Genomic DNA, 288,358 nt, shown 5'->3' on the forward strand with positions numbered 1-288,358 from the left:
CGATGGCGCGCAGTGAAGTAGTGCATTGCGCAAATCGGTCAAAGATGGCGCTGCGGTTCACTTTTTCAACGAGCTCATTTATTCTACGTTGGGAAAGGATTAATATGATAAAAAGGTGGGGCAAAAATAAGTGTAGGTTTGTGTTGAAGGCTACAATCCTGTGATTCTCGGGAGACGGACCTGGCAAAAGCTCGGACTTAAGTTGTAGAGAGTAGGTGCATGGATGGAAATGAGTTAACACCTGTATAGAAATATTTCAATGGAAATATCTGAGGCTGGACCTCTCAGTCCCTGGGAACAGAAATGGTGCATGAACTTCTGCCTCTAGTCGGTAAGTTGAAGAACACGCTTTTTGAAAAATGTATAGCACTGATAGGCCTCTAATTGAATACAATGAAAACAATATCTGTCACAAGCTATGATTGTTGTCTATAACAGGAGCAAAAATATCACACCTCAACTTGTATTTCTAGTATTCATTTTAGCCCGAAGATCTTAAATATAATAATGTTTTTGTTCATGTATTTTATGACAAATTATATCCTACTAAAGGCATGTTTCTTTTTCTTAGTTTTAGCAGCAAGTTTATTCTCACTAGAACCATGTGGCTCAACAGCAACTAAAAAAAAATCTCAAGGTAATCTTGGACTGTAAATGGTAAAATTCAACTTCTCTCAGCAGTCTCCATTTTAAAAATCCTGTCTATTGTCAACCTTCTCCCCAGTAAAGAACAACTCAGGTGTAACACCTGCTGGACAATGTGGCACATGGATAAAGGAGCCTGAAGGAGGCTACTTCACATCCCCAAACTACCCTGAAAAATACCCTCCAGAGCGGGAGTGCATCTACATAATAGAAGGTGAGATTAAAGTGTTTACTCTCTCCACTAATGCAGTGGTCACCAATTACATTTGTCTTTGGGTTAAAACTTGCTGGCCATCTCTCATAAAACTAAACAAAATGGTCTGCTTGCCCTCACACATCATTCTAATGAATATAGCCACTTATGAATATTAACTGGCAGCATTTTTATCAACATCTATGACCAAATACAAGTGAAGATGACGCCTGCTTGGCAACTTAGTAACTGTTTTGGTAGAGTGAGCAGTTGTTTGGTGAATGCTGACATTCAATTATATCATGTTTTGAAACATCCTGCTCTGCAATAATTAACTAATTGTTTTATTTTATTATTTTAGCTGCACCCCGCCAGTGCATTGACTTGTTCTTTGATGCGAAGTACTCCATTGAGCCGTCCTGGGAGTGCAAATTTGACCATATTGAAGTACGAGATGGTCCCTTTGGTTTTTCACCCATCATTGGGCGCTACTGTGGACAGGAAATTCCCGAATATGTCCGCTCCAGCGGGCGCTACCTGTACATTAAATTTGTTGCTGATGGTGAACTTGAGGCCCTTGGATTTTCTGCACGCTACAACTTTACTCAAGGTTAGTTTATTTAAATATTTATATTTAAATTGCCTGGAACCTGGACTGAACCAGGTCTATATCAGGATTTAGCAGAGGTGTGCAAATATTCTTCTCATTGTGACTAATTACCCCACGTTTGAATTGCAGGTATTATTTATAAAAGAAAGTAACAATGACTTGGTTTTATTGTGGTGGTGGCACACAGCTGCAGGGTGCAGGGCAGCTCTCCTTTAAAACCACACTACACAGATGGACTTACACAGGACTTAATGAAAGCTTGTCTTCAGGGGAATACAGCTTGTCACTAGAGGCTTATGGAAGACTTCATGATCACCAGATTTTATAAACCACCTTCACTGAAGATTAATCTGCGTCTCGTGTCTAGATTACCAGGGTCTCTCATTTTCCCTGCACTGCACTGCTTCAAAGCATTAAATTACATATTTTCAAAGTTATGAGGTCACCTATACAGATCCATGTCATGAATGTAATGGTTAAATTTTATTAAAAATATTTATAGATCAAATTTATCCTCATATTGTACTTGGGCTTTTACTCATATTTACGAGTAAATCAAGTAGTCAAGTTGTCCATTTTGGCAGACTAGGTCAAGCAGTTTATCAATTTCAATCCCTGAGCCATGTTAAATGCTAATCTCAGGGTGGGGGATTGGGGGATTTTTCCACATAAATACTGTAGTATAGTATATACAGTATTGTAGACAATGCATTTTGCTTTTGTCAGACCTACGAAATAAAAAAAAGGCACTTAAATAAATGTATGCCACTTCATGTTTCACTTTGATATATATATATATCAAAGTATATAAGTAAATATACTGTTAACTGATGATATTGTTCAAGCCTGACAATATATTCAAACAATGACATTTGCACTAAATATGCTTTCTATTTACGTCTAAACTGACCTTGGTCTGTAGTCACAATATCAATTGTCAAAATCTCATTTTTATGACCAGGTTGTCCCAGTGCAGAAGACTAATCTGCTTCAGACTAAGCTGCTATAATCCAAGTAGAATAATCGGCACAAAGGTTTTCTCCACAATTTCTCAAACCACCCATATTTTTGATCTTGTGTTGCTGGGACTCAGGGAAATTTAAATGAGGGCAGATTGACGGCATGTAGATTATGTAAGCCTGGTCCAGCTGCTCTCATCTTGCACACCCACATTTGTCTTTGATATTATTTTTATTCTTTTGGAATTTGGGGGATTTGCACAACTACAATCCTTGGGCAAATCCCTGATCCATTATCTTCAGACATCAGACATAGACAGAGTAAACCTCTCACAGACTGACTAGAGCTGAGGTCACATGCTTGTCCACAAACTGAACCTTCCTCTCAGATTTGCGCCACTAATAATTGGCAGACTTTCTGTTGATCAATCATGTGTAACACAACCATTGCACTTCTAATTTTTCTAGTTTTTTCTTTGAATGATCCATCTACTTTCCACAAAACTTTAATAGCTATGGAGTGCATGAAAATCCCTTGCATGTGTGAAGCTTGTACAAATAAGCTTCCATTGCATTCCATAAAATATATTCACCTCATTTATAGAACTGTTGTATTTTATTGTTGCTTAGATCCGGAGTTCACAGGCGTCGGGTCTGTGCCATCATTACCTTGTAAGTATGACTCCTTATAAAAATTGGACACTGTAGATACTGTAACTTTGATATTTACCATATTTACTTTTGTCAGTTTGTGAATTTGAAATGAATGGCCCTGAAGGATTCATAGAGTCTCTGCAGATCACCAGAGAGAACCGGGCCCTGCAAACTGAAGCTGTGGACTGCAGGTGGTACATACGGGCACCACCAAAATCCAAGGTCTGAACGGTTATGGATTTTGTGACGGTTTATCTCTTGAGGGGTGGGAGAGTGAGATGATGAGGTCAATGTTTAGGGAGTAATAATGGGGAACAGGTTATGCCAAAGTATGTTGTAGTTTGTTAATGCTGTGGTGACTTTTTTTGAGCGTTCATTGATTTGTTTAGGAGGTGGAAGTGGTTTGTAATTATTTTAATTTCGTCCTTTTAGCTAGGGCATAGTTTGTTTGTTTTATACTTCATTGTGTCTTTTCAATATCATGCATCACTCAGTTGACATGTAAAACAAAAAATATATATAAAAAAAAGACAATATACTCCCCCTTCATCTTATTAGTTCATTTTCATATAAGTGTTCAATAGACATTTTTATAACAATGTTTTATTTTTTGTTCTTGTCTGAATAAGTATATAAAAGGGGGGGATAGTTTGCTAACTAATCAGATTGGAGTGATACTGAGATTGAGGATCTATGGCACCTTCATGACCTGACTCCAACTGATGACCTTTTTGCGTGAGGTGTTGGGTTTTGTATTGAATGAGTTGCACCTTCATGCTGTGCAACATAATGAAGGTGATATCTTGCTTTTTTAAATCCGTTGACACTATTTCGATTTTGTCCAATATACTGTTTTCACTGGGGATTTGAGAGTAATATATTAGTTTAAATTATCTGTATGTCCTCCTGTTGGTTGATTTGACAATAAAGCTAGCTTTAATCTTTAATCTCGTTCCCCACAGATCTACATGCGGTTCTTGGAGTACGAGATGCACAATTCCAACGAATGCAAGCGCAATTTTGTTGCTATCTACGATGGCAGCAGCTCTGTGGAGCATTTGAAGAATAAGTTCTGCTCCACTGTGGCCAATGACGTCATGCTGGAGTCGTCTCTTGGTGTGGTCCGCCTCTGGGCAGACGAGGGAAGCAGGAAGAGCAAATTCAGAATCTTGTTTACAACCTTTCATCAACGTGAGACATTTCTTCTCATTAAAATGTGAAGCTAATATGGTTTTACTGTAAATCTACAATTTTCAAATTGGCTTCAGGGGCCTTTCAGCAAATGTTGTATACACTGGACTTGTTCCAGGGATGTTGTACAGTTTGCCTACACAAATATCTGGAGTTGTAGTCTACATTAATTACTTTATATTTAGTTTTTGTGTCATTTTAATCTGCAAAAGTATTGTTGTTGATAAATAGACTACTATGATATACGTTGTGGACCAATTTAACAGTGGTTCAAAGTAGTAATGTTATGTGCGACTTTTTCATTTAGTTTTGTTATTTTTTAGCTCCCTGCGATGACGACACCTTCTTCTGTCACAGTAACATGTGCATCAACCACACACTTGTCTGCAACGGAGTCCAAAACTGTGTTTACCCTTGGGATGAGAACCACTGTAAAGGTATTGTGAGAAACTAAAAACAAGTTAAAAGCCATTTGTAAAATCCTGACTCTCTTATTCTCTGAAATCAGAACAGAAGAAGCCAAGTATTTTGGACACTCTAGATCATACCAACCTGACTATTATTGGCGTTACCTGTGGTTTAGTTGTGATCCTGCTTATAATCTCAGGCATCATTCAGATCAAACAGCCTCGGAAAAAGTTCATTATTCGCAGGTAAGATGAATTTAATCCTAGATTGGTTGTTTGGGGTTGTAGGTGTAGTCCTGTGTTTAGTTCATGTAGATCTATACTGATCTATTGAACATAGCCCAACTCATCATTCTTTGTAAACTTGTGTCATCTCTAATCATTTCCACAGAGATGACTTTGACCCAGCTTTGCTGCAACCAGGCTTCGAGCCGCCTCACTATGAACTCTGTACTCTACGCCGCACCACGTCTGGTGATCTGACTGATGGTGCTCTAGCAGACGACTTCCAAAAACTTCGCCGTACCTCCTCCAAATGCATCCGCGACCATCACTGCGGCTCGCATCAGGGCAGCGTGCACGGGAGCGTCCACGGCAGCCGCAGTAACTTGAGTGTGAGGGATGCCATCATAGCACCAGATGGGGCGATGGGGCAGCTACCTCCCCCGATGGTGTCCCAGCAGTCTCCGCTTTTGTCCCATCACACCACACCCACAGGCAGAAGGAACATCTTAGTGATGAAGCACAGTTTCTCTCAGGATGGGGGTGATGGCTACAGGGGTGAGGATGAAGATATTTTAATGATGGACAATGAACCGACCACCAGCAGCCAGCTCCACATGCAGCACCAACAGATCCATTCAAATATGCTTGGGCTTGACCCTGCTGTCCACCGAACACTGTCTAATGACTTCTGATGCACTGGAAAGAAAAGTTTTTTTCCCCCCTTTTATTCTTGTATTTTATTGAAAAATAAAATGCACATTCTAAAGATGTACCCTTATGTTGACCATTACATGAACCAATAAAACCTATGCCATTTTCTACATGCAAGTTCATGACTTATGGTAGCTTATAATATTAATGATGGTGCCAAAATACTGAGCAAGAGGAATAATGAGATCTGTTAAACTGCAGGGCAAAAAATAATAGACTTGAAATGATTTTGTATTGTCTTAGTAAAGCTTACTACCATTTATTCAGTATTAAACCCCTCTTATTATTCTGCTTTTGTCCTTCTGCTTCCCCTTCTGGAGCGGAACGAACGAATAGGAACGTTTGTAAAGTCTATGACGTCTAGCCGGACATATTAATGCAGGACACAGGTCACTTCTACGACTGCATGAACCGAGATTAAATTGTGTTATTTTGGAGTGAAATTGAGGCATTTCTCGTCTTAGATTGACTTGTCTGTCCTATGCGCTAGTTAACTTTTAAAGTGCGTTCTTGCCTATAGTCTTTCTTTCGCTGTCACACAGAAAATGCCCGTTTTAACATTGGTTTTGTGAGTACGATATGTCTCAAGAAGAGACATTTCTGGGAGTCCCATGTCAGAGCACAGATGGCAGGACCCAGGTTAAAAACAAAAGTCGCCTCGGTCTCATCGTGACCGGTGTCGTGGGCGGCTCACTCGTGGCTCTGTATGCGGTGACTGCACCGTTCGTGGCCCCTGCCCTCAGGAAAGTCTGCCTCCCGTTTGTCCCCGCGACCACGGTGCAGGTGTCCAATGTCCTCAGCGCGCTGCGAGCCAGAACTGGGAGACTGGTGGATATTGGCAGCGGAGATGGACGCATAGTGAGTGTGTTTCGTACAGTCAGAAGAAGTAGAATGCTACAAAAAAATACAGCAAAAGGAATTAAAAAGAAAAAAAAAAACTACTCTCTAAAGTAAGGCCATGTCTTGAACTTTTTTATCCATATCATTATCATTTAGGTTGTAACCCCCGCCCCCCCTTGTTTAATCACTCTACCATAGACTATGTTTACCATTATTTAAAACAATATATACACAAGAATGTTGGTGATAATCCAGTGCTTCTTACCATAATGTACAATTTTACACTGTTACTGTAAATTTGGTTAATTTATATTACAAATGTGGTTTATTAAATATTAATTTCTGCACTTGCAGGTGATTGCAGCAGCAAAGCAGGGCTTTCAGGCGTCAGGCTTTGAGCTGAACCCCTGGCTGGTGTGGTATTCACGCTACAAGGCTTGGAGGGAGGGTGTTTATCGCTCAACATCTTTCCACATTTCTGACCTGTGGAAGGTAGAACTCATTTCTCTAATTAAGCGTTAGTCAATTTTTCATTTGTATTATTTTTTCCATAGGTCAGTTTTACAAAGTACCCCAATGTCGTCATTTTTGGAGTTCCCCAAATGGTGAGTTTTATTTTGGCTATTCCAAGGATATATTATTTTCAGGGTTTTTTTCTAAATAGAAATCTAATCATATTATTTCAATGCTGCTTGATGTCTGCAGATGGAGAAGCTGGAACACAAGTTGGCCAGCGAGCTGCCAAGCTCAGCCAAGGTTGTGGCCTGTCGATTCCCATTCCCCACATGGGTTCCTGAGCAAACTGTGGGGGAAGGCATTGATACTGTGTGGGTGTACGATGCCAAGACATTTAAATGTCAGGAAAGGACAAGGACGATATCTGAACAGAGCCAACAAAGCCAACTGTGAAAACCATAGATTGTAATGTCATGTTTTTGTATTTATATCATCTTGTTTGATATATTTCACTTTACAAATAAAATACCATATTTAAATCTGTGTCAATATCTGTGTGGATTTTAGGCTTTGAACATGCGCAAAACTTAAATGTAGAAATCGATAAGCTGCTTTATTGGTTCAAGAGAGAAATGATTCAAATGTTAGTTAAGTGTATAAAATAATAAACCCTTTGAGATCACATTTAGGACAACCTCTTTGAATGTTTTTTTTTTTTTTTTTTACCATAATCTTTGCCATCATTCTAAATAATTGGATTAGTGTGCAACTGTAACAACATTTGTAAATACAATGTTGCGTCCTCCTGCCGTGCCCGCACTTGCAATGGTGTCTTCAAGCGCCATCTAGTGGACGCGTAAAGGACAGCATTGTCACGTTACATCAAGTATGTTCTGCCAGCTAGCGGCGGCAGCAATGGAGTGAATAGGTGTCTAGGATCTCAGTATTCAGTTATAATTTGGTCATATTCTGACCACGGGCGCACACAACAGATTGGCATGTCTTTGTTCAGATAGCCAAGGCCACACAGCATTTCGAGCTGACTGAGCAAACCCGAGCCGAGACTGGCTGCTTTAGTTTTGGCAAGATGGATACCGCTGAGGAAGGTAAAACGTTTAAACTTGATATCACGGTGATTTACATGCATTCTGTCATATAAAAGGGAGTATCGTAATGTAAGCCCGAATGGCGTGAATTATCAACCAAAAGTGGGAGTGTGTCCCCGACCGATTAGAGCTTTTACTAAATTGTGGCGAAGAACCGCTAGTTTTAAAGGACCGCTAGCCAATTAGCTTTAGCAGGCTAAGTAGCATTTAACGTTTGTTGTCAGCTTCTGTTCAAAACATTGATGCTTTTTTGAACGTTGTTGCATGACAAACAGTAACAGTGTTTGGCGCAGTGTCCCTCTTTGCTTCCCGTTAATCACTTAACCTATGAGTTAATAACACTTTGACGAAATCTGTTGCATCAGGCGAAAGTTAACAATCACAACAGAAGACTTGGGCTAATGAACTTTTTCAGAAATCACTTTGATGACAAGAGGCATATCCATTGAACAAATGGTATCCTCATTTTTGATACTACTACAGGGCAGTTGATTGTGTAACATGTTAATATAATATTAACATAAACTTTCTCTCGTCGTCTTCCATTCACAAAGTTATGTTGTCTCCAGTCTCAGGGACCATGTACACAAATTTGCTGCTTCTATCCTAATTATAGGCCTAGTCTCTTTTTTATTTATTTATCATGGAGTACCACAGGTAATCCAGGGATTATTATGTGCTATTGTGTGTGTGAGTCTGCAGTGTGTCTTTTATGTCTGGATCAAACAATGCTGTCCAATTGCATAAAGCCAAATGTCTTTGTCTTCTTAATAGCAGACATTTGTCGGGTTTGTCGATCAGAAGGGACTCAAGACAAGCCTCTGTATCATCCATGTGTCTGCACAGGAAGCATCAAATTCATCCACCAAGAATGGTATTATTATTTTCAATCTGGGCATGTGACACGGGGTTTTATAATAAATTAACAAACTATTCATGTCTGTTTTTGCAAAGTCTACTACAGTGGTTGAAACACAGCAGAAAAGAATACTGTGAATTATGTAAACATCGGTTTGCATTTACACCAAGTAAGTTTGGTTCTAGTGAATTAAAACTGTTTTTCATCTACACACAACAGTGAAGCTGATGACTTCTGCTTCTTCAGTTTACTCTCCAGACATGCCATCCCGTTTACCAGTCCAAGACATCTTTGCAGGGCTGGTCACAAGTATAGGAACAGCCATCAGATACTGGTTTCACTACACACTGGTGGCCTTTGCCTGGCTTGGCGTGGTGCCTCTCACAGCATGTAAGTCGCAACATTGTATTTTGTAAAAAAAAATCATAAGCCTTCGCCTAATTACGCCTTATCAAATTGTCTCCTTTTTATGTTAAGTCTTTGGGTTGTGAAGTCAAGCGTGCTGTGTACTAACATGTTCATCCTTTCTGTTTGTCTCCTGAACAGGTCGTATTTACAAGTGTCTATTTACTGGCTCTGTGAGCTCTCTCCTTACGCTGCCATTAGATATGCTATCAACGTAAGTAAAATACCATCAGTGTCATTAATAAGAAATATATAAATGAATTGAAGAAGGTCCATTTATTGCTCCTAATGTATTTGACATGTCTGTTGATATTGTCCAGTGTATGATTCTTATTTTTGTCTTTCTTCTTCACAGGCAAAACCTTCTTGCTGATTGTTTACAAGGTTGTTTTGTGGTCACGTGTACATTATGCGCCTTCATAAGCCTGGTGTGGCTTAGAGAACAAATAGTCCATGGTGGAGCCCCTCAGTGGTTAGAACAAAACCCAGTTCCTTTGGTGCCTAACCATCCAAACGGCCCTGCTGCAGCTAATGAGGTGCGTCTAGCTCTGAGGTTAAAGGAATAGGCCACCGTTTTTATATACTAAGATATGTTCTTACCTCACTTTAGTCGAGTTAATATATCCCCGTCTGGTCATTGTCCGCGCGCTCTGTCACGCAAACGGAGCACATACGCAGCCTCTCCCATATGTGACATAGCTCCGAAAAAGCTCACGATAGAAGCTACCAAGCTCTTCCACGTGTTCCCTATTTAAATAAAGTTACGTGAAGTGTTTTCATGCGAAGTATATTTACACAGAAATGTAACGTGTCGATTTTATAAGCAAATAAAAAGGGGGACTATATTGTGAGGCGTAATGATACGAGGAGCACAGCGTCCGCGTAGTAACTCCTAAAGACTTCCCCCGCTCACTTCCGTCAATAACCTTTAGGAGTTACTGCGCGGACGTTTTACTCCTCGTATCATTACGCCTCACAATATAGTCCCCCTTTTTATTTGCTTATAAAATCGACACGTTACATTTCTGTGTAAATATACTTCGCATGAAAACACTTCACGTAACTTTATTTAAATAGGGAACACGTGGAAGAGCTTGGTAGCTTCTATCGTGAGCTTTTTCGGAGCTATGTCACATATGGGAGAGGCTGCATATGTGCTCCGTTTGCGTGACAGAGCGCGCGGACAATGACCAGACGGGGATATATTAACTCGACTAAAGTGAGGTAAGAACATATCTTAGTATATAAAAACGGTGGCCTATTCCTTTAAGGTGTTGTTCATAGGGATGCAAGAACAATTTATTTACAACAAATTGCATTATATTTATCCATAGGGAAATAAGATCTTCTGTTATATTTTACTGCGACAAGCAATACAAGAACAGTTCATAAGAGGTTTATAAACTAATTAAAGGGACTATACGGAGTTGAAAAATGTTAAAACCAAGTATTTTGCTCCCCCTACATGTTCCAACAATGTCCTAATGTGTAGAATGAGCCCAGACCTGTTCACCACAACTGCCTCTAAAATCCTACACTGTTACTCAAAAAGGTGTTATGCATGAGCTTAATATAGAAGGTGCAGTTACACGTATGACCTGTTGCGGCAGTACTGAGTATAAAATGGCTAACTTGCATCTAGCCCCTTTAAATATGTTTTAAATTTGAACCATTATTGCCTTCAGTGAATCGTACCAAACAGATAAAATGTATTATTATTATTATTATTATTATTATTATTATTATATGGGTTTGAGGAAATATTTTAAAATAATAAAAAAAATATTGCAAAAAAAGAGATGGATGTGGCCCCTAACAAATTTACTTTGCCGTATTTTGACATGTCTTCAATGGTTTCAGGGACCTGGTGGGAATGCAGCAGAGAATGGTCCTGGTGGTGCTGATGCTGCACCGGGCCAGAACCCAGCTGCCCCCGCAGCGGCTGACCCACAAGATGCAGGTCACCATGGAGACGAGGCCGAGCTGGAGGACGACGATGAGGATGATGATGGAGAGGAAGAGGATGACGAAGATGAGGAGGGCAGGGACGAGGAGGCGGCTGAGGCCAACAATGGGGGACAAGGTTGGCATGAGAGAAAAAGTACTGTGATTAGATACGGTATAGATCAATTATAGATATAAGATATAGATACATTTCTGCAGAGATTTCAATAATCAGTCCACAGAACACTTTTTGAACAAGTAACATAAAAAACTGAAATTAACACACCCTAAAGATGCAGATCAAATACTGGTTAAGTATGCACTGTATTCAAGGCTCCATTCTTTTATTATTAATGTCGTTTTTGGCTCTTTTTTTTGCAGAAGATTTGAACTGGAATGCTTTGGAGTGGGATCGTGCTGCAGAGGAACTGACCTGGGAAAGGGTACGTTTTTTTTGTGGACTGCAAAGTTGTACAATACCCTGTTGAAATGGAGACAATTATGTTTTACACTGTTACATTTGGTTTTAGATGCTGGGACTTGATGGCTCCCTTGTTTTCCTGGTGAGTTTAAACCCTGATCCGTAAACTTCTCTCATTGCACAAGGTCATTGGTACTAAAAGTTATCACTTTTTGCAGGAGCACGTCTTCTGGGTGGTGTCTCTCAACACACTTTTCATTCTGGTGTTTGGTATGTTGCAACTCCCATCACAAGGAATTTGGAGGAAAACATTTATGTTCCCCTTTCTGCAATTATATTCATGTTTGTGAACCCTTTTTTAAATCCATTTCCAGCCTTTTGCCCATATCACATCGGACATTTCTCAGTGGTGGGATTAGGATTTGAAGAATACGTAAGTACAATTAAAAGGTTGCATGCGGACAGGCTAGAGTCATGTCTTCTCACGTCTGTATCTTTATTTCAGATTGAAGCCTCACACTTTGAAGGTCTTATCACCACAATACTGGGATACATCCTGCTCGCTGGAGCGTTAATAGTATTTCATGTATCCTTATACTGTGTATTTTGAATGCGCCTGAAGTTCTGTCTTGTGTGCGAATGTGAATTGACACCTTAACCGCATACCACAGGCTTTTGCTTCTTTGGTGAAGTTCCAGCGGTCAAGACGTCTGTTGGGAGTCTGCTACATTGTTGTCAAGGTACAGTAAGCACAAAGTTTTCTTTTAATAGCAGGAAAACGCATCACTGCATTTGTTATGCTCTGTATTAGGTGTCACTACTAGTTGTGATGGAGATTGGCCTGTTCCCCCTGATTTGTGGCTGGTGGCTTGACATCTGTTCACTGGTAGGTTATTAGAATTGAAGTTAGTGCTTAAAATATAAAAAATCTGTGACTGATAATTTGCCATTGCAGGAAATGTTCGACGCTACACTCAAAGACAGGGAGCAGAGCTTTGACTCGGCGCCTGGTACCACCCTCTTCCTCCACTGGTTGGTCGGGATGGTGTATGTTTTCTACTTTGCTTCCTTCATCCTGCTTCTCCGAGAGGTGCCGTAGCATTCATTCAAAAATGATTTCGACTTCCACAAAACACAACCTCAATCAATCAAACTCGTTGTGCAGGTGCTCCGGCCCGGTGTGCTGTGGTTCCTGCGAAATCTCAACGATCCAGATTTTAACCCGGTCCAAGAAATGATCCACCTGCCCATTTACAGACACCTGCGGAGGTTCATCCTATCAGTGGTTAGTTGGTTACGTCTCTGTAATTCCTACTGTTTTTATTGCGTGTATAATCGTATTTTTGTGTTGCATTTTAGGTGGTGTTTGGCTCTATAGTCTTGCTGATGCTTTGGCTCCCCATCAGAATCATTAAGCTAATCTCCCCGACCTTCCTTCCCTACAATGTCATGCTTTACAGGTAAGCACAGCGGCACATACGGTACCTCCATTCCAAACCGCTTGCATACTCTACACATAATGACCTTTTCTCTGCAGTGATGCCCCGGTCAGTGAACTGTCTTTGGAGCTGCTGCTGCTTCAGGTGGTCCTCCCTGCGCTACTGGAGCAGGGCCACACTCGGCAGTGGCTCAAACGGCTGGTGCACGCCTGGACTTTCACTGTGGGATATGTTTTGTAAGTTGCGCCAAACCTATTGCTATTGCAAACGGTTTTTGTGTACCAGTTCTTCACATTCGACCTCACACAGGGACCTTCATTCGTACTTGTTGGGAGACTTTGAAGAGGAGGAAGAGAACCAGCCTAACAACAACAATAACAACAACCCACCTGATCGCCATAATAACAACAACAGGATACCCGGTTTGGGGGAGGGGCTACATGCCGCTCATCAGGCCATTTTGCAGCAGGGCGGCCCTGTAGGGTTTCAGCCATACCACCGGCCCATGAACTTCACTCTCAAGGTGATTAAATGTCATAGATCATTGTTTATAAATGTTCGTCTATAGGCTCAAATGTACATACTCTTCGATTTTTGCTTTTCAGATCATTTTGTTGGTGATCTTTATGTGTATGACATTGTTAATGGCCAGTCTCATCTGTCTCACTCTGCCAGGTAAGTGTCAATGGGAGTCATTACAAAAAGACTAATAAATCAGTTATTGCTTTCCAAGTTCTTCTCCGTGAAAAAGTGTCTGGTTAATGCACTGTATTTGCAAGAAAAAATGTTTTTGTTACAAGCAAGTTAAAAGTTTAAAGCTAAAGATTTGTAGGAACAAAGGCCGGCCCATCTAGTTGTATATTACAGACTTGTGCAGAACGTTTAAGGTGCTTGTGTTTTCACTTTGCACATACTAAACTGTTCTGTCTTCCGCAGTCTGTGCAGGTCGCTGGTTGATGTCCTTTTGGATGGGCAGTGCTGTGGTTCACGAGTTGTACACAGCAGCCAGTGGTCTGTACATGTGCTGGCTGTCCATCCGCGCTGCCACCATGATGTTGTCCTGGATGCCCCAGGGACGGTCCGTCATCATGCTCAAAGTGCACGAGTGGACCATCATGGTGGGTGCATTTCACTAAATGGTCTTCAAAGGTGTCAAAATCTAGGTTTTAATTGTACTTTTTGTATTCCTGTGTGAACTACATCGGTTCTGACAAGAGGTTAATCTGTAAAGCAAGCAGTTGATGTTCATATAACAATTTATTTTGCAGCTTATTTTTCAGACTAAATGGTCACATTTTTATAGCACCTTTCTACATGCTTTAGGCACTCAAAGCGCTTTACATCAATGAACCACTCACCCATTCACCAGTGTACGCAGACGCTGGAGGGCAGGTGGATAAAGTGTCTTGCCTCAGGACACAATAACAGTGTGCACCTTCGGGATTCGAACCACCAACCCTCTGATCACAAGGCAACCCACTCTACTATTTAGAATTACTATAAGAATTACTCTGGTGGACCACCATTGTCGCCTCTATAGTTATATTCACTATTACCAATATTATGAAAGTGCAATATCAAAATCTATTTATATTATTATCACAGAATTACAAACATAAATTAACTTTTCCAATCTTAATCCTTGGAAATGTGGCAATAATGATTGTGAAAGGTCACCTTGAATGTTTGCATTACCTCGTGTCTGACCATTGTATGCCACTATCCCGTTCTGTCTCGCGCAGATTCTGAAGACGATGGTCGTTGCGGTGCTGTTGGCCGGTGTCATCCCGCTGCTGCTGGGACTGCTGTTTGAGCTGGTCATTGTGGCCCCTCTCAGAGTCCCCCTGGACCAGACGCCTCTGTTCTACCCCTGGCAGGTGGAGACAGCATGTTATTCTAAGAACGTCTAGACGCTTAATCCTGGTGGTTTCTACTTAGCTCAAGAAATGTCTATAATATGTCTCTCTGTGTGGCAGGACTGGGCTCTGGGTGTGCTCCATGCTAAAATAATCGCAGCGATAACCCTGATGGGTCCGCAGTGGTGGCTTAAAACAGTCATTGAACAGGTCAGTTGCATTGGCCTTTGGGTCATGAACACTGAATATACTGTGTTTTTTTTTTCTTTCCCCCTTACTGAATCAACTAATTTATTTTGATTGTTTATGAATGTTGGCTGGAAAAAATGAAATCTGCAATAGTGTAATTTAGTTACTACCAAAAGTATTTAGTATTAAGTAAGTAATTTGAAAGAAAAATAAGGCATCAAATATCAGATATAGGCAGCAAACCGTACCATGCATGGTTTTCACTCTAAACAGAACTGTCTTACAAAATTGTCAAAACTTCATGAAAAATGTCACGACTCTTCTCTGACACTCACGTAGCTTCTGTAGCCATGCTGTGACACCACATGCATGTCCCTAAAAGTGAGAATTATAACACTTTTTCAATAATGTAACTATTTCAATAAACCAAAGCACTTTATGAAGAGTATATCAGTGCTGTTTGTCTTGTAGGTCTACGCCAACGGTATCCGGAACATCGACCTCCTTTATATCATGAGAAGACTTGCTGCCCCAGTCATCTGTGTGCTGCTGCTCTCTCTCTGTGTGCCATATATAGTCTCTAAAGGAATCACGCCGCTGTTGGGTAACTCAGATTGACACAGATTCACAATTTTCCCTGGTAAAAGTACGAAATTAGCTGCATGTGCCTCTTTTATTCTCAAACATTTCCCCATGTGGTTATTATTTTGCTCTCAAACATTTGTTGGTGTGATATCCTGAGGTGGCTTCAGTCCAAGGCAAAAAATAGCCATGCTTCTTCCGAGATGGAGGCTGTAATAAGACTATAAAAATTGACTAAAGCATTTTCTTCGTATTATGTTCAGATGGCGGTGCACCCAATGAATGCTGCGTCCCAACATCTTGTATTCTCTGTTTCTTCCACAGCGGTACAGCCTGCCATGCAGACACTGGTGGAGAGAAGGATTTATCCGTTTCTGCTGATGGTGTCCATTCTCCTGGCCATTCTGTCCTTCCAGATCCGGCAGTTCAAAAGACTGTACGAGCATATTAAAAATGACAAGTGAGTATTAAGTTCATCTAAGCTCAAATTTAAAGGGACAACCGTATTTTCCGGACACACTATTTGTTCATAGTTTGGCTGGGGGTGCGACTTATACTCAGGTGCGACTTGTATATCAAAATATGGAATTTCACATGTTGGGGCGCTCTGGCTTGTCTATCAGTATCTGCTAAGACTGAACAAATGCCCCCAAGAGGGAAATCATATTCTGCAGATTACAAGCTGCAAGTAGTGAAATATGCAGCCGAAAACGTTAATCAAGCAGCAGAAGGAAAGTTTGGAGTGAGAGAGAAACTTGTGAGGGACCAGCGAAAAGCTGAGGTTACCCCGATTACAAAAAAGAGCTCATCGCAGGCGGAAAGCTCGACGGCTTCTGCTGGTGTGACTTACACTCCGTCAGTTTATGTTAACATCATTTTGATACACTTGCCTTTTCTCTCCAGTAGTAGAAGGAGCGGCATTGCACATTCTGCTGGCATTTTCTAAACTCATCTCAACCCATACACTATTTAAAGTTGCACTACATAAATATAAAAAGTTTGACTCTGAAAAAAGCATGATATATTTGCATTTGCTGTTTTTTTACATGCAGATATCTGGTTGGACAGCGACTGGTGAACTATGAGAGGCAGGCAAGTAGGAGTGCCTCAGCATCCTACAGCAGCTCACCTTGAACAGAGTGATAAAACTACGGTAGAAGTGGCCTGTTGGTGTCCTCTTTATTGGCTGTTCATGCTCAATGCAATCCCAGACGGTAAAGCCTCACATCTACCACATCATAAGCTGCGAGACACAAGACTGATGAGACACGTGCTGTCAAAACATTTTAGCATTACTGAATTTCAAAAGAAACACTAAGAAGATAGCTTCATTTCAGCAACTGGTTTTATTTCTATGAGACAGTTTTCAGTGGCTTAGTGCTTTTACCTCATATGGTCCTCCGTTTCTACTGTTTCTGAGCAGATTTCAGACTGCTCCGTTTCCTAATGAGCCATTTTGAGAAGTCTGTTTCATGGGTATTTGTTACATTTGGATTTGTGGTTCTGCCAAGCATTTTTAATGGCTTAATTAAACCAAGGCTGTCACTGAAAAGGAGGAACTTGTTTTATGTAGCAGTGCGATTTTATTTTAAAGGTGTTTTTTTTTTTTTTTTTTTTAAATCAAGTGTTCATTACAAATGTCACATTTCTGCCAAGAGCTGTGAAATAATATTACACTGTTTAACTTTAAAGGAAAGTTACTTGTTGACCTCTGTGGACATTGATCTTTCATGCTCTAAACTGGAAAAAAAAATGCCCTCACTCCCACACCCTGCTCATAGGCTCCAACGACATCTGTCTACTGTGGAACTAATAATTAATGTAGATCACTGCTGCATTTCCAGATTGCAAAGTTGTGGATGTGTTTATGTCACTCGTGTACGTAAAAACAAAACTATATTGAAACCCTGACACAGCGAGCCGTGCGTCACCTGTTTGGCCGTCCCACTTGTTCGTGATGTGTTTCGTGTGCACTGTGTAATGTCCAAGAGTAAGAACAGTTCCTGCTCAACTCTGGTTCAGGAAGTTCATTAATTCCTCTATACACTTCACAAAAAAAAGAGTTTAAAGGCACGATGAAAGCTATTGAGCTATAAATGAAAGAAAACCTGAAAATACAGCCAAATGTGTAACAAACTTTTCATTTCATGAAGTTATATATAATCCCAAGTTTCCACATAGGTCATTAGCTTCCATCATTCTTTAAAATTCTACCGTATATATTGTTTTTTTTTTTAAAGTCTATGGACACTCACTTTAGCTTTAAGCCTACTTTGTTTTATTGATGCAGATTGATAAAGTGCTTTTTTATAGGCTTCAAATATAGCCTCTTAACTCCAAAAATAATTCACCTTTAAGTGCAATAATAGACTAGGCATTTATTTTTTATGTATGTATAATTTGCACTAACTCTGTGAGAAAAGTAATTTGTTAAGCATTGGATAAGATAAACATGTACAAACCTGCAAAATTTAGCATGTTGCCCATGGATGTTGTGCACAGCTTCACCTGTACTTGTGTTAAGATACAACAAATTATAGTAAATGCAAGAAAACTATTTTACTTGGTTGAATAAATGGAGCAATAGGCTTGATATTTCCACCCAAATTTACCATCGCCCATTGTCTTTTCAGGTAAATGTCTGTGCACTTTATTTTTACAGAAACGATCACTGAAATCCACTGATGGTTTTCTGGCCCAGCTGGAATTTTTGCTTCACTGAGAACTGTCAGTATTGACCAGTGATGACTCAAGAGTTTAGTTTTTACACTGTTTGCTTTGAACGAAAAAGCAGTTTGACAAATGTGAATCCGCATTGTGGATGATTTAGTGCAGGCAACTGTACTACTGTGTGAAATGATGACGTTATACATTTTATGCTATTGAAGTGACCTTTTAGTCTTTTGTTAAAGCTGTACACTTCAAAACTCTTGGTCTTGTATTTCAATTTATAGAGGCAAATAATGTCTATTTTTATATGTACAGAAAGCATTGGCATGTACTGTAACACAATGGTGTGAACTTCAGTTGTTTGGGTCTGAAAAAATGCAACCACAATAAATCGTTGTGACTTCATTTTGTACCTGCGCAGAGACCTGTTTTTTCCCCCCTGAATAGTACCGCCCTATTTCCAAACTATAAAAAAACAAGAATAAAAACAAACTTTGTCTCCACCAGATCAGGAATTATTTGCTTTGTTATGTAATTAATTGATGCATTTTATTGCAAAGAAAATACGTGTGATCTCATCCAATGTCCTGATGATTTACAGTTGGGAATATGAGGCCAATTTTCTTCACTAAGATGCAACAGGGGGTTATTTTGGGCAGTCTGGTTCGGGATAATAGGAACCACAGTGAAGCTTTAGGAAACAGGAAGCCGAGTTATTTGTGCTGAATCCAATTAACTCACTGCTCTCTCAGGATGGAGCTCGCAGGCACGCAATAATCAAGCGCAACCTTCACAGCTTGAAAATTGAGATGAAGGAAAGGTAAACAAAGCAAACTTACCTTAGTACTGCAATATATACTACATAAAAATGACAGAGTTGGGAAAAAAATGGCCTTTTAGCAAACCACAGTCAAGGCATTGGTCCCGTCTTGCAACTGTAAAGTCACAAGGCTGTATTAACACAAGGATGGAAACTGTCCTGAAATTACAGAAAAATGAATTAAATAATTAAATGCCTATTATTGAACCTGAAAATCTGATTAGACACACAATGAAAAATCCATTACATCTAGGGCTGTGAAAATATTTTTTTGTATTATCCTTATTTATACTTCAGTCCACATCGATAATCGGCATGTGCTGTCGGTATAGCCTACTAAATAAATTGAAATCGTTTTTGAAGTCTTGTCATAGGCTACTTAATTTGAACAATCTATCAATTGCAACTAATTCTGATGGTAGGTTAGTGTGGCGCAAGCTTTCTGTGATGTCTTATTCAGTAGGTCATCCATTTTAAGGCGACAGGTTAAGCACCAAGGAGATGACCCTCTTAAGGGGGTGGGGTCGTGGTGGCTTTGGACCAACACTAATGACATTCATTGACACCTAAATAATTAACGCTTGATCAGGAGGAAGATTAAAATTGACGGCAAGTTGGTCTCTACGGGTTTTTTTTAAAACAAAAAACAAACATTAACTTCTAAGCAGGAGTACCATCAGGAGAATAGACCCATAGACGCTGACTAAAGGGATTAGTGTGGGTCAGGCCAGGAGCATGGCGTTCATCCCATTGCTGGACACTATCAGACACAGCCAACAGCTTCTCCACGGGGAAGTAACAGATTATCTGTTCCACAAGGCAACCGTTTCAACCAGGACAACTCAATTCGTTCCTCTTTTTTTCCCCCTTTTCCAAACGCAGAAGGTGATATTTTTTCATTATTGGATGTCAAAGTTGAACTTAGCTGACACTGAAGATCTGGATTTGAGGTTACTATCAGCAATGCCACATTTTGTGAAGTTAAAACTTTTAAAGGCTACGGCAGTTTCCCACAAGACGGACTAATCCATATATTTCTTTTAATTTTTGACAAATGGAGATTTCTTTTTATTTGATTGACAGACCTGCATACCGACACAAAGTATGCCATCTATCATAACCAGCATTGTCTGTTTTTTTTGAGGATCATCTTCAAATAATTGTAAGGCATATTTCTTAAATTCTGAATGTTGTGATCTTCCGTCAATCCCCGTCTCCTCTTTTAACCTTTGTGCCTTGGATTACCTTGCAGGCGTTGCAAAGGTTTATTTCGGTAGCTTCTTGACCAATGTAAACATCTTTAATATTAGTCGAACTGGCAACCCGAGCGATCAGACCCGTGCAATATTGGTGGGGTTGTGAGTTAAATGGTGTTAACAGTGAACCAAACTGAGGAAATAAAGGTTCAAGAGAATGGGTGCGCTAAAAGAGAGGGCATGGGGGATTTTCCAAATAATAACGTGGACATGCCTCTTATGTCCATCACGAGGATTGATGAACAGGGAGAGGAGTCCGAAGTGGCGGCAGACGATGACAATGTCACATTTGAAGTGTCATACACTCGTAACTACTGGGAGGATGAGGACGATATCTACCAGGAGTTCGAAGAGCTGGACTTTGAATCGCTGCCAGACCGCTCGGACACTCGGAGCATTGCCTCAGACGATTCCTACTACCCACTGGATTGCTCTACCGGGAGCATCTTTGACCGCCCCCCGAGCCCGGACAGTCCAGAGCCCATCTCCTTCTATAAGGCCTGCTGCAACAACAACTCCATCATTGTCAAGATCATGATCCGCCAAGGGGTGACTATGGAGGAGGTGACGGAGGCGGACAGGAACAGGAGAGTACGTGTTCAAACACTGTTAAAGTACTATAAAATATCAGGTACAGCCTCATAATGTTGATATATAGCTGTCCAAGACCAAGCATCACCATGACTAGACCTGCACTGGACCCAGACCGAACCATGTCTGACAGTGGTAAGATGAGGTGAGGTAAGGTAAAACCAGTCACACCGGTACAACAGAGAGGAAGTTCAAGATATAGAACAGATACTGTACAAAATGTATTGAAGGGAGTGTAGTAGAAATGCTGTAAACATGTCCTTTACCTGTCCTTTCCTTCTCAATCTTTACAGACCTATCTGCGATATGTTTGGTGGAATATAATTGCAATTAGTTATCGCCATGTCATTGTTATCACGATTTTAGGAGGTGACGCAATACCCATATCACAAGAAGCCACGGTATTGCAAAATCACTGAGGTTTTTCCATACCTACCAAAAGTTCAGTTTTCATCATGATGTTCCTAATTTAGGTGTGATTTGGTCCCGATATATATGCGTTTCAAATGACATCACGCATAGTTCCGGCGGCCATTTTGAATACCGAAGTAGTATTAAGCAGTACTACAACATGCAACAATGATCTCTACTCAGGATGAAACCGCGTTGAGATGCATGTTCATGTGATATAACCAGCAAATGTGGAAGACGTAGCAGCACTATCTGTCGAGCTACAGCAGGATTTACTAAAGATCTGCTTTCAGACTAAACTAATCAAATAGGAAACAAAAAAACTTTTCTTTGATGATGGTGATTTTTACAGTTTGTCATGTCAACAGTGTCTCAGTCTGAGTCAAAGATGCTCAAGACGTTAGCATGCTAACTGTTAGCAGCTGTCAACCATTGACAGCTGATTCAATCAACTGCCAATGGCTTCAACACGATAAACACATGTGTGACTCACATCTATGAACACTGAGGAAATACTACAGTAACAGCTCACCTCTTACCTCTGTCACATGTTGTATCCAAGGCTAGATCCAAGGCTGTTGAAGCTAAATGCTAACCGGTAGCATGCTAACATTTTAAATACTGACTGACTGGTTTCTTCACATAAACATGCATCTCTGGGGCCATGTTTTTACTGACTATCTTCTTGAGCAATGATTACAAGTAAATAAAAATGCTACTGTCTATCAGTTCATTTTCATCCCGAGTAGAGATTGCATGTGGTATTACTACATAATGCTACTTCGGTACTCAAAATGGCCGCCATAACAACAAAGGTCACATGACTGAAAGTACTATGATGTAAACGTACTTTTTAAGTAAGTTTTCATGTCTTTTAGGTTTGATAAAATAAACAAGAAAACAAATAGTATTGTTGCTGCCCTAATCAAGACAGTCGTCAAATATCGCACCCAAATCCCAAATTGGAATATAGCTATTTTACAGATGTCGCATCAATATTGTTAAAACGATTTGACTCACTGGCGTCCCTGTACAGGTCGCATTAACCTTGACCTAATAGTCAGACCAACCAACAAAACAACGATTGAAATCCTGACATTAGTCCTTGAAGTATCCCGTGATATGTTTGTAACTACAGGGACTGATGTGCTCGTGGCCTTAAAGCAGCCGTGTGTTGATGTCAGGACAGATTTCGATGTGCAGCTTGTAAAGGTTGAGATGGTAAAGGTTAAATCTTAGAGGAGACTGAAGCAGTTAAGCTCTGGGCAGCAGATGGTGAGTATCAACTACCAGTGTTAAGAAACAAGAATCAGTGCTCAGCTTTAAAGACAATGAGCTAAGAGCCAATCAACAATACCACATGTTGACGCTGACTTAAACTAGCCTGAAAAAGAATTAACCAATTTTTACATGTGACGTGCTTTCTCCAGCTTTTTAAATACAAAACTCATTTCCATTTATCAGCGCTAAGTGGCTCATTAAAGAGCAGTCATGGCTAGAACTAAAAGATCTTCACATCTTTTAGTTTCTTCCCTTTAGTTTGGAGGAAATGTTTGGAAAACATAACCTCGTCAAATGTGCTCCTAATGTTCAGCAAAGCCTTTGGAATAGAGCCTAATGTGCTTAAACCTTATGTTTGGTCTGCACTTAAAGCAAAGCAATCTCTATGGAACTGAATGTTACAAAGTATGGCTTTAAATGACTTTAATAGAAGAGTAGATTCATGATTAGACCATTTGTTATTATTGAAGGTTGTTTAAACCAATGGTTCTCAACCTGGGGGTCGGGACCCCCTAGGGGGTTGCGAGACAAATTTGGGGGGTCGCCAGATCGTTTAGATAAAACATACATATTTTCATTAGCATATAATTTAATGTTTTATTGTAGCATGTATTTGCTATTTTACCAGAGTGCCATTATTTGTTCGTAGTTTTATTAATTTTATTTCAGCGATTTGTTTTTTTTCTTTGATTTTTAAGAATTATGTAGGCTAATGTTCCTATTTCTCGCTGTGTAACCCGGGCGGGGGGTCACAAATCCCTTTACCTGTTATAATGGGGGTCGCGGCTTCAAAAGGTTGAGAACCACTGGTCTAAACAATTGTTGAGGGGTAACTTGTGCCAGTTATTCTGCACACAACAAAATCTCAATCTATTTTTTCTGTGTTTCAGAGTGGCCTTATCTCGGCGTGTTACCATGGCTACATAGATGTGGTCATGGCCCTGTCTCAGTGCCCATACCTGGACGTGAACTGGCAGGACAACGAGGGCAACACTGCGCTCATCACCGCGGCACAAGCAGGTAAACAATCTCAGCTCACCTCAGTTCACCCTGCTAACCCTGCTGACAGAGTGACCTGGTAACCACAGAAGGTTCAATTGCAAGAATATTTCTACATCTGTCATTATACAAGGCAATAGATACTAAAATAGGTTAATAATTAATTTGGCGAATAATCAATCATAAACGTTTAGGAAAAACCTAACAGTTCATTGGTTATTCACCGAATTAATTATTCAGCAGCCTTTGAAAATATTATATAAACATACAAAACATGTGAGATATTTTGGATCAATGGCATGCACTATTCATGAGCATATAGTCATCTAACTCTGATTGATTTCCTTTGTCTTTTAAAACTTTAGTCAAGTGCTTGCCTAATAGGGAGGAAAGCTGCCACTGTCACGTTTAAATTAAAGCACAGACCATATGACTAGATCTCGTCCAGCCAAATGCTAGTTTCACAGTTATTAGGAGACATCAAAAGGTAGAGTCACTCTTTCCAAAGCGTCTAAGACACAAACATCAGGCAAGATGCCCTGATCTGTATCCACTAACTGTGATGAATGAGTGAGTAAGGACTAAGATGAATGGCTCGAGACTTCTCTTCATTTTCTGCTTCATTAAAACAAGCATCGATCGTCTGTCAGGACTCGGGACCCGAGTGAGAGCTGCTCAGGCACAGGTGACCAAGTATGAGGGCACCAGTGGAGCAGAGAACCAGACACCTTTAGTCAAAGCAAAAACTGTCAGGGAATAAGGAGGAAGGCAACAGAAAATGTAGCCGTAATTTCAGGTAGTGTTAGAGCTTCAAGCTCATAAAGGAGAAAAAAATATTGATCACACTCACTTTGCAATGTGTTTATATCACATTCTCTCATAAAGCCCACACTCAGAGACCATGGCAGCTCAATTGCAGAGCACTACTATAATAGATCCACGAGAGCACTCCATTTGGTTGAAAAAGTGAACATGTTAGAGAAAATTGGCAGTAAAAACAAATGGGACTTCTTTCAGGAGAAATAGAGGGATCTGAGGCACTCTGAATTTGCAAAATCTTTAGGGTTGCTATTTCACAAGTATTCACACTGCGACTGCGGCGATCCAGAGAACACTCTACCTCTTCTCCTCTAGGGACTTTTTGGAGTTGACGAATGATTGAATAGTTGCGATTTAAATGATGACTAAAATAATCATGATTATTATGATAATAATAATTGAGCAGACCTATGAAGAGATTTGAGTTGAAGTGTGAAGTGAAAGCTTTCCTAATTTTTCACTAAATTACCTTGTTTATTATACTGAAAAGAGTATGATTTGCGGGTATAATATCGGGCAAAACATGCACAGTAGGGTTCTGCAACCAAGATTCTGGATCATGATCTGAAGATGCGTCTCCCACTGCTCCAGACACCTTGCCCTGGTTAGAAGGAGGACAACATTTCCCCATGGGGACAATAAAGTCTAAAATAATTATTTTTTTTGCTCAGGTCATGCTTTCATTTCCAACTTCATGCTAAACTACTACCCCGGTCTGGACATCGAGAGGAGGAATTGTCACGGCTTCACTGCTCTGATGAAGGCCGCCATGCAGGGCCGCACCGAGTGTGTCCGTGCCCTCATGCTCGCTGGTAATGACAGCAACACAATAGTATCGTACTGTAGTGTTAGGGCTAGGATCAACAAACAACGCTTATTTCCTGTCTGATCTTTCCAGGGGCAGATGTCCAGGCTCGGGACGGTGGCCGTGGGTTGACCCCTCAGGAATGGGCTCTGTTTACTGGACGCCATGACACAGCCAATCTGATGACCCGGTTGATGGCCCGACCCTGTGCGGAGCAGTTCTGTGACACGTTTCCTCTTGAGTGGCCCTTGTTAGAGGTTGGCGATTGTTTATACAAGAAATAGATTTTCGTTGTAATAAAATATGAGGTAAAAGTTGAATCTCTATTGTTCTGGTTAGGAGCTGGTGGCTGCAGCTGAGAAGCCAAAGACCTGTTGGAAGCGTGTGATGGACCTGTTTAGCTGCTTCCATTATAGGTTCTACAGCAAGAATAAGATCTCCCCAGTGGATGATGGAGTATTTGAGCACATGGTGCGAGTCACCACCAGTATCTGCAGTCCCTTCCTCGCCACAGCAGTCCACACAGTGTGTCCAGGCAGCCCTCCCTGCCTTGGGAGGAGGCGCTATGCAGTACAGGAGATCCTGAGGAGGAGGCGTCTGGCTGAGCTCAAGAGTCTGGGCCCAGAGAGACTGAACCACTACAAGAGGTTCTTCCAGAACTCACGGGTGCAGCTGATCCCTCGGTCCATGGACCGCAGGGCCAGTCTGCAGCCCCAGCTCCTCACAGAGGTGGCCGCCGTCGCCACCTCTGTTAGGAGGGCCAGCCTGCTGCCACTGCACCTGCTGCGCAGAGCCAGTGTGCGCCCTGGCCTCATTGTGCCCAAAGTGCGGCTCTGCAAGGCACCACAGCCAACCTACAAACCTGACAAGGTACGCAGGAGGCACAACTGCAATCAGCTACAGGTGCCCAAGTGGGACTATAAAATGAAAAAGGTGGAGAGGCAACAGGATGAGGAGAGGCAAAAACTACTGCTGAACATAAGACGCAGGTGACCTCGGGATTACTGAACTATGCAGTATAAAGTAAAATGTATACTTTTTAACAATTTAGTAGCCTATATAAGAAGAATATTGTAGAATGTGTGGCCTTATTTTTATGTATTCATACAGACTTTTTGTTTACTGTGGCAGCTCATGGGTGACGTTGTTTTTTAGATAATGCACAAGGTCCCTCTGACAAAGACAGAAAGGGAGTAAAAATGATTCAACAAACTACCTTTCAATAGGCATATTAGCCTGCAAAAAACACAGAACTGATATAGTACTGTCAGTGTATAGTGTACAGGGGACAGGGCTCACAGCGGCTTTGGAGCAGCTTTGAACACAATTTGAAAGCAGCCCAGAATAAACAGCTTACTGCTCAATGCTAACTTGTTGACCTAAACATCATTGCCATAAAGTCCTCCTTCTGTTACCCCTGCAATATTTTTGATCACACCAAATTAAAGTTGGGATAGCCTATTTACTCACCCAGCCTACATAAGGATCTGATGGTATCATGCCAAAGTTACAGCCAAGCACAATACAAAACAAACCCATGTGTCATAAAATAGAAGTTAGGGTAGGAATACAATGCCGTAACAAAGACAGGGAGAGATGCCAAATGTAGAGCTTTGGAATTAAGTATTTTGCCTCTATAATACTAATAATAACACACTTTTTTTTTTCTTCTAAAACAAAATATTAGTGGTAGACATTATATCAACATTATATCATCATAATCATTATGGCCAATGCGGTAAATGTAGTGTTCCAGTGTGCAACCCTTTGCTGCTGCTGGAGTTTGACATTTTTTATATGATGGACCAATTTACAAAAGTGGTCATGTTGTTTTTTGACCCAAATCTGTTTCCTTGTTTAAACATCGAAAGGGGGGGCTGTCAGGGGCCAATGGAAGCATGCAGCTGGGGGATGAGTGGTGGGGGTTAGGTGTTTGAGGTTCACCTGAGGAGGAGGAGGAATTAAAGCCGGGCTGTCTGTCATCTGCGCCCGGTGTGACTGACGTGTGGCTCTGCTTTGAACGGTTGTCCCACGGTGAGTGAGTAACAGGGGCAGCCACGACCTCGTCCCGATAAGAATCTGACTCTTCAGTTTATGCCATGCTGAGAGAGCGGGGCCTCCGAGACTAAAATGGCTGCCACTCTGACCTGAACTGGGATGCCCTTCCAACAATGACCACCAGAGAGCCCCCGTGAGTCAAAAGGCAGCAGTAGGCATTCAACATCCAAGGACTTTTACCTGTAAATGCCGACCATAGAAATATATACATAATATATAACAACTATAAATATATAGCGACACAGCATGGCATTGCACAGCCCGGTTGGATTTTTTATATATATACATATATTATATTCAATATGTAGATGTTTTATGGAAACAAGTATTAACTTATGAACAGCAAAGTAACAATTTAACATATTGGAGGTCAGAATGAAATGGGCTTGAATGTGCCTTGAATTTGTATTCCACCTGCATGTGTAAATCATGATGAAAGTATTAAGCTAATAAATTATTATTCAAGTGCATGTTTTCTTCAGTTAATTTCAAGTGCATGTTTTTCTTCACTTAAAACAGGAACAAGCCTTGCGGTGGTGGAAAGTAAAGTAAAAAATGCAAATTATTGGTACTTTTACTTTACTTAAGTACATTTTATGATAATAATAATAATAATAATAATAATGCATCAATTTTATATAGCACTTTTCTGGACACTCAAAAACGTTTTACATTGCATTATTCATTCACTCCATACTTGGTGGTGGTAAGCTACTATTGTAGGTACAGCTGCCCTGGGGTAGACTGATGGCCTACTTTAACTTCATTACATTTTAGAGCCTGCATCTACTTTCTACTCCACGACATTTTTTATTTTTTTTAGTTTCGTTTATTTCGAACAATTTAAAAACAATGATAATACAAGTAATGGATACCAATACAGCAATTGTTCAATTGTTCAATTGCTGTATTTAAACTGGGTTTAAAGTAAAAGTATTTTACCTCTTTACGATGAACTGGTTTAGTCCCAGTTTAGACTTGGTTTAGTGGTTTACTTCTTTAGACCTTGTTTAGACCTGGTTTAGTTCTTGTTTTTGACCTGAGTTAGTGGTTCACTTGTTTAGACCTGGTTTGATTCAAATGATTTAAAAAATCCTGCACATTAAGCTCTTAAATCCTTTTTACTTATAAAGTACATTTTACAATACATGCTTTTATACTTTAACTGAAGTACATTTTTGGTCCTGTATCTGCACTTTTACTTAAGTAAGAATATGAGTACTTCTTTCACTACTGAAGCCTTGTATAAAAACAAGTATTACAATCCAACATCCAAATGTCCGGGCACACAACACATTCATTTAGTGAGCACTGTTGCCAATACATTTCATCAAAACACATCACACTGTTTGTTGAGGTTATGCATTGCTAAGCTTAAGGATGACAGATCCCCTCTGAACCCAGGACTCATTCCGACCCACGCCATTTAACTTTCCAAGTTTGCTCATAAGTGCACAGCTCTTTGGCAACTGACCACGAATACCCAGATGGTGGAGTGTCCTTGAACGCTCCACGTGGGAGAGGTTTGAAATATGGTGTCTCCTTGGGCTTAAAGCACTACATAACAATGGGCTACAATATGTTTTCTGTGATGGATGGGCCGTCCCGAGTGAGTTTTAAGTGGATTCAAGAAAAAGAAGTCAAAACATGCGGTCAAAATGATAACAGCATGAAAAAGCAGCACATCAAAAAATGCCAAAAGAAGAAACAACAAAATTAGATACTTTGATGATCCGTTTATATTTTTGGAGCAGTTGCATCTGTTTGAGGCGATAGAAAGAATCACAATGGTCTTTTTTAAACACATTTTGGTCTAGCAACATAAACCAACATTATATCTTGTCATACAGGTCCTAAAAAGTTTTTCGGCCTAAGGATCACAAAGACATACAGATACAGCACATGTGCGTTCATTCAGTGTTTGGTGGAGAAACCTTTAAAAATCTAAAAATCAGCATAAGATATTTTTTTAGAGGCTGTTTACATTAGAACATATGTAGCTGAAAACAATGATTTTGTCTATAAAAAGCTCCCTGCAGAGCCAAAACGGCGCATGTAACTTCTAAAATGTCATACTACTGTGTCATACCTCCAGATTCAACCCACCAACCCCTGGCTATTGCAATTTTGGAATGATTTCTATGAAAGGAGTATTTTTTCTGATTCCTTTGTTTATCCTTTATGTGGTAATGAAATTGTAAAGCAACTTCTGCTGAGTCATTTTGTCTAGAGCGCCCGTTTGCTGTGTTTATGATCTACGTTCTTGTGTAAACAGCCCCTTTAGCCACACCGATAAAATACCCATGCATTCTTGGGATTCAGGCATCTAAAAAGACACATTTCAAAGAAACTTGGTGTTGTGTTCAGAGTCCAACACTTGGAGATGTTTATTATAATCGTACTGTACCGTATGCAACAAACATTGTGCACTGTTTAATACAGACATTTGGGGGAATACTTGTTCTTCTCTCACAGATCTAGCACCGTTTGTGACCGCTGCAGTGACAATGTGCATCCCTGGGCCCTTCTCTACTCTACTCCACATAGCAACAACATTACACGACAAACAATTTAGTGTTTTGGACCAGAAAATCAAATGTGAACAAAACCCCTACATGAAGCTGTTTTTTTTTTTTTACATTGCCTTTTTTCCATAATGTTGCTGCTATAAGTGACATCCACATCTGCACATAAAAAGTATATATTTATATTTATATAATATATATCCATACTCTATTAACAGTTTTGTCTACCATGGAGTTAGAACTGCCACCCATCTCTCAGAAAAGTTTTTTTTTCTTTTTTTTTGTACTTCAAACATTGATTATTTTACAACACAGAAATCAACTAACTTTGTACAGCTTTGGAGGCGGCAAGTCTCCGCTCAGTCGCAGTCCCTCCGTTGTTGCTCTTTTTTGTCGTTTTTCCTCGGTGAAATATGGACAGTAAAACCATTTAGAAAAAGCCATAGCATTTACAAACTAGCATTGATTGAAGCGTTTTTGTTTTTTTTAAAGATGTCCAGCCAAAAAAATCTTCGGCTGAATTGGACCCTTTTATCGAACCACCTTTTGACCTCTCGTTTTGGCACGGCTATGTACACAATAAGCACGGGGACAAAAAGGGTTAATGTGAAAAGATAGCCACCGGAAAAACAAAGCCTCAAAATTAATTACATTACATTAAAGGCTTATCTGCTACTACTTCCATCAATGAGTTAATCTTTCTTATGGCAGCCAGTGTGTAGGGCAGTAAAAGGAGCACCTCGACGTACGGAAATTAATTGGACACAACCTTTATCACATCGTAAGTCCGTGATGAGTCCAGTAGTTTTTGGGAGTGTGACTACAGTAATGGAGTGGCTGTGTACAATAGTAGTCAGTAGTTAAAGTCATGAAGGCCCGAAATGACACTGAAAATAGTGCAATGTTCAGTAGACATCCCTGTAATGTACATTTAATACTATACAACCAGAATAGAAAAGTAGAAATAAGAAACAAACAAACAACAAAAAAAAGTCAACAAATTACAAATGTCCACAAGCGCTCTTTTTTCTTGTTGGTGATGAAACGCCACGCTGAAGCCAAAGAAAAGCATCTTAGCAAAAACAGACGTCCTACGTGTCATACAGCTCTGCGTGTTGTGCTTCACGTTACTAAAAGCCATGTTACTACTGGAAACCACATATTTACAGATGACTCCCGCAAATCCTTTGATACTTTCTGGTCCATTTTGACAAAACATCCCCTGTACTGATCCATCTGTGTCTTCCATCATCTTGCAATCTCAACTTTTACAGATCTTCACGTCAGACTCTTTCACTTTTTTTTTCCCTCTGGGGCCATCAGTGCAGGCATCGTGTATCACAAACTAAAGACAAAAACAAAACATGTCGTCAGGTTTGGTGGTGGTGGCATGCACATGCACGGCTGCTCCTCTTCGTCCCGTGTCCCTCTTTTTGTGTGTGTTTGTCCCGCAGGAGTTTGTTTGTCCACTTTGCATTGTCCCATTGTCCTGCTACTGTTACTGCTACAAGAAGAAGGGGACGGGGGGGTGATCCGTACTTGTTCCCTTCCCCAGTGCTCCCTTGTTCAGACCCATGAGTCCGGAGAGGCTGGGTAGTGGCTGGTCTCGTAGTTGAGCTCGCTGTAGGGCCGAGAGGCTGAGTAGAAGTCCACATAGTTTCCAGTGGATTTGAGGCCCTGTAGGTGCATTTCACCCTGTGGGGGGCGCCCTCCCGGATGAACCTGGGGGTCATAAAAGGCCTGGTCCTCGTAGTTACCGGCGTCCGGTGGAGGGGGGTTCTGGAATGGAGGGTAGGGTTCGGACGGTAAGCCTTGAGACGTAATCTATGGAACAAAGAATGAGATCGATTAATACATGAATGCATGGAAAAGAGGAACATAACATTATTATATATATTTGACTATATCTTGATTTATTTAGTTTTAACTTTTTTATTGCATGCAGTTAAAACGTTATAATCTATTTTATTGCTACGTTATGTTTTATGTTGCACAATTGCACGTGCAAAAAAAAGTTTTTGAATGTATCTTCACTGACAATGGCAATGAAAATGATTTAGATTGGAACTTTTTTCTGATCAAATTGAATAAATGGCTCTCTGATCATTAAGTTTTGTCACATAGCCTCAATTCAATCCTTGTAGTTAGCTTTACCAATTGCTCTGCTTGTTTTTAGTCCCGTTCTCAACAAAAACATTTCAAACGGACTCAGAGCCTTTGACATGGTGTAACGCACGGATACAGTCAAAGGGAGAAAAGTCAAGTATAATAAGCTTCATTGGCATCTGTTGTAAGAGCGATTTACTGAATCTTCCATTGTCCATGGCATCAGTCGTGAATTCTTATGAGGGGGATGCATTGGTATGTGCATTTACAATTCACTAGAGCAATTGTACGCAAGCACAGTGAAGCACCAGCTGTGAAAAGGCTGAATGAGCGGCAATAGCGAGCCATTTTCAACCACTGGAAACCAAGCTACTACCATCGAATCTCAGTGGATGTCTATGTCTTATGTTTACTCCCTCCACTAACTGCCACTTTATCAGCATTTGGATTTCGTTACATTTGAGTAGAAAAGCAGTGGTCATACCTGATTGTACTTCAGGTCATCGGTGGGTGACACGTACGCTCCTCTGTGAAGTGTCGAGGAGCCTCCGGAGATTTGGGCTGCAAAGACAACATCAAACGGGCCTTTCATTTTAGGACAGATCAATGCTTGAGGGCTCTTTTAGTTTTTTTATTTATCTATTTTTAAATAAATGATGTATGTTGGATAGAAATAAAAGAATGATAAAAGCACAACATTGCTCCTTCTTTTGCAACATAACAGATTCTTTTCCTGTCAGCAAGGTTTTGAATCTATTTTCTTCTTAGTATAGGAGCTCAGCATTATTCTGGCATAGTGGTGTCGCGTATTTCCTCCAAACAAAAAAAAACAAAAACAAAAAAGCTACACACACTCTCTACTTTAATGTATGCCAGGAAGTCAACTCCAACTGCAAAACCAACTCTAGGTATAAATAATATAGTTGCATAAAAATATCTTTAGTTTCACGAGAAAGAAAGAATAACTCGACACTAACGCTGCTTGCTTTCACGTGTGCTTTGTGAGTGAGTCAATCGCACCATTCATAGCGTCCTTCCTGGATGTGTGCTCGCCCTTGTTGCCATGGTAAGTGGCGTTGCCCGTTGACTCGTAGTCTGCCTTCCTCTCCTTCAGCGCCATCATCTCTCTGGGGGAAGCAGGCGCACTCGCTACACACAAACACACACACACAATACCAACATTTTCAGTGATTTTGCCAACAATAATACACTCTTTTACTTGAAGCATTGTCCAAAATGATTGAGAAGGTAGGACACATAAAGATGACTTCCAAATGTAATAATGTGGCAAAGTTATCAGACACAGGTTGTTGTTGTTTCTTGTTGTTGTTTCTTGTTGTTTCTTGTTTCTTGTTCTTGTTCTTGTTCTTGTTCTTGTTCTTGTTCTTGTTCTTGTTCTTGTTCTTGTTCTTGTTCTTGTTCTTGTTCTTGTTCTTGTTCTTGTTCTTCTTCTTCTTCTTCTTCTTCTTCTTCTTCTTCTTCTTCTTCTTCTTCTTCTTCTTCTTCTTCTTCTTCTTCTTCTTCTTCTTCTTCTTCTTCTTCTTCTTCTTTTGTTGTTTCTTCTTCTTCTTCTTCTGTTTCTCCTTCTTCTGTTTCTTTTTCTTCTTCAGTTTCCTCTTCTTCTATTTCTTCTTCTTCTGTTTCTTTTTCTTCTTCTGTTTCTTCTTCTTCTTCTTCTTCTTCTGTTTCTTCTTCTTCTGTTACTTCTTCTTCATTTCATTCACTGTCCTTTCTTTGTAGATCAGAACTCAAATTGAATTTAAATTTTATCTGCTGGTCCCTAATAATACTTGTCGTACTAGGTTTCAACCTCAATAAACAAAATTGGCTTAATTTCTTCTGATCTTAAAAAGGGAGACTCAGAGCTCAATACAAAAGGCACTTACGAGTATTAGTAGTCTAAAAGCCCTCCCAAGTTCAAATAAATCTCTAACCAAACACTGGATTGGCCTATATTAGCTCTTCTCTAATTCAGCATGGGGAGCACAGCCTTTAAAAGCTGCAGCACAAGGATCTCACAAACCGTGGTCCTTATTTGTTGTGGGAGGGCGGTCGCTGCGTGAAGGTTGAAGCAAACTTAAAGTAGTGGAGGAGAAGTGTGGGTGCGACTGCTCTGTCCTGATGGGCTGAGTAATGTAAGGACAAATGGGACGGGGGCCAAAGCAAATGAAGAAGGCTGGAGGGTGGTTTGCGTGTGTGTGTGTGGTGGCCTGACCTGATCGATTGTTGGGAGATGTCCGGACCGGGGAGATGGAAGGAGTGCGTGACGAGGAGTAAGGTCGCTGTCTGTCCCGTTCTATCGTCGAAGAGGAGCCTACGAAGTGGTACTGGGAGTATCCATCCTACAGAGGACACAAGTTGGATTACCAAACTGAGACGTGTATTCATTCTAGGCACAACAATCACACTGTTGACAGCAAACATGTCACAAAGGTCTTCCATCTGCAGGATCAGTAGAGCAGATAATAGCCACAATGAATGACCGCTCTTGGGTCACATCCTGGTCATAAAACATTTACGAAACAGCGTTACCTTTTAAATATCAAATAGAGCTAAAACACTTAAGAATGTACCCTTAATATGATCCGTTTCTAAACAGCCTTTGAGAGAGTAGTTGAAAACTGGCACAAGTATGGTCTATGATGTGCTTTGTTTTTTTCGAACATACCTTCTTGTAGAGGCTGCGCAGGTCTCGGTACTGCCACATGCTGTTGAGGACTTGAGATGCCGCCTTCACCACTTTGGGACTATGTCTGGGAATTCAGTTGGGAGAAAAAAACAGAGAGAATAAAGCTTAACCAGCCTTTGGTGGAGAGACATAACAGAGAAAGAGTTCCTTAAACATGACAGTGTGATCCTCTAACAAGTTTCTTTGCTTTTAGGGTCTGGCTGGCAGCTCAGTGTGTAAAGATGTTCTCCCTCCAGCTCAAAAAAAAGCAGTTTAACATCTGCTCCTTGTATTGGATATTGTTGTGTCCTTGAGCAAGACACTACGTCAGTGCGTCACTACGTCAGTGCTTAGCTAGCTTGTTTCTACACAACCAACTATGTGCCACAGCAGGATCTTTCAATATATGAAATATTGTTTTAACAAATGTGTATACACATCTATTCCAGCAACTAGGTATAAAATCACATCATCCAGATACAATGTGTGAGTTAAATGAGCCAATAATGCTGTGGCTGCAAACACAGCAGGGTGGTTGGCATTAATATTCAAAACTCAGTTGGGGTGCAGTGATGTTGAATTTTGCATGTTGTTTTTGATAAACCGAGATGACTTGGGGCTTATCAATGGTCTCACAAACGAGGAGGCTGTGGGATCGATGCTGAGGTTGGTACATAATCTGTATGAGTGGACTCAGTATATCTAAGGAACATTCATCAGTGTTTTTGGATTTGCCTTTAGCATGTCTGTTGTCAATTTTTTTATGCTTTGCTCATAAAATCAATCGATTTCACTGCCATTTATTTCTTTAAATGAATTACATTGCTAATGATTTGACCGAGCGTCTGCTGAAGTTCAGCGAAGAGTTCACAGTGTGCTCATATTCTCCTTAAACAGTGGAATCACCTGCTGAGGTCTTGCATAATGCGAGTGCAATTTATTCAAGCGCTGCACATTAACTGCTGTGTGTCCCGACCTACATAGTGTTTTTCGGTGCGGGGTGTGTGTTGGTGACCTGGGGTGGTAAACAACTGCGCTGCAAACCTCAATTTGGTTTGAAAAATGACTAAATTAAATATTAAACAAGAATGGATTTGTTAGTTTAGTGATGCTAAAATACTGCTATACATTGAGTGTTGTTATACAGCATGGTAGAGGTGGAAACACTACATAGATGGTAATTATAAGTTGTAAAAATGTAATTATTCTCTCAGCTGCTCCCTTCCTTGCCAGATCTACTTCATTTTACTGTAGAACGCGCTTGAGGTTCCTCTCTAATCCCAAGGCCTCACTACCACCCCTAAGTTATTAAAACAAAAGTACATGCTAACTTTCTGCAAGTCAAATACACCCATCTCAAACAACAGGGTATTTTAACCTTCCTCCCGACTCCTCACTCCTCTTACTTGTCTCCTTTGCTGCGGGCGATGCCGATAAGTTTCTCGATCCCGCCGGCGTCCCTCAGGGCCTTGGTGTTTTCCATGTTTTTGGTGATGACCTCGTGCAGGGCGCAGCAGATTGCGGTGATTGTATCGTCCGACATGGTTTTGGACACCAGGCTGCTGTTGGGACCTCCGCCGCCCCCTCCTCCACCTCCGGTGCTGTTGTTGTTGTTGCTTCCTCCGGGCAGACGGTGCACCAGGTCCCTCATGGCGTATTTACCTGAGGCCAGACAGAGACAGAAGACGACAGGGGTGAGTGATGATGAAGGGTAACTGTGTTGGGGCGTTCAAAGAAAGAAAACGCTTGTTTTCTTTCTCAATAGGTGGAAAAATAGGTGGAAAAAGTTCAAATAAAGTACTTTTTTTTTTTTTATGAAATGGATGGGACCAAGAAAGTCATTGCTTTTACTCAAGGGTGCCCAAACCTTTATTGTTAGACACATATTTATTGTAGCATGGAGGGCCACGAACAGGTGGTCAAAGCAGTGAAATATTCAAATGGGTGCATTTAACAGAGGGTTTAACCGCACCTTTACACCAGCTCTGTCTCTCACCAGAATGTTAACTCTTGAGGTTATATTCATGTAGAATTCATAAACTTGCAGAAAAAGGGTGAGCAAGAAGCCTGTCTGAGGGCTGCATTTGGCATAGTGACAGTTCAACTATTATAGTGCTAGTAATTTCACAGCTACTAGAAAATAAATATATATATACATCATATTACACTGAAAATGTGTGTGAGAAAATAATTTGTGTTTGGAAAGTACATTTTCTATAGTAATCAAGTACATTGTATTGGAGATTTCATAACATTAATGTGAGCAGTTGATCTGATGCAAAGTGACTGCATTTTCCCCAAACATAAATGCCAGGGGGTAACCTCAACCACTCTGACCTTTGATCTTCGCTCAAACGAGGTCATGTCCTGCAGGCACTATAGGGGTGTGTTCACACTTTCCATTGTTGCTCTTTAGTTATCAAATCAAATCTAGGGCAATAGTCGGGTATAAGTATTTAAGTATTGTTCATGTTCTCCATGTTGAGAGTTCAGACTCCTTGATAATTCCATTTCCTGCACATACTAAGGCCAAGTCCTCCCCTTGTTGACATTTCTTTGAGGGTATTATACATGAACTGTGTCAGCTTATGTTATAACAACTGCTACAATGGAAGCACCAGACTGGTCACACTACCACAATGTCTTACTAAATAAACTCTCTTGTTCTAATAAAACTTCCCCACTCATGGAAACTTTGCTGACCAACCAGCATATAACTACAGCGCCTAAATAAGATGAACAGAAACAAAAACAAAAAGAACTACTGATTATAACCAGTTAACAAAGCTGCTCCCACTGCTACGTAGTTAATCTGTTGAATGTAATTGACTACAACATGTTTTCAATTCACTTTATTAGCCATGGATTCACATAGCTTTGTATTCACATGTTATCCAATCCATCAAGTTTACCATCAACTGGCAGTTGGCTCTCAGTGAAGCAGTATTTAGCCCGGAGTATTGATATATAGATACTTATACACTAGTGAGAGACTCCTCTGCACAATATGCTGTGTCTCTAACAAGATTTGATCATGTTTAACACCACAGAGAATCTGTTCATGCATGCCCGGGGCCACCTTCAACAGTAAAGACAGGCAGAGCAGCCCACACAGTGCACATGAATGGACACACATTGGTCGGCACTGCCGAGCTTCTGCCTCCAGCTTTAGACAATAAGAGGAAGGCGGCATGTGGCTGTTGCTATGGGGACCGGAGGAAAGACGGAAAAGTGCAGGATAATCAGGTAGATTGACACGCACTTCTGAACGATCTGACTTGTATCTGCATCGTCAAGTAATAGCTCTGCCGTATATTGTCCTCTTATTATGACCAATCGAGTTTCAGTGAACTCCCCGTTGGTTTGGTTTGTTGCTCTGTTGGCAAGACAACAGTGACTTTATTATCAGCGGCCTCTGGGTGAGTGACACATGCATTTGGAAAACTGTAATTCTCCTTCTGTGGACTCTTGACTATAAACCACCTTAAGATCTGGCCCAGGTGCTACACTGCGGTTGGTTCAGTAAATGCTAGTAATGATGGGCAGATCGATACCACAGAATGAATTAATCTATACCAATTCAGTACTCATTTGGCTAATTCTATTGCGTATTTCATCACTTTAAGAAAAAAAAAAAGTTCTATGTCTCTGAAGTATTGTTGCCACTTGTTGCTCGTAGGTGTTTACCTATGAGCTCCTTGTTCCTGATGTCCAGCGCCATGTTCCTGAGGGCAGTGGCCACAGCACACACCACTCTGTCGTTGTCTATCCTCAGCAGCTCCACCAGGATGGGCAGCCCCTTCTCTTTACGCACCGCCGCCCGAATGTACACCGACCACTGCAGGGGGAACAAGAAGAAGTGGGTATTTACGGCAAGTGTCTAAATGTGGTCTCGATAATTTAGTAGTATGATACTGTATATAATAGTGTTCTGCCTTACACGCAACAGGCTAACAGTGGATCTCAGCCTCTTCTGGTTTACACATGGTTTACACCCAGTTTAGTCCTAATTTGACCTTGGTAGTATGTGAAGGGAAGTTTTTTCTTTGCGTAGTACTTGCAAGGTCAAAAAGCTGTTCTATAAAACATGTCCTTTATTGAAGTATAAGAAACAGCAACAAGGTCTCAGCAACAGCAACAAGCGAGAAGGATAGCATTATTACAAATACGCATCAAAGTTATTTTCAGAGATCACTTGGTTTTTACGCATTTGCTCAATAACCCATACACTGACTTGTTTAGATTAGAAAAATATCATTGATCTTGAAGTGAGCCCTGAAGTATATTGCCCAGCAGCTCGGACATTGACTGTGTTATTGTCGGCCCATTTGGCTGATAATCTCCATTGACATCCTGTCCTCGGTAAGATTGTGCCTGAGCCTTTGTCATTTGCCCTTTCTCCGCAATCCAAGATGCGCGACTGCCCAGTACTCGCCTTCCAGCTGCCGGCCGCGAGGTTCTGCAGCGCCCCGGCCGCCCCCTCCAGAGTGTCCGGGTTGGAGCACTCGGACAGCAGGGTGAGGTAGGGCTTGACGATGCTGGGGTGCCATAACATCTGGATGCCTTTAGGGGGCTCTGCCAAGTCTGGAAACGGGCCCACGCCGTCCCACTGCGGAGGGAGGAGGAGAAGAGAGAGATGAGCACTGAGGGAGGAAGATAAAGGTTTGGGAATTGCTTGGTGTAATGAGATAAAATTAGAAAGAACATGAAAGAGATTATTTGTTTTTTTTTAACGGGAAAGCAGACTGACAAAGCGGCAACAGTGAAAATGCTATTTGCGTCTCTGTAAATAATGTTTTAATCTAGATCATTCTTTGTGCCACTCTCAAGTCTACTGATAAATGGGCAACACCTTCTCCTGCAACTACAGTTTTTTTTTAAGACAAAACAAATAAATTAAAGGTACATTTCTGTCTCTCTGTTTGTAGGTGTAGCCTTATTCAGCATACTTCTCTGATTTCATTGTATCTGAACAACAGTTTCATTTTTGTTGTTGGTGCCTATAGTCTCGTCCTTTGACTTTTCCCCCTGCTCTCTTGTCACCTCCACACCAGCCATGTCTAATGCCCTCATTTAGAGCTTTGCCAGTGCACTCTCAGTGTGTACTTGACGATAATCACCCACAGCTGCACTGGAGTGGAGGCACAAAGAGACAAAAAGCCTGGAGCGTGGCACATATTATTTTGGAGAGCTCATGATTTACTTCTTTACAATAAAGTCTGTAGGTTTGCTTAGATTTGGCCGTCCACCAGCTAGCCGTGGGTTAAACGCTTGGCTCCGGACGGCCCGGTATTCATTAACCATCTCATCGTGATTTAAATCTGAGGGGGAAAAAAAAGCAATTGACACTTCCTGATCTACCGGAAATGTTTGGCTTTCCATTCAGCTTTTTACTACGGGTTGTAGAAAGAGGCCTGCCACTCCACCAGAATGTGTGGCTGATTGCTCATTACCATGACAAGAGGCAAGAGCATATTTTGACGCTTCTGAAAGGTTTTCAAGAACTATATTTTTAGATTAAACTGGGGGCTAGGTGCGTGGTTGACGGGGGCCACAAACCGTAAAAGCCATAATTTGGATACAGGTAGGAAGATAGTCTTAAGGATTTAGCATGTTTCATCCAAAATCTATTTTCCTAAACGGCAGGTTAAAAAGAATTTAAGCCTTTAGCGTTGAACCGAAGACAATTTTGAGATCAAAGAAGTGCTCACGTTTGACAGTTTCTGAAGTCTATACCGTCAGTGTGGGCTCTATACATTGAAGATACCTATATGCGTCTAAGCCAGGTGCATGTCAAGATATGTGCAAACAACATCATGAATATCAAAGTCAGCGGTGAGCCAAGATGCTCATAAATATTCATGAACTCATCAGAAAGTGAACCAAAGATGAACTGGGCAAACTGCTTATACCCTATTATACATTATATACAGTGTAGCTCCCTTTGAAATGAAAGACCGTGAAGCAAACCATATCTTTACATATCACATTATGGCAATCTAAGTCTCAACTACAACATTAAAATGCATAGGAGCATTCAACCATGGCTTGCTGTTTTCTTTAAGTAGGCTATAGATGTAAGTGGCCATTCGTTTACCCATGTCAGGGGAAAAAGTCACCAAATCACCATAGCAACCAAAGCACTCTTTTGCAGTACGTACAATCCAAATGATTTTCTTTTCATTGTGACAAAGGATAAGAGTTGAGTGCAATAATGCTGTTTATTGGGCAAAAACTCTCACAAAGATCCACAGAGACTGGGGCTTGACCTATTTTCAAATGAGGGGAGGAAAAGATGTCAAAATAGAGGCTGGAACAGAAAAACTGTCTCTGTGTAATTGGAAGATACTGTACAGGCTGATTATTTTTTATTTCCACCTCTTTTTTTAATCATAAATTGGTTTACAGTCATTCTCCAATTGACAAAGTTTCCTTTTCTAACGGCCAGCCATCTGTATCAAGGGATGAAAAGGTAGTACTGTCACCATCGCAAATAATAGGTCGAAACGAAATCTTCTTTTACCTAATGGAAAAGTCCTCCAAATAGCGTCCATAAAAGGGAAACAAAACCCATGTGACCGAATCCCATGAATACCTGATCATGCCCCTTCTTTTTCTTCTTCTTCTTGCCCCAGCAGCCGGAGCTCTCGCCGTCCTTTCCACCAGTGTCGCACAGCAGACCGTCCAGCTCCTCCGATCCCCCCTGGTGGTTGTGGGAGGTCTCCGCGGCCAGACGGTACGACAAGTTCCTCAAGATGCACACGCAGTTCTCCACAGTCTGGGGAGTCAAGAGAACGGGAGGTGGGGGTGGGGGGGACCAGGCAAGTGAGTGGCGAGGGACACAAAAATAGAACAGTGTAAGAATATAAGACAGAATTATTCAGGCCGACGGGCTGGAAACTTGATGTTATCTGCCACCAACTCTACTCAATCATGCAAATATTGTTTGTGATTTCTGCGTCAGAGGACACATTACTCCTGGTTATTTTAAAACGAAGCTACACGTCATTAAGTTTAATCTGCAATCATGAATACTCATTTCTTTATCACGGTTTTTTTGTCTGTCATAGAAACATGTCTCAAAAGGGGTTCAAATAATACAGTAGCTGTCCAAAATACTGACTCCAATCACGAGAGGCTGCATAGTAGTTACAAATAGGGCTGGGTACCGTCAAACTATACCAGTCTAGTATTGAACAAAAAGGTTTAGGTACTTTATATTCAAGTTTTTTAAAAGTGGACGCAAAAATGGAGAGGGGGGAGTCAAAATGAAAAAGAAAAAAGACGTCTAGTCCCTTTAAAGCAACAATAAACAACAAAAAAACTGCGAAAACATTACAAAAAATGTGCAAAAAATGTGCAAAAAAAATGCGTTTTGAAGGTCTTAGCTTTCAAATGAGGCTTTACACTGACCAAGCTCCAGTCGAGAAGCTTTTACATTTGGGGAAAGCAAAACTGGAGAAAATGCGCTCAGTTGGTTGTTTCACCTCAAACAAATGATGCAAGTGCAAAAGAAATGAAATGGAAGGAAAAGGAATAAATCAACATTATTAATCTGTTTTATGGTTCTATATGACAAATAATTTAGCGTGAAATATATAAAAAAGGATTGTTCACTTACTGGTATAGAAAAAAACAATAATAACCCAGCCCTAGTTACAAATGGGTTCGTGGTCTTGATCACCGTCTGGATCTTGGCCAGAACTGTAAGGCAATTATTCATGTATTGTTGCAAATAGTCATGCATCCTCAACACCACATCAACCATATTGTCTAGAAAACCTTGCAATACAAACCATAATATCTACTTAATAGATTTGTTTGTTGCACTGTTCAAAAATACAGTATAAAGTGTCAACTCAAACCGCCCTCACAGCGTGGCCAGCGCGACAGGGAGATTCTGCAGCGGAGACTTTAATCCTATTGTTGGAAGTCTTGTGTGCACCGAACAGTCACACACTTTGATCTGGCGAAGGATTTTTTTTTTTTTTTTTGTGGATTTAATATTTCGCATCTCCCTTTTGAGGCGCCTTCAAATAAATCGTGCACACATGTGCAGCCGGGACAAACAGGGTCAGGCGCACGGCGCACGGCACACGGCGCGTTCACTCTCCCAAGACATCTTTCTGTGTCACTGGCTATCTGGGTTGAGTAATATCTGCTGCACTGTAAAAAAAAAAAAAAAAAAAAAAAAAGGAGCAAGCTTGAAGGCACTGTTTTCTGCGCCGTGATGGGAACAACGTCGTACTGGTTGCTTTTGTGTAACGTTTTCCTCATAGTATTTCTAAAGTCTAGATCTTCACGTTATTTGGGGAGGGATTGTTTGGTAGCAAGTAAACATTTTGTCCTCTGAAAAGCAGGAAAATCGGCAAGTGTAAGGATTTTTGCTGGCTTGACGAGGCTGAAAATGGTGATGGATAGGCAGGGCATCTCCAAAACTGAAGCTATCTGTCAAAAGTGGTATTACCTTGCAACCAGCAGAAAAAAAACAAAAAAACAATTCTATTATTTGCAGGCTGTGGATTGTGTGTTTCAGCGTTGTAGTATTTCTTATCTTTTTATTTTTTTTTATGTTAGTTTAATGAACCCTTTACATTGACTTGCTCTATATCTTACGGCTTATGTTACAGCTTGGGATGCCTCGGTGATGCTCTTCTATTCAATTCAACTGTTAAATGCTATGTGTGCAGTAACCTGTGATAGACACCGAATTGAATATACGAAGATTTCAAAATCGAAATAATCTGCGGTTCCATGAGCCAAATGTTCACAATGTTGTGGCTCATTGATTGTTTAAGTTATTTTCAGTGACCAATGAACCTCCCAAACCTGGTCAAAAACCTTAGCACGGAGCTTTGTAATGAATTATTAAACACTGACTTTAAAGGCAGTATTTCTTTGTTTCGTGCAATCTAGTCACGCAAGGGCTATCCATCATTTGCAGTTATTACCGCTATTTCCCCCCCCCCCGGTTCTAAAAAAAGGCATAGCAAATCAAAGCATGCAGACTTATAGATAGGGCATGGCCTCAGTCTGAACATATTATTCAAACCGCATTTGAATACAGTGGAAACCAACAATAAAACATCAACGCAGATAGCTCATGTAAATGTGTATGTAAATTCCAATGTACTCCACGGCATAACTACTCATCCATGTGCGGTACAGCTCGAGCCTGGATAGAGCGGCTCATTTCTTTATATAGATTCTGCTCCTGGAAGTGGATGGGGCACAGCACCGTGACTGTGTATTATAGATGTAATATCAGTGTATTGGTGTGTGCATTATCGAGCTCCAGGCTGCTCCCGTGTGCTGAGTGCAGTGGTACCTTGCTGTCGATCTCGCTGCTCCCCAGGGCCGTTTGGATCACATAGAGCAGCGCGTCTGTCAAACCTTCACACTCCCTCATCCTCCTGCGGGCCTCCTCACCGGCAGAGCTCACGTTCCTGTTACACACATATGAGATATTTATATATTTTACCCAATAAAGCACTTAAAATGGTGGCTGCATGTGGAAACTTACTGTGCATTTGCGTTAAAGAAGTGGTCTTACAAAGTGTTGTAAACTTAAAATAATGTGTCATTGTCTGGCACACTTTGTTTAGAATGGGAGGAAAATGTGAACCCTTTGGAATTTCTTACATTTCTGCCTAAATTGGTCATAAAATGTGGTCTGATCTTTGTCAAAATTTTAACCTTAACATGTAAACATTCACGAGACAGAGTGGAATAAGTAAGTGAACCCTTGGATTCAATGCTGGTTGACCCTCCATTGGCAGCGATAACTTCATCCAGACGTTTCCTGCAGTTGCAGATCAGGATGAATCTTGGACCATTCCTCTTTACAAAACGTACTTATTCCACGCTGTCCTTTGAATGTTTACATGTTATGGCCAATAAATATATGTTAGCATGTAATTGTTTGGGTGGTATTAGTTAAAGCAGACACGGTTTACTCATTCTTATGATTTTGATAAAGATCAGACCACATTTTATGATTTATTTTGGCAGAAATGTGACAAATTCCAAAGGGTTCATTACATTTTTCTCCCACTGTGTGTGTCCACATTTTTCTTTTCTGTATGTTATAGTTAGACCTTAGATATCCAGTGTGATTTTGATAGTGCTCTTCCAGATGTAGTCTTCACCATTTATCCAGGCTTGGGGCTGGGACAGAACTATAGTGTGCACTGGAAGATTTTTTCCAAAAGAAAGTGCTCACGGCATATTTAAATGCATCTCTTCAAAAGCTCCCAGACTGAAAATCGACTTTACATAATGAGACCGGCGCATGAAGCTTCAAGATTAGCTGAAAAATACAACATTGAGACTGTAAACTTTGATGGTGGCACTCAACAGTCACACACACACAAAAAGTTTTGTTTGTTTGTTTCTTTATGGATCCACATTAGTATTTACCAAAGTAAAGACTACTCTTCCTGCCGTCCATTAACGTGATTATCCATATGATGCAGTACATTGTAAGTGATTTTGCTATACATCAACGGCTGAGCTGGAGTTTGAATCTAGTGCAATCAAAAGCTTCATTTATAATTGATTTATGTGTCAGATCATTTCGATGAGACTAGCAAAGCAGAGAGGGAGTGTTTGTTTGTCTGGATAGGGAGGCAGCCAGCCTCAGACAGTCTGCGGTGGATAAATAGTGAGATAAAGGAGGGCTAATATGATTGAGATAGAGTCATGGACGCTGATAGAGCCAGCGTGAGGGATGAGGGAGGAGAAAATGAGAAAATATATGAGAGACGGAGCAGCGGAAAGAGCAGGTGGCCAGCCGAACAGCAAACCATGAAATATTCAATCTTTAATCAAACTCCCAGCCTTTCCTAACGAGGCATGAGAAAGATGAATAGCGGGTTTAGTGAGCCTTTCCGCACAAAGCAAAGAACCAGACATGTTGCTCATACAGAGACATGCAATAAGATGTTTGTGCACATTTGGTCACATTTATAGCAAGAGGGTCAGGGTCTGAGACTGTGGGCCTGTGTGTGCCGGCTTTACTTCCCCAATTGTGACAGATTAAAGTGCGGGTAAAGAACAACAGTGGGTCGCAACTGAAAAAGTATTCACAGAGTTAAACCTCCAGCACGGTGAATATAAACACTCACCCATTCACACCTACACCATACACACAAACTCTGAAGGCAAGGCGGGATAGATGCTTTGCCCAGTGACACCACAACACCCTGGAGTGATGGAAGCGGGATAGAACCACCAACCTACACTTTACTGAGCAACTGCCAGTGATGCTATAACGCCATTTTGAGCAAAAAAGCTTAAAGGAAGAACTGCTGCGAGAACAGCAGGCTGCACATGTAGAGTTACAGGCGGAGATACACGAGCAGAGGCTAGACAAGCTCAGACAAAAATGCAAATGCAAACATGGCAGTGTGCCCACTCTATCCCCACTCAACCCTGCCCCGCTGGTGCCAAGTCCTCCAGAAGAACATGTTGGAAGAGAATGCAAGAGAGAGAGAGGTTTTTTCCCCAGAATTTCAAGTTACAGTGAGTTGATCACACATAAAGCTGTTCACTCATCAAACCAAATGGTAAGAACACTTTAAAACAATCTTAATGGAATAACTATGCCATATTAGATCATTTGCTGTGACACCTGCAAAAAGTAAGAACCAAAAGGAAAGTGGAAGAATCCATAGAGTAACATTTGCAAATACACGTAAAAGCGAAATGAGACAATTAATGTCATGTATTTTGAACCCATACACATTGTTTTATATTCCCTTGTTACGAGGTAAAAAATAAAAAATAAAATGAAAAGTGCACATTTCTATCCTAAAGCATTTCTTTCAGCAATACTTTTGAAAGTAAACCTACCTGAGGCGAAACTGAGGTCTAGAAACTGCACTTAGAACTCCGGAGGATACGGCATCTACTGTTCTCTCTATAATATGGAAAGTTATTGCTAGTTTACAAACATCACCAATCACTATATTGAGTTACCTTGTACATGAAATAAACATGCCTTGCCTAAATGCTGGTTGGTCAAACAAGTAGCAATTAGTAAATCAGCATTTAGGGATGTAAAAATCTTAAGTCTCTTACAGTGAAATAAAACTTTGTGTCTATGAATCTGAACAGCAAAGCCATCGCTCTAATGAGATTTAAACTGAGAATATAATCAGCCGTGTTTAAGGATAATTTAGGGCTTTACCACAGTGCACTACTTTGCAGAGTGCTCCAATTTGTCACTTGCTCGTGTTAAATGTGCAGTAAAATGTATTGCTTTAGTCTCGCGTTGAAAGCTAATCGTGCATTGCTAAAGCTGCTTCACATTTTACATGAAAAATGTCTCTGCACTTCTCTAACAACTTTGCAACTATTTTGAAAAGAACTGCAAATGCTCATGGGATCTTAAATAAGGCTAAAAAAAAAACCACAAACTTGCTGTCTCTTTAGGCTGGATGTTGGAAAGTAAACAAACACTAGAAAGCATTTTAAGGCTTGATTTAGACAGCGCTAAAGCTTCTATATGGTTCTATCAGCGCTGCAGACTGCTCTCTTGAATTCTAGACAATGAGAAGAGCAGCAGCAGCAGCATTTGCACATAAACAAATTCAAATCTGGTTAATGCCATTAGTGGGATTGTTTTTGAAATTGAATTATCATTTTGTGAAATATGAAGCAATGAAGTGGATGAATCAGAACAGTCAATTAAAAAGTGTCCCCCGTGTTTTGAGAAGACGCAATGGCTTCAAAATGTACCCTGTGCTTTCCTATTGATTTAGTCCAACTGCTTATATGAATAAAACACTCCGCCACTGGAAGTCTGTTCAATATCCATTACCTCTCCTTTTATGATGAAATATTTACAATCATCAATTTCCTCTGACGCAAAAACTGTACGACACGGGTAGGCAACGTCAGGCCTGGGGGCAAAACCTGGCCCTCTGGCATAAAACTTTCCCAAGACAATTTTGAGAAATGCCCACAGTAGTGTAAAATGCAGAAAATGCAGTCAGCTCCTTTTGCATTTCCGCTCAAAACCCATTTTTAAGTCAAACATGATGTACAACATTGGGATTCTGAGAAAGTGGAGACTTACTTTGTGCTATAATTGGGAGGTTTGGCCCCTTTTGACTTTTGACAAGGAAGAAAATTGGCACGTCACAAAGCAAACTTTGCTACCCCTGCTGTACGATATCAGAAGAAAGAAGAGCTCTCTGCAATACAATACGCCCACCTTCTTTTTCTGTACTGGGAAAGTCTGCCTGTTCACTTGGTATTGGATAAATACTGTCTCACTGTCTCACAGGCTCACTGTTCGCCCCCAAAACTCAAAGATTGGCGAATCCAGCCCCTGCCAGGAACTGCCAACTTCCATTGTGTTTTCGGCCAGACAGAATCAAATAAAGTTATGGAGAGAACATGATACTGACAACTATTTTCTGATGGTTTTTGAGTCAATTAATCTGATCAAATTATAAGTGAATAGTGTCCATTCTGTGACCTGAAAATGTGAAGATCTCCGCAAATATATGAGAAATTAACATGAAATAAAATGTTGGGATGCTGCTGACCCTCTTCTCTCTAAGCTTAAAGTAACTATAAAATCTCTGTGAAAGATTATAACATGAAAAGGATCGTTATTAGTCCTGAAATACTGGCAGTAAATGTCTTTATGGTCAAATGCAAACATACACACGGCCCTGAAAAAGGAAGAGGGCTGTATCAGAAAGGGAATCTGGCTATTCCAAATATATATGCAAACCCAGCGTCAACCCGACAGCGGCAAAGTCAAAAAGTCAATTCCTAAGGTAAGTTAACGGATAAAGCATAAAGGCTTATTATCTCACTGCACAACCAAAATAAAGCAAAACTGCTTTTGTCATTATTATCAGACGAGCGTGTGACAACCACGGCGTCTCATGGGAGTAAAATAGTAGTGACTCATCCTCAGTCTGTCAGTTTGGTGCGTGTAAAAATAACACAATCTAAATATAATCCCGCGTTCAAACACTATGCTCTCATTTGCGCATAACAGCTGTAATGAGCGGAGGTGAGCATCAGAAGTGAGTGACTGACCGTAAGCAGCCGGTGGCGTTCCTCAGCACCTGGGAGGAGTGCAGGTGCAGTTTGCGGTCGTCCTGCGTGTGAGGCGAGGTGTCCCAGCCCGAGTGAGGGATGATGACTGCGTTGGTCAGCACGGCCAGGGCGTCCTGAATGATGGGCATCTTCAGGGCGTCACAGGAGGACAGGTTCCACAAAACTCCTGGAGACGACAGAGACAAGAGAAAAGAGAGTGAATCTATAGTATGAAATAAAAAGAAAAGATGAAGCGACTTAGATTTACCAAAACGCTCAGCGGTTGCCATGTAGTGAATCATTTGGATGAATTGAGAGATTTTAACACCTTTAACACTGCTTGACTTGTGAGGCAATGTGCAGTGGGAGGAAAATGTATGAACACTTTGGAATTGCTCTTATTTCTGCCTAAATTGGTCATAAAATGTGGTCTGATCTTCATCAAAGAGTAAACAGGGTCTGCTTAATACCACCCAAACAATTACATTATCATATTTTCGTTTTTTTTTGTGATCAATTTTTTATTGATTTTCCATTAAAGTGTAGGCATGTATGTAGTACAGCGAGAGATGCACACAAGAAAAAATATATATAGCGCAGATACATACAGCAAACTCAAAGGCATGCTACCCCACCCCAACCATTGGGGCCTGAACAACTTGCTATGCAGAAACCAATCACAGTTTCGAACTTTTTAAACGTATATTTTGCATTGAATAATATTAAGCGCTCCAAATTTAGAGTCACTTTTTATTGACTACTACTTAAGTGATTTTTTACAGCAGCTTGACTTGAGATACTGCACACATCTCCTCATAAATAACACTTGAGCGAATAATCGAGGATAAACATATTTCCTTGTCATTGTGTTCATTGATTTACTCCATCTTTGGCACCGTCATAAACCAGAAACAATTAGAAAGATGCGTTCAGCAATTAGCACCGCGCACCTCCAACCTGCACCCCGCCATGCATTTAAAAAAGCCCCAATCTTTCCAAACACAGCCTTTTAATTCATTTCCATTTTGGCTGGTGGTCACCAAAGTGCAAGTGTAATTAATAGAGTACAAGGTAGAGGCAGTGAAGGCGGTAAATCACTTACAAAAAGCTCACCTCGTGTTCCTAATCCTCCGCTGAATTCTCAGTACAGTCGCTGTGCAGCCAAGCAAGAAAATGGAGGAGGTTTCTGTCCTCTCCCAATTACTGTTCACGCCTTCCGTCAGCCGCAAAAAACACTCGCTCTAACAATCGTACAGACTTAAGTTTCCCCTTCTCGAGAGACCCAGCTTTCCTACAATTATTCACAACGAAGACAGAAGGGCTTCAGAGCTCAGGAAATATGTGGATTTCTGTAGGGCTGCCTTGAACTGGCTATTAGGGCTGGGGGACAGTTTAAGGCGAGGGATAAGGGGGTTGTCGTGGAAACGCATTAGAAAAAGGGAATACGCCAGTTCTCAATTACTCAATTGTATCTGACCTACAGACAATACGCAGAAATCCACAGCTTGCCGTGGATTACTGCACATATTAATCAGGTTGAGCTAGAGGCAGAGGTATCTTGTCGCGGTCAAACGGACTTTCCTAAACGATCTGCTTCCAGGCGCCGTGATAGTAATTAGCACTGACCGTCTCGTGAGTGAGAAACACTTCCTACCCTGAGGAGAGATGAGGGCATGCTGGCTTTTTGCTCCTGCTGCCATGCGATGTGGCACATTAATCTGGCCTTTTCCTTTAATGTAAACGTGATGAGTAGAGGATCTTTGAGTTCCTGATGATGGCTTTATGTAGCTATAGGCTGTGTGGGTTGATGGCTTTTGCATAATATCTTAATGGGAGATACAATCTGATCGTGGTTAAGATAGATCGCTCAATAGTTTATTAATGGTTTAAAGCAAATCAGTCGTTATGTTGGAGATTTGACTTTTTATCTGTTAAGGCATTGGATATATCTTTTCATCTGTTTTATTCTAATATCCTGTTTTTCCAGTCTGTGTATGAATGAATGGTTATATTTCAAAAAAGAGAGGTCAGAGAGGTACCAAAACGTAAGAACTCCGGACTGCCACTTTAAAGCAGAACTAAGTAACTCATTCCCCTAGGGGCCATAAGCGCCATTGCAGGTGTCGTAGCATGTTGCGTTTTTTTTTTCCATTAATTGTCCATGAGAGTAAATACTCCGCTAACAGAAAAGACAAAGGGAGAGATCATGGAGATCATATTTTTCACTCAAACTTGGCTGTAAATGCTGTTTAAGTGGCACTAGCCCGCAGTTAGCTTTGCCCGTTAGCCTGTGAGCTTCTTCTTTGTGATTCCATTAGTGTGTATTGGGGCCTCCGACCCGTAGGCAGCGAAGTTGCACTTATGGTTTTCTGGCCAGAGACACCAGGGGGAGATCAAAGACCCCCCAATCATCCCATTAACACTTACCCCCAGAGGGAATACGAAAAGGATTTATTAAGGTAAGCAAGTTACTTAGATCTTCTTTAAGTGAAATGTAAAGCAATGGGCCAGGGTGGGGTTAGGGTTAGAATGCACATATGGCCAGTCCGCCCCTGGAAAAGCGAAATGGTAATGTTTGCAACAACAGCAGGCTATGTGTTTTTAGGATTGGCACCACATCCCGGTTGGCAAATGCTTACAAAGCGCTGCAGATGACGCGCATCGGTCTTGTTTTTCTCAAATGTCTACAAAGACAATATACTGCAATTGGATGAAATAGACTTCCCTCTAGTGCAAGTGTAAAAATGGGTGCAGCCCATTCATTTTGCATCTTCTTAAATTGCCTGCCTTTATATGATAGATTGTGCATTATGGAGATGAGCGCAAACATATGACACCATGCATGTTGTACAGCTGCGGGATTCATCTCTTTTCTTTACTATCACGAGCGCAGTCAGCTGTTTAGAGCACGTCTTTGTGAGTGAAGTATGACATCATCTCCCCGAGGTGCGAGGCTGAAGGATCCCATCTTTGATCTGAGACTGATGCGTCTGAAAAGAGGAGCACTAAACGCGGCAGCTTGGATCCCACAGAACACACAAACACACAGCTCCACTGAGCTAATGGCACATCTGATGGAGAGGGGTAATTGCCTCGGTCTTACGTCATAATGCTCTGTGCAATAGAAGAAGGGGAAATTTATATTGTGGCTATCTCTGTGAAGGAGACATTTTACATCTCTGAGGATCAACAACTGACCCGCCCTTCACCCGGCCCTTTCTCTCCTCAGCAAATTTGCGTTTCCTCTGCACAAAAATAACTTAGAAAATATGTTGTAATGTTTGGTAAATTATATATCTTTTAAGCTCCTTGAGGATCACACACACTCCTCAACACAATCACATAATGACACACATAATAAATGCATTTAAAAATGAAATGGTGGAACACAAAGAATGACATTTCTGCTACAATTTAAGCTCTAAGACTGCCGCAGCTTTTGCCACTAAACAATCAGTCGTCGTTGTTTTTTTTAACAAGTGACTAATGGCCGACCTTGGCAGCAGCGGCAGGGTGGGTTTGTTCCAGAGCAACAGTTTCAATCTTGAGCACAGTGCGCAACATGGCTCTCATGTGGTCACCTCTACAGGCAGTGATTTCACCATTATGTGTGAGGAGGCGTCGAAACAAAGGTGTTAAATTAAACTTTGGGGGAATCTGATGTCAAATGGAGTCAGTTGCTCATCCGCAGAAACTGTTGTCGCCTAAAATCACACACATTCATTGAGGGATACAAAATCTTTACTGTAATGATGTAGGTTTCAATTTTGACTATTTGACCTTAAAGTGAATGCATTTTATGGCCCTTAGTAAAAGAAGAAATATCTAAAGCCATACTGTTAACATTTCTCCCAATAAGTAAATAAATACTAGCATTTATTATGGTGAAAAATACCTCTAAAAGTGTATTTACTGCCAGCGTATTTACTGCCAGCAGTGTTCCGTGTCCTCAGACCTGACTCATGACTTTTGGGAGCAGGATGTCATCACTGTGGCTCCATGGAGATGTTGCAGTTTTGTTTTGTTTTGTTTTTTTAAACAAAGGCATCCAAACAGGTGTTGAAATATATCGGATTCACTTCCAAATGCTTTATTTTAACCCGCTGCCAGCAAAAATAGGTTTGTCGGTGTCTGCCTGATCATTAGGAGCATGTCTGGCATCGTTGGCAAGCAATACTTTATATCATTAAGTTGCTCTTGTGTCGTCTGAACACATATAACCTGGAATGTCCCTCAAAATACTTTCGACTCTGAAGCCATCTGCCAGTGCGACGTACATTTGGACCCGAGTGAAAAGTGCGACCTTGAGCGGCCGCAGTGCGTTATCTGCCTGCGTCCAAAGGTAATGACATTAAGGGACACAAACTGAGTAAACGTGATAGCTGCACACAATGGCTCTTCCTCATTAATACATGGCTACAGGCCTGTGCCGAGCCAGTCATTAAAGCCCAATCAATAGGCCCACATTATCGAAACAAAAGTCCAGCTCATGCCAAGATTCAGTTTGTATTGTTTGCCACGAGAAAATCTATAGTCAGTCTTCCAAATATTGAGCCCCTGTTAATAATCACTGATGGATTTTTCTTGTAAAATACTGTTTGGGCATCTGATTCCTATCGATTTCTGGCAGGTGATGGTTGTATTTTTATCTAACAGCATCCATAGACACTGTTAAATAATCAAAACCATTTTATCACTCACCTGCGTAACTGCTTTAAACTGACTGAGAAAGAAATGCTAATGAGTAACTCCTGGGATCAGTGCGTGCATTAGTTAGCGAAGTCTTTTTGGACTTGATGCCCATGTGGAGCAAATACATATTTCCTTGCTCTTACTGTGGGCTGTTAATTTATTAAAATGGCACAAATGTTGCATAACAGCTGCGTTAATAGTCTGAAAAAATGTAAATTTCTCAACACCTACAGAAGCTCATGAATATCTATTTATGTGATTCCAGACTGCAATTAAATCAGTGCTGGATTTGTAAATATGTTTGTGTGGATAAAGGTATAAGCAGAATGAAAGTGGCGTTTCTCACGCTGAAGACGAAACCACCTGCCAGCTTTCATTGTGATGCACTGTAATTCAAATAGAACCAACCCAGTCTCTACATAAAAACGTACCCCAGGAGTGCGGAAGTATAACAAGTGAGTATTAGGTCAATATTAACAAATATTGCAGTCTATGCAAACAACTATATTTTGTAAACCTGCTCTTTAGTCATCTACAAACACACTCTCTGAACTGTATGTGATTCTTGTATTTGTAAGGTATATCCCCTCCTGGAACCGCCACCTTAACGTGGTTGAGGGGTTTGAGCACCTGAATGATCCTGGGGGCTATGTTGTCAGGGGCTTTGTGCCCCTGGTAGGGCCTCCCATGGCAAACAGGTCCTAGGTGACGGGTCAGACAAAGAGCGGTTCAGAAGCCCCTTATGAGAGACCAACAGGCCCAGTTAGAACCATGAGGCCGTCCTTCTGTGAACCCACCACCTGCAGGAGGAGCCATAAGGGGCTGGTGCAATGTGATTTGGGCAGCGGAAGTGGAAGTGGAAGAAAATGGATGGATGATGCATGGATGGATGGATGGATGGATGGATGGATGGATGGATGGTATATCCTCTCAAGTTTTATCACTCCTGGATGTGTCCTGAATCTTCATTTTCAAAACCTAAACTGCAAAGTCACAATACTGTCTGGAGTATTTTTTCCCCTCAATTCCTCTCTCTAAGTAGTGACATTGATATTACAAATGAAATACCTGATCTCCTTCAAATGAAATAGATTTATATACCAAGCACGAGAACATCTTTGTGATTCTAAAGCTACATTTTACCTTGATTCTTCAAAACAGGAAACAAAGCGAGTGTCCAGTCCACATCAACAAAGGAAGGGGACCATGGTGACACTGTGGGGCCGAAGCTACAGCCGTAACTGTAAGTGCGATCTGTCACTACGTGTGCTTAAGCCTTTACCCCGTAACTCGCTGGCGTGAGCATGAATACGTGGCTATAGCCGAGGCAGGAAGGCAGGCAGCTTATACTTCCCCTGCTGTGATCCTGATTCAAAACGCCCAGTGAGAGAGAGATGGAGATAGCAGCCAGAAAGGCAAAGAGGACGGAGCGAAGACCAATTACGAACGGGGCAGAGGGACGGAGGGGCGCAGATAGAGGGAGTTATTTCCGCTGGGTTTTGAGGAGGAGAGGGAGAGAGTCCACGTCCGGTCGCCCGTTCACTTGATTAATTTGTGACAGGAGGGATTTCAGAGCTGCGTGCCTTGAATTGCGACTCTAATTTATATGGTAATCTTCCATAAGACTCTGGCGGCATACAAAACCTTTTATTTTGTCTTGGCCTCTAAGCCTTTCTGTACCAAGTATCTCTCTATTACACAATATTTTGCAAAAAAAGGACGGCTACTGCGAAAGTGATGACGACGATGTATTGCACTACAACGTGAAAATTAACCGTTACTTTTCCTGCACATCGCTTTCAGCCATTTATGCTCTCAAGCAATTGATTCTTTCCCAGCTCTCCCCTCTCGATTCAGCTTCTGCCACATCTCCACCGCAGCAGCAGAAACATCAGCCACCACAGCCTAACCATCTCATTGATAAGTGCGTGAAACACTGTGGGCATCTTTTATTCAAACCATTTACACAAACCTGGACATGTTTTGTCTTCATACAAGGGCTGCACAGCGAGAGAATAAAACAAAAACAAAACTGTAACACTTTAGATTACAACTCACAAATTCTATGTGTAGGTACCGGGAAGAATTAGTAAATAGTAATCTCAAAAATTACCTGCATAACTAAGTGTACCCCTCTTTCCCACCGTCCTCTCTTATTAGTCTTATCCCGGAAATGTCCTGTACTACTACAAAATAAAAATAAAAAACACTCCTCTGCCCCCCGAACTAACCTCTGTCACTCGCCTCGTGAGAAATGCCGCCTGAGTGGCAGTTGTCACGAGGTTGCGTAGCTGTCAAGTGTCCCGTTTTGGCCGGGGAAACTACCGTATTTTGACCTGTCTTAGAGCTTGGTTGGGCTGGTGGGACGGCTCGCAGTGGGCACAGGAAAATTTCACGTATTATCAAATCCAAAACTTGACAGGTATGAACTAACCCGCAAATACACTGTACCCATGTGAGTGTGGGCTGTAATCTAAAGTGAGACTCTACGGCCTTTAACTACAAGAAACACAAGGGAACAGACAAAGTAACAAAGTGGAACGAGAGGAAATGATCACATAACTAATGTGCAATTACACCATACCTGATGTGTACTTACACATCAGTGCGGGCTGTCGTCTACGTCTTTGCTACACATACACCTACATGTTGTACACCTTTGTTACACTCTGTGCACCTTTAATAAATGTTGTACTTCAATGTGCAATTACCTGTACTTACATGTGTAATTACTTTCTTATTACCAGTACATACTTGCAGGCTGTAATCTAAACATTGAACCATTTCAGCACAGCCACCAGATTGGTCATCAAATTGTCAACTAATTTTAGTTGGATGGACAGTAATTGTACATGCTTCTGCATATTGCAATAATTATCATTTTAAGTAGTGGTGGAACTCGATAAAAAAATGTTATTGATTTAAATAAGAACTAAGTAACTTGTTTACCTTAATAAATCCTTTTCGTATTCCCTCTGGGGTAATACAAGTGTTAATGGGATGATTGGGGGGTCTTTCATCTCCCCCTTGTGTCTCTGGCCAGAAAATAACAATTGCAACTTTCCTGCCTCCAAGTCGGAGGCGCAATACACCCTAGTAGAATCACGAAGAAGAGGCTAACAGGCTAACGGGCAAAGCTACCTGTGGGCTAGCACCACTTTAACAGTATTTACAGCCACGTTTGAGTGAAAAAACAATATCTCTGTTGTAACTGGATGTACAATATCCCTCTCTCTTTGCCTTTTCTGAGTTCTGCTTTAATTATGGCCTTTGTAATTGATTAATCACAATTAATCACACATACACTTAATTGAGGGGTTGTATTCTTTAGACGCTTGTTTGTAATTTCCTACATTTGATCTTATTTGAAGTGGACATGTGACGCCTAAGTTACCATTTCAAACACTTCAAAGACAAAAGCAGTTTGATTTATTTTGTCAAGCCCATAGACACTGGAGAAGGATCTTTTTAAATAAGTTAATGTCGGCTTAACTGTGTGAATAAAGAAGTCTGACGGTAAAATTGTTTTTGGCTTTACACAGTGTTCGTCCCTAAGCAACGTCATGCAGGAAAAAGGAAACTGAAAAGTGTCTGTGCCACTAAAGAAATGTGTGGTTAATGTATTTCTAAACGCACTGAACCATATGTAATTAATTAATCGGAAAAAGTTCCCACTCTAATGTAAAGACATATATCGTGCAGCCCTTGCATACTGTGCCAACTGTGTTGCAAAGTTGGCAATATGGCATGAAAGCAACCTCACTTCTGTCGTAGCTGTAGCCTCTATTAGCATCCACATCAGTCTCTCATTACAGTAAATCACATTGAAAACAGTTGTCTCCCAGCACACATCCTCTGTCATGTCAAGTGTAGGCAAAATGCTGAAAGATTGAGGCTCGCGGTCGGGCGTTGGGGTGTGTGTGCGTGTGTGTGTGGGGGGGAGGGAGTTTTGCGGGGGGCTGCACTTTGCAAAGTAATCGCATCATCTGGGTTTAATTACCTAGAGCCGGTCTGCAGCGGCGCGCGCATTACGTTTCCGACACTTCGCTGCTAATAAGATCTGAGGATAAATCTGCGCTCCTCATCGGCTTCAACTGTGGAAATCTAGTCGTAATGATAAATTATGAGAGGATGGATCATAAGGATTAGTGTGCGGGAGACCATGAGGTTTAGTCAAGACAAAGGGGAATGTTTGTGATATAGGTTTAAGTTTGGTGCATTGTTTTGTTCATTATCTGGATATATAGCCAACTGTCAAGATAAAATATGGCCTGCATTATTTCTAATTTAAGGGTTTCATTTAAAAAAGAAAGAAAAAGTTTTGCACTTGTTTTTGGCCCAAAACAGTCAAACTTTAGAGAGTATTTCCATTTCAAATAACATCTCTTGTTAAATTTCAGTTTAATGGCTCTTAATGATGATTTCTGTTTTAAAAACTGAACTTTAAAGGTAATATCAAGGCGTGTTCACCCTGGACCCAGGTGCACTTCAGAGAAACACCACATCATTTTGTGTGGCTTTTGAATGTGCCATCCGCAACTGGAAAGTTCCTCAAATTAATCAAATTAAATGAATATTTTTGATTGAAATAAATTTGGCCTCTGATAACATAGCTCTGAAAAGGGAAAGTTTCAAGCCTTTGCTAATTTATTTCAATGGCACTAATCTGTTTTCACAAATGAACTCTTTTGGACCAGAGCTAAAGCTGAATGAGGAGCGGCACGACAGGAACGGCAATAGAGCAGTCGATAAAATCAGCCTAGAATTCAGAAAGCTGTTTGTTTGAGCTCAAACACATGATTGAGTTGGATGTAATTAGAATAGAATGTTAGAATATTGACATGAAGGGCATCTGGTTTAAAAAAAAAGTTCCAAAAAATCAAACACACAAAAAAAAAACATTGTGGCTGACTTAATTCTTACTTCTAGAAAGCGTTTCAGATTGAACTCCAGAAGAGATTTTGTTCATTCAGAGTTCTCAGTTGTACCTCATTTCCTGGTTTAATATTAATTTATTACTTAATTGCGTAACAGCATATGGTTCAGCAATAATGAAAAACAAATTAATGACTGGATTAGAGTCCCAACTAATACTGTTTTCTAATTGGTATTGAACAAAAATCTTGGAGCATGACAAACTAATAAACTGGTCCACTGCGTTTGCCCCAGAATAGCTAAAATCGCTATCTTCTTCATGTAATGCCTGGAAATACATGCTCCTCAGAGACCTACTACAGTGGAGGTTTTCCACAAGTGTGGGCACCTGGTTAAAGGAATCCATTTTTCTCATTTGGCGCCTGGATTGAAATAAAATCCTCGGGGGAGTTTGGATGTTCGCAGGTTTGAGAATTGAGTGGTATTTCTCTTTTAGCTCCGTCATGTGTCCATCCCCTCAAGAGGTACAAGCGCTGCTAGTGTCGCCATTTGAGTGAACTCTAATTAAAGGGAATTGCCATGATATATGCAGTAAAAGCAGCGGGGAAAAAAGAAAAAAAGTACAAGAATGGTTGGTAATCCTTTTAAGCCTATGGGAGTAGAGTTTGGACTGCTTGCAATCCAGGCCGAAGACAGTGTTACAATTTCAGAAACATTTTATATTGGTCAAGGTCATATACCGCAGTCAGGCATAACATTATGATGTAACATGTCATTATGTTGTGTGTCAAGGGAATTATGCCGTTTTATGAAGGCACCTAAAACATGTGATTAATAATATAGTGACGATAATTACTATTACTCTTTCTTATTATTCTTTTGTCAGTACTACTAAGTAGGTCATAAAATTCCTCTATGCAATTAAAAAAAGATTCATATTATAGATAGATAGCGTCACACTTTTTTCATAGTTTGCTTGGGGTGCGACTTATACTAAGGTGCAACTTACATATCAAAATAAAAAGCTGAATGGCCATAGCAAGAGGAATGAGTTTGAAAATGGGTCCTTGAACAACGTGCTGCCGGGAGAGGCGTGTCAACGGTGCAGCTACGCCTCCATGTCCAGATAGTTGCCAAGGCTGGTGCGACTTATACTTCGGAGCAACTTATATGTGTTTTTTATTATACTTATAGTCTGGAAAATATAATGTTCTATAATGTAGTCCAAGCTGGTTGAAAACAAACGTTGTGATCCATGGTTCATACCTGTGAGCAGTTCTCTGATCTCCACGTCGGTCGTCTTCCTGAGCAGTCGCACCAAAGCGGGGATGCCTCCACAGTTCTTGAGGGCGATCTTGTTGTCATCGTTGGCCTTGCCGTAAACCAGGTTTCGAAGAGCACCACACGCGCTGCGGTGAACATCTGTCATCCTGTGGTCCAGCAAGTCCACCAGCAGCTGGATCCCACCCTGTCGTCGGATCTGAAGGGTAGAATTGGAGAATAATTTCCAGTAAGTCACTTACTGTGAGATATTTCAGGGAACATTCACATTTTGTGTGAGGACAAGAAATCTCAGGCTCTAATGTTACTTCGAGATCCTCTGTGCTGTAACAAAGTCTTTGAAAAGTCAGCTTTAAGGATTAGACAAACCTGCAATTCTACAGAGCCGTTTTAAAATGATGGAGAATCAAAGTCTTTCCTATATAACCACAGTTGTCTAACTGCATTTAGTGGCTAGAATAATCTGGAACAAATGAATGTAGCCAGCATTGTGACCCTCAGTGAATCTCCAGCCATCCCAGTTTCTTCTGTCTAGACAGATAAAAAATGTAGGCCAGACTTTATAACACAGGGCACATTTTAGCTGCAGTGGAGATGGTACAGAGACAAGGTTGTGCCTCATTCATTTGACTGTCTTCCCAAAAGCCCTTTATCACCAACAAGTGATACAACTGTGGCATCTCAGGAGTAACATAAGTATTTTGTGAACAAGCTCAAACTACTACAATCCACTGTATCTATTTTGCAGCCTTTTCTTTGTGACTGGAGAACTTTATATGCCCTCAAATCTGCCGTCTCCATGGGGATTAATAAAGAGCAATTGAGCTGGATTGAGCTGGCATTGAAGAGACAGACAGCGGCAGTTTCACCAAGAGGCTAATTGATGGCCGCTGTCGACTCAAGGACAGAAGCACTAAGAACAGGGATATATCTGCTGAGGAGTATGCAACAGAAATCAGACAATTAAATGTTTATTATCACCACAAACACTAATGGAAATGAATACAAGTGAGCACAATAAATGAAACTGTTACCAGAAAATATGACAGAGCTTATGTGTGCCAGAAACAGGGGTGCATACCATAATAATAAACCAATTACCAACCACTAATGTTAAGTGCTTCTCATAAAAGCATTTGGACACTAATGTGGAAATTGTCATATATCGCAAAGTAGATGTAATTTTACTGATTGCAAACACCATCCAATCTACTCCCGAGGTAAAAAAGTGGGTAACTTCATAAAAGACGATTTGTTTAGAAAATAATTTTACCTAACCTTTGCATCGTCAAACCATTTAAGATGAGTAATATCCTCTGTAACATGTACATGACGACCCCAATAACACTTCTGCGATACAGTCAGTGCTGCAGATGTCTGAGCAGTCGGGTAATGGCCTCTCTGCTCTTACACCAGACTGAAGAATGAACCGGTTTGGGAGACATTATGTTGCTCTTTTGTATGAAATTGACGCAACGACATTGGACAAAACCTGTTGCCATGGTGCTGTGCAGCAGTCACACTGTTCGAGCGGGAGGACAAAGGTGGGGCAAATAAATATATTTATTTGCTTTTTGCTGTGTGGTTTCTGTTGCCTAGACCAACACTGTGATATATGAAAAGAACACAAAAAAACACTAAATGAGTGCTCACAAACTCATGTTCAAATCAAATGTTGTCTGATCATGTTTTACTTGGAACCGATAAATTCTTATTCCATCATCATTGGAGATATAGTAATAAGGAAGACATCATCATATTGTAACTTTGTATGTTGGAATACCTCCGATTTGATCTTGTTGTCTCCGAAACAGAGGTGTTGCAGGTAGGCTGCCGCATTAGACTGAACTGAGGGGAACTGATGCTGCAACATCTGGATGACCTCCGGCAGCTCTGGGTCCCTCCAGCCAAACTCTCTGTGAACGCACACAGCACAAAACAGTCAAACAGATGAAGAAACAATGTTGAATAAAGCAGAACATCTGTTGGTTTAGGTGTACAACTGGGTACTGAATGAAAATATCTTGACATATCATTCTTCTTATCCAGGCTTGGGACCGCCACGAATGGCTTGAGACCATGGCCATACAATGAAACTGTCACCTCATTGCGCAGTGCAATTAATCACAATTTTAATAAAACTGCGATATCAACTTTGGTCAACCTCAATTATCGTCATGGAGCTTTTAAATCATGGAGTTCGAAGGAGCAGAGTGGAAGATTTTCGTGAATTAAGTTATACTGGATTGAAAAGATCTATTTTTTGTTTGAGTTAGATTGTAAGAAATCGGTCTTGTTCATGAAACCTCCGAATATATATGGAAAAATAAAATCAATAATGATCAATATGAGGAAAAAAATTGGCTTTTTTACTGCCCAGCTCTAGCCAATGAGAACAGCCCTACACATTACCACTTAATTATACTTTAAACCCGATATAAAAAAAAACCTGACACATAAGCTTCTATTTTTCCAAACATTGACTTGTTTCATCAGTCTAAGCCCATCTATCCGCATTCAAATATGAAGCTATAAATCACATTGATCAGAGAGCATGGTAAGTCTGGTGGATCAACAGTGGGAGCTTCCTCTGTTCTTCTTGACTGGCCTGACGCTTTGGTCTGCCAGAGCGACCTGAGTGCTTTTGCCTACAGGCTGCTTTGGGCAAAAAAAAAAAAACGCACATCTCCAACCACACGGAGCTTAACTCGGCCTTGAAGTGCGAAGCGTACAGTGGAGTGAGATAGAAAAAAGGGAATTGATGAGCGTGAGAAAGATCGGATGTGAGCCATTGAAGTTATGGTAATGTTCAAAGGCAAAAGGGATTTATCCAAGTCGATCTCCTGTAACCAACGGCAACTGCGGTGGAGCGGGTAAAGATGGAGAGCAAAGATGGGGAGGTGGTGATCATTTGTTTGTTATTGTCCTGCGCTAGGAACACACTATGCACTGGTGGGACGCTCTACAAAATGCTGCTTTGTTATTTTATGTGTTTATTTATCCAACAAATAAATCTAGACTAGAGGACTGTTATATTGGCCCGATATTTGGAGATTTTACAATATCAGCTATCGGGCGATCTAGTGCCGAAAGAAGCCTATATTTCCGGGACCGAAAATGATAGAGACTTCATGTTTTTTTGCATTGGAAAGAGCAAAGTCAGGGCTTTAAAACAAGTCCTCCCACAAAGCCTCAGGGTAGGTGAGAAACATCGCAATGAAAATTGGTTAGCTTCAAGTGGGGACCTCTGTCAATATAGACATGCTGCATGTCATTTTGAAGTGCAGAATCTTGAGAATTCAATCGCTGAGTTAGTTTTAACCTCCACTATTGTATTTCTGGTCGCCGCACAAAATGCTGTCAAAGCTGGGACAGATTGGATCACCTAAAATAGTAAATTAAAATCAGCCAGTGCTGGAGCGGCCAAGTATTTGCTTTTACAGGATTATTTACACCTGACATTTTGAAAAATATCGGCCAAAAATATTGGTCAAAAATATCAGCCGAGCATATCGCCGTCGGCCTTAGAAAAACCCATACCGGTCTGCCTCTAATCTAGACATTTATCGTAGGAGTATGATGAATTATGACACTGTGGTACTGGTTCTTTACAGAGATGTCCTGGAAAAACATGATGCTTTGAAAATGCCACCGCCACATGAAAAACAAAATCATCTAAAATGGCCTGCTCCCTTCTGGGCATGGTTACCCCCCCCACATGTATTAACACTATTATACACGTATACTTGTATCAGCCTCCATTACTGTGATTAGAGGTGACATAACCTTGTGTAGGTCACCTTGCGGGCTAATTGAGTTGATAAAACAAGGCGGCGCTACAGCGGGCCGGGCTGTCACATGTGTTTTTGTGTTGTAATTAGAACGAGGGGGACACTCGATAAGAGCAGTGATACACATGGCGCTGGTCGTCCATCTCTGGAGCCGCCTGGAATCAGACTATGAGGCCTGTGCGGGAGAGGGGCAACAGGGGACAACCATAAAGTGTAATAGCAATGGATGGAGGAATGGTCATTGGCATCACACATTAAAGATTGTGAGGTAATGACTGGCCAATGTGACTTATCCTGATGCAATAGAGGGCAAAAATGAGGACTATGTTTGTAGGTCGGTGATCATAAAATCGAAATAAGCCTGGGCTGATCCACAAGCGTAAATAAGCTTCCATTCCATATTGACTAAATGTACATCGGGACCCTCGTAGGTTTATAAGACGCCAAGATAAATAAACTCATTTAAATAAACAAGTCTGCAGCCTCTTCCACATTTTACAAACAACCATTAATACATGGGACAAATTAGTACAAAGCGAGTTGTATTTTCAAACTGTCAACTCACACAGTCATCTCTGGTTCCTCGTCAAATGTTCGTTCACATAAAACTCAAATATATCTTTCATCTTTGACTTAGCCACAATCCCATTCAACCATTTATCCTCAAAATGTGTCATTAATTCTGTTGGGATTTCATTAACACTACAGCACAAACTATTGTGAAATACATACCGGAGTTGTACATGAACAAGCAAACATTATCAATTGACAAACATTAGCTAAAACAGCAGAGAAAAGAGCTGTGGAAAAACTCAGTTATCTGGTGGGACTACAGGTATATACAGTGATTGTAACACACTGTAGTGTCCAAATACTCTTGTGAACTGTAAGCCCAGGACTTTATAGGAATCCCAGACATCATAGCAGTTTCGACGACATAATCCCGAGCAAATTTGATCTCGCATTGGCTTGCAGAATATCATTGTCTGTCCTGTACCGTATCTCTCTGTGCTGGGATGAGGAGAGTGAAGCACTCCTTTCTCTAACCCTCAGAGGGAGGTATGAGCTAAGGTGGCCCAGTCTGGCAGGAGCTCAGACAGGAATAGCATGTTTACAAGGCATCACACTTGGTTGAGCAGTCAGTCATGTGCCTCTCGATTTTTCAGGTTTAGATGACGGCCAATTAAATATGGTTGCAATCAGGTCACCGGCCACAGAGCACTTTTAGACAAAATAAGGACCACAGAACAACTCGAACTTAGTGCAGCATATGATGACTTTAGCATGAACGCTAACATATGTATTATATATTTTAAAATCTCTATTAAACATGCTCTGTCTGGGATTTCAATAAACTACCTCTTCTGTGCTAGTACTTGTATCATCATCAGATAAATGTCAGACATTACGGAGTATAAATCAAAAACATCTTAAACTTTTAAGCTCTAATATTTTTTGTGGAAAAAAACCTAAACAAATTATGACATAATTTGCAGACTGAGACACCTTCAGTGCAGGAAGGTGCGCTACCACAGGGCATTCACTCTCACCGCTGTCATACTGTAAAATTTATCTGTATAATTATTCATGTTTAAACATTTACACTCTACTCCTGCTACTGTGACACTTCATCATCACCTCAACTACAATTGTACATAGTCTGCTTCCCTGCACGATGTTTATAGCACTTTCCATGACGTCTTTATGATTTATTTGTATCTTTGATTGTGTCTGAGCAGTACAAAGTAACTCATGCCCCTAGAGGCCATAAGCGCCATTGCAGGTGTCATAGCATGTTATGTTTTTTACCCAGTAATTGTCCGTGAGAGTAAACACTACTCTGACAGGAAAGACAAAGGGAGAGAGGGATATTGTACACCATGCCACAACCCAATTTCACAATGGAGATGATATTTTTTCACTCAAACTTGGCTGTAAATGCTGCTAAAGTGGCGCAAGCCCGCAGTTAGCTTTACCCATTAGCCTGCTAGCTTCTTCTTCATGATTCTATTAGTGTGTATTGCGCCCCCCAATCATCCTATTAACACTAATATTACCCCCAAAGGAACTACGAAAAGGATTTATTAAGGTAAAGTTACTTAGTACTGCTTTAATGTATGTTTTTGCGTACCATTCTCCTAAGTAAGATCAACAAACTACAGTATATTTTACCTTACAAACAATTGTGCGATATCGAATACGAGCCAACAATACAGGCTTCCACACCACACCACAAAGTTTCTCACAATTGCACTGCAACTGTATAAAAACAACAAACCACTCACAGGTGGTAGATTGCGGGTAGGAAAGAACAGACAGTTAACACTTGTAACAAATCAAGTGACATGGCCTTATTGTTAACTGTTCCCAGCCGAACACCCACACGCTCCGAAATACTAAAACATACGCTCATGAGAGAGCAGCTTATTGTGTGAGAGAAAAGGGTACAAGAGCAGCATAAAGTGGGAAAACAAAAAAAAAGAAAGAAGAGACGCTCAAATCCTGCAAAAACTAGATAGCTCTGGTTGCATAGTGGGACATCAAAGAACATCAAACTCAAGCTTTGGCTGAGGGCTGTGGAGCCGCACTGCAAATGCACATAGTATTAAACTTAAATGTGATGCCTCACGCCACATGTCAGAGACCCACAGCGATACATACGGTGGAGTTCTGAGAGAGAATCCCAGGCGAGCTTTGATTCGAAGTGAATTTTAATGCGTCAAAAACTCTCTTTCCTAAGAATTCAGATTGCAATAATATTTAATACATCATCCAAAAAAGAATAGCAAAATCTCCATAAGAGCTTTTAACCAAGATCTGGACAGGTCTTCTAGAAGGTCCCCAACTTACTTTGAAGAATGGGTGCAAGAAAACCTAACTAAACATGAGCCTAAAGTGGTTTAAAAATGGACAAAAGAGAACAAAAGTAAACAGGGATATACCTCTTAACAATCCTCTTAAATAGTGTATTGCATTCTTTGTCAGAAACAGTTTACGAACATGATATAATGCCGTCTATTTCTCAGCCAAATGAAATACTACAGAGCCACTTGTGAACTCCAAGCACATCAGTTCACCCACGGGATTTATATGAGGCCAGAAGGTTTTCTCTTTGTACGCCACTGTATTGAAAATAAACTTGTTGGAAGTATGTCTGATGCAAACCATTTATACAGTTGAATAATATGCTTCTTTTCATACAAGGAAGACTTGGCCGTGCCTAGTTGAGAAATAAGTTAAAAGCAAATGTTAATATTCACGACACTGAAAAGGGGGAACAATCTAAATCAAAATTCCACAGGTTCAAAGGTCACAGATTCTGGCTACTAAGTGGAAATAAGAAAAAGTAATTTGTCTTGCTGAACTGCACTGAACCATAAAAGATGAATATCAGGTGAACCAGCTAAAATGGGCCACATTTCCACTCCAGTTGTCATAATTTTATCACAAAATATTTTTGCTCCAAAGCACCAGAGGCAAACAGCAAAGTGCAGTAGAAAGCACCCTCAGACGACAATCTTTTCAACACGTTTCGAAACATGGTTAGAAAAGATTTTTTTGCTATTATTCTAAATGTGGCTCTTGGCTGGGCAACACTCAGAAACATGCATACAATAATTAACCATTTACTATTCAATTTATCAACAATGTATTAAACTATAGTGATGTCAAGTTCGCAACCTCCATATTGAGAACTAGATTCTCCCTAGTAAAACAATCCCTATGCTTAGCTGCAATTTATGGACTGATACAAGGCAAGAGGAATTGCCGAACTCCTTCTACAGGAAAAACAGTGAACAAGAAACACGCTTCTCTGATTGGTCGATTAAACTCCACTTCCTTTTCCGGCTCTTGTTTCCAAAATGGAGCGGTATCAGACTGTGTGACTGTGTTGGTTTTTCGTTTCGCAATTTCTAATCTGGCAGTGACATCAACCTTTTAACCCCAGTCTGAACTGAGCACGTTTTCTCCAGTTTGCTTTGTCCAAATCTAAAAGCATGAAAAAAAAAAGCAATGAAAGAAGCGCTGAAAAAGCCACAAAAAAACGAGATGAACACATGACAAAAATGCTTCAAAAACGCGGTGAAGCCGTCACGAAAAAAGTTGTGATCACTTTTGTAGTTCTTAGCTTTCAAATGAGACATTACACTGTTGCTCTTCAGTCGAGAAGCTTGAAGATTTGGGTAGAGCTGAACTGTTACTGTTACTCATTTGTTTTGGTCGTAGCAGATGCATAATGCCCTGCAATTTTCACTTCCTGTTCTTGTTCCGCTCTCTGGCTCAGTTGCGTTCACAAATCAAATGATCCGATTCAGATCCGGACCAAGACCCACGTTTTTAGCTGGACCAGGGTTCGCTTCTTTGGCCCGGATAAGAGTCCGTTTGCGTGAGCAGGATTCAGATCAAGAGGGGGTTGTGAATGCACCCTTAATTTGAGCTCCAATTGTGATGTTGATTATCCTTTTCTCCAGCACTGTGTAGTTTAATCCACCAACATCCAACCCATTGCTCTTTCTAATACAAAAAAATATATACAGCATGTGCTTTATGCCCTCATGTTTGTGTCGGCTCTACATCTCCATTTTAAAGCCACTAACCATACCTTTATTGACAGTGAGGTCCAAATCCTGCATCTACATTCATTACAATTCAAAAAACAACAAGTGCTTCATCCAACTGTCCATGTGTCTTCCCAAAAAAATTCAATTGGTTTCTCCCTGCTGCACTTTCGGCAAAAAACATTAACCAACTGTCAATCTCTCTTCTGTCCCCGACCATCCAGGTGGTCTCTCCTCCTCCTGTGGCGTGTTTATTTATAAATGTGTTTCTGTCACGCCGCCAATTCACATTCACACCGCACAAACGAGCCAACTCCAGCCCCAACAATTAAACCCCGGTAAATACATCAACATGAATTACGGAGAGGCTGGAGGCAGATCGCTCTGCTATATCTGACTGAAAGGATTTCCTCTGAGTCAGGCTTTTGGGGAGGGGGGGCAGGAGGGGACAGTGTTTTGGAAGCAGAGATTCTGGTGCATGTTTCTCTCTGCTGCGCGCTGTCGGGGAGGATGGAGATTTGGGCGCTGAGTCATTCTGCACACAGACAGACAGCGCAGGGTCCGGGAGCCCAACTGAGTGAAGGGGAGAGGGGACACACACGAATGCTGATTAGCCGCATTAACTTTGCAGAAGACAAACTTTGGAAAGACTGTTGGGTAACAAATGGGCAGATCAATGTTAAACTGCAAAGTCCATTAACTTGTTTTATTGTAACAGCAAACGGCGAAAGACCGCAGTCTGTAAGTGCCCTTGAAATGGCCCCCGTCTGCTTGAGAGCGTCTCAATAGTTTGAATCGTTTTACTAAACAAAAGGGCATTGAGTAATTACAAACCTCTGGCTTTTTATTAGGACAATTTTCGTGATCTGTCCTGACACCCAAAAGCTTGTGGTTTAGTCCATCCAATCTGGGTCAAATTTTGTCAATACTAATGTTTCTCTTCCTCTGGGCGCTTTCTCCTCAACGAATATTCACCTATTCATCGACAGTTTCAAAGACAAGCTGGATCCTCTGCACACTGAGCTGCTGCCGTCCCAATGTGATACTGAGAGTTTTATTCTAGTTTTGTATCCTCCCACATGGTGTAATATATATAAAAAGGGCCAACCAGTAGAGTGTGTGGAGTCCTACAAGCACATAGATAGATGAAAACTGTGCTGTTGTATTTAAAAAAGGTCACCAACGACTGTATTGTCTAAGGAAATTGTCCTTTTTTCATGTAGAAAAATCTACGATGACACTTTTCTATCAGGCATTCATCGAAGCGACCCTAAACTTTCTCTTGGTCGCATGGTATGGGAGCTCCTCTGTAAGAAACAAAAATGTCCTGAATCACCTGGTCAATTAAAGTCATCGACCAACCTTTCTGTCTGGGCGTAGGTTTTAAACTGTTTTAAACAAAGCTTTGTTCCCGCTGCCATTTCTTTGATGAAGTCGGGATCTAACAGTCCCTGACGTTGCTTTTTATCTTTGTTATCGTCCAAGTGGCTTAAATTTCTGTGATATCTTTAGCAAAGGCACGTCCTGTTAGTATATGGAGCACTTAAGCGCGTTATACATGTGTGTTATGTTCTTGTTGTATTTGTATAATGTGTTTTAATGCTTGACTAGTTTTTCTCTGAATTGCAAGACAAATTTATCAACGGGTACAAATAAAGCAACCTAGCCTAATCTAACCTAACCTAACCTTGCATGAAGTAATTCCCTTACTTGTTATCATTATGCGAGTGAGCATTACGTGGGCCTAGTGTAGTGCAAGGGCTGGGAAAAGGTGTTGATTTACTTTTGGACATAACTGAGAATGAAACATCCAAAGCGTGCCGTACATTTATGCATCAGTTTCTGTCTGCACTAGTCTGGAACAGTGTGTAACATTGAACATAATGTTCTACGGCTCTTTATTCTCGCCTGATCTCTAATCAGCGAATGTGAGAAAAAACACTTCCTAAAAGACTGATGTAATAGCAGCCACAAAGAGACACATTCAATCGTGAAAAGGCATTTGAAAAGCTAATTATTTAAGGAAAAGGTGTTTAAGATCTAAACGGGAGCTGTGTTTGCATGGCTTGTGTGCCAGTCGAGGTGAGTAGGTGGCTGCCCGGTGAGGCCAGAGGAGATGAGGAAAGGTCAGGAGGAGTCAGGCAGAAACAGACAACACAATGCGTCTCCACATGGTCAGTCTGGATCATAGGCTCTGGCGGCTTTTGCGAGCATGAAATCACATCAGGCACCTTTACGCTCGGCAAGATGGGCACTTACATAAGGTTTTGTCTTAAAGTCTCTACTACTAGAGCAACTAGAGCAAACACTTCCACTGCACCATCAGCCCAGGATAAGGTGGAGCTACATCTAAAACACCTCAGTTAGAACATAATATCAGCGGCTGAGATACCCAGGTCCAACCAGCTGTCCTTGGACAAGACACTGCAGCCAAAATTGCTTAAGTGGACATTATGTGCGGGTGATTGATGGTAGACGGGGAGGCTGATGGCACAGACTGGCAGCCACTTTCTGTCAGTCAGTCCAAGGGCAGCTAAGTGGCTTGTGAATGATCGATGGCCTACCGCTTGAGAAACCCCCACAATATAAAACAAAACAGTCATTTCAATTGATGAGTTCATTTCTAATTCAATGAAAGACAGCGTTTCACAGTAGCATTTAATAAAAAGGGAAACACATTTAAAGAAGAACTAAGTAACTTGTTTACCTTAATAAATCCTTTTCGTTTTTCCTCTAGGTGTAATACAAGTGTTGATGGGATAATTGGGGGGGTCTTTCATCTCCCCCCTGGTGTATCTGGCCAGAAAACCACCCTTGCAACTTCCCTGCCTCCAGGTCAGAGGTGCAATACACACTAATGGAATCACGAAGAAGAAGCTAACACGCTAACGGGCAAAGCTAACTGTGGGCTAGTTTTAGCAGTATTTACAGCCAAGTTTGAGTGAAAAAAAATGATCTCCAATGTGTCATTGAGTTGTGGCACAATGTACAATATCCCTCTCTCCCTTTGTGTGTTCTGTCAGCGTAGTATTTACTCTCACAGATAATTGATGTGTAAAAAAAAAAAAACGCAACATGCTATGACACCTGCAGTGGCGCTTGTGGCCTCTAGGGGCATGAGTTACTTAGTTCTGCTTTAAATCAACTATAAACTGCTTTACACAATAAAGCTTCTGGTCTTTATCTTGTTTTTCCCAATGTGGTTTTATACTTCAAATAGAAAAATAAACTGAACTGATTTTAGTTTCACAAGCAGTAGCTCCTATTAAGACTGTATAGAAACAGCTTTCCTAAAACTACCTCATTCAACTTCAAAACAATGACACATGTGAATAATGAAACAAGCCACAAAGTACAATGAGGGACCACCAGGACACACCAAAAACTAAAATCACTAAAATAATGGAGATGAATGGGAAGCCACAGGAGACAGTCAGCCCGAATCGCAAGGAATCAGATACTAAATAACTTGTACTGATTTCAAATTTAAAGTATAAAATGTACAAGTGGTCACAATACGAATGGGTAATGTCATGCCTCTACTGACAGTGTTGTATAAAGTAGATGGAAAGATACCGTGAATGGCATAATGTAAAAATATGTATACACAAAATATACAATAATAATAATAAATAGTTGGAATTACTTTGTCATTCTTTGCTCGCCTTGATTTTGATTCCACACAAGGAATTCGGGGTCGTACCTATCGAAGGGGGACAGGCAGAGAGAAACAAGAGAGAGGTATAGGTTGGCTGTCTTGGTAAAAAATGCTTTAGTAATAGTAGCAGTAATAGTAATAATCGTAAATAGAAAAAATAAAAAAATATAGCCATTAAACTTTCTCTCTCAACATTTGGTTCTCAGGCAGTGATGGGTGGGATGGGCGCATGCGTGTGGTGGAGGTAAAGAGAGGGTCTTTTTAACTTTCAGCTAATGTAGGGCACAAAGCGTGACATGAGACGAGGAAATGACAAACGTCCATTTTAGTTTGACAAGAAAAGATACAGTATAGACACATATGACTGTGCGACACTACTACAAAGCACTTGGCCAACTTGGAAAGCGGGACCAAGAAAGTCTTCCAGGTTGTGCCTAATACGTATAGAACATTCTAACACATCTAAGAATTCTACAAAGGAATTACTAATAGTTTGACAGATAAACGTTGGACCCCCTCTTTAGCTTTCGACAAAAGCGTTCAAGTTGCACATGTCTCAAGGCACTGGCTTCATGTCATGAGGGAAAAGCAAAAGGCCATGCATCTCCAGTCTCTGAATGAGCGGATGCAGATGTGATGCCTGTCTAACGCGGCAAACAAACAGACAATATGTGATGTGCAGGAGAACACAGAGAAATAAACACGAGACAAAAATGAGTGAGGCATTCATGGGAAAATACAAGTCTTTTATAAACTATCAGACATGGTTTCAAGTAAGTAACATCATTATTTATATCGTAACTTTATAATGCGCCTGAGCTGTCAGGTTTGTTTGACAAGTTAGACAGAGTAGGTAAATCCAAGACCCGGCAGGAGTGGGATGACTTTTTCGAACTTTAAATGGGACAAAAGAGTGAAAAGACACAATTACACTAATGGTGGGGTTGTATTTGTACCTTTTTAATCTTTACTGCCTCCGTCTCACACTCTCACTCTCTCACTCACCAACACACATATGAAGTATATGCATCTGCCTTGATCTAAAAGTCTTCCTTCAGCCTCCTCCTGAACTGTGTGTGGCTATGCACTTTTGTGACTGATTGGCACTGACAGAATAGGACTCCACTCTTAACAGCAATAGCAAACTTTTAAATTGGACTGCGAGGTGAGCAGGCATTCATACGGCTCTGAGAACAGGTCCTGACGCCAGGCAAACTGGAGAGGACAGTGAGAATGTGATGTGTTCCACATACTAAAGACCAGATTCAGCAGCAGCAGCGCTCCGCAGGACTGCACATTTGGGCAGAAGAATATTGTGATGTGATGGGAAATATTAGGTCATATGTGCAACTTTGTTCAATTGAACCAATTAAGTAATTTATATTTACAAATACTACATAACATAATAATAACCTTGCATTAACATTTATTTATATATATATATTTTTTATGTTCTTCAGGCCACGTGTTAAAAAGTCCAGTCTGTGGCCATTAATCCGAAGTGAGATTATATTCTTGACAATATTCTTTGCTGTTTGAATAGTTTGGTGAATCTGGCCCTCAGTAAGTTGAGTGGATGTGGAAAGGGAGCAGAACACAAGCTTCATCACAGAGCCATAGCTGATTGTTAGTAAAAAGCTTTCTCCTCTCACCTGGGGTCCTTCTGGATACTGTCCACAGATGGAGAGCGTCCCAGGGCAGGCTCGGGGGGCAGGGCAGGTCCTGATTTACTGTAGGGAGACTCTGTGGAGGGGCAGAACTGCAGCGTGCGGTAGGGGTTTCCATAGTCGGACGTCCCACCAGCGGTGGCGAAGCTGGCTCTCTGAAACGTGCCCGTGGTGCTCTGGCTTCCCGTTCGCTGCAAGGGGATTGGGTCAACACCAGGAGAGGGCGGGGCTAAAGAGGGAGCGTGAGGAGAAAGCAAATAACTAAGGACTTCCTGGTACAAGTGGTTCACTACAGGGTCTGGGGGTTGGAGCAAAGACATGGGGCCAATGACAGCCAAAGGGGAAAGGATTTACAAACACAGGGGACACCAGCGAAAGACCAAAGAAAGAGCGCACAAAAATGGGGAAGAAGCAAAAAAGAACAAAGGCAATGTTGTAAAAAAAAGCATCAACTCACTCACAAGCCAGATAACTATATTATCTCGCACTTTGGATCACAAAGCTTGTTTGTGATGGAAGCTGGATTATTACACGGTCATATCAAACAAGTGATAACAAAACATTGAGAGGCTTTATCCCAAAAATAAGCAAGAGGTTTACTGTATGTAACTTGTTTATTTTCAGACGATCTCTCAATATTTGAACAGCGCCATCACAATTACAACCAGCTTCCATAATTGTTGGCGCATGCAGAAATACTGAAGGCCCACATGAAAGCCATGCAGTAAACACAATGTCATTAAGATAGCAACATGTCATCGAATGTCCAATAAGATGGACACAGAGCTCTATTGAAAGGTCTAATCACATTCTCTCTGTGACCAGGTTAAAACCCAATGAAGCCCTCTGAGTGTGTCAAGTCAAAGTGCATCACACATTAGACACAATTATATTTAAGATTTTGCTGAAGATTGTACCCAGTTTTATTTAGTTTGGCTATTTTTGTGATGTTTATAGTTTCACTTCCTTGTTAGACATAGACAGGAAGTGACATAGAAGAAGGTAAACAATTTCAAACTGTTGCCGTGCCAACCATGTTATGTCAATACGTGTGTTAAGTGGTGACGTCACGGCTCTACTTCCGGGTCCCGAGACGTGGGGGAAACTACAAAAAACTCTTTAATACCTCAATCAATATTTCTGAAATGTATCAGGCCCATTAGCCAAAAATGCTGTAACTACTGCTATAAAAGTAATATTTACCAAAATCAGCACATCCGGGTTAGCGGAGATAAATGCTAATAATAGAAATATAATGATAATTGCAATTGATGAACTTGCAACTGATGTTATCCATCTAAATAAGTCATATTTTCAAAAGAATGAAAACCTGTCATATGCACTTTAATGTCTTGTTATGCCTTCATATTAAACATTCACACAGGGTATCTGTAAGTGTAAATAAAAAAAAAAAAATGATAATCTGAAAAAATGTATTTCAAAATCAAAATAACATATAGTAAAAGTGAAATAAAAGTTTCCTAAATGTTGACCATTGCTGTATTTGGGGAAATTATGTTCTGTGCCATTGTTAAACAGAGCCACCGATATCCCCCAAATGTTTTGCCAGTATTAGGTGGTGGCCAGTGTTAGTCCAGCAAATATAGTAAGGCCTTCAACATTCTACCACTTGTTACCCTGTACGATACATTAGATATTGTTGTCCTGGCCACCAATCCGCCGGCGCTCCGTCTACAGCATTTTAGGACACAGATGATTTGCTTTGATACGGGAGCGGCCCATACTGACGCCCATGAGATTAATTGAGATTAATTCCCAGCCTTGAAGCTAATTAGTTAACAGACTGTGACTGGGAGACAAATTGCCAGTGAGACCCCAATTGGATTTGCCCAACATGATAGTGTAAAAACGCCCCAGCACATGATCAGATGGAGGGAGTATTTCTCTAAGTAGCATTTCATATCCTTAGCAGCTTTCACATAAGATGGGCACTATTTAAAAAAAAAAAAAACAACACCTGGCTTTGAAGTGCGCGGCGTCATTTTTGTCTCGCTCCCTGCGCCAAAGTAATGTCTTTTTATGTCAATCTAAAACGGGAAACTCTCTGATCCCTGCCTCCAGTCATGGGCTATATATAATGCAATTTGTTGGATAATTACTCTGGGTATTTCAGTGACAGATTTTTTTCTTTTTAGAACGAAGAATGAGACCTTGAAATGTTACATATTATACGTCTGCAATGTTTACATTTCTGAATAAATTGCATTCCAACGAGCAGTTTTATAGTGACATACTTCTACTTCAGTTTTTAATTAACCGTTATTACATTTTTATCAATCCCTCCCATCTCTATGTCAGTTTTATATTTATGTTTCTCACATTACGATGATATTACTTTTGTATAGTTCTTCCTAAAGTACATTCCTTCTGCCTCTCCTGTTGGATCTCATCCTAATCGTTATCTTAACTTGAGCACATAAGCCTGGCTTCTTTGCCCACACTGGGTTTCCTATAGCCTGTATTTGAACATAAATCTTTAAACAAACACCCCTCTATCTCTGGTCTTTACCCGGGCGCGCCTGCTATCCTCCGCGGTGCTCACCTTGGCCTCTCAGGTTGGACTTGGTGTAGACGCGGTCCTCGTAGATGGGATCGATGTGGTGCTCCGGAGACTGCAGAGGTCTGAGCTCAGAGCCCAGGTGACTGTGCTGAGAGCTGTACGAGCCTCTGGAGCCTATGGAGGGAAAAGGGGACGGGGGGAGAGACAGAGAGGTGTTTAAAAGGAATATATGGTTGTACATTTGTGTAGGTTGTAAATTTACTGTATAGTTCAGAACCCTTTGTCTCTCTTTTTTTTCAGGTTTTGGATTATATTAATATATAAACTTTTATCTGGAAACAAAAGAAACCTAATCTTCACAATAATATGTTTAATTTTTGCACAGATTCAATGTTTCGTAATAGATCTAATAGAACTATAATCTTAAGATTTTTGCTTTTACTTATTATACATAAGATACCTCTTTTTTTTAACTATTTGCACATTTGTCTGTTTTGCAAAACCTGAGTGATCTTACTGAATGTAACAAGTGGATTTCTCCATTGTGATATCAATAAAGGATTATCTTATCTTATCTTATCTTATCTTATCTTATCTTATCTTATCTTATCTTAGATTTATATAGGAAGTTGTAATTTCAAGGAACATTTTCTCAAAATGCATTTTTCTCACATTGGTGCAACAACATCTCCACGTAAGTAGCACCTACAGACTTCAGACTTTCCAGCCTTGGACTGAACAATATTTTGAAGTTTATTTTTCTGATAAACATTTCACTATCTACTTCTTTGCCCAACTTGATTAATCGCATCATATGTTTTGACCAGACACACTTCTGTATCTGAGCACACACATGACATGAAAGACAAAGCATTTCTACATATTGTAAGCCAGGAGTCTCCAATCTTTTCACACGATGAGGTACTTTTATAAAACAAAAGCGACAAAGAGCTATGCATCAAAGAGGCTTTTCTAATTATCCTATTTCAACAACAACAAAAATTGTCCTTATACTCTATTTTATTAACCTAAGCATTTGCTGAATCTGTCCAAAATGTATTTAATATTTGACTTATCAAGCCTTGGGCGAGCAACCAAGACCTTGCTGAAGAGATCCTGGTTATAAACTGTTTGGCTTTTCCCAAAATAATTATGAAACTGTGAGTATTTGGTTAATGAAATGTACAATAAATAATTAAATGCTTTAAAGTGTAAGTGTTTTATGTTGGACAAGTATTAAAAATGAACATAATTATTAGAGAAGAGTAATCTACAGCAAAAGGTTCAAACTGAGATAGCTACATTTTAAAAGTTTCCCATATTCTCCTGCAGTGCCTCGCCTCGATAGCTTTGTGTATTGTGAAAGGCCCAATACAAATCAAAGCCACTGTAATATTATCATGAAGCTTAAACCAATTGTGCAGTATAAATGCACCTGACGCAACATTTTTTTGCACATATGTTGTGCAGGAAGCATAAATACGCAGACTGTGAGTGGATATTTTGTTGCATAGGGATTTTGGCTGAAAGCAGGAATGCATTATGAGCTGAATCATTTTTGGTCGTTGTCGAGATGACTCAATTTACATTTATCATTGTAGAGCAACTCACTAATGCAGAAATGACAGATTGAACTTTTCGTTAAGTTCGAAAACCCGATTGGATTCCCATTTGTCTAAGTCGTTCAAAAATTCATGAGAACATTTGCAATCTAATAAATTTCAGATAAAACCTCCAGCCAATTTCATCAAATCTGTGTGAAATTTGTTTTCCTTCCTGTTGTGACAATGATGCTGCGGAATACCAATTATCTTGAATAAAAAGAGGGCTCATATGACCACAGTTTGTGAAATCAGATGCCCCCAAAGTGTTTTGATCAAAGTAGTGACTATGTTGAAAGAAAATTACACTGACAAGGCCACATGTCAGATTTCCATCAAATACAACAAACTTCAATGTGATTCTGTGTCGCACAATAGCTGAGCGTTTAGCAAATTTGTCACCTCCATTACATCCGAACATTTATGTATTAAAAAATGGTCAATCGATTAATGTGTGAAATTGTATTAATCACATTCCATCAATCACGATTCATCGCTGTTAATTTTTCTCTCATAAATATATTCGTTTTTAATACTTTGCAGACATGAAACACACAAATTTAAAGCATTTGCTCACATTTCATTAAGCACTAACCCCCAACTTTAACTCCAGTGTGTCAAAATATGATGTGATTAACTTGAGATCCAGTAATGATTTTTCTGATTAAGCGCGTGTTAAAGCTTTAACTTTGAAAGCCCAAATCAAAACTAACATAAACATCTGAGAAACAGCGGCTCATCTGCAAGAGGAGAAACTAAATTTTGCCTCTGTTAAGATGGACGTTCCGAATTGTTTTCCTTCTTTCAAAGTATAACTTGTTCCCTACCAACATTTTTATCTTAGATAGTGATTCATCTCACATCTGATCTGCGTGAATACACCAGAGCACACCACTTCACTTTGGACCACGACACAACACTGATAAGAGTAATAAAGTTTTGCATTGACCTCTACCTGCGAGGCTCCCAGGCCTCTTTAGGGTGGCGTTGGCGTACAGCTCGTGGGAGATCTTGTAGGTGTCCCCGCCGATGTGGTGCAGCATGCGCTTGGTGGGCGACAGCGTGGCGTAGTTGCCCACGACAGAGCTGAGCTGGTGGAGGGGCGAGCTGTGGTTCCCTCCTATGGACGCTCCCATGGCCAGAGGAGAGGAGGCGCTGGCTGCTCCCGATGCTACCATGTTGATCGGTGATGACGTGCTGCGAGGTACAAAAGCACACTGGTTTGTCATACATTTTTGTTGTTGACTTTTATTAAGTTAATAAACAAAAATTAAATGTAAAAATTCGCAAAAGGAATACATCTGTATAGTAACCTGTACTTCTTCTCATGCGTATTACCTACTTTACAACTACTGCTACTATTTAAAGCAGAACTAAGTAACTCATGCTCCTGGAGGCCATGAGCGTTTTACTCATGAATTGTCCGTGACAGCAAATACTACGCTGACAGAAAAGACAAGGGGAGAGAGGGATATTGTTCATTGTGCCGCAACTCAATGACACAATGGAGATACTTTTTTTTCACTCAAACTTGGCTGTAAATTCTGCTAATGTAGCGCTAGCCCGCAGCTAGCTCCGCCTGTTAGCCTGAAGGCTTCTTCTTCATGATTCTATAAGTGTGTATTGCGCCTCCAACCCGGTGCAAGGAAGTTGCAAGGGGGGTTTTCTGAACAGAGACACCAGGGGGGCATGAAAGACCCCCCAATCATGCCATTAACACTTGTATTACCCCCATAGGAACTACGAAAAGAAGGTAAACAAGTTACTTAGTTCTGCTTTAAGCCTGAAATTAACCCGACATTATAGCTATGACTATGTGTTCTTAACATCTGCTGTAACAAGTTCTCCATCAGTCTTATGTTATTTCTTTAATGTAACACAGTAATTAGGTCCGACACTGAGTGCCCAGTTTACTATGACTCACGAGCACCAAACAGAAACTGTAATACATCTGCTTTTACTGCACTTTTGCGGAGGTCCACAGATATTTAAGTCTGACCCGTACCACTGTGTACTACTCACCCGTCTATTACTTTTGAATGTGTCCCATGTGAATGCCCAACAAAATAAAAGTGGACCATTAGACACGGAAGTGCTCCTTAAGTCTCTAAATGTCCAGTCTCTAAGTGGCTTTAAGGGTGTTATGATTACGTCACGAAAAACTATTACCAGGATTGTAGCAGGGACCGGAACATGAAAGCCTCACGTGTACCGAAACGCAGCTAAATAAATAATTACTTGTTAAAATAACGCACTCAGCTTGTGTCTTTTTAAACTTTAAGATTTGTTGTTTTGATGTGATCTGTGCTTCAGAGCTTACTAATGTAATACCGTGAATAAATTGCAGACGTGCTTATCGACAGAACAACAAAGAAGAGACATAAAGCCTGAGACTAAAATCCATATCGCTACCCCTTACTTACTTGCATGTCTTGCTTTTGATTATGGCTATAAAGCATCACATTGGCGTTTTATGATACCAGCATGATCATGATTAGTAGGACGTAAGATCGTATTGTAGATAAAGCCAGCAGATATCACAGCATATCAAAGGCAGAATTCCAAGTGATTCTCCCCTATTGATCAACAGCAGTACTGACTTTCTGTAGTTATATCTTTGTGCGAGTGAAATTCCCGACAAATAATCTGCATCAAATCAATATTCTGAAAGAAAATGGAGGCTATACCTGTAGGATTTGGCGAGCCGGCTGGGAGACTGCTTTGGCGAGGACACCCGTTTTAGTGTGGCGTAGCTGGGCATGTCTGCGCAGACCGCCCCCAGGTGCTGGAGCTTGGTAGGGGATCCCATTGACTGTAAAAAAAAAAAAAATAGAGAGAGAAAGAGTTTGTAAGATTCAATAATGAGCGTAGAAAGGCACCTAGGCTTCTTTGTTAGTGTCTAAAAATATCACCAGGTCTGACTCCACCTTAGTCCTGTATTTGTTCAAGTAACAAAAACATCAATGTGTTGTGCTTGACAAGATTCTCAAAGTGCTACACTGCAGTGATTATTGGTAAATGGTGAATACAATTACTATAACTATTATAGCCACAGCTGCTCTAGGTTAGACTGACAGAAGATAAGCTGTGGCATCGGCCTCTCCAACCCCCCAACCACTCACTCAAACGCTGCATAAACAAAGGCAGTGGGTGAGGTGTCTTGCCCAAGAACCCCGAACTTACGTCCAGGTACCCTTTGCTGTTGAGAAGGGCGTTGTGTGTGACTAGAAAACAGGCCTGAACTACCTTTATGACCTGAGCGCCCCTCATTTGAAATAATTATACTTGTCCCATATGTCATTATTGTGTGACAGAGGAACATCGTCCCCCGTAGCGAGAAACCAAAGACTCCTGATCAAGAGTGAGGAGTTATCTGAGCCACAAAGCAAACCTATGAAACATCATCATGAAATGTGTCAGCGAGATGAGCACTTTTTAACTTCACACAAAGGACAAGAGGCATCAGCATTACAGTTCAGTGGCCCCGTATTAAACTTGAAACATGAGGTGAATAACGAGGCGTAATGCAGGCTGCTATGTATAGAGATGGAGCTTTAAGTCATGGCCATTTCTGAACATACATTGCCTGGGGAAAAAAAACAATGTTGCCAGCTGTCAGCATGTCATGCCTTGTAGTGGACACAATTTGAGAGTTGAAACAAGCTTTTCAAGACAGATCAAATATGGAGGATAACTCACCATACAATAAAGAAACAAAACACATCTCCAGGTATCTTTGTCATTGTTATAACAAATTTTGAAATAAGTTTCAATATATTTGGAAAAGTAAGAGTTTATAGGAAAGCCTGTAACCCAAACTCCCTGCCATCATATAACACATTTCTCAAACAAAAAGGATTCAGTCAGTGCCAAAGGGCGTAATTTTATACACTGCTTGCAGTGAGCTGTTCATACATACATACATTGACACATCTGCAAACTGTTGTTGGCAGCCTGTCACAAATAACTAAGTCAAAATCATTTTACACCGTTGTCTCACTTTAAATTATGTGGGAGCAAAAGCAGCTGCAGTTTAAGCATTTGAATGAGCCTAGTTGTTCTGCACTATTGTGATAATGGAAAGTGATAAAATATTCCTTGTGTCAAAATGTGTGCACACAAAAATATATTAAACCCTCATTAAAACAAAAAAGTAAACAAAAAAAAACACATTACATCATTAAGCCAACCTTCAATAACAAACATTTAACATCAACTGATCATCTTGACCAGTGTTTCTCAACTGGTGGGTCGGGACCCAAAAGTGGGTCGTGAGCCTCTCTCAGAAAACATTTCTTTCAAAAATTTGTACTTAAAAATGATTGTTATTTTATTTTGTTAAAAAAAAAAATTCAACTTTTATTACAGAAACTAGATGCAAGTTGGTCATTTTATACTCACTACTGCCACCTCAGGTCGTGTGTGTAACTGCAGGTAGTAACAACTGAAGTAACACCTTTTTGAGTGACAGTGCAGGATTTTAGAGGCAGTTGTGGTGAATTGGTCTGAGCTCATTCTACACATTAGGACATGGACATGTAGGGGGATGAAAACACTTAGTTTAAACATTTTGAAACTCTGTGTCACTTTAAAGACTTATTAAACAATAATGTGTAAGGAAAATTCTGTATTTTACATTATGTATAACAAATGAAATTCTGTTTTGGGTCGTAGCTTGTGATTTTGGTGATGGTGGATCCCGAGCATACCAGTTGAGGACCACTTATCTAGACAATACAAAACCTGCTCTTTGTTTGTCAAATGTGCAGGAAAAAAAGCCACAGTTTTACCTGTGTTCCTGAGCATACCTGATTGTAGCGCCCGGCCACTGATTCTCCCAGCGCCAGGCCTTGGTTGCTATGGTATCCCGAGACTGCATACGGGTCCTGGTTGTTGAGCTGCAGAGCACTTTGTGACAGAAGACCTTGTCCTAGAGTGACACAAGGAAGAGAAACACAAGCCTCAAAAACAGCGCCACGAAAGTCACGCTGCGTCTACATTTCTCTTACACTTGTCACAAATAGCAAATAAAACAAACGGTACTTTTTGTATCATCAAAATGTGTTGTCAGTTTTATTGTTTTCACTGTGACAAAATGTTTTGCCAAGTTTACAATTGGCAAAAAACAATTCATGAATCCATAGAACCATATTTACCATGGCAAGACATTGTTGTATCACTTTTTCTCCATATTTAATAGGCCTTGTTTTAGAGTCATGGTAAAAAACAGGAACTAGATCGACCAAAACTGCTCCGTTTTAACTATTCTTTGCATTATTTTTTTCAAATATGACAGGACTGACAGTACTTTTTCACCAAATGCTCATCAGTGCAGAGAAAACAAAGTATTTCTACAAAAGCATGAGCCTAAAACTACTGCATCACAATAAACGTTGTACCAAACCATGATTTATTGTACAGCAGGATTTGGAAATGTCTACTTTAATGTTTTGAGTCTAATCTACTCAAGCTTTATGATGCCGTGGCTTCATAAAACTACTTGCCTTTAGCCTCATGTGTGACTCACTCAGTGCGTCATTTTCAGTGGTGACAATGACGGCGACTTCTGACAACACACAAAACCTTGAGTCTTTAATAGCCTCTCGGAGAGACAGATAAAAGGTTCGAAAGGAAGTGGAAAATGCAATTCCTTGGCCTCGTTTTTAAGAGACAGCCATTTGCTTTTTAGCCACTATGTTATTCTAGTCTTCGCTAATGCTCTCTGACCCTTGTGTCTCACTCTGTTCCTGGCCTCAATTTCAAAAACATTTCTCCGCTGCCTTTGCTTCATACTCTCTCTGGGTCTGTCTTTTCCGGTATCTGTTTCACATGCAGCTTGATTCCCCCTCTTTCCTGACACAAATAATATCCAGCAGTAATATCAGTGAAAGATAGTGTACGCATGACACAGCTAATATTACTGCACAGAATTGTTACCAAAATGAATTGAACATAAACGGCATGCGTTACTGTATTTGTTTAGTTTTAATGTTTTGTTCTGGACCAAAACAGATTTGATCGATGGCTGTTTTTACTGAAGACTTGTTTTAAATTCTGGATGCGTCACCGTACGATATTGTCTGTTGTTGAAAACCCGGTGTCCTCGCAAAGATTTTTTGTGCCGTCAGCAACGAAAACATCACACTATATCGAGCGCTGAACCCTCATGTCTTATTTAAAAGTGGTGCTGTGCCTCGCAACAACTTTGTGCGGGCAAAAAGTAACATCACTGCAGTTTATCGGCGGCGCTGGATAGAGTTACAAATTGTGCTGTCGTCTCAAAGGACGTTTAAAGCTGTCCTCCATCTGCAAAGTCGGTCCCTTTCATCTTCACCCATGCCTCTATTTTTGAGCGAGGATTTAAAAAAACAACAACAACAACAACAAAGTAGAAAGTTTGCGACCACTGACTACGAAAGCTAATAAAAGGAAAGTGGTCAGTGCACTGTCTGTGGGAGACATAAAACAATGTACAGACACCTGCTGAGAAGCAATTATGTTTCAATCTAATGAGCAATGAATATTTCCTTTGATGGTACTAAAATGAGCTTTTGAAAATGATCCATAAATGTGCCTCGATCTGTTTCTGAAATGAAGAAATAGATGTGTTCGAAAAACCAATGCCCACTTTGAATCAAAAATAGATGTAATCCCCATGTTAAAGCAGAACTGAGTAACTCATGCCCCTTGAGGCCATAAGCGCCTCTGCAGGTGTCGAATCATGCTACGTTTTTTTACTCATTATTTGTTTGTGAGAGTAAATACTACACTGATAGAAAAGACAAAGGAAGAAAGGGATATTGTACATCCAATTACACAATGGAGATTTTTTTTTTTTCACTCAAACTTGGCTGTAAATACTGTTTAAGTGGTGCTACCCCGCAGTTAGCTTTGCCCGTTAGCCTGTTAGCTTCTTTTTCGTGATTCCATTAGTGTGTATTGCACCTCCGACCCGGTGCAGGAAAGCTGCAATTGTAGTTTTCTGGCCAGAGACACCAGGGGGAGATGAAAGACACCCAGTCACCCCCATTAACACTTGTATTACCCCCACAGGGACTACGAAAAGGATTTAGTAAGGTGAACAAGTTCTTCTTTAAGTGTCTGAGACCAAACATCTGCAAAATGGCCTCATCTGAACGGCAATTTAGTGAATTGTCCATCGGGCCGCCCCAAGAGGATGCGAGGCCCTTGCATTTAATCGGCTGCTTACAGCTAGAAATGGCTTTTGCGAGCCAATGTGGTTGTTGAGAAATAAAGCAAGACAAAAGCAAGTCAAAAGAAATCGATGTTGTTGGTGGCGGCTTGCATCTGGTGGTGATGTTTCATTATTTAAACTGTGATATTAAGCTAAGTGTGTTGGATGACTTTACGGGGTCAGGGCCATCGGGTAAGTGCACCCACAACACGCAATAGTAGCACTTTCAACTCTCAACTCTGATGTTTGCGAACAAAGATGGGGGATTGCATAGTATCTGGCAACCCACTTTAGAGATGCTTCATATAGTCAGTGGAGGTTTTAGTAAAAGAGGGGAGACTCATAAATATGTTAGCATTGAGATTGCAAGAGTGAAGGCCAGAGACTGCATATTATATACACGGAGGAGCGAACGGGATAGAAGCTAGTGTTAAACTACATACTTACATCATACCATCACTGTAAAGTAAGCCTGAAAATCCTGCTCTTGTATAAAAGTCTAAAAATAGTCGGTGGCTTTTGTTCTGCATCGTGACCAGCATTTCTATTGACACCTTTAAATATTCCATGAATGCCTATTATTAGACGCCCAGCTTAAAGGCATGTGTTTTCTTTGCAGCCAAACTGACAACACCTTTTTGATAATTGATATAATCATCGCAATTAGTGGCCTTATGGAGGCAAATTCACATGGTCCGATGGCTACAGATGTCCCAGACGTCAGACAACGGAGAAACAATTATGCTTAAGAGTGTTCATGTATTTTTGTAATTGTCTCATTATTAATTCATAAATAAACATTGATTAGCCAATAGTCTTATACAGCACTTTTTCCCATTGGTACTGTTTTTAGGGTAGACTTTTATTTCGATACTTTATGCCTTTTTGCTTTTTTCTGGTTTGCACATGGTTCATACCCAAAGACAGAAAATGGTCCAAATCAGGTTGTTTTTAGACGTTTTTTATTTTATGATGTGTTACTTAGTGTTTGGTCTTGTAAGTTTTGTGAGTAAATGACTGTGTTTTAAATCTGAAATCTTATTGTTGTTGTGCCTGTCTGTAGTCGACCCGTGTGCACTGTAACAGCAGGCGAGCGAACTCCTCGATGGGGAAGGATTAGAATATCAAGTCCCTCATGTCTCTGACAGCTCTCTGTCCCATGGGGTCCACTAAACCCCACACACAGGTATCATCCCGAGAACGGCTCAAATCAGATCACACTGGACCAGGAGATGTTCAGGCTTCAAACAGCTACAGAAAACAAGCACTGTGTACTGTGTAAGCAACAACTCAACTGTTTTCAAGACGGTTTCTAAGATGTATTCAGACCTTAAAGGCACCACTATACCTGATAGATGTATTGTTAACTCAGGCATTCAGGGGAAAAACAATGTGTGTCTAATTATAAATCATGTGTATCAATTGCATGTTAGGAAAGTTAACATTTTAATTTAGTGGCTTCCTCTTTCATTGTTTGTAATAAAAAAAATCAGGTATACAGCCTTTAACCCAGACCTGGGCAAAGCACGGGCCTGGGTTCGGCCTGCCAAGCAATTTAATCTGGCCCGCCGCTCATTTTCCATAAAAGTAGGCCTATTTTTTTTTTTTTCTATTTTCAATCGCACCCCATTGAGGAGTGCTGTGTTGGCGCTGTGACCATCACCTGCCAGAGCACAACATGGCTCTGCCTCTGACAAATGGAGTTCGAGGCTAAACTACGAAAAAAGGAGGCGTATGTTGGACAGAATGACAGATGTCACAAAACAGAAGCACAGCGCATCTCTTCAAAATTTAAATTGGGTTAAGCAGAACGGAGGAACCCTGCATACTGGAATTGGACACTGAGGACTGGACGGTCTGCTATCTTGGCCCATCTGCTCAGGGACTCCCATCGACCCTGGGTCTCTATAGCCTGTCCATGGGAGTGGATCTCTCCTTCCTGAGGTTTCTCCGTTTTCCCCCTGGGTTTTGCCCACCCCTGTTTTAAGCAGTTAACTATTGCCTTACTTTGATTACAGTGACTGACAAGAATTTAAGAACATACAGTATGCCAATAATTGAATATCAACCTCCAAGTTATGTTTGCTTTTTAAAGGTAAAGCGACCAGCGTGAAGGCACCATATTATGTACATTAAGATTGTTACTTACTGTCTCCTGTACAAGCGTCCTGGGAGTCCAATATTCCCGATTCCTGAAGTGACCGGATACAAGAGTCCACCAGCTCTAGGCCTGTGGTGAGCTCTTCCTCTATGTCCTTCTGTCCATCTGGACAACAAATCAAAAGCCAATAAATCTCGTGACATATAGACAAAATTATACACGTTGCATAACTTTGATTTCCTTATGATAAAAAAACGACTTTATGGCAACACAAAATTGATCTGTGAAAAAATCTTAAAAGCCATACTGCTTAAGTGGTTTAACATTTAAAACAGAGCAGCAGCCATCACTGAATAACAAGTATACTCTTTAACAGATCAGAAAGACATAACTCCTGTGCTGGTAGAAAAGTAATGGTAATAGCGTGCTTAATAAGCGGCCTTAGTTGGATACATTATTGACCTCCTGCGTCACTTTCAGAGACTGATACTGATGCTGAGGCTAAAACATTTCTATCTTTTTCCCTGGCGCTGAGGTGAATTTACTGACCCTCACGCAGCTCGAGCCCAAACTCAATTTTAAACCTGTCCGGCGCGAGAGTGATAGCTTCTTAATGATTAGTAGATCAAAATCCCTGATGGGACTTTCCTCTTTTCGTGACAGAGGGAATTTGGTCTTTTTTTTGGGGAGGAGGAGGCCTTATAGCAGATGGGTGAGCGCAGTTGTCACCAGCCAGGCTTCAATATGAGCTTTTTTGTATTAGCCCCCCTCCTCATTGTTGGCAGAGGTCACAAACTTTGCACTAAGATAATCAATCTACTCTCGAGCCGGGCCACGTCACAACATGAATGACACAGGGAGGGAGAGAGAGGGGAAGAGAGGCAAGTGTCATGCATGGGTGGTGGTTTTCATAGAGCGAGCAAAAGACTGTCAAAGGAAACCACCAGGCGCACAGAGGTGACTTCATTTGACTTTTAAATCGGCCACCGGGCTCACACACATTGGCTCTTAAGCTTCCTCTGGATGGTAAACACATGCCACGTCTCTACACATGATTTAAATGGCTGCTGTACTTCATTATTTGTAGATAATTGGGACAGTTTTAACAGTAAGAACATTTCAGGTTTTAGCCTTGTTTGACCTTCCAAAAACCACCAGGCCGAAATCAAAATCAAATCAGGACTAAACCAGATGTAAAATTGATTTGATTGAATTGTACTAAATTATGCTTAATCTTTTAATCCCCACCTGAAACGAGCACATTTCTCCAGTTTGGCTTTACCCAAATCTAAAAGCTTCTTGAAAAAAAAAAAAAGAGAGGATGAAAACGCAACAACAAAGTGACAAAGAAGCAACAAATGAGAGACAAAATCGTGACGACAACGTGGCATAAAAACAATGAAAAAAGTGACAAAAAAGTGAGAAAAACACAACAAATAAGTGACAAAAAAAGCGACAAAGAAGCAACAATGGAGCGACAGAAACGTGCCAGAAAAGCAAAAAACAAAAAACAAAAAAGCAAAGAAAAACAATGAAAAAGCAACAAAAACATGACCAAAAAACCCCGCTACAAATACATGAAAAAATAAATAAATAATAATATATATATATATATATATATATATATATATATATATATATATATATATATATATATATATATATATATATATATATATAGCTTTCAAATTAGGCATTACACTGTTGCTCTCCAGTCGAGAAGCTTTTAGATTTGGGCAAAGCCAAACTGGAGAAAATGGTTGGGGGAAAGAGATTAAACTGGGTGTAAACCATGTCAAGAGAATCAAAAACACCAAATAAAAATGCATCACTTCACTTAACCATAAATTAGCAGAAAGTCTTGAATTGAAGAATAATTAATTAAATTGAGTATCTGTTGATATTTAACTATATGACTATTACTGCCACTATACATGGGTTTTAATGGATGTGAAACTGCTGTTGCAACACCAATAAACAATTAAAAACATCGCTGTTGTGTCTTTTGGATGAGCAAAAGTCCTCAATATGGCGTAGTACCATAATAATGTGGAAGTCAAAAGAACACAGTAAACAGATGCTACTTCTGCCAGATATTTCTACTATTACTACAACTCAATGTCTATGATTCTTAGAGATCAAAAACGTTGGACTTTCAACCCCCAAAAGTATAATTTGTTTGCCTTTTTTAGTTGAGTAGGAATGTGGTAAGAATAAAGTATGTTACCTTGGTTATTCCATCTGAATTTCTCTTCGGCAGAGCTGTAAAAGACACAGAGAGAGAGAATAATGTTAAAATATTGACTAAATAACTCAATTTTCGACAACTGTGAAGTGACATTGCGATTTCAGTGGAAAACACCAAAGTAGATCGAGAAACCGCATCTCCATTTTAATTGATAATTGCGTTTAGATGAAGAGTGCTTTGGGCAAAAATGACAGAAATTGTCCACAAATCCTATTAGGCAAAAACTACTGACGACTCTTAATAGCAATATCTCAAATAATCATCGAAAACAACTGAGAGCCTACAAGTAGTCAGAAAAGTTTGATTTGAAAGATGATGAAAAGATAATAATTACATAGAATATGTGGTCACAAATGCAAATGTCAGCCTATTAGGTATGACTCAGATGCCGCTAGATACGCAGGGGCTATTCACAGTCACATAAAGACCTTGCTGATGTAATATGCTCAGCTTTATTATATGGTTTGAATAGGCCTCTTGCATCCCAAGGACAAGAATACATTGAGACATGGCCTTGGCAACGCAGTTCCACTTTGTAGCTCTGTGGATAAGCTCTGCGCCTCAGAGAAGTAGACTGAGGTGTGGTTTAAAGGACTAGGCTACCGTTTTCCCATACTGAGATATATTCTTACCTGATCTTAGACGAGTTGATGCGTACCTGTCTGGGCTTTGTGCGTGCGCTCTAAATATGGAAAACGTGGAAGAGCTTGGTCACGTCTAACTTCACCCCCGTTTGGGTCCATAGAGGAGAGGAGGAGAGGCTAAATGCTAACAACATCTTTGGTCTTTTTGCATTACTGAGGACACGTACAAAAACCAGACAGGTACACATCAACTCGTCTAAGCTCAGGACAGAACATGTCTGGCAGCCTCTCATTTATTTCCTCGCTTACATTGCGCAGCCTTGTGTTCTTCCTTTAAGCATTAAAGCCTCTTGAAGGTCAAACTAAAAAGTTTATTTATCCCATTGTGAATTAAACAATGTCCATGTCCTCAGTGGCACGGGTCGGCACTCGCTCGGCCGTAATTGCGCTAACGCGAAACAAACGCGAAACAAAAGTACATGTTCATCCTCACTCCTCCACAACCCCTCTCCCTTGTAGTACACCGGTCACGGGGTCTGGCTGGAGGAAAAAGGCTGTTGTATATAACATCGCCTTTGGCCAACCCACGTACTTCCCACTTAAATGTGCCAAGTCTGGAGTGGCAAGATCTCACAGTGTGCAAAGCGCAAAATGTTGCTCTATAGTCTGCGTTTAGAAACACAAGATCGGACCCACTGTGTTTAAAGCAATCCAGTGCAAGACACTTAAATAGTTCATAAGCCACAACCCACTACTATCTTTAACTTTCAGAGCAGGAATGACACTCACTGTGTTAAGTGCTTCTTGCTCAGATTGACTTGGGATTTCAGCAATCTGTCTTTTTGCTCCGCGGGTCATTTGAATCGAGAGGCTGGAGAGAAGTGCTTTTTCTGGTTCACACCTCCACATCCTCACCTCTGGATGACCACCACTTATCACCAGGACGTAGGACTTACAGGTGATTCTGGCTTTTTTTATGCCATACAAGTGCTAGAACAGACTACGGAAAAAATGAGACATTGTAGTGAAGTTACCTCGCTGTATCGATAGTGTCATCTCAGTTGATACAGGCCTTTTAGGTTATCAATCAATATGATAACTTGTAGGACACACAATTGAATTGAATAGAAGAGGCCAAACTACACTCAGGACATAAATCTGACAAATAATTAAATGTGCTCAACTTACACATGAAACAACCACATGCATAAGTGAGTAATGATTGCTACAAAAATTGTCCACAAAGATAATAGCATTTTGAAACCTCCAACAACCCACAAGTAAATATAAATTGTACACACCGTGCTGTTCCGTCCCTGCAGACATAGAACAGATGCTATTAAACCATGCCATTGATTAGCCCTATGTTGTGAGTGCGTGTGCTGTGTGTTTATGTGCTGTGTGACAGATTACAAAAGGGAGTCAAGCGCTACATGTTAATGGGACCCTCTGTCGCTGAAGTAGGCGCCTCATTCATCAGCCATTATCACCTCCACAATACGCAACATGGCACAAAAGACAGCGAGTACTTCCCAAAAAAACTTGGGATGTGATGGCCGACAGCTGAGACGCACTGACGGAAGAAAGACGATCATCGGATGTGTCTCAGAATGTTGCTAATTTTTCTCAACGGAAGAATTTAGATGAGTATGATTGATTCGATAAGCTCTTAAGGATTCGCAGATTAGGAAGCAGGAGCAGACATGGGCCACAGAGAGATGTTCACAAAGCTTCCTGAACAGCCATGTTGAGTCTGAGGGCCAGATCTTGTGACTGGCGCAGTCCGAGCGCAACTCTAAATGCAACGTGGCGCAGGTTTTGCGCTAAAGGCTGCGCTGCTAGGGAGAGGGCGTTATTTAAGAAAAAGAGGCCGACTGAGGCGTGGTTCATTACAAGCAGCACTACTCTTCTATGGCAACCTTCACATTATGTTCCTCTTTACATCCCACTGCCTTGTCTTCGTCCTTAGAATCAATGTCAAATTGAAAACAAAAGCGAAATTGCCTTGAAAAGTCTGTTCGAGCGTAGGATACACACGGCTTACTTTCTACAGTAGATCAACACCACAACACAACACCAAAACAACAGTTTTCCATAAATAAACCACACATGCCTTCAAGTGCCACAACACCACGTCTGATCTGAGTTTTAAGGCGACATTTCCATCGTGTGTCAATCTTTACCTCCTGATGATGCTCCTTGTGTAGCCACAGCTCAGGGCGCGTAGCAACTTTTTTTTTCTTTTTTTTGTCTTCCCTTGCTTTTGTCAGACCCTCCAGTAAAGTCCAAAACAAGCCTCAGTACAGCATTGTAGTTGTCCTCTCCTTCAGACCGAAAGCCCACTTTTCCAAAAATGTTTTGGTTCCTATATATTTATTTAATATTTTTTCTAAAGAGGGTTGTATTCAAAGAGTTGACAAGGTTTTACTATAGGGGCAAAAGGGATATGTGAACCCTTTGGAATTTACTTACTTTTCTGCATAAATTGGTTATAAAATATGGTCTGATCTTTATTTGGATTCGGATCCAGCCATAATTGATTTTGTGCTGCTCTATCTTTTACGCCAAGAAAATGCCAAGAATAAAAGGTGGCACTTTTGAAGAATTAAAAAAAATATTTATTTCACCCTTTTTTGTGTCTAACATAATCCCATGTGTTCATTTATAGTTTAATGTCTGTAGCAATGTAAATACTATTGATAATAAAGAGATACTGATGCATAAAAAAGTGTTTCCAAACATTTGACCGGTATTGTAATCTGTGCTATTGGGCATAATTTATTGGCAGAGGTCAAAAAGAAGCAATGGTTTATAGAAAGTGCATAAATAAAGCCTAGAGTGTTTGAAAATGAGAACTCTGTAATGGAAGGCTCCACAAAGCAATAATTCTCGTCTTCTACCCGGATCAATATCTAGTCAATGAGGCAAAATCATTTCTTTGTTTCCTTGTTGTTGCTGATTGGCTGCTCTCACAATTCCTGACCGTACTAGCCTTTCTCCACAGTGCCCCTCTATGAATGAGCTGATTGACCTCTCATCAGAGGAGGAGCGAGGAAACACCAGAGTTAGTGTTTTCCCATTGAACCCTCGGCTCCGTCGATGGGATGTGGCGGTGTAATTAGTGCTCGGAGGGTCGGATTCATTGACAGAGCGATCAAAGCCCCGTGCAGCGGGTCACGCCACCGCCCGGCCACTTCATCACGGCTAATGACAAAAAGCACATGTGCTGTAGAGGTGTCAGGAGAACGCACTGGACCCGACCTTGACCAATACTGAACTGAGCTGAACAAATGGTGTAGCCAATAACACAGGGGTAAATTCCCTGTCATAATGTTGTGGCTGATCTGCATTATACTGTCATCGTCATCACACGCTTCCTAGCCCTGGACGATTTGCATAATCCTAAATAACATAATCCTAAATAAAGGACAATGTTGTTTACAGCTTCACCACACTGACACAATGCTGGATTATCTCCAAAGGCCTTTAGCTACTCTTTTAAGATACAAAAAAAAAACCTGACCTTGCCAAATTACAATCTCATTAAAAAGCCTCTTTGAAAACCCATCTGTTACGAATATAAAACTGAGAGAGTAATGAAGTTTTCAAAGTGACGGCGTTACTGTTGAGCAACCTTTAACATTGTAGACATGAATACTGACTACTAGGGATTCTCTCTGTACTTTTACTTCAAATCATGAAAAAGGGAAACATGGAAACAACAGACCTCTACCAAGGCACCTCGCAACAGTAAAGCTCTATTCAGGAGTAAATGGTTCCAACATTTCCAATAGAGTAAGATAATTGACCTTCAAAGTATCTGGCCAAGATTAAGATCAAATCAGGACTAAAATAAACCTAAATTGGACTTAAATGTGCTACTTAAGCATACATGGTGATACAACTTGAGTCATTTTTGGCAGCGCTGGTTTTAGGTTATTTTTCGTGGACTAAAAAGGAACAGTACAGAGTAATGCGGTGTAATTTCAATCATCAAGTCTCATTGTACATGGCGACCTCGAAGAGCACATTTGGGCCGATTTGGGGCAATTTGTGGAGGGATTTTTAGATGAGGAAACCACTCTGGCCATGTCACCTGGATCACTGCAGCAAGAAAAAAAGAATAGAGAAAATTACGAGAACAAAAGAGAAAGCCCATAGAGAGGATTTTCAAAGATCTGATGCCAGAGATAGCCACAAAAACCCAGTCATTTTATCCAAACACGCTCTCAACCCCATCCAAACAATCCAGCTATTGCCATTCAGGGCATATTATGCGTTATCTGCAGACCACAATGACTGTATGGTCCCCTTGCGCAGAGGAGGCAAAGTACGACAAAGGAACAAAAGATTTTGAAATCCATCAAACAATAATGCACTGTCGAGTAGTATGCAAATTTATACACAAAGACCAAGCAGTTTTTATTCTACACCGCATCATTTTACAAAGGAACAGACTTAGAAATGAATAAATCAATCATCAATCGGTCCAACCACGTACATTTTTTACATTCTTGTTGGCCTAGACTTCGAACTGTCTCCGTATTTTACATGACAATAAGTCTGAGGCAGGGTTGAGTTCAGGGTGAGAAAGAAGACATTTAAATCAAACATAAGAGAATGAATGTCTAAAATTGTGCATGCGGTGTTAATCCTAGAGCACTTCTTGGGTCAATCACAAGATCTGATGAATGGAGAGGGTCGAGTTCACAAACATCCAATGAAAATCTGTCAAAATAGACATAATAATATCACAGAAACAAGGTGACTGTTGGTTTCACCCCAGCTCACAACAAAAGTTAGGTTCAGAAGGCTCAAGATGAACAACAGCACAGTCGGGCGATGTTAGATATAAGTCCATGTCCGTCTTTTCCCGGGCAGTTGGAAGAGAGGCTGGCTTGGATGACCCGCTCTACCGTCTGAGCCACTGTCACCCCAACAAGTGAAATGTCCTCAGCTCAAACAAACCAGTCCACTTGACGGCCTTGAAAACCGTTGAAATCAGGGAGAGAAAATGCAAATCTCTTCGAAATCTGTTGGATTACATAAACCATTCCTGGGAAAAACAGCATTACCTTTTTAAAGAAGGATAAGCTTGAGTTAGCAATGCCACTGTCGCGAACACTTAAGAAAAATCCCTCGAGGCATCCAGGTATAGCCAAAAGTAAGCAAAAGGCAGAATGAATAACAGCAAGTGCCGGTCGAGATCCACTCAAACTGCCATAATGCCACGCAAGATGGGCAGCGTGTCAAACTGAAACGGCTTTAAAGAGACCATAACTCAGAGCTACAATCCCAGAGAAAGACTGAAGCACACCTAAGGCTCGCTCCAGGCCACATAAACAATCTATAACACTGCTAGTGTCCATCTGCTATTGTGACTGCAGTTGAGTTGTGTTTATTTGTGTTTGTCTACAACCATTGTCCAAACATATGAAACAAATGAAAAGAGAAAACATATATTGTATATTACTGTAAGCAATGAGGATGAGCCAAGCAATAAACAAAACATACAAACAAACTCATATCTATTTTATTATAGCGCACTTACATTTTAAGTGAAAACTCAAGCTTCTTCTGAGAATTTACACTTTGATAGGTTGAATCCACCTGTCTCTCACTCAGATGTGACTGTGGATGACCGAGGAGGAGTGAAAAGGAAATAGCAGTTGTCGGTGTCTGTGTACAAGTTTAAACAGGAAAGAACCTGATATGGATCTCTGCAAATCGGCAGATCTTCACTGGGTAAAATCCCGATTTAATTTTATATCATCATCATCATTTCCCATTACTAACAATATATTACGCTGATTTTCATTTTGATGAGGCGGTTTAACATAATGTAGTGTCTTGCATAATTAACATTACGAGGCAACCAATTATGCAACAGCAACTAACTAAACAGCATGTGTTTTTGTGTTGTACTGGAATAACAAGCCGACCTGGAACATATTGTGAGCAGTAGGAGAAAACTCCCATCTCACAGCAGTGGTAACATAAAACACAGACATGCTGAGTTCACTATTGTAATGGGGCAGTCGCATCAAAACCTGTTGGAGCATCTGCAACTGTTTATCCACCACCAGTCCAGGGATGCATCTTGTGGCCCTTTAATTACAGTTGAGTCTGGAATATGGAGGACCCAAGTGCACTTTAAAAAACATGCTTCATCTTCCCAGGTCACCTACGTTTTACCTAATTACGCTTTTTGTCAGAACAAGCTGTTGCTCCTTTGTGTAGCACACGACTGGAGGCTCGCAGGGTTGGAAATGTCAGCAGCCTCTGGAGGATGGCTCAGAAGAGAAAGAGTGCTGCGGTTTGTATTATGCACGGCATTGTGGTCTAATGAGATGGCACTGTGATCATTCAGGCAACTGGCTCAGGCTTTGCATCCAGACAACAAGTCCCAGTGGTCAATAAATGGGTTTACTTATGACCTTATATTAACAATGCATGCCTCGCTTTTAAAACAGCTCATTCATTTTCATATTTCAACTTGGTACATGCTGTGGAAAACACTCTCAACTGGTAGTGCCCCTTAGCTTCTAGGACAGCACAGAAGGGAATCGGGAGAGACTGGGTATTTGGACAGACACTCCAAGGTTTGCGACATATCAAGCATCGTATCAAATATCTCCTGTCATTCAGAGCGAACTTTATATCTTTTCTCACCTTGGATTAGTGTTTAGTGCCTGGAATCACGCTAATTTGCCATGTTTGCTCTGATACAGACCGTGCATTTCTCTGGTTAATCTGTCTGTCAATTACGACCATCTGAACTCATGGAGACAACCCCAGGTCCCACAGTCTATACGTCTAAAATAGGAACAGGTTCTAGTGTGGCTGGCCAGGCTATCACAGAACCATGTGACGGCAAGAAAGTCATCATTGGCATTTTCAATAAAACATATTTGAGGAACATGGTGTGCAAGATGTCAAGGCAAGAAAAGAGGCACAACTTGAACCTCGTTTAAATGCTTTCTCTGAGTGTGAGTTTGATAAGACTCAGAGTTGATCTGGCGCTGGTGTAAGGTGATCCTCAGATAAGCAGGGAGCACATATGGGCTCGAGCTGATGCCTATACACAACAAGCTGTAGACCTGAAGGCTATACGAGCAGAGAGGATGTCTTGGAAAGTAAGGTGTAAGAAGCCGGATATTGTGTGGGAAAAGATTCTCATTTCACATTTTAACACCTTCCATTCTGTGCCAACATGAAAGGCAGCAGAGGTTTGAATAAAAGGTTCTACTTGATCTCTTCGGTTTCAGAAAATCCAGCAATAAACTGACCCCATGACTTTGATCAAGCACAGTACGATTCATGACATCGCAGCGCACCTGTCCATTGCCAGTGCTATAGGGGTAGTTTTTAAATCAAATTAAGAGCTCAAAATAAATTCTGCTTGCGCGGCTGGAGCAGATTGCCATCACCAGGAAAATGCCCAAAGTGTGCGCCCGGCTCAGTCTGTCTGCCGCTGATAAAATTTGAGACAGACTCAGTCATTTTTAAAAGCTCAGCACGAGCTGCCAAACTGGTTAGGACGCTGAAGGTGGAAGGAGAGATCTGCCTCTGGTCTAACGTGTCCAGGCGAAGAGAAGGAGCGAGGATCCATTTCCTTTCCTCCTGTCTTCTGATGAGAAACATGAGACCTTTTGAAGCGAGTGATTACAGAGCAGCGGGATGCATCCCTGTTCCTGTTAGCCCCGTCCACATGCTCCCAACAAATGCTTAGACGAGGGAAGCAGAAGTCTCATGTGACCCACTAAATTGGTCAGATTGACTCCCCAGTTTGCCAGTCCGCCATTTTGACTGCGGGCCAGAAGTTAAATGAGGAGCCATGTTGGATCGCCGCGTGGGATCGGCGAGTCCCTGCCCTCCACCGGTCTGCGAAGTGCCCGGAGACACAGAGTCCCGGAGGTGTCTGTCCGCATGTCTGCCCAAGCTTGATAAATAAAACGAGTTGCCAACGACGTCCCGTCCTGCCAATCACTCGAGATTTGTCAAAAAGCTGCGATGCGTGTCAAGAATAACGTTTCTGTTCTGTCAGGCATAACTGTACAAACATTTGAGAAATATTTCTTCAAACACAATCAACACCATAACACTTTTCTACGACAACAAAGCCTGTCAGAAGCAGCGCATCATAACTTCACAGGCTGGCGTGAACAAAAGCTGAAATGTGGTGACTTCACTGGGTCAACATCTTGCTGCTTTCAACTTATCAAAGGCTAGAAAACTTTCAAGAGATATAAATAACCACAGCTGTCATTAGGCAAAAGACACTCGTGGGATAAGGCTTTGAGGCAATTATTCTAAAACAAAAATCTAAATGTTTTGTTTTTGTCCATGATTTGTCCATAAATGCTTACTTATAACACTATCTAAACAGGCTTGAAGACCACCCTCCTTTGACAAGACTCTCCCCTAACACTGAATCGATATCTTTAGTCTTGTCCCCACACACTGTACACCTTCTGTAAGCGCATATCCAGGGCTATGTGCCAGACATCCTTATCAGCATTGATCTATCCCAGTAACTTCTCCGTGTGGCATGGCTCCAGGTCGGACTTTAGGAAAAAGGCACAGTTTGTGGCCAAGTGGCTTACTATCTGTATTCAGTCCCTTTGTGCTGCCGCAGCGGAATCCCAGGTGCTCTTGGCTTTGAAAAGGCAATCACTGCATTTAAGGAATTAGCTTAATTGAGTTTTGCCATCAACAGTTCACCCATTGAGTGCTGTATGATTTTCTCATTGGCTCCTATTGTTCATCTGCAGTGGAGTGAATACGCAAAGCTCCCAGGTGCTGCCAGTGTATCGTATTGCTATGTTTAATTTATAGAAAATGCTGCATTTGATTTACCCAAAACTGAAGCTCTTTACAGCCAGTTATGATCACACATTCAGACTAGAGATGCACCGATCCAGCTTTTTTGCTACTGACACCGATACTGGGGTTTGTGTACCTGCCGATATATGATATTTACCGATGCAAGAGACTTTATTTAAAGTGGCTTTTTCAGAGTGAAAAATTTAATTGACTCTTTTCTCCATTTAAAGGCACACTGCATAACATTTTGGACTATGCTGTTGCCATCAGTACAAAACATGCTCCTAATGACCAGCTCAACAAAGAAAATGCTATTTTTGCAGTGGGTAATCAAAGAATGGATCTGGATGAGGACCTAATCTGTGAAAATAGCATATTTGGCAGGCTTTAGTGAAAATCTCCATGGAGACGCGTTGGAGACGTACCCACTCCTGGTAAAGTTACAGTCATGTCTTAGGAAAGCTGACACTCATAGCAAAGGTTCATGTTTCTTTGTACATTAATGAGGTATTTTTCAATGATGAAAATATCTATCATCAAATAAATGCTTGTATTTCAATTTTATTTATTGGGTGAAATTTTACGCGGTGTGGCTTTAAAGATCAATAAAGTCATATTTTATTGTCATTATGTTACAGATCAATTATATCTATTGTTGAACTTTTGGATAAACATTCAACGAACTTTTCAACACTAAATATCCTTGGGTATATGACATTACATTAATACAAACAACTCAAGTGATCTGATCATTACAAATATGTATGAAATATATCAGTTATTTCTTAAACTAAAAGCCAAATTACATGCATACAAATACAGCATGCCCATATTCACTTAGATTCAGGTGGTAAAAGTTGTGTATTTAAGACGTAAAGAGCCAAAACTGGTATCAGTATCGGATATGTGTAGCCGATACCCAACATCATATTTTTTCCAGTATGGGCTCATATACCTGATACCAGTATCGGATCGGTGCATCCCTAATTGGGACCATTATTTCAAACATAATGGTAACATGGATGAAGGTGGCCATGCAGTTATACTATTGCACAATGTTGGCGACAGCTCCGTGGTAGGAGGTTCAACACTGCCATTAGATAATACTGTATTCTCTACTTGCACATAACCCATAATGCTTTGCATCTTGGGGGGTAGCTACGAGGCCACTGAGTGCGAGTGAAGCTACAGCCAAACAATGCTGAAAAACAACTTCTGCTGTGCTCGTAATTTCTCCAACAATCAAAATCGTAGTCCGGAACTACAAAGCACTGCACACGAAGTGAACCAGAGCTTTTTTCCCGATCGACTTCAAAATCAATAGATAAAAAGGTACACATTTTCTTAAGCTTTGGTTTAGTGGAATTGGATATTTTTTTATGGTATTTGGAAGATTAATATTAGTCTCTTCGATGACCGCTCGCAACGCCATATTGTTTACAGCAGCGAACCCCCCCAAGGGGCAATGCATTATGGTATTGCGAAGTAGCGAATCATGAGAAAATATAGTGAAATATAGCCCTAAATTGAGACCACATACCATTTACTTTGGATGCCCTCTCAGCTTTCATTAAATGGACAATTTCAATCAAATATTGTTTCTATAAATTACATTATAGTCCTTGTCCATAAGTAATTTTTTCTGCATTTTCTAATCTGAGTAATTTGTCATGCTGAGTGGCAGCCTCTTCCTAATCCTGTTCACGCCGTGGATAAGTTTTTATTGGCTCCAACGGTGGCAGCCCTGTCCCTTTCTGCAGAGGGATCAATAGTTTAGTCGCTGCCTGCGCCGCCTCTAGACACTCACTCCTGCATCAGTCTTTGAAGTGGGGGGTATTAGCCTTATTAAGAGAGTCTGGTCTCACAGACTGGCCCAGCGTTTGTGTGTTTGAGGGCGCTGGGTTCAAGTGGATACACAAAAGTCTACCCCCATCCAAACTTAGCCTCCTAGTGATGTTATGTGATCAACAAATCAAAACCCACCATGAGAATATTGCTTTAAGTCATCTTGTAAAGTACGCGACCAAACATGAGCCTCAAGACCAGCTTCCGTGAGTCACAGGCATTTGGCAAAAACAAAATCATTGTTGATAAACTCAGGTACAGGGAGAACATGCACAGAAAGGCCCCAGACAACAAACTTAACAAATCTTTGATTAGGTTACAGTTTATCTTAGAAATCAAGCTCAGGTCCGTTGCCTTTTAATCATCTTTTTTTTTTATTGTGTTTTGTTTAATTTGGTTTACAAGTGTGGTGGTGAGTGGGTGGGCAGGCTGAAGACTTATTCGTTTACCTTTGCACACCATTCTTGCTCTATTTTTGTTCATCACTAAATAAATAAATGAATATCAAATATCATTTCTTAAAACCAGTACTGGAATATCCGTACTCGCCCCAGGGGCAATCAATAGGAGGCTCACACGGCCCATCAACCCTTGTCATCCTCAAACCCCTGCACCAATCAATACAAGTTAAAAACTCTTTTCCTCAATGCCTTCACCTTCAAAGTCTTTGTTATGATTTGTACATTTAGCAAAATGAGAACCGTTTCAACTTTTCCAAATAGGAGCTGTTCACCTCAGTTCTGCTCAACATTTAGGAGCGTTGGCCGAGAGGTAGTGGCCTTTCACTGAAAGTCTGTTTGCATTTTGATCAGGCGCGGCGAATGCATGCCCATCCAGAGCACTGACATTTACAAGGGGAATCTGTAATGTGACTCCAGTTCATTCAGTAGTCAAAGAGCACTCTCAAATGGTCAATATCAAATAAACAGCAGTAACAATAGAAAAGAGGCTTGTGTTTGGTTTGTAATAGTAGTCAGAATGTGCAGGTTGGACTGTATGATAATCATTTTTTGAGGTGTTGAGCTGAATTTTGTAAAATATGGCACTACTTTGTAGCCTTTCCAAATTTGCAATCAAGAACCCAGCAGTTCTCATGAGACTCTAGCTGTGAATGTCAAAGGATATGTCCTTTACAGTATAATGTGGTGACAGTTCAGTTGATCGACATTCTTTAAAGTTATAGAACTTTTTAATGCTGAAACTTATTGTTACCCAATGGAGGGTGGTTAGCATGGAAGCTTTACTTGGATGCTCCTGGATCAATTGTTTTGTAGGTTTTCTGGTGAGAGGGTCCGTCAACACTGAAAACTTCTCAAACAATTGATCCTGAAGCGTCCTAGAGACCACTGTGATGGAAAGTAAAGTGTGATGGAAAGTAAAGGCGCCATTTGGACCACTAATACAGCCGCTCGGTCACTACAAGGTACAACAATTATACTATGTATGTGCACAAACTGACAGCTTTCAAAATGGCCCCTTTAGGATAACTGGAAATTGAGAGATGAGTTTAATTATTAGATATAATTATATCTATCCAACATCAGTATAGGAGTCCAGGCACAGGTCGAGATGGCTCTCCTTGTTTGTCTATGGTCATTCCTCTACTATGAAGGAAGCTTATAAACAAAGTACAAACGCATCAGTCCTGTGAGGCCCAGATGTCATTGTATAATCACACGGGGGAAAAGTGCCGGTGAAGTGAGGCTGAAGCAGTGGCAGAGCTACCTCCAGAAATCAATCAAACAACGGCACATTCAACGGACGGGCCTTTCTTCTCTTCTTTGTTTCTTGGCTCCTGGTCTTTTTGTAGTGGTGTGTGTGACTGATCCTCACTCGCGCTCTGTCTCTGCGGATTTCACTTGGAGTTCTTCAAGGTGAGCGGCTCGACTAGCTCAAGTGACAGCAGTTCTTATATTACACTGAGGACATTAACACTGTGGTGAAGCGGGATAATGGAGGAGGATCACAGTTAAACGAGAGCAAACGGAGGAACAGATTTCTTTAGACTTAGGGGGAATGGATTAAGGGTGTTTTCATTACTGCTATGACACATACTACATACTGTGCCATGAACATTTATTTGAAGTGGGCTTTAGTTTAGTGTTTATAGAGGCTATGAGTAATAGAGTAATAGTAGAAGAAAAGTAGAAAAGTAATATTTCTGCTGAACAGGTAATAAGCCAGCCAGGGATAAGCAACAATGTGGCAGCAATTTACTGTTGAACGTCTTCATAGACTGCCATGTTCGCTATCTCTCTAGGGGAGGTTACGGTGCTGACATCTCCATTTGCTGCACTCTCAGGACAGGCATGGGGAGGTGTGTGGGCTGGCAGCAGAGCATGGACAGCTTCAGGATAATGGGCTCTCGCTGGGCTCTCAAGATGGGTCGCCTTTCCCCCGCCAGACGCCCGGCAGTGGGCACAACAGGTGCTACAGTCAGAGCCAAACCATAAAACACGCACTTAAAACACCGGGCAGGCAAGCAAATACTCAGTGGCACACATTAGTTTAAGAGGCAAAGCTATAAAGAGTTTTAGCATTATAGGAAAATTAGACATTAGAATGTACACAAAGGCAAGGAAGGTATGTATTATTTTAGCACCTACAGTACATTTGATTTACGTAGACTGTGGCAGAATATACTGCTCTTTTTAGCTCTTTAGTTTTAGGAAAAAGAACTTCTAAATTGCCAACTTTTGAAATGAACTGTTCAGAAAAGGTTAGCCAATTAAAGCTAATCAAATGGCCACAAGTCTGAAAAATATTTTGTGTCCAATGGTAATTGTCCTGCCATTTGGTTAAAATTATAATTATTTTAAAACAACCATCTGCAATTTGCCAGATTGCATGTAAATGTGATCTGTTCCTGTATTTATTTATTTTTTTGCACACACAATTCCGAGCCAAACCACCACAGAGGAATTAATTGGACTACCAGCGCCACTCATAACATCATCTGTTATTACAAAACACAAGTCAAACAGAAGGCAGAAAATCCAACAAAGAACCCGCTAACAGCCTTCGAGACATCCTGATTTTTAATCTGATGATGTTTCATAGTTATGGAAACGGGATTCTTTCACTCCAGTTTATACTTTATACAACAAGAGGAAGTTATCTTTTGAGGAATAAGGATGCACGGTATATCGTCAAGTATTATCATTGCAATATTAGTTGAAAACTAATATTGCAAGAAGCCAATCAATGAGTGAACGATATTTTTGACACTGCATATTTAGTTATCCAATGTTACAAATTTATATATCATGGAGCAAGAGAATGAGAATAGATTTATTGCCATTAGGGAACAAGTTTTCAAACTAAAAATGTACTTTGGCTTAAAAGCAGCATTAAGTAACTTGTTTACCTTAATAATATTTTTTTTTTGTGTTAATGGGATGATTGGGGGGTCTTTCATCTCCCCCTGGTGTCTCTGGCCAGAAAACCGCGATTGCAACTTCGCTGCTCAAGGTCAGAGTCACCAACACACACTAATGGAATCACGAAGAACCTAACAGGCTAACGGGCAAAGCTAATTGTGGGCTAGCGCCACTTAAACAGTATACAGCCAAGTTTGAGTGAAAAAAATAATCTCCATTGTGTAACTGGATGTACAATATCCCTCTCTACCTTTGTCTTTTCTATCAGCGTAGTATTTACTCTAATGGACAATTAATAAGTAACATACCACATCGTGCAATAGAGCAGTGCAAATGGCCAGAACAGGTTATTCTGTGTTCATGAGTCAGATACAGAGTGTTTTTCTAGTGTTCATGAGTCTGATGGCGGAGGGAAAAAGCTGTTCTTGTGGCAGGAGGTATCGGTTCGGATAGAGGGGTACAAGTCTCAGTAGTGCACACAACATGATGCTGTCAAGACCTGTCCCAGGCTGTGGCGCCGGTGTACGGACACGGTGATGGAGAAGGTGAGGATGGACTTGATGATGGCCTCGAGGTGGAGTGGTGGACATGGTTTCGGATCGCGGGCCTCCTCCATTTCCTTTGTCATTGCCTGGGATCTCCGAGACAATGCTAAGAAGCTAAGAGTGGCAGACTGAAGACGCAGTAGAGAAGCCAATTTGAAGGCAATACCTTGTTGTGTAAAGTGCATGCATCCATTATTTTTTAAACCAAGTGATTAAGGTGATAGCTTTTCTACTTAATATTTCATTTTAACAGCGCTTGCTAATTTGAGTAAGCAGAAGCACTTCTCACACCTGTTGTGAAAGTAAGCTGACATAACTAATGATATACCATATGCCACACTTCTGGTTGCGGTATTAGCACAATTGCCTGTTGGAGAAACACTATGTGCTTTTAGAAGTGATGAGGCAGGAGCAGATGCCGTGGCAGTCCCTGTGACCTGTGCTGACTGATTAAGACTGGAAACAAAGGCACAGCTGAAGGTCCCATTAGCACCTCTCATGTCTTTGCAACACAACTGACTTTTAAACAATAACCACCCCTCAAGACACAGCGCTTCAAACTTATGCATAATCCAACTCCTTTCAACCGCTTTAACCAGTCATGAGACCAACTTGAGATGCAAAATGACAAACAAAAGTCTAAAAAATTAAACATGTCTTGCTGTTCCCGCTATTTCTGCAGCATCAACAAGGTTGGCACACAATACAACAGCGCAGGGCTTTTGTTCCGGCACAAGGCACCAGCCACATCCATTGTTCCGTTCATAACACCTGTAGTAATATTATATCTTTGAGCCTGCGGGTTACAAGGGGAGAGCTGAAACTTGACCTTCCTCTATTCAACGGCTGCCTGTTTGGTTTATGGATTATTAATGGCCCTTTATCGCGTCAGACATGTGTGCATTTTACAGGCAATGTTTTTGTTCAGATGTTGCAGCGTTAATAAAAGCCTATTAGCTAATAGCATACTCTAAGGTCGAGCTAGACGGTAGGTATGATTGCCAAGGCTAGCAGGCAACATCAGGTGTGAAAAACAGCCTCACGGATACTGTTGGACCAAACACTTGCAATAGCTCTGGTTTCTGCTAGCATATGGGAAGAGCTAGCAAACAGCTACAAGAACTGCAGTAGTAAAGTTAACATCATTGTCAACTTTTAAGGATGGCGTAATATCTAATACGTTTTTGTACTCACCAGGACAGAGGTTGGATTGAGTTGCACCACTTTGAGAAAAAGAACACGGTGCAGCTAGTGTGGCAACCGCTAATGCTACTGATAATCTGCAAATAGTAGCTTCAGTCAGATTTAACACCCCCCGCGGAGCATGTTAATGAAAGCCTTTGTGACTTCATTTACAGCCGTGCCTTTCAACCGCTCTGATTAGCTCCTCTGTTTTTGTTGTGATGTAATTAAAACAACAGGTTTTCTTTGTTTCTGGAGTTTCTCCTTTTCTCACTCTGGGATGCCAGGTTCAGGGATACAATATGCACAAGTGATGTTTGAACGAGTGGCCTTCCTGTTGGTCTGCAGGTGCCCAACACACTGCACTACTGTCACCAATCGCTGCTGGTTGCACTGCTTTAAAGGGACTAATGTAAGTTGGGCATTTTTATACTCACTACTGCCATCTCAGGTCTTACGCGTAACTGCATATTCTATATTAAGCTCGTGCATGAAGGCACTTCGGACCCGAATTAACACCTTTTTGAGTGCAGGATTTTAGAGGCAGTTGTGGTAGGTTTGAGCTCATTCTATACTTTAGACATTGCTGGACCATGTTGCGAGACGAAAATACTTAATTATTTACATTTTGAAACTCCGCTAGTATAGTTAAATTTAAGACCATGACGCTAGGGGCCGCCATTGTCCGCCATTGCTGCACTACCTCCATATGTGGGCGGTTAAACAAGCTAGTTTTCTATTAGCTAGCATTGCACTTTCCACACGTTTTAAGCAAATGTAAAGCCTGGTATCCAATTTTTGGGAACTTGCTACACCTAGATATTGCTCCTGTGATTACTTACAATTAAAGAAACCAGGTTATGGTAAACATGGAGGAGTGTGGAGACTATTAATATTATGTCTATGACTGCCACGCTTCAAATGTCAATAGGCCTACCAAAACTAAACCACACATAAAGCCTGTCCTATATGAATTCTGTAGAGCTGGCTGCTTCTCCTGTACTATCAAGATATATTTTTGTCCAAGAATTGTGGCTACAGATTAAATGTTGCCTGTTGCGTTTACAGAGACAGCTCAAGACAAATAAAAACTCCCTAAGAACAAACAATACAATGTTTCAGAGGTAATTGAAAAATAAATCCCCGCAGCACAATGCACGACCGTCCTCTGCGCGGCTTATTGCCTTAGCGGACTAGTGTTTGGCCAAATCATTTGTCCATTTGGTAATTACATACAAAGTCAAACAAAGCGGACGGCACATAAAAAGCTATGGCTAATACACTCTGCCCCTCAATACAATAAACCTATGTAATCAAGTTAGCGAGATGGAAGTGGTCATTCAGTACGTGGCGCAGCTGCGAGGTGGAGTGGCGGACATGGTCTTGGATCTCGGGCCTCCTCCATCTCCCATGTTATTGCTCGGGAGCGCCGCGGCAATGCTAAGAAGCTAAATGAATGCGCGGGCTAATTGGAGTCGCGAACAAAACGGTTTTCAGACCATGTACCCCATTTCTTTGTGCGGGAACCTCCTCAAGTGCAACGAGCGGCACAATGGCGGAAGATGAGTAATTAGTTTGAGACGAATGGGATCCCAACTCACTTAAGGAATCAAAGGGGAGAACAGATGATGGATTGTGTCGGTCTCCTGTGATTGTTTATGTGTGCATAGGAGTATACGGGAAAAGTGCAGCTGCTTTAATCGCGTTACACTGGTCCGAGCGGAGGGTAAATGCATTAACATCACCGTCTCAAATGTTATTAAATGTGAGCAATATGGACTTTTCATGAAAGACACTATTGCTTGCATTTAGGTTATGTAAGGCAATCTAAATACAATACAATACACAATACAATACAGGCAAAATCCAGTAAATTCAGAGAAAATCGGACATGTATCAAGACCAATAGTGTTGTCGTAAATGTACAGTGTAGAGCAGTGGTTCTTTCATTTCAACTCAAAGTACCCCTTACCTCAAGGTTGCCATTAATTATTTAGAAAATGATTTAAACTAAAACTTCAGGTATTAGTATTTAGTGAGGCTAAAGCAATCTTAATCTCTTATCTCTGCCTGAATCGAGCACATTTTCTCCAGTTTGGCATCATCCAAATCTTAAAACTTAAAAGAAACAAAGCATTATAATAGCGACAAAAACAAGGATGGAAACGCAACCAAACAGCGACAAAAAGCAGCAAAATATCCGACAAAAAAGCAAAGAAAAAAAGGGATGAAAAAGCAACAGAATCCGACAAAAACACGACAGAAAAGCGACAAAAACACGGTGACCTCGTGACAAAAAAGTTACAATCACTTTTGTAGGTCTTAGCTTATATATGAGGCATAACAGTGTTGCTCTCAAGTTGAGAAGCTTTAAGATTTGGGTTAAACCGAACTGGAGGAAATGTGCCTGGTTAAGGCGGGTGTTAAGAGGTTAAATGCAAAACTGTTTTACAGGAAATGATCACTAAAATGTCCTTTTTTTTTCAAAATCAAAGTGAAATGCAATCTAGTTTCATCCTCTTTTTGATCTGAAATAATTCCAAGGTCCCCCTGCAAACCATAATGAAGAACATCCTAAAATATGACTCATGCCAGCATTTCATTTTCGTATGAAGTGGCACAATAATCCTATGATGTCACTGTAAATGTTGTCCTGTTATCTTGATTGCATTTGAAAAAGTGCTGTTCTTGTGTGTGTGTGTGTGTGTGTGTGTGTGTGCAATTTGTTTGAATAAAATCAGCCAGACTGTATTTTACATTTCTTGGCTCATTAAAATGTCACTTGTTGTTGGTGTGAAACAGGTCATTAACCAAGTAGATTATTAGTCTTGCTAACAAGGACACACATCGAGCTCATTCTGTTTAACACACAAAAGGGGTTTGCGAATTCATTTAGTTCTGTCTCCACCAAATGACCAGTAAGAAACAAAGAATGAATAAAAAGTAAACTCATCCTGCATCCTGTAAACGTAGGACAAAGCCAATTTAGCAAGTGTGTGGGAACAGGAGAACGCGCAATCTGGCAATCAGTGAAAAACCCTGCTGTGAGTTCCCGGGTCCCATTTTAAACTGCGAATTCACAAAATATGTGAGATTTGGGCCCAACATAAAAGGGCTACCTGCAGGAGCACAGCTGGCCCATACAGGTTCTGTGTGAATAGGAAAGCTCGGGACAGGTGCAGAGTGACACATTTATGCAAAACACACCTGATGCTAGTCATGCTTCCCGTCTCAGAGCCAAGCTTGCATCTCTCCAGCTGACTGGCAACAATCTGGCGTTCGGCTTCCAGCTCCCGGGTCAGACGTTCGAACTGCAGCTCCTGTGGAATAAAACAGGGTCAAAATTTTCAACGCAGTGACGAAATAGCTTATCGGCGCAAAATGAGCAAACTAAATAATCTCGCGTCTGCAGGCCCCTTGATGCAAAAAGGATCGTGGTCAGGTAGTCACAGAACATGTACTTTAAAAGACATTGTATTTATACTTATATTATGAGGCCCAGAGAGAGAAACCTTTACCCAAACTACAGTCACTGTCTATTAATCCTTCCTCACAGGTGAAGAACCTGGGTGTGAATTTTGACGCTGACTTTTATTCCACACATTAAGAACATCACAAAGATTTTTTACCATCTAAAGAACATAGCCAGAGTCCGCCCCATTCTCTCTCGGGCCAACACTGAGACGATAATGCGTGCTTTTAACACCAGTTGTATGGACAACTGTAAAAAGAGTATCTCAGGTTTACAACTTTTACAAAATTCTGCAGCTCGTGTCCTGACGAAGACCAGGAGGCGGGACCACATTACACCGGTTTTAGAATCGCTGCATTGGCTCCCCGTGTGTTTCGGGATCAACTTTAAAGTTATTTTAATGTTTTTTAAATGTCTTAATGGTCTTGGTCCTTCTTATCTTTTAGAACTGCTTTTACCTTATGAACCTTCACGGCCCCTTCGCTCCTCCGGCAGGGGTCTCCTAGTTATTCCAAAAGTCAACAAAAAGACTCACGGTGAGGCGAGAAAAAAAATGCTTTACTTACTTTACATCAAAATGCATTCTGTTAAATGTGTTATTTAAACTTAGAGATTATCACGTCAATACAAAAACTGATGACTTGACAAATTACTTATCTAAAACTCAGTATACCCATCTAACCTGCTACCTGCCACCTTAGGGTTAGGGTTAGGTTAAGGGTTAAAGTTAGGGTCAGAAATTGTGAATTTCCAAATCTCCAAACGTATTGACTTCAGACTTTACAGCCTCTATGCCTAACCCCCTGATCAGGAGGGGTGGCAAGTAACAGGTTAAGAGTTGTGCATATTGTGTATGTAAATCGTGAAAAATCTTCAAAAACTGCGAGTAAAAGTTACCATATATTGTTGCAGGCAAGGCAACTTTATTTATACCACGCATTTAGTAAGGCAACTCAATGCGGCTTTATTCGCTGTCAATGTGAACATTATTTTGGCTGGCTGGTCCCTGACACATTTTAATTGTTGTGAAATGGACTGTGCAAGCTGTGGTGGGAAAACAGAGCAGATAGTGCAGGGTCTGCCACTGTCTCTATCAGCCAGACAGACAGAGAGAGAGAGGGAGAGAGAGAAAGATTTTGATACATCGCAAACTGTGACATCAAACTAAAGCCGTCCAAATGTCAAACTTGTTTCTGTGCAACTGAGACACTCCCAAGGACTTTATTTCGTGAGGATTTTCCAAAGACATTCCGACAGAGAATGGCAGATTTTAAATGCAAAAAGATTAGAGTTCATGACTTGACTGACAAATAACACATCAAGCACTGTATATCATTTGTGGCAAGAAAACATGGAAATAACTTTAATTATACTTTCTCAAAGAGTTTTCGAAAACATTATTCAACTTAGTGTTGGGTTAAGAGAGAATATGTTGGATTCTAGGTTTAATTTGATATAAGAGGACAGTATAGACTGAAATGGGGTGAAGAGGAGAGTGAAACATTCAGGCAATGTGCTATCTTTGACCCCTGTGACCTAACCCTTTGGACATTGTGCAGCACACATATTTATTCTACTGAGATAATGTATTTATTTCGCGAGAAGTTGAAGTTGTCATATTCCTATAGCGGTGTAAAACACTGAGTCCGGGTGAAAGCAATTGTGGTAGGTTAAGTTTAAGGACCTGTCACTGTAGGGACATTTTCCCTCATCCTTCCATCCATGCTGCTGAGGGGAACCTCTCTGCAGCAGTGGGCAACCACAGAGCTGCACCCATGGACCCACCTCCCGATCATGAGTGAGGGTCAAACTCTACCTCATCAAATTTCATGTCCAAGTTTACCTCCACATAACCCGTTTCTGTTTGTTTTGGTTGATTGGTGCCTTGGACAGTTACCACAAATAAGATGCCAAGTTCACGGACACCAAACACAGGTGGTCTGTGCTAAGTGTTGCATTGTTTAAAGGCGTCTTCATGCCTCATGCTAATGCTGCTGCGTGAGGAATAACCACTAATTAGCACATGAGCAAACAAACCAAGGCTGATTATAGCATTTCTATTTGCTCCTGCAGTAATTACAGCTGAACAAACATGACAGATTTTACCCAAATTGCAACCAAAAAAAAAAAGACAGGGAAACAAAGACACCAGCACCATATCCTAATCCTTTAGCTATTATTATTTAGGTGTTAACATTTCCTCATGACATTTTTCATTAAAGAAACACATACTGATTAATGATTAGTCTCCCAAAAGCTGCTGAATATAGGTCTAATGAAAATAATCTGAAATATTGTAATCCACATTTGCGTTTTTATTCGAAGCTTCTAAAATATCCAGAGCTAAATTAATGACTCAATTTTCCACCTCAATTTGGGAAACTTAATTAACTTAATATTATCCTTAATAAAGCGTCTTCCATTTAAGCTACCAAGCTCCAATCACTTTGAGTCACTTAAACATAATGAAACAAAGCACACCGCACATATTTATTGCACAGCTGACAGTGACATACTATATCGTCATAGAAAGGCATTGCTTGTGGCGTGTACAAATGAAGTAGCATTGATTTGTGGCCTGGCCGCGTGGCTTCCACATTCAGAGGCGGACAATGTGGAGCAGAAGAGCTGTGCAGGTCAGTGCACATATAGACCGATAACGCACTGACACTTATATAAAGCTGCTGACCTCAAAGTGCCTTGTGTATCCACATAAAGCAGCATGGATAATGCACAAGCGCGAGAGGCTGAGGGAAATGCGCTAAATGAGGAAGAGTCCTTTTAAGTAAACATGCTATGTGTGTTTGAACTTGACAAACGCAGCCGTATAAAGTGCGGCAATTAGAGGGAGCAGCCAGTGTATGTACAGCGACGTCTGGGGTTTTTATGGAGAATAAAAAGAAAAAATTCTACATTATGATGAAAAAAGTAAAGCTACAAGCAACTGAGCCGTCTACAAAGGCAATGTCCTAAAGATATTGTGGGAAAGCAGTAGAACATCGATGCCATCTTTGAGTGAATAACAGTAAACGCCATTACAGTATCATTAAGCTACAAAATCCTTATTGAGTCATGCAATGGTGAAACATCCATAAAAAAAGAAAAACATTTGAAGTTTCAGTCCATATCTCATAATGGAAGAATCACTTGGAACACTCCTGGATCTGAACATCATTTCAACAGTCCACCCTGTTGCAAATCTGTGCATCTCAACATAGTATCTCACTAAGCTTGTGCTTTTCAAATCTTTTTTCAAACAAAGTGAACGCTTCTCTTCAAAGAGACAACAATAATACACTAAGATTCCAAGCAGCGCAAATTAAACATCTTAAAGCGCGTGTATTTGCAGTCACGTCCATCAGCACGCACCCATCTGCTCATGGAGCCGCCTCCTTTGAAGCACAAATGCTGCCTGTATAAGTTATAAAGCAGGTTTTGTTGTTTGCACATTTACTCTTGCAGCTTGAATGGGCTGAGCATCTGTAAAGCGATCTGACTAACTATCGCTGGTTGTGAGCGCTCAGATTGTTCAACTCCCCTGAAAAAGCAACATCCAAACAAAAGCTTTTTTTCCCTCTCGCCCCTGTGGCTCCCTCCAATTCCGTCTGACAGGCAGACACCTGTTACTGCTGTCTCCGAGGAACGCGGCGGCCAGAAATTGCCGAAAAGTGTCACAAAAGACGTCGCCGAAAATACCGGAGGAATGTGTCGCCCGAGAGCAGACACAAAAGACAGTGTGAGACATACCTTCACATGGACCATACTTCATCGCAACGCACAAGCGGCAGAATACCCTCGCCTTTTTCCCTGCTCCCCTCTGGACAAAACAAGCCTGGCAGTTCCTGGGTGGAAAACTCATCTGTCCTGCGCTGGGGACTAGCAGAAAGAAAGACTACAAGTGTCACTCGAGCTGGCTGCAAGTCACTGTGTCTCCCTCTCTCTCTCCCTCCTTTGGGGCACACACTCACTGAGTTCACCCAGGCACAAAAGTCGCCATAGCAACGCTGCCTTTAGAGCCCCGTGGCATTATGTATGCAACGTTGCATCACAATGGGCCCTCCCACCACACCGGGCCGACCCTGCCAAAAAAGCCCGCCGCTCTCTCACCTCTGCTCTCGCTCGCCACTCGCTCGCTCTCTGTCCCGGCCATCTGCACACCTCCCCCCCCTCCTCCTCCTCCTCCTCCTCCTCCTCCTCCTCCTCCTCCTCGCCGATGCACCAATAAGAAGAAGGTGGGAAAGGGAATAAAAGATGCTCTCAAGACTAAGCAGCCAGCAAGCATTCCTATACACAGCCATGAAACATTTATAAAGCTTTCTCCTTTACTTGGCATAACTTTTACATCAGATGCACTTCCTCCTCTTCTCTCTTATGATCTCAGGGTTGGGTTCAGAATAAATGAAGCAATCTCAATCACGAAAGATAGACATTTCTGCAGCCCATTCAAATATACATGAGGCTTCATCTTGTTTCTTTAAGCATTTTCCATTATAGAGTTTGCTTTGATTTTTTAAACACCTTCCCTTCTTGACATAACCCTGCAATTGAATGTTAAAACATTATAAAACAGTATAATAGAGTTTCTTTGCTTTTGTCGACCTCAGCTCTATGGGACATTCATCTTATAATTTCAGCAACACTGTGTTCACATCTTCCAAACAGCTTGAGTTGAATCAAAAATGATTAAAAATCATTTTGGAAAAAGTGTGCCGTATTCCCAGCCGCCTGTGACCTTTCAGCAATCCCTGACCAATCTTATCGCACACTAATATACAACAAGTCTCATGTCTCCGGAACAGATTCTTTTTTCAAGACTATATCACTAAAGTCATTCAAACTTTAAAATCATACTGATTATCGACCACTTCGGAAAGATAAAGACTTGTTTCATCTGTTAAAAGGTGGACGGGCTGAATCCTCTCAAACTTTAAACGTATCATTACTATGCGCAGTCACAGTAGCTTCCACCAGCGCACACATAACACGGCAATGGTTAAGCCTTGGGGATCCTCTATAGTTGTTGATATGAAAAGAATAAAGTGCATTAGTAAAATGAGTGCGCTGCATCTAACTAGCTGCTTTGGACGACCGGTCCTGCGCTGCGTGAGATGTTTTTCCAATTAGGCTCCTGTAGTAAAACCGAAGCACGCCACCACACAGAATACTAAAGCGTAATTTCTTACCCAGATGCAGTCTAACTGAAGACCCATGGCTTCCCAAAAGGACAGCTCCACAACACTTCCAAAATGCAACCCTGTGTCTTCTTTTACTCGTGTTTATCTCCTGGTCAGCCTTCTCCCTGTTCACTGGTATAAGTATGACGTGCAGCACATGCAAACGGCAGCTTGCAAATTTCTTTATTCAAATGTGGAGTGGCTGAGCACATGCAGCCGTTTGGCCTCAGATTCGCTGACCACATGTTTAATCACGAACATAAGCGGGCCATCATGCTGTGATTGGATAAAGCGATGAACAGATTAGATCAAGACAAGAGACTAAAAACACACGTCACTCTGGGGCAGATAACACTCTTTTATTTCTGAATTTCTGATCGAATGTAACGGAACGATGGCCTTGGAAAAGATAGTAAATCATGTGCCGCAAGTACAACTGTGTGGCACGGGAAACAAACAAACATTCTAGTAAAGCATCAGATGAAATGTTGCAAATCATAAAAGTTGTCACGTACAATATACACTGATTTCTAAACTAAACAATTTGCTTCACAAATTTGTCTTCCTTACCTCCAGTAGAAAACCTCATTACATTCACTGACTCATGTGCACCTGTCAAGTTAGTGGAAATCAATAGCGTCGTATCAGGACTGACAGCATTTCAAATCTCTCACTTAGAGGTGTGCAATCTAGCCTTTACAAAACAATACTGAAAGTGTTGGCAAGTACAAGAAACAAAGTAAGCTGATAAAATAGAAGAGCCTAAATTCCTTTTAATTAAGAGGTGATTTGATGCGCTTATCGAGTAAATCAAGAAAAAAAAGAAACATACTAGTTTACTGTAAGTCGTTATCGCCTCTCTTGCTACTTACAGTAGGAGGCAAAAGTGAGTGAGTGGAATTTCTCACATTTTTGCCTAAATTGGTCATAAAATGGGGTCTGATCTTTATTAAAATCACAAGAATGAGTAAACAGTATCTGCTTGAACTCATACCACCCAAACATTTAGATTTTTATCATATTTTTATTGGCCATAACCTGTAAACATGCGCAGGACAGGGAGGAATAAGTAAGTAAACCGCCTGAATCTCGTTGAACTGCAGCAGTTTTGTAAAGAAGAATGGTCCAAGATTCATCCTGATTGTTGTGAGCGTCTAATCTGCAACTATGGAAAAGCAGTTATTGCTGCAAAAGAAGGGTCAGACAGCTATTTAATACAAGGGATCACTTACTTATTCCACGCTGTTGTGAATGTCTCAGGTTTTTCTGTAAAGGAGCGATAGATTGAAATCTGAAAGTAAAGGCCATCTGCGAAATGAGTAGTGCAGGAACAGAATTTCGAAGTAAACAATCAAGCTCCTCCCCCTTCTCTCCTGATTGGACCTGACAGGCCAGTTCACAGGAAAAGCTCGTCTCATTGGTCAAAGTGGTATCCATCGGATTCTGATTAGTTGCTGAAATCAGCAAAGGGAGGGACTTTAGAAAAATACTTACATTACCTTAAATTTCAGACCCAGGCGATCAATTATACACAATCTATTACATTTGTGAAATATTTAAACTTACAGACTATCACTTTAAACTTAAAATAGCTGGCTGACCCTGTTTAATCATTCTTGTGATTTTGATAAAGATCCGACCACATCACCAATTTAGGCAGAAATGGTATACTCACTGTTTCCTCCCACAGTATGTATACTACTATACTTGTATTCCTGATTGAATTCAGTAAAACGTTCCTTCAAAAACCACTGCATGCCACATTATGAGACATGATTCACACCGATCTAATGCCCATTGCCTTACAGCAGCCGTACCTCATGGGCCCATCAGAGCGCCGTATGCGTGCACTTAATCATAGCTTGATAAGCCTTAACCGTGCGAGGACAACAATTAACAGTGTCTTAATGAGCAGCTCCGACAATCAAGCGCCTGACGACTGATTGCATTACCCGAGATGCAGTGCTATTACCGCAGACACGAGGAAGAAAGATGGCGAGGAATGGTGCAGCCACCAGCGATCAGTCACCTCCTGAAATACCCATTAGTGCAATTAGTAAGGTAGAGTAAATTGACGGCGCGTATAGGGCAACGGTGGGATGTGGGATCTGTGAATGAGAGAGTTTGTCCTATAGGGATATATCGCCGTGTCCTGCGCTCCCCACACTGTAAATCGGCCTAATTATGCCCTGCGGTGTTCGTGTGACATTTAGGTTTTAGGCTGGCTGGATCAGAAAATGTCAGCGCGGCTCTGTGGCTTTGAGTTAGAGCCGGAGTTATTATTTTAGGCTGGAGAATAATGTAGAGGAAAACTCCTCTTGCAGTGAAATCGGGCAGTAACTGGACCTGCTGTGCGTGTGTAAATTACGGGGGAAATCAACTCTGGTGAACAAGAAAAGCAATGTTGGGTTTAGTTTCAGAAATGATGATGTACTGTGTTGTCAGGATACAACAGATTTCAAGCTCGATTTTGATACAAAAGAGAAAAAAAATCAATATTTCACATCTTTATATCAACTGTTGATAATTAAAGAAACACATTCATAGGTTATAAATAAGTTTTAGATCTGTGGCAAGAGCAATAGGATTATTACTAAAGGACTGTATTTTCCAGCTGTTCTTAAATTTGCATTATACTGGACAAAGATTAAGCAGACACCTTGAAAATAGTTCTTATTTCTAGTCCACGAATCCACTCTTTGACAGAGCACAAAGATTGTGGGCCGCTATAAAAAGACGGAGGCCTGAGGAGAAGGAAGAAAGGGAAGTCATGTTTGATAAAAAATGAAGCGCAGAGAGGGGGAAGACAGACTGAAGCAGCTTTGACACTCTTAACTGTTTATCCTCACTCAGACAGATTTGCCTTGTACTTCTATATGTAAGGCTTAAAATCTGAGTCACTGCCAAGATGCGCATATGTTCAAAGTCCCAAACAGAGACAACATTTAATCAAAAGGCATCAGCATATGCTCAGGAGCCTGCTCTTACTCTCTGCCATTATGGCCATTATGGAATCATATAGTGAAATGTTTGGAAAGTAGGGAGAGACATTCAGCAAACTAAAGCTGAGACCAACAGTCCCATCAGATATATATTTCTTCAGTGACGACAACCCAAACCGCTGTACTTTGATCATCAGTTAAAATCAAGCACTTTTTATTTTTTCTACCATGAATTCTCCCTCTCATAACCGTGTTCAGATCCGAGAGAAAAACAGCGCTGTTAAATCCTGGCTCTGGTTTAGTGTCTTGTGACTTATCCTCTCTGTATTTTACGCACTGAACCACACCGAGGGCTGGATGCTGGCCAGGACTGCTGCGGGAACTTGCTGGTGGCAATTTTGCAATTAAACATTCCATATCATGCATTATTCAGGTGGCGTCAAATACTTCTGAACATTGAGGAATTTCATGTCTACTGTCTACGTCCAAGGCACGCTTTACATGAGCACTCATTGAGCATCATGCAGGCCTATGTTTATATTACGTTTGAGTCATTTTTGTGGTTTATCCATAATGTCGAGGGCTATGAATGTACTTACGGGTTTGCGAGCATTAAACAATAGTGAGACAAGGACGACGGGTTGAAGTGTAATCTCACAAAACTCTTTCTTTCAGAGCTACATTTGTGCAGTGATAAGCTGGCCACGGTAAATCAAATAAGTTCAGAAAAGGTATCAAAGCGAATGCCGTAATGAAAGATGCAAACTATTCAATGCTGTTAAGGCTCAGTTACCATGACTATTTGTGAACTGAAAGGAAATTGAAGTAAAAGGCAATAACAGCAGTTGATCAGTTCAATAAGACATTGAGCTAAACACAGAACAATTGTCAACTTCAGGGTCACTCAGGTGAGCAGTTCCGTTTCCATTTATACCAAGTAACATTTTTCCTTGCCTCCTTTTGACTAGGATTGGGTCCATTTACAAGCAAACCACTGTATTGCCTTTACACTGCGTTCCAAATTATTATGCAAATGACATTTTTCTCTGATTTTCTAAATTGTCAACTCAAATGAGAGTCAGCATAATTTTCAAATCTTTAACTGGTAGAGGATCATTTAAATGTGGTGGAAATTCAACTATTTCACGCTTTTCATCAGCAGACAGACCCTTTTTCTTTCCCATATTGCTTGAAAATGATGATCTGCATAATAAAGTGGAACACCCTTTTCAGCAGTTTTTCCCTTAACTGGGCTTAACCTGAAAACTAATCATCCCAGGTCTCTGAGATTAATGTCAGTGATTCATAGAGCCCCAAGACACGATACCATCCATGAGTTTCATTATTATTGTTTTTTTTTTTTACCTTTTTGACACAAAAATCCAATTTGCATAATAATTTGGAACGCAGTGTATTCCTGCTTTGATCCAGTACTGTTTTGCTATTTTGGGCACAATAAAACCATTATGATCAGAAGCCATTTTGGGCACATGTAATTCCAGTCTCCACCTCAGGAAAACAACACCTCCAGTGTCTTGTAGCCCTTTGTCAAAACCGTAAGCACTTGCACTTTGACTGTCACCCATCCATTCCCTGTGCAGTAAACTGTACCCCGTAGTAACAGCGGCGGTAGTATTTGATTTATGAGCGTGATAGTAGTGAGCGCCACTCGGCTATAAACAGTCTACGGCAGGTGCGGGATCATTAACTCCTGCTCACCCACATTAAGTGCAGCAGTCAGCCCGATACAGTGAACACGCTCGCGTATACGCCGCTCCAGTTCAACAAATGGAACGCACCCGTCATTAATGCTGCTAATTACCACCGCGCTTCATGACACGTGACTCACTTTAAATGGTTTATGTTCAGGTTGACGGGCAGAGCAACGGAAACAGCTGCACATCATAAATAAAGCACAGCATATTGAACCAAGGCTGATGCGCCTGTTGAATAAGACACACATGAATGGGTTAAACACACACACGGGTAAAACAAGAGACATGCATGAGCTGCAATGGGCGCACATTGGCCACAAATCTAAACTGTTCATTGTGGTCATTCTTAAAGCAGCACTGAGTAACTTGTTTACCTTAATAAATCCTTTTCGTAGTCCCTCTGGGGATAATATAAGTGTAATGGGATGATTGGGAGGGTCTCTCATCTCCCCCTGGTGTCTCTGGCCAGAAAACCACAATTGCAACTTTGCCGCACCGGGTCGGAGGCCCCAATACATACTAATAGAATCGCGAAGACGAAGCTAACAGGCTAACGGGCAAAGCTAACTGCGGGCTAGCGCCGCTTAAACAGTATTTACAGCCAAGTTTGAGTGAAAATAATTAGCTCCATTGTGTAATTGGATGTACAATATCCCTCTCTCCCTTTGTCTTTTCTGTCAGTGTAGTATTTACTCTCCCGGACAATCAATGAGTAAAAAAAAATCGCAACATGCTACGACACCTGCAGTGGCGCTTATGGCCTCTAAGGGCATGAGTTACTTAGTACTGCTTTAACTTTCCTAATGGATTTCTAACATCGCAAATCTTCACAGAGATGAGTTTAGAAGCACTTTCCCAACTGTCAGGGAGCAGTAATGTCATGGTAACGTAAAGAACAACAAATAGCTAGCTAGTTTACCATCACTAAAAAGGCTTTATAATTAGATTCAGGTATGGAGTCTTATACAGTCAGTCATAGAAATGCACCATGCGCCAAGGCCTAACCAGCAGGAATCTTCTTCAGACATCATGTTTATGCCTTTGTGCCCTGTTAATGAACGGTAGCATTCAGGTCAATAAAACATAATAAAACATTATTTTTTTTACAACCAAAACATTGTCTTCTTGGATATGAAAAAAAACACAGTTTACTGCTTACAGTTCTCCCTCATGTACACTATAACTAAACCAAGACTTGTCCATAGAGTGAAGAGGAGGGAATAGACAAAGCGCTAACACATGCATCCCCTCCCCACATCCCCTGTGCTTTTAAATTCTCCTTCTTCTGCGCCTTTTTCTTTTGAATGAAGCGTAAAACTAAATAAATATTTGATTCACTTTGAAACCACTCCATATGAATATCTAACTGCGAACTTCGAAAAGAGCTATTTTGGGGATTTTAATGAGTTAGCCTAGCCGGTGCTAAACAAATCTTAATTAATCCTTAATAAACAACATTAACTGAGCAGCAGGCAGAGTGGGATGCAGAGTTGATCGAGCCTGTAATTATCATAGCAAAAATAAGACTATAGCTTGTGTCTTATCCACTATACTGTAGTGTGCAATTAACCAGAAACTAATGCACTCAAGGGGGATGCCCATTTCTCTTTGTTTTGACACCATTTACAATTGGGGCAACTTCACATAAGAAAACAAGGGCATTATGCTTTTGTTGGTATACTAATTAAAACTACAAGACACATTCTATGCAGACACTACCAAGACAAATCTAAATAATGGAGAAACTAAGAGGTTGTGGAGACACAATCTGCCATTTTTTTTTCTTGTGGTTGCCACTTTCTGCTTTGTTGGACCCATTTTTTTCCTTTCTCTTGCCATGAGGAGGATATTTTCAACATCTTTCCAAAACTGCCTCAATTCCTCAAAGCCCATTAGGGAGTCGAGTCGTGAGAACATTACGGTTTCTCTGCCTGAGGAAACATTGCTAAATTGTTGAACAACGTGAGCACGAGGTTACATTCTCCGCTCGATGGAAATGGCGAATACAAAATTGAACTTGTGCGGCAGAAGCAGATGGAGAAGGAACGGGAAGCGCCTTTTCGCCGGGACAGTCGTAAAAACTGCTCAAAACACCAATAAAGACCTGATTAAATTAGCTGAAGAGACACTTTGTACTTGCTTGTCGTGATTAGCTCTGGCGAGGAGGTTTTTGCTGGCGTTTGTTCAGACAACTTCAAAACGGTACATTACTTTTAAGACAAATGACCAGCTACTAAACCAGCTCACTGAAATACAACAAAAGGCCTTTCGTTTCCTTCACATTGATACAATGGCCGGTGATAATTGACAGTAATTTGAATGGTGTTATCGAAAAAAGGCAAACTGATCATCACTTGTGACGCAGCAGGCTATTTAGGATCCAACGCATGTACCCCATTGTTGCCCTTTCTTTGGGTTTCAACCGTTGCATATCTCCATCATCACCGCGAACTCCACTGAGCCTATTTTCCCTCGTCTAAAACTGTCAGAAAATCTTTATCCTTATCAAAAAGTCCTCTATTGTCTTGACAGCCACCGAAAAAAAACAACAACCTCACCGCTGCTGATGGGAGGATCAGGAAGATTAAAACGCAACGCAGTGTTCACATTTTGACAGGACTGACAAGAATGGCAAATTTTCCGCAATGGCGACAGACATCTGATCAATTCCTCAGCGCTATGGAACTGATGCGTCATTTATTATGTTGGGGGTCGCGTTCTAAAATAGCACGTGCTACGAATGGCGGGTTCCTTACAAATGGGTGTTTACAAAATATTTACAAAAACACATGCCTTACATTTAAAGCAGAACTAAGTAACTCATGCCCCTAGAGGCCATAAGCGCCACTGCAGGTGTCGTAGCATGTTGTGTTTTTTTCTCATTCATTTTCAGTGAGAATAAATACCACGCTGACAGAAAAGAAAAATGGAGAGAGGGATATTGTACATCCAATTAGACAATGGAGATCATTTGCTCACTCAAACTTGGCTGTAAATACTGTTTAAGTGGCGCTAGCTCACAGTTAGCTTTGCCCGTTAGCCTGTTAGCTTCTTCTTCATGATTCTATTAGTGTGCATTGGGGCCTCCGACCCAGTGCAAGAAAAGTTGCAATTGTGGTTTTAAGATAAGATAAGATAAGATAAGATAATCCTTTATTGATCTCACAAAGGAGAAATTCACTTGTTACAGTCGGCGTTCAAGAAGATCCCGCCAGAGACACCAGGGGGAAATGAAATGAATTAACTACCACCCCTTCATCGCCTCTTCTATCCATGGCTTCAGCCTGCTTCATCCCTCGCTGGTCTCCCATACCACCACCAGTGTCAAGACATCCGTAACCTGCTTATCCATACTTACTTTAATTCATATATCGATGTCTACTGCTGGGGTCTGATCAATAATATACACATGTCAGTAAATCTTCCTTCGCTGCTTTTGTCTGGGGTTGAAAAAGTTTCATGTGTATCGAAATCGGGCCTGTTCTCTATCTTTATGCTGAACTATATGAGCTATTTAGAATGTCATCATGTCTCCTGAAAGCAACCTATGGGATCACATGGGACAATACATGTGATTTTATTTTCAGTCACATCCAACGCTTTGTATTATGGAGAGGCTATTATGGGTGGCGCTTCACGCTGAGCCCCCGGCAAGCAGATGTGTTGACAGTCGAGATGAAGGACGATAAGACGACAAAAGCTGACAGATGTGATAAACACGACGTGGAATGGCTAATCAGTCTCATGTGGGTCGCAGGAAGTGGAGGGAAAATAGCAGCGGGGATCTCCTGCAGTGACTCAGCACATGCAGACAGCCTGATTGGCAGGGTGTAGGAAATGAACTGAATCTATGTTCGATTGCAGCCTGGACTGTGATTGAACAAGAAAATGGTCTTATTATGATAATGTGATACTTTCTCATAAATAGGAGGAACCTTAGAATTTCTGTAAAACGTCAAAAAAAAAGGGACAAACCGGAAGTAGACTACATAGCTTGACCTCAGCCTCAGAGCGCCACAAGCTTGACTGCCTCTTTAGTCATCGTCTGAGTCACTCAAAAAAGTGTGAACATCCCGACTTGAACTTTCCTGTACCGTGCGTATTTGACATTGCTGTTCTGTCACAATCTGAACAGTAAATACCGCATGCAGAGCCAAGCTACAACAACTTTGGCATTAGCCCAAAAACTAAAGTATTGAAATATTGCTCACTGTAAACAAGTATGGGGGAATTTGACAAACGAGGCTTACAAAATAAATAACACTACAGTGGTGCGGGAATTATGAGTAAAATCACTCAGCAGAGGCGGAGAAGTGAATAATTATCTGTCCCACCGTTCGTCAAGCAGCTAAAACTCCTGCCTCATTCTCATCCTTTACGCAGCCACTGCTCATTTACAGATGCACACGTCTTTGACCTACTTCAGATAAAAGAATATAAAATGTACAATCCATTATTTTCCCACTCTCAGCATCTCAACCTCTATTTTTGTCCCATGCCATCCGAGAGTGCTTTTCTCCAGCTATACTTAACACCCTATAGTATTCAAGGACATAGAGCCCATTCGCAGTGACTGGTACATTGGCTCAACCTTTGCATGCACAAAAATATCACTGAGTCAAAGAGTTGTGGAAAAGTCAAGAGTTTCTCAGTTTTATAGACTCTATACAAGAGTCACAGTTTGTTTCACGGGAGGTTTTGTGGTTGTTGTTGTTGTTTAAGAGCAACAAAAAAAAAGTCACTGAGTTTAGGCGTATCTAAGTTGGGGGTAGGTTTAGGCGGCACGGTGGCGCAGCGGTTAGCGCTCGTGTCGTGCCCCACATGGATGGGGCGTTTCTGTGTGGAGTTTGCATGTTCTCCCCATGTCTGTGTAGGTTTCCTCCGACAATAGGCCATGATGAATGATGTGTGTGTGTGAATGCATGATGGTGGTCAGAGGGACTGTTGGCGCAGATGTGTGAAGTTGTGACAGAGTTAGGGAAACTGAAACTAGAAAGGAATCTTACACACAGGGAATGGAGTGAATGTAAGAACTGTCTCATGTGAAGTGCTTTGTGACCATGTCTGTGAAAGGCACTATACAAATTTCTTCTTCTTCTTCTTCTTCTTCTTCTTCTTCTTCTTCTTCTTCTTCTTCTTCTTCTTCTTCTTCTTCTTCTTCTTCTTCTTCTTCTTCTTCTTCTTCTTCTTCTTCTTCTTCTTCTTCTTCTTCTTCTTCTTCTTCTTCTTCCACCACGGTGGCTCACGCCTCACTTGCTTGCACAAAGTCCAGCCAGGTACGCATCAACTCGTCTAAACTCAGGTAAGAACATATCTGAGTATGGCAACGGCGGCCTGTTCCTTTAAGCGGAGAACGAGGAAAAATGTTTACCACTAAAATCTGATGTTCAGTAGATTGATTTGTGTAAAATGTCAACACAGCACTGTTTCTCTGTGCAGCCTAAAAACGGCTTTGTGTCCGTGTAGAACTGATTTTCCCTTGACTTCTCCAGTCCCATCAAAACTAATAGAGTGAAGGGGCGGGCACAATTCATGGCGGCACTGACATGAACTTCTGGAATGAGGTGAATAGACCACAGAGATGTGAAGTCTGGAAAGATGGGCTCTTTCTAATAAACCAATGAAAGAGAGGCAGCTGAACAAGCTGAACTTTTTTGTATTGTTTTGGCTAAAGTAACTTTGTTGAACTTGCAACCTGCTATTAACAGACATGGCAGACTTAGCCCACAGCATTTGATTTTTGATGGATGATTCAGAGGTCTATTTGTCCACTCCAGTTCTCCATCATTTTTGAAAGCTTGCAGCCAGACTCTAAATGCGGCCATGTCAGCCCATCACACCATCTGTTGGACCATCAGTTCATGAGGTTCAGAATGAAATATGTTACAAAGACAAACTTTCAGATGAAAAAACACATGTAATGCAGCATATGCTAACAAGAAAAGGACTTGATTGATTATGGGCATATCTGGACGTCAGTAACTTTTAACTGTTTTGCACAAAAGTTTCAATTTGATTGAGCTCCACCATGTAAAAGACTCATTTAAAGATAAATCAAGGGATAATTTTACTACCTTTAGTATTTTGAGATATTAACAAAACCAGGCAGTAAGTAAATAAACATTAATACATGTATTAATAGGTTTTGCGTGACATTTTCACGTATCATTTTGCCCTGTCGATTTTCTCCCCAAAATTTTGACTTGTGTGTATGTAAGCTTTTGTGAATTGTTTATTGCTATGGCAACTGTCCTGATTTTACATCACTAAAACCCATGGATACAAGCCAGCGCAGTCTGTGTGCTGCGAAAAGGACAGCACTTGCTTTTGGTGTAATATATAATGCATGGTGTATCAACCTATGCCAGAATAATGTGCAAATCACTGCACATTGGGAGCCAAAGTAGATATAATTTCTTGTAGCGGCCCGAGTGTCTAAAAGCCAGATGGAAAGGAAAATAGCACACTTTTTACCATTTACAGTCTGAGGAAACCTGTGCTCTTTTAGACTTTGACAAAATAAAGGCAAAGGATGCATCCTGCCACATTAGAGCATTCTTCAGAAGACACAGAGCGGCTGTATCCTGCGGGCGGCTCCAAGAACAGCTCAAAATATGTCGACATATTTGTGACAGATCAGCTCCGTCATCCTGTTTACCCTGGGCGCTGTTTATCATAAAAGCACTGGGGACATGATACGCATTACTTCCTGCCTGGTAATCATATTTCATTAAGCGTGACACCCAAACACACACACACACACACACACACAGGGGACTTGCAAAATTATAGGCATTTTGTCCGAGTGGGCCGTTGCCATGGATACACCGGTGAAGGCGCCTGATTTTGCAGGTTTTGACAATAAATATGATTAAAATACTGGGATACAGCATCGGTTAATCTCAGTGTTTTTCTAAGATCGTTTTGTTTGTTTTAGGGCTGCAACTGACAATTATTTTGTCATCGATTAATCTATCAAATATTTTTACGGTTAATCGCTTGGCTGTGAATGGTGTAGGAAAATTCGATTTAAAAAAAAAAAATCATATAAAGTTTTATTTTATTTTTATTTAACAGAAATGTATTTACAAACAAAAGTACAGCAGAGGTACGTGTGTACATGTAAAGTTAAAGTGGTGCCGCTTGAGGACATGTTGATGGAGGAAAGTTAAAGTAAATGTTTGTTGGAGGCTCTTGGTGCTAATTCTGCTTCTGATTGGATGAGACACAGACGAATATTTATGAAATTTACAATATACAAAACACTACAGACCCTTACTATGAAAAACAAAGTAGGTTTTCATAAAAAAATCATGTCAGTTTTGCTCTATTTGAGTCTGTGTGAACCAGAAAACGATTAATCGATTACTAAAATAGTTGTCGACTATTTCAATGATCCATTAGTCGTCGATTAATCGATTAGTCGTTTCAGCCCGAGTTTGCTTGTTTTGTCAGAATTGACATTGTTTCATTTGACAGGACAGTTCAGAGTGTAAGGGGCAAAAGAAAAAGAAACTCAGCTTATGTGCCCTACCATCTTAGTTTATTTTCTGTATATGGTCACCTGTCCTTCACATGGGACACTGATGACACAACATGTAACTAATTAATTGACCTCCCCAGATTCTGAAAACTAAACATAACCACTCCAAAAGGGAATAGCAGGACACTTAGAGATTCCCATTCCACACGGCACTGACCTGTTCCTTGACCGAGGCGAGGATGGCAGAGGTGGTCTCAGACTCCGAGCCGTCTCCGTTGGACGCGTTGAGGACGGGGCTCAACATGGTGGCAGCGCTGGCAGTGTCAGACGCCACCTCAGGCACTGGCATACCTCCTGGAAAAATAAAGAAAACACGCTCTTACTATTCTCGAGGACGCACTCAACATGAACGCGGCAGGCTGCTGGCACATGCTTGAACACAGAGCTACCGGAAATGAAAGGGAAATGTATTGCTACTAACTCCATTAAAGACTTTGAGAAATAATGGTTAAATATATGATGCATAAAAATCAGCCAAAAGGCAGGTTGTAAAATATGACACATTTATGCCTATAGGCAAGGCAAGGCAAGGCAACTTTATTTATACCGCGCATTTCGTACACAAGGCAACTCAATGCGCCTTACAAAAGATATAGTGTCGGGAAGAACATCCATCTTAAAATCCATGCCAATATAAGATCAAACCTGTATTGACTTAGGATTTCTTGTCATCAGTTTGTGTACATGGGCAAAATAAGTAATGATATTTCTGCTGTTTTTTCTGTTTGGCAAAAGCACAAGAGTACATGAGTCTGCCCATGGATGGATTTCTCAACCCTCTTAACTGAGCACATTTTCCCCAATTCGGCTTTACCCTTTACCATTTGAAAGCTAAGACCTACAAAAGTGATTGTTACTTAAATTGTCACATTGTCGCCGTGTTTTTGTCACATTTTGTAAGCGTTTTTGATGTGTCTTTGCTGCATTTTCATCATGCTTTTGGACACATTTCATAGAGAAGCTTTAAGATTTAGGTAAAGCCAAACTGGAGAAAATGTGCTCGGTTTAGGTGGGGGTTAAGAGGTTAAACAATGGCAACCTTTTTTCAATAATTTCAGGAGATGGATTACTACTTTGTGCACAAACAATAAATCCACATGCAATAGGTCGGTTTAGTAAAAAGATTTTTTTTTAAAGTACATACAAAAAGGCCCAGGCTAGAGAATACAACTCAATAGTGCAGTAAAAAAGTGAATTTGATATGTATTTTTCACCCCCTCGATTTGTAAACATTAAGATTAGGTGCCATTTTTCCTCACATGCAGCTTCATCATCATTCGAACCCGTCGAGTCCGAGGCGTGTCACAGACAGCCGCCTCACAGGCACACGCAGACACATGCTCAGTGCCATGTCAGTGCGGATCGGGGTGAGCGGAGGAGGACACGGCTCTTCACATGTGCCGTGTAATCCTGAAGCAGCACGGAGCTGGTGTAACCACAGCATCAGCCGCTTTACACACTGATGAAAGGCCTGTCAGGACCCATCTTTCAGACACACACGCACACACATAGAGGCTGTGTTTGGCATGGCAGAGGGAGAGAGTCCAAAGTGGAGAACAGGAAGGAAAACTAAAGGAGATAAGCATAGGTGGGTAGAAATAATCTGTTTACTGCGTTATATGTAAGACCTAACTCACTCGCGGTTTGTTTGCACCATATTTTGAAATCTTTGATAAATTGAGCTAAAACGGGGGCAGCAGAAAAGCAAAGGTCTAAACTTTGGCCATGTGATCAGAAGGTTGTCGGTTCGAGGTATGTGCAGAGGCTGTCGCTGTGACACATTGACCAGTTAGCTATAATTATATGGCTGGTTACAACAACATCTTCATTTGCTCTTTAATTCTTCAAACCACACTTACTCCATACTGCGTCAATTTCTATTCTTAGTCATATCTTCTTCTTTCAGTGACTCCTGACCTTTCATCTTTCTGCCCATCTAAATCACATTTAAATACAGAGCTAAGTAATGTATGACATAAAACCATCTTACAGATAAGCTTCTTTACCTTGTGAGCTACTTTTAGGTAACAGAAATGGCAGAGAGCTATGATGTATTATGTCTTTGTCTTTTCTTAACGTTCTCCCTGGAGAGTAAAGTAGCCAAAATAATATTTAGATCTAGCGCAGAAAAAAGACGATATTTCCAGGGCCGAAAATGATAGAGACTTCCCATTGTGCATTGGAAAGAGCAAAGTCACGGCTTTAAAACGAGTCCCCCTTCAACTCCCTTGGCCTCAGGGGAGGTGAGAAACGTTGCAATGAAAATTGGTTAGCTTCAACTTTGTGAAACACAAGTTTCACTAAACCTCTGTCAATAGGGACATGCTGCATGTCATTTTGAAGTGGAGAATTCAATCGCTGAGTTTGTTTAAACCTCCACTATTGTATTTTTGATCACCGTGCAAAATGCAGCAGCGCGTAACAATATGCTAATGCTAACAACAACTAACCAAAGCTGGGACAGAAACTATGATTGGATCACCTAAAGTAATAAAATAAAATTGGCCAGCGCTGGAGCGGCCAAGTATTTGTTTTTACAGGATTATCGAACAGACATTTGGAAAAATCGGCCAAAAATGGTCAAATAATAATATCGGCCAAGAATATCGGCCAAGCATATCGGCATCGGCCAATTAACATCCCAAAATATCGGCATCGGCCATAGAAAAAAGCCATATCGGACAGCCTCTAATAATAATCCACACATCAGGAAATGCCTTGATTTTTGCATCTGAAAACAACATCTCTAGATTAGATTATCAGTCATTTTTAGTGCTGTCATTCATTTGTCATCAAGTTGGACAAGTTTGCCTTAGAGAGTCAACTTCAATGGCACTTATCAGCGAAACTACACACTACCACTCAGGCTAACCAGCTTGGAGACCATTTCAGACACAAAGCAGCCTGCGACAAACATGGCATACTCTCAAGCCTCAAAAGCGAATGACATTTCGGGAAACCTTCACCTCTCCTCTCTGCCTTGTTATGGCCTACTTGGCTGGCTCTCTCTGCTGCTGGATATATTCTGGTGTTATTGGGAAGCGGAGGGTGACAGAAGGAGGGTGACCTGAGGTGGTGGCTTTGATTTGAACCCGCAACGCTCCAATGCACCTGCGTCCGCCCGCAATCCCATTTCCAGCACCGAGAAAATATACAGTCACTCATACAGACAATCAGCGACCCGTGTGGCCTTTGTCACCAGTGGAGACTTAGCATTCTGTGCACCTTCAAAGCTTTACAGTCTTAAGTTTCAAAATGTGCAGCTGCATGACTTACTTACTTACTTACATACTTTTCACAAATAAAATGGTCTAATTAAGCAAATCAAAGGCTGGTCTGCAATGATTTGGAATTACTTCAGTCTAAAACAGTCTGATTGCGATAACAACATCCATTCAGTTCTGATCTTTGCCTCAGTGATATCTACTCAGAGTCAACATGCCTGTCAAATGACTTGGAGTAGAGGGTAGAAATAAAATGGATATTTGAAAGTGGCTGATCTTATCGAGCGACGATCTACTGCAAAAACACTTTTGCTCTCGAGGGCATCGAAATAAAAGCCCTCTTATTTGCACTAAGTTAGACGCCGGAAGACATTGCCTTTCTTGTTTAGGCTATAATCCAAAGAAGATGCTGAAGGTGACATTCATGGGTGAGTTTTTAAGCCTCTTTCTTGTCGGTGACTCATGGTGCAGGGCTGTGGCTTTCGCAAGAACCATGGAAGGTCACTTGTAGCCTATAAAGATATGATAAAGTTATCGCTTTAACTAAACTGAGCCTCCTGTGTTTGGTTCATTTCTTACATTACAAAAAAAAAGATTGCAAAGGAATTAAATTGCTGGCTGTGCTGTAAAATACACAAGAATCAGATCAATTATTCACACAAAAAACAACAAAATCCATTGAGAAAATTATTATTCTAAAAAGCTGTTATACTTCTGAATGGAAAAAAAAAGAGCCTTTTTTGTCCAGACAATGATTTTCCTCATCATCCATCATTATCATAATACACATAGTCAGCCTAACAGAGAACAAATCAAGGTCTATATTTAGTAACTTGATTATAATCAGTATAACAAGAGATTTCTCCATGCCCCTATAAGTAGTGCTTCTAATGATACAGACAGGGCCGACAGCCAGATATATAGGTCAACCCGCCAGACTGTGCACTCGACCCTGACAACAGCACTGACCAGTACAAAGCAGCTTTCCCCAATAACCACTGGATGTAGGTTATGTAGTTTATGTCCCCGCCACAGACAAGACTTACAATATGGATTAGGTCTAAAGGCTTTATTCCCCTGTAGCGTAATCTTGGATTTTTGGAGTCTATATTTCCAACGCGTAATGCAGTGGGTATTTAGGGCTGCGGTTTCAAAGCGCTAATCTCCGCCGTTTGCTGTTACATTGTAAACGCTGGTCTGATTGACATGACTGACACAGGGAATATTGACTTTAATCTGTGGACTCTTTAAGCTCATCAGTGTGGTCTGAGACGGGAGCGTGCTGGTGAAGGCAGCGTTCAGCAAACACACAAGTGAGATCAACTCTTAATCTGTACACAAGTACAAGTGTTTATTTTAAGTGCAAAATAAATAATTACCTGAATCAAGTCATGACAGTTGTCTAACTTACTTACAGAACCGCAGAATTTTATATATTTAATCTGAGTTTTGTAACCACTAATGCCAAAAAAAGAAAAGAAAAAACTATTGCTACCACTATTTCATGGAGTTGTAAAAATGGCAAGGCTAGGTTAGGTTCTTTTTAATTAAAACATTCAAAAAAGCTTCCTCAGTTCAAATACTGTTGCAAACTGGGTCTCTATAACCCTCCAGTTGGAAGGAATTAGACTTATGACCAAAAAGTTAAACTGTACTTTATTGTCCCCAGAGGAAAATAACTGTCTTTTTTGGACTATAACTCCAGAGTACAAACCGAAAAATGCATAATGAAGAAGAAAAAAACATATATGAGTCGCTCCGGAGCATAAGTCACACCAGCCAAAAAATGCATAATGCAGAAGAAAAAAACATGTATAAGTCATTCTGGAGTATAAGTCGAGCCTTGGCAACTACCTGGGCATGGAGGCGTAACTCTACCTTTGACAAGCCTCTCCCGGCATCACGTTGTTCAAGCTCCCATTTGCAAACTCGTTCCTCTGGCTGTGGCCATCTAGCTTTTAGCCCGCGATTCGCTTTTTTTCTTTGCTTCATTGCGGTAAGAGTAACCTCTGCTTTTCGCCAGTCCCTCACAAGTTTCACGCTCACTCCACACTTTTTTTCGATTACCTTTTTATTAATCTTCAGTGGTACAGGAGTGGCAGATACTGGTACAAGTCTAGAGCGCCCTCTAGCGGCTGTCTGTGTGAAAATAACGAACATGTGAAATAATATATTTTGATATATGTGTCGCGCCTGAGTATAAGTCGCACCCCCAGCCAAACTATGAAAAAAAGTGCGACTTAGAGTCCAGAAAATACAGTACTCCTCTCCTAACCTAGTCACCTGCTGGAGGATTAACCTACTGTGCATGTTTTTAGTGCTAGGTCAAACTGGAGCACCATACAAGTACATCTTTTCAGACAACATTCTTATATTCCCCTCCAAATGTAAGCAAAAGTTTGTTCCTCTGACTATATAATATTTGGTTTACACAGTACAGTGTATGGGGTCTCGTTGTGCTCACAGAAGGCAGCGGAGCATGTCTGTTGTGTCCTGGCGGGATGCTGCTGTTTGTTGTGTGTGACGGCCAGTCCCCAGTCGCCTCATTAGAACAAGCTGCGTTGTTTTGTTTTGGTGTTTCCTCGTCATCTGTCCCTTTGTCTAGACCCCGCGCCCACAACTCCGCTTTCAAACTAACAACGCCTCAACGCTCAGATTAACAATGCAATTAGCGCTGGCTTTGAACCTGTACCGTGCACACATTTGATTGGTCCAAAGGTTTTGTTGTTTCGAAGTATCTTCATCCCACACACACACACGTGTCATCACTGGGCCATTGCGGCAGAGCTGCATTGAGAGAGTACGTTTTTGCCAAGAATTCCTGCACCTCATCTTTACACACTGTTGTTGGGCACCACATATGAATACGTTTGCTTATATTATTTGATTTATTAAGGTAGATAGATTTGAAAGACAAACTCATTTGCATTTTCTACAAAGATTTTGTGTTGTTGTGAGAAAAGACCAGCAAGAAGACAACCAAAAGATTCTGTTGCCACGTAATAATGGTTTGGAAGTTTACTCTCATTTCCCTTTGCAGATTGTAGATATACCTTATTTTACATCTTGTCACTGCTCAGTTTCTGTCATAAATGATCGGTTTAATGTAAACAACAAACTCGCAGCCGGTTATGTGGTTGAGGAAAGCAGTATAATCTAAAGCAAGTTGAGTGAGTATGTTGTGTGTTTATTATTACCAATTCAATGCACTTTGTAAAGCATAAGCACTCCTTTACAGACGTTCTTTTTTGTTGAAAGACAGAGCCAAACTGTTTTTCGAACGAAGCTAAGCTTTTAAGGGTAGACATGCTCATTATTGTTGCATTTAGCTGTCATTTGTCACATAAATAAGAAGTGAATGTATTGTGCTGATTGAAGTACTGCAATCGGGCTTTTTTGGTGACTCAGTTTGTGAAACAGAGCATTCCTCATCGGAAAACAATGATCGATAAATGAAGGCTATATATAGATGTTTATTATATAACGCATGAGTACTGTTCATAATAAAGTAGCTTTTCCAGAGGAGTAACAAGCTAGCTAATGAGTAACTTTTAAAAGTAACGTCACCCAACACTGATCACTGCAAAGCAACAAGAGCTCAAACAACTGCATAAATGAAGACGAGCCTCACAAAAACCGCCCCGAGCTGCAAAATATATGAAAGAAATATTCTCAAAGCCACCTTGGTTCTCTGTATCCCGCTATTAATTAAAGCCTATATTTGAGTTAAAACATTTACATTTCTGGGCACACAGTATGTTCAAGATGTTTACAGGGATGGCAGCTGCATGATCAAAATTAATGATGTTTACTCAAGACCGATATACGGTGGTATTCCTTGAAATAGCAATAGCCTTAATGTACACAGCCAAGACGTGAACTTCAAATGAGGAAACAGGCCAGTCTGAGACACTCGAGCACAGGAGCTTTAACATGATCCCAAAAAGCAACGGAGGGACTGGAGGACTGTGAATTTCTCAGAGTTTATTTATCATCACAGCAGCACCAACATAACACAGAGCAACTATTAAGGCCATAAACGGACAAAAAGCTATCTCTTTTTCGTTGCAGACGGATGAGAATAAACCAGAGACAACACCATTACGAGGATCTTTTTCCACGGTTTGATCAACTATCCATTAAAACACAGACAGCACACAGACAGACGCAGATGCTTTTATCATATACTTTGTAGTGACAATGATTTGACTTTACTACAGAAGAATAAAAGTTAGTTACAGGGCCAGGGATGAAGCAGTAGCCTATAGCGCAGTGATTTTCTGGTATATGACACCACTCGCAACTTTGCAGTACAGGCTGTAGTTGTTTAACTTGGGCACTACTGTTGATTATCATTGTATTTCAATTAGCCGTGTTACTCTGTGAACCGGGCCGTTTTAATTAACGATGCGTTTAAGGTGCCAGGGATTCTAGAGTCACGATCTCCAGGGGCCACTGTCACTTCACACATTTGCACTTGCAGTGAGTCATCCACTGCCCACACTGGCACCAGTGGATACATTTATTATCATGAAATTACCTCACTTCTGCAAGATTTCACTGCTATATGCAGAAAATGAATCTGTGTTGGTTACCAGGCAGGACAATATTGGAAAGAATTCTAATAGTGTAGACATACTGCAGTTGTGACATGCAATCTAGCTTTTAAAATCACTCCAGCATGCATTCACAGTTGAGAGACAACTGAAATATGCACAGCTAGATTAAGTCCAGTGTCACAAGCATTTCAGATTGTCGATTTTTATTTGTTGAATTATCAAATACATGCTACTTCCATACGGAGATTAATCATACACTCTAATTTATATCAGTGCAATTCCAGAGTGAATGCAGCCATACTTGGTTATTCTTCCAAACTGAGATTAAAGATAAGAAAATAAAGTATAAAATTAGACATTAGGGGAAAGGTTGTGTGCATCGTTCAAATCAATTATTACTGAGCGGTCAATGGGAAAAGCATGTTGTGCATTTTTTTCCAAATGTATTTTAAAAAAGACGCCAAAAAGACGCCTTTCATTTGCAGCTTGCCAGTTACTTTGAAAAATGACCTGTATGTACATCTGTTGGGTTGGTTTGTAAATAAGCGACGTTATGAACAAATCATTTTAATACCCCAGACCTTGAAGCAAAATCATTATCCTCAAATGTCAATATGGCATCTCCGGGCAAACACTGTGATGTAGCAGTTGAATGAAAAGTTAATTTGATTGTTTGGTTCACTGTGCATTTACCAACAATAATGAAAGAGACGTAAAAGGTTGAACAGGGACCCGCTGACTCCTGTAACACCGCAATCTCCATTTAATTACACTATTTGTAAAGTGAGATGTTTTATAAAGCCTCCGAGGTGTTATTGAACAGTGTTTTTTTTTCGTGTTTGCTTTTTGCTTTGCATCAGAATGAGGCAGGACGAAACCCCCCAGTCGATGTTCTCAGTTGGTTTTCCCTCAACATCTTAATCTGAAATCGCACGCGTCTTAAGCATAAGGGAGTTGCCTTGGTAGTATTTTGAGGACTTTCGAAAACAGCCTGCACTCCTTTGGAACTGGTTTAAGAGCACAATATAACAGGGAAACATGAGATCTTGAGACAGAATTATAAAGCCTTCATGTCGCTTTGCGAGAAATGGGAAAAGCAGAAGTAGGAATTGATTTGACAATATACAATCCACTACTTTAAATCACTGACTTCTGAAAGCATGGAGCCTGAAACATAATAATAATACGAAGCATTCTATCACTTTGTATCGACCTGAAATAAACAGGTATAGGCTTATGCTGCCATTTTGAGAATCCTGTCTGAATCCTGTGTTGTTTGTAAGAGCATTTGGGAAATGCTGCTGGTAATGTCATTGTTTGCAACAACCCGAAGCCCTTATTTTTCTATTTTAGCCCGTAGACTTTAAAGCAGTACTAAGTAACTTGGTTACCTTAATAAATCCTTTTCGTAGTCCCTCTGGGGGTAATACAAGTGTTAATGGGGTGATTGGGGGATCTTTCATCTCCCAGGGTGTTTCTGACAATTGCAACTTTCCCTGCTCCGGGTCGGAGGCGCAATACATACTAATGAAATCACAAAGAAGAAGCTAACAGATTAACGGGAACTCGGGGTAGCACCACTTACACAGTATTTACAGCCATTGTGCAATTGGATGTACAATATCCCTCTCTCCCTTTGTCCTGTCTGTCAGCGTAGTATTTACTCTCACGGACAATTAATGAGTGCATTTTCTCCAGTTTGGCTTCTTGACGGGTACTTGCAGCCGGTAGGCCAGAGAAACACTTCATTTGAAAGTTAAGACCTACAAAACTGCAAAACTGATCATTACTTTTTTTGTTGCGTTGTGGCCGTGCTTTTGGAACAGTTTAAAAGCATTTTTGTCATGTTCCCGTCTCCTTTTTTGATTTTGTTTTGTCATTTTTTGTTGCTTTTTTCATCGCTTTTTTTTTCTTGTCTTTTCGTCACGTTTTTGCCACTTTTTATTTGTGTTCTTGTCACTTTTTCTGTTGCTCTTTTGTTGCTTTTTCATCATGTTTTTGTCACCTGTTTATCATGTTTTTGTCTCTCTTTTATTGTATTTTCATCCCCGTTTCCGTTGCTTTGTTCGAGAAGCTTTTAAATTTGGGTAAAAGCCAAACTGGAGACAGCGTGCTCGGTTCAGGTGGGGGTTAAGAGGTTAAAGAATTCAGTGTTTTCTGTTGAATGGTTTAAAGTGCCTTGTTGTTGGCCTCCTCAGACACAAGCCTCTAAATCATACACATTTTATCATCCCAATCTAATATTCAGCTCACACACATTTTTGATGAAGAAAACCCTCAGGAAATCATTTTACTGTTGAATCAATAAGAATCTCCGGCGCTGGTTTATCCTGCAGCAGTGAACTAATCCAGGACCAGACCCGGATCCTGCATATTAATGACTGTTTGTCTCAATCAAGTTCTTTCAAGGACACCCCCTCTGGAATAAGAAGTCTTTATACTTGAGCCTGTCCCGAGGTGGACATTACGGATGCTCATTTGACTACCCCCTCGCACCGTGACTGACACATCCCGTCGAGTCACATGACACGGCAGATGACGAGGTGTAATATGCCACTGTTGACAATAGAGATGAGGAGGTGACATTTGGCCCTGGTGACGAATCTTTTCACCGAGCTGCCAGCGTACGTCATGCAAGCATTTATCACATGGAGCGGTAAGAACATTCATCCAAATGTTTAGAGAGAGGGGGGTAAATTATGTTATTGTGCTTTTCTAATAGGGCTGCATGGATTTCCCCAAAAAAATATCTCAAAGCATTTTTTCTTACATGCACTGGCTGGTTGAATCGGCAACTTGAACTCAAGCCAATTACTGCGAGGACTGGCTAAGTTTAGCATAGCCATGGGAGACCTCTGCTGGCTGTGATCTGAGTAGTAAAGAGCCTGTAAGCCAGTCATTTACAACTGTTTGACCCACATTCATTCCTTACGTTGTTGCTACGTGATTAATCATAGAATGTTATAATGTACAGTTATTAAGAATGTTTTAATCTTTTTGTGAACAATGTCAGGTTTTAAAAAAGTGAAATAATAAAAGCAATACACTGACAAATGCACTGCTTTAAAGCTGATTTTTCCTGTTCAACCTGTCACATTTTTAGTTTGGGCCCATACTCGTTTCTAGCTCTCACGATCCCTCCTGCACATCTGAATTGTTCAAGAAAATTATTCATATGCACATTTCATGCCCGTGTACAGCTTTGAGCGGTGGCAAAGTGAAGCAGCCGGGACCAACCTCAAAATGAATAGCACTAATTTAGATTCCACTTCTATCTTCCATCACTCAATGAAAATCGAGGTGAATGCAACATATATTATGTGTATGTTTTTGTATGATCAGAATGAAAAAGAGATGTGCCTCGGTATAAATCCTAAGTACCATATGGTATATTTTTGTAAGATCATCTTGCACGAGTGTATGCTGAAAGTGTATGTGATGTTACTTGAATGAGAGATAAGGGGTAGGTTTTTTATAAGTTCTTTGAACTTCTTCCTACTCCTTTTGAGCACAATGGTCTTGTTTTGTTTTCTCTCTTCTTTTGAGATTGAGATTGTGTGTTTTCTTTCTTCTGTAAAAATGTTTGAAATACTTCTCTGCTCAAATGAATAAATAAATGAAATGAAATGAAATGAAACAAGGTCTATTTTTTGCTGTTTTTACCAACATACTCTAAATTTATTTCTACAACAACAAAAAGTCAGCAACCCCAGCTTTACTTGCAACAAGTAAATGTCTCCATCAATAAAGGCTTATCTTATCTTTATGTTTCTACTATCTAGCACAATGTGAGGAGAAAAATAAAACAGAAATTTGATAATTGTCTTGAATGCTAGATAACAATATTATTGGGACATTTTATTTATTTGTTAAAAAAAAGTACTGCCTAATCTTCAGTGTCGGGTACTACAGCTTCATATAGCAGAACATTGATTATAAATGGTAAATGGTCTCAACTTGTATAGAGCTTTTCCACTACATTAGGCACTCAAAGCGTTTAACAGCAAGAAAGGACTCACCTATTCACACTCTCATTCATACACCGATGTAGGCAGACACTGGAGGCAAAGTGTCTTGCCCAAGGACACAACAACAATGCCCCCCCCCCTCCCCCCGACATTCCTATTATGAGACAACCCGCTCTCCCACCTGCACCATCATACGAGAAATGTTCACCTTTGTATTAATAATCAATGATCTGTCTCTCTTTCCAAAACATAAGTAAAGATTGTAATCTAAAACATTTGCTGCGAATCAATGTGAAAGTATTCTAAGTATACAGAGTACACTACTCTGACTGGACAAAGTAACAGAATACATTACAAAATACATTTCAAGTCCAGTATTTAGTAACTAAATACAATTTCAAGTTTGAAGTATTCTCCCCGACACGGCTAATCTTCCCCTTCAGTGTGTGAGAACAGTGTTGTATTTGGTACACGAGAAGCTAACGCATTTAAACACAAGACAAAAAGCAGATGAAAATTCAAAGTGGCACATTTCTAGCTTTTAACTAGCGCACTCTGGACACATCCATCCCTCTGCAACATTTTGAGGCTAGTGATTTCAAAATTAAAATAAAAACGTGATGCTTGTTGATTCTCACCACAGTAAGAAATGTGTGTAATCAAGTGGCAATGCTGTGTCATGTCAGCTCCTTGCTTTGGTTACTGCAAAGCCAAAGACACGTGGACGAGAGGGAACAAAATCAGAAAACACAGTCAGATTGCATTTAAGCGCATCCTCCCATTGGGCACAAGTTAAAAAGAAAGCTGAAAACAAAGTGCTCGCTCAAGACTCGATCTTCATCTTCATTACAAAGTAGCCCTTGTTTAACGATACATCTCTGTCTCAAAACAACAGGCCCCCGGCAGCTAAAAATACGATCGACATCATGAATTAAACATCCTTCTCTCAGATCCTCCGGGTGAAGCCAGCGCCTTCACCACATGCTATAATTACAGAGGTTACAGCCGCGGCTATAAACTTAAGGCTAAGACAAATCAAAACTCTCAATGGTCCTCTTCGAAACCACAGAGGAATTCAAATTGAGAAACATGGTAAAAAAAGAGAGAAAAAAAAACTGTTGGAATGGCAAAGTCACATGATTGTTTGATGGCTTATTCTGAAATATTTAAGGAGAATTATGTGAATAAATGTACAATTGTATGTTTTAGGAAGAGTGCAATAAGAGGGAGAAAGACAGGGCTGCGCCTTAACTTGTTATTATCAATTTTTACAAAATGTTTTGGCCCACTTTTGGTCCCAAATCAAGCAATTCAATTGATGTCATGACAATGTTCAATAATCGCTGTATGGCTATTTTATATTATATTGTATTGCCCTATTAAGTTGCTTAATTGTCAGTGAAACTAGTATTTTACTGCTGGCAATAGAGCCTCATTAGTTACTTCCCATAGCAGAATAAGGAGATAACAATGTGTACCGTCCAGGAAAATGTATTTATGCTAGTTCTATACAAATGAGAAATTAATTGTTAATTGGTCATTCACTTTATGTTTTCTTAATCTAAAGAACCATAATGAAATGCCCATCAACCCTGCCATATACTGTATATTTGAATAAAGCTGCACAACACTAAAAGGTTGCAGCACAGGGGACGCCTACATTACAAAGGCCTCCCGTCGTCTTTCTCAGCAGTGGCAGCATCAGCGTTACCAGCCGTGAGCGCCCCAACACACGCCGCCTCCTGTAGCTCCTGTAGCTCCTGTAGCTCCGTGCATGAGGCATCAACCTGCTTTGAACAGCTTATCTCAGGGGAAAGTGACATCGGTGTAGACAATGCAAATGTGAGCCCTGCACCTCCAGACGTCAGACAACAAAGCTTTATTTATTGAATCAGTATAGAGAGGAAAGATTAATATATTCAGAAAATGAGTTACAATGAATGCAACGTGTGGTTCTCAACAGGCGGGTCGTGACCATATACTGTAGAGTAGCAATGGACTTAGTGAGTGTGGTTTCCCCCATAGCATTCAGTGCAAGCAAACTAAAGCTTGTTAATTCTAGCAATGGACCTAGTTCTTATATTTAGAATAGAGAAAAAAATTTAAATAGTAAAAGGAAAAACATAGGACGATGTTGGCTATATCAAGACCATAGGTTTAATAAATAGAGATCGGCAGGTCCCATTCAGCCCCATTCATTGTAATGATCCCGAGTGGTCTGTGAAATTTACATGGTTGTTCAATCTCCTCCAATGAAGCCTGTTCCTTAAAGGGGCAAAAAGGGCGAGGCGGGCAGAGCCTCCACAGAGCTCCAGAGTCTGATTGACAGGCTCTAGAGCTCTATGGAGGTCACTTTAAGACTTCTAGTGCGCATGTACAAAAACCAGCATGGTTAAAAATATGACACCTCCCCCAGTGTTGTCACATGGGTCACAGCAATTTTTAGAAAAAATAAAATTAAGCCAGGCTTTTAAGCAATGCTAGGGAAGGTCAAAGTTCTCCTAAGAATGTTGTTTACCAAGTGTCTTTTGGAGTCACCCTTGGCCACCAAGAGGTGGTACTACAGCAATGTCAGCTCCCCGCCATGAGGACCATAGGGAAGTGCGTTCCTCGGCCACTGATTAAGACAAACACTTGCATGAAAAGAATATCAAGCCTGTGTTCAATAATGGCTTAACCTGTTACTTGCCGTCCCCCCCTGGGGTAAGAGTCAGGGATTAGGGTTAGGGTCAGGGATTAGAGTTATGATTAGGGTTAGGAATGGATGTAAATTGTGTTTCACTCACACAGATCTCACACATATCTTTAGAAACTAGAAGGTCTTGGCTTTCAAATGAGGCATCACACTGGAATATGGGCTGCTAGCTCTCTAGTCAATACGCTTTGAGATTTAGATATGCATAATTGCTAACCCTAAGGTGACAGGTAACAGGTTAAAGAGGGGCAAAAAGGTTTTGATGGAAAGTCCAGTACAGCAAGGAACCTCCGGAGCCTGCCCCTATTTCCTATAGACTTCAGCACATAGCAACGCTACGTAGGCCTGTCATGATAACAAAATCTGAAGTTAGATATCTTGAGGCAAACTATCACAATAAACAATATAGTTGAAGGCCTTCTAATGCCACAGAAACTAATTCTAAAGCTTAAAAGCTACAAAAAATATGCCATAATGAAGATGAAATACAACGAGACGCATTAGAAAAATATGCGGCTGCAAATAAATATACAGGCAATAAATATTGAGTCCAAATTGTATTATTTATAAAGTAATTATTGTGACCCTAATGCTACATCTATGTTACTCACAGTCCTTTGTTTGACCCACAAGTGAGTGTATGTTGATATTAAAAAGGCTTCTAAAACAGGGCCAGCGTGGAAACTGTTATTTTCATTTTAAGTATTTATTTATTTTTATTTGAGGTGCGTCCTGAAGAGATCCACTAGAGTGAGCTGTACAAGTGATAGACAAATTATTGCAAGTACCCCGGGATTATCTGGTCGTACAACATTTTTGACCCAACAGCGACATCAGTTTAACATTCTCAATATCCACAGCGCTGAGTAGTTGTTCCCACGCATTTTTATTAGCCAGTAGCCACACGTCTGAATCTCCCTAATTTCTAAGTATCACACATTGAGCACATTGAAACCACTTTGAGTCGCGAGTCTCGTCTGCCACAGTCCTTCCTTGGCCTGCTCTCATCATTATCTCTCCAGAAGAACAGGACATGCTGCAGTGTTCCCAGCAGCCCTCAGACACTTTTAGCTGCTTCAACAACAACACGGGAGCAGCGCGATTGGTACGAGTGGTCACAGAGAAGCAACACAAATCATGACCGGCGCTTCTCCTCAAAAGCTTTTGTTCTGTGTTACACCGACGGTGATCTATGCAAATTAATAAGACTGCGAAGTGCGTGGATAGAAAGAGGAAAATCTGCTACAAGGTAATATTTCTTTCATTTTTTAAAGGCACATTGCGTTTGGACAACACTGTTGCCAGCAATACAAATCATGCTCATGACCAGAAATGATATTTTTGCAGCGGGTAATCAAAGACTGGTTTTAGATGAGGACCTCGTCTCATGTTTGGTCTTTAGTCGACATCTTCATAGAGTCGAGCTGGAGACATAAAGGCAGGTAAGGTCTGAGGAGAGGTGAGGGTGAAATGTTACAAGACAAAGTGTTATCAGTCACCTTGAGTCTCTCTCTCCAAAACAAAAAAATCAGGTTCGAAATCTAGGAGTAATCATGGACTCAGACCTGAACTTAAGCAGCCACATCAAAGCAATAACATCAGCAACTTTTTTTACCATCTGAAAAACATGGCTAAGATCAGAGGAATAGCGTCAAAACCAGACTTAGAGAGACTTATCCATGCATTTGTCTCCAGCAGGTTAGACTACTGTAATGGCTGCTCACTGTGCGACAGCTCCAGTACATCCAGAACGCTGCTGCTCGAGTCCTGACAAGAACCAGGAAATACGACCATATTAGTCCAGTGCTCCAGTCTCCTTGCTCTGGCCTACTGTCACTCAGAGAATAGAATTCAAAACAGCTCTGCTTGTGTACAAGTCTTTTCATGGTTTAGCACCGAAGTACATCTCTGACATGTTACAGCCGTATGAACCATTTCAGCCCCTGAGAACTTCAGGGAGGGGTCTCCTGGTGGTTCCCAGAGTCAATAATAAACACGGTGAGGCTGCGTTTCAGTTTCATGCAGCTAAAATCTGGAACAGTCTTCATGAGGATGTGAGACAGGCATCAACTCTGACAATGTTCAAATCCAGGCTGAAAACAGTTCTTTTTGCCCATGTATATGACAACTGACAATATTTTATCTGAACTCTTGCCTTTTACTGTAATTCATTAATTTTATGTTGATGTTTCATTGATTTGTGTAATTTTATGCAACTGTGACGCACTCTGAATTGCCTTGTATATGAATTGTGCTATACAAATAGCCTTGCCTTGCCTAAATGTATCCATTTATTATATACTCTCAAAACAATACCTCAAATTTTGTTGCAACTTTTGCTTTACTTTAGAATGCTTTTTGTCATTTGCAGGTTTCCTTTTCTCAACAGTTCACAGTGAAAGTCTATATGCCCTTCCGGTTGCCCTGGTGAGGGCAACCGGAACTCATTCTGAGTAGACGAATGCTCAATTAATTGCAATTGCATTGAAATGTTAAGGCTCGCAATTAACCAATCGTTCGGGGAAATAATATCCTTTGAAAATATCAACATATTCTGAGTTTAATTAAGTGTAAAACCTACTGTGATTAACTAAATATTTACCGCACATCGACCCCCAAACTCCCATCTCAAGTGGGTCAATAAAGCAAAAAAAAAAAGACATAAAAAGGTTTCTTTCCTCACTCGGACATTGCGCACTGGCCTGTCCTCTGCGATCGCCCTGACATACATGGACGTCTAAGGCTGGTCACTGTCCCTCTTTAGCAAGTGAAAAAGCAATGCCGGCTCTGCCCCGGAGTGTATGCGGTGTGGCAGAATCCTCTATCTCTCTCTGTCTCTCCAGCAGCTACTATAAATAGTGGGGAGTGCTGCTGTCTCTCATATTTCATGTGTCACTGGTTTGCACCGTCAGTGGTGAAGAATGCTCGGTGCATATAGAGCCTCCGTCGCAGCGCTCCTCTCCCTCTTCCCTCTTCACTCTTCTGCTCTCATCCTATCTGCGCTCCAGCCCGAGAGGACACTTACAAACAGGACTTTAAATGCCAATGTCCTTATCTTTCGAGGCCTTTTAGAATTAGCTTTGGTGAATTAGCAGCGACAACAAGTGGCTGAGAAGTTAAGGGTAAGTGGGTACAGGGAGATAATGAGAAATGTATTTAATAGCACTATGGAGCAGATCATTGTCGCCTCGTCATATTCTTCATTTTTTTTTTTAATGTATACTCCCAGGTATTGTTCATTTCTTGTTATCATAAAATAAAATAAGGAGTGAGCACATTTTCTCCAGTTCGGCATTATCCAAATCTACCCAGATTTCTTCTCGCCTGGAGGGCTTATGTAGGCCAGTGGAACTGCTCATTTGAAAGCTAAGACCTACAAAACAAAGATTTTCCCTCCTGTTTTTGCCACGTCGTTGTCACTTTTCATGCTTTTGTCACATTTTTGTCTTGTTTTTCTGACATTTTTGTTGTGTTTTTTTGTTGCCATTTTTGTTGTGTTTTTTTGTTGCCATTTTTGTCACTTATATTGTTTTTTCGTACAGTTTTTTTTTTTTTTTTACTTATTTGTCTTCCTTTTTGTCACGTTTTTGTGCAATTTGTTTTCATCTTCATTTACATCTTGTTTTTATCAGAATTTTGACACTTTCAGCTTTTAGATTTGGGTAAAGTCATACTGGAGAAAATATGCTCAATTCAGATGGGGAGGTTAGGAGGTTAAAGTACATGTGACACATTAGACACAATTTTTGCTAAAACATAGTTAACAAGACTATATTTAAGATTTTGCTTAAGATTGTATCCAGCTGTCTTTAGTTTGTTTATAGTTTCACTTCCTTATTGGACACCGACAGGAAGTGACATAGAAGAAGGTACACAATTTTAAACTGTTGCCGTGCAACCATATCAAGTCAATGGGAAATGAGTGAGTCAAACTGCTATGGAACTTTACCTTTATCTATGTCGCTTCCTGTCAGCAGCTTAAAAATAAAAATACAAATTACTTTTTTGCCCAACATTTCTTCATTAAAACTGCTGCTTCACTGTAATAAAATGATAATTCTGCAACTGATGAACTTGCAACTGATGTTATCTAAAGACATGTGCAATAGGTGAATCCTCCAGCCAGGTGATTCTGACCATCAGCCTGGTCCCACATCATGGAGATGGGTCCCCGGGCGCGGCACTGCCGTCGACCACTGCTCCTTACGGGTTGCCCCAGCGGGATAGGTTAAATGCAGAGGACAAATTTCCCTACGGGCACAATAAAGTATACAAACAAACAAAACAAACAAAAAACTGATGTTATCCTTCTAAATAAGTCCTATTTTCAAAAGCATTAAAATATGCACTTTATATGATTTACTTTATATGATTTACATCTGTATGTAGTTCAAATGGTAATGGTAAATCAATTTATATAGTGCTTTTTCACTTACATTAGGCACTCAAAATGCTTTTTATGATGATAAGTGAACTTGTATGTGGTGGAAGACTGAAAATAATTACTGACTGGACCATTTCACCCCATGTCTTGTACCTTAAATTTGGCGGCCAAAAGCCTTGTAACCAAAAATGTTCGCGTGGACAAAAGGTTTTTGCGATTACTTTGTCCATACTGCAAGTTTCCTAATCAGCCATTGCAAAATATCACCAAATATTGTGATACTAAGCAAAATGTCCAACAAACTGAGTGAAAATGACATTACCCCACTAGGGTATCCATGTCAGTGTCTTTCATGAGCTGGTGCAGTAAGAAACAAGTTAATTGAGGCCATAGTTTCACAGCATCACATCGGTGAGATCCATTCTTTTCGCCTGAAGGTCAGAATATGTGCACGCATGTTATCGCACCATAGCAGCGCTAATAAGCATTCCCCATGCACAACTCATTCACTCAGACTACTAACACTAACACATGGTGAACAGGATGTTAGAAAATCTCACAGGAGCTGACCCTTGCCAATAAACCACTGCTTAGTCATCGTCTGCGAGACACTCAATTCACCAAAGAAAATATTGCCTTCAAGCATTTTTTGAGATGACAGCTATATCCCGCAACCGCGTTTGGGAGGCAAAGTCTGACATTTGCAGTCATGATAGTCGCCCCGCCGAAAGGACAGCATATGGTGAGGAGCCATCGAGATGAATATGCAGTTTTCTGTGTCGTTTCGTCTTCTATAAATTGTTTGCTATCATGTATTAAATAGTGGGCAACAGATAAGGGAAGAAAAGTACAAAATAATTAGGGATGCACCGATCCGATACGGGTATCAAATATCGGAGCTGATACTAGAAAAAATACAATATCGGGTATCGGCTACAAATATCCAATAAGGAAACAATACCAGTTTTGGCACTAAACGCCTTAAAAACCCAATTTTTACCACCTAAATCTAAGTTAAAGCTGTACTAAGTAGCTTATGCCCCATAAGCGCCACTGCAAGTGTTGCAGCATGTTGCAAATTTTTACTTAGCCTATTAATTGTCCGTGAGAGTAAATACTACGCTGGCAGAAAAGACAAAGAGATCTTTTTTTTTCACTCAAACTGGGCTGTAAATACTGTTGAAGTGGCACAGTTAGCTTTTCCCATTAGCCTGTTAGCTTCTTCTTTGTGATTCCATTAGTGTGTATTGGTGACTCCTACCCGGTGGCAGCGAAGTTGCAATTGTGGTTTTCTGGCCAGAGGCAGCAAGGGGAGATGAAAGACCCTCCAATCATCCCATTAACACTTGTATTGCCACCAATGGGACTATGAAAAGGATTGATTAAGGTAATGTAAACAAGTTCTTTAATATGGGCATGCTGTATGTCATTGTAAAGCTAGGAACCTGGAATTCAATCGCTGAGTTCGTTTTAACATTAGCAAACATATTTTATCGCAGCGCAAAATTCTGCGGTTAGCAATTGCATGATAAAGCTAGCGGAAGCATGCTAATGCAAACGTAAAGGCTGGGTCGGAAATAATAGAAATACCTAAAGTAGGCAATTAAAATGAAATTGGCCACTGCTGAGGCCAAGTGTTTGTATTTTAGTTTAAGAAATAACTGATCTAACATATTTGGAATGATCAGATCACTTAATGTGAGTTGTTTATATTAATGTAACGATATTTAGTGTAGAAAAGTCATCCTTGTTAAATGTGTATCCAAGAATTCATCAATAGATTTAATTGATAATTAATCTGTAAAATCATGACAATAAAATATGACTTTATTGATCTTACAATGGAGAAGAGTCAATTACATGTTTCACTCAGAGAAAGCCACTTTTAAGAAAGTCTCGGCATCTGTAAATATCGGATATCGGCAGATACTGAAACCCCAGTATTGGTATTGGTAGCAAAAAAGCTGGATCGGAGCATCTCTTAAAAACAATACTGTTCAGAAAAGGAAAACGTAATAGATGCAATATTCCTTCCCGAACTCAGCAGCCACACTCATCTTAAGGCCACACCAGCCCTGAGACAAACTTGCACTGAATGCTTCTCCAGCAACAACCCAACACAGACTCATTTGCAAAGAGAGGGTAGTGTCTTCTCCAAGTGCGAGTCACGTAACTGAGATCGAATCACTAACCTTCAAGTAGAGACAAATGTTTCTGCGCTTCCACCACGACAATTCAAACTGCATCTACAACAATTAGTTTACTAATTTTAGTTTCTCGTATTTGTGTACACACATGAGCAAAAGAAAAAAGCATATGATTGTGTACAAGAGTTCGAACTACAGAATGAAATCAAATTCGACTCTATTTTTTCTGATTGCTATTTTAAGCCTCATGCCTGAATATAAAAAGCTCATTGGAAATATTGCTGCTTGTTTTCTCAGAAGCCTGTTTGCAGTGAAAAGCATTTTGACGGGCTTTAATTACCTACGTGTTTGATAGGTCAGCACATCTAATGAATAATGACTCATCTGCCGACACAAAGGGCCGCGGTGTTCACAAACTCCGCCGTCATCCTGGCCATTGTGGTCCATGGATTAACAGGCACACGCAGACAAGCACCAGGAATGGAATGACTTCTTTGCAAATTCCAGCCTTTGTGATCCAATGCCAGCTTTTAGTTTGGACAACAATGCCCGATTGTTTTAAACAAAACAAAAAAGTGACAATATTAGTTTCCTACTGCTCTCTTGTTTGGCAAACGCTTCCTGTATGACCTGTATGATCCTCCACAATATGTGCCCAGGAATAGTGATAGTACAAATAGTAATAGTACTCATGGAGTCATGGTCAAGATGTTTTATTTTTTTATTTTTAAGAAGGTGTATCATGATGCCCGTCTCAATTTCTCCATAACCAATAAGGATTTTACCTTTACAAAAAGCTAAAAATAAAAAAAAATAAAAAAACGCACATTAGAGTGAATTGGTCCCAGTTTTCCAAATGTCACCAGCAAATGTTTAACACATCACTCAAAAGCCTCAAAATTTACTCAAATCCCTCATCATTCAGAACTAATATAACAAAGGGTAAAATGGTTCACAGATATAAAAGTTTGACACATTTAACACACAACACTAAACACAGTGTTTGCTACCGCACAAAAGGCACAGATTTCTCAGCATTGGAATAAATAAATGGACAATTGAGTGAAAATTCTGACACTAAAGCATTCAGTAGCTATACAACGATACAGTAGCTTTGGAATAAAAACTGAATTTGTTTCTACAGATGCACACTGTCGTTGTCTCCTTGGGCAAGACACTTCACACACCTCACCTCCAGTGTCTATAGGTGTATGAATAAGAGCGTGAATGGGTGAGGGGGTCCTTGTAAAACGTCCATTTTTCTATTGATGGCAGGAGCTGAAGCAGTTTATGTGACAGGTGAAAATATTCTACCCTGTCTGAAGTCAGTGTGAGTGAAGAAGGTCCTCTCTAGTTTAAAGAGTTTAAAGATTCTCCTGTGGACTTGACCGAAGATGACACTGTTTCTTGGTTTTCTGTGTGATTTCTATTCTATTTGGGCAAGCTGCCATGTAGGTTTCAATATCGAGGAACCATGGATTTCTCTGCTTGGTCGATCAATCACAATCATTGTGACTTGCGGAGGTAACACCAGGTTCCATCCAGACTATGTCTTTGAATAGAATTAAAGTTAATAGTCTTTTCCTGTGGTCTGCACTTTTCTTGATTTGTTTAAATGTCCTTTTTATGTCATAAGTGCCTATTTCATCGGAGGAGACGCCACTGCGACAGCTGCGACTGCCGCAACTGGCAATCGCAGTAAGCTCTATATGTGACTCGGATTGCTTGCACACTCGCCAAATTACCAGTTGTAGACAACAAACACTGTCTATCCAAAACTGCAAGAGACCACGCAGAGGCCACGCAGAGACAGTCTCCACTGAAATCGAACCTGTTTGTTTTCACCGCAACTCCCTATAGCGACTTGCCTTATCTTCAGGGGACGTCGCAGAGACATCTCAGTGCCAAGCGGGGACTCGAGTTGCCAACTAGTCTCCATGCCGGTAAGATAGACTCTTTATGAACCAGGGACTTAGCAGTTAGGGCCTATATGACATCAGATATTGAAACAATGCATTTTGTTCCATCCCTATGTCAATCAAATATATATAATAAAAGTGTCAGGCTGGCCAGGTTGGTTTGACAGCTGTTGACAATGGTAAATTTATACATCTTAAATTTATGGGTGGCTCCTGTATGGTTTAAGCGAGACAGTCGGCACGAGAAGAACGTCTCACAGCGTTCTACAAATGTCATGGCAACCATTCCAACGATTGAACGAAGGCAATAAAGACAGAAATTGTCCTATATAAACGTTTTTTAAAAGGGTCAGGCAAAGGTTAGGGTTAGGAATTGATGGCTATGTATAGGTTAGAAGCAGGAATAGGGTAATCTATTTATATTTTCAAACTAGACAGATCCATCAAAAATAATGCTTCTAAACAGTCACTCGATAGTTGAGAAGTTGCCCTCGATATTGAGAATGACCAATTACAGTTACCTACCTAGCAAAAGACCTTCTGTATTTACACCTACCAAGGACTGCCTGTAAAACAACTTGAAATCAAGAACCCACAAATCAAACATTATGTATTATCATCAATCTACCAGACCCCGAGATTGTAGACACACATCCAGACAAACAACTCCATCACAGATCATTTGTTCTGGACTCGCCTCACTACTCCAGGACCCAATAACAGCTAATGGCAATACTATAAGCAGCCTTTCAAGTGCAAGGCAACTGGCTCAAAGCTCCACTCTCCGCTGCTCTGAACGGGACAGTGAAGTGCTGAGCAAACCTTAAAGATAAAGAGGAGATTAGTGGCTGTCAGAGGCTGGCTGGGTGTGACTATACAGTGAATAAAGAGGCATTATGGCCAGACAAAGCTCGGTCGCACTGGGCCAGACGCCACATCCCCTGCCAATTCCACAATCGCACAGACACAATATCTCGTGAAAGCACAAAAAGACGCACAAAGACACGCGCGCGACACGAGCGGCTAATGATACCAAACCTGCAAGCGAGCAATTGTTGCCAAAGGGTTAGAAATTAATGAGGAGCAAGGGCAACTGCAGCTGCCCTTTCAAGTTTCAGAAATGCTTACCACGTTAAAAATGGAGCATTTGAAAAGTTATCAGCTCGCCCGGTGGATTGTAGTGGAATGATTTAGGGACAGCAGCTATAGGGGTCATATAATTCTCAACGTTGAGTGAATTTCTGACAGAATGATCACCTCAAATAGTACATTGGATTATTACTGTGGGCCAAAATTCACAGAAAATCTGAAAGAAATTATAGACTTTTGTAATTAGTGGACATTTTCCTTAGCTGTCATATTTAACGCACTCATCTCACAACCGGGGCCAAACCAGGACAGCAGTCCTGTAGTAGTGGCGGTAATTGTGTTGGGGAAAACTTTAGTGCCTATACCCTTTATTGTCCCGCACATTTTGAGCACTTCTATCATCTCTTTTAGTCACAGAACATTTGTTGGGAAGAATACAAAGTCATTATCAGACAACATTCAAGGACACAGCCTGAAGTAAAAGAATACACTGATGCTATGCAGTCTCCATGGAGAGCACTTCGTCAGCAAAAATACAGCATCCAGGACAAACAATAGAGCTGTGGAGGAAGGGGCGGACAGGGAGAGAGATGAAGATAGCAGGGTGAAAACATGAGGTAAAATAAACAAGATTTACCCGGATCGCGAGTGCATATTTCAGTCAGATGAAAGACAGTGATTTTGCGATTTATTGTGGTTTCAGGTTTTATGAATCAGCAAATACAGCAACAGTAACTTGGTAATATACTGAATTTTGCAGGCCTATAGGTTTCATTTCAGATAATATTGCATACTTGATTAAGATTTCGTTCAATAAAAATGTAATAATGTAATGAATAATAACAATGAAAGTATTTTTCCACCACTGAAAACCACATTCACTCGCTAAAAAAAAAAAACTCACTTTCTGTAATACTGTAGCTGCCTTTCTATCAGTTCCACTTAAATACAAAAGTGAGAGTAGAGTTTTCAAAAAGCTAAAAGCGTATGGAGCCGTTGGAGGACAGATGAGTGGGAACAGAGCAGTCAGTCCAGGCAAAAAATAAAGAGAAGGGCACAGCACAAAGTCACTGACACACCTGTTTTTACAGTGTGCTACACACACACGTAACAGGGGAATGTGGCTGAAGCATGTTTCCTGTGCTGCCTATACTGCCTCTTTCACTGGAGGATAATCAAGGGCAAATAGAGGGTGAGATTGCATTGAATAAACACATTCTTATACCAAAAGTACTGTACAGATGCTGCAGCCATCTTAGTGTGTCCTGACTTCATCTCTATAAAGCGTTCTGTAGATATCCTTGCTATCGCCAAAGAGAACCCTCTCAACATCATCAACAAGCTCATAGGGCTGCACAGTTTTGGGAAAAGATCTAATCATGTATACATGTTAGGAAGCATAAAAAAAAGGAAACAAGCGAATGGGAATGACTCACACAAAACAACAATCTGAGGTCTAAAACTACAGTTCTATTTTCAATAAAGTTGGAAACATTTTGTTTTGTTGTTTGTAGAGAATATTGTCATGCCAGTGTTTTGCAATTGACTAATAACAACAATTCAAGAAGTGATTTCAAGTAAATAGTGATTCACTGTGGAGCCCAATCTCCAACTCTGCATTCTGCCAATCAGAACAAAATACTATTAATTTACCAACATTTGCCATCTCAAAACAATTATGGATTGGTTTGTGTAACTACACTGTCAAATACTGATTGAGTTCTTCGCAGATATTATCCCCTGTCCGATATGAAATGATCAACAAACCACCCAAAGAGCACATCTATATTCAGTCCTGGATGAGAAGGAGCTAGAGCGCTTTATTGACTTTACCAACTTGTGTACAAAGTGTGTGTTTCAGCCAAATCTCGTCATTACTGTGTGTGTACGAACTCGGGAGACAATAATACTCCTCCTAATCCACCCCAGCGCTGCATCGCTCACCCAATCAATCCCCCACAGAGCGGGACGGCGCCGAGTTCCCAGTTGCCAAGTTTTGGTTACCTTGGCAACAGGATCCTGAATTTCCGGTTATTTCCCTTTATTTATTTTTTGGGGGGGGTGGGTGGAGATGTAGGTGCAGTCAGTTTATACTTCAACAAGACTGACCAGTGCTGTGGAATAATGAGCTGGACTCTACACAATCACGGCAGAGGATGGGATGACATGTTTTTGCGTACGGTAGGGGTTTGGCGGTCAGAGAGGAGCGGGTCCCAATTAGCCGCAGGCGTGTGATGGAGAGTGGAGACCAAAAGCTTTCCCCCATGGACCCGGGATTTCAAGAGGATAAATGGTGGTTTCTGTAAATTGTGGACTAGTATTCCCAACATCACACTTAGATACACGATGCTTTTGCCAATGCGTTTGTTGCACAGAACTGCATCAGAAACAGGCTTTATGACATGATACATGCAATGGTGTACATCAAAAGAAATCGTATCTTAAAGCAATCCTTTGATCTATTGAGGCTTGTGCAAAAAATGCAATTAGGTTATTAGTTATTATATCTATGTTTAAAAATACTCTTGTGATGCATTGCATGAGATATTAAAGGGGCATTATGTGACTTTTTATGTGGAACAAAAAGTTGATATTTGCATGTATTTGACCTTGTGACCCTGCGGCTGTATGAGTGGTCAGCATGGTGCCCTTACTTTCCATCACACCAGGACGCTCCAGGATCAGTTGTTTGGAAGGTTTTCATTGCTGCGACCTACAAAACAATTGTAGATTGTAGAGTCCAATGAAAGTAAAGGCGCCATGCTGACCACTCGTACAGCCAAATGTCAACTTTTTTTCTCTGCCCAACAAGTTGCATGATGCACCTTTAATTGCTATACTATTAGAAGAATGGGATTTGGGCCACAAAACAACTTGATTTGATTTGATAGTTCTACACTACCCAATAAGGTTTACACACAAGGAATCCTTATGGAGACACTTATAGAATATTATATCACCTCAATTACTGCAGTCTTTGTGATTTGTTAACTGCGACCGGTAAATTTCAATTTTGATTAAAAATGCCATGGAGCAACTAGAGCAGTGGTCTCCAGCAGGCGGCCCGTGTGCCACTTCCGGCCCGCGAGATGATTCAATCTGGCCCGCGACATGCAGCACAAATCCCTAGTATGTCAAAAAAAAAATGCTCAGAATGCTCACTCCAGCCACTAGGGGGCAGCCAAAATTTAAAAAAGGAAAGAATTCCACAGCACAGGGCACTGACATAATAAGAGATCAGGATATAAATACAACATTATAGCCACGTGGTAAGTGGTCAGTCGGCACCAGGGCGGCTGTGGCCACAATAACAGCTTACCACCACCAAGTGTGGAGTGAATGAATAATGACTACAGCAGAAACCTGTGACAAAGGCTTGTAAAGTGTGATACAAGTGTAAGCCATTTTTATAAGGCTTACAGTCCTGTCGGCCTCATTATTTTTCATTTATCAATAATGTTTTCCCAATTAAAACATATTTTGCGGGAGCTTCTGCTTATAGACCCTGGCAACACGCTCCCGATGTATGTTGGCCCTTGTGGAGATTTACTTGGAGACCCCTGAACTAGAGCAATGGCTAAACATACAGTAGTAACTTTTGCCAGATCTGAGCTTGGATTATTCAAAGGAAACCAAATCAGAAATACACAGCAACAGGCAAACTATATTCGCATGAGGTCCAGAAAAAAAAAAAAATGGATTTTTCCTGACTAAACATTTTTGTGCGATCTGCCACGCTATACAAGCTAACATTATCCAGGCTGTATATATTTCCTGCTAAAGCTTCTCCAGAACAGCACACAGAAAAATATAGGTAACGTTAATTTTGCAGTTTTTAGACTGAGAAGTGGCCACTTAGGCGTGGGGAGAGATGAACAAGTGAAAAACGATGTGTGCTGCAAACAGCTATTATCCTGCCTCTGCTGTGCTCTGCTCTGCTCTTTAGGCCGTGGGAGAAGAGGGAAAAGCACTCAGGGCAGAGGAGCGGAGTGCACCTGTTATAGCCGCCTCCATTAGTGAAGCAGGCCGCAGAGGAAACGCTCGGTCCGCATGGTGTCACAGGATCTGTAACCACTGTATTGGTGGGCAAAAAAGTAATCGAAGTCAGTGGTTGTCAAACAGTGGTATGTGTTCCGCTTGTGGTACTTTGGCTTTTTTCTGGGGGTACTCAGGGACGTCTGCAATGTTAGACTTAATACATTTTAATTGGAGATCATTTAATGTACGTTTATGGAATGCATTTATGTAAGGTATTTTTTCTGGTTTAGACATCGTTTACATAAGACATAATTCAGCTCATTCACAGGGAGCCAACCAAGGCTGTTCGCAAATTAGTAATTTTTCACATGTCTTTCGTACGCTTGGACACTAGACACCTGTATATGTTTTATAATCAGGCTCCAATGTGGGCATATATAACAGCTGCATGGATTACTTCATTGTAATTTGACAATTCAAAACACACACACACAAAAAAAAACAGTTTTGGATGTAGTTATAGTTTAAAGAGACTATACAGAGTTTAAAAATGTTAAAATGAAGTATTTTCCTCCCCCTACATGTTTCAACAATGTCCTAATGTGTAGAATGAATGAGCCCCGACATATTCAACACAACTGCCTCTAAAATCCTGTCACTCAAAAAGGTGTTAATTCGGGTGCCGTCATGCACGAGCTTAATATAGAAGGTGCAGTTACACGTATGACCTGAGGTGGCAGTAGTGAGTATAAAATGGCGAACTTGCACCTAGCCCCTTTAATAGCTTAAAACATGCTGGGAGATTTTGAAACCAGCTTATTGTAGAGCTGAATATCACACTAGTGTTACATAAATGAGTTGAAGATTAAGTCAAAAGCCACCCCCAGGTCATGTGTAATAATGGATCAGCAGAAGCATCTATTTTAAATATGAAAGCTGTTTTTACCGCCATCTGCCACTTAAAAAAGAGGTCCAACATGGTCCCTGAGAGACACAAGAGTGCATCAACAATACTTCAAGAACCTTGTGTTCCTCTGTCGAAAACAACTGACTGCAATGTAATACTCGTAATTTTACAACAATGCGTCCTTATTCTTGTTACATTTCTCGTAAGATTTTGGTAAGTTGTATCTTCGTTTAGGGAATAATCGGAGCAGTTTCACCTATATAACTTCTACCTGTTGTCTCAGTGCTCTTCATCATGCCATTAAAGAGAGACATACCGGGAGCACTACTATCTCCAGAATCTCCTCTCTGAAGGCGGGAGGCGCCAGGGTTGATCTAAATCTGATGTACAGTGATTATAATACAATGACCCACAATGTCCGTGCCCTTTATTTGATTGTATGTCCCTTTCATTGAACAAGGTTATCAACAAAGACAATCAGGATAGTAAACATTGGTTAGTATCTGACTAATGCTTTAGGGCACGGACCGGATTCTACATGAACATTCACATTGTATCCTCAAAAACTGTAAAGCTTCTTTCCATTTGCAAGTGCACATAGATTAGGTTGAGGTCAATCTTTGCCAAATTGAAAGGCTCATAACACTTACTTACTGGAAGAATTAAAAAAAATCATAAAACAAATGAATAAGTGAATCAACACAAACAGCTGATGTTTTGTGAAGAAACAAATCCCTTGCACCAAAGCACCACACTGCCCAAATTCTGATTTAATTTAACAAGAACAAATTAAAGTCGCAAGTGTTTACATATATTTGCTATTTTTGTTAAGAATCTGTTTTGTAACCATACAGTAAAATCCGATGGGAATAGTCAAAATATGCACAACAACATTGACTTTGAAGCAACTAAAAGATGCAAATTATGTGGAAAAGTGGGTCAGCTGGTGATGTGTACTCTTACTCTGTGTGCTTTTTGAAACATTTGTTGATGATAAGTGTAAAAAGCTTTAAGCAATGTTTCAAAGACCTAAACTATGCATACTAAATTGGTCAAAGTGAACTTTTTGGGTCCCGTTTTCTTCTGTAGGGAAGTCATTTGTCTTGGCGAGAGGCTATTACGAGTTCTCACACATTATATATATATATATATATATATATATATATATATATATATATATATATATATATATATATTCAGATGAGATGTAATAGCCCTAGCTTTTTCATAGCAAGTTCAGACAATGGAGATGCTACAGTGTGGTGGTCCTATGAATCTCCTGCTCTAGATTGGCTTCGAGTACAAAATGACAACGTTTAAATTTATGGGCACGTTTTTTGAGGGAAAACCGGGGATCGATTCGGCCTGCAAGTTGCCATATTAATCTGTCCTTTCAACGAACAACACCTGAGTCCCTGAATAATACAATCACTTCTAAGGAAATTATTTCACCTTATTCATTACTGTGGACAGAGAAATTAGGTTGAACTCGGTGCCAAGTTTCCATGTGGATAGGTCCGGTAAAACACAAACCCACACAGTTACCACAGACATCTTTTCTGTTCTCCACGTCAAAATGAAGCTATTAAGTGTTATATGATGGCAACGTTTTGTATTGACACAAATGTAGGAGAGAGTGAGAGAAGAGGAGAGTAAGATGGGAGGAGGGGGGCTGTGGGACCCCAGAGGAAACTTCCTGTAATGGTCCATAGTGTTTTACAGTAAACAGCAGCAGCATCAGTGGCTCTTTGATCTGCTAAACGTTCTGTGACTGCGTCTATACCTGTGTGTGTGTGTGTGTGTGTGTGTGTGTGTGTGTGTGTGTGTGTGTGTGTGTGTGTGTGTGTGTGTGTGTGTGTGTGTGTGTGTGTGAGTGAGTGAGTGAGTGAGTGTGAAGCCTGACTTGGATACGTTCACTTTCAGATGCTGTAAAAAATTAAAAAAAAAACTCAAACTTGTAACTGCCAGCAAACACAAGCTGTCTGTGTGCACTGTGGCAGGCCAAATGAACACTGGAAAACAAGGCTGTGAGATGTGGGGGGGGGGGATGTGAAAGGAGACTGCGAGAATTTCATGCGTTTGTGGGCAATGAACAAAAACATTAGTCAGCATTAGGACACGGCCTGAGCGATTTTTGGAAAATATAATAGCTATTTATCTCACAGGTTTGGCCGATGTGATAAAATGCGGGTTAATGTAAAAATCAAGATTAAGTTCACACACGCTGCACATTTAAACACTTTCAGGAGCGCTCGTTTTTCAAAGGAGACAAAATTATAAACTATCTGACGCAAGAATCAAATGCATTTCTGTGGAAATTGGGGAAATGCAGGAGTTTATGGTTAATGAAAGTTAGGACGACATGGGGACGCAGAGGACACTGTACCTGATGTCCCCCTTTATTTGATTGTGATTGATCTGTTGCCAAATACTAAATATTCATGTTGGCCTGTTTCTTTAACACCCACAGGTGCCAAGATGAAGAGATGACCTGTTGATCAGTCTATAAGAGCTACTCTCAGTACTTAGCGTTCCAATCTTCCATAAACTACAGTATATCGTCTTATATATATCCTACATTACAAACGAGGTGCTCTCCAGAATCCTCACCAGTACCTTCATGTGTTGCTCCAGCCAAAAACAAAATAACCCTATTTCTGAATTTTCAACCAACAACCTTCACATTTTAGTGGCCAAAACAAATGAGTTGCCCTATGATCTTGTATCCTGATACAAAAAGAAGTTTGAGGTTGTCTTACAAAGATCATTTGGTGTCATTAAAATTCAATTAACAGCTAACAAAATGCAATCAAGCAAATTTAGTCATATTACTGAAAGTTGTGTATGGGACAGGATTGTTCAAAACCTTTGCCAAATCACTGCACACCTATGGCTTTTAGTTATAACCAGAATAATGACGGAAAGAAGAACACTTTAGAAAGAATCCAAACTGTATTGTCTGTCAGACTGCAACTGTTCAACAACTAATACTCACTTGGCTCGTTCACTTCACATTAACAACGGTCTAATTGCTACCTGTTGCTATCTGATAGCTAAAAACAGAGGCTTCTTATTTCCCTCTGTGACTTGCTTCGGCATCTCCACCATCTTGAAAGTAATTTCCTCCAGCTCTTCTACAACAATCAAACACAACACAGTGTGCCCACAAACTTGGAATTGTAAATGGTGGTCTCCAACTCCAAGCTCTACAGCAATTGGTGCCCTGCTTGCCAAAAAGTTGATTAATCAAATTTCAGTACACCAAGTCACTTTTACAGATGCATTTTCTCTCTGTGCACCAAATGAAGAGTTCAGAATGTGTTGGTAGGGAGAAAAAAATAACAGGAAACACAATTAATGTCATCTTGGTTTCTAACTGGAATCCAGCGGTTACTCAAATAGCCCATCAGCATTGATTAAGTAGCTCTCAGGACAAAAAAAGGTCTGCTGGCCAAGTGTATAGAAAAACTTGGTCTAGTACGTGTCCAAAAAGTTGTGACTGGGTCAGAACGTGTCCACATCTACAGCTCCTATGCCGTGTGAACAGTCTTTTGTTCTTGAGGAGTGAAGGCTGGTCCTTGACTTGTTTAGTATGATAATCTGAATCTTAAATCCATATGTTGGTCTAATTGCTCACTGTTGACCAGAACCTTTATTCGTGTTAGCCTCCAAATACGTCACATTGATATCCATCTTTGTATCTAGGCTGCATCACATGGCCTTGAATCACACTGCCAAAATCTAAGCAACAACCACCCAGTAGTGACGATTCTCTGCACTCGCAAAATCACCAGTAATCTTCTTGGCAACGTGATGAATGAGATTAATTACTCTACGGTAGGGGTAGAGAAACAGCCTGGAGCCGCTTACAAACGCACCACGGTGTTATTTTTTTTTGGGGGGGAGCAGGCAGACAGCAAGCAAGCAAGGTGCTCTTCCTCGCCGCACATGCCTCGTGATGTGATGGCTGAGGCAAGGCAGTGAAATCGGTCTATTCTATCCCGTTTCCACCGGCTTTGGGAAACGCGGCACACGCTGGTCACGATGCCGTCTGTCTATTTAGGCGCTGATAGGATATTTAGGTCAATCTGAAACTAATAGCGCTTTCAACAACATCCCAATCCACCCCTCCTCCCTCTCTCTCTCTGTTTGCTATTCCTCTGCGACCCCCATGCACACAACACACACCCCGTCCTTGGATGGAGAGAGGGATGGATGGATGGATGGATGAGGAGAGGGATGGCGAGTATGGATGGAGCAAGAACGAGGGGGGGTTTTCCATTTTCAGCCCACGATCAATGCGAGAGCTCCACAACCCCATTACACAGCGCCCCATATAGACGCTATCCTCTGCACGCCTCGTCCATTCACTCACATAGCAACGCAGCGCCCTGCCATATGAAGCACCGTATCCCCAAACACTCAGAGGTGCGAGACGAGCGGAATGAGGAGATGACATTGCAGCTGCTTACTGTAAAATCAATTCCCTCGAGGGGGGATGGCTCCTGTTTCTTCCTCCCCGACTTGGACTCCCCGACTCGGTTCCGACGCGCTTCCCCCCCCCAACAAAAAGAAAATTCACACCATGCGGTGTAGGCGATAGACAGTCATTCCACCTTCGAAGTGTATAGTCCGTAGTGGCGGCGAGGAAACCGGGGGAAATGCAGCCAGCATCCAACAGATAGGACTGAGGGGAGCCAGCTGTGCGCGAGGGAGGGAGGGAACAAGGAAGCACTGCGCACAGGAGCAGCCAGGCAGAGAGGCAGAGGTGCGCGCGCCCTCTCTCTCTCTCTCTCTCTCTCTCTCTCTCTCTCTCTCTCTCCCTCTCTCTCTCTCTCTCTCTCTCTCTCTCTCATAACCCCCTCCTCACCACCCACCACCGCTGCCAGACGGACTGACAGACAGCACCGGGTACCAGCGTGAGCAGTGACCCCTACAGGTGATGAGAGGGGTTGAATTTGTGGAAGATGCAAGTAGATTAAAAAAAAGTCCTAATCACGTGTCATAGTCCTAATTACCAGTTTGTTTGTTTTCCTGAGCTGGAGGCTCAAAGAACCTGTGTGTTGATCGATCATCAATACGGGGTGTCAATATGCATCAACTTGGCTGTTCAATAAAGATCTGAAAATCCATATGGTTGATACAGTAAATTCAAGAGAGGGTCAGTGAATAGGTTATGTCTCTAAACGTGGCTATTGTCCAGGGCGGCTGAGCGTTTGCATTCTGCTTTCCAGTGGAGGAAATGCATGACCATATTGAGTTCAACACTGTTTATCTGCATTGTGCATCTCCTCCTTGCTCTCTCCTTTTCATCTATATTTGTCTCTGTCTCTTCTGCTGTTTCTTTTGTCTAGTGCTGCTTTGTGCACTCAGCTGTGAGCTTTTTTCTTCTTTTTTTTCCATAACGCCTCAGTCAATAGAATGAATAAGAGGCTAAATCTTGCACACATTGTGATTGCAACTGTCTGCTTAATAGCATAAGAAATTACTTGATGCTCAACTAACCCACAAACCCTGCTGGCAAAAAGCAAGAACTTTAAAGTATATTGCTTCCTTTTTGCTCTTAATAGCATATTTTGTTTTTTTGTGCATCATCACATGCACATTCCGCTGCACCCTACAGCTGCTTTACCGGAGCCCTCTGCCATAGACACTCTTTCCAACCCACTTTGAGCTATTCTTATCTGCTCTCTCACTCTAATGACCTGACATCTCCACAGGGATCATTAAAGTTTCATCTGACCTAATCTAAAAACTGAAGTCCCCTTAAGCCCGGCACTTGTCTGCTCCAGTGGAGCTGCTCAGTGTCCATCAGGAGGAGTGCGCGCTCCAACTGGAGATACTCACTGTGCTAGTGGAGTCCAGGCAGCAGATAGACACATGTTCACTTAAGGAGCAAAAGAAGGCAGAGGAATGGATATTTGTCAAATCAGGTAATGAGGCATAGAGCAGTTTCAGTTGTGCACATTGTTTTATTAAACCATTTTATATTGAGCAATAAGCATGAATATTAATTATGCTAACTGATTCATAACATAAACACTCTCAGAGGAAGTGAGCTGCACAGAATCTGAAAAGTAGGCAATACAGTAGTCCAGACCTTCACAGTAATACAATTAGAGTGGACTATTAGAGTCCTGTTAGCAGGTCAAGGCTAGCCACTAATATCAATCAGGCATGTTATATATTGACTACACCCTATGTCAACAAACAAGGCATAATTACAAAAGTTTCATTTACATAGTTTCTGTTTGCTTCAGATTGGCTTTTAAATTACTCATATTTCATACAAGTATCACTTTGTAAACAAAAATAAAAATGTTGTGACCATTGTCTTCTCAGCACTGGATGTAGAGTGAGAAGACCAAGTTCTGACTTCCTTTAGTCATTTAGAATGGCCTAGGTCTTGTGGCGCCATCGTGTGGTTTGAAAACGTATTGCAAGTCTTGGATAGACATTGTCAGGCGATTCCAAAGGTGTATTTACTTTCATTTGGCCTCATCTCGGATTTATGTATTTATTTATTTTATCTAATAAAGCAGTTAAAGGTTGGGGCTTACAAACAAACTCAGCAAACTATTCCAGAATAAATATGCAAAATACATCCCCAGCCTACGTGATATACACCTACATTCTGCTAAACAATTTTTACACCGTGGTTTGTGTTTTTTTTATGAGCTGGTATTAAATGAGGCATTAACCTTGGTGCTGCCCGGAGCTCTCTCCTCTCATCCTTTGTGTGCGACAGCCAATCAGCGTTCAGAGGGCGCTTGCTGGCTTCTGATTGGTCATTAAGGAGGAAGATGCGACGGCCGTGGAGAATCGACTCTTTTCCAAACCGTCTTCCCAATCTGAAGGATAGAGGCACATTCAGCGCGTTTGAGCATTGAGCAAAGTGAAGACATTGTATTTTGAATCTACCCTTTTCTAATCTCTTCGTCCTAAGTGTGCGGTCGTGTTTTGTTTGAGTAAATTGTTGTGTTGCTGGGCTCTCGGGCCCATGGCGCTGCTGCCCTGTGGATGAAGTCACTCCCAGAGCATCAAGCCGGTTCACAACACTGGACTGTCGTCTCACACGGTAGGCTAGTGTGGCGTTAATAAGAAATCTATGTATTTCCCAAAGCCTGTGTTGGCTATTGTTATTTCACATCACAGCATTACCAACATGGCTTACTGTGTCTTACCATTACTGATGCATCTGTCAATATTTTCCATCTTAGTTTAGCACTTTGGTCATAAATGGGAGGACCTAAAAGAAAAAGGCTACCCCATCATTATTGGTAAATACTGCAAGCTTGAATTCATTTAAAGAGTTTGTTGACAGTCATCTTTATATATATTTACTTCAGTTAATTTATCTTCCTCTATGCCATACTCATTTGCAGCCAAACAAAGGTTTTCTCATCACACAACTCGATTATATCTGGTGTATAGATATACTTCCTGTCTTTCCTTGTCTACACTAATTCAATTTAACTTTACAAGTATGTATTTAAGCGGTGCAGCATACTTCAGTGTATCCATGATTCCCTCTATTGACTCTACCACGCTTTATGTTATTTTTTCAGGTGGAGCTGATTGAACAATGTACGAGCAATGTCTGATGTTGAGGCCACATATGCAGACTTCATCGCTTCTGGCAGGACAGGACGAAGGAATGCCATGCACGACATCCTGCAGAGTCCCACGGATCCAGACGGCCGTGAGCTGCCCCTCACACTGTCCCTGTCCCAACTACACATCAACGCCGGAGGAGGAGGTGTGCTACTGTTGGGTGTTGCATCATTGTTCATAATTTCATATACAGTGCCTTTTGTGTCCTGCAATTGCTAGATAATCTGTCATTCTTTTTTACATTCGCATGCAAGCTCTATTACAGGAAGGGGTACCGTATATGAGCCCGAGGTTAGATTCAACAACAATAGCAAAATATGTCCAAGAACAGACTTTGATTAAACGGATGGGACCATAAAACCATAAATGCGCTCTGCGCTCCTCTGATCACACCTCCCTCGTCACTCCCAAGTTCAAATACAAAAAGTTTGGAGGCCGGTCATTTGCCGCGCAAGGCCCAAAGCTGTGGAACGCACTTCCGGTCCAGCTTCGAAACATCACAGAGCTGAGTGTTTTTAAATCACAGTTGAAGACACATTTTTTCAGGAAAGCCTTCGATACATAGCCACCAACTCGACTGCTGTTTTTATGTGTTTTTGCATTTATTGTTGTATACTATGATTCTTGTTTTTATCCTGGAAAGCGCTCTGGGCACCTTCTGGTTGTTGTTGGGCGCTATACAAATAAAATTTGATTGATTTGATTGATTGATTGATAAATAAAACAACATTCATTATTATTAATAATTTTGGCATTTTACAGCTTGATTGTGAAGCTGTCAGAAACGTTTCTAAGAAGGCTATTCCATCTCTGACTATGACTTGAGACTTGAGTCCCTATTTTGTTGTCTTCACTCAAGGTTTCTTGACACATGTAGTAATCATGCAATCATGTTTTTCTCCACAGAGGGAGATGACACAGAGGATGGGCACAGCATGCCCTCAGCCCAGAGGGAGGCCGAGCAGAGGAACAGCTAACCTGACTCACACTGTTACTGCCAGCACATCGGGGTTCATCACTGTAAAGCCATACACAAAGTGTGGACCCACCACTGAAGGGTAGCACCTGTGGTATACTGTATACACAGTATACGTATACATTCACTGGAGAGACCTATGAAACACACGCTGACCCCTGACAATGCACTGTTGGATCAATGTGCTGTGATTTGTACACCTGTGCTCTTATTCTCTCAAAGTCAAGTAGTTGTTCTTTATTGCACAGTGCAAAAGTGTAAAACAAGTTCCTAATAATCACCATTAAGGTGTATCTCAAAGAGTGTAAACCTCTACCAAGGCGCACTGAACGTATGCATACAGTGGTAGAGATATTAAGCCTAGTCTTGTAAAGAAAACTCTAAAAATTGAAAATTTGACCATAAGTGTTCTTTTTAAAAATGTTAGTGAGGCGTCTTAGTATCTTTTGTTCCACATTACAAAAAAAAAAAAAAACTTGATTTATGAACAAAAACATGGGCTGTTGCCCCTTTGTTAAACTTTTGCAAAATCCTTTGCAGCTGATAAACAAGCAAAAAAAGAAGAGAGACAACCAGGAGAAAAACGTTTTATAGTCCAGATATAATTTGCACTGATGCGACACACCATTAGTGACAATTAGATCACCAATAACTTGTGCTTCCTTTCTGAATGCTGTAAAAAAAAAAAAAAAAAAAAAAAATACATAAGGGGGAAATGTGGAGTGATGAACATAGACAGCTATTGTATATCAAAGGTTATAGTAGGCCAAAAATAGAGGATACTGCGGATTATGTCTTTATACTTTTGCCAAGCATAAACATTGACTTCCTCTTTGTAACCACTGTATCATCCATTGTGCTGTGTGGTGTTAGGACTCAATATTGCATGCAAAACATTCATTTATTAACATTATATCAGTGTAATAGTTTTTTTTTTTTTGTATAATAATCAGGTCCTGAACTGCCATGTGACTAGTTACTCTGATATATAACAACACTGTGTAAACCATTTAATTTAATTATTTCCAGCATGTACTATGTCCAGGCAGGTGCATGATACTGCTTTTGCTACAACGACGATGTACAGAGGGTGCTTGTCTGACTGTCTCTACAATAGTTTTCCTTTTTTTACTCAAGTTGCAAATAAATTATTCTTTAAACTACATGACGTACTGCGATTTATCAGCAAAGTCACTTTATTATTATTTATTAGCCGTGACCGTGCACTTTGATCAACACACATAGCTTGGGGCCTATATATCAATGCACAGTTAACAGATTATTTACATATGCATTTGTTTATTATTTTACTGTTGCATTTGACACAGGAAAAGGCCAGACAGTGTTCAATAAAGATAAGGCATGACCATCGGGTGGCACTGTCCCCTCTTGTGAACTATGCAAACAGTCATCAGAATTGTACCAGGAAGTTTCAGTAAAATAGTAAATCCCCCTGGGTTTGTTTAAGTTCCTCATTCTGAGAGTTAACAGTTCTCGTGTGGTTGGCTGGACAAACCGTGGAACACTAGTCTGCCTGCATCTGTTCATCAACATAGACACACTCTACAAAGTGGAATAACTGTTTCTAAAACTGGAAAGTAATCTACATGACCTGAGGTAAGAAAAGTCCTTCACTATATTAAATCATTGTAGCTGTCCATTGTAAGAAAAGTATTGATGATAAACCTTTATTTCTTTGATACTTATGTTGTGAATTGGAGTGTGACATATTTAGTAATACTGTGCTTTTCACATCTCTTTTGTAATAATCATGTTACTCATAATCAGCTTCATTTTATAATCCAGTACACTTTATTGTGAACATAAAAACTGCTGCACATATAAACGTAAAAACAAATGTATGTTTATTTTGTTCTCATTAAAACCAAATTAATTGATAACTATGTTAAAGTTGTAAAAAGAGCTTTTGTTAGTATAAGGCTCTGTCTTTGGATTCCTTGATGTCGGCTATAAACTAATTGGAGAGGCTACAAAGAGGAAGTGATACCAGTCAGCATTGTAAATATAAATGCTGGCTTGTAAAATGTTTTGGCTCTTTCCCGTTATTTGCTGACGATCGAGTTATAAATATAACAGGATGAATCACTAAAGGTTTGCATCACTGTGACTGAAGTATGACAGGCACTAAGAGGCACCATGCTTTTTTTTTCATTCCTAGGTAGACATTGGAATGTGTTTAGTCTCTGTAAACAGAAGAGTTGAGAATGCAATTGAGCCCAAGCCAGCCATGAAGGTAAAGGTAAAGTCAGGATTGACCAGTTTTCCTGAGACCACCCGGAGAATGTTAGATTCTCTGTGGAAAGGAAACCTAAAGGACCAGTTCATACAGAAGTGGCAAGGGAAAAGTGTGTTGTTTTGTGATGTTCATGTGAAATTTAAGACAATTTTTAAGAAGATGATTTACAGAGATCAAAACACATCGACAAGCCATGTGTAATCCCAACACATGTTAGACTCTCACACTGTTGCACGTTTATTATTATTAAAGATAGTGGTATCTTTTTGTTACTATTGTTTAATGTTTGAACACTGAGGTCTCATCGAAAGAGAATTAACCCTTTACCAATTGGAAAATTCCAATCGATTCCCACCACTGTCTATTATACAAAGTTTAATTAGATAGTTGAATATTGCTTAAAAAAAGTTAATGCCATGCGTCACATGCCAAAATACATACAAAGGAAATCTGTTTCTACTTTAGTTTACCTTACTAACAAAAAAAACAATACAGGAAGTGGTGTGAAAACATATTTAGACCTGAGAGTCATTAATGACACTGTTGGACACTGGCAGGTGTTTTGAGTTGAGTTGGTTTCAGTCTTTCATACTTCATGTATTTCACTTCCTCCTGTGCAGACACCATGGGCTGCCTCGAGTCAAAGCCGGCCGATGATTTTGTCGGTGGAGAGGGGGACAAGCCGGGCCAGACATCTACTGTACGTACCGACCACCCGCACTATGTCAGAGATCCCACCTCCAGTACACCAAAACCCAGTGTGAGTAGCCAGTCATAGAATAGCATCAACATCTGGTCGACATTACTGAATAGATCTAGGTTTATGATGAAAAGAGGAAGATTTGAATAGCAAAATCTGGCCCAAAAGTGAAAATCAAATGCTACAGTGTCATGTATATATTCTTTACAGGACCGCTCCCTGTTGCCTGGCCAGGTTTTTCAGAAGATGGAAGGTACACACATACAAATACTACAACGGAGCAATTACGTGTTGCTATGAATGACAATAAAAGGAACAGATTGCAGTTATATTTCCAGACAAAACCAGCTACCTTTAAGTGATGTCAAATGTTAAGTGGTTCTGCAATAAGCTAATGGTTAAGGTTAGTGTTGTGTAGTTTGCTGTGTTTTTCCTTATTTTGAGCATTCCACATAAAATAAGACAATCCTCCCTTAGGATACATTTGTCTTGGGACAGTGGATCACACGCTACTCACAAGAAAACTCATCACCCGAAACAGACAATCCAACAGAGACACTTTACAGAGACCTTGCTTAGTGAATGTGCCGAAGTGCACCAAGTCATTATAGACAAAAACAACAGCGTTAACCATGAGATTTCAGTTTCCTGGAGGCCTTGGCGAAAAGATATCGCACAATCCTCCAGCCGGCATACACAAGTGCAATCCAAATATACAAGAATTTACCATAACAACATATGAAACCATCGCTTATTTTACTGTAGAATACAACTCTTTGAGGGCAATAGGCCATGCTACATGTGATCACAGATGAACACTTCTTATGAAATACTGTCACCAGATAAACAGAAGCTTGAAAAATGTTTACCACACAATCTTATCAGTCCTCTGTTTGTGTTTATGTTCACAGAGTCAAAAATGTGACTGAGATTGCATTTCTCTTCCAGAGCAACATGGCGTTGGTAAAATCATGGTTGGCCTATACTCCTATGAAGGAACACACCCAGATGACTTAAGATTTCAGAAAGGGGAAAAGTTGAAAATCCTTGAAGAGTGAGTGATTTTCCTTTTTGCTGTCAAGAGTTCATACAGTGTGACTTCAAAAACACACACCCATGTTTCATAGTAAATTAGATTCATCACTGGTTCTTTGGAAGCACATGAGACATCCTTGGAGTTGAGCAATCTGATGGGAGGTTTTTGCTTTGATGTCAGTGTCTTGTTGTCTTGCTTACAGACATGGAGAGTGGTGGAAGGCGAAATCGTTGGAAACCAATAAAGAAGGATTTATCCCCTCTAACTATGTGGCAAAAGCAGGCACAATGGAAACAGAAGAGTAAGATCAAGGCTAAAATATACTTGTATGGAGATGTAAAGATAATCTATTAACGTTAATGCAACCTCTGGCAGTCAGTTTCTTACGATTCTTAGGTTATTAATCATTTCTCTCTGCTTATTATTGACATTTTAGGTGGTTTTTCAAAGACATTGCCAGGAAAGACGCAGAGAGGCAGCTTCTGTCTCCAGCGAACAAACCCGGGGCCTTTCTCATTCGGGACAGTGAGACTTCAAATGGTACAGAGCATATCAATAGCAACAGCAATTACTCTGGTGTACAATGTGGTCAATGAAAGCTAATTTTACTTGTGGATTAATTGATCATCACAATTTAAATAGGCTTGGTGAAAAAGTTAAAAGATTGAGTCATTTCACTGTTGTATTTAATTAATTAATTTCCTCCGTTTTGCAGGTTTTTCATTGTCCATTCGAGATGTGGGCACAAAGAACGTGGATATTGTCAAACATTATAAAATCAGGAAACTCGACAATGGCGGCTACTATATCTCTCCTAAGATCTCCTTCAATGACATCGGCAGCATGATCAAACATTATCAGCGTGAGTGTTCCCTGTCATTCATCATTTGGATAAGTCATTATGATATTGGATCGATTTTCAATATTTTGGTGTCGATTTTGATCGATATTTGTGTGTTTAGAAAAAGCTGATGGCTTGTGTCGGAAATTGGGACGCCCGTGCGCTAAACCCAAAGCTCAGAAGCCGTGGGATCAGGACGCGTGGGAAATCCCTAAAGAGTCCATAAAGATGGTGAAGAAGCTCGGAGCCGGGCAGTTTGGAGAGGTGTGGATGGGTGAGGAGCAATTTTGAAAAATCTAAAAGCCGCTCAGCGCGTTATACACTTCAATGCATTGCTGAATACCGTTAATACGTGAGGGATTAACTTCCCCAGCCATGACACATCTAGGCGGGTCAATTGGGAACAGATGGAGCTGAACCACCCACAGTCATTATACTTAAAATTTGATTTTCCATGATGTGACGAAATAACTGGCTTTGAGGGGATTTCAGAAGAATGGTGGGATGTTGTTCCTCTTTTTATTTTCACTTTTCCCCCCTCTAAAATCAGACAGGTTTTACTGCGAATAACTGAAAATGATTTATGTCTGTCTGTCTGTCTGTCTGTCTGTCTGTCTGTCTGTCTGTCTGTGGGCATGTGTTCATGGTTCAGTTCTTCTGGTTAAAGAACTTGTTTAAAGGGGAAATTCGACGTGAAGATTGGTAAGCAGGTGCAGAACACTACACATTAAAAAAAAAACCACTAGCAACGAAAAAAGATTGCTAAGTGGCTTACCTTTTTGACGCAAAAGAAGAAATTGCATAAAAGCAGCAGCTGTTCAAGACACAGGACTAGTTTATGGAGGCCTAGATAAGATAAAATGTTAGATATAATAGGTCTATACATGAAGTGATGTCATGGTGTCTATCATCTGAAATATGTAAATTTGCCCTCTTTTTCAGCTTACTACAACAACACTACCAAAGTGGCCGTTAAGACGCTAAAACCGGGCACAATGACAGTAGAGGCTTTTCTGGACGAGGCTAATGTCATGAAGACCCTCCACCACGACCGGCTGGTGCGGCTGTACGCGGTGGTCACCAAAACACAGCCAATTTACATCATCACTGAGTTCATGGCAAACGGTAAACGACGTCCTGCAGCAACTTATCTCACTTTCATGTTTTTGCTCATTTGACTAATGATGTTATCTTTCAGGCAGCTTACTGGACTTTTTAAAGTCGGACATGGGGTGCAAAATACAGCTACCTAAGCTCATAGACTTCTCTGCACAGGTATTATTCAAAAGATTACAAACGTTGAAAAAACACATGCATGTCTCAGCGTGAGAGAAGTGGGAAACCACACATGAAAGTGAAATATTACAGAGAAAATCTGGGTTTTGAAATATCCTCAGTGACCCACATTTTACAACATGCAATTGTGAAATAAATGCATCACTTGAACCTCCTTAATGGCCATATTGTTTGCGTACCCTAATAGTTATTATTTTTTTCAGATAGCGGAGGGCATGGCATATATAGAACAAAAAAATTACATCCACAGAGACCTGAGAGCGGCAAATGTCCTGGTATCAGAAAGTCTCCTGTGTAAAATAGCTGACTTTGGTCTGGCACGAGTCATAGAAGATGATGAATATTCAGCCAGAGAAGGTAATGTAATGTCAGCGTTTAAACACCCTGTTTTACTTCCTCATTCTGGGAAAGACAATTGTTACAGTACAACACAGTACCTTGCTTTAAGGTTATTTCATGACAGACTTCAACCTCAATACTACATTGTTCTTTATTGGGCTGAACCACATGCAATGTTCAGTTCCTATTGAAAGTGACGGCTAAATGTTCTATGCAGTGGAAATGGAACCGTGCTCATTGAGAATTGTTTTTATGTATTCATAATAATACTGATGACACATTGGGAGTATGTATTTTATAGAAAACAGATAACATATTACACATACTACAGATTTGGTTCGAAGAAATTGTGTTTTCATACATTTTTAATCATCATCTTATCCTTATCATTCTGCTCTATAATGCAGCATCCATACCAAAAAAGGGCAGTATTGAAAACACAGTGAAATGCTAATACAAGAAAAATTCAAAAGATACCCAGCCCTCCATGAAAGACAAAAAAAAAAAGAGAGAATGGCCAAATCAATAAAAAATAACTTAATTGGACATTCAGAACTTGTCAACAAGAAAACTGTTGTGTATATGTTACATGCAAAGTAGATAATTGAACATTCTTTGGTTTGCCCAGGCTAAGATGATAATAAAAGTTATCTACTATTTCCTGTGACATATACACATGGCATAATGAATACGACTGAAGGAAGTGTGTGCAGTATGTCACTGCAACTGAATTTTTTTTTATGTTGTTTTTATGTTTGTTTGTTTTCTTCTTCTTTCTTATCAAATTAGGAACAAAGCCAGATGTGTCTAACTGTGTTGTGTTCTCTTTCAGGGGCTAAATTCCCCATAAAGTGGACCGCACCAGAGGCCATTAATTACGGCTCATTCACCATCAAGTCCGATATGTGGTCTTTTGGGGTCCTGCTGTATGAGATAATGACCTACGGACGTATGCCATATCCAGGTAAACATTACACAAATGCCAGGCCAATAGCATCTGTATAGTTACAGTATGAATACTTTCAGTGCTCAACAAGTGACAAAATGGCCATGTGTTTCAAAAGATCGCTGCTCTATCTTTAAATATTCAAAGTCCTCAAAATAGCGTCTCTGAATTTTGACTGAAACCCACGAGTAGATTTTGCAGTATATTAACACACGCATCAAGCCTTTCAAAAATACTACTGTTCTTGTTCATTTTTTCAAGGTATGACCAAAGTAGAGGTGATGTCAAGTATACAGCGTGGATACCGGATGCCCCAACCTGACAACTGTCCCACCGAACTGTACAATATCATGCTGTCCTGCTGGAGGGACAAGGCAGAGGACAGACCCACCTTTGACTTCTTACAGAGCGTCCTGAATGACTTTTATACAGCCACAGAGGCGCAGTACCAGGATCAAACCTAGACACTCTGCAAAAGAAAAAAAGAAGAAAAAAGTTGTTGTTTTCCTTGTACAGCTTTGTTTTATGAAACGGTTGTGATCAGGAAATTAAAGGTGGGCAGAGGACAGACCCACCTTTGACTTCTTACAGAGCATGACTTCTATACAGCCATAGAGGTGCAGTACCAGGATCAAACCACCCTGCAACTCTGTCTTTTTTTGCACAGCTTTGTAATGTGAAATTGTTGTCATGAAATTATTCTTTTATATTAGGTGTAGATCTGCTTCTTTGATTGGGAATGTACAGATTGTGACGTTGTAATAAATGTGTCATTGAAGTGTCAATCAGTTACAGAATAGAAGCGCAATAGTTTTGATTAATCTGTAGCGCCCTCTGAAGGCAACATCAAGAATTACATCTTATTTTAATAATTATTTACAGTTAACTTCTTAACCCCCACCTGAACTGAGCGCATTTTATCCAGTTTACCCAAATCTTTTTTATCTTCAATTATGGGGAAGGGAAAAAAAGGCGTCATGAGAGCAACAATAAGGCAGTAAAAACGTGACAAAAAGGTGATGAAAAAGCAACAAAAACACAAGAAAAAGTTACAAAAAATGATGAAAAAGCACCAAAAAGTGAAATATGAAAAAGAGACGAAAAAGGGACAAAAGAAAATTTATAAATAAAGTTTAAAAAAAAAAAAAAAAAAAAAAAAAAAAAACGTGGAGAAAAATCAACAATAATACAATAAAATGCAACAAAACCGCGACCGCTGCTGCTGCTGCTGCTGCTGCTGCTGATGATGATGATGATGATGATGATGATGATGCAAGTAAAATGCCACCGCAACAGTCTTGAAATTAAAGTTTGGTCTATTACAACTGAACTTGAGTTAAGAAAACGTCATTCCTGATTTGAAGGCTAAGAACATGTAGCGTATATAACCACCAGGATTCCGCCTTGGAGCTTTAACAAGTGGTGGTCTGTACTACAACTTTTACATTGTGAACAATGTTTTTATATTGACCCATTTGTAAATAAATCATCATTAGAATTGTTATCAGCAAAAGAAATATTTGATTTGGACATTTTGAGGCTCTTGTTTTTATTTTTATTTTTGTTATTACTAAACATAACAGGACATACAAACATAGATCATACCCAAACCATGTGTAAAATCGTAAATAATTCATACAAAGATTATACATAAACCATACATAAATCGTAAAGGGACTCTTATTTGGAAAGGACACTTATTTCCGGGTCACATGACTTTCTAAAATGGCCGCGCCCAGCAGCAGGTCCGTTGTTGTGCAAACGAGTTGAGATGACAGTTTAGGAGGCGCAGGGTTTAGTGGCATCCTGAAAAAGAAGAGAAACGGTCAACAAACTCCTCACGCTCCTCTGTCTCCTCTGTGCGGCCGAAATGAGCAAGGACGAGCTTATCCTGTGAGTATTTCATTTACATTCGTCTGTAGGACTTATCTGCGCATTTGAATCTCACAGTGTTACAGAACGCTTCTTATGTCATCATTCATTCATGTAACTTAGCGGGTACACACATCGTTTATAGATCATTACTGATGTGTATTATTTGAGCGTTTTAGCAGAAATCTGTCAAAATTTACATTTATTTGAGGATTTCCTGTTTGCTTTTCCCTGTTTGTTCCATCCTAAGGGAACATATGGAAACTTTGACAACTTTGACAAGGTACATTTGCAAACAGTATCGACTTCTTACTTGAGGAATTGTCTGTTTTAACTATTTGCTTCCACCCTGAATTCAATTAAGATCAATAAATAACACAATGCTCAAATATAATTGAGAACATTTAGAGCTGTGTTGAATTTAGATAAATTGCATCTATCTTGCCGCACAGTGTTTTTAATAACCGTTTTTGTGCTGAAGTTTGATAAGAGCAGACCCTGTGCTTATCTCTCCTGTCAGTCATGGGTCTCAGCTCTATACTCCCTAGTGCTGGTGTCCAACTCTGTGCATTACACCAGTAGGCCTGTCATGATAACAAATTTGAAGTTCGATACATTGAGGCAGGAAAGTATTGCGATAAACGATATTATTGACGATACTGGGTACTGTCAACTCTCAGGCATAAAAATGAGAGTAAACCTTTGTTCTAAAAGTGCATAATCATATCCTTAAATACTACACAAGATGCAATAAACATGAGAAATAATACAAGTCAATTTGCTTCAGTTAAAAATCAAAGTTTTAGGAAGAAAAAATAGGGGGGAAATGCTCATAAATGTACAGACGATAAATATCGAGCCCAAAAATATATCGTTTATCTGTTATTTATTGAAATATAAGTCGATATAGTAATTATCGTGACAGCCCTATCGCCATATCAGCGTTTTTTAAATGTAGCTTCAAATGCTTGTCTTTCTTCAGGCCAAAAGACTTCCCCACGCTCCAGAATGACACGTTCCTGAGAGCGGCCCGTGGAGAGGAGACAGAGCATGTGCCTGTGTGGTGCATGCGGCAGGCGGGACGTTACCTTCCCGGTACAACTTTATTTCATCATCTAGCTCGACTTTGTTCATTATGTCCATTCTTTAACGTTTTTATGTTTGATTCACATTTAAATGACAGAGTTTCGGGAGTCCAGAGCAGGAAAAGACTTTTTCGATACATGTCGTTCACCAGAGGCCTGCTGTGAGCTCACTTTGCAGGTAAAACTTAAACATAAAGTTTTTCATCTATAGCAGGAGCACTTTTAATGTAGCTACTACTTCACTATGAAATATAGATTTTTGCATTTACCATGCATCTTCTTTCAGCCTCTGAGACGATTTCCATTTGATGCGTCCATAATCTTTTGTGACATACTAGTGGTGCCACAGGTCAGTGTTTTCCCACTATTAAGTTCAGATTGTTTAATATGGAACTGTGTCGGTTGTAAATCCACTCATTCAGTCTTTATTGTGAGCAAAACATCACTGCTGATACATTAGGTTTCATGTTGTTTTATAGTTAATTCTTACTTGTCCCTACTCTGCACAGGCCATGGGTATGGATGTCCAGATGGTGGCAGGGAAAGGTCCGACGTTTCCCGACCCGCTGAAGGAGCCGGAAGACCTGCAGCGGTTACGCACCACAGTGGATGTGGAGAAGGAGCTTGGATACGTCTTCAAGGCCATAACTCTGACCAGACACAAGATCGAGGGGAAAGTGCCACTCATAGGATTCACTGGAGCTCCGGTGAGACTTTAAAACTGAACATGCACATTATTGCAGTTATTTAATGGGAGTTTTGATACATGCTACATTTACTTAAAGGTGAACTATGCAACTTTTTAGGTGAAAAAAAAGAAAAATCTTAATATTTGCGCGCATTTGACCTTTTAATGACTTGGTGGTGTTATGGGTGCAGCATGGCAACGTTGTTTCCTCTTACAGTGGCCTCTATGATACTCCAGGATCAAATGTTTTTAGTGTTCTTATCAGAATAGGGCCAGAAACCACAAAACAATTAATTGTGGAGCGTGATAAAAGCCACTGTGAGGGAAAGCAAAGGTGCCATGCTGCACCCATAAAGCCACCGAGTCACTAAAAGGTCAAATACACGCAAATACAAACAAAATAATATTATAATTTTTTTTTTTACATTTCACTAGTGGACCCTGATGGCATACATGATTGAAGGCGGAGGCTCTAACACTTACTCGAAGGCCAAGCGCTGGCTGTACCGACACCCAGAGTCCAGCCACATGCTGCTGAGGATGCTCACTGACGTCATAGTGGAGTATCTGCTGGGACAGGTGGCAGCGGGCGCACAGGTACATGTCAAACCTTACTATAATCACATTTGTGTTGATATTCCATCACTTGCTCATAAATTAACGTCACAATGTGAAAAGGATTTTATGTCACTAAAAGTATTACACTCCATTTAGAACTTCACTTTAGCATGGTAAGTAGCATGGTACCTTAAAATGTAACACCATAGATGTTATATACTCATGATTTATTCCATGGTAATATGACTAATACTAACCCAGTATAAAGACTGTCAATCACCAGGAAAACAGAGATTTAATATGATATCAAAGCTGAAAATGCATGATCCTGGTCATCTATGTATCATGTTATTACTGTTATTATTTAGGTGCATATTAATCATAATGCGGCATCCATCTTGTCCAGGCTTTGCAGGTGTTTGATTCCCACGCCGGTATTTTGGGCCCGGTTCAGTTCAAGGACTTCTCCCTACCTTACCTCCGAGACATTGCCAAACGAGTCAAAGACAAACTCAAAGAGACGGGCCAAGATGTTCCCATGGTGAGTGCACAGATATATACAGAACATGCAATTAAAATTCAGTGCATTGTTATCGTGTTGGTGTTATTCCCTTTTAATTATATGCCATGTTGGTATCAGTTCTTGTCTATTCTTGGTGCATAAGCTACACTCCTGTCTCTGGAGGCGTCATTATCGAGTCTCGTTTGCATGCGTGTTAATTTACTCACCACTAGGGGGTAGCATTCCTCTTAACATGATCCAAACCTGCCTGGCTGCTGCGTTTCAGATTGTGTTCGCAAAAGACGCTCATTATGCCCTGGAGGATCTTTCCCAGTCTCACTATGAGGTGGTTGGACTGGACTGGACCATTGACCCACGCTCTGCCCGGTAACACAAGCAAACTCGAGCACTGAGATACAGCAAAATGTGTACTCATGCTATACTGTAACTTAGAACAGCGAAAGATGTTGTTTATCAATCATCTAGGACAGGGACTCGTAGTGTTCCGCGTGATTGGAAACGGAATGTATTATTATACAGAATAATCTATGAGTTATCGCTTTTTAAAATTAGTTTTTTGATTCATGTGTTGTATTGCAAACAGATGAGAAAAAAATATAGTTATACAGTATAGTTATTACTTACATTATTCTCCCCACTGATTTTAAAGATGATTTAGATGGATTTAAAGAAAACTACAATACTGAATAAATTAAAGCTTACAAGGAGGAAGCATTTCAGTTGTTGCATTGGAAAAAAAAACATCAACTTGAGCTACATTTTTTATGCTTTTCATGTATTAGAATATCATCAGGTTTTTCACAATGCTTTCAAAGAATTGTGGAAATATATAATGATTTAAAAGCATTATGAAAAACAAAGCTATTGGAGTGAAAGTGCACAATAACCAGTGCTTTTCCCACGTATCAATGGACACTGGACTGAAGCTTGTTTGACTGTGGTTAACCATTACTTGCCAATGTGAACGTGTGGTTTTCTGCTCATCATCTCTTTGTGTACTATGTGCAGGGAGCGCACAGGAGGGAAGGTCAGCCTACAGGGAAACATGGACCCCTGTGCTCTGTACGCTCCAAAGGTAAACGAGACAAAGTTTTACCAGTGTCTTTTAATATTGAGTTGAAGTTCCCAAAACAAATTCAAATTCGCAGTAAAAGAGGTTATACAATGCATCTCTATTGTATGCTGACCTGGGTCAAGAAGCCTAATAGGAATTATTATAATAGCTGGAAAAGATCAATAATGTGTTTTATTTGTAGGCCTACTTGAATAGTTTTCTTTTTGTCTTCCAGGATCGAATTTCAGAAATAGTTAAAAAGATGGTGGAGGGATTTGGCACCAGAGGATACATTGCCAACCTGGGCCACGGCCTGTACCCGGACATGGACCCAGAAAACGTGGGCGCCTTTGTTGAGGCTGTTCACCAGCATTCAAAACGGATGATCAAACAGATTTAATGTTGGCAGTTGATTTTTATGTCATTTGAAATATATCCATAAAATGCAGATGATCAGGAATAGCCATCCCCAGTATGTCGGAACAAGAATCGGCTGTTCCCATACGTTACTTATTATTGCTTCACTGCTGTAGCCTCTTACAAACACATTTATTTATAGGTACAAAACAATTAGATCTCGAAGACGCCACAAAAGCTGCCTTTCTGTAGATGCTCTACTGTTTGGCCTTTCTCAACATAACTCAACATAATGTTACGCCTGATCATGTAATGCAATCATCAGATTTATCAGATTAGTCCATTCCAATGTATTCCGCACATTTCTATTGAAACCGCACTAAATCTATCTGCAGTATATCGCTGTGTATTATTCCAAAGCCATTACAAATAAATCTATCTTGCTAAATGTGCGGGATTTTCTCTTTATTTGTTGTGGCTGATCTGACAGAAGTGGGTCAATGTATAAATTATAACGGGATTACGTTCAAAAAGATGGGTACGAGTAGTTGTTGTTGTATTCTTTATTTCTTTTAAAAATAAGAAAAAACAACAACACTGCGCATCAATTTGAGATTGAAAGAAAGCTTCAGTATCCCCTCTGTCTCCTTGAATCGCAGCATTGTTTTGTGATTATGGTGGGGGAAATTATGTGAAGGCAACAAAAGCTTTTCTTTTTGGCTGCTGACAAACCCTGTTATTTTAAAAGTTTTTTTTTTTTCAACATGCCTTCTTTTATTTAAACAAAAAGGCAACGAGATTCATAAAATATAGTTTAGTCAATATTATTTTTTACAGTTTCTACTCTATGGTATTACAACAAGTGAAAAAAAATTTGAACATAGTCTGAGCACGTTCATAACTCTCCTGAAGGAAGAACAGTCTTTGGCTGTTCTTTGTTGTTTTGAATGCTGTCAATAAAAGAGCTGATTGGTGCAGCTCAGGGTCAGGGCTACTTTTGTTGACCAATAAGAAACATGGATCCCCAAAGCTCATCAACCGACCAATCACGACTCTCTAAGGAAGGAGACTTATTGATTTAAAGTTTCTCTCAAAGCCCTTTTAACATTGGTCCATTGTAATCCCCCTTAGTCTCTAAATTTGAAACCACTGCCTTTGGGGCGATCTGGCACAGATAATTCTGCCCCCATACGGCTTCTCAGACCACACCACAATCACCTCAACAACCCTGTACAGGCACACTGGGTGAGGTGTCTTCCCTAAGGACACAACAGCAGTATGCATTTCAGGTTTTCAGAATAAACTCACTGACCTTTAGGTTAGCGGATGATCATCTGTATCCACTTTCCTTTTATTTATTCTTATATCAAGAACCTTTCATTTCTGAAGCTTAAAACAATATATCACTGTCAAGTCCATTGTTTTTTTTCTGTATTGATTGAGTAGAAACGCATTAATGCATAGTTCAATTTACTCGGAGTGGATTTGTAAACGACATCATAACAACAACAACAGCAGCAACCGATGATGACCAATGGCAGTTCAACATAGTCACCCCGAGACCACAATACTAGACTATGGGCACTAGAGTGAACCTAAATTCCAGCATGCAGGATCCGTCTTAAAAATGAACTCATCAGCATTATTACAGTAATCACTGCGGACATGCTTATACAAGAGCCTGGAGATCAGTTAATCCGAAATTGTGTTTTTTGCTCTCTGTGTGTGGCAGCTAAGACCGTCCGATAAGCAGATTCCACCAAATCCGGTTGTTGTTGTTGTTGTCAAGGATTCGGGCAAAAAAGAAAGAAAGAAATCATAACATCACGTGACCAGACTAATACACGGGAGTCCATGAGGTTCATGCAGACCATAATGTGAACTACCATTTTGTTCCATTAGCGGAGGAAAAGAAGGAAAACCATGTATGCTGGAATTTTAATCTCAACATATAGGCTGTGTCAGCTTCACTATAGAATTTCAAAATGCTGTAAATGTTTGTCATCGTCATGTCAACCTTTTCTCCTCTGGGCATGGCACACTAAAAACAGTTTGCTTCCAATGTTTTGAGTAACTTGTCGTTTATTTTGTCACAGGTTTTGAGTCCAAAGCCCTTGCCTGGTGTGTTTCTTTTTATTTATTATCTTGAAATATGTTGAGCTCAGCTAACCACGAAATGCAAACGACTGTGTTAAACAAACAAAAATTGTCCTTGCCCCCAAAATACAATCCCAAACCCATTTCAATTAATGCTACTCATTAACTATATTCTTTACAGTCGCGCTGTAAATCTGAGACATCATCCTGAAGTAGACTGTCCAGTTTGATGTTGATGGTTAGTGGAGAAATCAGTTCACTCATCTGCGTCTTTTGTGCTGTGAGCGAAGTGTAATAAAATGCACACAAACAGGGGCTCACAAAGGGCTTTGTTGTGTTGGCCCATTGGGTAAACAGCAGTGATTGTCAACAGGTATAAGACTGAAGAGACTGCGCTCCCTCTGAGGACCAGCTGTGGCCAAAGTGACAGGAGAGAGTCCAGGACAATGGCTCTGTGCTCTTTACAAATGGAGATCAATTTCACATGGGCAGCTCAAGAGCCACTGCCAGGAGGGTGTTCTGCGGTGTGTGTGTTTGGTGCATGGACAATAGAGGGAGATTGAGAACTCCAAACCTTATTATGGTGTCAAGAATGCACCCTATGGATGAATGAGGTCCTTTTGGGGTTTGTCTGATTTGCAAAATTCTGCTGTAATGTGTTTCTTTTTACTCAGTCAAAATGTCAGTGAGAGTTTTTCCCCACTGGCTTAGTAATTAGTTATAAAGAGAGAAGGTCAGATAATCAGCACATCAGATTTCCCGTGTATTGGCAGTGTGTGGGACGATCACACATCCTATTTTTGCGCACAAGGGCATAGAAGGTGGGTGCATTTTTTATTTTAATGTTTTGTGTATGTGTGTTACTTGAAGGAGGCCCAGGCACCATCTCTCAGCGAATCAGCAGGCCTGAAAATCCAATCTGCCTGCAGAGACAGTAGGCTGTACATCATCTGCCATAGACGGACACTATCAGCGCTCCATCAGTGCCCGCCCACCAGTGTGTGTGTGCACACACACACCGCCACACACGCACGGACGCAGTATCTCTGACCACATGCATGAATGGACACACACCTCCACACAGTGACAGAGACTGATAGGCGTTATTACCATAGTGCTTATAGAGGGAGGCAGGGAGAGCTCTGGGTTTAGTGACAACTCCAATACTGATGCAGCTGCGACTGTCCATCTCACTGTCACTGTTATCAAAGCTGATATGAGCATAATGTGGATTAATATTTAAATTTGCTCTCACAAATAGAAGGGGATCTCAACTGCCTGTAGTTCCCTTTTTTTCCCTTTAATCTCACCACAAACTGTGGCCTCCATAAAATAAGTCTCTACAAGCATTTATTTCAAACAAATAAACATGTGTACTGATTTTCCGATCACGTGTGATTGACCAGACAAAGCTCTGAACACCCCGGCACTGATCCCCAAGTTGCAACCACAGCAATAAGAAAAATCATCAGTCGGATAGGTATACTTGATAGTTTTTGTTAAATGCCAAAGACTTTGTGCTTTAAACTGATGATCTGATGTTAATATTTAGTAGTAACACGAGATGAGCTTATTGTTATTGCATAAAGTTTCAATAATCTAATAAAACGTTGAGTACAGAACATTGTCTATTAAATGTAAATCACATTCTGCTTTCATGCTTCCGTGCACACTGCAATATTTGGAGGCCTATAGCTCTAATATAATTAAGTTTTGATGAAAAGTTTGACAAAAGTTGGTGTTGTTGCTCTTTGCTGAGGGGAAATGAGGTCGGTCAAATCAATAAATATTGCCAACGTGTTTTGACCTTTGACATTTGTCGGAAAAAATAGACAGGGAGCTGAGGCCTTCAGAAACGAACGCTGTAACTTACTAACCCTGAAGTGAAAAGCAGGATGCTGTCAGCAGATGATCGGTACTCTCCGTAAAAGTTTCCTCAAGGTGCTCCGTTTCCGTACCATTAAAAACATGCACTATAGGCCAGGGTAAGTGAAGGTTGTCAGTGCAAATGCAGGAGAACGGATGGAAATGATTCAGCCCATGGCCAAAGTTTGGCGTGAAGTGTTTAATAGGCATGAGTCCATGTGTGTTCATTAACATGCACTGTCTCAACCAAAAAAAGAGAAAAATACTATACAAGCTTTTTCCCAAACTTTAGCATTCTCTCTTGACACACTAAACGGGGTTTGAGTATGAAGTCTCTCTCTCTGCAGATTTCTCCTTCTCACATGAACTGCTATTTGCTACAGGTAGAGTATTTGAAACCAAAAAGTTAGTTTAAAACAATAGATGTGAAAGAAAAAAAAATCTCATATATTAGTGGCATTACTTTGAGCCTGAGAGCTTGGGGAGAAATTGGGCCTTCAGCAATCACTTCTCTGGCTATCTATCTGGATAATTAATATAAATCTGCTCATTTATCACCAGCCAATCAATCTGGATACACTGGGACGTGCACTCGCTCACACACACACACACTCACACACACTGCGATCCCGATGGCCTGATTGTCTGCTCGTATCCGCGCGGCAGGAATCTCAAATGAATGAGAATGAATTGGTGAAGGAGGGAGAGAGAAAAAATATTCTGATTAGAGATAAATGAGTAAAAGATTGATGAAACTATATGAGGCTCCTTATGGTTGATTTATCACTAATGCGATGGAAGCCGGTCTCGGCGAGAAGAGAGCAGTGAGATGGAGGAGTGTTTGGGCCAGTGCGAACAAAATGGAGGTTTAATACAGTACTTAAGTAGAATTCAAACTGTGGAGAATGGGCAGAGACTGGAATTTGAAAATAATCATGTTTAAGCTTGAAACATTTTCTCAAAAATCACCTTCATGTAACTGGATCAGTGATGGACGTGTCAGCATCTGGCTTTAGGAACATCTGTGGTGTGTGCAGACAGTGAAATGTATTATATTATTTACATTTTAGAGAAACTGATCATATTTTTAGCATTTTAGAGTTGTCTGATAGGTGTTTGATGTCTGTGTACGGGAATAGTACTCAAAATCATCTTGGGGACCTAAATCGAGGATAAGCAACGGGAGCGAAATCCAGCCCTTCAGCGGAGACAGTCTTCGACCCTCATGATGATTTTGAAAAATATTATTTTTATGCACTCCTTTTGATCATGTTCTTCTATTTTATGCGTATCAAAAATAGCAGTCATGGGAGGAAAATGTATGTTAACGCTTTGGAATTTCTCACATTTCTGCCTGAATTGGTCACTAAATGTGGTCTGATCTTCATCAAAATCATTACAATGAATAAACAGTATCTACTAAAACTAATACCACCCAAACCATTACATTTGATCATATTTGAAAGGCCAAACATGTAAACATTCACAGGACAGGGAGGAAAAAGTAAGTGAACCCAGGAATCTTGCTGAACTGCAGCAGTTTTGTAAAGAGGAATGGTCCAAGATTCATCCTGATCGTTGTGTGGACGTCTAATCTGCAACTATTAGTTGAATTGTTTGGCAGGAATACACATCATGTGTGGAGGAAAAATGGAACAGCACATCAACATCAAAACCCTATCCCCACTGTGAAGTATAGAGCAGGGAGAATCATGATGTGGGGCTGTTTTGCTGCCTTAGGGCCTGGACAACGTGCAATCATCAATAGAAAAATGAATTCACAAGTTTATCAAGATATTTGCAGAAAAACCTGAGACATTCACAACAGCATGTGAATAAGTTTGTGAACCCTTGTATTTAATAGCTGGCTGATCCTTCTTTTGCAGCAATAACTGCTTTCCTGTAGTTTCAGACTAGATGTGGATCAGGATGAATCTTGGATCACTCCTCTTTACAAAACTGTTGCAATTCAGTGAGATTCCTGGGTTCATTTACTTTTTCCTCCCTGTACTGTGAATGTTTACATGTTATGGCCAATAAAGATATGATAACATGTTATTGTTTGGGTGGTATTAGTTTAAGCAGACACTCATGCTTATGATTTTGATGATTTAGGCAGAAATGTGAGCCACCATAACAAACCATACTACAGTCAGGCTAACGTGTTTCACACTTTATTCATAGAAAAGCACTGAGATTCCAACACAAATCAATATAAAATGGTAGTAGCGTTACATAAATAGTAATAAATTCTTGCTTTATAGACAGTAGCTCAAGAAGTCGCACAAAAAAATGACAAAAAAAAAAAAGAAACAAGTGTTGATGATACGCTATCATACTTCTGTGGCAACAAATACTGGAAATACCTTTGTAATAATCAGTAGCACAAAGAGGCAACAAACACTTTCAATTTTTCCCTTAAGTTAGAGAGAAGCAAAACAACAAAACAAAACCGTGAAAACAGCGGGCGATCTAGTGAACGATCTCTACCAGGGAAAGTCCTACGAATGTCAAGAGAAATCAAACGGAAGAAAGGTGAAGAGGAGAGAGGAGCGTCTTTGTTGCAATGCCGTCTCAAGAAAAAAAAAAAAAAAGCATCACAGAAAGGCAGCAAGTATGTTCCCCTTTTTATATAAAACTATTTCTCTAAGTAAACCACCACCCGGCCCAGGTTGTAGATGGGGGGGAAAAACTAAGCTACAAAGCAATACGGACTGTAGACTTGGTCAGACGAGGAGAACATAGAAAAGATAGGAGATATTAAAAGCCAAAATTGTCACTGGCTAAAAGCAAGTACATTATAAAAAATATGAGGTTTGAACACAACACGGGCCGTTTCAAAACACAACTGGGATTTCCTTTCATTGTTTTGTCCCAATGTAAGAAGACACTAAAGGCTTTGACAAATTAAATGAGCAAATGATATAAACTTTGTACATTGATCTGTCAGAAAGGCATTTTCCACCATTTTGCGTCTCAATACTGTGGCATGCTGGTTCTCGCCTTTGACCGCCCAACTTCTGTATTATCTATTCATTTATTTAAGATTTAAGAGTCCACTGTACTGCACTGTTGAGCGCGGCGGCCATTCTGAAGACGTGACAATACCGTCCTAGTGGTTTCTGCATAGTCATACTTTTGTTTTTTACAATGAATGCCTTCTTACATTTCCTCAACATGCTTCACTTTTTTTCTTTGTTAAAACTACAAAACAATCTGAAAGAAATGTACACAGGAGCACCTGAGTAATGCCTTGAAGTCTTTGTCATTACAAAACTGCTGTCAAACTCCCCCCATTCGAGTCATCCCCCACTCAAAAAAGAAAACAACAAAACATTAAAATGAAGGAAAACACGTAACACACTTATCATAAATAATTATAACTTTACAATTTTCTGAATTGACACTTTCATATTTACAATATCTTAAATGCTACTACTTTTTTGTTTCGTTTCTTTAAGTGATGTCCCTGAGAACTGAGTTTGTAGCCTCTTGTTCCTTTCTTTTGCTCAGTTACCATCTTTCCATCCAATAAAGGCCCGGAGTTGTGACCGACCATGCCCAGGTTTTTTAAGGTAGTTTTGGGGAATGTAAAATGCACACTACACTTCTCTATTCACAACCTCTGTCTCTGCCTTCCCAATGTAAAAAAATAAATAAAGTAAAAGAAGCAACCATGTTTAGTTTTGCAGACCCACTCAGTCATACAAGGGTCACCAAGCAGTCAACAAGTAAATGCTAAGCTTGCCGGAGCACACTGAAGAGGTATTTGTGTGAAGTGCTAGAACAATGTTTAACATTAATATTTCAAAGGTTTTTTTTTGTGGCAAGAATCCGCAACATTTGTGCGCCGATGCAAGTGGTTTTCACTATTTTCACAAGCATTCTTAGGTTAAGTGGCAAGCATTTCCATTTTGAAACACCGGCTAATAGTTAGCGCGCTATCTGCCTATCAATATACAATTTATGGCTTTACATTTTGATTATTTGTATAATTTTATAAGCAGACAGTGGTGATTGCATGTTATTACTAAAATTGATCTTATTATTACAAGAAAACTTTGAGCTTGTGTGATCCTTTTCTGGTGATGAAAAAGCGTCAGTCCAAGAAACACTAAAAGCAGAAAGGTGGTTGAAACAGTGTGAAGTGGAGTGTCACAGACTTTGAAGGTTTGGCCACAAAAAGCTGTACAGCAGTGCAGAGGTGTCCGTCACAGCAGGATATTGTTATCAAAGTTATCACAGTAATATATGAGTATTTCTTATGTGCACATGGAGTCTGTTAGAAGTCTCAAAGAGTGGCTTACTGTCAGATGCTTTAGGAAAAGCACTGGCCAGCAGGTGCATATGGTGGGAGCTGTAGCTCAGCCTGTTTTAAGCCATGTATCCTGCTTGGTCTACTCTAAATGCCCTGAAGAAAACAAGAGGCCATTTTCTGACAGAAGTTAAAGCTGACAAATAATACAGTCGAGGTATGACAGTAACACATGTGATCACCTCACTGGGCTGTTTTTGGAATGACACGTTTGAGAAACCCAGTAGAAAGCGTTTTCTGGCTCAAAGTAGCTACACCACCAACATCTTTTGGTTTTCAAATGAACATGTGCCATTTGTCCTCACAATCTCCTGCCTTCTGCTGATATTTTAACATGACATAACTCCAGGATAAAATGTGTTCTTTTTAACACACTTCCCTCTTGCAGTCTCACTGAAGTAGAGCAACATACTGCGAACATGTCCTGGTTCACATTCAAAAACATAACAAAACTTAGACTTAGTCAACAGATGGCTCAAAATAAAAAGTAACAAAAATACAAGAAATTTCAAAACCTTAAATATTAAAACCAATAAATTTAACTTTCTCACTAAGGTCTCTGTTCGGGGTTGCTGAGGTCAGCCAAAGCGCTCCCTGACCAGCATCATCAGTTTCTTTTTGCCCTTGTAGATCTGTTTAAGGTTGTCTATGAACTGGGCAAACTGAATGTGTCCGTCCTGTGCCAGCAGAAAGGTCTCCCGCGCTTTGCTGAGAAACTCGATGAACTCTCCGTAGTGGCGCGGGCTGATGTGCGTGAGGCGCGAGTGCGTGGTGTTGATGTAGGCGGAGATGGTAGCGTCCAGCAGCTGTCGCAGCGGGGCCTTGTCCGTGGACATGAGCTTCCCAGAGTTCCTTCTGCCGGGAATACCGGCAAGTCCAGGTGCAGTCATAGTGCACCTCCGCAATATGTCTGACAGCACTGTGGCGCAGTGCACACTTTTGACCACCAGGGGAATAATGGCAGCCAGCTCATTCTTGCCCAGAGAGTGGCTGAGCGCGCAGGCCCAGAGCACGTCGTTAATAGCAGGGTGAGTGTCCTGGTTGTAGGCAAGGTTCAGGTGCGTCATGGCGAGGGAGGCCAGTTTGAAGGACCTCAGCGGGTAACCTCTGTGCTCCATGTAGCGTGCGATGGTGAACAGCTGAGAGTATGTCATTCCTGTGGATGCCGCATCAATCACAATCTGGTAGGCCGTCTCGAAGGCAATGTGGTCCTTCTCACAAAGCGTTAGAGCTGACAGCGCACAATTCTGAGGGTCCTTCATAGCGCACTGTAAGGCCAGTGTTCGAGCGCAGCTGGCAAGTTCCTCCCTCTGGGGGTAGTCCAGGCTCAGCCTCAGAATGGTGTTGTGGGACATGACTGTGGCCGCTACAATGCTGGTGGCTTCAGTCGGAGTAAAGAGTGTGTACCAACTTTGCAGGATGCTCACCAATGCTCGCAAACCTGAGGCAGAGAAGAGGTATTAGCAGACTGTGTAAACCATAGGGTGCATGGCAACACTATATTTGAAGAAAGGTGGTTTTCAACATTTGGTAATATTTAGTTATCAACAAACAAGTCAGAATGACAGAATTAGAAAGCACTAAATTACAACAAGCTAACCATGATCTTGAATAGACTGATAATAAACCACTGCTTTACAAAAATATGCCTGTTAAATGACTTGCTTACTAATATTTGTGTCATAACTAGTTCATAGTTATTAGTTTATAATGACTTCTGTTTTTTATAAGTTTGGCTTATTCCAAAGTGTTGCTGTGTCCATTTAATAAAAAAGACCCCACTTACCAACTTCAGTGGCACAGGTGACCAGCCAACGCACCATCTCCCGCCTCCTCCAGTTCAGTGTGGACAGAGTCATCCTCATCACCTGCAGCACATTGGATTATTACATAAGGCTCTTAGCTTTACAGACAAGACAAGAGTTCAAAGAATGTTAAGATCGAAACTCTGTGAAAGCAGGAATGAAAGAGAAGGAGCAGTTGCCATGAATTGCAATGACAAGTAGCATGAGTGCCTTTATTGTAGTTAGAGGGGACTAATTGCTGCCCATGCACACTGAAAACATAATTTGCAGTTTCACGGAGGAATTTGCAGACATTTTAAATAGTGAGAAAAAGCAAACCAGCATTTTGAGGGCTTTTTCGCTGTTTACTGTAAAACCAAAAGGCCTTAATTATATAGTTTTTGTTCATCAACACCGTGTGATGTTTGCACAGTTCATTTGTAGCGAGGCTGCGGAGGCCTGCCAAATTGCATGTTCCAGACGACTGTTGAGTGCTGACCGGTGCCCTGCTGCTGTTTTTTTTTTTTTGTGTGGTCAAATTACTTGTGAAAATTACAGACTCAAACGCATATTTAGTGCCGCTATGTTTGGCCCCCCCTTGTACCTGCAGTCCCAGCTCCAGTGCCACGTTCAGCAGCGTGATGTCGGGAGGGCTGTCCGCTGGTGTGGCGATCTTGAAGGCGTCCTGGGCCAGTTTGAAGATTAGAGACGAGGAGTGGATGTTCTTCTGAATGGCTTCCAGTACTGTCCGTAACCTCAGCATGTCACCTAGAAACGTGTTGGAATTTTAATAATTAAGAAGGATATTGCTATTAACAATAAAAGAAGTCACAACGGTGACACAGTGTGGTTTAGTCCAAGTCTAGCCCTGGTTTACAGCTGGTTTGGTCCTCTTTTTTTTTTAGCAATGGCTCTGAAAGGTTTCAATGCAGTTACCTTTTGCAGCAGTCAACATAGTGGAGGCCAGCTCGCACTGCTGTGATTCCAGGTGTCCCAGGGTGAACCAGCGCGGATATCTGCTCGGGACGATTGAGATGCCGTGATGGGAATGACCGACATCTCCGGCACCCGCTGTCGACTCGAGTACAGGGAGCCTAAAAACAGACGACATTTGTACAATTACTAAATTTCTATCTTGGAAAAGTATCAAGTTGCAATGTATATCATTGTATTTTGTATTTTATTTTATAAAAAAAAAAAAAAGAGCTTTACACACTTAAGTGTGCGACAGGTGCAAAAGAGACAATAGTACTTAACTTCGAAATGAAGGAAAGCCCGAGCGCACCGTCTCACCCTTTCTCTGACATTTATTGCATTACAGTATTTCGGTCCCACTGACCTTCATAGCCCAATGCAATAAATGTCAAAGAAAGGGTGAAAGTCTGCCGGAGCTGTTCTATTTTCCTAAGCATTTTTATGACATCATTCTATACAACAAATTTAGACTTTATAAATATTTTTAAAGGAAAGGAAAAGGAAATGACTTTATTTGTATAGCGCCTTTCACAGACATGGTCACAAAGTGCTTTACAGGAGAAAATTTTTCATTCACTCCATACTCGGTGGTAGTAAGCCAAGTATGTAACTTCAGTTTCCCTTGTAGTTTCCCCTAAAATCTGAATTTTATCATTTTAAAGTTAAATGTTAAAGCAGTACTAAGTAACTCATGCCCCTAGAGGCCATAAGTGCCACTGCAGGTGTCGTAGCATGTTGCGTTTTTTTACTCATGAATTGACCGTGAGAGTATATAATACGCTGACAAAAAAAACAAAGGGAGAGAGGGATATTGTACATCCAATGACATAATGGAAATCATTTTTTTTCACTCAAACTTGTAAATACTGTTTAAGTGGTGCTAGGCCACAGCTTTGCCTGTTAGCCTGTTAGCTTCTTCTTCGTGATTCCATTAGAGTTTTTTTTTTTTTTTATGAAGGAGAAAACAGTGTGGCGAAAACATAAATGACACAAGAGTTTTTAATAGTACCTCATAGCGCGCAGAGCCACTTTGTATGCAAGTTCCGCGTCATGGGGCAACAGTGCAGAGAAGAGGTACTTGGCGAATGTGTGCATGGGAACACTCTCCCGGTGGATGACCTCACCCAGGCCACTGAAGGGACCGGCTGGAGGGAGAGAAAATTAAGAAAATTTAACAAATCATTTAAGGGACCGATTGCCATGCTGTGAAACACATGTGGGTGGAACATGTACCTTCTAAGAGCTGAACAGCCTGTTTCCTTAGTGTATGAACCAGGAGATCATCAAGCTCCAGTTCTTGTAGCTTTGCAACGATCTGCTCCTCATTTCGACACACCTGAGAACAAAAAGACGTCAACACTTTAAAAAGACAAAACTTTGTACTTTTACCGTACAAAGAGTGTTCGGGCTTAGTGAAAAGCTTAGTGAAAGCTTCCATTTACAAATTCAAAAGCAGCCTCTCCTTGATTAGACTATAACTAAATCAGCCTTTCCACTTGCATTAAAAGCAAGAGCCATGTTAAACTCTTAAGGAGATTAGCATTTACACAAAGAAATGTTTCCATAAGTGATTTTCTGATTGTTTTCCAAGAAGCTTTTTATGATGCCGGCATTTTAATTATGATGGCATTTCACATTTTCTATTCAGTCGACACAACACTTCTAGCAATTCCAAAAACAGGGGGGGAAAAAATATGACAAAACACATTTGTACCTTATCCTGTGCATAAAGGCCTTCGGGCATTATCCTCTGCTGGCCCATCCCCATCAAGGCCACTTCTAAGGCGAGGGTCAAGTAGGACTCCCCTGAATCAGGACTGCCCCAAACCGGAACATGGTTGTAGGCTGGAGGTTTGGGGTCACCATCTGAAGAAAAACAAAGTTGATTAGGGTTTTTTAGGAACCAAACATATTTTCCCAGTTCAGCTTTACCCAAATCCAAAAGCTGCTCGACTGGAGCTTACAGCCTCTAGGGCGGCCTCATTTGAAAGCTAAGACAAACAAATCTGAGATAACATTTTTCCTTGCGTTGTTGCCATGTTGTCAGCACTTTTTTGTCAGGTTTCTGTAACTTTTTGTTTGCATTTTTGGCGCCTTTTTTGTCGCTTTTTCATTACTTTTGTCACCTTTTTTGTTGATTTTGTCACAATTTTTATGCTTTTTTGTTGCTTATAATGTCATTTTTTTTTGTCACATTTTTGTACCTTTCTGGTTCCTTTTTTGTCTCGTTTTCAACCTTGTTTACATCTCATTTTTGCCGCTACTTTCTTTCCAGACACTTTTGGATTTGGGCAACGCTTAAAACTGGAGAAAATGTAATCTGTCGCACCAAAGAGTTTGGGATGGAATGCTATGCTAACAACTAACTAGCAATGTCCATTAATAAAAGCCCTAACTGTGTAAAAAGTAAACAAGAGAGCTGTGGAACGACTCAATGAAACTTCTGTGTTACTAATAGTAAATACACCACAACAGAATACTTTTTAAGCTTGATCCAAAGTTTTCCGCAAGTTCAATACTTGAAAATATCCTTTACTGTTTAAATATTAGTTTAGTTTAGTTTATGAATGGAGTGCCCCTTGTTTTCGAGATGGTCCATACAAGGACTGTTTTGTGAGATGTAAGATGTTTGTTGTTATCTAAAAACAGACCAACATGACAAAAAAAAACATACTGATGTCATGTAGCTGTCCTCTGAATGTGGTTGGAGCATTGCTAAGCTACCCTTTAGAAGAAAGAACGAATGTTTTCAATAACTGGTAGAAAAAAAAGTCTATGGGAAAGGCCTGCTCTGTTCTTAAGAATGAGGCCTGGCTTTAATATATTAAAAATGTGGCTTGTCTAATCTAAGACGGACGCTTGGCTGACCCAGTGCTTGAAAGCCATAACTGACAACAGATGCTATGGAAGTCTCAGCTGTTGATTGGTGCCCATTTGCTCTCGGGTGCACCCCCCCTCCCTCTCCGCCAATCAGCTTTAAATCCCCTCTGAGCTATAGATCCTCGCAATCCTGGGTGCATTTGTGTGAACGATTGGACCCTTTTTTCTGACATAAACCCAGGAGGTTGAATATGTGGTCTCGCTCCAGTTGCCGTGCCTATTGGTCGGTTTAAAATGACCGAAGACAAGTGTGCATTCTCATTGGCTGATGCATGGTTAACAGATGTTCGCAGCTGTCTCCTTGTGTGTGTGTGTATGGGGGGGGGAGGCAATAACAACCAGGCCATTTCACACACACACACACACACACACACACACACACACACACACACACACACACACACACACACACACACACACACACACACACAAAAAAAACACTTAAAATAATCACGGCTGGCTTCTCGAATTCCCAAAACAGCCCAAGACAATATTTCACTCCATCTCAGGCACACACACATAAGCGAGTGTGCCAGTGGTCAGCATTGTTTGAACTGACAATAGTTCCCTGTAGCCTGCTCACAATAGGAAAAGCCAACCCCTATTCTGCTCAGTAGTGATGGCGACTGGTGCAAAAAAAAGAAAAAAAGAAAAAGAAAAGAAAAGCCCAGGCCTGAACGGAAAATGCAAATGGAGATGGCGATTCTATACCTAACACACACACACACACACACAACTTGGGAGTGTGGTGCAAATGACAGTGATAGTTTATGGCCGTCTACAACACAATAGGAGACCGGACTAACATTGGAGTCCGTTGTCTGGTTGAGTCACTCCATGGCCGAGTTCACCTCTGCTCAGGATTACATGGCATTAGCACGAGAATGCCGCAAGGAATTAGATCTTGTGTTTGGTAAATAAGGCCTTTACTAATGTGTCGTGTAATAAATTAAGTCGGAGGAGGAGGAGGTGTGGCGGACAGCAGCTTAAGCTTCATAAGCGCATTCACGGAAAAAGCAATATACAACAAATGTATTGCAGCAGGAAGCGGTAAACATTGATTGTCATTTGTCAAGAAATGTTTTTGTCTTAAACTGTAGCCACACATGCATTTAAAGAGAGTAAAATAAAATAAAAAATGTAGGAATTATAGTGTTAAAAGTAAAAAAAAAAAGTACTAATTGAACTCTAACATGTGTCTGCTCACCTCCAGTGTCCATGCTGTTATCGTCATCCACACGGCAGGTTTCTGTGAGTGTGGTGAACAGGCAGCCTATAGGGTCCAGGGGATGGCCCACCCAGCCTTCGAGGTTCGTGGTGGAGGTGATGCCCCTCTGGAGAAGCTCTAGAACAGGACAAAAGCGTGAGTGACCACAAGGTGCATAGATTGTAGCAGTCTGCTTGCGTGTGTGTCCTCTTACCTTTCTTTTGGTGTTTGTAAATGTCCATTTGCCTCGTCTGTTGGAGGCGCAGCGTGTTGATGATGGCCACAGCCAATCGCAGAGCCTCCCTGGAGTAACCGTGGGAGCGGAGGGCGTCGACTCGGGCGCACGCCGTCGGGACGTGGTCTGGTTCGTAAACAGAAATACTTTAGTCACACAAACACACACATCAAAGGGTTTTTGCATAGAGCAGTGAATGAGCTTTTCCCCCCCAAACAGACTCACAAGACACACAGAGCTGGTACAGGCCTGGTGCACAGCGCCGCCTCAGCACAATGCCACTGTGTCTGATAGCTGGCTTAAGTTGCACAATCTGACAGATCTTTGCTGGAAGCTGCTTACGGCAGATACTGCTCCTAATATCAGCAGAATCACTGGTGTGTTTTCAGTGGAATTAGACACTGTATGCATGTATCTAGCTTTCACTGGTTTATTTATGAAACTTAAACTGCGTACAGTAGTTACACTATGTAGTAAAATCAATCAGGAAAAGGATGTTTGTATTGTTTGTACTTGTATATACTTTATTGTACGTGAAGCAGATCCATCTCAAGGACATGAGCCTTGAACTTGGTCAGTCATGCCTGGCTATAGAATATTTTAGAGAAACTAAAACAACCCCTGTCTATAAAAGTGTGTTTACCTAGCCAGAGAGGCAGTCCCTGGGGGCTGAATAGCAGGCTCTCCCCCTCCCTCTGGTAGGAAGGCGACATGTAAAAGTCACTGCTGATGATGCGCTGCAGATGGCTGTCCTGCCAGTGGAGGTCACACGCCTCGACGGCTCGGCTGAACACCGTCCTCCGTGGCCGGGACAGGGAGTCTGAGACGGGACAGGGCGAGGGGGTTAGATTTCAGTGCTTGATTTACTATTAGTGTTTATGATGGCGCTGTCTAATCGCTTTAATTGTGGTTGAGTGCTGACCTTGTGCGAGGTTGCTTTGCGGTAGAGCGTTGGTGATGTTGGGAAGCTCGCTGCCGTAGTTGCCGTCCTCCAGCGGGCACACGTCCATGTCCCCCCACTTCTTGAGCTGCTTCAACCACCCCGTCTTCTCGTCGCTTTTACAGTGGGGGTTCAGGACTACACATACCCACAATGCACCTGCAGAGTGAGGAAGAAAATTGTTACTAATAGGCTTACGTTAATTCTATTTCGTTGCAATTCAGCCACAATAAAACAGCTCCAATATAATCATGTCAAATATGGAAATTCTTATGGCTCTTGTCAGAAATGTCAACCCAGGTCAACTGTACTGTGTCACTGTGTGTCTGGCTGCACACTGTGATGGGCTGTCTGCTCCACCCGTCTGTGTCATAATCTCCCTCGCTCACCCAGGAAGTGTTCTTATTGACCTCCTAAATGCCGAGATCGATTGCACAGAAGCAGAGAAGCAGTATTGATTTGCAGCCTTTACCATTCTCTCTGAGTGGGGAGCTAAAGGAGCGGTCCGGGCAGGAAAAGAGGAGAAGCTTGTGCCCGACCTAATGGCTTACCGACTCGATGAATGTTTGCCCGACAAGGTGACTGACGGTCGTTTCTTGGAGTAACTAAGGAATTCTCCGCTAAAATTAAGTGCTATCAAATCCAAATCCCAATTTTTACTTAACAAACTAATTCTGTATTCCGAAAGCCTACATCTCTAAACGTAATACTTTCCAAAATGTTCAACCCTACTGGCCGCTCACTCCTAATCTGGCAAATAAATGCTCCTTTGTGATCCTGCCCTAGCTCAGGTCCTAAGTCTCAGGTCTTATTTACCTAATTCGTCCCAAAGCTGCCGGCACTTGTCCGTCATCCCCGTGCCCTGCTGTCTCCATAGCGACAGACGAGGGTCTGCCATGAACTGCTCTGTGATGAGGGTGAGCATCCGGGCCCCGTTTGAGTCTCGCATTCGCAGCATTTCCCGCACCTGGAAGGACATGAGAGAGTTACTTTGACTAAACATAGTCACACAACAGAGGCGGCGTCTCACGTAAAACAACCTTGAAGAGAGAGAAAGAGTGAAAATAAAACCTGGATAAAAGACCATACAATACATTTTTGTTCATGTTTGTTTAATCTAGAATATTCGAGGAAAAAAAAGAATTTTCATTGAATTAAAAGGGTCATAGTTAAGTCCACTACCTTTGCTTTCATTAGACCTTGCTGGAACCGTACTGCAAGGATTTCATTTTCTATCAGAGCAAAACCAATTTGGCAGATCATTTGAACACATGTTTAAGTGGATGATCTACAATTCACAAGGCTGAGGACATAACAGAACAGAAATGTCTACTCATCTCTTAACCAGAGTAAAGAGGCACAAAATGAGGTATACCTTTGCAAACATGGAGTTGAGCTGTTTGCCGGAGCCATAGTATCCTCCTTGCGACAGAAACTGCTTGACCTGCTCACGGACTTGGTCTTCGTCCAGGTGCCAGCAGTTGTCGTCGTCAATGCTGGCGCCCGCCGTTGGGTCTGGGGCACCTGCGAAGAACACACAAGGACATTAAAAACACAAATGGCCACTTGGAAAACTTTAAATAAAGGGTAAAACAATGTGACTCAAGAGAAGGTAATAGTTGTTCTCAGTGATTTTCAACTGGTGGGTGGCAAGACCATTTTAAGGTGATCGCGGGCCTTTGTTTAACATGAGGGAGTTACTTTCTGTGGGGAATTACAGTATTGTAGTATAGCTATTGTAACAGAAAAAAGGCATGTTCATATGCAGAAGACTTTTTATTTGTCTTTAAAGTGCACCTGTGTGACTCCCAGCATACACATCTTGACTTAAACTAATAGTTAGATGAAGTCAGTTTTATACTTCCGTGTTCAGCAATAAGTGTGTGCATACTAATACTACAGGGGAATGTGGATACTCCAAAGGAGAAGAATCGAGGCGGAACGGGTGCTGCTTTTATCTGCCAGGAAGAAAGTTTAAGGAAAGCCAGGAGATGTGTTTCCAACTGGCCGTGAGCAGCAACAACAGCAAACAGCCACATTCCTTCATCAAAGCCACACTTCTGGATCGAATGAACTCCAACCCCCATGATCCCCCTTGTCAAACACAGACGGGAAACACAGCGCGGGGCTTCCTGCGCACGACGGCTGCAGAATGTCAACATTTTCGCAAACGGGGGAAGGACAAAGCGGTTTGTTTTGTAAAACGATGTCTGTAGTTTGTGGTTTCCTCTAAGTGGGCCTCTCTGCTTTTCATGTCTGTACTTTCTCTGCAAGTCTTTTATGTGTCTCCCCGTTTCCCTGACTGTCAGCGCGGCCCTCTTATCCGCTCGGTCCCTTCTCGCCGCATCCATTTCATCATTGGACTTCTTGTTTGCCCATTACTTGACGTAGCCATGCTGGAAAGAAGGAGCTAGCAGATGCTGTGAATTTACAGAAAGACATTTGAAGCTACTTCTGCTTTGCTGTGGCGATCTGAACTATGGCGTGTAAGGCAAACATATCGCAAGTGAAAGCTTTCAAGTCTTGCCTGTTACTATGAAGATATCTGTACTTCTACCAAAACATTAAAAACTACATCTTCTGTACACAACTAAATCCTGACAGTGCTCTCACCATGGACCTGGTTGATCTCAGAGTTAGAAGAGAGGATCTCGTCAGCCAGTTTCTGCGCCGTGGGTAGGACCTCTGTGTGGTGGGCAGTTATCAAATACTGCACCAACTTCTGCAGCTGGTCCCGGTTCATCTGGAACAGTGTCTCAGAGATGGGCAACCGCAGCTTCACCTAACACACACAGTCAACAGAAAAGGGGTTAATTATTTACTATGATTTGTCTTCATCTAAACAGACACATTTCAAAAGACGCCAGGGAACAGCAACAACAGCATGTAGAACTACTTAGCTGTGCATTTGTGTACTGCTGACAAAAGGTAACAGGATATAAAATACTCCAATGGATTCTGCTTAGGCGGTGTACGTTTTCACTGTACCAAGGGACAGGTGCCACTTGAAAACACAATACGGTATCTTCTTGGAGGCGCCGTTACCTGCTCGGGCTTGCGGATCCGGTAGAGTGACAGCGCCACCACGTGGGCACAGTAGAAGATGTCTTTGTTCCCACATCCGCAGGTGACGGAGGTGATCTTGCATCTATCGAAGCTGATGGCCACTTTGTGTGTGACCTCTGGCTCCGAGGACGTGGCCGGCTCCGTTACTGTGCCACTCAGATGAAACCCTGCGGAAGAAATGAAAGAGGACGCGCGGTCAAAAGGAGTGATCACTTTACAACAATCATCGCAGGTCCCGGTATTATGCATTATACAGCCTTTTGAAAACACGTCTCTACAATGTGGAAGCGAGACTCTGCCTCTCTGACCACCACCATTCATTCGCTCACACACCACATTGATACACATGCAAGGTGAGTACTGCACAAGGACAAAGTGACAGTGATGTAAGTCGTTTATGTGTCAAATTAAGAAATACAAAATCAGGACAGACAAAAAGACTTATATACAGGAGTACTACAAGTTTTGTCTCATTCAATCATGTGTGAGGCCTGTTTTTCTTTGGGAACATTGTAACATACAAAGTTCATATGGTGACCTTTAAGGATATAGATTATGTCCATTCATTCATTCACGATTATTCAACATTTGACGAGCGATTCTTTGTCTGTGGTCGCCCACAGACAAAGGGAGCACCAAAGAAACGGCATCTGCGGTAACGTGAGCCCTGTGCAAACATACAGAGTGAACCTTAGGCACAAAACGCACTCCTAATGAGACGTCTCCAACCGGGCGCTGGGCCATCTGATACCCGCCTGCTGTCTCCGAGCGCTCTATGAGAGGAGGGTGGTAATACTTCCGGTGACCGCTCCATTATTAAGTAAAAGTGTGTAAGAGAATCTATCTAGGGTTCGATTATGGAGGGTATTGTGGAAGTGTATTTATCCTGCTTTAGTGCTACCGCAATCTAATTTGAATTAAAGCTTCTTGAGAAAACATGTCTGGAAATATTTTTGGCACCATTCAATCGCTTTTCCTGAACATTATTAGACACCCTGACTGGCACAAACCTGAGTTAATAGACTTTATGGTCATTTATATTGCTTGGGTAAATCCAATGCAAGAGACACGGCATTGCCCGAAGTGCACACTGCTTCATCCATCAATTATTTGATTACTAAACCTTTGTGTGTCTAAAGTAAATATACACTTGGATTTGTTACACAGGAAATAACCAATATGATTTCCTGTTTCTGTATAAACCCTAATTAATTGACATGTGCCTTCAACCTTTGGGGCGTCACTACAAGCCTATTTCGGGAACACAGAGCCCTGTTTGGCCTTAACAAGCCACCATTTGGCCAATTGAGCCTGTGAAACTACCTGGATTCGTTCCAAATGTAACCCCTTTATGGCCTCCTCTCATCCACACCAGCAATCCAGCAGCTGTAGTCTTAGCGCTGTTTAATTGTGGGGGATGTAAATGAATAACTGGCCTTTGTTGGAACGACTTCTTTTCCTGCGCCCGGTGTGATGAGGCCATGACACTATGGGGACACACTGGCACGTGAGCATAAGGCTGGTTGGCCGCACTTCAGAAGGCTATTTATTTAGCGTTACATACGAGCTAACCCGGGCGGTGACACTGGAGTCTAGGGCTGCAACTAACGATTATTTTGGTAATCGATTAATCTACCGATTATTTTTACGATTAATCGATTAATCGCTTGGCTGTGAAAGGTGCATGGAAATTGTATTTTTTCCATTTTTTTTATCACATAAGCTAAAGAGACGCCGCTTGAGGGCATGTTGATGGAGTAAACTTAAAGTAAACGTTTGTACAAGGCTATTTGTGCTAATTCTGCTTTCTGATTGGACGAGACAAAGACAGATATTCATGAAATTTACAATGTACAAAACACTGCAGACCCTAACTTTAATAACAAAGTAGGTTTTCATCCAAAATACATAATTTTCATGTCTTTTTTGCTCTACTTCAGTCTGTGTTTACTAGAAAACGATTAATCGATTACTGAAATAGTTGACAACAATTTTAGTAATCGATTAGTTGTCGATTAATCGATTAGTTGTTTCAGCCCTACTGGAGTCGCTACTAGGTTAAAAAAGTAGGTTGTGGTGAAGGATGCTATAGGATAAAGAGGACAAGATAAAGAGAGCATCGGGCTTGTCGTCTCACCATGACAGGTACATTATTTATGAAACGAGGTATACCAAGGTACACCAACGTGTGGACCATTGCTTCACTTAAGTATAAAAAATGTGGTTCTTTTTTATTTATACTAAAAGTTAAAACGAGTATGGATACAGGAGTGTGTTTTGATGTACAGAGATAAGATTGTCCCTTCTTAGTGTATTTTCCAAACTATAAGTCGCTCCAGAGTATAGGTCGCACCAGCCTTGGCAACAACTTGGGCATAACTGCCGTAATTGACAAGCCTCTCCCGGCAGCATGTAGTTCAAGCTCTCATTTGCGAACTCGTTCCTCTAGCTGTGGCCATCTAGCTTTCAGCCTGTGGTTTTCCGCTTTCTTTTTCGCTCACTCCAAACTCTCTTTCTACTACTCGATTGCAGTTTTTATTTTTTCAGTGGTACAGTAAGTAAGTAAGTGCTTTATTTGTCATTATACAACCGTACAGGAGTAGCAGATACTGGTACACACGCCTAGAGTGCCCTCTGGTGACTGTCAGTGTGAAAATAAAAATGTTGATGTATAAGTCGCACCTGAGTATAAGTCGCACCCCCAGCCAAACTAAGAAAAAAAAATGTTTGGAAAATACAGTACTTTCAGTCTTTTTTGTTGCCAAAATGTGTCTCTGAACAGCTTCTACCCAGTGGTCAATGCTGTAGGTCAGAATTTCATAATTTTATCAAAATTAAGGTACACTTTAATGCTCCCGTGAGGACGTTTGCCCTCTGCATTAGACTCATGATTCAAAGCCGCTGGGCCAACCTGCCAAGTGCCATTAGGTGACCACAGTCCAGCGCTCGTAAACCCATCTCCTTATGCTTTGTTTGGTCAGGCGTAATGCGTAAGACTTTGTACAATTTAATACTCAATTATAAACCATATTCTTTCCGCGCCAGATTGTGAACATATCAAATAACAGTATCGCATCCAACCACACTTAAACTTCATTATAACTGCTGAAAAACACCCCATTGTTTAGGAGTTAAACTTTCAAAGTGGTCACAAACAAGCGTTTAAGATACACACTGTTGGACACAGGCACAGGCAGGGACAATTAAGCTCTGGGTTTGAGGCCAGCATGGTGGAGCAGGCTAATAAGCAATGTGTTAAGCCATCTCCCTGGCAAAAGAATATCCTCGCACAATAGGCTCACACTAAAATCACAATGGTTCGCACTAAATCCAATGCACACACGCAGAGATCTAATTAACAGCGCAAAGATAAAGAAAGACAGGAGAGCGAATGTGACAGACACTAACCGCAAGATGCTCAACAACTCCAAGTCACCAGCCAACCATCTGAGCTGATCTTAAATGTTGGCTAAAGAGGAGCCAGACATGTGACCATGGATAATTGTTCTTCAGCATCACGTCTTAACTGTGTGGATGAGCTTCACAATAATCTTTTTTATCTTTATTGTTGATATACTGTTTTCTGCATTTCCCTGATCTGGTAAATCTGGCATATAAATGTTTATGTTCTCCTTTATGGTTGAAACTGTATTGCAAGATAATTCACAGAATCACCATAACCAGTGCAAAACATAATAGGTAGATAATTATTGTCACTGGACCTACTGCCCTTGTGACCAAAATGTGCATCCAGAACGCTATCTCCATGTCTTCTTATATGACCACAAAGTGACACATTATCCGATAAGCAGCGACAGATGACACATCGGTACAGATCTGCTTATTTAATCGTTTTAGAATGATTTCCTTTGCTTTGACGTGTTTTTCCTTTTGTGCAAATTAAGCGACTCCAAAACGTGCCCTGTCCTTCCCTCATAAATTTCCACTCCAAAACTAGTCGCTTCACTTTTACAAGAACATGTCTGCCCAGTACAAAGTGCCCACTCTTTCCAAACGGGGCATCTGACGCTGACAGAGAGTGTAAGGGAGAAGACAGTCTAGTAGTGCATCTGCCAGTGAGAGACATAAAGAGTCCTCCAAAAGTGTTGAGACATCCCGCTGCGATCCGCCTGTCCAACTAATTTACTGTCTCTGAGAAAATGGTAATATCATAAATGTGTCAAAAGAGGATTTCTCGCTCTTCCGACGCCGATAAAATGGACACACCTGTAGAGCCAATTTGCAGTAACCGCTGCTCACCGTAAGACACGGCAAACTTGATCTTTCGCCAGAGAAATAATCATAGCGGAGAGCAAAGCTAGCCACAGATTTTTTTATTTTATTTTTTTTACTCTGGGGCAAGTCGACTGAGTGGATTGAGAGTCAAGTTGAATTTTGCACATTTCTCACTGCAGCACTTTTAGTTAAGTGTGTGACACTGACAAGGTCCACCACAAATGTGATGGATAAACTAGTGAAAAAACAACCGGGTCTCCAAGTAAATTTCCACGAGGGCCAAAATATATTGGGAGTGTATTGCCGGGGTCCATAAGCAGAAGCTTCAGTAAAATATGTTTTTATTGGGAAAATACTATTGAGGAAACTTTTGTCAATAAATGGATAATAATGAGCCTCATAAAAACGGCTTACACTTGTATCGCACTTTACAAGCCTGTGTCAGACGTTTCTGCTGTAGTCATTATTCACTCACTCCACACTTGGTGGTGGTAGGCTGTATTGTAGCCACAGCCGCCTTGGTACAGACTGACCATTTACCACGTGGCTATAATGTTTTATTTGTATCCTGCAAGTCACGGGCCGGATTGAATCACTTCCGGCCCGCAGGCCGCCTGTTGGAAACATTTGCCTGAGAGGAAGGAGGTCCCAGGTCTGATCCTTGGACCGAGTGCGGCATTTCTGTATGGAGTTGGTGTCTGATTAATGTTTGCTCTGGTTTCTTCTACCAATAAAAACATAATCTGGGGCAAGAAAAGGATTTCTGTAAAAAGGAGCTTCTGAATCTCGATATGATGTTCCTGGCCAATTAAGGCTGCATAAATAACAGTTTAAAAAAAATCTTATGGGACACTTTGAGACCTACTAGGAGAGGATATAAACAAGTGTCAGTATCAAAAGTGGAGTTATATTTGGCAAATCACAACATTTCAACCAATAATAGGCAGGTGGTCATACTGTTTGCCCAGATTGATGTTGATGAACAACAAACACCTAAACGTGTCCACAATACGGTTCCATTTTATTAATCCAAATGCACATATTGATTTGCCTTGTTTATGTGGAAACCCGCGTTGCCTTTTTGTTTGGTGTAAATCAATACCGCTATGATGAAACATTTCATATTTTGTCCAACCTTCTGTTGTGTACAGCTGAAAATGCATTGACACTTGACACGACAAAGACACCCACGAACACCCGGCGAACCGCGTGACCTTTTCGGAGTCAGCCGCGCTTTTGTTCTTAATGCCACGGCGAGCAGAAAACCCCAAAGTCTGCCGCGATATTTGCACAAGATAAGCTTTTATCCCCGCACCTCAAAACCTTCAAAAACCTTCAGTGTGCCATTGCCAGAACAGATGAATCCTAACAAAGGTGAATTAGCCGTCTGACGTGCGCGCAAACTGGGACTGATGCCAAGTACAATGATCCAGGCTTGATCCATAGCTGGGGAAAAAAAAAAGAGCTTGCGTCTACACGAGCTCAAGCGTGTGATGGGTTGTCTTTTTTGCAGATCTGATGTGCATCTATTGATTTTTACAACTATAATCTGAAAACTGCTTTGTCAAGAGCATAAATGACAAGGTCAGAATTAGGCTTATATCATTAAGCTGACACTGAAACAAAAAGAAAACATAATAAGCCTCCACGGACACAGACATTTTTATTATTGCCCTATCAAAAAATAGTTCCAAATACTATTTCAAATGAACAGATAGTAATTGTGTAGCTTTAATCTACTTAGCCAAGAGAATAACCAACAATCTCAAAACTGGGATTACGTTACAAATCTTACATTAAACTAGATAAGGGCAAAACAGGGGTAAACAGTGTAAGAAACAAAATCCAGCGACTGAGGGGGAAAAAAAAAGTCCTCATACGCTCGCTACGTACACAGTAGTATACTCCCTCCCCTTTTCTCGACCATCTGTCACTCGAAGACAGCCCCGCCCACACGGAGCCGTCTCAGCCAATCAGAATGCAGACAGCCTCCCCATGCTTACAGACCATTAACCCCTAATTAGCTGGGGAGATGGAGACGGGGCCGGGAGCCAAGAAAATTTGTGGATGCACAACACACACACACACACGCACACAGACAAAACCGTAGTAAAAAAAAAGGAAAAAAAAATCCCAAAGCCTCTCTGCTCTCCCCAAGTGGTATAATAAAGTCTGTTTGATTTCATTCATCTATGCTGCCCACATGCAACGCCTACGCCACACAAGAGCTGCCAAAAAAGAGTCTGGCTTTCTTCTGCCACCCATAAGGGATCACTGAATCACCTTTTTGGGAAAGCAGTAATGACGGGCTTGGTAACTTTGAAATGGTTTAAACATATAATCCACACCGTTTAATATGCAGTCAATCTCATGACGCAGCAGGCCTTAAGGTGCCTGCAGAGAGGGTCGTTTTTACCAGGTAGTTTGGCTTTTATCGCTCCAGATGTTAGTTTAACTTATGTCACCCTTAGATGACCTGCAATGCATAGATATCAAGAGCAAAGTTTGAAATTGGGTAAATATTTAAATTCCCTTTTTATCCATAGGTCAACACAAGCGTGATTTGTTTGCGCAGGGGGATGGCTAACCAACAGGGGGTGGGGGTCACAGCACAAACCCAATGACCCCATTCTGCTAATAGACTTAGGGCACTAACCAGTTTAAGTTGGGGGAGCTGCAGCGCAATTAAAGTTATTGCTCGAAACACGCTAATTATTTCAGGGGGTATACGCTCAGTCGAGTTTTACACCACCAGCATTAGGGCTGCGTGATTTTGGAACAAAAACCTTTATGCGATTTCTCTGGAGAATATTATGCGATTAGCATTTTGCTATTTCAATTCAGAATAAACAATAAAAAACAATATTTGTGCTTAAATGTGACTTTCTGCAATAGCCCAAACTACAGTCCTGACTTGAGTTACAAATTATGACTTAGCTGAACGTTCTATATCCATCAATAATAATATTCCTTTTGCCGACACTGTTCCAATGATAAACATAGTTACCAAAGTTTTGCAGTACCTGATATCAACTGTGAGAATAAGGGAAAAAAATAAAACGCTCTGCTCCCCTGCCAAACATTGCCTTTAAATCCTGCGTTCATAACCACTTCTCTCGCTCTCAGATGCTTGGGTCTGATTTGTACGTTTGATCAAGAAAACGCACGTCAGCAGAAAGAATATTACTTTTTTTCCTCCCGTCCAAAACCTCCACTGTAAGAATCCATCTTCTCCGGCTCCAGCACCACCCCTCGATGCCGTCTATGGGCCGTCCCGTCTTCCATCTGTCCTGACGGCTTCAAGGTTAACACAGCCCCCTTTTTCTGCTCATAGACAGGCCCCCACATGGCTATAGTGTTCAATCCCCCATCTATCTGTGCAACACTGCATCTTCTCCACCCCTCTGTCCATCCAACACCCACCTATCCATCATCGGCCCATACATCCTTCACTCCTGCCCTGTTTGCTGATGCGATAACGTCTGATTGATTCATTTGTGATTTCCCAGCAGCCCCCTCTTCTCTCTATTCTCTCTCTCGCGCGCGCGCGCTCTGTATTGGGAGCACACACGAGGCCGGCACAAAAAAAGTCCTTGCTAACCACCGGGACTCATTTGTCATGATTACACTGAATTGATTCCCTGATTTGCTCCATTCTCCTGCGACGGAGGCAGCACAAAAAGATGGACAGGAAGCAGGGGGAAGGGTCGGAAATGTTCAAGAGCTTCCATGTTAAAATATGATGTACAATCGAAGGATCAGCCTTGAAAAGTCGCTCTTGAATGCTGCACGTAAGGTTGGCGACAAGTGTGCAGAAAAACGAGCTAGGGCAGTGGTTCTGAAGCTGGAACCACAAGGACTAAATTATGTTTAAACAGGGAGGAAACTTGGAGAAAAAAAAAACACCCCACTTCACTGCATTAGTGAAGCTGATATGTGAATATCTAAACTGCAGATGACCCTGAGACCATCTGAAGAAGCCCACCAGGGGTACAGTAGAGAACCACTGAGTCAGGGCATTGTGTGAACAGAAGAAGTCATTTGAACCAGTACTATTACTACTACTTCAACCTGAAAAGACTCACAGAAACAGAGTGGCGTTGGGAAGTTTTATTGGACATGAATCGTTGCTGAGGCTCAGACTCCGGCGGAAGATTGCATTAACGATATGAAATACACAGCGATGATGAATGTCAGACAGAATCTTCCCCCAGAGCCCGGACAATGGTGGTGGTAGAGGATGAAACCCGGGGGCGAGCAGAAATGAAGAGAGGCCATGCGGAGGAGGGTCGCAGCACGGCTGGGAAACGACCGAGTGATGGACGAGGAAGGTTAGGAAGGGGACCCTGGGCAGTGAAATGGTTGAAGCAGGAATGAGCAGTTGCGGGGATTAGCTGTTGCGAAGGTGTGACTTGAGATGGGACTGTGATTGGATGATTGGTGAAGAACTGCCGGTGAATGTTGATGAGGCAATGAATGAATGTTGCAGGTAGGTCTTCCAGGCTGAATTTGCACTTACGCTTCATTTTTGCAGAGTACTCTTGATCAACTTCCACTGTGACGTTTATAAGTGCTCATGGTTAAAATGAAATGTGATAGGTAGAACTACTATCAAGCTCTAATCTGTACAGGAAAAAAACAAGGCTCAATGTCCGAGGAGTGCTTGACATAAACTAGGCTACAAGGTCGATTGCGTTCAGTACTGCTAAAGTCATGTGAAGCCATTGTTTGATCAGTAATATCAGGATGGAACAGAAACACTTCAAATGCGCTGCGCTCTTCCACATAGATACGTTGGTGTGAAAAGCTACAGCCCCTCTGTAAAAGAAAAGATTCAAGGTTTTCCAATTGAAAGGAAAGTGGAGTTCAAGGCGGAGGCATACATAAGAAATGAGCGTTAATTGAGATTCCCTCGGTCGATTCAAACTATTGCGATGCGCTGCCAAAAGATCCTGAAGGTTAGGAGCAAAACGTATACTGCACAGTGTGTTCCCATGTGCACAAATTCAAAACTCAGTAGAAGCGGCAAAGTATTTCTGTTGGCCTTTGCTGCCAAGGTGTGACTCCAATTCACCCAAGACTACATTAAAGATAAAGAAAAAAATGAATAGTTGTTTGTTTGGGTTCCTGTGTTGGTCTTATTGTGGTGCTGGCCTTGTGTGCCGCACTCTACAAAGGCATGAGCGAAAGCAATTTCTGAAGCAGACAGACTTGTGTCACTCCCCGTCAGGTGATAAAGCCCGGGTTTATTGTCTAGTTTAATAAGAAAAGGCACATTCAAAAGGCAAAAACAAATCAGAAAAAAAATATGTGCTGCGGCTTCCTGAGCATTGTATGCAAACGTCTTAATTAGAGTCTAACTGGCATTTGTGTCAGTTCCCACAGAAAGTGAACACCCGTGGACCAATCACAGATGAATATGTAAATATGAAATCTGTTCACATACTGTATGATTTGAGGCTATAGGGATTTACACACTTCAGTGATGAGTAGATTTGTCCAAGCTTTGAGGTTCAAAGAAAGATTACCTATTGAAAATATGTGTTTTATAGTTTCTCCCACAAGCAGTCATTTCTAGGTTCAGTCCAAAGTGTGTGGGTGCCATGACTGCCCGCTTTCATCCATATTGAATAATGCTCTTTTCATTTACACACATGGGTTTCCTGGTTGTCTTCTCATATGCCAGGCCTGTTGTCCTCCTCTCTCCCTCTGCTGCTCTTTTGTCTCCTTCCTTTGCATGGCTCTAGCACTTTGCCCTTTTCTCTAAAACAGTCGTGGCCTTAGACGTGCTTTTTGTTTAATACGGCGGCATGCGAAAAGCAAAAGACACAACCATCTGCCATACGCATGCAGCCGCTGTCTTAGAACAACAAGAGCTGGCATCACAATGGACTTTTGGTGTGTGCGCGTGCATGCATGTTTATTCTTCAAGCACGGTCTGCAGGCCAAGATAAGTATGCATTTAAGAGGCTTATATTTCATTTCAGGAACTGAAGGAGACAAAATGGCTCCATTCTGAATTGGCACAGACAACACAAGGAACAGTGAGGTGGCAACAAAAAGCCAAAAAGAAAAAGCTTTCTGTGGTGCATTTGTGAACACGCACAAACAGAACAGGCACAAAGCCGAGCGTCAGGAGTTTGAGCACTAACACAACTAAGAACAAATAGACAAAAACATAATTAATCAGTGGTTTGTTTGTTGTGGAAGCTGATATCTGATGAGAGGAGCCAAGTCAATGTCTGAACACAGAAGAAGCTTCAAGGACGTTTCAAAAGTGCACATTGACCTGGGCACGTACACGGAAAGGAAAACCACAGAAGGAGGTTAGATAATAATCACAAATAAAAAGGATGAGTAGACATTCATCTCACTTTGGCATCGAAATAATTATGTTGATGATGATTGTCTTAAAAGGGCATCTTCACCGGATCACTTTATTTACTTTATTCAGTAGCACTATGCATTCATTCGGCAGAAAGTACATTTTTATGTAAAGGTCGTGACATTTCTGCTGATGGTGATGGCAGCATGTTGAGTTTATAAACCTCTCGCTCTGATTGGCCTCCACCCCGACAGAGCCCATCAGCTGCACTTTGCACAACAGTGCATGAAACATGAATAATGAAATATCACCAAAACAGCTTGCCTACATACAACCTGAGAACACACACATGGCCGCAGCACGGCCACACAATGGGAAACCCATTTCTCCATTAGCTGAGAGCAATCACAGATATGCATGTGCACAGACACACAGGGCTAGGGACTTCTGGTTGACTTCATCAAGCGCTCATCAAGCCAAGCCACCATATGGGGATGGGGCCCAAAACAGAGGGGGACTAGATTGTTTGACTGAGTATTACGGAGACCCCCCTCCCTCTAAACAACACAAAGGAAGCATGCATCACCAAATCAGCTTTGTCTTGCATGCATTATGACGCTACTGCTGCTCCATTAAGAGATGCCCCCACCAACTCAGCCTGAAGGTGCATGGAGCTTCAAACAGCTGAAGCACAACGATGATCAAATCAAGGCACAATCCTGCTCCCCATCGCACCTTGATCTGCCCAGAGCATTTCCCTATAAAGTCAGTGAAGTACCGGCACTGTGGAGGGGCCCGGCACTGTCCCGATGACAGCTTGCTGACGTAGGCAGACACTGGTTCAGGGGGTACACATTGAATTTTAATCTGGGCGTGACCTGCTTTTTCTTGGCTTCCCCCATGTGTGCCCTCCCCTACTGACGGCTCCATAGATTTGCATGGGGAAGGCACCACCCCCTCTAAGACCCATGCACTAGGCCTCGAGGCTGGGGCCTCGCCTGTCTTTGTTAGCCCACAATGGGTGAGAGGCAACTGGCAAGCAGGCAGCAGCAAGGCGGCTTGTGGAGGTAGCCAGGGGAGAGCTGTTAGGGATGGGGGAGAATACTGAATATAACAAAATGACAATAAAACAAAAATATGATGTAAACATAAAATTACAAAGAGACAATTCCGACATTTCAGGTAGAAGCTGCTGGGCTGAATGGAGCAGCTTTGTGGAAGAGGCTCAGCACACGGTGCTACAACAGCATTATATGGATGCAAGCTGCCTGCTCCATTGAATCAGCTGTCTAAGCTGGGATCAAGCTCAACAAAGTGAGCATTATTCTCCATTGGAGGTTCATTTATATATTTCAAATGAGAGCATCTGCCTCTGCACCAGACCACACCACAAGCTCTAAAAACACAACATGGGCAGAGCATGCCATGATGATCCACGAAGGAAGACCGATGCCAACAGAAGCATGTGCAAAACAAAGCAAGCAAGATGCAAAGAGTTGGAAAATGATCTTATTCAACATCATCATTGCCATGCATCAGTATCTGCCTTTTTCGTCGCTTTGTAGTTTTGGCCTTACCGGTTTTCACAAGGTAAAACTTAGTTGTCATGTCACAATTTGACCGTTATCACACACAACAATCAACCAATATTTTCTAGTGGCACAGAGCCGTACAATAATGTCAGCTGTCATAGGCACACAAGGGCAAAGAGTGTATGCGTCCTGAACAGAGCCGTGGGAGCAATCATCTGATAATGTCAACTGTCACACACAAACTGAGCATAGACACACATATCAAAGGCAGAACAAAGGAGAAAGGCCTGGTAAACAATGCTGCACAATGCTTTCAGGCACAGACTTGAGTTTTCAAAAGAGAAGGTTTCCAATCACTAGACATTCATTCAGTGCTCAGGGGGAGAGCGAGGGACAGAGACCTTTACGGCAGGCACCGGGGCCGCACAATACCAGACTCACCAATCACTCAGTGCTCCCATTCAGCTGCTCTGTTTCTGTTTGTTTGTCATGCACCCGAAAATAGAGCACCCTCGCTCTCCCTCCGATCAATAATCTTTTTTGCCAAACACATTTAATACTCAATTGTTATAAAACTGACAGACAGGAGGGTGTTTCGGACACATTCATTGGCTGGTTTTCTATGCCACATATAATGTATCCAAGCAATCACAATGGGGTGGATTAATTTCATACTGTGGGGCGATTGACGGTGATGGTCAGAGGCACAACTATAAACACTCCCCCTGACTAAGCACCAAAAGGGTTATGATAGATATTTATGCAACTACATTGTAACAACTCTACACCAGTTCATCCTGTCGCGTGCCACAGTGCTCCATAACGCAACGAACCAGACACAATGAAGAAATACAAGTCTATGAGCTCTACATTTCACAAAGTATGCAACTGACTTGCATGTGTATTTGCACTAGGTACAACAGAAACAACAGGATGTATGGAAAGATAGCATCAACTATCTTCTCCCAAATGGGCTGGCGTTGAGTTTTTAAGAGCCAGCCATTGCCTATGCTTCCTGGCACTTCCCCCTGGCACTAAAACTCGCTCTTGTGAAACCAGTCCAACTCCTCTGCATTTTTACCCGACAAGATCACAAAGAAGATGTGTGCAGAAAAGCCTTATACAAGGGTACATTTGTTAAGAAATATGACCCCTTTTCACCCTTCAACTGTACAATGTGAACTATGGACGACTGAATAGCCACTGCTAGGCTGTAACTTCCTATTCTAAAGTCATACAATGCAAACAATGTACACTGATTACCCAAGAGCCTCTTGTATGAAACATTGCCTGGACATCACATAATTAAGTAATTTTAGGCTGAATGCGTTCTGATGATTGCATGGTACCCATTCTCAATGCTCCAAGGAACAGGTGACCACTACTCCTCAAGTAATAACAAAGATTGATGGTGCCTGTTAACAACTCACACTTTTCTTTATAGGAATGAAACAGCACGGCGATCTCAAGAATGCACTGAAGCCGCGAGCCAAGAGATTTTCGCAAACCAAAGTGCTTTAGTTGTCCGTCCAACCACCACTCACAGACAATGAGCATCTGATTATGAAGTGTGGCCCTTGTTTCCGTAAAGTGTCAGAACAAGAAAGGCCATCTGAAAGGCACTTCAAAACCAAATTATGTAAATTCAAAAACAGCTCTTCGGACACAGGAAAGCAGCGGGAGGTGGGACTCTGAAACATTTTAGTGGTTGGAAGATGAATATTCATGAAAAATAACATGTTTAATAAATGCTCTGGGTCAGCGCTGAAGACAGAAAATCTAACAATGGCTTCTTTTGAAAGTTTATAGTGACGAGAAAATGTCGGGGAAAGTAAAGTGGCAGAAAACAGAATGGTAATCACGCGGTGGAGGGGGAAAAAAATCTTTATCTAAAATAAAATTCTGATTAAATCTCAGTTACCATGTTGGTGAGGTTTATTTTGAAAAAAAAACAATGTATTTGGTTTAAATAAAAGGAAATTTAGAGTCATCCATACCCTGTTGTTCAAAAGGCCATCTGAAAACTTGCTGGAAATAATGGATCCTCTCCAAAACAATCCAACCACAGAAGAGTATTTGCCTGTCACCTCTATGAACTAACAAAGATCGGGGAGTCCTGGTTACCGCAGTCAGCCATAAGTTAACATTAAGAGCATAATTACATGGGGCAGTAACTATTCTCCAATTGTCCACGAGTGTTGTTGTGTGTGTGTTTTTTTTTTATTTTTTTTATATTGTCCCACAAGGTCAGGACTATGTAACACGAACACATATTCAACCACACAAGACGACGAGGCCGGGAGAGGCGGTGAATGGCTCTTCACAACAATGTGTGTCGTAGGTTGAATGCAGAGTGTAGCGCAAAACAAAAGTGTGAGTGACAGCCAACTGGCCTGGCACCACTTGGCACAGGACGGGCCCCGTTTGTCCTTGGCATGACAATGAAATATCCAGACGTGCACAAATATGAACACAGCTTCCAAACTAACGTCAGGTTAACGGCACACTGCGTTTCTGGTTTCTGAACAGGGCTGGACCGTTTCATTTTGTTTCTTTCTTTTCATGCTCTGGCCAACAGTGTCAACTAAAAAAAACATGTATAAAAGATGAATGAGAGTGTATCTGAGAGTAGGCCTGTCATGATAACAAATTTCAAGTTCGGCATATTGAGGCTGGAAAGTATCACGATAAACAATATTATTGACTCTAACGATACTATAGGCATAAAAATGACAGTAAACCTTTCTTCAATATAATGTACCTAAATTTGCTTCAGTTAGAAATCAAAGTTTTATAAAGAAATAATAGAGGTGAATGCTAATAAAAGTACAGACTATAAATATCGAGCCCAAAAATGTATTGTTAATTGGTTATTTACTGAACAATAAATCGATATAGTAATTGACAACCCTGTCTGAGAGTAAAAACAGCAGAGCATATTAGCAAATCCCATGTCAAATATTGCTTCCACTGATAACAATTGTAATGTGGAATTAGGGCTGAACGATACTGAAGTAACTTGCGATATAAGATACAGCTGTGAAATATCGCGATAACAATGTTATTGCAATATCTCACTAAACCACTTCAACACAACATGTTCCTTTCAAATCACACACAAATTGTTAGTAACTAGTTTTTCAGCAAATTGCGTCAAACCAAGACTCAAAGGAGCCTGAAATGTTTACTTTTTGTAGGGTAGAATAATTTTTGCTCAATAAAAGTATGTGGTTAAAGTAGTCATTTGTGGGAAAAAATGTGATTTGTTGATGTAGTATAAGGTCAACCCAAATAGTCCATATGTGATGAAAAGGGGTTTACCTTTACCAAAGAATGGCATGGTAAAAAGACCCATTTAGTCACATTTTGACTAAAAAGGTTCAGAATTAGGTATAGTCCCTTTAAAGAAAGACTACATCCGGACCAAAGCAAGAATTGAACTAAGTTAGTAAATATTTCACTGAGTTTGCAAAAAAAAAATAGTCGATCTCAGTCCGATGAAGACTTTAGTGATGTTGCGATATATTGTGGCTTCTGGCGATACAAATATTGTATCACCTAATATCGCGATACCATTTTTGTGTGATATATTGTGCAGCCCTATGTAGAATAATTCACAATGACAAAAAACTATTTACAAGGTTAATTTGCCTTTCAAATGAGGAATGGCTTGTTGATATAACTTTTGCTTCTATAAGTTGTCTGTATGTTTATTTGTAAACCACTAAGAAGTGCACCCTACAAATATTGCCTGAAATATGGACCAGTGTGACGACACAATCCCTGTCCCTGCATTTTATTGAATTTCTGCTGACCTAAAAAGAATCCTTTTAGCTTGCAACACGCTACTTTATTATGAAATATGTTTTGTGAATTTCCCGCAGCCCTGGGTAAATGTGCTCGTGTTGGCCCTAAAACCGCTCAGCCTCAAATACTGTAATTATCTAGCCGGCTTAAGAGTAGAGAAGTCATTGTAATTTTACAGTAGGCTAAATCGCAACACCTATGCCCATGACTCATGAGCCATTCAATGTATATCCCTTAATCAACACTTGAGATGGTCCCCTTGAGAGAATTCAGGGCTGGTCTGAAATGAACAATGACAAAAAAGCAACGGTCTCTTTATGGGCTTTACTGCTATTAGTAATTAATATCTGAGTCACACTGAGAGGATAGGTGAGGCGCTATTCTACACAAATTGTGAAATCCTGTCCGTAGCTTAAGGCTAAAGGTATTGCTTCAGTCCCACACGCCCCACCTCTGAATCGTCTGAATCTTTGTTGAGACACTATCGCCGGCAGGAAAAATAAAGACGTGACTAATGGCAGGAGTTAAAACTTAAACATCTAGTTACAACGTGTCAATTCAAAAGCATGTGGGGAGGGCTTAGCGGTGCCGCAATACAGCCTGCAGTAAAACCTAAAGGATTTGGTAAGGAGGAGGAGAGCAGGCCGGCGTCAGTGAACGGGAGTGGCTCTGGTTTTGCCGATTCTCTTGTGACCGTGGATGTGAGTGGGTAGAGGATGTGTAAAACATGTGCAAAGGGACACAGCGACGCTACTGTGTGGACATAAAGGCGAGCGGGGGGTGAGGAGTTTGAAAAGAAATACAAAAAGCAAGAGAGAGAGAGCGAAAGAACGAGAGAGAGAGAGAGAAAGAGAGGAGCGAAGAAAAGCCAGGGCCTCCTTACTCAGCAGGAGCCGTCTGCCAGCGCAGGAGTCAGGCAGGGGACCACAGGGACCAGCGTGGACACGTGCCAAATACAATGACCTGCAAAGCTGCCAGGCCACTCTGTGTGTGTGTGTGTATGTGTTGTATTGCGTGTGTGTATGGGAATGTGGGTGTGCATTCCTGGAGCCACGCTGCCCGCCTCTCAAACACTGATACAACACAGTAGACCCTGTATAAGCAGAGGGCAGAGTGTGGAAAGACGAACAAAGAAGAAAGAAAGTCAAAAGGCCAAACAATATAAACAAAACAACACACAGTATTTTATCATTCCAATGACTCCAAGAAAGCCAACCTTTTTTCCCCTCATGTTGGAGCACCGTACACTGTCCAGGTCACAAATCACTTTCTTTTTTTCATTGGATGGTGGGGGAAGAACTGATGAACTGGAGTCAATTCTTAAAACCATGACCGCATCCTGTGCCCTAACCCTAATCAGAGGGTCAGAGTGGAGTTTCTCCTTTTTAAAGAGCACCCACGTCCCCATTTTGCTAAGTCAGCTTTATTGTCAAACGTGCAAGAAGACAACTACACAAGGAATACAAGGAACACTGTACTTTTAAAATGAAGTATGCAACAACAGAGCCAAACCGGCAATAGTTTTTTTGTTCCATTTTTTTGTAAAGGTTGAGAGTTCATATTTCTATTTGGGTCCTGAAGCAGAAACTTCTTTCTCATCTTGCAGAGGTTTGTAAAGAAACAACAGTGCTCCGACCTTCTAACCTCGACTAAGCTTAACAGTCTTCAGTTTATTTACCGAGTTACATTGATAACTATAGCCTATTGCTCATGCTCTCTTTTCACACAGGACAGCATGTTGTGGCATATTCGCTCTTGACGTGAAAATTGGTCCGATCTCCGAAGCCCAGATGAAAAAGTTCTACTGGACACAAACCAGAACTCAGAGTTTAAGAATGCGCTGAACGTTTCTGCGGGTGAGCTTTATTTGAGCTGAAAGTAGCACAGGTCCCATCTGGAGAGGACACCGATGGCAAGTTAGCAACCTGCGCAATCCCAAAGTCTTAGGCACACACAGGCTGCTATTGTCCGTCGGAGGGAAGGGGGTTCAAAGCGGCTGTCTTCATCCTGCTGACTCCCTAATCCTGTTATCTCTGTCCCAATAAGAAATGCATTAATGAAAAGAGATCAGAAAAGCGGTGCGCATTGGTTCGACGCTGGCTGCTGGCACTTTTCCACTTTGACATGGGCTCGTGAAGTGAGGATGCACTTTTCCCACTCAAACTGCAAAAGTGACAGAGCCCAAATAGAAATCTTGCCATGGTCTTGAGTTAAAGTGGACATGTCATGCATAATTGAAGCTTAAAAACATTTTCTGGTCTACCTCGGCATTGATATTTGACATTATAACTATATAAGACAGTGGGCGCTGAGACATAGGGGTCTGGGCCTGGAGCTCCCTCGGCAGACAGCAGTGGGAATGACTTTGCAAAAACAAACAGTTTCAGCGAACAGTGTGGTTGGCAATAGCAAGAACTGCTCGGAATGGATCCAATGTTGGGCTTTGAAATGTGAAGAATAGTTTAGTTTTAATGACATAATATAAGCCAAGGACAGATGTGAAATACTACTCCAGGTATGCTTTTGTCAAAGGAATGACGTTATAAAATGGTTTAAGTGCTCAAAAAAGTCAATATTGCATGATACGTCTCCTTCAGTGTTAAATGTAGCGTGATGAACAGTGTCGGTCTGTGATCAGGTCTAGTTTCCCATAAGGGACATTTAACTTTTATTTTATTAGCCTCCCAGAAGAGAGCTTAAACAGCTTAAAGACGGATTTTAATGTTCCTTCAGATTACAGCGGCACAATATTAAAGGCCCTGTACCTAACTTCATTTCGTGTAACAAGACCTAAACTTTCTGGTTCAATAAACTGACTAGGACTAAAACAAAGCAAACCTCAGGTCAAACCAGTTTTAAACCATGTCTAAACCAGGACTAGACACTTCACATTATGAACACAGATACACTATACAAGTGTTGAGTGTAGCCCTACTTTTTATTGTGATTTTCAAGTGTTACACCCAGCTAATCAGGCAACATCTGATCCCCTATACAAGAACACCAACGGAACGTATGTAAAACTAGCCCTGCCGCTCAAATATCTCCTGGCATACTTCTGACAGAAAGGAACCCATTGACTGGGTTTCTATAATAGGAAACCAATGCAGTGATCATTATTGAGGAATGAATAACTGCACAAAGCAACAGAGAACCAAAAGAAGCGCTCTAACTTTACATGCTTAAGGGCTCAGTCTCTGAATGTATGTGTGACAGACCGAGACATTGAGATCTACCATTTTTCCAAGCGTCATAAACACTCCCTACCCTAGGCTTTGAACTCAATAGAAATATCACAGCAGCCTGCGCTTGCTAGCACTCACGCCCACATACACACACACATTCACCACTGATGATAAAGGAAGAGGTCCTTTAAGAGCGAGGACCTGAAGGAGACAGATGAAGGAAACTCCCCCTGAAGTTAGCAGACAGACATGACACAATGCAGAGGGGAGTGCAGAGGAGGCCGACTAAAACAAACCGCACACAGAAATACCTTCTAATATTCTCATAATTTATGCACGCGCTTCAAGGAAATCTGAAATGGAATCTTTAGCACATGCTTTGTGAATTACTAAGTACAAAGGGAGTATTGAAAATGTTTTGGCTGAAGGTTGGACAAACAGTAACATGTCATCAATGGTTAGAGCTCTGTACATATTCTGAAAACATGGTCATACTGAGTTGATCATTTGAGAGTCGTCGGGTCAACAGGAATAAATCTGGGATTGTTATTTGGTTGGAGATTCAAAGCATGTGTTAATCAGGTTAGACAGATCCTCATCTTGAAACAAATCCACATAGTAGCGTTACGTAACTTCTCAGAAACTAATTGTAAGCCAATTATTAGGAGTTAGTGTGTAAATGACAGACCACATGATGCTACTTATTGTAAAGACTTGCTGTTTGCAAAGGGATAGGTACCATGTTCGTATTACAGTGTGCAATATCACACAAGGGAAAGATTACCACATTCATAGATTTCATGTTGCTAAGGGAAACATAGATTTCTAAAAAAACTCATCCATTCTTGTTGAGCGCCAACAGCACTGAGAGCTGGTCCTGGCAGGCCCTCTGTGGCCTATGGCTTTCAGAAAAAGGACTCGTTCCTGGCTTTGTGGTATTTGATATCAAACGCCTTCTGCAGACCTGTCTCAGGCTGACAGTTAATGTCTATAGCTGGCTCCATGAGTCACCTGGCAACACACTCAAATACACAGCTTGGTTTCACCTGAGGAGATTCAACACAAAGACAGCCTACCTGAAGTACTGCTGTAGCATGCTCTTCGCACAGCAGCAGCTAATTCATGGCAGTCTATTTTGAGCTCAGGTTCGAATTATTTTACTGGTCAGCGCTCCAGACACAACAAACGTCTGGAAAAGAGTAGAGCTTCAGAGGATGAAGAAAAGCGAAAGAGCAGAAAGCAGACACATGTGTAACAGGGACTGATCATGGTCTATGATTTTCCCACCATAGGACTCTGACAGTGTGCCCCCGGGCCCCAGTAACCACTGGCTTCCAACTGAACAGCTCTTTGTAAGTTAAAAGGTGTGCCAGGCTCAGCTATAGACCACTGCAACAAAAGCAGCGGTTAAATAGCATGGGAACCCCCTTAGGGGTGTAGGCCAGGGTCAGTTCTTCTGTTCACACTGTGTGACTGTAGTTGGAGCTGCTCTTTTGGGAGCTGACCACAATATTGGGAATGTATCAAATTGGCCAAGCAAGTGCAGAGTCTATAGCAGCCTGATAAATGGCTTCTAGTGTCTGGGTTTAGATTGTACCAAACCATACTGAAAAAAATGCAGTCATAGTTGAACCAAACAGTATGTTGGTCTTATATTTTGCTACTTTGATTGCAGAGAACAACAATCACTTATGCAAATACCTCCATATGGAAGTGATTGACTTAAGGCGCACACAATATGTTGCATATGAACAAAAAGCTGACAATAGTTTTCTTTTTTTTCAGGAGATATGAAAGGCCAAACAGCTGGACTCCAATTGCATAGAATCATTTCTTTCACCGAAGGCCCATCAGCGTTCGAACAGCCAGCTCAGGTCACTGTAAAACAATCTGTTGGCTCTGGGAATAGCTCCAAACGGACTCTCTGCAATCAGGTGCTCAGTGTCAGCAGCCATACAGTCAGATAGGAAACTTTTCTACACTTTGAAAATATATTGTGACGTTTCCTTTTTAGTGAAGCACATTAACAGATGCATGTCAAAAAGCACATGTCAAGCCGCTCTAGGTCTAGGAGACTCTAATCACTGGAAATTATCCTGACAAAACCTCTGCAATCACACCATTACTCCCCGCTGCCACCACTCCTCTTGTTCTTCCACATCCATGTGGTACAGATGGAAGACTAGTAAATGGTCATCCAAATGACAAACAACTAGACATTTCTGTAGAACAAATAATGGTAAAGTACAGGTATAGAAATGATCCCCTAGCATTTCAGATGATATATAATGTAGCAACATAAATGCCAGGCACAATGTAGCTTACTACAGCAGAAAAAAGACAGGCATTTCAATTGAAAGTAATATAATAATAACAACAGTAAACATGCTAACCTGTACGGTATGTAAACATTGCTTTGCTGAGTTAGGGCTGGGCAATTAATCAAAATGTAATCAAAATCACAATCCACACTTTGGTCAATCTCAATAATCATAATGGGACTTTATAATCATCAGGTTTACAGCCTTTTCTTTGGCAGAAACTGTGTATGACGCTTCCAAACTGTAAAATGTGCCAGTGTTGAACTGTAAGAGCAGGGCGGGCGCTTTATTACGGGCAGAGGGAATTCCTGTTTAGTACAATCTGAGGTGTACAAACATGTAACCAATTTCCATCACAATGTTTCTCGGTTCCACTGAGGCCTAGGAAGTTGGGGCTCATTTTAAAGCTCTTTGCAAAAAAACATGAAGTCTGTATCACTTTCGGTTTCGGAGATAACGGCTTTAATCTGCATTAGATTGGCTGATAGCCCATATAGCAAAATACCCAAATATTGCCCCCATATATCAGCCGAACGATTTACTGGTCGACCCAGTTAAAAGCTAAGAAAAAAAGAGTTGATTTTGCACGATCTGGGCCCTGTACTGTACTATGAAGTTGCACTGAGACAGTCACTTGCGCTCTGGCTGACCACTCTCTCCATCAGCAGTGACAGGCTGATGATGAGGAAAACTGGTGAAAATATATGGAGAGCTGCACGGCGTTTGAAGCAGATGAGATAAGATTCTATTTAATTGCTTGGTTCAAACACATGGCTTTAATCCCATTGTTACAGTGTGGTGTTTTATCCCGCTGATAACGCTCAACACTTTGAACACAGATTTACACACACACATAAAGATTGTGCTTCTGCTGTCGTGGCAGAAAAAGTGCTTAGCGAATCACTTGCTCCCTTTTTTGAGGCAAAATTTAACTAGGTGGAAATTAGACCTTAAAAATCACAAAAGGAACAATGTACTGAAGAAGGAAAGATGGATTGTACCAAAGCATTTTTTTTTTAATTTTCAAGGTTGAAATGGTGGAAAAACCCTTTCTAAAAAGCACTTTCTTTCTGTCAAAATTTGTCTGTGCACAACTGAAAGGTAACCAATTTAAACTTCAAAGATTGGGGGGGAAACTCAAATTGGATTGTCAACGAATTTAGATGAATGTTAGTGGTTATCCCTGTTAAAATCTTGAAATGTAAAAGTCCATGGAAGTATTCAGTGTGTATAGTTTACTCTTCAGCGCACCCTATGTTTTCAGGTCAAAATAAAATCTACAATATTGAGAAAAATCTTGCTTTCAGGGATTTCCATTGGTTGGCTTGGTATCATCCGAAGTTTAAACACTGTATGCCAATACGCAAAGGTTCAACATGCTATTACTGATACATACACATTTACAATTTGTGTTTTTGAGAAGAAATTTGAAAATGCAAGATGAAACTGAAATTTGGATAACCACAATAAAAAGGCATATCATATCATAAAGTATACCGTGCTTTCCGGACTACAAGTGGCTCCAGAGTATAAGTCGCACCAGCCAAAAAGTGCTTAAAAGAAAAAAAGATATACAAGTCGCTCTGGAATATAAGTTGTATGAGCCACCCTGGTGCACCGTTGACAAGCCTCTCCCGGCAGCACGTTGTTCAAGCACCCATTTGCGAACTCGTTCCTCTGGCTGTGGCTGCGATTCGCTTTTTTGTTTTCTTCATTGCCGTAAGAGAAACCTCCACTTTTCGCCAGTCCCTCACAAGTTTCTCGCTCACTCAAAACCTTCTTTCTGCTGCTTTATTACAGTTTTCTGCTGCATATTTCACTACTTGCAGCTTGGGGGGGCATTTCAGTTCAGAGTAGCAGAAGAGTTCCCTCTAGCACCTGTTAGTGTGAAAATAACGTAATGTGAAATTATATATTTTGATATATAAGTCGCACCTGAGTATAAGAAGGACCCCCAGCCAAACTATGAAAAGGTGCGACTTATAGTGCGTAAAATGCGGTATTTAATTTTATGATTGTATTATTTTATATTGTGGCCAAAATGACTGAAACCTTCATGTCAACATTTTTGTTGACATGACTTTGTTTGGGTGCGAGGCTGTTTGTGGTATATGGGGGGGGGGGATGTGTGTGCCGGGCTAAAGTCAGGCCAATGTGAGTGACCCACATGTTAACGCACAGAGCCACATTTGTGTGTCTGAGGGCTGAGGGGTCCTGACCGCACTCATTCTCACGCCTGCTGACCACATTAATCACGTTGCATATTGCAGTGCTTGTGTGTGTGGGTGCACTTGACTGCTCCTATCAATTCATTCCTCCGTCTGCTCCTGCCCCTATCTCGGGGCATCCCCCATCCCCCCACCCCACCCCACCTCACCTCTCTCCCTCTCTCTCTGCCCCTCTCCCTCCCTCTCTCTCTCTCTCTCTCTCTGCCTCCTCTCCTGCGCTCTCCCCCTGGTGTGTGATGGACTGCTGGGAGCCTAATGAGAGCCCTCCTGCCCTTTTGGCTCTTTTTGGTGATTGCGGAGTGTGTGTGAGTGTGTGTGTATATGAATGGGGGGATGGTCGAAGCTGAGGTGACAGGTTGGTTATATCTCTACATTTCAAGCCCTTGTCTTCACACCTCCTTCCCATCTCACACCCAGGATATGCCCCTGCTCTTCACGGCAGACTCCTGCAGCCATCTTGACATTCATTTGTTGAGGTGGATCCAGCGTAATGGGCTTCGGGCAGGTCTGAGACTGGTGAAACCTCACAAAACCTAGCCATGAGCAGGTAGGCGGAAAAATGTCCTGAAATAATGGGAAGTTGTCTACATATAAATATATGTGGGGGGGGGGGAATCCTAAAATGTGATTTATGACCATTTATAAAGTGGGCGACTGGAAATGACCTTTATGGAGTGAGTTTGCTGTTTGGCGACAGCAAATAGAAATAATTATGTTTATGCTTAGCTTATTTATGGGACAGAGCTGATTTAATAACATGTTGCTTGTGAGTCCAGCACATAAATTTGCCAGAGACAGCCATGCAGGTTAATTCTGTAGTCTCATTGCTCGGCTGCTGGTAATGAGCAGCACATAACAGGCACAAAACAACCAGAGCATTCACATGAAGTAAAGACACTGGGAGTCAGTGAATGCACAACATTGGAAAATTGCCACATAAGGCAAGGCAAGGCAACTTTATTTATACCGCGCATTTTGTACACAAGGCAACTCAGTGCGCCTCATAAACTGGCTTTAGGTTGCTTAAAGTCCTCTGATTAGTTGAAGACAGAGCCAATGATCCTCTAACCCAACATCTGATATTAATCAATTCATTCATTCAAAGATGCAACAGTGAAAAGAGAAGAATAAAACAAAAGAAATTACACAATTCTTCAAAGTTTTGTCTGTCACAACAATATTGCACACGTGCGCACTTGGTTTGCCAACAACAAAAAGTTACCCTATATCATTTCCGTCATATTTAATAAGCTGTTATTTTCATTTTATCCTTCGGGGTGACAAAGCAATGCTAGAGATTCATGCCGAATGACTCAAATCCACCCGCCATACAGGAGGCCACGGCCAATTTGCTAATGCACACTGACAATGTGAATAACCATAATTGGGTACTGGGTCTCTAAGTGATATAATTATTCATAGTTTAGGAGCTAAGTGCTTCCTTTAGACTCTTATCTTTACAATTGGGGTAAAGGGAGTGACGGCGATAAAAGCGCAAAGCGGCGAGCGTGAAAAGTAAAACGAAGTGACCAGATAAAACCGTGCAATGACTTGGGTTCAAATCACTTGTCGGGGTCATTAGTGCTTAAGAATAACTAGAAAATGTCCAAAGCATGTGCTGAGTGAGTGTGACGCCGGTAAGATCAAAGCCAAAGCAAATGTATGGAAATAGTCTCAAATCCGGCTTTAATGGGTACCTTGCACACAATAGTCTCCTATGGGCCGGCGGTAATAGCACAATTGAGGAAGTGCACACTGACTGCAATACACAAGCGCCAGTGTGTATTCAAAAAAGCATTGTGGAGTCCGCCCGATATCTGTGATCTGCAACTGTCCACTTCCAGCAGAGAAGGGGGGCACAATCAAGAGCCAAATTTACTGCATTCAAAAGAGAGCTCTATACATACATCTGCTCGCAGCTTTGTAGGGGCATAGCACAAAGCACAGCATGAGGGGAAATGATAGAGGTGAATATCAGGCAAGAGATGCAAACATTTACTGGTGTAACAGGCCATGGTCAATTTAAACTGTAGCGATCATTCCAGATTGATATCAGTGCTAATGTTATTGGCACTGTAATATCATTCAGACTCTCACCAGGTTAGTAAATCACATTTCTAAAGGAAAAGATAGGATAGGATGTTGTCACTTTTATAGTTTATTACTGTTTACCTGGAGTTAGTAAGACTCTATGGGTTCCTACACTGTAGTCTAGACCTCTACAAACGTACAGAAGAGAGTATCTGTCTATATCCAATATTTACCGATACCAATAGACTTTCTTAAAAGCGTCATTCTTTGAGTGGAAAATGTATTTGACTCTTCTCCATTGTAAGATCAATAAAGTCATATTTTATTGTCATGTTACAGATCAATTGTCAATTATATCTATTGATAAACTCTAGGATAAACATTTAACAAGGATGACTTTTCTACACTCAATATACTTGAGTTTTCGCTAGCATTAGCATGCTCCCGCTAGCTTTAGCATGCTATTGCTAACCGCAGAATTTTGCGCAGCGATCAAAAATACATTTGTGAAGGTTAAAACTAACTGATTGAATTCTCCAGGATCTTAGCTTTACAATATTATAAAGCATATTCACTTAGATTTAGGTGGTAATAGTTGTGTTTTTAAGGCATTGAGAGCCAAAACTGGTATCGGTTCAGTATCGGATATTTGTAGCCGATACCTGATGTCGTATTTTTTCCCGTATCGGCTCCAATATCCAATACCAGTATCGGATCGGTGCATCCCTACAAACGTAATCTGAAATCTTGTATTAGTTTAGCAGTTCATATTCCTAGCTCTGCACTGTGAACTCAATCTTCCTTTTAAAACATAATAAATTCACAAATAAAATCAAAATCTCAATACAGAAAATACAATTTGAAAATGTGTCCGTGCAGTCCTATTCTACGGGAAAGCGCTCTTTGTACAATCTCTTGATATGACTAATCTTAAACATCTGCAATAGGAGTTTTCTGTTAAACTGCAACGAGACAAAGACAAGGGGGAGTGTGCAAAGCAGAACATTCATGTCAAAGCTAATTAAATGCTTCTAAGTTGAATGTTTGGGGAAATGTGCTCATTCTCTTTTATGCCAAAAGTCAGAAGAGGAGATCAATGCTACGCTAAATGAAGCTAGAAGCTGCAGGCAATTAGCTTAGCCTAAAGAGAGTCTGTCTGAGCGCTGGGACATCTCCACCCACGGTCTTCTACTAAGTCCGAGCAACAATATCATCATCGTTTGGTTCAAGAACAATTCTCATCATACTCTATAAAGGGTTCCCAAACCGCCTCTAGCTGATGAAAAAAAAAAGAGACACGTTCAGAGGCGCACCTTGACAAATGAATTGCTCGAATGAGTTCAATCCAACCATCAAGTAATCAATTTTGCGTTGCGGAAGAGGGCTTTTTTCCCTCGCAGGTTTTAAGGAGAAAATGGGGTTAGACTTTGCAAAATGAATGCATGTTTCAATGTAGATTTTATTTAGTGAAAACATAATGCATGATGATGAATGTAGGGGTCTGAAGCAGGCAGCTTACTTTCGCGAAAGCATGTCAGTTACAGAGGTGATGAAACAAGTTTAAACTAAGAATGAGACAGACGATTTCATCATCCAAATATTTCTCAATGGAATTTTCACTTATGCTGCCTCATAAAAATTAAATTACGCTGAGTTTTTTTTTTACACAGTAATACACGCAAGAGATTGACACAAAAATAATGCACTTTTGAGGGATTTTTTCTTTTTTGGAACAATGCTACCTACCTGCTACCCACACTCCCCCCCATCAGCCTGGGTTTCCCCACTGTTCAACGCCACAGGCACTGCTTTTATTTAAAATGCAAACATGTCACTTAATCCCCCCTGGGTTGAGTTATTAGATTATATTGCATAGAGAAAGAGAGTTTGGAGAGTGAGAGCAGGAAGGCAAACTACACAACCAAGCTAAAAGGTGAATTTGTGTGCATTTTGCATTACAAATAGACATTCTCCCTAACATTTGTTTGGCAATTGCCGTCAAACGAGTAGCCTCTTTAAAGTCCAGCTTTACACCTATACGCCATTTTGGGGAGAAAAATGTCCAATGACCATATGTTGCACCACAATAAAGAAAAAAAAAAAACAGGTGCGGACGTATGCAATAACTGACAAAAATAGGATAACGGCAAGATAAGCCACACACACACACAAGGCCACCGTTATTATACTAGCTGTACACCTATGCCTGAGGCTGAAAATGGAGAGAAACAAACAGGATGAAGGCTATAAAATGGAAGTGTAATGATGCATCCATATCCTTCTAACGCCATTTGTAAAGGGGGGCATGTTGTTTATGGGCCCGGTGCTAATGCTAAGAGAGTAGCATATTCCTCTTGCTGTGTTGGTGGAAACAATGCAACAACCACAACACCGTAGACCACACAGCAGGCAATGTAAGAGATAAAATTCAGTCATTGTGATTTTTAAGCAATGGCTGACCTTCTCCAGCAAAACATTGTCTGTGTAAGGTCACCTCAAAGGGAAAATGGATTAGGACTTGCCAGTTGGTTCTCCTTTGTGTCTGAAATGTACAGATGTTCCCCTCCACCATCAGCTGCAGTGAGCCTTCAAACAAGCCCTTCTGATTAATATATTTATATAATCAGCCTCTCATATACATGTGTACAGGTGTTGCCTGCTTTGATGAATACAACAACAGAGCTACCCTAGTGTCCTCATCCCTCACAAGAGAGCCAAGAGTGTAAGCTTGATTTGTTTTACCAATTTCCTTGTCAACCAAAGAGGTTGCACTGATTGGGTGTTTACCAAATATTATTTTTACCAAAATTGTCAAATTAGGCAAGTTGGATAGAAAATGTAAATTCAGGCTGATTGACATTAGAGACCTACCGATATATATCAGCCTGTCTAGCGCTGAAAAAGGCCGATATTTCCGGGACCGAAAATGATAGTTTGCCGTTTTTTGCATTGGAAAGTGCCATGTCAGGGCTTTAAAACGAGTCCTCCCACAACTCTCTAGGCCTAAGGGGAGGTGAGAAACATCGCAATAGGCGCATTGAGTTGCCTTGTGTACGAAATTGACTTTGTTAAACACGAGTTTCACCAAACCTCCAATATGAACATGCTGCATGTCATTTTGACGTGCAGAAGCTGGAGAATTCAATATGATTGGATCACCTAAAGTAATAAAATAAAATTGGCCAGTGCTGGAGCAGCCAAGTATTTGTTTTTCGGTCCAAAATATCACTCCAAAATTTCGGTCAAAAAAAATCGACGAGCATTGGTCTTAGAAAAACCCAAAAGTAGTTTATATGCATTAAGTTTATCAAATCTACTTTTCCTTTCTCCATTACAGTTAGTTTCAGCAAGTGAGCAGCATGGGAGAGTTTATGTGCCAATGTAAAAAGCTATAGTATCTGTATTGGATCAGTATCACAACACTAGTCCTTATATATTGGTAATGTCCCATACATGTTTCAAGTGTCTCACTTGAATGTACGGAAAACAGGAATAGTAAGCCTGTGGTCTATTAGTCATGGCTGCCGAGAAGCATGAGCCAACCAACATCCTCAAGAGTCTTGGAAACAGCGCTCAAGAGGTGTCGCCGACAACTGTCTGGCCTCCTTCACTCCTCAGAGGACCCAAAACAACAGCTGCCCCCCTACTCACTCCCTAGTCCCGCTGAAGCACTTCCTCAACCAGGACTAGCATTCATTTTACAGCAGAGAATAAGGCCCTGGGAGAAAGAAATCTATACAAGATCCTACAGACTGAATATGATTAGAGACAGAGTCATCTTGTACTGATGCAAGTTACAGAAACAGAGACGTGTGAAATGCATTAAAGAACATGAAAGCAAAATGTGGTGCGGAAAATAAGAAAAAAAGAAGTTGAGGTGCACATAAAAAGACAGGGGAGAGAGATGGACAGGAAGATGAAAAGTGAGACGCTCCATCAGTCTTTCAGTCCTGGGACCAGAGTGTGTGAGGGAAGATGAGGCAAGATGAGCTCACAGTCTACTCCTGTTGAGAAACTATCGAGTGGTTCTACACCATACAGAGCCATCCTTTTCATGACAAGGAACATATTTACATTAATGCATTAGTAATTATAAAAAAAAACAATGATAGAATAAAACTACAAGGAACCTTGTGGGCCTAATGTAACACAAAAATGGCCCTTCTCCTTTACAAATCACTTAGCAAGCTTTACCACACAATCAGTAGGTTCACACAGATTTGAAAAGCTCAAAGACAAACAACGACGCATAAATGAGCTTCAAGGTGCGTTAGCAAACAAACCAACCGTGACTGACAAAAGCAAAAGTAGTGTAACAAGTTACAGACAAAGTTTTAGACGCAAAGAGCCACGGAGAACAGTGAACAGTGGTGTGTGAGCTAATTTTCTCGTTACTGATCCAGGCTGAATTATATGTATTCCCTGTTCAGGCATGTAAAAAGTGGTCAGTCACAAGACTCACTGAATAGTCTGCTAGCAATTAGAATATAACTACAGCAAAGCATTTTATTGGTTAGTAAAAGAAAGGCTCCAATGTAAAACTAACAGTAATTGGTCCCCTTAACATAGTTTTATCTTGAATAGTAGAACAACAAGGCATTCTTATGCTAGCTTTAATCCTGTTCAACTTCGCTGCCGCTGTGCACAAGTCACCACCGCCTGCATAAGGCGTCAGGGACTCTTTACAGCTTTATGTAATGTTACAGGGACATCACACACACACACACACACACATACACACACGCACACACACACACACACACACACACAACTAAAACCCTACTGCCCCCCCCTTTCTGTGAACAAGAGGTTTTTCTACAGCTGGGTAACAAAGCATGACCCAATAATCCTAAAGCCTGACTCAAAGCTAAAGGAACCCCTTCCCTCAGCCTCGACTTCTATCCTTTTCTCCCGCTCTCTGAGGACTTTATAAGGCATGTGCAAAGGAGGGGGGTTAACCAACACAAATACGCTTAGCTGTGATTATTCCAATTATGAGTTGGAGCCAGGAGAAAATTATTATCAGCAGTGAAGGTTTTGGGGTCACAGGCAAGACAATGACTGACATTCTGTTACCTCGGGGGACATCCTGTAAATTAAAGTCCCGACTGTGTAAGCTTTCATATAAATCAGCATGGCGACCAAACAAAACTAGGCTCTTTGCTTCTATGCCCTCTTTATTTCAGGTTTGCTTCTAGTTGAGTACAATGTACAAACTTTTTTAATGAACTTGGCTATAACCTGTTTTTGTAATATTATGCAGGGCCTTATGGCTTTGGTTATTGTTTTGTTTCCCCCATCCTCACGTGTAGCAGTTGATCATCTCCCACTCTTCAACTCTCTGTGACCTGGACACCAAATAGTATTGTCTGATCCGAAGCAGACAAATTTAAAGCACCTGATAATAATTACCTAAGAGAAAAACATAACCACAGAATTCTTACTAAAGTTGGATACTCAGAATAGTAATAGTGAGAATCAAAATCAACAGAAAAAAGGACACAAGTTACAAGTAAATTGTCTTATTAATCCAAACAGATGATGAAACCCAATGAATAACTCATGACAGCCCACAACTGTATTTAAAAGGCGCCCAACCCTAGGACACATAATAACGTAAACAATTTGCTACATCAACAATATCTTAAGAATGCATTGTGGAGTAACACTATTGAGATGCCATGCTTGAAACCATGCATCACCAGCATGCATGTGTCAGCATGCAGCCTTGTCCTCCCAGCCAGGTCCTATTACAAGCAACATGGGCCATCTCGCTTCACTAAAAAACTAGTAGAGCCGCTCTGTTAAGTGGCGATTATATTATGTCATGTCAGGCCAGTGCAAACTTAAGACTGTGGTTTACATGTCTGCAACGCGATCCTTTGTGCATTGTGGAAGTATAGAGCTGCACAAACGCGAAAAAGCCAATTGTTCTTTATGTTAAGTCAGGGAGCAACTGGTTCTCAGAGTTTTGGAGAAGTGAAGAACAAACAGAAATCTTATCTTCACACTGCTGTTCAGCTCATGTCGTGTTTTGTTGACAGAAAGACAAAACCTTTTGGGCGCCTGGTATGGCCGACCTTGGGAGGGGGGAGGGGGGGCAGGTAAGACTTGAATGTTTACTTTAGGCTGGTGTGCAAGTTTATATCAGACTTTAACAGTGTTACAAAAAGTTGTTGACGTAATGCACTAACACTAATGCAATTAATGATTAATTACTATGATTTATGATTATACGTGTGAACGCCATGTTCTTCAACCTAAATATTATCATGAACATCAAATTTGAGCTTAGTCTTTCCTCCTGCATTGTTATGAATTACTTTAGCATCCTTTCATTTACGTCTTTATTGAGTGGAGCGTTTTGCAGCCGCCATTCACAGTGAACTCCTAATCCTGTCAAGTTTAGACGGACAGAAATCCGGTTCAACAAACTTAGAAGTTGCAGTTGCAGAGAGAGCACTTGGGGAAAACTTATCCATCTTTCCTCCCATTGCATTCAGTAGTGCGGCTGGAGTCAATGGGCAGTCATAGGATGCAATTAGATCCAGCAGTCCCACTGAAAAGGCAACAGCCACCAGTTTTCTCCTATTCCCCAGATACCTTGGAGCAACGTGAAACCCCCTAGACAAGCTCCAGTGGTTCTCGCTACCATCTGGCCCCAGCAAGAAAAATCCTCGCGGTGATGCCATAAAGGGCTGCTTTTTGCCTAACCATTGGCTCCGTCTCATCAATTTTCCCTGGTGCCTGCGCTCGTTCTGTGGCCGTGGGTGCGAGGCTAATGAGAGTGTGTGAGTGGAGGAGATGGTGAGCTCTGCGGAATGGCCCTTTGTTTGGAAACAGCCCCTTCTCTGCAGCGCTGGAAATGCGAGACGCGTATCGATCATTTCAACTGGAAAGCCTTTTGTGTGGCTACGCAATGCGAGGCGTCCAACCAGACGAAAACTTGCGCGATAAATTCACGATTTTGCAGAGGAAAAGGGATAAACTTCAAAAGACACAAGCGCAACCTAAACAAGCATAAGCGCGTAGTGCGTTTCCCACCCTGGTGGCGACTACGCTCTTTGTCCGGTCCGACCAGTATAGCAAATAAACAAAAAGCAATGGACGGATTTTGAGGATTAACGTTGGATTAATCATAGTAAGAGACCCAATAACCGCCTTTGTTCCTCGCCTAAGCCACGCTCAACTGATGCTGAGTTGAGAAAAACGACTTTTCCAACAGGGACCGCGCACAAACACAAATAATGCCCCGACGCTTCATCGCAGGGTATTGTATCCGCGTCTGTCAGCCTGCCTCCTCCGCGCCTCCCCCTTCTCCTCTCTCAAGAGTTCAGACCGCGCACAGCTCATCCCGGTGAGCAAAACTCCCCAAAATACCTCATTCCGGTTCAGAGCTCCTTCACCGAGGCTCACGGGTCTGTGGTGAACCCGAGCAAAAGGCACTAGGCAGAAACGAAGTCACAATAGAAGCCCTTTAATATTTAAACAGCAGCTGGTCGACCGCAATAGTGAAGCATATCTTCGCTTCCCTCTTTTTGCAAAGAGGTTAATAGGCGAAAATAACCACAAAACGTTCCAGTGTGAAGTGGGTTCACTGTAAGGCACAAAAAGTGGTGTGTTGCATGTCAGTGTCGCGAAGGCAGACGCTTCGCATACTTTCCACGGCGGCAGGAAAACTTCCATCAATCATCTCCAGTAAAGGTCCAGCGACAGAGACTCAACATTCCGCGGTGTTCAAAGCCCAAAACCCACTCTTCAAACACAACTTATCGCACTTACCGACTTGTAAAACGTTTTCCACACAGCCTGTCTCAAGTAGCCTGATACCACGGCGGAAAGGCAGTCCGTCTCCGGTTCCCACCGCCCCGGCTGTCCCCGTGGAGGCAGTCGTACCGGGGGTAGATCCTCCGCCAGCTCCCGGGGCTGTCGCCGCTGAAGCCGTATTCCCAGTTCCACTCGGAGTCGCCGAAGTGCCCTCTTCCCCGGCGACTCGGCACTGAAACGAAGAGTACATGCATATCTCCTTCTCGTTCCGAGGAAAAGACCAGTAGACTATGCGGCGCTGAACGGGCTCCGGGATCCGTTCAAAGCGCTCCTCCACTCTCTCAAAGGCCCACTTCTCCGCTACTGCTTTCGCAGCGCAGTCCAGGAGAGACTCCGGAGAGCGATACCTGGAGCTCGGTGAGCCGCTGCCGTGGCCCGGCCCTGGCCCGGGACCCCGCGGAGCCGGGCGCAGACAGGGTCGCTTGTTGGCCGGCGGCGAGGATAGGAGGGGATGAGGCTGTTCTCGGCGTCCTTCCGCCATGGCGAGCTGTTCAACACTAACGAGCGGTGCGCTTTTCGGACCAGCAGCCGGAAGCAGACGCACACACAAACACGCACTCATGCACATGCACAGACACCCCCGCCAGCTTCACCACACTCCAGTCCTCAGCATCACACATCCGGACAGGCCCTTCAAAAGAGTAGCACATAAAATAACCTCGAAAAACACAACTTACTAAAACATAACTAACTTTATAAACGATTACAATTAAGGTGGATCAATATATTCAATACCTAGATCAAGCCACATTAAAACAGAGATGATTGTTTTTGTTTGATCCACCACGGTCTAAAATGTTGTTTGCTGGTTGTTAGCTGATTATTATGGGTGCATACATGTGTGAGAGTTTATAAGGACCATTTTTATATTATAGGAGTCAGCTCTTATCTTCAATGTGGTTCTCCTTCTCCTTGAGCTTCTTATAGCCACTGGGTTTAGGACTTTCCTTTTCAGAAAAGGAGGGTCTTGTTTCACTGTTGACTGATGCTTTTATATAATATGTTTTTTGTTTTTTTTTACTGTTTGATGTCTGCGACGTCATTGCTGGTTTCTAAACTGGTTCTGTTTGTAGATATTTCAGTATTTGCAGCCATGTGAGGCAAAGCTGTTGTGTCAAGATTTCCCTTTTTTCTCTCTCTCTCTCTCTCTCTCTTTTTTTTGATCGCTGTTTACTTTTGTCACATGAAAACACTCCAAAACAAACCAAATCATGTTAATTGCCTTCTTGTGCACGTTTCTTATCTACGTCTCTTATTTTCTTAGTGAAGTGCCTGCACTTCCTGTGTGTTACCGCTAACTTTGTGGCCCGTGGAGACATGGGGAGAGAGAGAGAGCAGAGAAGGATGTGCGCTCTGATTGATGGCTGCAGGAGGATGTTGCACGTCACAGAGCCTCACAATAACAAAACACTCCTCTCTCTCCCTCATCAGCATGGCATGTGAGCTGTACAATCACCCAAACACTCAAAGACTCAATCAAAGACCAGAACACATATTTAAAATATATACTGCAACTGGTCTGACACAGTAATAAACACCCCCAAAAAGTCTGAATTCATATTATATTGTGCAACAGCAATACATCAGCATTTGCCTAAATTAAGCCTGCCTTGAAATGCGAGTCAGGATCTGTGCACTTCAAAGCGATGAAAAAAACAACACTGTCCTGCAGATTGCCTTTGAAACAACAAAGTCTCCCTCACTTGCGCATTTTACATAGGAGCTGATAATGATCCCTGCTTTGCCTAATACATAACAATGCACTAGTGTTCTGCCAATTTAATTTGCACCATTATGTGCCCTATACATATCAATTACCACAGAGGGGCAAATAAACATCTTTTCAAGCAACCACCACACCACCTGTTTTTGCACCACCCCCCCAAGGACAACTGAAATGTTAAATGTTTCTATATGTACCTTTTTGTAGCGGTTAGAGTGCTAGTACCCAGACTAATTCAACTGGGCTGAGTTTTTGTGTGTTTGCTGGAAGTGTTTTGCATGATGACATATTGGTGTAAATGAGATTGCTCACTTGTGACAGACGGCCAAACTGCAGTGGACCCTACACGACCAGACATGTTGTGTTGGTCTGTTTTTGGACTTAATCCCTCTCTGTTCTACGACACCAATCTACTACAATAAATCACACAAAGTTGCACTATACCTGTTTTGTCCCATTTTCAAATTAGGTAGTTGAGTTGAGTTTAAACTGTAACTGTCAATACCTCTTGCACTTCCTGATTGTTCACAGTAATTAAATGTATGCAGATTTCAGCCGTGAGCTTTGTCCAGTGGCAAAGGGAATCAGGGCAGACCACCATAGAAATAAATACTGATGAATGGTCTCTGTTACATCCAGGTCCATACAATAGATGAAATGTACTGTAGACGTTAATATTGTGTGTGGTATATTTCTATTTCACAAATTGTAGCAAAATAGAGCTATTGAGGCATAAATAATTTACTCTACTGCCACAAGAAGATAAACTGGGAACCCCAGCTTTAGCAAGGCATATAAAGACTGCTAATATTGATGACATCCAAAGAAATATGGTGCTGATAATGAATTTTCTTTCTGTCTATGAATAGCAACTGCACAATTGCACAGCAGTGAGATGTGAGCACTCAATACATACTGGTTACAATTCACAGCTCAATGCCACTGTCCTGCTGCTTGTTTGTACATTTAGACAATGTACCAACAAGCTGCAACATCAGAGATGAGTCCAAATAATGAGGATGTTCATTGAAGTTTTAGTGGGCAGAGATGGAAAAGTGCTGAAATTATGTAAAAATGCATGTACTGCTATTTGATTAAAAAAAAATAATAATAAAATACGTATTGATACTTGACTTAAAAGAGCCACACCACACCCCAGTAAAGGGTCCCTGAGTTTCCTTCTAAAATTCGTTTTTTAGCTGGTTGCTACCATCTGCGCTACCACTAATGTAAAGGTCAGGCCAAATTATACAAAATGAAAAATACAAGAGTGTGGAAAGTAACACGTATATATTTCTTAGGTTCCTTGAAGTGGCATTATTTAGGTCTTTACTCACGTGAAGACTTGTACAACAAAGTTCTCAAAGGATTCCTCTAATTTCAAACAGAAACATTTTTTTCATGACCGTATCGGGCCAGCTGCAGATTGTACATTCAGACATCAATTGTCGCTCCAGTTTGGTATAAAGCCGCAAAATGACAAATAAAAGCCTCACAAATGGACGTCAGTGGTGAAATTAAGCAGGCAATCTCCTTTTTGAAGTTGACTCTTTGGACACATTGGAGAGATATTAGTTTCAGAGACAATATCCTGATGTGTCTCCCTTTTAGACTGCTTTTTGGCAAGCAATTATATCGAACAATAGGCCCAAAGCCAATGGAGGATGCAACCCGTTACCATGGTAATGATTATGATAGATTTGTGGATAGACAGAGCAGGTAATTGGAAAAAGATTGATGGGTGACAGGGCGAGAAAATGGGAGGAGAGAGAGAAAGGGAGGGATGAATTACCTGAGTAGTATTGGGAGGGAGGAGAGAGGGGCCTATTACAGCCAATCTTTCAGGATTTACAATTATATAATGATGCATCCACACTTTCATCCAGTCAATAGGCAATCTTTCTTACTAGCTCTCCCTTTTCACTCATCCAATCCGTGCTATTAGCCCCTCACTTCCACGTTTTCTGTTTTTCAGTCTGTCTCCTAATATAAGCCGTTGTGAATAACTCCTCTCTTTATTGCAGAGAGAGGGAAGTAGGAAAGTCATTGTGGTATAGTGCAAACTATTTTTCATTGTAATATTAAACAGGTCAAAGACCAGGTTGAATTTTGTTTTCTTTTTTTTTCTTTCCGAAATCTAAACTTCTTGTTGCTTCATAAGTTTGCATAATAATCCAAAAAGGAAGTCATAGGAAAGGTCAAGGTATAGCCCACATGTCCCCAGATGTGACAGTATGAATGTTTTAGCAGAATTGTTCTCCGCCCGTCCACTGGGTGCGGTGTTATTGGTGGTTTTGCTACCAAAGTTGCTATCTAACAAATTTTGCTTTGAGCGTCTTTTCAATGATATTCCACCTGGAATCATTGGTAGGTACCATACAGCCTACAGACATTCTACGTGGAAACGTAGCCACGTGCACTTCTAAGCCCCATTTGGTCGCTGAACGTGAACCAGTATGGTATAGCATTTCCATAGCTAACGGACCGCAGTCATTGTGGACGGTGTTCCCTGGACGAACATGTTGGATTACTGAAGGGATAGCAAAACCGTGAAGAACAATGTGGTGCTAGCAGTGGCTGAATGCTATTATGGGCTAAATCAACTCAATATAATATAATATAATGTATATGTTGTTGAAAAATTGAATCTTGTATTACTTGTCTGTTTTAGTGAGGGCTGTCCTGCAATCAGAGGCCTGTAGTCTGTTCACGTCACATTAGTTCAGTTCAGCACGCTATGACCCTGGGCTGACCACAGTCCCTAAACTTGTACCTGGTAAAGCCGGATTAGTCCTGAACTGGGGACGCTCGTCTAATGCCGGGGTTCCACATTGCACGCTTCTATTCAGTACAGCTCAGTCGAAGTACTCAACTTCTCATGTATCTTCTCTACTCAGCACACTTGAGGGTTTCCACTTAATAATGGGCCGCAGTAGTGGGCAGCGCTCCCATGGATGTGCACGCCAGAATACACTTTACTGAAGGAAAAACAGAACAACGAGGAAAGGTTTTGTAAGCCGCAAAGAGAACAATGTGGACAAATAATGATTGACAAATGAATAATTGGTCTGGTTTATGGAATTATACCAAGGCAAATACAAGAAAGAAGCAGCTATAAAACCATGAAGACTAGCTCGATGCCAGTTTATGCAAACACCACACTGTAAATTCCAACTCATTGCACTTAATTGGAATAAGTTGTAAACCCGATGCATAACTATTACTCCCAATATTAAGCCATGATTACTAGTAACGCTAGTATGATTAAGAGGGCTTTCACAGTGTTCATTACTAATGATACAAGTTCTGATTACTAGACATGTTAGTACTGGCAACTGGTAATTCCGAGTACTGATTACTTTTGTTCCTTAAATATGGCCTTAACCTGTACTACTATTCTTAGTAATGGTTACTGGAATATTCCTGTTCCCTTTATGGTTTATTGGTTATTCCCATTAATGAAGTTTTACAAATTTAGTACAAGATATAAATGTTGTAATAAAGCAAACAAAGTGTAGTTATAAAGTCAATTTATTTAACATTAACACAGTGTAAAACACTTACATTTTTTGGTGAAATTAATGATAGAACATCTCTATTTCTGCAGTTATAGTTCACATCAGTCCAAACAGCTGGATTAGTCTGTACTGAGCCGATGAAGACGAGGAGCTGAAGTGTCTCAGAAGGTTCCACAGACTCTGTACATGCAGCAGGTTCTGCAGACTCACAGCAGGAGGAAGGGCATCTTTGTAAATCACCGTCAAGGCTCACTCCTCTAAGTCTTCATCAGCGTGGTCAGATTTCTGTAAGACATAAAAACAATAAAAATACTTTAGTTGTGAGTCCCTATGGAAAGACCAAAACCTGCAGGTAAAATGTTGCTTTGTCTCATCCAAACATCTCAGCTCTGACTCTGTCTCACCTCTGTGTGTTCAGCTCCAGCCTCAGCAGATCCTTCAACAGCTGCTCTTCAGTCTGACACTGGACACACACAAACCATGCACAAATGTTATTTCACATCCAACTTATGGCCACTTTATCAGAATACAACGATGAGTGCCTTCTTACCTACTGCCTGGATGCTGAGATGGTCTCAGAGTTTTCACAGCAGTTCAGACTTCTGTAAAACAAAGAATTACAATCAGTAAGCTCAGTAAAAACAGGTAAAAAAAGACTATGGACTTCCTCAGAGTTTTATGACAATAAGGATCAACTATCATATAAAAAATCAGGATTGATATTTATGTATTTATATTATATTTGAGGTCTAAACACTTCTGTACTAATATTAAGTCCAAACCACAGGTAAATGTTTTTGACACAAACATTTGAGTCTCACCTCAGTGTGTTCAGCTCCGTCTCATCAGGTCTTTCCACAGCTGGACTCCTCAGTCTGACACTGGACACACAAACAATTTCAAAGATTATTTTACTAAATTACATGCTGTTTAAAACACTGATCAGTGCAGTCTTACCTTCAGCCTTGATGTAGAGTCAGTCTCTAAATCTTCACAGCTGTCACTGTCTGGGAATAAAAGAAAAACTTTAATCATAACCAGTAGTATTAGATGTTGTGGACAGGCTGAGTAAAAATGCACAAATGTCTGTGCTGCTGCTGCTGCACTTTTGCACAAGAACACATAGTAAATTACCCTTAAGTATCTATTTTCTGTCTTTAAAAGACACATTTAGAAAGACACAGCTTTACTACTTAAATTTGTATCACTAGTGTTAGACAGGCCACTGTGCGGTCACCAAATTAAATAATAAATGTGTTTTAAGGTAGAGCAAGAGCGTTATTGCATTTTTCAAATATAAAAAAATACTGAAAATAGTAACAATACATCAAACTCTCAGAGCAAACACAAATATATGCAAAGACACACTCACCTTATGTCGATTAATGAGAAATAAAACAGGAAAGGTCCTGTTTTCTGCTGTTTCTGCTGATGATACACTGAGGCTGGTCAACACTTTTCTTTTGAATTCAAAACAGTTCAGAGCAACCTGATTGGCTCTTTCTGTACATGTGACATATGACCTGAACCAATCACGGGCAGCATAGGTTACAGCTTAGTTTTGCCCGTTACGATTACTAGACAGTCAAGTTCCCGTTACAGGGGGGCAGTAGAGGACACTGGGGGGGTTAGTGAGAGTTACTAAAACCATGTACTGGATAAAGAGAAAAGCAAGTCAAGCCAATGTTAAGCCTATATTATTCAAAACTGGCAAATCCTAGTAAATGGAACAGAATCTGATAATGGATGCTTTAGATTGAGCGTGAGCACAACAGGACGACAAATAATCATTACTGGCATCATGTAAAGTTAGTCAGTACTTGTAAAACCCTGTTTTTGGAGCAGAAACATGTTGCTGTAAAACGGAAAAGCAATTAATCACAATTTTCTCTTGAAAATGTACTTCTTACATGGAATAGAGGGTAAATGCGGAAAATTTCAGGTCTTCTAGTAATTATAACACTTTATTTCATGTTGCGACCTTAGTTGGAATTTACAGTGCAGCTAAAGTTGTTTGGTAATTATGTTTATATTTTGACTTTGAAATTCAGTCCTGGTTTAGTGTTGGAATATAGAAAACTAAGCATTTTCTAGGGTGTGACCACGTGTAGAAAATAATATCCCCTTTTGCTCCTGTAGACACTCATGTACAATACCATCCATCACGTCACGGAGGCAGCAGTCTGGCAGAAATACCCAGATTTGTCAATCCACATAGACCCCCTCCATTAGTTCTGAGGGGGACTCCAAGATGACATCAGGTCAGCTTGGGAAATAGTCCTACCAGTGTGTCCTGCGTCTTCCACGAGGCCTCCTCCCAATAGGACACTCCTGGTACACATCCCAAAGGAGGCGACCAGGGGGCATCTGAAACAGATGCTCCTTTCGACGTGAAGGAGCAGTGACTCTACTCCAAGCTCCTCCCATGTACAATACACTAAGCCAATATCCAGCACAGTTATTTGAGGAGCTCTTTCCTTGCCCTGACTCTTTATATGTCTCTATGCATTCTCGTACAATGTGACATTATTGTTGTGTGTCATTGTGTGTTTTGGCCTTGAGCTGCACACACTTTTGGTCGTAAAACCTGCTCCAACCAAAGCACTTTTGAAACACACACATCATCACCACAAAGAAGCCTGGCATCTACAATTTTCTTTTGTAGCACTTGTCACCAAGCACTTTAATCAAATGAATTTATCTTGCACTACTTCAAGCATATAAAAGCTACAAATTAGGAAAATTATGACAATAGATAGGTAATCTTTTGTATTCTTTTGTGCTATTGAACAGGTGACCTGATTTTTGGCTTATCCAAAGTATAGACGGTGCACAATTATGAAGGTTTGCAAAAATAGAATAAACACTAATTTGATTTTTTGCGTTATTTGTGCTTGGAGACAATGAAAGGATAAATCAGTATGAAAAAGAAAAGTTTTAGGAATGATGTGATAGAGGCATGAACACAGTACGAAGGACATTGTGTTCCTCTTAGACTTATCTTTATGAAAGAAGATTCAATAAATACTATAATACGCAGGTGTTGTTGACGTCCAATTTCATCAAGGCTCTTCATTCACAGCTTTGGGTTTTGTGCAGCTCTATTGACTTCACCTTTGTTGGATTTCAAAAGGATATCCGACAATGGTCATTGTGAACTTTTACATGGTCAAAGTCCATACACAAAATATGACCATGAAAAATTAGGATTTCTGATATAAATGTCAGATAAAGCAGAGAAATATTACAACCTTTTTGTCTTGTCTTGTTTAGTCCTTCATTTCTACTCAAAGTATACCCCCCTAAACTATTTAAAAAATGATCTGCTAAACTCAGATTTATTGGTATTTAGTTGTGTATTGTCTCAAATTTTTTTTTAAAAAATCCTTTGTTTGCTCCAAAAAGTCCTATATCTTAAAATTCAGTTTGGAAAATACTTTGAAGGTAACTGTCCCACTGCCAAAGTGTATGTTTATTATAGTCTTCTGTGGAAAAATGTTGTCATAACATGGTAAATGTATGTAATTTTCTCAAATAATCCTAACTGAATGTTAGAAAATGTGTTTCTAAAGATACAGAAATGAGGTGTCTTTTAGGACTTTTTAGGTCAGAATAGTTCACACATGTGCTTTCTACTGGAATTAAAGCAACTTCATCATAGAATTTTGTCCACAACTTTATCTCTCCCCAAAACATTACATCTCATCCAGCATGATGGTCACATTCATATCCAAATACGTTGTTTCTGCTTTGGTGAAAGTTTATTCAAATTCAACAACGATGTAACGAGGTATGGCTAACAACCAAACCAGTGCCACAAAGTATGTTGCTTTCTTTGATGTTTCTTTAAACATCGGTGCTGCAAATCACATTTCAGAGTAAACCTGTTATTCCTGAAACCAGCCTTGCACAATCACTCTACAGCAGAGACGCACTTTCCCTTTTTCAGCTGATGAGTGAAGTGAGCATGGCCCCTGAAGTTTGAACATGCTCTGCTCTACAGTCTGTTTATGCATCTGCACTTGCATCATGTAGGAGGGGCTGTGTGCAATCAGCCAACCAGCTACTGCTAAAACACCAGTCTTGGATGCTCTCTACTTCCTGTCCAAATTGCACATAGTTCCAACTGATGAGACACTCTCCCTCTGCAGAGGTGGCATGGACCTTTTAGCAGCTACTTATGACCCTCCATCCCCTACAATATACGCCCTGACAAAGCCGCCTCCAGGCAACACGATCCCCTTCCTCCCCTCCTTATTCACAGGCTTGATTTCTTTTCATCAAGTCTGTCTCTTCTCCTTTTCTCCGCACACCTTTCTACTCAGCTGGATGCTCTTGTTGTTGTCAAATCCAATAGCTTTTTCCATCCCGGCTTCCCTCTGTCCCCCAGTACGCCCTTTCTTGTATCTTTGTCTCCCTCTGCATTATACTCTTTCCACTTCTATGGCTGTGTCCAAAATAACCCCTTAGTGATTACAGAGAACTATAGGCTATAGAGACTGCATCACTTTGTAGTGGTCTTAGCACAGTGGATGCAGAATGTCTCACTATGCATCAGGAGTACACTGAGGATATTGCAGAGAAGTAGCTACGAAGTGTGATTGCTGATTGAATGTGCATATTGACTAAGAACGTGCTTTTTGTTTATCAGACATCCATTTATCCAGGCTTGGAGCTGTCACACAGAGCACACAGTGACACCTTCTCAATTCTAAGTTAAATTTAATATATGAAAAACATATCAGACTGAAAATTGTCACTACAGTAGAAAACATGCAGGGCAGTCTATGTTTGTGTGGGTGTAAATTGAAAGCGCGGCGACATGTCTTTTGTCTGTCACTGACATGTTTAGACAAGTATTATAACACAAATCACGTCCAACATTTCCTTGTTATAGCTTATAAAAAGCACTCGAGCACAAACCATGATCAAAGATACAGCTCGGAACTCAGAAGGGATTATTTCGTAGTTCTGGGCTAAATGCTCTCCAAGTTCAGATGAAAAACTCTTCCCTCATTTGAAAGCTGCTGGTGAGACTTCCCTAAGTTGGCTTAGCAAGTCTGTAGCATTGCAAGTGGTTATTACTGGCCAGAAACATCTTGATTGCTCAATATTGATGATGGTTTTCATAGTTTGTCTATGGCTAATGCATGGATTCAACTTCAAATTATTTACTAGGATCTAGTACCCCTTACTGAACCGAAGTAATGCCAGGGACCACAGCCCACCAATGTGATGGTTTTAAATGATGGATTCATGTGTTGAAAACCATGTGGAAAACCTGTTATAGGTAGTGGTTTATTATTCTTAGTGATTTAGATTATCACAAAAACAATGATTATTATTGTCAGACATTTATGTAGGACTTTATATTACAGCCCACAAGTTCACTGTGTGGGTACAGATGACAAGAAGGTAAGTACACGTAATTACGCATTAAAGTGCAAGATTTAGTATGGTGTACATAGCGTCTAACTTTAGATTACAGTCCGTGCTGATGTGTAAACCTATGGTGTATTTGCACATTAGTGATGCGGCTATTTTCCCTTGATACACCTCGTTACTCTTTATTTTTCTTTGTTCCCTCTTGTTTCTTGTAGATACCAACTATAGCGCCTCACTTTTGATTTCAGCCCGCACTCGCATGTAGGCACACATAGGTACAGTGTATTTGCGGGTTAGTTTTGCAGTCATTTTCCTCAATTTATGAAACTTTTCCAAAGCTGGCACATCTATATGACGGCCAAAACACATGCAACTACACTTTGAACAGGTTTGTTATACCGTGTACCCCTTGTTAAACTTATTAAACCTTGCACTTTAAAGAAGAACAAAGTAACTTGTTTACCTTAATAAATCCTTTCCGTAGTCCCTCTGGGGGTAATACAGTGTTAATGGGATGATGTTTAGATTTCTAATTTTTCACTTAATTCGACACTGAGAAATTGGGGCATCCATGATACTTATGAAACAGTAGATAATCAAAATAATGTCCGTACAGCTGAAGTAGCTATTGTTACTTACACCACAAGTGATGTTCTTGGGACAGACATTTTTCGGATCATCTATCTATTGTTGTTTATTGATCCAGCACACTCTTTGAGATGGGAATGTGCATGTTTTTGATTTTGAAACTACATTATATAGCCCTGAATGTAGAACCCTCCTCCGCTTACTCGCTGTGTGCAGGTTACATTTAGAGCATAGGACAAAAGATGCTGCCCACCATTAAGCTTATACCCCTCAATGAAACTGGGACCTCTCACTCTTCTCATTTGCTCCTCCATTCCCCACTATCCTCCATCTTAAGTCTTCCTCTTGCTCTTTCTCTGCTCTGTGTCGTCTCGGTCCGACCTCTAACCCTGTGTTTTTAGCCCATCTCTTTTCTCTCTTTTCTACAGGGCCCTGGGTCTTTGTGGACGCTCTCAGGCCCCCAGTGGGACGTCCAGTCAGAGAATAGGCCTGCAAAACAAACTGAGTAAAAAAAGGAGAGGCTCTATGTGGAAAGGCAGTATAAGGGGAGAAAAGAAGGTGCCAACAAAGGAGAGATTGGGGAGGTTCGGATAAAGAAGCGGACATGCCTGACATTTCTAAAGCAAAACAGCGGGTCCTAGAAACTTACTGCAAATACTCAAAAAGGTTAGTCAAAAAGAGAGCCTGTTCCTGTTTTACTTTACTTCAATTATTGACTAGAGGACAGTGCACATTATTGAACAGTTACTTTGTGTCATTGCATAAGATTGGCTTCTTTCTCTCTATAGTCCCCATTGATTTAACACACAACAACTAAAAAACACTTGGATTCTGGCTTCTTTCAGACAAACTGTTTGTCCTCGCCCCTTCACCTCATTCTGCTCAAGGCCATCTTGAGCAGAATGAGGTGAATGTGTGGAGCGTCCCGCATACATGTTTGCAGCATGTAGTAAGGCAGTGCACTTTCTGGAGAAGATTGCGTCTCACATGCTAAAGTTTGGGAGCATCTGAGCTGACGGTGTCTCCTTTAAACAACTACATCTGGGCTTTTATTGTGTGTGTTGCTTACCTTACCAGTGAGATACATTAAAATCAGTTCCATTTTTACAGCATTATGTAAATCAGCCCATCATAGTGTGTTTTTATGGTTATGAGGCTGGAGTACTGTTTTTGTTATCATCCGAATATGGCCAAGGTAATGTCCATGCACAGAGCACATAAAATAAACATGTTTATGTGATATAGGCTACAACCAACTGCTCTGTTATCAACCACAACTGGGACAGAGTTGAACTGTTTATAAGTTTACTTGTGCAACAGACAGAGAGTCACCACTGCCCAAAGTGCTGCACAAATAATATAAAAAAAAGAGGTGTATGCCATCCTCTCACAATGACCTGTTTTACTTTTAGGGAGTCACTTACCAAGCGTTTGCTCTTTTTTTCACTCAAGCAGAATTCTCTCATTTACATATCAGATTTGGGGCCATAATATGTTAATACAGGCAATTTCAAAAGGTAAATTAGATGCAACATGCCCCCAAAATAATAAATTTGATTATAAATGACCTCGATAAATGACCTTGATAAATGACCTCCATAGAGTCTATGTGGTTTGTTACACCACTGACTTTTTAATAAACCAAATACAATGTGGAATATATTTGTATCTACATGTTCAAATACGAATCGTAGTCATGGGCTAATTTCAGTGGTCTCACACTCACACTCACAGACAGACTTTCATTAATACTGGCCTATTGTACATGTTTTTAGTGGTAGGGAAAACCCTACCTGTGCCACCATGAAATCACTATGTTTTCATTTTTCAGGAATCTATGTATTATATATTAAAAAAAATGAAAGTTTCAGTCCTTTATATTGACTAATGCTCTCAAGCTTATATTTGGTATGATTTCTTAAAAAATGTGGCCATTTAAAGTTTTGGCTTCTCGAAGGGTTTGTAAGCACTTCTTTTTAAGAGTGAAAACCTTGAATACCTGAGCACATTTCAAACTGCACTCTGTTTATTGGTAACCGAATGCCTCTCTAAACACATTCCTCCACCATTCAGAGCACAAAGAGTAATTAAGCAATTGAAACTGTGAAATGTGTTTTTAGTGATGTGGAAAACAAACTCTGACAAGCGTAGTTTAATATGCAAAAGCCATTAGATCCGCATCCGAGCGTCGCATTACCTCCACTTTCATCATATACCACACAACCACAGAGAAATAACTTATATCCTTGATTGCAATAAACTACTGGCCATTGTCATGCATTCAGATAAATCAATCAGTGGCATAAAAATAGGCATGGAAGAGCACAGACTTGCACATTTCTACAGATAATTTAAACTTCTGCTTGAGTAAAATTATTGTAAAGTAACGCTACTCTTATACTTGAGTAAATATTTTTCTATTACACAATCGACTACCTTTAGACCGGAGCCTTGCCAAAATATAACTTTTGTGGATCATATGACAAGATTAATGATGTAATTTTAGAGTAATTGGTGGACCACCCCTATTGTTAAATGGATTGGCACAATCACAAATGAATCTACTTGTTTCAGTGTATGCACTTAAAAATTTCCTTTTATAAAGAATGAGACACTAAGACTTCCTTCTTGTGCCTTAAAAAGACACCGAGAGTCAAACTCCTTACGTTGCAGGCACCTTCCTCCAGGTCGCTTGCATGTGCCAAACTTCAAACTGTATAACTTGGCTGCCAGGTTTTGTGCTCTGTGGTGGTGATTTGACAAAAGCTGGTAAAAGTGAGATGGATCTCAATGGAAAAGCAAGGATTACACTCTTACAAGTCCGATCAATTCAACTGAATTTCCATAAACAACATTTTGCCGCTAAATATTTTGCTTGTTTACCGCTGGGGTTAGTGACTGGGTCCCACAAGCTCCAACAATAGGTGGGTAAACATGACAGTGCTCAGGAAATTTCCACAGTCACAAAGCAGTCGCTACAATCAAATAGAGCAACATTTGATTGGATCAAAATTTGGTAAATTAATTACAAGACCAATTGCAATTTTTTTGATACAAAACATGATACGTGATAGTAATAATACATTGGTTTTATATAGTGTTTTTCTGGGCACTCAAGGACGCTTTAAATTGCATTATAAGTAAGTACTTTATTTGTCATTGTACAACCGTACAACAAAATAGAGTTCAGATGTTAGTCCTGAGCCACACCGCCACTGTGGGTCAACCTGACCAGCATGTTTTTGGAGGTAGAGGAAACCATAGCATCCGGAGGAAATCTTGCTGGCTGCCTTCAGTGCTCCTCTGATCCTCTGAAACGTGGCAGGGCCTACCTGTTCATTCACTCCATACTTGGTGGTGATAAGCACAGCTGCCCTTGGGTAGACTGATGGAAGCGAGGTCCCCAATCTGTGCCATCGGCCGCTTCGACCACCGCCAACCACCAAGTACCAACCAGCTTCCGAGATCTGACGGGATCAGGCATAGCAAAAGCCATGTGGCGCATGTGTCTTACAAGGTCAAATCCGTGTATCTGCCCATAGGTGTTAGAGGATAACATTAAATCACTATAATACTGGGGCAAGCTGTAAAGTCGTACTATCCGTGGGTCAGGCTGTACAGTCATAGTATCTCTGTCATAGCCTTGACTGTGGTGCTCAGGCGCCACTCTCAGCCACTGAATGTTTGCTTGCGTATCAGTATGATGCTCTGAGAGGGTATTTATCCATTTTCTGTGGAAGCATAGATGTCTCGAGTTCATGTGTCCGGGTCCCGTACCGATGATAAATAAACTTCTCCTGTATAAGACATCCAGACCGCTGCCTAATTTTCATCTATCCTCTCGAACACCATTGTTTATTCTCTAACAGTAGGATCTTTTGTGGCTATGTCTTGTGCTCCTGTAATGGAAGGCTGTCATGCTGTAATTCACTCATTCAATGCCATCGGACCTTACTGAAAAAGGTATAGACTGAAGAAAAAAAAGTTTTCCTTACATAATTCCTCACTTTATTTAACTAAACTGTAATTACATCCATGTCAGAGGCTACTTTTATCATTGTCACCCAGCATTTCTTGGCAGAAATTAGACACAGGATTTCTAAACACATTTTATGCTCCCATCTATTTACGCCTGCCTCTGTGCACAATATTGAGCTATTTTCTCCGTCCAGATAAACAAGCCACCACTATCCAATCAGGCTTGACTGTGCAAAATTGCGTTTTTATGCCTTCCACTCTCATTCACAATGGATGAATGGACGTGATGCGACGGGCCGCGATGGATTTGTGCCATGTGTGAGTATAATTGTCTCTTTGGCGAGGTCACAATACTCATAAAGCGCTGCACTCTCGCTAATGATATACACCGTGAAAAGTGCAAGGTGTCAGGCTCCAGTCTCCTAATGCAATTAAAGCATGGGATCAGCGCATTCACAAGGGTTATCTGGTGAGGGGCTGTAGGTCTATAAGCCCGGGGTGGTCAGAGGAAGTGCCTGCAAATGAATGTAAGTTAATGTAATGTAGCCTAAACACGTGGACTCGCACAACATGGCCGCGGAAGAAATGAGGTGTGAAATAAGATTCTTTGTCTCGGAGGAGAGAGGAGCTGAAGGAAATCCCTCGTCAACACAACACACATCGACCGCTGCACTGCCTCGCAATGTGCAATTCACATGAAATATTTAGAAAGAATTACTTTAGGGTGGCTTCATATCGTCATGTAATGTCCTCTTACATCGATGATTACAGGTTAGGGCTGTGCCTTGGGCGGCTTGCAGCTCTCGAGTATTCCTCCATTCATTAATGCATTATAGAATTATAAATAAAATAAAAACTCATACCAGATGCCCTTCCTTGAATCTTCCTATGCTTCCGTAGCATTGACAGTGTGACATCATCTAGTTCAGAGTACTTGGTAAAGCACAATATACTAGAGCACTCTCACATTGTGCCACTCACATTACATTTAACATTCCTACTGGGCATAAAATTACATTCATGCACTTAACAATTTGAATCGATGCTAATCTCACTTACCATAATCATCATGTAGTATTCTCCTCTAAAATGTCACTGAATAACAGTAAATACATATTCATAGCACAGCATAACACTGTATCACTAAGCACCCAGAGATAGACTTGCAGAAATATAGGCCCTGCTCTGTCCCTCAATTGAAATCTCCTTCTTGTGTGTTAATGTGCTGTGGATTACATTTTTAATCCCTGCTGCTGCCCCCTGAGGGCCGGCCTTCAACTCAACACTACATCTCCATTAGACCAAAGCTCTGGAGGAAACGGTATGGCCTCACCTCGCCCCAAGGCTCTGCCCCCACTCTGCTCCACAGCCGCAGGACAAAGATACTTGTCAGAATACACACATCAGGTGAGGACCGAGATGTTCCTATCATTGTGTTTCCATAGTATTGATGCTGAGACGATGCAATGCCAGCCAACAAGCTCCCACGTCTGGCACCGTTTTGTTCATGATGTTAATAAGAATCTGGATACAGGAGTGAATGGCATGAGTCTGTTCAGGAGTGACAGATTATGCAGAAGCTTAAATCCACAATTATTCAATTTTTTTGCCTATAATAATACTAATTTCACTTATTACATGTACAAATGAGTGCAGGGGAGCAGGTAGCAGGTCTTTTTTACCAAAAGCTATATGATTCTTAACCATTTTTGTCTTATTTACTTACTACTTACACATTTCTTGTATTCTCTCGCTACCAAAAACACTTGTATTAGTGTGAATCTGCTGTTTAAAATAGACTTAAAATGGTCTCACACCTTGTAAGAGCAAGATAGAAATTCTTAAAGGAATAGGCCACAGTTTTTTCCATACTGAGATATGTTCTTACCTTAGCTTAGACGAGTTGATGTGTATCTGTCTGGTCTTTACGCGTGTACTCAGTCACGCAAAAACACTGAACATGTCGTTAGCATTTAGCCTCTCCTCCTCTCCTCTATGGACCCAAACAGGGGTGAAGTTAGAAGCGACCAAGCGCTTCCACGTTTTCCCTATTTAAATACGGTTACGTGAGTAGTTACATGCGTAAGACCAGACAGGTACGCATCAACTCGTCTAAGCTCAGGTAAGAACATGTCTCAGTATGCAAAAACGGTGGCCTATTCCTTTAAATTGAGTCTCATCTTCATTTAAATGATGATCTGAAGTAATAACAAGTACACGCCCTGTTGTTTTTTGTCCCCGTACCCTTCGTGTGCAAACACTGACGTATTGGAACAACATAATTTCAAGATGCAGTGCCTCTTGGTTTTGATTTTTCCCACTTTCCTCTAATTGAATTTTCTGTGTCAATTTTTAAATACCTCTCGAGAAGATATATACTTTCTTTGAATTATGAACACAAATCTGACCCCTATTCAGCATTTAGCGAAACCATCCGCCACAACAACATACTTTCCCTTTGTCTCGGCCTAAAAGTCTTCTCGGTCCATCATTCTTCTCCACCTCCTCCTCCACTCCAGCTGTTAAACCAATTAAACGCTCACCGAGGGTAGGCTGCCCACTCTCCTATTGAGAAAAATACATGCAATAAAAAGCTTTCACTGTGCGCTGCCATTGTGTGACAGCAAGGCCGCCATCTTTAATTATGGCCTACGCCCCCACCCTTCTCCTGTCTCAATAGAAGTGGGCTGTAGGTACAGACAGGGCTGGCGCACGGAGAAAGGTTTTGTGTTGTGCAAGCAGCTAAAACGAGGTGCACGCGGGTAGGATGCGGCGTGAATAGCTATAATCTCAGGTGTTGGCCAAGGAGAATGAAGGATTAGAAGTTTGCCGTGTACAGCTGCAACATATGGTCGAGCAAATCGCTGTTTGCCTGGAGCTGACAAGTTTCCGTGCAAGAGTTAAATGTACAATTTGAACTGGTGTAGATCAGTTCAACTTTGTTTTAGTGAGACGGAAATGCAATTTTTGTCGGTAAGAGCGTGTGGCATTAATTAAAAAGCCTTTCAAAAAATATGTGAAAAGGCAATGTTATCATAAATTTCCTGCCTCAAATGGGGTATAGTGTGTCAGGGCACAAATTGTTCAAAGTGAAAAATATATCCTGCCGCGGTGTGGCTTTCGACAAGGTTGTCAGTTTTATGGCCAGATGAAAAACTGATGGAAAGAGAGAGCAGAGAGGGCAGCGGTAAAAGCTCCAGAAAAACATCCTAAAAGGAGGTGATGGAGGGGCATTACGGAGCCATGATATCAACCGGAGGAGTGACGATGGGGTGCACAGAGTCCGCTGCTCCTCCCTGCGCCTTCTGCCTTCGGGGGACACCCAGGGCAGGTCTGGGGAATGTGAGGCATGACAGAGGGAACAAAGCTGACTACTGTCCCCCAGAGAGAGGCCTTGTTCTGGGCCAAAGGGCGACAAGGAGCCAGCCGCGCACTGCCCGGGATGAATGGAGGCTCGACAGACTGGCTGGACGTCTCGGTGGACTCTTGGATCCCCCCAGTAGGCAGGACGCTGGCCCAGCCCTGGATTGCCCACAGAGCAGGCATGTAAAGAAGCCAGGGCAGTGCTGGAGAATGTGAGGCATGAGGGGAGAACAAAGAGCTGCAGTGTCCCCCAGGGAGAGGTCCGGAGCTGGGCCGCACAGGGCACCGACTCAGCCTCTGCAGGGGTATGAAGACGTGGGCCGACCAAAAGCAGCAGACTTGTGGCCAGTGTAAATTCTTAGGATTTTAGTCGGGTTTACTCAATCAGAAATTTCTATACGGATTAGTGTATGTATTTTCAATAATAACACTGATTCTAACTCATTTCACTAAGATCATAGTTACTTCTGTAGTTTATAAAAGTAAACAAGCTACAGTAAGTGTGTTAGGGCCTTGCAGCCATTTGCATCAGTGCGGTTGTGGAAAACTTCTCTGAATCTTCACACACTTAATGATATGCAGCAATAAACCGTCAGTCAAAGTGTAAGTTTCGCAAAGTTGAATTGACCTACATTTCGCTACAATGACATCTGCTTGTGTGAGACGTGTGTTGAGCTCAGGAGAGGGTCCTGCAACTAAACAGCATTATCCTCCTTCTGCTGTCATACGCGGCTCTCGGTGTTTGTCATTCAGCTGACAATAACTGTGCAGACGTACCATTGCATCAGAAAAACAGAGAGCGATACTAGTTATGAAATCCCGTTAGCCAGTTATTGTGGAAACATAATGAGAAAATCTACTCCCTTTGCTTAATGATGATTCTCGCAAATGTGAATGCGTTATTAATTATTTCTATTCTGAAGCCACAGACCTTGAAGCAGCCCATTTCCTCTCCGATCCCGCGTGCCAAGATGGAAGCCAATCAGAAGAGGGCAGAATGGCCAATCACAGGCCGTATGCGCGGAAATAGCCAATTAGGCTTGTTTGTCTGGGCGGACAAAGGAAGTGATATTGCAGCGTGATTGCACCAGCGCCGCGCGACACAAACACGTTTAAATTACACCTTTGCACACTGCCTTTCCAACCCTCATTTTTCACGAGTGTAAGATCTTGATTGCCTGCGCGTTGGCAAGTGGGCATGTCTCATTATCCCACCAAAACAATCACCACCTCGGAGGCAAAAAAACACAGATTTTGTTTTCATTAGGGAACTATTGAGTCACAGCTCTCCAGTCAAGGCCAATACAACCCTCACGGTAGTCCAGTAATTTTTCTTCCTTCCTTTTTTTTTTAAATTCATAAGTCTTGTACCTTATTGCGGTCCGTGTAATGAAGCAGTAAATTTAGAGACATGAGAGGCCTTTCAGAGCTCCTCAGAGAGTCTCCACAATAATCCTGGGACTGAGCTGGTTAATTAACTGATTGTTTGCCTGGCCCTCAGCCATGGAGAGATGGACGAGATGGAGGGAGAGGCAAGAATTGGGAGAAGAATGAAGACGCTTATTGGATTAGAAAAACAGGACGAGGTTTGGTGTTGCTACCTGAAACTGTGGTGGTGTAACTCTTGTCAAATCAAGGTTTTGTTTTTCTTTAAAGGAACAGGCCACAGTTTTTGCATACTGAGATATGTTCTTACCTGAGCTTAGACGAGTTGATACGTACCTGTCTGGTCTTTGTGTGTGCCCTCAGTCACGCAAAACAGCCAAAGATGTTGTTAACATTTGGCCTCTCCCAATGCTTTCCTATGGCTCCAAACGGGGTGAAGTTAGAAGCGACCAAGCTCTTCCATGTGCACGCACAAAGGCACAAAGACCAGACAGGTATGTATCAGCTCGTCTAAGCTTGGGTAAGAACATATCTCAGTATGCAAAAACGGTGGCCTGTTCCTTTAACAATTTCGTTAACATGCCATGTATACCTTTTGGTTTTGTTTGCACTGTCATTTGTAAGTCTTTTTCTTTTTTACTAAGGGTGTTTGACATGTTTCGGTGTACTACTTTTGTCTGAAGCATCATCCAACTTCCCAGCTCAAACCGGTTTGACAGATTATATGCAAAAGTGGAAAATAATGACCCCAATTCAGGCCCCTTCCCTCTGTGTGAGAACCTCTAAGCACTAAGCCACTGTGAGACTGGGATTAAGGACTACTACTAGTCTATTTCCCAACTTTTAAAAATGGCAAATGGCAAATGGTCATTCTCTCTTCTGGGAACCGCTGATTTAGAACTAACTGAAACCTGCACCTGACGGTTATTTCTGTCTTACCACTGAGAACTAGCCTGTAAGTAACCCAATGTGTTTTAAACTGTGCACATTCAGAGAACTAGACTTACTGTAAGTAACTGTGCATATGAGAACCGTATGGATTGAACTCATCTTTGAGACAAAATAGGCCCATAACAACGCCTTGATTAATCAGTGTAACAACACCGTATTTGACTGAGATGCGGGGCCCTTGCGGCTGCGGGGGCCCTACGCAACTTGCATAGTTTGCCTATAGGAAAAACCGGCTCTGGAGATGATTGTTCAGGCAGATTACATCCTTTGCTACCTGCCTGCATGTTAGTTTTCACCAGACACTATAAACCGAGATGAAGGCGCTTTTACGCTCTCACACACAGGGAACATCTGCCGAGAAGTGACACGTCATATCAAATCAGATGACGCTTTGTAGGAGGTGCGACCTGTGTGAAGCTAGTGTCATTTATTTGTGGGGGGACTAACTGATCAATAACCAATTAACACTCAATAAGTCAAAAACAGAGCGTGCGAAACACTCATTTTGTGTGCACGAACTTGCCCTGATATGATGAAACACTGACAAATGACGCCATTTTGGTGTGAATCAGACACTATGGGGGGGCAAACTTCACACAGGTGGCAAAGCGGTGTAACATGTAACGACTAACATCTACACCTATTGTCTTATAAAGAGAAAGCTAATGGAAGAGAAATAGAAGAGGCCAAATTCACTTTTTCAATGGCCCTGATGTCAAAGATAACGTCCTCACTGCGTCACTCTGTGGGGAATAACGGAACTACAAATCTGCACGGCTTCATACTGCATCTGAGCCAAGCATTTTATCACCAAACAGACTGTATAAACAACACTGAGTCATAACACGCTGCCACAGAAGGACACACCTTTTGTATTCGCAGTATAACTTTGTGCTTTTAGGGGGTGCGTGATTTCGATGAAACTTTGTAAAGTAAGGAGTAAAGGCCATTGACCGTTTCATTACTGTTCAGAGCTTAGCCATAAAAAGTTGAAACCGCTTTATAATTACGGTCACTTTCTCAACATAAAAAAAAGTTTCTAAAGGATTTTACGACATGACAATATGGCACAGACAGCAAGACAGATTTAGTTGGTATCGTAAGCACAGTTTATTGACATTAGCGGCAGAAAAAGAGTTACATCTTCTTGCTGGTTCTCTTCAACACAACAGAGCCGGCTTTGGAGGTCTATATGGGAACAGACAGAAAGACACAGTCAGAGAGGTTTTTTTCAACATAAAATAGATAATATTTCAAAAATGCAATACAATTACCTCAACAAGCTTGCCTCCAACGATCTCAGAGGTGTGATGGTAGTTGGGAAACGAGGCGCTGAGCTTGCCTCCCTCCATGTTGACTGTGGCCTAAAAGTAAAACGTATATATTAGTCGCACTTTTACATTTAAAGTGTAAAACAGACGATGAGGCAATTATTAGTAAGTTCTATAGTTGTTCTTTTCAATGTTGTGTCAGATAAGAGCTACATATTAAGTAGAAGTATAGATGTAACAGAGCGTAACCCCTCTTATTACCTTGAACTTCTTCCCTCCGATGGTCTCCATGTCACACTCCGCGCCGACGGTGAAAGCGTTGCTGACTTTGTGGTTGGCGGGGTACAGCTGCGTCCAGGTGAAGGAGTTTCCGTCCTGGGTGATCTCTGTGATCAGCTTGTAGTCGCGACCCTTCTCAATGATGTCATCGGGGATTCCTGCACAGAGACAGTACAAGTTAGCACGGTGGAGGAAAGTACTTCGCTACAGCACTTCAAGCCAATTTCATAGCTTCAAATCTACTACTTCTCATATTCAGTGCACTTTACAGTAAAAAGTGTGCAACTATGCTAACTTGGGGTGTAGAAAACAGAAATCACCATCAGAGATTCTAAAATCAATTTTCATCCCTAATACTTTCAATTTTATGTTGCACTTATGTTTTATTTTACGTATCTTGTTGCTCTGATTGCAAATTTGAAACATGTAAAAGACAGCATGTACTGTGTTGATTTGTTTGTCATTTTTCTAACCATTTTTAATCCCTTTTCCTGCTGTTTTTATTAGCAGAGCAGTATTCAATGATATATCTTTTTAAGTGTGTGCTTCCATCTTGAGTGAAGCAATCCTGAAAACTTTGCCAATATGTGTCTACACCTTTGTTTTAAATTCATGTTACGTTCTCACCGAGCAGCTTGCAGAACTCCACGTATCCCTCCTGAGTTTCTGTTTCCCATCTTCCAGCGAAGGCCATTTTGCAGATGTAGCGAGCGGAGGCGTGAGGTGCAGAGACAAGTCGAGGGAAAGAGCAAGGTGTCCAGTGAAGAGTCCGACCCGCTTATATACTGTACAACCTCCCCGGTCTCAACGCATGTGACCACACCGGAGTGCTATTACTGTTAAAGATGACCATAAAAGGCTATAAGCTTGGCCAATAACCTACTATAATGGCCGTTTATGGAGTTTGCCAATAGAGGGTGAATTGCTGACCAGGGCCAGTGCCTCCTCCAGGTCAGTGAACTCGCTACAACTGCTTTATGGTGTGTACTTTTACCACTCAAAATCACATAAAGGCCTTTGTGTTAGCACTTAAACTCAGTGACACAGCGTACTGTCTTATCTACTAAATTATAGAGGTTTGATGTGTTAAAATTTTTACGAGTACTCTCAAGGTCACTCCGATGGTAAGCGTCATTATTAAGTGCTGGGTGTAAATTGTTATATGATGATTTGAGGATGTATAAAGCGGTTTTATAAAATGATTACATCTTACACGGGGGCTTGTACTCTCGCTAGTGAGTGTGTTGCAGTGGTGCATGTTTTGACACTACATAGTACTACTGGAATGAAAACATTACAAGAACAGAGTAAAGTGAAGCCGCATACTGTGTCCTGAACTGTGTTGAAGTGTGTGGGCCCAACAAGACGGTTTTGTTATGGACTGAATCGGATGCAAGCCACTTCACTGTTTGCTTCCCTACTGCTGTGGATCTCAGCTGGTGTAGAGCCAATACTCAGCCCATCACACCACATAATAAATCATATTAATTGTGATTGATGATAAAAGCTATTTGCACTAAAACTCTGTTTTAATGCCAATGTACTGTATATTACATTTATGCATTGATCATAAGGTTGACAATCAAAAACTACACTGCCTGACCAAAAAAAGTTGCTACTAGTTGATTATAGCGCACATTTGCTGTGGAATTTTATCAGTAAGCTTCTGCACTATTTTTTCACCAAGAACTTGTATTGATGATGGGAGAGTGTGACCACTGCACAAAGCCTTCTCCAGCACATCCCAAAGATTCTCAATGGGGGTAAGATCTGGACTCTGTGGTGCACAATCCATGTGTGAAAATGATGTCTCATGCTCCCTGTGAGTGAATGAATGAATGAATGAATGAATGAATGAATATTTTATTTGGACCCTAAAAAACACAAAATTCATGCAACCTGCAGAGGCCATTGTGAGGTGAAAACCAAAATATGTCACTCAATACAACTTCATTTACGTTTTAAAACTTAAAGGCACTACACGGAGTTTAAACATGTTAAAAGTAAGTATTCTCCTCCCCCTACATGTTCCAGCCATGTCCTAATGTGTAGAATGAGCTCAGACCTGTTCACCACAACTGCCTCTAAAATCCTGCACTGTGACTTCGTGTTACTTCGGGCCCAAAGTGCCGTCATGCACAAGCTTAATATAGAAGCTGCAGTTACACACGTAAGACCTGCGGTGGCAGTAATGAGTATAAAAATGACCAACTTGCATATAAGCCCCTTTAAGACAACAAAACATTTTACACATTTTAATTTAGGCAGTCCTAAAAGGAGTGCGGGGGGAGTAAAGACTCATTTAATCCCACCCCCTTTTCTGTACTTTTAACTCAGTTTCCTGCTACTTAATAGGCTTCCTTTTGATAATCGCCGATGCTCTAAATCCAAGTTATCAGGGATACGCCATGTGAATGCTGTATACATACCAATTCACATCTGGTTTACAACATGACAGCTAAAGTCTGAGGAGGAATACATTTTCCATTAGATACATACGTAGAGATTAATCTTTTTTTTTACCGATACTTAAATTGTCTTATATTTGGACATTGCTTGAGGTCTACGTGCAATTCATTCCATAATATCGGGCCACAAACTAACACACAGAAGCATTTTCTTCTTAAAAAAGCATAGGCAATTTTAAATGTATACAAGCCCCATAACCTGTGTTTTCCCTCTTTCAGATTTTTTTTATTATTTTATTTTTACAGATAGTTGCTTATTTTTGGCTTCATGAATTATTTGAACAGTTTTAAAAGTGATCATATCATGAAGTTTTAGAAGTTTAGCTTTCATAAACAATGGATTGGTGTGATCTTGATAACATTGTAAATAATTGCTCTTTTTTTGAAGGGTGAATAATGGTTAAGTGGTTTTATAATTATCACCCCAAATTTCAGCACAGTTATAGTTAGTTAAATCAAGGTGGCAACATTCTTCTTTGGTCAGACAGTATTTTATCAAAAGTCATTTTTGACAAAGCCACACAAAGCACACAGCTCACTAAAAATGGTGCCTTGACCCACTTCTGGGTCCCAACCCACCAGTTGAGAACCACTGCTATAGAGAATACAGTTATTATGATGTTTACTTATATTCTGCATTCACCTCATCATTACCTTACCTTTCTTCAGTAGCAGCACTATTTCAAAGCAGTCCATTAAGAGATACAATTAGGTTAATTTGGACTCCAGAGGAAATGAAAGAAGTCGGTTCAATGGAAGCAACCAAACAACAAAAACATTAAAGTTGAAAAACACATAATCAGGCCTGAATTGCCGCATTTGGGCCCAAAGCTTGTTTATTTCGGCGAATGGAGCATGCACATCACACCACTTTCTCATTGGTCAAATTGTCAATGGGTAAAAAGCTTTTTGATGCTGCACTTAACTTCACACAATACAGACATTTCCAGACATTTCCTCTGGATCATTGTCTATAAATCATGAAAAGTCAACTTGGCCTTGAGGCGTTTTATAGGCACATAAAACAGCGCATTGGCCAATATCACATAAAAGAATCACTATCTAAGCCCGACTTTCTCACACTCACACATGAGGTGAGTGGTCTGAAGTGCACATACGGCAATTTTAAAAGCATGTCATTACAATCAACATTCGACTGCCAGCTCAATGGGTTTATCCTGCAATTCTGTGACGTGCAAGAAAACGCATCAAGGATTTGAACTATACCGGATCTTGTATTCATGCAGAATAGACTTATATAAATGACAATAAGGAAGGAAAAGACTAGGTTTCCATTAACCTGTTTGTTACCTGCCAGCTTAGGGTTACGGTTAGAGCAATAGCAATTATGCATATCCAAATCTCAAAGCGTATTGACAGGAGAGTTTACAGCCTATACGCCAGTGTGAGACTTCATTTGAAAGCCAAGCCTTTTTTTAAAGTATGTGTAAGATCTGTGTGAGTGAAACACAATTTACATGACATTTGCCGTTCCTAACACTTACACTAACCCTAACTCTCTGATCAGGGGGGACAGTGAGTAACAGGTTAAGCCAATGTGAGTGTCCTGATATCCCCAACAGAAGCAAAAAGAAAACCACAATTTGTAATGTATTGGATACAGGTCCACCCCCTTCTTCTCCTGACTGCACAAGGCACTGGGTCCTCGGTAAACTACTACTTCCTCACCCAGCAACTGTTCCACCCAGTAAAACATGACATTGAAAAGGACAAAAAAAACAACAACTTCACAATATTTTCATTTTGAAAGCTATTAATTTCGCCTCTCAATCAAGTATTGCAGCCTATTGGTACTTAGTTTCAATGTAACATCTGAAAATGTTGAAAATACAAATATGATAATCAATGGCCCTTGTGATCACTTCCCAGATTGACAGATGTCCTGTTGACGATTGAATCGACTTGAATCGACTCTGTAAATGTAAGAATATTAATAATTCAAAAATAAAACATTAATGCCAAGCACAATTGCATTACGTCTTGCACTTTCTCTCAATCGTAGATTCACAATAGCAGCTTGCATCATACATGATGTAACTTTACTATAAAAGAACGTGTTTTACACCACGGTTCAATGCAATAAACAGAATAAAAGTCAATATGTAACTTGAACTTGACTATCCATTATCTAGTGCACATGTTTGTGAGAGTGATGTCACCATTTGGTCTTTTCCATTGATTTGTTACAACTTACACACAGTAGTTGAAGAATACTGCACAGATGCTATGATCAGAGGCACAAAAAAGAAACAATGCAATGAGAGAATTCAAGGGTTTACGTGGAACAAGAAGTGGTGGGAAGAATAGATGCTAAAGAAAGATACATATAGATAGATTCCTTTTATCTGCGGTTATAAAGAGGGGATTTGCGATGGAGGAATTAAAGTAGTGAAGGCCTTGATATGCAAATGAAGCTGCTGCTAATCAAAGCAATAAGATTAGCCTTCCAAATTGAGATGAAGAAAGGCGCCATTATCTGGGCCGAGTGTCATGTTTAATAACGCGGAACGGCACGCTAATTCACTACTGATGCAACCACAGCCTCTGTGAGTGGGTGTTTGTGCAAGGGGCTGTACCGGAGTGGGGAGGGAGGTTGTCTTTAAGCACATAATGGGACAAAGTGATGACATGCAGAGGGAGGGAGGGAGGGGTGGACTGGGTTGTGGGACAGTGCAGGTGACATGAGGCTGGACCCTTGAACTGCCAGATTTTATGAATGTGTTGTAAAAGTAGCAAAGTAACCAGGTACGAGAGATTAATGTACAACTGGTGGGATTGTGCTGGGCCAGCAAAGGTCAGGAAGTGACAAAGTTGCATTCAAATTAAAACCAAAGTTCCCCTGGAATTGTCCTTGCCTTTATATCTATCCTCTGTTGTCCCAAATCATTTCTTATAAGAATCCAAAAGACAGTGATCTATAGAATATCATCACATGCTTTTGAATATAGAAAGTCAGACTACCTTCAGTAATCCAAGGAGAATGTATAGACTTTTTCTTTGAATAAATCAAGCGTTGGCCCAGGGTTGGATCCTGGCTGAGCACGACTCACACCATCCACTATCCATTTAGTGCAGCCCACGACTGCTTAAAGATTAGTTCTAATTCAATTAGTGATAATACACTGGGAGTACATCATAACTGCATTTGAAACATGCCAATTCCTCTTGCGGGAGCTTATAAATAGTTTATGTGGCCCTAATTAAACAGGTCCATCACAGTAGATTTAACCATGACGACTGACGGATGCACATTTTGCACCTTTATCATTGAGGATCCTAATAAGGGAAAACTGTCTTAGCGGCTCGGGCCTCGTGCCAGTGCAGCCATTAAGCACACAGACAGAAATAGGCCACAGTAAGCATTCTGTTGTTGTTATCTGTGGTGTTTCTCAATCCATCCTGACAGCCTTGCTTCCTTTGGGGGAGCAAGCGGCAGTCACTGGTGATTATGAAGCCCCCACCGCTCTCCATCCAAATTATGCCCACATTAATATTTCATATTACACAAGACTTGCACAGAAGCCACATGTGTACGCAGCCCTTTGTCTTCATGTCAAACGAAATGTGCTCGGCAATCGTCAGAGGTAGAAGTGAGGTGGAGAAAGGAGGGGCAGTGGGAGCGCGGAGGCGGACAAGGAAGTAATGGAGAAGTCAAGTCAAAGGGGTATAGAGTTGAGGGGCTGAAATGCTGTACGTTCAGGTTTGTGTGTTGATATCAGCAAGGGAAATGATTAAAGAGAAACATGAGAAGAGGAAAATGATTTAAGGATTGAGACACACAATAAAGAAACACTTAGATTATTAGATAAAACAATACAAACCTCATCAGAACATATAAACTGACTCACATATAGCACCTTTTACCGTAGCACACAACATTGTGTGTGGAGGAAAAATGGAACAGCACACCCACTTCAAAACCCTATCCCCACTGTGAAGTATGGTGCAGGGAGAATCAAGGTGTGGGGCTGTTTTGCTGCTTCAGGACCTGGACAACGTGCAATCATCAATGGAAAAATGAAGTTTATCAAGATATTTTGCAGACAAACAGCGTGGAATAAGTAAGTGAAACCTTGTATTAAATAGCTGGCCGATCCCTCTTTTGTAGCAGTAACTGCTTTTCTGTAGTTGCAGATTAGACGCTCACAACGATCAGGATGAATCTTGGACCATTCCTACTTTACTTACTTTTGTCTCCCTGTCCTGTGAATATTAACATATGTTATGGCCATTAAAAATATGATATAATGTAATTGTTTGGGTGGTATTCGTTTAAAGCAGTACTAAGTAACGTGTTTACCTTAATAAATCCTCTCCGTAGTCCCTGTGGGGGTAATACAAGTGTTTATGGGATGACTGGAGGGTCTTTCATCTCCCCCTGGTGTCTTTGGCCAGAAAACCATGTTTGCAACTTGACTGCCACCGGTCCGGAGAAAGCAATACACACTAATGGAATCACGAAGAAGAAGCTAACATGCTAACGGGCAAAGCTAACTGCGGGCTAACGTCACTTTAAACAGTATTTGCAGCCAAGTGTGTGTGAAAAAAAATATTTCCATTGTATAATTGGATGTACAGTAACCCTCTCTCCCTTCGCCTTTTCTGTCAGCGTAGTATTTACTCTCCAAGACATTTAATAAGTGAAAAAATCGTAACTTGCAACGACACCTGCAGTTGCGCTTATGGCCTCTAGGGGGAAGAATTACTTAGTACTGCTTTAAACAGACACTGTTTATTCATTCTTGTGATGTTGATTAAGATCAGACCACATTTTATGACCAATTTAGGCAGAAATGTGAGAAATCCAAGCGTTCCACATACATTTTCCTCCCACTGTATATATATGAATAATGTGGATAATGCCAAAGCAGCTGACATCAAAAGATCTCCTTGTCATAAACAGAGACAGTAGCAACAGATGGGCTTCCTTAAGACACATCCACGCGTGCTGCAGTGAACAGACATGATTTTGCATGAGTTGGCAAATACGAGCGGAGACAATTGGCATTTTCTTCTGTTCTTTGAAATATTTTTAAAGGCAACCACTTGAAGCCCCGCGCTCGGCGATTGCACGTGCACACACACTTGACAGGAGGCACTTGCTGCTGGTTGGCTGATTAACACTAGCTTGTCTGTTTCTGAGTGTGCTCCCATTATGCTTAGATTGCTGCAGCCTCTTGTTAACCCTCATTGTATGAAACAGCCCAGTGGCTAACCTTCAAGAACACTTGGCTGGCTCTCAGTCTCCGTCCTCTCTCACCAGCAACAATTACATGTGTGCGCATACTCTGCCTTCGTGTGTGTGACGGTGTGTAGCTTTGAAAAGTTAGCAGTAGCTTCAAGAGCGCTTCACTGTCCTCTCACTCTAACCTGATTATTAATTATAGTGTGCCTTTAGCGAATCGCAGCCTAAACAGAGGGGGGACTGCGTTACCACGGAGACGATGCTTCGACTAATTCACAAGATTTGGAAATTAAATGCGCAACTTTGCTTTTAAAGATGTTATCATTTAGGGCTGTATGAAGGCTGTAGATAGCTACACAAGTGGCATATTGAGATGAGTGGCACCTGCATTTTGGTCCCACAGTCACACTATAAAACACACTCTCATTCATCCTGGCCTATTGTACATGTTTTTAGTGGAAGGGGAAACCGGAGTACCCAGAGGAAACCTACGCAGACACAGGGAGAACATGCAAACTCAGAAAGGCCTTGTGCAAGTGGAATCAAACCCCGGACCTTCTAGATGTGAAGCATGAGAACTAACCGCTGCACCACATGTGTCAAACACACAGGTCTACTCATTGTGTAAAGTTCCCATTGGTTTCTATGTAATAGCAAACCTTCTGGAGTTGCAGCAATGCCAGCTCCCTGCCATGATGACCAAAGAGAAGTGATATCCTCGCCCATTGGGTACCTCACATTAAGGGTTTGAGAGAGTTGAGTGCTATATAAGTCAGGGAAAACAATTTTAACTGAACCTCCTCTCTCTGTTGGTATTTGATAATGATGCAACTGACTACAAAGCGTTGAACAATATTTATGTGTTAATTTGGTCGGGACATTGCATGTTAATGAACAGACAAGACTCATGCATACAGTATAAACACGCTATACGCCAGATTGTCGCCATGGGCTAATTTATAGTAGGGGCAAACTAGAGAACCCACAGGAAACCCACGCAAGCACAAGGAGAACATGCAAACGCCACTTTGAAAGGCCTCCTGCCCAGCCCGGGAATCATACACATGACCCTCTTGCTGCAAGGCGCAAAACAATAACTGCACCCATGACACCCTGAACCTATGTATATCTTAAAACAGGGGTGTAATGCATAGGGTAACCGAACGTCCCGATTTACAATCCTGGTTCTGAGCCATTTGTCCGTTTTCCAGTGGACTTCTCCAAACCACTAATTTGTTTTTCACAGACTCCATTCACTTTTTTATTATACTATGACAAAGTAATACACAAAACAATACACTAAACAGTGCACTTGAAACTCTATGTGGTTGTCATATGTGCATGTAGAGCACCATCATTTCTTTCCCAGCAAACCCAAATTTAACATTCTTGCTTATTAATTTATGTAAAACACAGCACAGATCATTTAGGCCTTTGGGGGTTCAGCTAGAGCTCTGTCAGTTAGTTATCAAAGCCATCTGGGGGATTAGTTTGCAAATCAGTTTTCTGCCTTGCAACACTTAATGTGCTTGACATTGAGTTTAAAACACAGCAGCAATGAGGCAGTCTCATATTGTATAAAATACCTTCAACTGTTGCCAGTACTATTGTATGTAATGTTTATGAAGACAAAGCCGAGGCAAATGAAGACACCTGTTAGCAGACACTGCCATCGTTTTAAAACTTCTCTTAAATAAAAACGCCTCAGGTTTAAAACTTGATCAAAGCCTCAATGTTACAAATATTCAGCCCTGTCTGAGCAGAGCAGCACTCAGCTGTGATCATCAACCTGGAGCACAGCCTGAAGCAAGGCCCTGGGACCTAAATGGGCTGCAGGATGTGTGCGTTCATGCTCCTTACACACTTGTTCTAAGATGGAGGCAGATTCACAACTTGTCAGCCGCAAATGTGGCTCTAATGCTCCATGAGGGCTCTGTGCTATATTAGGTCAGACCATAGGTGTTAGCAGTGACAGCTCGCACAGGCTGCAAATGGGTTTTGAATATTGAGGCATCATGTTATGAGTTGTCAGTCACTTATTCCATAAACAGAGAAAACATACAATCTGACAATGGGAAAAAATACCATGTTTATCTGCATAAGCAAACACCACAAGGATTTAGTTTTAATGCCTTGAAGAAGGCCGCCCACGACTGAAACGTGTTGGCATGTCCATAATTTAATAAAGGACTTTTATCGGGTATCGGAGTGCCTCGGATCTCTATTTTTGGTAACTGCACGTTTTCTTTTTGAAGAGCACCTGACCTCCTTCACAACCCATTTCACCCACTAAGGATTTAGTTTTGTTTGACCAGAAAGTAGTTGTCTCAATCTTGCAATAATTCCAATGCATTGAGGATTCTCATGATCGAAAATATTTGTATTAAAGGAATAGGCCACCGTTTTTGCATACTGAGCTTAGGAGTTGATGCGTACCTGTCTGGTCTTTACCCGTGCGCTCAGTGTATGTATGTAGCCTCTCCTCCTCTCCTCTATGGGGCCAAACGGGGGTGAAGTCAGAATCAACCAAGCACTTCCACATTTTCCCTATTTAAAATACGGCTGCGTGAGTAGTTACATGATCCAAGTATAGCTACACAAAATTAAACATGTCAATTTTCTAAGCAGATTAAAAGAGGTACTATATACGAGCGATTGCTGTTCTTGTTTACTTCCGCAATTTTATAAAATGATAGATGTGTTACAGCAGAAGAGAAGCAATGTCCTGTTTATGAACATCGTCTTTTGTTCTGACCATCCAGGGTTACACGGCCTCATCAGTGAACAAGACTGTTTCAAAATGAGTCCTCATGTATTTCTGAGCCACTGCAGCTGCAACAGATTAGGGGAGGCCGGATAGAAGGTTTATGCACAACTGCAAGCCTCTGGAGGGTCCAACACCTTGATGTTCGAGAGACTCCAGAGGCACCAGCAGCTTCAAATGCCTGTTTGCTGCTTTGTAGCCGCTGTTCTATTCATCTGATGTATTTGTCTGGCTGAAACCGTCCTCATTGTGCACCATCTGCACAAACCCGTGTGTGCTCTGAATCATCCACAAATCTCTCATCAGTACGATGATTGCACTTAATATTTCATGAAATATCAAAGGTTTTCATACCTCGGCCAAGGCATTCAACTATTTTACGCTTTTCATCAGCAGAGAGATCTTTTTTCTTTCCCTTATTGCTTGAAAATGATGGTCTGCTTAATAAAGTGGAACATCCTCTTTCAGGAGTTTTTTTCTTAACTGGGCTAAACCTGAAAACTAATCATCCCAGGTCTCTGAGATTAATGTCAGTGATTCAAATACCATCCATGAGTTTCATTTAAATCTTTTTTTTTTTTTACCCTTTTGACACTGAAATGCAATTTGCATAATAATTTGGAACGCGGTGTAAGCAATATGTGCAAAATGTTTCTTTTAGCCCTCAGTCATCCATTTGTTTCCTATGATGTTTTGAACAGAGAAAGTTTGATAAAAGGGGAAACATCATTCTTTTCTAAACAATTCTAAATTCATTCATTGAAATTAATTTCAAAACAACCCAGCCTGGATGACAACTTTTCCCTCCTTTGCTAAGTACACAAAGATTTGCTTTGACAATGCCATAGACCTACATTGCATTCATTTTTTAAATAATCTTATGGCAGCACAAACGTTCCTTCTGGATGCCTTTCGTTAATTATTTCTAAAAGATGGAAAGACCTGATACAGCTTCACATTTCATACATTCTTTTATTCTTTATTTCACCTTGTCATCTCAAAAGGCACGTCACTGAAGAAACAGCATGGTCTTTTATTGTGGGCAGCCAACGCTTTGAACTTTGTCAAGTTTTCACATTGTGCTGATTGGTATTAAAATGATTCGCTTTAGCAGTTGCCTCTGGAACTTTGATTTAGTCACTTCAAAGTACTTTTCCCCATGCCTTGTTCAGTTATGTTGCCCCCTGCAGACTTTGGAACAGAAAAGAGTCAAAACCAATCTGCAATGAGAGATAAAAGAGGAAAAATAGTTGTTGAACCAAAGAGAAATAAGAAAAATGGCAATTCATGAGATCAGCACCAGATCATTTTAAAGGGACCATTTTATGTTAAAGTTACTTGTTATAACATTGTTTCTTAGTTTTATTCATGAATGCTTGGGTAATCTCGCATGTTCATTAGGGCTTAAATACTTTTACATATAAGTGATTAAAGTTGAAATGTTAAATGCCAAGTGCATTGTCGCACCAGTTAGCGCTCTCACAGCAAGCCCCTGCTTAAAGGGACTTTAAAAATGTTAAAATTAAGTATTTTCCTCCCCCTACATGTTCCAAAAATGTCCTAATGTGTAGAATGAGGCCAGACCTGTTCACCACAACTGCCTCTAAAATCCTGCACTGTCACTCAAAAAGGTGTTAATTTGGGTCCGAAGTGCCCCCATGCATGAGCTTAATAAATGCTGCAGTTACACATTTGACCTGAGGTGGCAGTAGTGAGTATAAAATGGCTAACTTGCATCTAGCCCCTTTAAATGATCATATGGCTTTCTGTTTGCATGTTCTCCCTATGCCTACACTAAACATCTAATGGATTATGTATTGTTGTTTTGATGGGCTTGATCCAATCAGCAGCAAATCCTGTCCTCTCCTCGAATGATTTAAACCAGAGCCTTCTCAGATTGATATTCAGTGCAAATGTTATAGGCATGTACAAATGCAGGATAACAGATGGAAATTAACTTTACCTGCATGACTCTTGTGTTGTACATTAACCTGCACTATACTGCATAAAAAAACAAAAAAAGAACCTGAATAAAGAATTTAAGAGAAACTTTTTGTGTTTTATGCTGTTAGCTGTTTCATTTCTGTCCAGTAGGGGGACTAAAAGGTAAGATAATTTCAGGACTTAGATCATTATTCTTGAATATCATGACAGATGGGCTAACGGGGGCTACAGACTGTGCTGGGGAGTTCTGGTGGAGGAGATTAGATGTAAGAAAGGGGAGTGCCTTAATTATTGTAAATAATATGGAGATAATGGCAGGCTATAATAGAGTGTCTGTCATGGGTGGAGATTATGATATAGGCACAAAGTGGGAGAGAGACTTATTCAAGTTTATTGTAGGATCATATTTTTTGGCATTAACAGTCAACTAATATACCAAAAATAACAATTTATACAGAGTGTATTTTTACAGTACACATGGGCTCAAGTATTAGGCCTTTTGCTTTTGCTACGATGTTTTCTTTGTGTTTTTGTTGCTGAGGTAGCTGTGGTAGTAGAAGTTGCAGAACAGAGCGGTCAGACTCAGAGCATAGGCCACCTGAATGGCATTGATGGAGTCCGGGTAGTCGCAGTCGGCAAACAGGTTGTACGTGCAGTGGGTTGTTACAAGTAAAAACTGGAACTGGCAACGAAGAGAGAGAGAAAAAGAAAGTTACATAAGCAAACATGATCTTGGCCAGGTAATGTTTGTAAATGAGAATTAAATTTTACCTGGTTAAATAAAGGTCAAAATCTATCTATCTATCTATCTATCTAAAAATCAACATTTGATACAGCACGTTTAGCCATAGCCTTGAAATTAAAGGCAAAATATACCAAAATCTAGTCTACATATTTATGAGAATGAGGATATAAGAAAGCAAATATAAAATATCCAATAAAAGAGGTTGAATAAACATTATAATAGATCTCTGGTCCAAACAGTGCTGCTTTATGTTTTTCTGCCCCACACCCACTGCATGTGTGCCTACAAATCCAGTGGTTATGAATGAATCTGTTGCAATGCATTAGCTGATTTCTATTTTATGGCCCTATTGTTTATTCAAATGAATCTCTGAAAGAGTAATTTTCATTTTCATTTTACATTTGTGGACACATATTTTATTTTGCTAAAGACTGGAGGAATAAATAGTTTGCGAAATGAAGTCATCAAGTGCTCAAGAATTGGAAAGTAATAAAGCTCATTCCCAAGTCCCAATTGCTCAACTATAATTGTTATATTGTAAGTATGTAACAAGTTCCACCCCCACATCATCACCACCTCCATACGTACACCCTGTAGAAAAACTCTGACATTTTAATTAGTTCAACCATAACCAAAGTGTGAGGCCAACTGTTAACAAAGGCTTGCAGGTCGAGCCTATGGTCTATGGTCAATTACATAATGCCAGTCAGCTGCGACACTGACCTATATATATGTTGCTCTATATAGACTCAGGGGGACCTCTTCTTACTGCATTGTCTCTTTCATAAGCTTCATAATCGGAAAACAGATGGTCCAGTAGCTATAGCTGAGTGGCATCGGTGGCACTAATCTGTCTTGTTATTGCCGTCCAAACAATGAAAAAGCAATTACAGGGCCTTATGTTACAGCATCATCGTCAGACCTGGACCGCACTTGGGCAAGATCTGCTCCTCATGAGCGGCTAGAGATTTTCCTTCTAAAGAAAAAGAAAAACTACAACACCTAAACAGTAGAAAATAAACTCACCAATTGCAAAAAGGTGATGTAGTGCTTCCACCAGAGGTATTTGGTCACACCTGGTCCCAAAGCTGCCAGTCCGTAGTACAAATACATGACTACATGGACCACCGAGTTGACCAGACCGATAAAGAAATCTAAAAAAAATACTGTTTTAATCTTAACATATATACACTTTACTTTACTTATGTCCAGTAGTGCATTTACTTTGGCCTCCAGCGACATATTTAATTCCAACCCAGCAGTTGAATATCATTGTGGCGTGGTGATAGACATGGAGGAAGGTCAACTGGTTGTTCTTTTTCCTCAAAATGAAAAACATCTAGCACAAAGAAAATATAACATTTTGTGTTAACAGATGAACGAAACAGAGCCAATTATTAGACAACAACATAGCGATTGCTCACAGTATCACAAAGTTCTATCACTTTGGAGAAGAAGAACCACCAGTACACTCGGGCCATCTGTCGGCACAAATAAAGTAGAATGAAAACCTACAGTTGCGATATGATTTCCTGAATCCATTAATATTATCTAAAGCAGTGGTTCTCGACTGATGGATTGGGACCCCATAAGTGGGTCACGGAGCCATTTTCAGTGGGTCACAGGCCTTTGCCAGACACTATCTTTTTTGATTGGAGGATTTATGATCAATGGTTTAATCAACTGAACTCTGCAAAGAAATACTGCAGTTTAGCTTAAAGAAATACTCCAAAATTGCGAAACAGCTAATAATTTCTACCTATTTTCTCTAGTTCAACTTGACCAAAATCTAAAAGCTTCTGGACTGGAGACTTTACAGCCCATAGGCCAGAGTAACGCCTCATTTGAAAGCTAAGGCCTACAAAACTGATGTAACTGATCTTTTTCATTGCGCAGTGGCCGCGTTGTCATCACTTTTTTCACATTCTTTTTCTTAGAATTTTTGCCACGTTTTTGTTGAGTTTTTCTCACTTTTTGTTGCACTTTTGTGACTTTATTTGACGTTTTTTTTTTTGTTGCTTTATCATGCTTGTCTCCCTCTTGTCTTTGTCGCTATTTTGATGTTCTTTTTTCCAGAAGCTTTTAGATTTGGGTAAAGCCAAACTGGGGAAAATGTGACCTGTTCAGGTGGGGGTTAAGTTGAAATAAATAGTTTTTGGGGGGTCGCAACTTGCCATGATGCGTTGAAGGTGGGTTCCGAAGCTTCACCAGTTGAGCACCACTGATCTAAATGCATGTGTCTGCCAAATCCTGTCTCATACTTAATCTGATGCAGTGGCATGGTGAAATGCATTACCCTCATAGCCAGTGGGCTGTCACTGTAGTCCACGGGCTGGCACAGCAGACTGTATCTGGCCAACCAGGACGAGGCGGCAAACTGAAAATACAAAAGCCGCTTTCATCAATGTTTTGACTTGCCTTTGCCGACACACAAAGTCACACAAAGCGCTTTCACACCACAGAGTGTCTCCAGAACGGTGTTTTATGGAGTCTTGCAGTGAGACACATTACATTAAATTGCTTTGTGTACATTGTAGAGATTTATATGTTGCAAATATTGTTTAATCTGTGGCTTTAATATCATTTACCACTTTGGCAGCTACCTCAAAGCACATGTATGCGGACAGGCACACCATGGCAAAATTGTAAACTAGCAACACAGGCTTGAGATTCACTGGACTCCTCCTTGACATCAACTTCGGTCCGGCCCATAAAATGATCAAGTATCCAAGGAAGATGCAAGCTACAGGCACTGGGGAGTAGACCAGCATCCAATTGTCTGTCCTCTTGTCTAGACAGATAGGATTGAGATATTATAGCACTCAAAGTCTAACAATAAGAACTCAAAAGCCATTGACAAACACTTCAAAACGTACCTCCATTTTCTACAATCCCTTGGTAAAGCACCTGAAGTTTTTGCCAAGTGGAAACTCCTCCCTGGAATAGACAACACAAGAACTGCTATTAGTTTCTGAGTGCTCAATTCCATAAAAAATATTTTTGCTCTTCAACTTGTCAATCATTGAGAGAATCCTGCAGACAAGACGCCACAAACCCCGCAGACAGATTTGATCAAAGATGGATTACAATGCAGGGATTGCGTTCACTAATCTAAACGCATCTCTTGATTACAGATAATAACTAATAAGCCGCTTCATGAAAGGCGCGTGAAGACCAGATTATGGGGGTCTGACCCGTGAAGATGAGTCAGTGCTGCCACCTACTGATTTACTGTCAATATGCGTGTTGAATGTTACATTTTAATAAGGTAGCTTTTACTAGGTTTACAGGTCAGGCGCTGGTACCAATAATACATTAAAGGGATATTTTAGGATTTTTGACATAAGGCCTCATTTATTAGTGTTGTTGATTTCTGGTAACTAGTAGCCTGCATTAAAAACAGTCTGACCCAAGCACAGTGCACCTGAGGCAAATCACTTATAACACCATCGATAAAAATCTGAAAAATGTTTGAAATATAACCATTTTGCATTTAAAAGAACTTATATTTGTGCTGTGTGTGATCTGATAGATTACCAGATCTACAGTAGTTTGAGTGTAGTAATGCCTGCGGCCGGCATTACTACACGTGGAAATTCACAAAGGAGCTTTCTAAAAATCAGATATGGCAACGTTTGGAGGACTACCTGATGATTTTGTGTGTTTTTTTGTGTGTTTTTTTATGCGGGCTACTAGTTACCATAGACATGCGCTAGCCTAGCACCACTAAACTCTTTTAATATAAGGACTGCTGAAAAAAAATAATTAAAAAAAATCTCCAGAAATCAACAACACTCTGGATAACAAGGAAATGAGGCTCTATGTCAAAAATCCTGAAATATCCCTTTAAGGTCATTGGGCAGGGTCTTGGCTCCCCCTGGTGGCGGTGTGAATAGACTGCAATAAAGTGTTGCAGTTTGGCTTGGATTATGCCTCAAAAAGAGACCTGGACAAACAAAACACCACACGAGTACACTATCCTGGACAGGGCCTGATTATTATGTCCTGGATACACGAGTACATGAAAGTTCTCCAAAAGGCCAGATCTCATAGAATGTGTGCCTGTCTTATCATGTGGTCTGGACCAGGCTTATGCTCATACTGTTATACTCCGTCAATGTCTCATAGAAACCAGTCAAAGAACCACAGTAAGCTAGCAATTATATCTGTATTTTTGATTTTTGTAATGCCTGTTTAGAAGCATATTAATGCCCATAAGAAAAGACTTCTGATTCCATGTTGCATTCATAATACATCAAACAAAAAGAAAGTAACCAGAAAATCTATACATTTTATGGTTTTATTATTATACTTCTGTTTTTTGTAACAGTACGGATCCACCTCATACAAGTTAAATGCAATACATAAATACAAGTCTGCACAAAACAGTCTTCATTAGGATTTGCATGGAAAACCATAGTGCAGATTTGACAAGAAGACAACACATGCCAATAATAGCTGGGCACCTACAATGAGCTGTGGATACAATACAAGTAGTTACCAAGTTATCGGTTTGTCATATCTGCTAATAAAGGTGTCTGCAAAACCCCAGCAACAAACTGAAATGTATATTATAACTGTTATTTTATGGACCTACCATCTCTATTAGGTCGTTTGTCCTGCAGTCAAATGCTGTTCCAACCTGTTGTATCTGCGTGACGTGACATATGGCAGTGCAGCGGCTCAAGAACCTGCAGCTAAATCCTATTGGCCAGACTGCGTGCCTTGGAGGATGGGCCATTTATTTGAAGATGCTACTTTGTGTGTTTGTATGTAACCAGCATGAAGTAACAAGTTCAAACATACAATTATTCAAGCTTGCTTCTCTCACCATAAATTGGCTTAATATGAGCAGGGATGTGAAATCTAAATTTAGTATGGGCAGTATAAGAGATCCCTCTTCTTTAATCATATAAAGAAATTAGGAATTCAAATCAATAATGTAAAGTTGGACCCATAAAAAGAGACCAAATCAGACCGTCAATGCAAGTGGATTTATTAGGCTTGGTCCAGGGAGTAGCTCCAGAGCAGACAGGAGTACAAAGGGGAAAAAGGCATGGACGGAACAACCAGACTATGAATAATGGAGGTGAGTCTGAGGTCTTATTGCAGTGATGAGGAACTGGAGCCAGGTGTGCACTCCCCTCCAGGACCAAGCCTAAAAGAAAAGAGAGAAAAAAACAAAGAAACAAAAAAATAGAAAGACCCACAAGAGGGAGACAAAACACATGCACCAAGGGGTCACTTTATTGAGGACATACTGTAACACAGAGGAGACAACATTAGACAATGCAATGAAAAGGCAAAATCATATTTGGAAAATTACAGCCACAAGAAAGAGTAAATAAACTGATTGCCAGATGAGAAGTAGTAATAATTAAGTAATGACTGACACTGATAACAAAGCTTAAAATCCACTTGTTCTGTTAGGCCAATGGTGAGTTAGCAACTGTCCACATACATCCATCCACAGTCTCCTGGAGACAGGTTTTCACTGCAGATTTCATTGACTGGACACAACTGCCCACCTCAGCCCTTCAGGAGCAAGTAGAAATCTATGCAATGTTACTTGTCAGCAACTCCAATAGATTTTTATAAACAAACAAACAAACAAACAAACAAACAAACAAACAAACAAACAAACAAACAAACAAACAAACAAACAAACAAACAAGCGTAATAAACATGATCATTAATATTGGTGACTATATTTCTTTATGTATTGTATCCAACCACGTTATGAAATGACAATAGACGTTTCACTGACCTCAACGGCCTAAATAATGTTAATAACTGTAACGCTACTTTTGATGCTGCGGTTGGGTTTGATTGGTATCAAGGTGATGGGTGTCATGCCGATGAGGGTGATGGTGATGAGGGTGGTGATGATGATGGCTGCCATGATGATGGGGATGATGATGATGGTGATTGTTTGGCATTTGTTGTGATTGATCCAGTTCCTCTGTAGGTGCTAAAGTGGCAGTTGTTGTGTGATTCTGCTGCAATGTCCCATTATTCAGGAAGTTGCTCCCACCAGTGGTTTGGTTGGAATGGGCCTGTCAAAATGGATCACATAGTAAAGATGTTAGCATCGTTTTACGACAAAAAGTAACGGCATCAAGCAACGTTATTACAAAAACGTTTCTGCCTTAGGCCTACAGGTTTATTTGATGTCATACAAATGTTGCGGTGGATACACTAGATAGAAGTCTTCTTACCGTGCAGTTGCATATATTTTTAAAGTAAGTAGCTCTGATGGCAGCCTCAACATAGGGATGATTCAGTAAACTGTAGGGAAGGACTACATGGAAAGTAAGGAAACCACATCTGGGACAAAAAGGACAAAGCAAATGTGTTTTATAATCCAGCAGGTCCCAAGTCTGGACGTTTTTAAGTTAAATTATGATTAGTACCTGTCATAGACCAGAAAGTCATCTTTGTCCCCATCCAGGGCTTCCCACACATCATTTTGTAAAGGACCTTGCTGGTACACAGGGACACCAGGGGGCGCTCTTCTCTTCAGCTCCCAGTACATTGCTCTGGACATTGCCTCCTGCTCGTTGACGATCATAAAGGACACCCCTGTCATGTTGCTGCGGTCCAGCTTCTGACGCAGGCGGCCAATACTGTAGAAATACAATACAAATTTATGTCCAGTGTTCTGTTCTCAGAAATACAAATAAATGGAAGTTAACAACCCTGAGCGACTCTCAAACTATGGTGCAAGCCCCATTGAAGGTTACCAGGCCTCCTTTGCTTTAGTTTTGACTACTACAACCTCTACTCTACAGAGGGTACCGTAGACAAAATAAGAGGGGGCTTTTGGAAGGGCATCTGATATACTGTCCCAGTAGGCTATACCTTATTATATTACTCAAGAAATACTGGTGAGACTTAATACTCAAGTTAAAGTAAAAAGTATGTGATAAAACTCCACTCAGCAGTAGTACTTCTATCAAGTACATGCACTAGAGTATATGTCACAGAATCATCCATCCCACCTCAGCTTCTGTAATAAATGCATGTTAAGACACACTTTAGAATTGAAGAGGCAGTGGCTAAGTGTAAGAGATAAAGCATTCCCTCAAAAACCTGATAGATGGTCATTCTTCTGCATAGCCATGACATTAATAAGGAGTGTAAGAAAGTGAGTGCTTGTTTAGTGGGGTTTGAGAGTCCGATTACTAGCTTTAGTCCTGGCATACCTTATTTCACGTTCAGATCAAGTTAAGCCTGAATTTGAATTCATGAGTTATAGTGTATAGTTATATGAAAAGTGTTCTTACTTGGCCGCCTGCTGGAGACACAAGTGTCAGGTGGCCTTCAGAAGCGCCACGACAACTACATCTCCCAGCAGTTCTTTCATGGGTGCATGGCCTTTGATGTCCCAGTAGGGGGCAGGCCTGCAGATCTTTGAGGCATCCTTGTCCCCTTCCACAAGCAGAGCGACATGTGAGGCCCAGAGCACAGTTGGCAGGGCCAGACACAACCACAAAGATGTGAGAGAGCCCATTGTCCCAGGCTGTACCCCTATGAATATAAAGCATCAATGAGAAAGGACAGTCTCTTCTTGTCCAATCTCCAACAATGCTTTGGACAATCTGATTAAGTCTTTAGTCCTGTGGATTTTAGGCAGAAGCAAATGGTCATATGCAGTGATCCCAAAATAATGAAGAAACAGTAAATAGTTATTGTGCGATTCATCACATGTGGGGATAATGAGGTTGTTATGAGACAAAGGAGACGGAGGGCAAAGGACAGTCTGACATAAACAATGAGCGAAAACAAAGAAATATGTAGCTTAAATATAGTAAATTGTGAGCGTATATAGCATGATTAAAGCTCTGAAAAGAGAGATTGTGAAATTACAAAAAAAATGTAGTATTTAGAGCAAATTATGCTACTCATACATAAACATACCTATATAAACATACATTACTATGGTATATGAGAAGTTCTTACCTGCTTACCCTCTCTCTGCTCTGAGTCCCACTCAAGAATCACCACTCTGTGAATGATTTTCAAGGATTTGTTGATGATGAAGCACTTCCCCCAAATCAAACAGAGAGAGATAGGGGCGAGAGAAAGGACGGCAAAGTGGTAGGGAGCACAACAACACACTTTAACAAAACATAAGGTAAAAACTAAAAAAATAGGCTGCAGAGCTTTGTCTTAATTATGGACATTACAGATGTCTGTAATAGACCTCAAGGTGCTAGCTTATTCAGCTCAAATATTGAACAACCATCAATATTCTTTACTCGCATTTGGTATGGGGCCATGTGATCATCAGAAAAAAATCAATTGAACTCACAGAAAGATCAAAGTGCTGTTTAGTTTCAACATTCACTGTAGCAGCAAATGGTCAAAGGGGCACTCATAAATAGGGCAGAAGAAATATTTTATTATAGCTCATTTGACAGGACGAACAATATCCATATTCCAGAACACACACACAGATACTTAAATATTTAAAAATATATATCTGTGAATTCTGCAGATTTTAATAAATCAACTGTAATATAATGTCATTATAGTTATGTGCAAACTATGGTTTCCTTTCACTGTGCAGGTTTCTCACACAGTAAGACAAATTGCATTAATAGCGTTTATATTCATCAGATAAGATTGCGTCCCCATGCCCGATTATACATGGTAATAATGTTGGCTTCACAAAAACACCACTTTTAATATTATTAACTTTGAACACTTATGAAAACATATATTTGCATAAATGTAGTGCAACATTTCAGTACAATTACACCTGTATAGATATGTAGCTCCAAAGTCTAACATATCCACTTCTATGGTGCAAGCTGTAAGCAAAGTGGTGACTTAAAATGTTTAAGACCAAGCATATATTCTTTGGTTTATGTAGACACGAGTTAGTAAATGGGTTTTGTATCAATCAAGACAAAACGCCAATAAGCTCTTCCTCATCGTTGTCTCCTTGTGTGGGACTGTCACAGGTCGCCATGAGGCCAAGACCCAGCTCTGCCAGTTCCTCACAGCTCATGTCAGTGGTCACCATGATTTTAGTCTCCAGTCGGTTACACAGTGTCCTATAGGAGGGTAAGGGGTATCCCAGTTCACGAAGGTACTCATAGCCCTTGGTACCAACAGCTGTGCGAATTTTCCGAGCTTTGATGATAGTTTCGGGAGACCAGACAGCACGCCGGGAGCGTTTGGTGAGGGACAGTGCACGGATCTGGTCTTCATATAAGAAATTCTGAAGACCCTTTTCAATACGATCGAGCCGATAGAGCCGCTTCTTCATCTCCTCAACCTAAAAATTAGATCAAGAAGGAAAACAACCAATTAGGATTTATTAAGAATCTCCAACAGTTATAGCCATCTTCCAGGATGTCTTGCAAAAACATTTACCATGTGTTAGAGCACAGCACCTATAAAGGTTTTCAGCTATGATTGACACATTTCCATACGCATGCTTATGTACCTCTTTTTGTAGTCCTGCAGAGTTTTGCATCTCCTGTTCAAGTTGCCTTTTCAGAACCTGGCATTGTGTACAGTGCTCTCTACTGCAGTCGCCATCATCATCGCCCATTCCTGGCAGTGGGTTGCGTCTTGCATATCCATGGTCCCCCACATTCAAGTCCTTCTCCACTAAAAACACATTTAATAAAACAGTACATTTGGCACTGGGCAGAAACCAACACAACACTATTGTTTTGGGGTCAGATTTAAGTGAATGCTTTACCTGGTTCTGGTTTAAGGGCGACCAAAATGAATGGAGTGGTGACAGCTAGTGGGGCAGGATAGGAGGGCTCTCCAACATTGAAGAGGGTAGGAATTGCATTGGGCTTCAGCTTCTTTCCACCTGCCGGAGACCTGGCTATCTCTTCAAACTGGCTCTTCTCAAAGTGGTCCTGGTTGAAAACGTGGTGAAAATCGGTAACCAGCAATACAACTTTTTTTGTTATTATTATTCTATGTAATCCTCTTACTTGACAGAGTCTGGAGTGAGGTGTGGGCTCAAAATCCCGTCGGCAATTCACCACCCATTTCTTCTTACGCATAGGGTCTTTGGGGAACCTGAACAGCTGTTTGCCAATACTAGTTGAATTGTGACAGTTTGGAGCTGAGCAGCCTCCCATTACCGCAAATTAAGCCAATATTTGATATTTCAAAGTGTGCGCTTTTTGCTTGTGTGATGCGCTCAAAGCCTGGTTAAATAAATAATACAAAACATAGGTTTCTATGGGTAAAATTACTTACAACAAGCAAAAACTTAAATGTTTATGTAGATTGATCCCAAGAAACCGAAAGTGCAGTCATTAAGTGGATTTGCATCGCAGCTATAGTTTTTCCTTAAAAATACTCTGACGAAGATATAATAATCTGAGTTTGTTTGAGCCAAAATGGCGCTGGTCCCTTCGAGAGTGTCATTTGATGACGTCATATGTACGCGCGCCCAATGTAAATGCCTGTCTGAAAACATAAATATAAATCAGCAACGCATCTTGATGAATTCAAAGTTACATTTTACATCTATGTCCATACAATTCAATGCTTTACCAATATTGCATTAACATAGTTGTAATTTTGAAATAATCTATAATTACAAGCACTCAGGCATTTTTCGTTCACCACAGTGCGGTCCTTTGACCGTAAGACCCCAAACCCACGCTGAAATGTTTATGTAGCAGCACTAGCAGCTACTTCATATGCAACCACATATTTAACTTTTCAACCACTTTTGTCACGCGCATCAAGTAACTAGCACCTCATACGTTCTCATAGAACAAAGCCTTGGTTGGCTTAAGCCGCTGTAAGACAATGTCCTCTTTCGTAGTCCCAGTCATTGATGTCCACAATGACAATTTTAAGGAGCTTTGGCCTGCCATGGTTGTTGCATTAAAAACGGCTTCCTTTATAGCAATTGACACGGTAAGTGTATGTGTGTGCATGTGCGCAAACAAAAAAAAATCACGTATATGTATAGTACTAGTGCAGGCATTGTGCATGAACTAAGTTACCAATCAAAACGTGGAAATGATAATGTCAACTTTTGGAAATCTTTCACTTTAGGAGCTCAGTGGTCTTGGGAACAGAAAATCCTTGCTAGCTGAGTGAGTATTATATTGCTTCCTTGTATTGTATAAAATGTAAAACAATGTATGAATAAAAAACTATTTGTGTGTGTTTTGATCCAGATCTATTGAGGACAGATACAAAGCCATATGTCATGCTGCTCGTTCTCGCTCCATCCTCTCTCTTGGGTTTGCATGCTACAAAAAAATTGAGAACAAGGTGAGCCATATGCCCAAAGCCTGTACATTATGTGTTGTATATCACTGTCAATTTATATGTCATGTTTGCAGATATAATTTTCCTGTTTGTACACCCCCCATAGGCTGCAGACTCCTACCTAGTCCAAGTGTATAACCTGACACTGCTTTGCTCAGAGGAGTACATCATAGAGCCTCAGTCTGTACACTTTCTTGTACAGCATGGCTTTGACTTCAACAAACAGTATGCTAACGGGATCCCCTATCTCAAAGGCAATAATAAGGTAATTGCACAAGCACATCGTCTAGAACAAAATACTTCAAGCTTGGACTACTAAGTCTTGGCCCAAAACATTGCCTGTCCAAATACTGTGTTCTAAAAAGAAAGAAAACGAAAACGATGTGAGCACATCACTGACTCCTGTCCTTTTACCCTACAATTTAAGATCTTCGAGAAAGTTCAGACAAACTGTGTTGAATGGGCTAAGCTGATATTAATAGGGCATCTAGGAAATTAGAGCCATGGAAGTGAAGACGGGAGTGGTTGGCTGGCGAGGAGAATGGGTTGGTTGAAGCATAGGCCGGCTCCTGAACCTAGTCAAAAAAGTCTTGTTGGCTGTGTCTTTTCTTTGGCAAACTGTGTAATAATCTCCTGTTGTCTGTTAGATCAGTCATTTTTTGGACAATTTTAAGTCGAGATTGAAAACATACCTCTTCTCCCTGGCCTTCAAAAGCATCTCCTGGTAGACTTTCTACATTAGTGCGTTAAAATAAGAGATAAGCGAGATAAGCCTTTATTGATCTCACAATGGAGAAATTCACTTGTTATGGAAATCAGTTTGCTTTACTTATTTTATGCACTCATGACTTATACATTTTTATTTTTGTATATCTTGAAATAAGTTGTTTTCTAATGGGCTATATAAAAGGACTTGAACTTAATCAAATCTAATGCATAGTATTCGCATTTAAGCTATTGATTTCTTTCATCCCTCTGTATCAGGCAGCATCTGACTATCACGGTGTTCACATTAGGGCATTGTTCACTGAACTATTGCGTGCCAGGAAACCTCTGGTGCTTCATAATGGCCTCATTGACATTGCCTTTCTATATCAGGTATGAATCATATTTGTTGATTGAACAATCAAGCGCGGCAGTGAAAGCCTTTTATTTATTATTTGAATATTTATTAATAAAAACTTAACAGGATGCAACATTTTTTATTGTCAGAGTTTTTATGCTCACTTGCCTGAACAACTGGCCACATTCACAGCTGACCTGTCAGAGATGTTTCCAGCTGGTATTTATGATACCAAATATGTCACTGAGTTTGAACTCCGACTGACTGCATCCTACCTGGAGTATGCCTACAAGAAATGGTTTGTGATGTAATTCTGTAAATGTTTTATTCTGACATCACACTATTTTGTTTAATACACTGAACATTTTGTTTTCAGTAAACTGGACAACTCTCGTGGTTTGACGTCTGGGGCAGTTGGCCCTCATGTGCAAGTGGAGTTCTGTCAATATGGAGGTCACATGTCCAGTTATGTGGATTTCCGAGCGTGCTCAGATGTGGCATCTTCAGAGGGACAGACAGAAATATGCACACGCTTCTCTGTGAGTGATCTTTTTATTTTATTAATCTGTATTCCTGTTATTTTATTTGTGTTTTTTTAAATAGACACTGTATTTGTTTTTGTGGCGCAGGCATTTGGTTGGTGTCCAAATGGCACACAGTGTTCATTGTCTCATGACACAGACCTCATTGTCCTCCAAGATGAAATGAACAAAGACGATAAAAGAAAAAAGAGGAAGCGTCAAAGAAATAAGAAGAAAGGAGGAGATGTTGTTGAAGATGCATCTATTTTTGAGGGCGCACCACAAAATAAAATGCCCAACATGGAAATTGATGTCCAAGAAAACTCTGTCAATGAGCCCAGCGTGAATGAGACAGAGAAAGACAAGAACTGTAGCTCTGTTACTACAAGCAATGTCACAACCCCTGATATCATCAATAATGCAGAAAACGTGGATCAAGATGCCATGAAGAAGTCCGTTATCTGCTCTCCACAGAAGAAAAAAACAGACACAGGAACACACAGAGCTGGGTTTGACGCTTTTATGACAGGATTCATATTTGCTCACTCCTATGCCATTGATCGAAAAAGCGAAGCGATTGCTACTGAGAGTGAACCTGCTGAGCCGGAGGCAGAGCAGTTTCTTTCTAGTTGTCTCAATAAGGTTTACCTTAGTGGCAAATCAGTACCACTTATTATAGTTAAAAGCACCTTCTCCAAGTCATCCAAAGCACATCTGCAAAAAATGGAGACGCTGTGGGGGTCAAGAAAGTAGCGATTGTTAAATTTAGGGAATATTTTTAGTATTTCTTTGTTTTTGTTTTTTTTATGTTTGCAATGGCCGCAATTGGATTCTCCCAAGTGCCATCAATTATGTGACGAGAACTACTGAATGACTTAAAAACATGGGGAATTTCCTGTATTCTTACAAATTTAGAGCAACATTGATTTACGACTCTGTTTTAAATTGTTACTGTACAGTGTACTGGAGACGATTAAGTACAGTACATGTTTGTATAACATCTTCTACTATGATTTTGGATTTTCTGTAGGCTTCATGTATCTTACTTTATTGTTGTCATTTACAATTAACTACAATGTAACCAAAATGCCAACAAATAAAACAACGTTTTTACAACTGTTGCACACTGGTGGTCTGTTGGGGATTTTTCTTTCCTTTTTTTAAATCTGGGATTCGGATGAAATAGTTCTTCTACCAACCACACGAGGGCAGTAATGCAACATTGGCTATACGACGCTACCCATCGAGCATCGCGAGAGGAAGAGGCGTAAAGTGACAGTCCATCGACCTGTCTTTACTCCTGTAGCTACATGCAGTAAAACCACAAATCGGCGTTATATCATACATCTGCAGCGATCAAATGTGCCGCACGTACAGGGACAGCAGCTGACTGACACAGAAATGGCGGATAGTGAAATAGATTACAATATCGTGTTTCCAGATGCAGGCACGTCGGGTAAGCACTAAGCATCCCGTCCATTGTACAGTAAATGGCTCTGTTAGCTTAGCTTGCATGCTAGCCCTGATTTATTTATATTGCTAATGCATGGGGATGTGTTGTAGGGGTAGCTGATAAGATTACCATAGGTGCGTTTGGGCTATCATGTTATCTGGTGTGTGCTGTTACTATTGCAAGGTGTCATTTAGCTTGTGTGTCCTGTTTCAGAGAGGCATTGGCTGGGGACAAAGGAGCCAGTGGTGATCCTGCTGGGTTGGGCTGGCTGCAGGGACAAGCACCTATCGAAGTACAGCTCGATTTACAATGAACAGGTGAAAAAAAAAGTTTGTTTGTTTTTTCTTTGTAGCTCTGTCTTGGGTCTCTTCCTCTTCTTGTAGTAATTACATAATTTATGCTTGTAGCTCAAAGGTTTTCAGCAGTCATATGTACTGGGTTGTTTAGTATTGAGGAAAAGGCGGCTTAATCGATGATACTTTGCAGCAGGCTGACTCCATACCAATATACTGTAGTAGAGTGTGGGTTCTCCCCGTGTCTGCGTAGGTTTCCTCCAGGTACTCCGGTTTCCCCTACCACTAAAAAGATGTACAATAGGTGAATCCTCCGGCCAGGTGTTTCTGACTACCAGCCTGGCTTCACATCATGGAGATGAGTCCCGAAGCACCGGCCCACGCTGGCTGCTCACTGCTCCTGCAGATCACCCCAGCGCCTCTGAGGATGGGTCAAATGCAGAGAATGAATTTCCCTACAGGGATTAATAAAGTATACCTTAACATTAACCTTAAACTTCTCTTATTTTTGGTACCTGCCATATTTAATCTACTCATTTAACAGCCTCTATCTAACAATATGTCCTACTTTAGACAATGCGTTAAAGTAGTTTTCTCTGTTGTTCGCATTGAAACATCCACTGTACCTATTGTCTTACTTAAAAGAACCAAGTACTACTAATTTGTTAATTGAAGACAAAATGAGGTTTTTGGTTTTTGGTTTGTCCAGGGATGTGTGACCATTCGCTACACAGCTCCGCTAAAGACCGTCTTCATTTCGGAGTCGTTTGGCTACAAGGAGCTGAGCAGCATTGCCCAGAAGCTGCTGGAAATCCTTTTTGACTACGAGGTGGAGAACAGTCCCATCTTCTTTCACGTGTTCAGTAATGGTGGCTTCATGTTGTATCGGTACATTGTTGAGTTGTTGCACACCGACAGACAGTTTAGCTCTTTGAATGTAATCGGCGCTGTGGTGGACAGTGCCCCCGGTAGCGGCAATGTGCGCGGGGCCCTGCGCGCACTCACAGCCACCCTGGGACCCCAAGTAAGCCCAGTCCTCAGGTACATCCTCCTAGCACTTTTCGCGGTCACAGTTTTTATGTTACGGATCGTGTTGTACCCTTTGACCAAGTACATACACAAGAATCACTACGACGCAGTTCGGGAAAATCCGCCTGCCTGGCCTCACTACTACCTGTACTCCAAAGCGGACCAAGTCATAAGACACAAGGACGTTGAGGATTTTGTGGAGAGCTTCAGGCTAAAAGGTGTCCCGGCAGAGCTTCTTGATTTCGGCACCAGCTCCCATGTCAGCCATTTCCGGGATTTTCCGGAAGAGTATGCAGCCAAGTGTCGTAGCTTCCTGGTGACATGCATGAAAGACTTGGAAGGGACAGAGATGAAGAAGAGGCACCATGTTCAAAGTCAGTGAAGTTCAGAAGACTGCAGTATTCAACGATATCAGCGTGTCTTATCCCACAACGGACCATAGAAATAAATCTTGCAACCCCATTTCTAAAAAAGTTGTGACAAAGTGTAAATGTATAATGTATTACTTATATTACTGATGAAACAATTTGGCACACTGGCAAAAGGTTAAACAAAATTCACTTTGTGTAAATTGTCGAGTTTAAAAGAAAATAAACTGATGCAGTGTCGCAACACTACTAAATAATAGGTGTTTGAGGCCTGCACAATGACAAAACTTAGTACATTCCACTTTAAGATACAGTAGAAGTACCGTAGTGTTTGAGAAGGTCAGTTGAGCCTTTATTATAATGCATGGGAGTCTCTGAACTTGTACGTGATAATTCTTTGTTGAAAAATAACTTTGCTGGTCAGGAACACTTACTATCTGTGCTGCACACAGTTCTCTTTATCCACATTGTTCACTGAGTCACATCTTTTTCATTGGGGTTGCGATGATCAAACTGATGCACTTAAGCTGAGCGATGGTTAAGTCTATAGTTACACTGTACGTGACATGCCACTGAGTGTGTGGCACTAAAGGCCTTCCCCTGCCCTTTCAAACCACTCTTAGTTAAAGGAACACTGTATCCACAAAACTAATGTTAATCACTGGATTAGACTGAGTTAGTTCTAGACTAATATAAATTGTATTTAATATTGCTGTGAAACGTGATGCATTGTAGATTAGTGGTAGTGACTTTAACTTAAAAGTTATTAGAAATAAAATGATTACTGTTCTCTATTTATTAAAAAAACATGCTTATCCTCTGCATATATTGTAAGGGCTGTCGACATTAAGGAACGTTGCAAACCATCTTAAAAACAGAACTCATCTTTGTTTGGTTGTGTGAAGAAAAAAAAAAAGTTCCTTGTTTTTGACGGAATTAACAACTGTCTGAAACGTGTGTCCTACTATTGTGTTTATTCAACTGATGTGCCTTCAATAAAAATGAATGCTCCTAATAGTTTCATTTTTTGTAGTAATTCCAGTTTATTTGTGGTGGTTTAGAAATAGAATAACTCTGGGTATTGCAGATTGTATCATTTGCACTGTGCTTCATCACATGTCGCGCAAGGTGTTAGTTAAACATTGTGGGGTTGACCTTTGTCCTTTTTTTCTGTTGCTCATTACACAGACAAATTGTGTGTGCACTTACTGGTATTTCTTGCTTGAGACTAGAGCCTTCGAGCATGCACGTTTAAAACTCAGTAGAGTGCTCTGATTTGTAACTTCTGCTAGGCGTATTACTAAAGCGCTTAATATTGTTACACATTTCAAGGTACTATGCTGTAAATTGATAATTGAATTACTCATCTCCAGTACCCTCCAATCTGCAAAGAAATGACTCACTTTTAAACTCTTACCCCCCCCCAACTAAACCAAGCGCATTTTCTTCAGTTGGGCTTTTCATCACATTTGTGTGGCTTGATCGGAGTTATATTACGCACATAAGAGAAAGAATGAAATGCAGCAAAAACGCTACAAAGAACATTGAAAATGTGACAAAACACGGCAAAAATGTGACAAAAATGCCAAAAAAGCAATAAAATGGGACGAAAGATCAACGAAAATGTGATGAGCAAAGATAAACAAGGATGAAGCTTTTTATTTCATTTTATTTATTTGAAAAGTTACAATGCATATTAATTACCATCACTGTAAATGTGCCAGTTTTAGCTCTGAAGCTAGTTTTCAACTGTAGTCCCTGGGCAAGATGTAGATTGCCAGCAGTAAACAATATACAATAACAACAACAATCATTATTAACCTATAAAATGATAAAACAATTCATTAGTATGATCTCACACACATTCGGCACAAGCACATACACCATAGACAATTACACACAGGCAGAATTACACTGAGAGCAGGCAGGCAGCACAAAAGCAGCAAGAATAAAATGTGATGTGTAAGTTTGGTTCTCAAATAACCAGGATTTTAACATATTTTTGAAAGGCAAACTTATGTGAGAGGGGATAGTGTTCCAGAGCTGGACTGCTCTCATTAAAAAGGCCGACTGGCTGAAGGCACTATTCCTAAACAGGTTATTTGAGCTTTCAAATGAGGCGCTACTCCGGCCTATAGACTGTAAACTCCAATCATGAAGCTTTTAAATTTGGGTAATATCCTACTGAAGAAAAAGTGCTTGGTTAAGGCGATAAACCTGATATTCACTTTTTAACAGAAACGATTTAGAAACAGTTACAAAAGTGTTCCTGTAGAGGGCAGCATTGACCTATACATTACATTTCACACTTTTCCTGAACCTTATTGTCCATGCAGCGCTGCCTATTGTTGAGTACACACTGTAACATAGGCCTCCTGGATCATTTGTCTGTGATGATTTTTTTTCACTTAGCAATATAAAAAAAAAAAACATTTATTTTGAGGGGAAAATGTTAACAGGAATGAGACACTTTCAGAGTCTTTTTTTAGTTGGAGATATAAGGGCATGAAGTGGATGGAGGAAAACGTCATAACACGTGCACTTTCTGAAACGCGCTGAAAGAAGAAAATTACCCCGTGTAAGTTAATGAAGTCGTACAAGTTGATGAGGGGAAAATTGCGGCGGAGAGAGGTCAGTGCTTTCTCTTTAGCCTTTCGCTCTACTGTGGCAAATCGCTGCGGTCAAGATCCATACTTTTAGAGGACACGGAGTACTCCAGCGCAGAGATGGAGCACCGAGATTAATGGTATTAAGTGGTAGCACTTGGCAATGCGGTAACATATCGTCCATGTTCTCTATTCTGCGATGATGGTTTCATAGACCTTGGCTTTATACATTGACTTTTAGCTTTGATTTACAGGATTTAAATCATCTGTGCGGGTTTTTTTCTTCTTATCATAGCAACATCCAACTCCAACCTGGTAGCTAATAAAAAATAAATAAAAAAAATACAGTAAAAGTTGCCATTTTCCCTTAACGCACTTTCAGGTTATCAGGGTATTTGTAACAACTGAACTTTAGCTCAAAAAGTGCAGGGATATTTTCCCTCGGTTTAATGTCAGCAAAAGAGGAATGTAGCTTATGTAGGCAACACATTGACATTTTGGATGCCTCAGACACAAAGTGCTTTCTAGATCATTGGACATGGATGAGCAATATTTTATCAGACCGAAACACACAGTAGCAGATAGGAAGAGATATTTCCACTGAGATCCTATCGCTTTGTTTGTTTGACATTTGGGTTTTCCTTTCCTGACATGACTTGGAAGATTTTGCTTTACTTCTAGGGCAAAATTGTTGCTGATATTTCTGAGAACAGGTTGAAGAACTCGTGCACGGCTGTATGTTCATTGATTTTGCGTAAAGAAATACATAGCCTACTCGGAAATGGGATTTATATTTTTTTTCTGGCTGTTGTTGTGTTTGCTATAGGTTGAGAAGAACTAATGCTTATCGGGGGATGTGTCCATCCAGGGAGAGGGAAGTCTGCAATTGTTGCTTGCCTTTGGACTGCTGCTCTTACAACCCAGCCCTGATGAAAATAGAAGAATTACACCCAAATATGTACTGTCTTCATGCATTTCGAAACAACAAAGGGCACTTAGGTCAAGTCTTACAACACATGACTCCATCTAGTGGTGCATAACTGAATGAGAGATGTGCTTGTGTCCATATCAAGCCCTTCCAGACTGAACCTTTACACTGGGGGGATTAAACCCATAAACATCTATACCAAAGATGACGTTATTCAGGGTGATGACGACTTGAGTGGCGGTATTTTTACCAGAGCATATTTCCCTATCGCTCTAATACCGACACTCACTCGTCATATCAAGCTGCCTTCTTCAGGAGACCCATGCGTGGGGTTGAAACCTCTTCTTTTCCCCTCTCACTCTGCGGGGACTGGCCTTGTGATCCAGTCAAGCAGGGAGCCAACCACTAGTCACTCCAGTCGCCCTCTCCTCTCCTTAATGAGCAAAGTGTCCCGCACGAACCAAGTCCAAGACAGCGTGGGACGTCCCCTACGGATGCACGTTCGCGCACACCTTCAATGGGGGGGATGGTGGACCAAAGTCGCCTCTGCCTTTTGAGTTACTTTAAAAAGGTCTCCTGGTGTTTAGGATCGAGGACTGAAGAAGGAATTGATGCCTGTGTGAAATCCAAATCTCCCCCTGGTCGCAGCTCTCTACTTAAGACCAAACGATGGAGAGGGGGAGGAAAAAAAAAAAAAAAAAGATCGGACGTGATAAAGAGGGGGGGGGTGAGAAAAAAAAATCCAGCAGAAGCATGGCGCAATGGAGCTTTCCCTCACTCCACCAGGCAGCCTACAATTCAAAGTGTGTGTGCGTGTGTGTGTGTGTGTGCGAAAGTGTGTGTATTTCTTCAGAGATGTCCTTGAACAGAACCCCCTTGGCTGTGCAAGATCCCCGCTGCCACTGGAGAACATTTGACAAGCAGCGGGCTCTTGTTAGTGCGCTGTCAAATTAAAAGTCTACGTGTGTGTAGGTTTTGGAGATGTGGCAGCGGCGGCGGCAGTGTGAATATATATATATGTGTGTGTGTGTGTCTGTGTGTGTGTGTGTGTGTGTTATAGGGAGAGAGAGGCCCTGTCAAATTAAAAGTACCAAACAAACTGTGCGTGTCAGGCTGAGCGCGTGAGCCCGGTGTGTGATGGGAGGGAGGTAAGGCCCAGGGATGCTTTGTCTGTTTTTGTTTTTTGTTTGTTTATTTTTTATTATTTTGAGGGGTGAAATGTTGTGTGTGTGTGTGTGTAAGCGCGCTCATGATTTTTGTTGGGGGGCTGGGTTGTGGTATGTTCAGCAGGTTGTTGGCAGTAAACAAATACAGCCATATTGCTGGGCAAGAGTCTGGTGAGGTGGGTCTGAGAGTAACACATGCATGTGTTTTGAACTAAAACCTATGCAAATAAGTGAAACATGAAATGCAATTAGACCATTTGGATATAATGTAGGCCTAGCTTGTTTTTATTGCTCCATGAGGCAATGAAACACCACCTTATGAAACATTTGTAATGAGTGCTAAAATTAAGATTTAAGCTTTAATTTTGCAAAATGTATTTTTGGAGTTTCCGATTGGCCTCGGTTAGTTATGAATTAATTTGGTTGGTTAATGGTTGATATTAACAATTGTAGATATTTTTCTCTATTCCTTCTTGTTAGTCTCAGTGACATATTTTTCTTAATTTTTTTAACAGTTCCTCCTCAGACAGACTTATCACTCGACCCAATCTTATAGTAATAATTTATATCACAATTAAAAACGATTATGCTCCGGGCTAAATCATGTTTAAGTGATTATTGGAGATGAAGACGAGTAGGGAAATGTATGAAAGCCCGGGAAAGACTAATGTGTTTTTGATGAGACAGTGGAAGAGTTTAATAAGGGCCCGATGACAGATGAAGTGTGGGACACGGAGGCAGCAGCTCTGCAGGTGGAGCAGCAGGCTTCAGTGTAAATACTGCAGACCTTTATGTCAGGGCCGTTGCCCATCAGTCACAGGACGTCCCGCCGAGAGACTGGGGTACATCTCCGAGTCCTCATGCACAAGAAGAAGACAAAAAGAAAAGGGAATGGAGAAAAGCAACAAGCTCAATCAAGATAAAACAGCAGGTAAATTATGGCGTCAGTTTGTGATTTTATTCATATTTTTTTGTACCAGCTTAGCTATCCGTGCAAAATTATGTTCAATGTTTAAATGCTGTTCTTTGCACTACAGCATTTTACCCCCCCTGAAAAGTAATCTGATGTAAAGTTTAGTCATAACCCAATTAGGAAAAGTTAGAGTTATGATTTGTTAGTCTCCGTCAAAATCATAATTTTCACTAAGTCGAAAGTTGGACACTTCTGGTGTCCAGTAAAAGTTGTTCTGATATTTTTGTTTTACATTTTGTATTATCATGCAGCACAGTGGCTATGTTAGTGCATTAACACTACCTTCATTAGCAAAACGTTATGATTTATGTAGTTGCTGGCAGACTAATATCTTTAGAAGTTTCTTTTCTTCCTTTATCTTGTAACCGGGGAGGACGATTCATCTTTAAGAGTGATGAGGGAGGTCGCTCTCTATGCAAAACGCATTAAAGCCAAATGAGGAGTCTATTACTCAAATCTGGCTGATAATCCGTTAGCTGGGGACCCCTGGCCACTAACTAAGCAGATTAAGATATGTCATTGCCGAGACTATCATAATCACACAATGCGTTTTCATGGCTAACCTGGGATTTACAAACCTTGATACCAAATCTGCAAAGCGACATCATTTATTTATTAATAAAAACATAAATATATTGCTGGTCTCATGAAACAGCATACACTTTATTTCTCAAGACGCACTCCTATGCGGTGCAGACGGTAGTGTAGCGGATAAGCCTGCTGCGGCATGTTACAGCACAAAACAATATCAAAGCTAAAGGGTATAAAGCAGCTGTAAAAGTCTAAATAAAGTATGATATAAGACCTTTAATAGTTGCTAGTTTGCAGTATTTGCCAATGATCATTTGATTTACTATGACATGCCTATATGCACATTTTTCGTGTAGCATCATTCAGTACATGTTAAAGACTTTCTCCTCTCCAGCTCACTTCATACAATTAATTCAGTGCCCCACGCCCATTGTGTTGTGTGTTTGGTGTGTGCCTGAGAGCAATGCACAGGGGACCCATAAAGAAGCCATGTTTGTATGAGAGTGCACTATTCATCATTGCTTGATTAACATAGAAGATGCTGCCCCACTCTCTCTGCTAG

At 40.9% G+C, this 288,358-nt stretch overlaps 15 protein-coding genes across 26 annotated transcripts; 9 read left to right on the forward strand and 6 right to left on the reverse strand.

Moving 5' to 3' along the window:
• Positions 1-221: 221 nt before the first annotated feature.
• LOC306972369 (neuropilin and tolloid-like protein 1) lies at positions 222-5,576 on the forward strand (the record flags this gene model as incomplete). Its single annotated transcript, XM_079568959.1, has 10 exons — positions 222-331; positions 572-637; positions 725-859; positions 1,200-1,448; positions 3,038-3,079; positions 3,156-3,283; positions 4,024-4,252; positions 4,576-4,689; positions 4,761-4,905; positions 5,051-5,576. Exons 1-10 carry the CDS (start codon positions 304-306, stop codon positions 5,574-5,576), a joined length of 1,662 nt encoding a protein of 553 aa, XP_079425085.1. The 5' UTR covers positions 222-303.
• Positions 5,577-6,028: 452 nt separating this feature from the next.
• On the forward strand, positions 6,029-7,374 carry atpsckmt (fATP synthase c subunit lysine N-methyltransferase). The gene is made up of 4 exons (XM_079568971.1): positions 6,029-6,453; positions 6,790-6,927; positions 6,990-7,040; positions 7,141-7,374. Exons 1-4 carry the CDS (start codon positions 6,175-6,177, stop codon positions 7,342-7,344), a joined length of 672 nt encoding a protein of 223 aa, XP_079425097.1. The 5' UTR covers positions 6,029-6,174; the 3' UTR covers positions 7,345-7,374.
• A 378-nt stretch (positions 7,375-7,752) lies between these two features.
• LOC306972285 (E3 ubiquitin-protein ligase MARCHF6-like) lies at positions 7,753-18,794 on the forward strand. Of its 4 annotated transcripts, none has more exons than XM_079568845.1 (26): positions 7,753-7,997; positions 8,772-8,871; positions 8,952-9,025; positions 9,103-9,246; positions 9,403-9,475; positions 9,617-9,797; positions 11,122-11,344; positions 11,587-11,648; positions 11,736-11,768; positions 11,845-11,896; positions 12,001-12,059; positions 12,132-12,212; positions 12,298-12,366; positions 12,438-12,512; positions 12,582-12,716; positions 12,792-12,911; positions 12,986-13,086; positions 13,164-13,301; positions 13,375-13,588; positions 13,671-13,740; positions 14,002-14,183; positions 14,808-14,942; positions 15,042-15,131; positions 15,582-15,714; positions 16,017-16,152; positions 16,745-18,794. In XM_079568845.1, the coding sequence occupies exons 1-26, from the start codon at positions 7,979-7,981 to the stop codon at positions 16,824-16,826; spliced, it is 2,781 nt and encodes a 926-aa protein (XP_079424971.1). In that variant the 5' UTR covers positions 7,753-7,978; the 3' UTR covers positions 16,827-18,794. The 4 variants fall into 4 exon arrangements, with proteins under 4 accessions (XP_079424971.1, XP_079424972.1, XP_079424970.1 ...); XM_079568846.1 differs by having other exon boundaries at positions 8,775-8,871; XM_079568844.1 differs by having other exon boundaries at positions 12,001-12,212.
• Positions 18,795-20,648: 1,854 nt separating this feature from the next.
• On the forward strand, positions 20,649-26,337 carry ankrd33bb (ankyrin repeat domain 33Bb; the record flags this gene model as incomplete). Its single annotated transcript, XM_079569584.1, has 5 exons — positions 20,649-21,029; positions 23,612-23,741; positions 25,211-25,351; positions 25,438-25,601; positions 25,684-26,337. The coding sequence occupies 5 exons, from the start codon at positions 20,649-20,651 to the stop codon at positions 26,335-26,337; spliced, it is 1,470 nt and encodes a 489-aa protein (XP_079425710.1).
• Positions 26,338-30,401: 4,064 nt separating this feature from the next.
• Positions 30,402-159,779, reverse strand: ctnnd2b (catenin (cadherin-associated protein), delta 2b). 8 transcript variants are annotated; one of them, XM_079568840.1, is made up of 24 exons: positions 159,502-159,779; positions 126,317-126,453; positions 108,521-108,633; positions 88,931-88,965; positions 86,752-86,868; positions 82,216-82,337; positions 80,095-80,219; positions 78,363-78,604; positions 75,849-75,980; positions 73,271-73,514; positions 71,607-71,663; positions 61,394-61,526; positions 59,596-59,809; positions 48,763-48,949; positions 44,030-44,147; positions 41,297-41,479; positions 39,137-39,310; positions 38,389-38,539; positions 36,108-36,363; positions 34,702-34,786; positions 34,249-34,375; positions 33,054-33,182; positions 32,518-32,594; positions 30,402-31,751 (listed from the first exon to the last, which is right to left on the reverse strand). In XM_079568840.1, the coding sequence occupies exons 2-24, from the start codon at positions 126,446-126,448 to the stop codon at positions 31,494-31,496; spliced, it is 3,411 nt and encodes a 1,136-aa protein (XP_079424966.1). In that variant the 5' UTR covers positions 126,449-126,453; positions 159,502-159,779; the 3' UTR covers positions 30,402-31,493. The 8 variants fall into 8 exon arrangements, with proteins under 8 accessions (XP_079424966.1, XP_079424961.1, XP_079424962.1 ...); XM_079568835.1 differs by having other exon boundaries at positions 34,702-34,795; positions 159,502-159,778; XM_079568836.1 differs by having other exon boundaries at positions 78,357-78,604; positions 159,502-159,778.
• Positions 159,780-161,830: 2,051 nt separating this feature from the next.
• LOC306972357 (cAMP-dependent protein kinase inhibitor alpha-like) lies at positions 161,831-164,091 on the forward strand. Its single transcript, XM_079568946.1, has 3 exons — positions 161,831-162,107; positions 162,598-162,788; positions 163,550-164,091. Exons 2-3 carry the CDS (start codon positions 162,626-162,628, stop codon positions 163,618-163,620), a joined length of 234 nt encoding a protein of 77 aa, XP_079425072.1. The 5' UTR covers positions 161,831-162,107; positions 162,598-162,625; the 3' UTR covers positions 163,621-164,091.
• A 20-nt stretch (positions 164,092-164,111) lies between these two features.
• On the forward strand, positions 164,112-171,720 carry lyn (LYN proto-oncogene, Src family tyrosine kinase). 2 transcript variants are annotated; one of them, XM_079568947.1, is made up of 13 exons: positions 164,112-165,236; positions 166,497-166,636; positions 166,787-166,829; positions 167,525-167,630; positions 167,815-167,913; positions 168,049-168,152; positions 168,328-168,474; positions 168,575-168,727; positions 169,396-169,578; positions 169,652-169,728; positions 169,953-170,106; positions 170,921-171,052; positions 171,296-171,720. In XM_079568947.1, exons 2-13 carry the CDS (start codon positions 166,502-166,504, stop codon positions 171,496-171,498), a joined length of 1,536 nt encoding a protein of 511 aa, XP_079425073.1. In that variant the 5' UTR covers positions 164,112-165,236; positions 166,497-166,501; the 3' UTR covers positions 171,499-171,720. The 2 variants fall into 2 exon arrangements, with proteins under 2 accessions (XP_079425073.1, XP_079425074.1); XM_079568948.1 differs by having other exon boundaries at positions 166,497-166,576.
• A 1,033-nt stretch (positions 171,721-172,753) lies between these two features.
• On the forward strand, positions 172,754-177,599 carry urod (uroporphyrinogen decarboxylase). The gene is made up of 10 exons (XM_079569300.1): positions 172,754-172,927; positions 173,889-174,001; positions 174,090-174,169; positions 174,278-174,340; positions 174,501-174,698; positions 175,115-175,276; positions 175,644-175,778; positions 176,026-176,126; positions 176,769-176,835; positions 177,050-177,599. Exons 1-10 carry the CDS (start codon positions 172,905-172,907, stop codon positions 177,212-177,214), a joined length of 1,107 nt encoding a protein of 368 aa, XP_079425426.1. The 5' UTR covers positions 172,754-172,904; the 3' UTR covers positions 177,215-177,599.
• Positions 177,600-183,361: 5,762 nt separating this feature from the next.
• On the reverse strand, positions 183,362-230,571 carry zswim5 (zinc finger, SWIM-type containing 5). The gene is made up of 16 exons (XM_079568833.1): positions 229,984-230,571; positions 196,516-196,703; positions 196,084-196,252; positions 194,846-194,994; positions 194,287-194,437; positions 193,453-193,629; positions 193,174-193,350; positions 192,510-192,656; positions 192,296-192,433; positions 189,923-190,074; positions 189,442-189,544; positions 189,218-189,353; positions 188,170-188,327; positions 187,838-188,001; positions 187,236-187,317; positions 183,362-186,890 (listed from the first exon to the last, which is right to left on the reverse strand). Exons 1-16 carry the CDS (start codon positions 230,507-230,509, stop codon positions 186,028-186,030), a joined length of 3,480 nt encoding a protein of 1,159 aa, XP_079424959.1. The 5' UTR covers positions 230,510-230,571; the 3' UTR covers positions 183,362-186,027.
• Positions 230,572-252,011: 21,440 nt separating this feature from the next.
• Positions 252,012-253,206, reverse strand: LOC306972565 (gastrotropin-like). Its single transcript, XM_079569229.1, has 4 exons — positions 253,098-253,206; positions 252,453-252,628; positions 252,195-252,284; positions 252,012-252,108 (listed from the first exon to the last, which is right to left on the reverse strand). The coding sequence occupies exons 1-4, from the start codon at positions 253,162-253,164 to the stop codon at positions 252,058-252,060; spliced, it is 384 nt and encodes a 127-aa protein (XP_079425355.1). The 5' UTR covers positions 253,165-253,206; the 3' UTR covers positions 252,012-252,057.
• A 12,154-nt stretch (positions 253,207-265,360) lies between these two features.
• elovl8a (ELOVL fatty acid elongase 8a) lies at positions 265,361-269,835 on the reverse strand (the record flags this gene model as incomplete). The annotated part of the gene is made up of 8 exons (XM_079569585.1): positions 265,361-265,534; positions 266,624-266,751; positions 266,822-266,936; positions 267,022-267,078; positions 267,894-267,974; positions 268,201-268,388; positions 268,474-268,534; positions 269,824-269,835. 8 exons carry the CDS (start codon positions 269,833-269,835, stop codon positions 265,361-265,363), a joined length of 816 nt encoding a protein of 271 aa, XP_079425711.1.
• Positions 269,836-271,398: 1,563 nt separating this feature from the next.
• On the reverse strand, positions 271,399-273,603 carry selenop2 (selenoprotein P2; the record flags this gene model as incomplete). Its single annotated transcript, XM_079569587.1, has 5 exons — positions 273,568-273,603; positions 272,884-273,127; positions 272,011-272,223; positions 271,816-271,924; positions 271,399-271,653 (listed from the first exon to the last, which is right to left on the reverse strand). The coding sequence occupies exons 2-5, from the start codon at positions 273,108-273,110 to the stop codon at positions 271,399-271,401; spliced, it is 804 nt and encodes a 267-aa protein (XP_079425713.1). The 5' UTR covers positions 273,111-273,127; positions 273,568-273,603.
• A 541-nt stretch (positions 273,604-274,144) lies between these two features.
• Positions 274,145-275,959, reverse strand: LOC306973297 (uncharacterized protein). Its single transcript, XM_079570204.1, has 4 exons — positions 275,563-275,959; positions 275,316-275,484; positions 275,055-275,221; positions 274,145-274,883 (listed from the first exon to the last, which is right to left on the reverse strand). The coding sequence occupies exons 1-4, from the start codon at positions 275,710-275,712 to the stop codon at positions 274,506-274,508; spliced, it is 864 nt and encodes a 287-aa protein (XP_079426330.1). The 5' UTR covers positions 275,713-275,959; the 3' UTR covers positions 274,145-274,505.
• A 287-nt stretch (positions 275,960-276,246) lies between these two features.
• On the forward strand, positions 276,247-279,248 carry toe1 (target of EGR1, exonuclease). Its single transcript, XM_079570229.1, has 8 exons — positions 276,247-276,505; positions 276,647-276,687; positions 276,772-276,868; positions 276,972-277,130; positions 277,850-277,963; positions 278,078-278,226; positions 278,305-278,467; positions 278,558-279,248. Exons 1-8 carry the CDS (start codon positions 276,395-276,397, stop codon positions 279,200-279,202), a joined length of 1,479 nt encoding a protein of 492 aa, XP_079426355.1. The 5' UTR covers positions 276,247-276,394; the 3' UTR covers positions 279,203-279,248.
• Positions 279,249-279,699: 451 nt separating this feature from the next.
• On the forward strand, positions 279,700-281,853 carry tmem53 (transmembrane protein 53). The gene is made up of 3 exons (XM_079569301.1): positions 279,700-279,905; positions 280,116-280,219; positions 280,905-281,853. Exons 1-3 carry the CDS (start codon positions 279,851-279,853, stop codon positions 281,604-281,606), a joined length of 861 nt encoding a protein of 286 aa, XP_079425427.1. The 5' UTR covers positions 279,700-279,850; the 3' UTR covers positions 281,607-281,853.
• The last annotated feature ends 6,505 nt before the right edge of the window (positions 281,854-288,358 follow it).

Source organism: Gobius niger (assembly GCF_951799975.1).
Source record: "Gobius niger genome assembly, chromosome: 13".
Taxonomy (NCBI): Eukaryota; Metazoa; Chordata; class Actinopteri; order Gobiiformes; family Gobiidae; genus Gobius; species Gobius niger.

Excerpts from the sequence above, each read along its gene's own strand:
- atpsckmt (XM_079568971.1), top strand. The coding sequence starts at position 6,175 with ATGTCTCAAGAAGAGACATTTCTGGGAGTCCCATGTCAGAGCACAGAT. Across the intron at positions 6,928-6,989 it reads ACATTTCTGACCTGTGGAAG|GTCAGTTTTACAAAGTACCC; the intron begins GTAGAACTCATT and ends TTTTTTCCATAG. Across the intron at positions 7,041-7,140 it reads TTTTTGGAGTTCCCCAAATG|ATGGAGAAGCTGGAACACAA; the intron begins GTGAGTTTTATT and ends TGATGTCTGCAG.
- LOC306972285 (XM_079568844.1), top strand. Across the intron at positions 12,717-12,791 it reads TCATCCTGCTTCTCCGAGAG|GTGCTCCGGCCCGGTGTGCT; the intron begins GTGCCGTAGCAT and ends CTCGTTGTGCAG. Across the intron at positions 16,153-16,744 it reads GAGCATATTAAAAATGACAA|ATATCTGGTTGGACAGCGAC; the intron begins GTGAGTATTAAG and ends TTTTACATGCAG.
- ctnnd2b (XM_079568834.1), bottom strand. The coding sequence starts at position 126,448 with ATGCCAGTGCCTGAGGTGGCGTCTGACACTGCCAGCGCTGCCACCATG. Across the intron at positions 44,148-48,762 it reads AACGCCACCGGCTGCTTACG|GAACGTGAGCTCTGCCGGTG; the intron begins GTCAGTCACTCA and ends TGTGTGTAACAG. Across the intron at positions 34,796-36,107 it reads GCCCGCAGCAAAGGAGACAA|AATTCCCAGACATAGTCCCA; the intron begins GTAAGAGGAGTG and ends TTCTCCCAACTG.
- LOC306972357 (XM_079568946.1), top strand. The coding sequence starts at position 162,626 with ATGTCTGATGTTGAGGCCACATATGCAGACTTCATCGCTTCTGGCAGG. Across the intron at positions 162,789-163,549 it reads CATCAACGCCGGAGGAGGAG|AGGGAGATGACACAGAGGAT; the intron begins GTGTGCTACTGT and ends TTTTCTCCACAG.
- lyn (XM_079568947.1), top strand. The coding sequence starts at position 166,502 with ATGGGCTGCCTCGAGTCAAAGCCGGCCGATGATTTTGTCGGTGGAGAG. Across the intron at positions 167,914-168,048 it reads GGCACAATGGAAACAGAAGA|GTGGTTTTTCAAAGACATTG; the intron begins GTAAGATCAAGG and ends TTGACATTTTAG. Across the intron at positions 169,579-169,651 it reads CACTGAGTTCATGGCAAACG|GCAGCTTACTGGACTTTTTA; the intron begins GTAAACGACGTC and ends GTTATCTTTCAG.
- urod (XM_079569300.1), top strand. The coding sequence starts at position 172,905 with ATGAGCAAGGACGAGCTTATCCT. Across the intron at positions 172,928-173,888 it reads AGCAAGGACGAGCTTATCCT|GCCAAAAGACTTCCCCACGC; the intron begins GTGAGTATTTCA and ends GTCTTTCTTCAG. Across the intron at positions 174,170-174,277 it reads GCTGTGAGCTCACTTTGCAG|CCTCTGAGACGATTTCCATT; the intron begins GTAAAACTTAAA and ends ATCTTCTTTCAG.
- zswim5 (XM_079568833.1), bottom strand. The coding sequence starts at position 230,509 with ATGGCGGAAGGACGCCGAGAACAGCCTCATCCCCTCCTATCCTCGCCG. Across the intron at positions 188,328-189,217 it reads GTGGCTCTGCGCGCTATGAG|GCTCCCTGTACTCGAGTCGA; the intron begins GTACTATTAAAA and ends GTCTGTTTTTAG. Across the intron at positions 187,318-187,837 it reads CACTGGAGCTGGGACTGCAG|GTGATGAGGATGACTCTGTC; the intron begins GTACAAGGGGGG and ends AATGTGCTGCAG.
- LOC306972565 (XM_079569229.1), bottom strand. The coding sequence starts at position 253,164 with ATGGCCTTCGCTGGAAGATGGGAAACAGAAACTCAGGAGGGATACGTG. Across the intron at positions 252,629-253,097 it reads GGAGTTCTGCAAGCTGCTCG|GAATCCCCGATGACATCATT; the intron begins GTGAGAACGTAA and ends GTCTCTGTGCAG. Across the intron at positions 252,285-252,452 it reads TCGGAGGGAAGAAGTTCAAG|GCCACAGTCAACATGGAGGG; the intron begins GTAATAAGAGGG and ends TTTTACTTTTAG.
- LOC306973297 (XM_079570204.1), bottom strand. The coding sequence starts at position 275,712 with ATGGGAGGCTGCTCAGCTCCAAACTGTCACAATTCAACTAGTATTGGC. Across the intron at positions 275,485-275,562 it reads CTCACTCCAGACTCTGTCAA|GACCACTTTGAGAAGAGCCA; the intron begins GTAAGAGGATTA and ends GTTTTCAACCAG. Across the intron at positions 275,222-275,315 it reads CGCCCTTAAACCAGAACCAG|TGGAGAAGGACTTGAATGTG; the intron begins GTAAAGCATTCA and ends ATGTGTTTTTAG.
- toe1 (XM_079570229.1), top strand. The coding sequence starts at position 276,395 with ATGTCCTCTTTCGTAGTCCCAGTCATTGATGTCCACAATGACAATTTT. Across the intron at positions 277,131-277,849 it reads ATCTCAAAGGCAATAATAAG|GCAGCATCTGACTATCACGG; the intron begins GTAATTGCACAA and ends CCTCTGTATCAG. Across the intron at positions 277,964-278,077 it reads ACATTGCCTTTCTATATCAG|AGTTTTTATGCTCACTTGCC; the intron begins GTATGAATCATA and ends TTTTATTGTCAG.
- tmem53 (XM_079569301.1), top strand. The coding sequence starts at position 279,851 with ATGGCGGATAGTGAAATAGATTACAATATCGTGTTTCCAGATGCAGGC. Across the intron at positions 279,906-280,115 it reads TCCAGATGCAGGCACGTCGG|AGAGGCATTGGCTGGGGACA; the intron begins GTAAGCACTAAG and ends GTCCTGTTTCAG. Across the intron at positions 280,220-280,904 it reads GCTCGATTTACAATGAACAG|GGATGTGTGACCATTCGCTA; the intron begins GTGAAAAAAAAA and ends TGGTTTGTCCAG.